At 38.9% G+C, this 210,000-nt stretch overlaps 13 protein-coding genes, 1 long non-coding RNA gene and 4 pseudogenes across 18 annotated transcripts in view; 12 read left to right on the top strand and 6 right to left on the bottom strand.

The window, feature by feature from the left end:
• Positions 1-13,346, bottom strand: part of LOC110051467 (fibroblast growth factor 2-like) — an 18,894-nt gene extending 5,548 nt beyond the window's left edge. Inside the window, exons 1-3 of one of the 2 annotated variants that reach the window (XM_089272518.1) lie at positions 13,209-13,346; positions 5,757-5,838; positions 2,803-3,067 (exon numbers count right to left, since the gene is read on the bottom strand). In XM_089272518.1, the coding sequence (XP_089128644.1) occupies positions 2,803-3,067; positions 5,757-5,768 (277 nt within the window). In that variant the 5' untranslated portion in view covers positions 5,769-5,838; positions 13,209-13,346. Of the gene's footprint in view, positions 1-2,802; positions 3,068-3,318; positions 4,008-5,756; positions 5,839-13,208 lie in introns of those variants that run through there. The other variant, XM_089272517.1, reaches the window with a different exon arrangement.
• Positions 13,347-17,201: 3,855 nt separating this feature from the next.
• LOC110051468 (neuronal acetylcholine receptor subunit beta-3-like) lies at positions 17,202-34,515 on the bottom strand (annotated as a pseudogene). Its single transcript, XR_016201937.1, has 7 exons — positions 34,377-34,515; positions 27,401-27,564; positions 25,963-26,007; positions 25,712-25,821; positions 24,910-25,151; positions 23,433-23,870; positions 17,202-19,307 (listed from the first exon to the last, which is right to left on the bottom strand). The product of XR_016201937.1 is annotated as a neuronal acetylcholine receptor subunit beta-3-like (transcript).
• Positions 34,516-43,464: 8,949 nt separating this feature from the next.
• On the top strand, positions 43,465-49,211 carry LOC149103700 (neuronal acetylcholine receptor subunit beta-3-like; annotated as a pseudogene).
• Positions 49,212-49,230: 19 nt separating this feature from the next.
• Positions 49,231-51,992, bottom strand: LOC149103699 (substance-P receptor-like). Its single transcript, XM_089273861.1, has one exon. It carries the CDS (start codon positions 51,370-51,372, stop codon positions 50,224-50,226), a length of 1,149 nt encoding a protein of 382 aa, XP_089129987.1. The 5' UTR covers positions 51,373-51,992; the 3' UTR covers positions 49,231-50,223.
• A 1,094-nt stretch (positions 51,993-53,086) lies between these two features.
• On the top strand, positions 53,087-59,615 carry LOC110051448 (uncharacterized). The gene is made up of 2 exons (XM_020757474.2): positions 53,087-53,426; positions 55,628-59,615. The coding sequence occupies exon 2, from the start codon at positions 55,822-55,824 to the stop codon at positions 56,953-56,955; it is 1,134 nt and encodes a 377-aa protein (XP_020613133.2). The 5' UTR covers positions 53,087-53,426; positions 55,628-55,821; the 3' UTR covers positions 56,956-59,615.
• A 1,691-nt stretch (positions 59,616-61,306) lies between these two features.
• LOC110051471 (uncharacterized) lies at positions 61,307-68,985 on the bottom strand. Its single transcript, XM_089274201.1, has 3 exons — positions 68,801-68,985; positions 64,317-64,837; positions 61,307-63,555 (listed from the first exon to the last, which is right to left on the bottom strand). Exons 1-3 carry the CDS (start codon positions 68,983-68,985, stop codon positions 61,310-61,312), a joined length of 2,952 nt encoding a protein of 983 aa, XP_089130327.1. The 3' UTR covers positions 61,307-61,309.
• Positions 68,986-69,000: 15 nt separating this feature from the next.
• On the top strand, positions 69,001-69,620 carry LOC149103698 (uncharacterized). Its single transcript, XM_089274200.1, has one exon. It carries the CDS (start codon positions 69,144-69,146, stop codon positions 69,618-69,620), a length of 477 nt encoding a protein of 158 aa, XP_089130326.1. The 5' UTR covers positions 69,001-69,143.
• A 434-nt stretch (positions 69,621-70,054) lies between these two features.
• On the top strand, positions 70,055-93,529 carry LOC110051472 (ubiquitin carboxyl-terminal hydrolase 19-like). Its single transcript, XM_089272702.1, has 23 exons — positions 70,055-70,406; positions 75,140-75,201; positions 75,934-76,034; positions 77,089-77,160; positions 77,867-77,982; positions 79,188-80,147; positions 81,311-81,444; positions 81,962-82,054; positions 82,311-82,487; positions 83,105-83,215; positions 84,248-84,331; positions 84,839-84,933; positions 85,205-85,265; positions 85,772-85,887; positions 86,466-86,609; positions 87,029-87,120; positions 87,450-87,554; positions 87,700-87,797; positions 88,851-88,893; positions 89,015-89,090; positions 89,330-89,482; positions 89,930-90,102; positions 91,271-93,529. Exons 1-23 carry the CDS (start codon positions 70,304-70,306, stop codon positions 91,471-91,473), a joined length of 3,372 nt encoding a protein of 1,123 aa, XP_089128828.1. The 5' UTR covers positions 70,055-70,303; the 3' UTR covers positions 91,474-93,529.
• A 1,611-nt stretch (positions 93,530-95,140) lies between these two features.
• Positions 95,141-105,202, top strand: LOC110051457 (dual serine/threonine and tyrosine protein kinase-like). The gene is made up of 5 exons (XM_020757487.2): positions 95,141-96,239; positions 100,687-101,589; positions 102,353-102,900; positions 103,196-103,442; positions 104,243-105,202. Exons 1-5 carry the CDS (start codon positions 95,601-95,603, stop codon positions 104,702-104,704), a joined length of 2,799 nt encoding a protein of 932 aa, XP_020613146.1. The 5' UTR covers positions 95,141-95,600; the 3' UTR covers positions 104,705-105,202.
• Positions 105,203-112,432: 7,230 nt separating this feature from the next.
• Positions 112,433-114,499, bottom strand: LOC110051484 (QRFP-like peptide receptor). Its single transcript, XM_020757512.2, has one exon. It carries the CDS (start codon positions 113,837-113,839, stop codon positions 112,712-112,714), a length of 1,128 nt encoding a protein of 375 aa, XP_020613171.1. The 5' UTR covers positions 113,840-114,499; the 3' UTR covers positions 112,433-112,711.
• Positions 114,500-117,985: 3,486 nt separating this feature from the next.
• On the top strand, positions 117,986-122,841 carry LOC149103697 (substance-K receptor-like). The gene has a single exon (XM_089273748.1). The coding sequence runs from the start codon at positions 119,319-119,321 to the stop codon at positions 120,465-120,467; it is 1,149 nt and encodes a 382-aa protein (XP_089129874.1). The 5' UTR covers positions 117,986-119,318; the 3' UTR covers positions 120,468-122,841.
• A 12,596-nt stretch (positions 122,842-135,437) lies between these two features.
• LOC149103696 (uncharacterized) lies at positions 135,438-136,826 on the bottom strand. Its single transcript, XR_016202176.1, has 2 exons — positions 136,450-136,826; positions 135,438-136,321 (listed from the first exon to the last, which is right to left on the bottom strand). It is a non-coding gene; the product is annotated as an uncharacterized LOC149103696 (long non-coding RNA).
• A 12,495-nt stretch (positions 136,827-149,321) lies between these two features.
• Positions 149,322-152,291, top strand: LOC110051446 (substance-K receptor-like). Its single transcript, XM_089273100.1, has one exon. It carries the CDS (start codon positions 149,726-149,728, stop codon positions 150,866-150,868), a length of 1,143 nt encoding a protein of 380 aa, XP_089129226.1. The 5' UTR covers positions 149,322-149,725; the 3' UTR covers positions 150,869-152,291.
• An 8,743-nt stretch (positions 152,292-161,034) lies between these two features.
• Positions 161,035-164,124, top strand: LOC110051437 (neuropeptide Y receptor type 6-like). Its single transcript, XM_020757467.2, has one exon. It carries the CDS (start codon positions 161,611-161,613, stop codon positions 162,721-162,723), a length of 1,113 nt encoding a protein of 370 aa, XP_020613126.1. The 5' UTR covers positions 161,035-161,610; the 3' UTR covers positions 162,724-164,124.
• Positions 164,125-166,916: 2,792 nt separating this feature from the next.
• Positions 166,917-169,283, top strand: LOC110051447 (neuropeptide FF receptor 2-like). The gene has a single exon (XM_020757472.2). It carries the CDS (start codon positions 167,317-167,319, stop codon positions 168,370-168,372), a length of 1,056 nt encoding a protein of 351 aa, XP_020613131.1. The 5' UTR covers positions 166,917-167,316; the 3' UTR covers positions 168,373-169,283.
• A 2,762-nt stretch (positions 169,284-172,045) lies between these two features.
• LOC110051459 (uncharacterized) lies at positions 172,046-176,652 on the top strand (annotated as a pseudogene). Its single transcript, XR_016201948.1, has 2 exons — positions 172,046-172,519; positions 173,138-176,652. The product of XR_016201948.1 is annotated as an uncharacterized LOC110051459 (transcript).
• Positions 176,653-183,966: 7,314 nt separating this feature from the next.
• On the top strand, positions 183,967-204,897 carry LOC110051473 (polycystin family receptor for egg jelly-like). Its single transcript, XM_089274199.1, has 14 exons — positions 183,967-184,032; positions 184,127-184,178; positions 186,874-187,212; positions 187,606-190,282; positions 190,894-191,503; positions 192,401-192,715; positions 193,685-193,831; positions 194,515-194,703; positions 195,140-195,394; positions 196,094-196,666; positions 197,176-197,406; positions 197,879-199,618; positions 200,696-200,867; positions 201,353-204,897. The coding sequence occupies exons 1-14, from the start codon at positions 183,967-183,969 to the stop codon at positions 203,815-203,817; spliced, it is 9,831 nt and encodes a 3,276-aa protein (XP_089130325.1). The 3' UTR covers positions 203,818-204,897.
• A 2,168-nt stretch (positions 204,898-207,065) lies between these two features.
• Positions 207,066-210,000, top strand: part of LOC110051441 (von Willebrand factor D and EGF domain-containing protein-like) — a 67,799-nt pseudogene continuing 64,864 nt past the window's right edge. The window contains exons 1-2 of the transcript XR_016202131.1: positions 207,066-207,761; positions 207,915-207,968. The product of XR_016202131.1 is annotated as a von Willebrand factor D and EGF domain-containing protein-like (transcript). The remainder of the gene's footprint in view (positions 207,762-207,914; positions 207,969-210,000) is intronic.

Genomic DNA, 210,000 nt, shown 5'->3' with positions numbered 1-210,000 from the left:
TTACTGTTTTTGCGCTTTTAGAAAAACATCGTGAATAATGATTTCAACCAATCACAGAACACATGGCGGATATATCGCACATGCAAGATATTGGTAGTTTTACGAAGAACAAAATAAAAGCAGCATAAGAACAACAGCGCCAACGAGGAGACAAGAATTTCACGCCGTAATCAATTCTGCAGCCGGTTTCTCGGACAACAATATTCTTCCTGCAGTGTCTAAACTGATTATGTGTTGTGTGTGGTAGCTTTGGCTTGAAATTGCGCGCAATATCAGATACTGTTTGCGCAATTTATAAAGCTCCTGAATGAAAGTAATATAGTTCATAACCCTTCTTTTATATCAGTGATCCTTGATCTACGTCAGACACACTTATCCTACTTCTTCAGTGGAAAACTTTCAACTTTTGGCGGATTGGGTCGAACTTATATCTCTGAATATCAGACGTGTTATCGATGCGTTTTCTCTTTTTCGTTCTTCGTTCTGTTAACCAACGTTTCTATTAGTTTCACGACCAGCTGAGAGTTTATCGCGAAATTTTAATTGTTAGTAATTTTCCACTTCTCCCTGTCAATGTTTGATGACGAACTCTTCTCAAACGCTCGCTAAAAATAGCCACTATCTAACTTTAGCCAACATGCTTTGCAGTGTAAATAATGTTCAAAGTGTCAAGACATATATCAATAATTTTGAAAGTTGTCTAAGTCAATGTCTCCATGTGAGTATCACGCAATGAAAGAATCTCAAGATTTACGACTGTGATATTTTGGAACGACAATTTGCAAGATCATGCAGATGACACTGAGACACACTTTACAATTAGCCAGGCGAGTTTCGTTGTTTTTAATTCTTCCGTTGTCGCGTGCTCTTTAAAGACTTGTAATCTAGTTAAGAAGAGATTTAAGGATTTCGAACAGGCTTGATAATATAATCACCGATCATCTTATTTACTTGTGTGGTGAGAGGACCAAAGTTTATCGGAGTAATCTCGAGCAGGAAGATGCTTGCCAAAGTGTCTTTGCAAAGAAGGGGTCTGGAATTTCCATACCGTCTAGACGTTTACTTATAAAAAAATGACCTTTAGAAGTGGAGAACAATTAACGACAAGAAAACGTGTTTTGCGTAAACGAGAGATGCCAAAGTCTGGTTACTTCTTAGGGTGAATATAATGTTTTTCCGAAGACATTGTAAAATTGCCGGATTTGCGGCGCGCCAAAGTAGCTGTATGTCGCCCTTAAGCCCACCGAAATGCTTTTAGAAATGCTCAATAACATTAATTTATGGTTTTATTATCATCTCGATCTTCAAAACACATCCGTGACCACTTCACCGGCCACTATTTCAAAGGGCGACGGGCTTTTCCGGAAAGAACCATTTGAAGAGCTGGCTTTGTAAACACTTTAGCCTTTGGGTATATTTTTCCAGGCTTATTTCCTCTGCAGCGCCTTATCGGCGCGTTTCTGTCGACGAAAACAGTTCTTGCGTTTTGCCATTTCCCTTGACCACGGGAGGTCCCATTTCTCGTTTGCAAGGGGGGCGCGCACACATCCCGCGGTCTCCGGAAATGAGTAAACAAATAAAGACTAATGAACTGCAGTGTTTGTTTGATGACGCGGTGGTTTCTGCAAAGCACTCCGCTACGAGCGCGTTGTCGATCCACCCAACGGTAGACTTTTCCCTTCGCAGCGCGATTTTGCCGGAATCCGTTTTGGTAAATGCAGATCTCGTGTCACTCGAAAATCAACTCGAGAGCGTGGGCCATCAATTTCACAGGCAATTAGTGCAAATTACCTACGGGACGTATAACAGTTTAATTAGCGCAGTTTTCTTTTGAATAGTGTTACTATAACTGCTGTCCAAATTGCTGCTCTTCAAATAAATGGAAGAATGGAGGTAATATCTCATTTTCACGGACCCACGGATTACACCCACAAAAAAGACATTTCAATTAAACACTTGAAAGTCATTCGTCGTGCTCTTTGTAAAGACCGCGAAATACTCCCAGCAACATTTACATGACAAGTTTCGCGGCGTTGTGATTCTGCTATGTTTAACTTTGGCTGATTGCTAGCATTAGCCCTGAAGTTATTATGTTTGTACGGTCCGCTTTATCAATCCACTATCGTCTTATCAAGGCGTCCGATAAATCCTTTCTACGCTACGAGATTGCAAATCTTGTGCTTTAGGCACAGTGACTCCAATCACTATCTGCAGTCATTCCTTAACTTTATTAAGATATGCTGTCCTTTCGCGAAGCTTCCACTATTGTCATGTTAAGTGCGCTTGTCTCTAAGGAAATTAGTAACTGTTTTTAGTATTTTGAGTCGCCGAATCTCCTTGACGGCCGGACAGTCTGTTAGCTTTCCGGTAGAAACAACCCTGTGAAAGATCGACTAATTAAGCTCTATGCTGAAGTTATGCGCACGTTATCTGGTTGAAATATTGTAAGGATTGTTTAAGAATTTGGCGACGCAGTACTCGTTGGCGCGTAACAAACTACGCGAGGACTTAGCTGTGGAACGAAACCAAACTTACCACTGAACAAACTTCAACTAGTTCGCGCTGTCTATAGTCTAGCGGTCCGGGGGTTTTGTTTACCGTTCACTATCTGTAGCAAAACAAGCTTCTCTAAAAGACGCGTCAAAATCACATTGCCTTAAAGTGTAAACCGTATGTGGTTGTGCGTGCTTCTAATTAGCATGGAAATCAACCAGATCAAAACATTGCGCACCGGCCGAATGAATGATCGTGCAAAAGTAGCTTGTTGAATTTGTGATTTGTGATTGATCAACGTGTACTCACTGTCTGGGTTGTGAAAGCTCGTGGTGCCTCTAAGTTTTCCCGCCGTGGAGATCTTGAGAAAGAATCCATTCTTGTTGTAGAGTCTAACGACTCTTGTGTTGGTTGGAACTTGGAGAATGTTCATTTTTTGCACGCTTGTAGACTTGGCCACTTGTTGGTTTGGTTTAACGGACGTTCGGTGAAAATCGGCTTTCTTAACAGCTTGCTTGGACGGTAGAGCCAGCGAAGAACAAATCAGTAGGCAAACGATGGTGACATACGTTACCTGGATAGGACAAAAAAAAGTAGACAAAAGATTATTATGACTTGCTAATAATTTAAGCAAACTGATGAAAATGTTCGGTCGCCTCCGACGCGCGAAAATGGTGATTATGCTTTGCACACAAGAAAAATTTCCTCAACTAAATAAAAAGGCTTTAAAGTAAAAGCTCTTTACTGTAAGAATCATGGTGAAAAATTAACACTGAGTTGAAATTCCTAAATGCGTTTTTGCCACTTTTAGCACCGAGCGCTTACCGTTCTTACAACTGTCTCCATCGTGAAAGCTCTTCTCATCTACTTGCATTAGAAAGTGTAACCGCAATTTACACCGATTAGCTGTCATTATGGTTTTATGACCATTTCCTCCTTCCTTTGGTCTTCTTAAACAGTTTGAAATCTATCCCTCTTTAAATTCTGCCTCTTTAACAATGTGAAAATCGGCTCTCTTTTACGCGTGCGACCTAACCCAGACTTAGCCGCGGCGATATTGTAAGGCGAGTAATTGCTTTTTGTGGGTGAAAAAAATGTATTTAAAATGCCGACGTATTTGCTGACAAGCCCCCCTATTACCGAGCCATCACCCTTCCTAATATTGAGCTATTTGTGAAGAAAGTTGTACAAACATGAATATCTGCAGACCCTTGTAGATAGGAAGTGTTGGGTGAGCGTGCAGACGATATGGACTGCGTTCGGAGGGAATTTTGCAGTAGCGTTCGGCCAAAGAATAAAACCAGCCGTTTGAAATAGTTGGAATTCTTTGCTTGTCTTAACTGCTCTTTTTCGGCAAATGAACAAAAGCTCGATAAGTCACTGAGAAAACATCATGAAAGCGTTTGGAGCGACTTCCGCGGCGTCGAGAGGCGTTCTGTGCAGATTTACACAGTCAAACAGTCGAAAATTGTTTCGAATTTCTGTTTGCGTTGAAGTGTTGATTCAAAGCTAATGGCCAAGGACTGCTCGTTTACAGAGTGCCATTGCTACTTCACAGAGTAAAACACCGACTGGCACTTGGGGAAACAAAAAGACTGAATTACCGTCTATTCATTGGAGGCTTGTGTGCGTGCGTTCCGATGACGAGACGAAAGTCTCCTTAAAGTTCTATTCCAGGGCTATTATCTGTTCATTTTCCTCTTGCACGCAACTTTCGTTCTCCACTCACCGGAGCGAATGTCTTAGAAACCCTTTCGAACACAGCTAATTTCTCACTTCCGGCCCCGTCGTGATCTTATTGTATCTCTATTTATTAATTACAACCGATCCGTGTAAAAAAATTATCCCTTAAAAACTGCAGACTCTTCCTACGAAGGGCAGTGCGGACCTAAACTTTGCAAAAAGCTTCTATGAGTTTGTCAAATTTTCTGCAAACCAGCCATTTCCTGACGCGTTAATGGACCTGTTCTCCGCGGCATTTAAAGTGTAGCCTTTGTTGTTTCAACTCTAAGAAGCTCTTGATCCAAAAACTATGCATAAATTGTTTTCTGTCTGCTCTGCAGTGAAGTAATTGCTCTCGCGAGACATTCTAAAAATACCTCGAATTTGCTTCTTGATCGCGTAAACAGTTGCGTCACCATGGCAGCACTAGCTTGCATAATTGAATTTTTACTTATAATCTGTTCGAATACAGTGGTGTGAAAAGTGTTTGAAAGGAATACAACCAGAGAGGAACAGATATAAGCTGCGTGTCTCGATTAAAATTACTCACTAAAGCTTTTTAATTTCTATCGTTCGACTTACTGTCAATAAAATCAAGTTGTTCACTTATTTTTGGCATCAAACTCCAGATCGCCCTCCGTGGAAGAACGTCAAGTGATCGATGAGTAGTTTTGCTCTTAATTTCATTGATAGCTTAGTTTTCGTGTCTTCCGCCTCCGATGAAAAATCTGAGGGCACGACCAAAACTATTTTGGGAGATTTTAAGAGAAACCACATCAATTAATTAAACACACAATCTACCCATGTGCGCTTCACGCACTCGAAAAGTAAATTGTTACATCATGCACCCAAAATGTAACGGATTCTTCGTCATATGATTGTGAAGACTGTAAGCCCAGTTGATTGCGTCCCATTCTAGATTTCACTCGTGGATTTGAAGCATTCTTACTTATTACGTGAGGTTTCGCTTGATTTCACCGCACCGTTTGTTTCGGTTCACTTGAATTTCAAGAGTTTTGAGTTATCGGTTAAAGTACTTTGCATGAAAACTTAGCAAAACTTAGAGAATTGTTTGCTCAAGGTAATGCGCTTTAGCGATGGCTTTAAAACTTAGTGTTTCCTTTAATGAATGGTAGAGATTTAGCTTCTTGTTATCTAAGTTTGCAATTTGAAAGAAAGACTGAACGAAAATTAACTACTTCTAAGAACCGTAGACTGGGCGCGTTTTTTTTGTGGGTCAATTAACCAGTTCAAATTTTTTCACGTCACTGACTTTTTCCTTGTTTCAATGTCTTAATAAGTTAGTGTAATGTTCTGAGCATAAAAATACCTTAGCTTCGTTTTAAGCCCAGAACCAATATACCCTTCATAGCAGTGCAATGAAGCTTAAATTGATGCGGTGTAACACTTTAAGTTTAAAGGTGAAGGTATGGGAATGCGAAAAATCAAACTTAGTTGTCGCACGGTTATCGAGACCGACCATTGTTTATGTACATAAGAATTCTTAAGTAAAAAGTGTTACTTAAAAGGTATTGACCTACCCGCTCAAGCATGATCCGCCTAGAAGCCCTCTAGAAGTTATCTGCTTCTGTCAGCTCTTTGGTTGCGTAAAGGACATCATTACTAAATCAAAATGACAAGGAAACTTCTTAGCTACTCTAGATTACTCTGTCAATATCTTTGGCGTTTTGCTGTTAAGAATCAATCCGCTCTTTTAAGACTCGTCGCTGGCTATCAACATTTTAAATGGTTGTGTCCTGAGCGAAACTATTGGTAAGCTTATATATGTATCGTTATGGCGTTGATTTTCGATTTACTCTGATACCGTGTTTGGTAGAAACAAAACACCGGAAAAAAAAATGAATGAATGAAAACAGGGATGGGATGTCTGACTCATTTATCAACTACAAATCTCGCTAATTAAGTGACACTGCGTATGCTTAGAGAAAAGATTTACAGAAACATTACGGGAAGATGTAACAAATGCGAACCGGAAATGGACCCCTTAGCACCTCGTACAAAAACATCGTTTTGTACAAGCGCCCAGACTCAAACGCTTGCCGCCAGAACCCGCGGCTCCTTTGAACGTTGTGTAACGCCAAAACCTTGAATTGTATTTCTTCCGTGGCTGTGTTTTGCTTACGCTTGTGTGTCCATTGTATTTGAGCTTAAAATGGCCCCTTCTCACGTCATTAATTGGCTTTGTGTTGCCCGCCACCAGCGAAGTGCGCAAAAACGCATCTCAAGGGCGCCCTTATTTCTTGTGCGACAAGACATTTAATGAACGTAACCATTTTGAAGTCAGCTCCAACTTTTCCTCCTTTTCTTTAATATTTTAACGTAGTTTAATTGGCATAAAATCGTGCATTACTTCAATACCTTTCCCTAAAGTAAACTATGACACTGAAAATTCAGATGGACTTCATCGCAGGTAACTTTGGTTATCTGTGTTCTTGTCCTCCTTTCAAACTGAGATATTTTCCCTACTTGTGTTAGAGCTTTCAGTCGCATGACTATCCTAAATTAATTATTGTCATTTATGACGCATTAGCTCTTCGTTATAGCTGTTTTTCAGACTGAGTGAACTGATTTCCTTAGAAAGCAATATTCAACTCATGTGACAAGAGGCATTGCTAATCTTGGTCAAGTGGCCCACGGTCAAGGCGTTAGACTCTCCCAATACGAAGCTGCCATGTTGTTTTTTGGCACTGCGGCAGAAAGGCTTTATAGTGAACTGCAATTGGTGTCACAGTTAAAACAACAAAAACCTTCACTGACAAAAAGCAAAATGCTTACAATGGGAAGCAACTTCGTACAGAATCATAAATTTCTTCTCTTATGCTAAGCATATTGCCAAGTGTGAGCATTGCCTGATTTCTCCACCCTATCATATATTCTCTCAGCTACAGCCATGCATAAAGTCCACTTCGTCTTTCTGCCGTCATTTTGTAAGACGTTCAGACATGGCGGAAAAAGCAACTCGGTGTCGAGTATTTAAATTCTGAACGTTTGAATTCTGAAATGGAAAACAATATGCGGGATTTGGCTGTTCTGTCAGCATAGATTCAACTCTCAAGCTTTCTACATTGTCTTGCGAAAAACTGAGCCACTTTCATAGAACAATCAGACATCGTTGAAGGAATGGTTAACTTTGCAAGTTGGAGTTATGATGAATTGTGGCGTCGCGGCCTTTTTACAATGAGCTCCGTCAACAACAAACACTGATCAATTACGACAAAATAGTGGAACCTTACCAGTCTTTACCATCGCTCGTTCAACTCACTTTAGGTGATAGTTCCTTCAATTTAGGCGTGTAAGCAATCAAGCTCGCTCTTTCAAGGAGTGTCTTTGCTAAGCTGATAGCCTATGGCCTTGTTTACAGAATGTCGGCTCCTTTGCTTCTCTTAAGCATGGCGTAGTTTTCCAACTTTTAACAACACAGAAGAATAAGCCAGAAAGCCAATTTCAGTAAAGCATTGTTGAACAAATGGGCTACCTAGTGCCAGCGGAAACTTTGTGTTACGTCAAAACCCCTTTGCCAACTTTCCGACAATGCCCTGTCTCCCTTATGTATATCCTAAATCTCCGTGGGAATGTAGCCATTTCTACCGGGCTCTGACCGCTTAATCCGACTCTCTCCACAGAGTTGTCCAAGCTCAAACTAAAGAACTCGTGCTGTTTTGCTAATCCGCTATCGCTGAACCTTAATTAATATAACCTCGACTGCCACGTTGTTTTGCAAATATATGAAAACTTCGATTTGCTGTGGCGAAAATAAGCAGCTGAAACCATATCAGCATGAACTCTTCGTCTGCTGATGAAAGTGCAACCCTTATAAATTCTCTTCCGATTAGTCTGCGATTCGATCAATCTATGTTTTCTAGAATTTTCTCATGTACGACTTTAAAGACTTTCCTTTGCGGCCTATATTGTACAATCCTCCTCTCTGTGTTGGCTAGGTATGATTCTAATGTACACGAATTGTTCCGTACATAAAAGTGGAACAAACTGACTCATGGCATATTACTCATCAAAACTATTTTTTTTTTCACAAATCCTTACGCGTTGAGAAGAGCTTTATATGAGTATAAATTAATTTATCGTAATGAGAAAGCAGTCCTGCATTCAAATGCTTCAGTTGAGCTTACCTTCGTTTTCAACGCAAACAGCATCCTTAGTAAACTTTAAACCATTTCAACTTTTATGGCTATATTTCAGTAATATATATAATTTTATTAACATATTGTTCTCAGTCTGCTTTTTTCTATAATTAATTATTTCAAATATATATTTATCTTTAAAAAAAAAAAAAACACCGTGTACAAATAAAGTTATTAATCAATACAACAGTCAATCAATGATGTGGGTCTCGTGTTTTCGTTGAAAAAAGTAGACAATACAGAGGAATTGTCCCGGCCTAGTTAAATATGTTTCCCTGCTTTTCAATATCCAGTTAAAGTGAACAACGAAGCGCACGAAGCGCTGACCAATCAAATTGCAGCCAGTGCTCAATAGCCAATCAGGTAAAAGTGATAGGGATTTCGTCAACGCAACTTTTCCTGCGCTTTTGAGTGGCTGGTCACATGGTTACTTGGGCTTTTGCTATTATAAAGGAACATAATTAAAAACTGAATGCTATTTCTCAGGAAACGATTTTGTGGCAATCCTGCAGAGAGCAATAACATTCTTATTTTTGTAGACACAAAGAAAACGAAAGAGACCACGCCCAATGGAATGAACACAATATGGCTCAAGTTTTTCTCCTAAAAACGTGATCGTGTTGTTTCACCAATTTCAGGGGGATCTTAAAATATGTGATTGTGAACATTAAACTCCTTTCACTGAGAAAACCTTGGAAAAGCAAGAAGCAGGTTTCCAAATATGTAGACTGCATATTCTCAAACAAAAAATACATTTCCCAATTGTAATTCTCAATCAATCTCCTGTTTTGTTTTAACCATCCATTAAATCACCGTTTAATTTTATCTCACACAAGTCTCCACTGCGGACCTGTTTTATACCTCGTTGTGAATCATCGTATTGACTTTATTTATGGCTCTTCATTCTTCAAAAATTGTCCGACCTTGCTCTTCAAAATGAAAAGCGTGTATCATTTTCGATCATGCATCTGCTGTTGTTCTACTTTTTTATTTCTCTGTTTTTATGATTCACTCTTTTTTTTTTTTTTTTACAAATAAGAATATTGCTTTCAGGCCCAGGCTGAATATTATAATTATTATTTTTCTGCCGATTTTAGTCTGAAACTAGATACTCTTGAGAGTATTCTTAGATTGTAATATATGGCATTTCCGTTTTATTGACTTTGATGGCGTTGAGGTAGTTTTAAGCCCGAGGCTGCAGGTAATGAAAACCTGATATGACAAACAACTTCTTGCAACGTTATCAACATTGAACATACGGCTAGTGCTGAGTGTGTTGTTTTTTGGCTAGCTTTGCCATTTAGGGAAAGGAAGAATTTTATACGGTTATTTATAGACGTACAATTGTTTTTATTGCAAATTTTCAACAAACAAAATAATAGTCTTTTCAAAATCTAAGCCTCGGGTTATTCTTAAATTATTCTCCAAAATCTCAGGCTTGATATTCTTATAAAATATATTCTTACAAAAACAAGGGAGTGTATTGATGAAGAGGCCGAAGTTAAGGTGATCGGCAACGTCACGAGTTCATGACATCTCACCTGAACAGCTTTACTCAGACCGACACGTTTGTTAAAGGAGCTCAGTCACGGCAACTTAGTTATTTTGGCCATTGCAAAATTACCTTTAAACTGAAGGAAACCCGGAATAATAGGAAGGAAACCTGAAAAAAAAGCAAAAAAAAAAAAAAAAAAACACCTAAGAGATAATGACAGATTATAAGGGAACAAGGATGGTTAAGAATGAAGGAGATTGTCACGGATTACAAACGACGAACTTGAAAAATGTAGGCTTAACTTTTCAAAATATGAAGCAGTGAGGTAGCTCCTTTAATTTTTTTCTCCGGATCCTTTTTTGTAAACTCTTCCACTCGTGGACTTAGTGTTTTCGTGAGCCCCACATACATTGTCAGCCGATCACGCGCTGGACCGCTGACTCACAGTGTTCACACGTTTTCGTGGATTTGCCACTAACTTCACATCAGCAGTTCTCGAATGATCGCGGGCAAAGTGACATGCTTGAAGTACGTACATTGTTTTTCTAGCCGTTTTGTCCGGCGATATTTTAACGTCGTGATTATCCGTGCCATATCATGAAATTAATAAATTCTATTATTAAACTCACGTCAATGAAATGTTGTCTTACAGCGGCTCGGAATAAAACTTTTGAATTTCTTCTACGAAAACCTATGCTACTATCTAATGAAAACAAACTGTAGTGTTCGAGAGACACCCGAGACAACCTGCTAAGTCGACATTTGAGCTTTGGCAACATGCTATTAAACTTTCCAGATGACTATATTGGATGGATAATCAGTGCAGTGAATTGTTTAGGTTTGCCATGGTTCAGACAAACCATCTAAAGCTATTAAAAATGTTATTTTGTTGAGAAGGGACGCCTGATCAAGTGACTAATCACCCTTTTCATTTTTTTGCTATGTTTCGTGTTCTTTTACTTCTTCCGTCTGCCATGCACTTCCAGTTTCTAAAATTCGAAACAAAAGTTTAGAACTTTTCTTTACGCCTTGGATTGCATCCTTGATTGAGTTACGAATTCAACCTATAGATTCACGCTGTAAAACTTCGGTATCTTATCACGACTCCTTAGTGTGTTTGTGTCTGTGCCTTTTTTTACCACTATGTTTTTGCTTTTGTTCTGAGAGAAGCGAGAACGATAGCGTAACGCGAAACCGGAGAATAAACCGGAGGCTTAGAGTTTGAAAAGAATCAATTTTGTCCTAAAGATTTGTAGATACAGTACAAAGACATGGTTTTAACTAAGCCGTATAAAATTCTTCCTTTCTATAAACTGCAAAACTAGCCAAAACACAACAAAAACTGCACTTGACGTATGTTCGATGCTGGTAACATTCCTGCAATGTGTGTCATATCAAGCTTTTTTACTTGCAGTATGGCTCCGAAATTGCTTCAACGCCATTAAAGTCATGATAGGACAGATAATCTGACGTTATGTCGGCGTAGTCCACTTCTACTCCTATAATCTAAGGATGTGCACAGGTATATTTTCATAAAATCGGCAGAAAAATCAGAATGTTCAGCCCGGGCCGAAAAAGAAGCAATATATAAAAAGAACGTACATGTAAGAAGAACGAACACCTTTATTCCTCTTATACCAACGCAAATATCGCCATTTTAAATGCTGAACAATGGCTTGTCCAAACATTTAGTGGAGGCAAATTGCCGACCTGTGCGCTCGGGGCACACGAGATGATGTGGATGGATTGGTGGGCGGGGATGGGGGTATGCCGGGGGCTCGGCCATTCATATGACTTCACGTGAGGGAATCTTAACAATTTTAAAAGTATTAAGTGTTTGCCTAAAGATCACTGCGACATAACACTTAAGAATGACTATACACTGGCGTGAAGAAATGCATTCTGTTGTTGTTTGCCTCCAGCGAAATTACCGTCACCGTTAAACAGTCGTGGCGATTTGGATGACATTTTCAATTTTCTTCGCTTTGTTCAGCGAAATTGTTTCGACAAGTGTCGATATTTCGACGCCAGAACGTGGGGTGGGAAATCACAGCGTATGTGGAGTTTTCGAGGCAACATTAAGATTCAGCCATCTGCGAGTTCGCGTCGTCTGGTCGTGTGGGCGGGCGCCGTCATCCTTGATTGTTTTTTTGTGCTGTGTTTTATGACGTCTAACTCTTTATTGATCTCTTAACGAACAAAAGGTCCAATTCTAAATTAAACGGTTTAATGGATGGTGTTATATCATGCGAGTCTATATTGCGTGTTTACAACCGCACGGTTCGTTGCTTGCTCAGAACTGACGCACACACAGGAATGAAAAGGAATGGCTTAGTCAGCAATCACTCGAAACGTCTCCTTGTGGGTTAAGGAAAAGTGCTCAACAAGGTAAAACAAATCGGGAGTTTTCCAAAATTCACCTACGTCCGCGCGAAGACGTCCCATTAAAAGTCTCTCACCTTTTTAACTCGTTCGGAAATTGCCGGCTGCCACTCGAATAGACATCGGACTTCTGTGGACGACTGTTTTGATCCTAACTGTTCTTTAATGGGTAGTTGTCTTTAATTATCTGGAAGCCGGCCGCCAAGCCAGGAGCATTGCCAGTGTTTTGACCTTACATACGTAATATCTTTTGTTTGTAATATTCGCTGGAAGCTTTGAACTTGGCCAATCTATGCATATTTCAAGTAGCAGGTGTCGGAAAAGATTGGTCTTCAAATCTACAGGCTCTACACACCACATGCAAGTTAGTTGCTCGGCGCTCAAGAATTATGACGTGCTTTAACGTTACATCATGTTCTGAAAGCGTGTTGCTTAATCATGCTACGGCCGTTCCACTTCGCTAACATTTGTTCTTAGAACACCTGACTTTGCAGTTAAAAGCTACTGTTACTTCTTGGATAGATTTTGTTTTCTTTTTATTGTACTTTTTTGTTGTTGTTGAAATATGGCTGATGAAATTATGACTTAAAACCAAGTTTTTACTGGAGAACGATTTTCCCGCCACTGTGCTCGTTCATCTCAGTTAAAAAGTAGTTCGCATGTGTTATAAGCGTGACTGTGACAACGAACTAAAACCGAATTTACGTTTTACTTGATTTACCTGTATAAGTCCTGCCTTATAGATGCTAAATCTTCTAAGGTTCACAACGTCACTAGTTTTACTGAATGAGGTCATTAAATGTACTTTGTTAGCTAGTAGATAAAGAGATGATTTTCGCAAGTCTGGACTTGTTAATGCCGGCGAAACGCTATGATAGAGTTGCGTATATTAAGTAACACCTTGAATGATTACTGATGTTCATGCTATGTTTTTAGCAATACATTCGAAGACTTACGTTTTATACACGTCTGTACTTTTCCAGTATTTTCCCGCTGTATCTATGTGCCAGCGAATTGATTAGTGATACCGAATAGAAGAGGTCGTACATGGTTGATGAGCAAGAGTTGTATGTTTGTCTTGTAGGTTTGCTTATATTTTAACATATTTATAGGAAATTATCAAGCAGCGGTTGTAAATAATGTCGGTGGGTTGACCTTGAATATCCGGATCATGCGAGTTTTGCCAACCTTTCCTCATTCCGCACGTACCGTGACAAGGTCACGGGACATTCACGAGACAGCTGGCTCCTAGAACATTTGTAAATAGAATCATCTATGGCCGTAATTTTATTACGCTTAGGTAAATATACCTTGCTCCGATCGATTCAAAGCCGGTCCCCTAATTGATTTGATGCAATCAGAGCTAAAAATAAGTTCAGACAACAAACCTTTTTGGAACGCGTGTGATTTCTTCAAACTGCAGTTTGCTTTATTCAAGGCATTCTTTTGTTCAGCTGCCTAGACTTCAAGAACTTTCGCTTAAAATCTTCGTCTGAATATTTTATGTGAAGTGTTTTGCAGAACTCGTGCGACCTTTCACGATGACTCTGTTGTTTTCGTTGTTATTTATAGGCAAAATGCATTTAGATGTAAAAATTTTAAAAACATGACGATAATCAATTAGAAGGGAGCCTAAACAATTACGATGGCGCAGCCGAGGAATTCAGGCAAGTTGAGAACAGCGTCGATTCAAACAATAATTCTCTCTCTCTCTCTCTCTCTCTCTCTCTCTCTCTCTCTCTCTCTCTCTCTCTCTCTCTCTCTCTCTCTCTCTCTCTCTCTCTCTCAAGAATGTAGTAATTCTCGAGATCCATTCAGTTTGTCTTTCGGCTTCATAACTATCGTTCAACTGAAAATCGAAATTCAACGTTCTCATTATTGGAAATAAAAACAAACCTGTACAACTAGGTGTCGTTTTTCACGACCTCCAAATAACGCATACCTTTATCGTCTGGTTTTTGCTTTTTTGCGGCGAAGGGCGACTGCACTGTAAAATGTACCTAGTTAATAACGCACGTGCAAAACAATTTGTCTACAACGTACCAGTCACCGTTACTGTTGTAATTATTTCGCTGAATTAAAGCTCCATACTCTTTGAGACAAGTAGTAGCATAAATTTGTACTCTAGTATTTTGGACTTTGGTTCCAAAGGTTAAATGAAGTATAAACACTTACTCTCACATTTGCTCTCTCCACTGTGTCCCCGGTTGGTCAATGGATAACACTATTTAGCTGGTATGTCATTCTTGAATTAATAGCGTGGTTTGTTTTGCTGACACTCCTGAAATAGTGAATTATCAAATGGAAAGTGTTTCAGTAGAACCATCGATTGTCCGAGGCTCCCGATTTTCCGAACTAATTTCCCTTCTCCCGGGTAGTTGAAGAAAATTGAGATGGCACCGCTGTAATAACTATTTGATAACCTGGGAGCTAGGGTGTAAATGGAAGTGAATTACGAACATCAGTTTGCTGAGAAATACCTGACAATTGTTTTCTACTGCTTAAGAAAAACATGTGTTTGCAACTGCTTGATGATGATTTTGGGTGAATTGTTTTTGTAGATTGTTATTTAATAAGGGAACTTGTTTTTTTCACGGGAAGTTGGTCGGTCATTGGGCTTCCAAAAACCTGGCAGCCCGAAATTATTCTTCAGAAGCTGATCGTGCACGCAATCACACGTGTCGCAAATTGTTTTTTAGCATAGTACACATAATGCAATGCAATACTAGCTAACACTATATGTCAAATTTGACGTATTATAAAAGTGAACTGTCATATCGTTTTCTATATAGGTGCCTTTGGTTTGTTTTGATTTAATTTTCGTTCAGTCAGGATGCATTTGGTTTTTAATCAGACGATTTTCGAGACGTTCAACATAAACTAGAGCTACTCGTGAAACAAAATCACAGCAATATCGGGCTTGATGTGACTGAAAATACTGCTTCCAGTGCTGCGATCGGTGATAGACATTCGTCAAGGTTTTTTTGGAATCCGATCTGCTGTTTTCTGTACTGAATTTTCGGTGGCTTCTGTCCACCTTCATCAGAGTTGACGAGTCAGTCACGAGATGACTGACATTTCAGGCTAAAATTTTACCGTTGTATATTTAACAAATTGACTTCTGTTTTTCATGCGTCTGTTTTGTTATTGATCTTGATTTTCGTCATAACTTTGTCAAAGTAACCGTGGATCCACGACGCGATAGCCGAGTGGATCCGCAGACTACTTTTACAATGTTATGACGAAATTCATTGTCAATAACAGAACAGACGCATGAAAAACTCACGTCAGTTTGTTTTTTTTACAACAACAAATTGTCAAGTTGTTGTTCACTCGTTGACGCATCGCATAAATTATAAATTCATATGTCTGTCCGCTTATTGGCAATAAAAATGAGCCAATGAGCGCGCCAAAATTTCTGAATTTATTGCAAAAATGAAATTACTTGCATTGAAATGAAATTTTCTTCAAAATAAACTGTTGCAAAGTGATTCGCATAGCTTGAGCCACTTGAACCGATGTGACGGTTAATTGCGCGATAAAATCCAAGTTCGTCATCATATTAGCTGTGAAAAAATGTCGATGTTGGCATGAAATTACAAAGTTTTGCTTTTTAGAGGTATGTGATGTGGACCTTGACGGATTAGTGATTCTCCTTTGTCGTATGCAGTTGAATGTTGACTATGGCTCATGAGTAGGACTCTGGCGAAGAGAAACAATCTGAAGTGAATAATATACCATTGAGAGAAGGCTTAAGAAAAATGGGATTTACGAATGCGTCGTCTTTGCAAGTGAATATTTGGAAGATCATACATTTGAACTGTGGAGAAAGATATGAAGACATGATTGATCATCGCAGTTATACACACAATCAATCATGATCTTGATCAATCATGTCTTCATACGTCGTCTTTGTTAGTTTATAAACATAAGGTATTTTTCCAGTGTTGTTATTTCATTCACGCTTTCGCAGTAGCACAATTTTACAATGCCAAGATGTGTAGTTGTAGAATAACAAGTTCCTTTTCAATGCGCGTATTGTGCGCGCGTGCCCTGGAAAGAGAAGAAGAGCTTAAGTTTCTCTAAGTGTAACAGTCGACAGGAGAGGATAAAGAGTTAGCCTCTTCCGGGCGTTCAGTTAGTTTGGGCGAAGCGCGAAAAACGGTGCGCGAAAAAATAAAACAGCGCGGCTTTTTTTATTTTTTCGCGCGCTATTTTTCGTGCTGCGCCCCAACTAACTGAACGCCTGGAGAAGTCTAATGAAGAGTAAGACAGCCAATCCCTATATAGATCTTATTCACAAGAATAAATAAATATGACTGAATTTATGAAAACCGTGTCAAGACCAAAACAGCCATATGCACTTTGATTGCACAACTCCAAAAGGCCTTAAAAATCACTCCAAGCGAAAAAAAAGTAATAATATAAAATAGAGAGAAGAGCAAGAAAAGGAAGATAACAGTGGAGGAGAAAAAAAGACTGACATTCCTGTTAATTTTTATATCGTCTATTTTGGAGAAACAGCCTCCATTTGGCGCGAAAATATGCTCGGATGTTTGTCCGCGGGCATTGTCTGTCTGAAGTGAACAGTTTTCCGAGAGTGTAGCGCGAGGAAAACTGTGAGCTTTGAGGAACAGATAATGTCCAAGGACAAATGTCTGAGCATATTTTCGCGCCAAATGGAAGCTATTGTGTTTATCATCCTTCAAATATTTTCGCAACACGCGAAGTTTTGAAAATTGGGGAATATCACTCGGATATTCCCCAGTTTTAGCAGGGGCATATTCAGTCACGTGACGCGTTTAGAACACTAACGCGCGAGCGAAAATATTTGATGGATTATAAGTGACAATGTATCTTTATTGGAGATTAACTCTCCTCTGATACTTCATCATCTCTTGTCTTCCATTGTCACGAAAGAATGAAACAAAAACAAAACGTTGACATGATTATTATTACGGACTTTGGAGCTTTATTTTCTTCATGATTATAATTGACGTATATTGCATGCACTATCAGTTACGCTATTGAGCTCTGAACGCAATTTAAAGTCGAATCATGTAAATAACAGGGAAAACTAAAAATGTGTTTGTTTAATACCAATAGTTTGAAGGGGTTGGAGATAAAAAACAAATAGTGCTATATAAAGTCAAACATTTAAAAAAGACGACACGCCTTTTAAATTTGTAAGACATGTTTCGAATACTCAGTATCCATCTTCAGTTAAAGGATGTCTACAAGTGAGTGACTTTATATAAAGTAGGTAACAAGAAGGTGTAAATTACAAAATGTAGAATAATAGTACAAATCAGTGAAAAAGTTACATAATACGTGAGGGATACAAAAAAGGTGCGAGTACAAATCTGTGAAATATACTGAATACAAATAGTAATTAAAGTGCCATATAAAGTAATATGAATTAATTACCCTTTTTATGACCCTCGTTTATGACGATATTTTTCACCATGGAGTAATTTTTATTATGCTTTACAATGAAGTTCTAGCTTTTTGGAACCGTTTGGCTTTCATTAACACGTTAGCGTGTGACTATGAGTTGAATGAAAGCTTTCAATCCGTGGCTTCATGTGACACTGTCTGTCTGTCTGCCTTTCCGTCTCTCTGTTTGCTTTGTTTGTTTGTTTGATCCTTTTGGTAACTGTCGGGGTTTTTTATCGATATTTTGTGCAGTTTGTGCTGTTTTATGAGAGCCTTATTGAGCCTTACGTTTTACTTTCACTAACAAACAAATGTAAATAGAGCGGTTTACAACTGTGTCGTCGAACCAAAACCAAAGCAATCCATATACTACTCACAGCGAATATTCACAAACTCGGCAACTCAGTTAGAATTGGCATCAAAAACACGTCTAACTAGCGCCAAGCCCAGGAAATCTCACGTACGTGATAAATTGGTAATTGGTTTCTGTTTGGTTCATTAGCTAGTGCGACTTTTCCCAGTAAAAACACGGAATCAAAAAGTGCTGTAGGCTAAACAAAAGCAATTACGGATTTCGTGGCATACCTGGAGACTAGCATGCAGTTAAGCGTTTTGACAAATTAAAAAAGAGATTGATTGATTGATTAACTGCCGGCAAGTTTAAAACGATTATTTGCTTGTTAAATACGGTTTTTGAATACGAAAGATTTGAAAAGGTTTCCGCGAGCTGCAAAGAAATTAACAAAACATGGGGAATTGTATTCCGTAGTGACGTCACAACATGGCTGCTGGCGTTCCCTATTATGGAAATAACCGCAAGAAAAGATGTCCGTCATGGCGGCTGTTAACTGCTGCAAAAGATGACCACAGTTTTTAGCTCACCTGTTTTCATCAATTGGTAGGAAAAAATTATCTTTTTGCTTTTCTTTTCGTCTATGGAAATCGTATGAATTTCCATAATTTTTAGTGGTTGTGTAAACCAGTATGAAATATGATCTTTAGCCTTCCATTCTCTTTTCTTGAAAGTAAAAAAAGGTAAAGCCTGTATACGGAGCAAGAGGTGGCCCATCAGTCTGGCGGTTATCTCTGGTTTCAGTAGCATGAAGCGACTAGGAGTATTTCTACTCCCCCCTGGAAAGGATGCTCTGCTTTTTTTTTTTTTTTTTTTTTTTTTTGAGTCCTGATTAAATCATGTTAAGATGTGGCCATCAATTGAAAACCGCTCTAAATACAAAACCAGAGGAAATTATTTTAATCATCGAATGAGTCAAGCGATCTTAGCCGTCCTGCTTGTCCGTAAACAACAATAGACGACACCACAAACAGCGTCAAAAATAACCAGAAGAAAATGCGATCGAGCGCACGAGCGATCTCCTTCCAGGCTTCTTGGTTTTCGTCTTCTTCATTAACAAGTTGGACGATGGAATAGGCAGTTGACGGCCGTTGCTCTTTTGGCAAATCAGCCGCTGGTGACTGCCTCCCCGCCTCTCCCAGCTCAACGTTATCGTTCTGGACCACCGTCGTGCCGGCGTTTTCTGCGCCAACTCTAAGAGTGGTTGGAGAGCCTAACCTGAAACTCTTGCGTGTCTTCTTTTTCCTGCAACCAATCCTGTTCAAAACTGAAATGTAAAAATAACAAATGGACCAGTTTAGTCAGTTTGGCCCAGTTTATTAATAATAATAATAATAATAATAATAATAATAATAATAATAATAATAATAAGTTACCGAACTATGCATATGTTTCGGCTTTTAGGGACGGACCATTAAATAAGTGATGGGGGGTGCTTGGGAAAAAACCAGAAAAACTTCATGCAAGGGAAAATGCCAAGAAAAAAAATTCGTGCAAAGAAGGTAACGAAAAAAAATCCTGCAGAAGAAGGTCCAATTGTGACTTTTATTTAATAGATAAAATTTGCCAGTGTCTATTAAAAATAATTCTTATTCAAAATATTCTTGGGGCCTTACCCCAGGCCCTGCTATATTATTATTAATAATAAATAAATAAAGACATTTAATAGTGTACTGGGCCGGGTTGTTCAAAGCCCGATTACGGTGGCCGAACACAGTTTTCGCGCGCGCTTTTGCTGATGCAATTCAGCGCGCGCACAAGGATTACAAGAAACAAACATGCCGTCAATAGAGCGATAATTTTATTTACTCAACACCCGCAGTATCTGTGCTATTTTTCTCTATAATTGAACGCAGTGTATTGATGGCTTTAGTCTTTTATCACAAATATATGTTAGAAAAGGTAAAGATGGAAAGAACTCAGCAATTCTCAGCTTTTTCTTTGTTACCGAAAGAACCCAGTTAAATGCAGCGCATGCGTAGTAAGTCAAAAAATTGCGATTGAATGAAAATTTGCACTCTCGGAAATACGCCCATTTCTCGAGAACCACTTATTAGAATTTCACGAAATTTGGCACGAAGATACTTTAGGAAATAAGTAACTGGAGTATTGAAAATAATTGAACTTTAACAAAGGAAACTCTAAATACTACAGTAAACCTTCAACAAGGGATAATTAAAGATCTCTCTGTTAAATTATTAGCAAAATGGCGTTAACTTAACAGCTTAACCATCAAAAAACCAAAGTTTGTGTTGTCAACTTGCTTGATGCTATTTTTGGCGACCGGGAGATGAAGGGTTTTAGAGAAAAAGGTGAATGAAACACAGGTATCAAAAACTGTGTCCAGCCACCTTAAGCTAACGCACGATTAGCAAGAATTTTGATTTCAGTTTTGTAACTTTTCGGTGAGGTTTTCTGTTTATAATGTTTGTCCTTCAGTTTTGAGCTTGACTAAGCTCAAACTACACAAAACAGTAAAAACATTTTTATACAAGAAAAATTAATACTTCAGTTAATTTTTAATCCCGGGTTAGCGTTAACCGGCTTTTGAACAACCCGGCCCTGAAGTGTTTCCCTCACACTGCATGAAATGACAAATATAAGGTGACATAAATTAATTCATACTACAATAGCCAGAAATGTCATTCAGAAATCAGCAATATTACCAGGCACGATATGAATAAACAAAAATCACTTTCGTCTTATTGAAAGGAGACAATTAGAACCTTGTTTTTGTTTCAAAGTACAGCTAGTGTACCTACAACATACACTGTATACTTTATTACAATAATAGTAATAATACACATGAAAAAATTACTCGATTCTGATTGGCTAAGAGCAGTGCAGTTCAAGTGTAACACCAGTGCAAAAAGTGTATCATCAGTGCAAAAAGTGTAACACCAGTGCAAATTACACATCGAAATTCTGGATTATGATTGACTGAAAGACAATAGGAACTTTTCTAAGAAAATAATATGACGTAAAATGATGACGAAAATTTTGTGTTGAAACTTTGAAAAACGTTTTCTCAAATGAGAAAAAATGGTTTCAAGAAAGATCTTCCGGCACTTCCTCCGCGCGAATTTTTTCATGTTTATATTATTAATAAGTAATTATACGGTTTTTCTCGTTCAATTTGGAGTTAATTTGCAGTTGTGAGTTTTTCAAAAAGCTGAAATTACACTCGCCGAAGCGGCTCGTGCAATTTCAGCTTTTTGAAAAACTCACTCGTGCAAATTAATTCCAAATTGAACTCGAAACCGTATGATTACCTATACAAATAATAAAATAAAATTGTAATAAATAAATATTAGAATTTGGTATCTTTATAAATATTCTATAAAATTATTTGTTCCCACAATAAAAATTAGAGGATGGATCTTATCCCCTTGAATAAGAATTCTATAGCTAGCTGTTATAGCCAATAGAAACCAGTCATTTTCGATCCCGCCACAAGGGTACACACTACGAGAAATTTGTGCCAAGCCGCAGAATGTTTACCATTCTCATATATGTACGACAGACGTACAGAGCAGTTTAGAAATACCGGCAACTGAGGAGATCGTCATGGAGGGTCGAAACCATGGTGTTGCCTGGTCTACGCCGAACAATGGCATATACAACACGCAAAACAGTCAACAGGACTCGTGCGTAAACCGGTACATTTGAATCATGTGGTGCCAGAACGACCAAAAGAGAAATAAACCTATACATCGAGCAAGAGAAACATAAGCTCGGTCAGACAGCTGCAAGAAACATAAGAATGTCTCTAGAGAAACGTATAGCTTTCTCGAAGTTGACGGTAAATTTCGTATTTTGTCCCTCAAAAGCAAATTCGTGGACACTTAAAAGCATATCTTGCAATAGAAATGAGCCTAAACAATGCATAAAAACATGGCAAGTTACAGAGGTATCAAACTCTACGAAGCGACACGCAGATAACAGCGGAAACCATGCAGACCTATGACCTATAGAAATTTCCCAAAGCACGATCTAACGGCTCAACTCTACTAAAAATTCCTCCTTATTACACAACATGAAGTGCCCTTCATAAACACGAGTGAAGCTACAAAAAAAAGGTCGAGTGACTAAACAGTGAACGGCAAATGTACAAATGCCACGAATTCTTGTAGGCTAGTCAACCCCATTTTACACAGAGGGGATGTTTTGGTGAATGGAGTATGGCATCATTATGATGGGCTATGGGAGAGGAATTCCAGAGAGGAATTACTAGAGGGCAGGGACTGAAAAAATGCACAGGGAAGCCGTCCACTCCAAGCGGCTTCCTCCGCTCTCACTGTGAGTACATTTTCGAAAAGAATTGGCATTAAAAAGTGGTCTGTATCCTTTGATCTGCTGTGAGTGTAGAATAATTTATAAAGCAAAACAACATAGATAATGAATCAAGATTTCACTGTTCAAAAAAAAGCAATATTTGTCTGAAAAAAAAAATTCGTGCAGCGGGTTTCACAAGAAAAAAAAATTTTCTGCACAAGCAGTGAGCGAAAAAAAAAAAAAAAATCGTGCAAGTTGAAAATTCCCCACCCCCCCCCCCCCCCATCCCCTTATCACTTTTCTAATGGTCCGTCCCTTTAAAGCAAATGTTATTAGTCGTCATATTGGTGAAAAAGAAGCGTATAGTTCTTTAGTTCCTTTTTTTCCCAGTTATCACATGGACGATGCTATCTTATCGTCACTTCGGAATAAGGCTCAATTCTCGAGAGTCAGTGAAGAGCTAACAGCCATATGTAACAAAGAGCTGTGTAAAAGATGACATTTTGTGTTATCCTATAGCACGGTTTATTATCATCATTAGAAAAGGTCGGCACGCGCGAGGGGACTAGTTTGGTCCCTGCTACTAGTCCTACGAATTCAAACAGGTTTGAATTTCTGGGACAAGTCCGTGCGACTTGTTCCTCAAAACGCTTCGTGTGAACTGTTCGTACGTGGGACAAGTTTCTGCGACCAGTCCCTTCGTGTAAACTCTTCAGGGGATTAGCTACAGGGACTAGTCCCCTCGTGTATGCCGACCTGTAATGTTTCCAGGCAACAGAGATTACAAGATCACATTTTGCAAAATCAACCACCAGCCTATAGCTAATAGCTTATCCCTGTAGCATAAAGCGACTAGGAGTATTTCTTCTCCCCCCTAGATGGGATGTTAGTCCATCGCAGGGCTACCCCCCAGCTTTCAATTCGCCGGTACCCATTTATACACGTGAGTGGAGATAGGCACTGTGAGAGTAAAGTGTCTTGCCCAGGAACACAACACAATGTCCCCGGCCAGGGCTGGAACCCGGACCGGTCGATCCGGAACCGAGCGCACCAACCATGAGGCCACAGGGCCTCGCACGAGTTTGACTACTCCTGGAGTGAATGTTACTAAACTAACCTGTAATGTAAGCCAGGTAGCGGGGTGGTTCTGAGGTAGCGTGGTGAGCCATCAATACGAGAACAGTTGCGGCCAGCGCCAGTCCAATCTCAAACATGATCACGATATAGTAAACCCCAATTAGGGGCAGTGTCTCCGACTGTTCCGGAAGCTGTTCAGTGACAACGAGCAGGTATACGCTGACAGCCAACAGAATGGTTGCACACAGGCCAATTCGCTCGCCGCTTTCCGCTGGAATGAAGAAACTCACCAGAACCAGCATGCCGATGATCATACAGGGAACGATCGAGAAGACAACAAAATGCGTGGGCCTCCGTCCGATGAAAAATGACAAGTCTACCTCGCGGAATGTTTGATCGCGACTGCGCTTGTACTCTCCTGCTTTGATCTCGATACTTCGCAGTGTCCAGTAACCATTAGATGTACTTAGTTTGAGATCTGAAGGAAAAAGTGGAAGTGAAAACGAATGGCGTTTTCTTTTACTAGATTTCGAAAGTGTTTGATGTTTATAAGCGTCTACGTAATTAAAAATCCTGTTCAAACTCGAAATCCTTGTCTTAATCGACAGCTCTACCTCGCAAATGGAGCATTCTCGGCTGTTCGCCACCCTCCAGCTTAGATCCGACATCTTGGATTTGTCTCTTGTTTTGTTATTAGTTGGTTAGTTAGTTAGTTAGTTAGTTAGTTAGTTAGTTAGTTAGTTAGTTAGTTAGTTAGTTTTTTTTTCCAGTAAAGTCAGAACTGAAAAAAACAAAGATTGATGTAAAATTAACTCGGAATTTCCAAAACGTACCAATTCTGCGATGCTACTCAGTGGAAAAATAAAGAGTATATAAAAAGAAATACAAGGACGAATTTTTCGTGATGGATTCACCATGGCAATATTTTACGACGTAGCGGGATAGTTACTATTTCAAAAATTTCTGCGAAGGATAAATCATCAAGAGTAATTTGTCTTTTAATAAATTGAGTAAAGCCTCTGGGGCTGGGGAATGGTGGCCATCATCCCCACCCCCCACCCCTTCGAGCGTCGGAGGGTTACATGTTGATATGAATTCAAAACGTTTGCTGATCCTTTGTAAAAGGGATCGAATGATGAAATACCCATTCTCGTAGTCATAAATAATTCACCAAGTTGAAACTGACAAAGGAAATCGTAATTGGCGTCCATTGAATATCTGATCTTAATTAGCACAGATTTTAAAATGTTTCTTCTTCGATCGTTTCTTCTTTATTTTTAGTTATGATTGAGAAGATAAAGAATACAATCGAGACCGTTTTTTGCCACATTCCATAGTTAGTCAAATATACTCCACTGATCGTTGTATCTTGAACTCTCTTCTCGGTGTTTGAAAATAAAATAGAGGGCGTTTTTTGTGTTTAATTGATAATTCCTAGTTTTCTGCGTTTATCCCGATGAAAATGAAACGTATCTGCAAGGATCTTAATTATTCTACCAATTTTTATGTATTCCTACCTTCCTCGGGATTTTCGCTCTCAATTTGTTTCGTGTCAATGTCCAAGATGGAGCTATCAGAGGTCAGCGATCGAAACACCATGTTACACCTCTGTTTGTCAAAAGGAAAGAACTGTACGTCGAGGGTGCAGGTACTCTTGAAAGTTGCAGGGGACAGCCACGTATTATTTCCGTCGCTCTTCAGTAGCACCCAACTTCGGAATTTTTCCAAGTGGCCTGCTTGAACAACCTCATCATCGGCACTAAAAGTAAATAGAAAAGGATAATTAAATTGCATGGACGGTCTGGGTATCAGCACTGCGCGATAAATACAGAGACGAAAATGTGGCGTGTTCTATTGAAGATCCACGAATCTTCCTAATTGGCTATCCATTGGTGTTCATTCGCTAAGAGATTTAGACACAGTGATGTACGCGTTGCTCTTGAAAGGGAAATTATCTTCGATTTGTGACTGTAAAATACACAATACTTTAGGTTTTGCAGTGGATCCTTCTGCTAAATTATTTACACGTCTTGCCCGCTTTTACATTCGCTGATGGAAAACGTAGATTTCTAGTCTAATTGCTAATTGAACATTTTAGTTTGGGACCGCTGTGTATTTTTTTACAAGTCGTGCTGTAGTTTCAAGGAACGTTAGTGGAATCATTGTAAGAATGAAATTTAGCCAATATAAATGAAGTTGTCTCGTGTTGAAGTTTTTCCACATTGAAGTCAGACTTGTCTATCGTTCGAGCATGATTTCGTAAAAAGGGTTCAGCTTCTTCTCATCAGCTGAAATGTCTGCTAAAGCACACTGACTTACTTGTTTTCCAGCACTATATCTGGAACCCATATTTCATTTGGATCCACAAGAATCTTTTGTATTCCGTCATAATCAGCAGGATTCCACCGGAGGTACGGGTTATTCTACTTCTTTAAAACAGTAGAAAAAAGAAGCATATAAGTCCGTTTTTTATTTTATGTTCAGCATCTATTTTGTCCTCCTAAAAGATGCCACGTTTTAAACTATGCAATTGCAAGTTTAGTTTCTCTTTGTTGGTTAGGTTATCTTACCTGCGTGATGATCGTTTCCGTGGTGATAACTTGATCTTTGTTGTTCTGAGAAATAAGCAAATTTTTTCCTATTAACTCTGCCGGCAGCAGTAACATTTCAAGTCAGCAATGGAAATTGGCTTTCGAATCAGATTAAAAATGATTCATAAAGATGTACAGGAATGCCGAGAGAATGGGACTAAAACCTCAGGCACTTGCGCATGCAGACTCTTGACTCGATTCGTCTTGGTATAATTGCACCACACCTTACGACTACTCCGTTAGATTTTCTGACATTATGGAAACGTTCTGTCCGTCAGTTTTCACGTTTTAAAAACCTCCTAAATATAACAACTATTTTAACACGAATCCAATTTCGTGGTTCGAAGCTGGACATATAAACGGATTCTACTTTATATGAGATTTTATCACCTACTGAGATGGAGACTAAAACGCTTGTGACATTTTGGGCCGATAATTTAAATGAATCATAAGTAAAACCTGGCTCAAAGAACTGCAGGTGAGTTATTTTCTATCGATGTTCAAAACTACCTCTAGAACCTAAAACTAAAGAAACCTCAGAGAATGACACTAAAGAGGTAGTAGAAACCAAAAGACTGGGTCTTAGGTGGATTGTAATACAAACAAAGAACTCGAACCATCCTGGAATTAGCTCCCTTAAGGTTAAATCGATCTTTAAATGAGGACTCGAAACACCATGAAAGCAACGTCTCGTAATCAGCACTCGCTGAATAACTACACGCGTTGAAACAGAGCGGTTTGACACTTCTGGGAAACTCCAAGATGTTTTAAGTTGCACATGATCTTCATTTTCGTTTTCAAATTGACCAAATCATCGTCAAGAAATGGGACTTTGAAATTGAGGACCATTGCACACTCTCACTTCATTTGGGCACTTTTAATTAAGACCTTGGCGAGTTTAAGTTTCGCATGCGTGATGTCTCACATTACGAACCTTTAGAACCATGCATTTCTTATCCTGGAGCTTTGTTCTAAAAACAGACGCAAACACTTACAGAATAACTTAACGTGAGCTGACAAAAGAGCAGAAGAGTGCACCACATCAAAATTAACCGAATATTGCTGTTTTCAACAGTATAGTTTAGTCTGGTAAAATACCATAACCATACGTTAAATTAATAGTAGATGGACCATCGTTTGCTTTGAGGGACGAAGTAACAGCAAGACACTGTGATCTCTTCGCGACAGCTATAGCTAAGTTGGAGTGCATTTCTTTGAGCTGATGCGGATCAGGATGGACTATTGAAGTTTACTTGCACCATGGCCCATCAAAAGAACGGAAGGTTCCGCTCTGGATAAGGATTCATCAGTTTCTTTAATGCACCATGATTAGAGTGACCTTAGATCATAAATCCTGATCCAAATCTTCGTAAAGGAGCATACATTTCTAAGATGTTGGGATATGATGTTGACTTACAACTTCAGTAAGGGCCTTGAGCTCCACATCAAAAAAGACATTCACGACATCTGATGGCTGTAACACCGGACGAACCATTTTGAAAGAGAATGGAAACAGATCATTCCTCAGGCGGAACTCAGCTGACTGTAGTATAAGTTGCTGCTGCTGTTGTCCTACTACGACTTCAAAACAAACAATACAATTGATTAGCGAAATAATAGCCCATTTCCGTGTTGACCTAAGGACCTCTATCAAAGCGAGGCTTGGTACACAACCATTCATATCAAAATGAGTTTAATTTGCATATGAAAGGATGGGCACCAAGACTCGCTTTGAGAAAGAGGCTTTAGCTCGGAAATGACCTATTCGATTCACTGAATCAGTATTTCATTCATTCATTGATTAATGTTCATTCATTTATTCACATGGTTTTGAGAAACCACACGCAAATTCCGCACTGGCTGCAAATAACGCTGGCTTATCTGGAAGAGTAGTAGAAAACCTAAATGGGCAATACAATTAACATGGAGCTCTACAAACGCTATATCATAGAAAGTGATACTATAACCTGCGAGCAGTCTCCCCTTTTAAGTCTCATGCACAAGCGAGCGGCGAAGAACGAGTCGGCGAGCAAGGTGATCGGGCAAGAAAAGAGTCTCGTGCGAAAGCGCGTGTGCTCTCCAACCGTGAGCCTGTTCGCAGGCTAGGGACACTTTGACGGCAAATTTGCTGCAATTTCGGTCTCAAAAGTGCTAAAATTATGACTAAGTACTTTCGTTCGTGCACCAAATGGTAAAGGAGAACGCCCGCACAAATTGTAACTTGTTTAAGCTATTTTTTTAAGACACGAGGACAAACTTTGAAAACTCCTGGCAGACTCTTTCAATTTGACATCACATCCTTGCGCATGCTTTACTCATTATATCATTATCATTTGTTATAACTTCAGTGCACCTATACAGTAATTGTTATCGAAGCGAGATCGGATACATTTGTTTTACACATGATAATAATAATAATAATAATAATGATAATAATAATAATAATAATAATAATGATAATAATAATAATAATAATAATAATAATATACTTTATCGCAACTCCCTACAAGGGTTATTCAGTTACATTACTACTTATAACTTACTTACAACCAACCTACTTGTAGAACTACTTCTAACCGAGATAAGAGATAATAATAATAATAATAATAATAATAATAGTAATAATAATTATAACTTTATTTAACTGTCAATTGTATTTAGCACTATTAAGGGCCCATTAACCGATCTTTTCGAGCCGTTGCTAGGGAAAATTTATTCTCATATAACCTCGTCATTTTTAGTCACTTCAGAGTTATTTCATGTGTTTTAACTTTTTCATGATCGGCAACACTAGTGATGACGTCATCAGGCCACGCCCATGGTCATGTGACTAATACTGAAAAAACGCAAAGGCTCCTAGGCAAATTACTTTATCGGAATTTTTTTCATTGATTTAATATTTTAATTTGAATCTTCATTACGCTATGCATAGATTTTGTTTCATTTCTAAATGGTCAGATTTTGAGAGAATTTCAAAATATTAGTAACTTCGTAATTTTCTGAGAAAACCATGATTTTGAAAAAGAAATGCATAGCTGTTTCCAACGTTGGTTTTAATCGAAATCCGTCAAAAAAGGCTGGATTTAAGAAAAAACCGTGTTTCCTTTAGCATTTAAAGAAACCGGAAGTGCGCCCGATATATATTGGAAGTTACCCTATCAGCGCGTGCGCAATTTACACTTCCAGCACACTTCGGTAAGATCACACAAAGCTACACAGAGTTAGTTTTTCTCCTTCTATTGCTCTTGTTTTTCTGTCTTTCTCTTATTTTGTCTTTGCTTGTACTTTTTTTACTTTGCATTTTGTGAAACACAAAGCCGATCTAAAATGTGGGCGAATTTGGAAGTTATTGAATTATTTTTATTTTCTGCGCTCAGGCTGACGTAAGTAACCGGAAGTGAAATTTCACCTCCCTAACAACGCGCGCGAGCGCGCGCATAGATCGGATAATGGGCCCTTACATGTGCTAATAACGTTAATTATGAAGAATCCCAACTGGTTGGAGGCTGACCAGATGGCTATTTACACAACGCGGTCGAGGAGTTGAACTACCAAGAACTACCGCTACCGAGAGCAAATCCAGCGCCCTAAACCACTCGGCTACGCCGTCTCACAATGAAAAAATGTCTTTTGTGTCTTGACTGCTTATGATAGTGCTCCTTTAACCTCCAGATATTCCTGTCAGAGAGAGGTCTCTTTATAGTAATTCCAAGGTCAGCTGAATTTAAAAAGCGTTGAGCTTTCTCATAAAGAAAACTAGACGCTCTAAGAGCGTTTACTCGGGCTTCGTACCACAGTATCAAATCGTACTTTACGAAAACGCGTATTGGACACAATAAAAGCAAATTAAAGAATCAGGATATTTTAGCAAAAGAGTTCCGCTTAAATATTTACTATTCAAGTTGCTTCGTTGAGTATCCTCCTCATTCTATCGCAAGTTGTGAGTTTGAACCATTTTGGTTCAAGAATGAGGCACAGCTGCCTACGCACTAATCGAGAAGTTGTTTGCATAGAATTTTCGAGGTCTTTTACAACTTATGGTGATTACTTTCTACATGCTAACAGAAATTGTACGAAGTTTGTTTGCTGGTCGTGGCGATCCGAGTAAATTGTGTAGCTGAACATCTTTGCCGTGTTGCGATCTTAAACTCTTTTCGAGAGTCATATCTCCTTTCGAGAGAGCCAAAACGAATCATGGTAAACGCCATCGCGAAAACAACGGTGCTGTGACTAGGTTCAAATTGCATTGCGCATAATTTGTATAAACTTTCAAGTTGCGTATTTTGTGGATAACTTCCAAGAATTTGCGACCCTTAACGCAGTTTATAAAGAAATATTCAAGCTACATATTTTTATTGAATCAAGGCAGGTGTATTTTTAAAAAAGGACTCTCATTTATAAGGGAAGATGCGGAATTCTGTTTTGCTATTTATTTTGGTTTCATGCTCGTCTAGTTCATGTCACGCAACATGATTTTCTTTTGCAGTCAGACACAGTTTTCTAAAAGAATTGGCGATTGCTAAGACTGCTAAATATATTTGAACTACTAGTGAAATAACTGGCTAAACTATCGTCAATGCAGATTTTCCTTATGACTTGGCAAGAACATTGGTCAATAATTCTGCACAATTCCCCGCACAATCGAAGGTTTAATTCTTCCGCACAATGTGCCTCCAAATTCACACGTTATTTTTTTTCCTGCACTCTACCAGAAAGTCAACTAACTTGGAGGTAAGATATTTAATTCAGTTACCGAAAGTCTTATCTTTACAACTTTGGGGATCGACATAGTTTGCGCGGTGCAAGAAACAAGTCGGCATGTTTTTAATGAGCTACGAGTCCAAAAACGTTTTCGTATTTAGCTCGTTTTATTGCAATATGATTTGTTTTACTGCAATGTTCTAAATAATAACAGCAGTAGCCACATACCGTCGTTGACTGCCTATTTTTTGCCAGTGTTTTCGTAGATTGAACTCATACCGCAATCGGCTCAGTTATTGTCTCACGAGAACGTTTCGAACGTGAACTTTGCTTACCTGGCTGGCTTTCAAGCAATATAATTCGTGGACCGGGCCCTTTCTGAAAACGATGGACATCTTTGTAGGTGAGATGAATGTATGAGGCGCGATTCTTGCCAAAACGTTCTTCGCAAAACACCGCATTCTGTCACGAAAAGCGAGCAATGTCGCGTTTCTCGTCCCCAGTTTCCATGGTCTACGCACGGAACGCCCCGGACCGCGACTCGCCTTTTGGCGACCAAAACGTCAGCATTCTAAGCTGAGACTCGGGCTCTCCTACGGAAGCCCGAGTACACCTTTTGCTGTTCATTTACAGAAAATAAACATTCATTTGTGTCCAAATTTCTTTCTTTATGGTCAATAAACTCTCATTAACACCAATATGACCTTCATTTGAGCGTAAGGAACGTTCGAGAATAACATTTACATATGCATTAACATTCAAAATCGTCAAAAGAAAACAATACCTTCATTTGACATTCATTGACTGTAAATGTATTTTCATTTTGGTCGAAAAAAAATTCGTTGTCGCGAAACGACAATCATTTACACTTTAGGACATTCAGTTTTCAACAAAAGACTTTCAATAACACAATTTGCATGAGAACTAACATTCAATTGCATTATTAGGCAACCATATCCATGAAGGTAACAATCTTTAATGCGGCGAGACAAACATTACAGCCATAATAACATTTATTTTTGAAAGATAGAATATCAAATTCGCTGAACGATTTATCCTTCAATTACCTCACTATTGAGGCATCGTGGCAAATACGTTTGCATGAAACGAAACCACTGTCCACATTTAGCTGCCGTAGTGGTACCAATATTTCGTTGTAGAGCTTGCTGCAACAGCTGCGTGCGATAATTTCACAGAGCAATTCCCTGGCGTCTTGCTTCGTCTCTTTTGACATCTTCAAAGGCCCTGACTATCCTTTCGCGGTGTTCAAATGGGATTCTATTTCTTCGTGGCATTTCTGGAGAAATCTAACTGTCACTATGACACACGTATACTGTAGTGCGCCCTCTGAGTTGTACACAAAAAGTTTCATAAGTGGCCGAATTTACATATATCTGGAAGGGGAGGATTGTGACAATATGTTTTAAAAAAAGTACATATGGTCCCTTGTTCTGTAATCAAAATTTCGAGGAAAATTGGGCGAGATATCTCTGTTCAAAAGAACTGCGCGAATGAGCGATTGTTTTCTCTTAATGTTTGGTGAAAACACGGTAATGTTTGTCTTACCGCACTAAAGATTGTTACCTTCATGGATATGGTTGCATAATAATGCAATTGATTGTGAGTTCTCATGCAAATTGTGTTATTGAAAGTCTTTTGTTGAAAACTGATTGTCCTAAAGTGTAAATGATTGTCGTTTCGAGACAACGAATTTTATTTCAACCAAAATGAAAATACATTTACAGTCAATGAATGTCAAATGAAGGTATTGTTTATCTTTTGATGATTTTGAATGTTAATACATATGTAAATGTTATTCTTGAACGTTTCTTACGCTCAAATGAAGGTCATATTTGTGTTAGTGAGAGTTTATTCACCATAATGAAAGAAATTTGGACACAAATGAATGTTTATTTTCTGTAAATGAACAGCAAAAGGTGCTAAAAACGTCGACTATTCAATTCTTCATTTATTCAATAACACTAACGATGTGCTAACTTATGCACACTTCTGCGGAAATGTAATATTATTTTTAGCTTTTTCCTTGTTTATGAGCAGCCTCGGGAAACGTTTGTGAAGCCTTGAAAGGCACGAGACATCTTATGAAAAACACTCCACGAAAACTTGTCTTTTCATCTCTCCATTTTCCAATTTTCCATTCGCGTTGCGACATTTCCATGTCATCATGGGAATCGTTGTCTCTATAGTTGTTAAATAATGTATGAATGTATCAATTTCCCAAGGAAAAAATTTTTAAGAAAGCCACCGATGTAAGAAGGTCAGTTCAAGGGTTCAGTAATTTACCTTTGCGTGTTGCTTCCAAAACACTGAGTTGTCTCAAGGAAAGAAATCTAACACATCAACTAAGTTTCCTGTTTGGTTGATCTGTTTATGCGGCCATCGCTTCTTGAACAATACAGTAAATCGTGTGACATTAGCTATTGGCTTTACCTGCTCCATTAAGTTTTGAAATTCAAATTGGAATTCGTGAATGGACACAGCTAGAACGCTATCGACTGCGACTGGCAGGGAGTGGAGTGGGTGTCCTAAGGAAAATACGTAAGCCTGGACCTTTTACCTAATCTAACAAGCTTACTCAGGCTAAAAAAAATAGAGTAATAAAATGTGATGATATGAATAAAAACGATTTAAACCCAAAGAAAAGTTGATGTCGGTACAGCTGTTTTAAAAGCGATGCATAAATAACATATTTTTCTGGCGTTTTTTGTTGTTGTTTTGTTTTGTTTTCTAAGGATGATTTTTGTTATCTTAGTAGAGAAACCACTTTTGAAGAGTTATATTTCAATTCTGGATTTTTTTAAAGTGCAAACAATGCAGTTGTTTATCGATTAATACCCAGCATCTTCAAACATTTCTTAGTTACCATGTCGTTAGTCAGTGAATCAAACCGAAATACAGACAGCAAAGGGATTGCCCAAGATCATGCCGAACAATATAAAACGTGATTGAATGGGGATGGGTTTTGGAATGGCAGTCAGCGAACAGCTCCGGCTTCCAACCCCGGTCAAACTTTTCTTGCACCTGTTTCAATGATTACCTTGGTCGTCCAGTGTTGCTAAACAAGTGATGCTAACGATATCCCGGCTGAAGTTTTTCACCATCTATGTATACAGCTTGAGCTATTAATCAATAACTGATTTCCTAGCGGTTCACGATCAACATGTTCTACGGTTCATAGAGCCTACAAAAATGATTGTTACGTGACAACTCAGAGCATATATTTCACTGTTGATGGCACGGAAAATATTTAAAATACAACTAGCAAACAACCTACAAAGGTTACATGGAGCAACTTGCAATGATAATGGAGGGCTGCATCATTCCAACCAAACTGTCAACCTTTGCTAGCCCTGTATCACAACATTTCACGGTTTCATACTGTGTAAGCATCCTTAATTGAAACCCAATGTTGTAGATCTCCAGTTAATTATAAAAAAAAACGGCTGAAAATTGTTACATTCATCTCTAACTTCAAGAGAAATCGAGCCCCAAACTTGTTCCGTAGTTGCTTGCACATAACATTCATTCGGGCGTTCTTCCAACAAACGTGATAAACTAACACAAATTTTCTGGTCACGAAAGCTCACAAAGGGAATAACGATTATTCATGCGTGCAGCTGCAATATTTTCTTTAAAAAAAAAAAAAAACGTTTAAAACAAAGTGAACTTACCACGTGAATTAAGAAATAAGAGCAAACAAAACTGAGCTAGCCACACCATTTCAGCCTTGCACGACGACGTTACACTATACAACAAGGAAAATAAACATTCACCGTGCGCTTTTATCATGTGTTGTTGTGGTCGCCTGACGTGTTTACGTAGTTGACCAGTCATTCTATTGATGATTATATGTTAGCATTAAATCAGTCGTAACAAGTGTCGAATTGTTTCAAAGGGAAATTGTTGGGCAATGACGAAGTCACGATATTTATAGAGCATAATGAGCGTTTAAAAATGTTGTTTTGACACGGTGAGTTTATTTCCCTAGTGATTGTTTTTCCGAGGGGGGGAGGGGTACTCCGATATATAAGCTTCATCAGTATATGCCGCTGTGAAGGGTATGGTTTTCAGGCAGGTTCACTGTGGGATAGGGAATAGAAATCAGCCAGTTTTGGTCTAGAGTAGGGTATAATTTACCGGAAAAGTGGCCAGCGTATAGATAATTTAGTCTAAAATGGGATTTTGCGGGAGCGAATGAGAGGCGGCTGTATTCGCAAGCTAGATATTGGCCTTTTAGTTAGCGTATGTTGGACTACAATAGTGATAAAGTTCCTTCATTGAAAATAGCTAGTCTGGGGTAGTGTAGGGGTTTGGGGGGGCCTAGGCTAGAATAGCGTTGCAAAATCCAGCTGATCATGGTCTGGTATAGGGTTAGGGTTTCAGTATTCCAGCGGCACACCCCTACCCAAAGATTTACAGAGTATCCCCCCGGATTGTTTTATACCAAACTGTCGACGAGGATACATTGATCAGTTGTTAAGTTTTTGTTATGGTGGATAAGCATAAGCGGTTTCTCTGGCATAAACAAGCATTCCAAGTGCGTAATAAGATAGACATGACTAAGCAGGATGAAATGAAACATATTTCAATCGATGAAAATTCAAGTGCCGCAAACAACCCACTGCTATAACCACAAGCAGCCAAACGGGAAGTAAATATTGCTCTTATTCGTCGATATCGCCCGGGGTCCAATCTGCTGCTTAGTTGTCGCGATCGGTAAAAGGGCATGTAAATTCAACTGAACAAACGACCCACTGTTATAACGACACTCAGCTAAACGGAAGTAAACATTTTGTACCCGATATTGCGCTTATTTTCTTATAATTATTGCTCAAAGTTTATTTTGCTGCTCTCCTGTCGTTAAAAGAAAAGTGTCTTTGCTTGGATGTCAGATAACAAGTGGTGTAGATAACAGATTAATCAGTCGCCTAGACGCAATTTTCTACAAGCTTTGGGTTGAGCTTTGGAAACAGATACATTTTTTTCATCACACTGTATGTTATACTGGTCATGTAATGTACTATGGCAACGAAGACGGCATATCAGTGACTTTAAACTGAGTGAGTTTTCTCAAAGTAAGGTCCGTTTTTGTATCCATTTTGTAATACCCCGAAGTAAATAAATTAGACTTCCCGTAGATGAAGTTTGGAAAGTATCTTTTACGGACCGTTTTTGGTGAAAAAACAAAATGTTTATACAAACAATTTTATACTCTACTTCCCAGAACAAACGGTTGTTGATCGGGCGAAAAACGTGGCCGTTATTATTATTAGACGTGGTCGTAATAAAAATTCAGCTAATGTGACGGGTGACCATATCTTGTTTACCATTTGCCCAAAACTGTTATATATTTTGTTTCTCTATCAGTTGATCCCGCATGTAGTTATAGTTTACTATGATTTGTGCGGAGTTCTTTGTACAGGATAATATTCTAACTTCGTGTGACAATCAAAACCCAGATATCTCTCAATGCAATTCAGTCTGTGAGAACTCCAATGTATTATTTTCCAGGTGTTTGTTTTATACCAAACTCTCGACGCGCATCCGCGCATCCATTAAGCAGTTGTTGCGTTGTTGCGTTGTTGCTATGGTGGATAAGCAAAACAGGTTTTTATGGTATAAAAAAAATCATTTCAAGCGTGTAATAAGATGAAAATGACTCAGCAGGATGAAATAGAACATTACATCTTAATTAATGAGCATTCAAGTGTCCTAAACAACCGACTGCTATAACGACAACCATCAAACGTAGCCTTTCCACAGACGTTTACTTTCTTTGCAACGAGGTATTTTTCTTCGTGCGAGCGAGCCCCGCCCCCTTGCGTCTTGGCTCACGCTGGGTTAATATTTCAGTGCTAAGCTTGCGATCTCGATGAACGCAGGACAAAATAAAGGGTCCGTGAACAGACTACCCAAACGGGAAGTACATATTTTGCGCCCGATATTGGACCTATTTGCATATGTTGCCCAGAGTTCATTCTTCTGCTTTCTTGTTGATAAAAGAAAACAAAGTGTCTTTGCGTGGATTACAGATAACCAGTCGCCCAGATAAGACCAAAAAAGGTTTCAATCCAACATCATGATTTTTGCCATTAATGCTACAAGCCTTAGGCCCGTTCCAAACGCCGCCCCATTCATGCGCCGAACCTAACTGATGAGTTAAGTACGGCAGAAGAGCGGTGTTTGAATCAGTTTGGTTCGGCAGGTTAGGTTTGGTGCGGCAAACAACATTGAATTCGGCAGGGTCTGTCGCACTATGCGACGTTGGAGCGGCAGCTGATTCATACGGCGTTCTCCTCATGTGTCGAACCTAATGCATAAATTACTGTAATGTTTTTTCATATAATGGGACTCGTGATTGGCTCAAAATTGAGTAGCGTGACCAGTCATGCATGAAGCTCGAAGTCGTCGCTAAAAATAAAGACAGCAAAATATGCCTTCGATTTATGAGAAACGGGACTGTATAAGCGAGTTTCTTTCGCGCAAATTCATTTTTTGCTTTTTCTTCGTGATAACAGCCCAGCTTATGAGATTTGATTTCCCTTTAACAAGTCGAATTAACCGGGAGAAAACCTGTCTAAATGCAAACACTGAACTTTGAGTTTGAATTTGCTTCCTTAAATATTGCTATAACAGCGAAATGTTAGTCACAGCTTTTCTATTTGGACAGAGTTCTTGAATTCAGAACGTGTATTTTCTCGTCGAAAATTGTTACCACCGGCTTCCCGAATTAAGTTCGACGCAAGAACGCCGTCTGAACCAGCCGTCGCTTCAGAGTCGCCCTAAAGTCGAACTTAATCAAGTTTGGTTCGGTACATGAGTGGAGCGGCGTTTGGACCGGGCCGTACTTGCCACAGCTGAACACCACAGCAAGATGGCGGATCGCAAAAATGTATAGTTCCCAGTTCTCCTCTGCTGGATTCTGGATTCATCGCCTAAAACCTAATTATTAGGGAAAAAAAAAAAAAAAAAACACACACACACACACAAAAGCATATCTTTCATATATATTAAGTCTTTTTTAATCAATAATGTACAGGCGGTGTGCTGATTCGGCTATAAATGGTTATAAATCAAGGTTTTGAAAATCGCTCATAGGAGTCCACAAGCCGGAGGTTAGGGGAATCCTAATTAAGAAATACAGGGAACAAAATCATATCATTTTTAGCAATTTACATACTGATATTATTTCAGTCATGACTTACTTTGCAAAAGGAGACCACTACAACTCATTGAAACCATGATACAAATAAATTTAGATGGGGATCGCCCATTTGGCGAGTTATCCCTCGTGAGTTACATCAGTGAGTTGTCATACGCTGCATGAGTTACAAAATCTTGAAAATTCAAGATTTTGCGGAAAGCGAGATCTTGAATTTTCAAAATTACCACTCTCAATAAGATTATTCCAATGTTTTGAAGAGAGGATTTACTCTAAGGGACTGAAACTTTCAAAAATTGTTCATTCATCCTCCGCGGAAATTTTGATATGTAATTGTGTGTCCATGATTTGTGACGCTGCTGTGGCAGCGGCAAATCTCATGTAAGTCTGGCCAAAAATCAACTTGTTTTGACGTGATTATTTATCTTTTCCAGTTTTCTTCATCAAATTTTAGAGATTCATGAATTTTTACATTTCATAAGCATTCTGGCTTGATTTTGTGCTAATTTCCGTTATTTCTTGACTCTTTTGGATTATAGTAAAATCCAAGATAGCGGATCTAGGATGGCGGGTCAATGACGTCATTTAACGTCATATGACGTCATAAGCAACACTCGGGGCTATCCAATCAATAATTTTTTTGCGCTTTATCTTAACAGGACGAAAACCCAGTGGAGGGGTTCCATCCACCCCGCTTTGTACCACGCTGGGGGTATGACTTTGCTTGTACGTCCGAGTGTTACAGTAAAAATAAGGTGAAATCGAAGAGAAAGGCGGCTTTTTTGTTATGCCCTTTCTAGAAAAAAATTCTAACTAAGTTGTTTGCAAGTTTCAGAGCAGATGATTACAACCAGAACGTGTTAAAAGAGTGTTCTTCCAAATGTACTGCCGTAAAAGAATTATTTGTTAATGGTAATGTTTACTAAATTAAAAGCGTTCCAACGCTATAATTATCTAAATTATCTCTAAGCAGTATCAACTGGTATATAACTTCAATACGAATCACTGGAAAAAAAAAGTAACTTAAATAAATAGGTAAGTAACTGCAGGAAAGCGGTAGCGCTAGCGTCGACTAGTTTTGGAAATTTGTGCAAATAACGGCTAAAAGACATTTCTTGTTGAAATAAAATATGAACAATTTTAGCTTCAATGCTTTGTCTTTTTATTGTTTGACAATACGTTTACAATTATTACAGCGCATCTCACTACGGCAGCCATAGTACTGACATGGAAACTGGTGCGACGATTGAAATAAAATATTTGTTGATGTCCACGTTTGTAAACATTGAACACCGTTGTTGTTAACCTGCACTCCACACTACATCGGAGGAATTTGAAAACGCAAAAATAACCGGTCGTATTTGAGGCACACTCGGTCAGGGAAATCACATGACCGTCGTGACGCCATCATTTTCGAAAAGTCTCAGTTTTAAAATGTTGTCCGTCCTCACGAAGACGAAAATCCGGCGTTTTCATATTCCTCTGGTTTAATAAAGAGCGTTTTCGAAAAGGTTGGTTTTCGTGACGGATCAGTGTGGACGGTAGGCCTAACTGTAGAAATAAAGCTGCGTTTTCAAATTTCTCCGGTGTAGTGTGGACGCTGCCTTTAGCGTTAGCTGATTTGGATGTTGCCCAGAGCGAATCCGAGCTTGGATTGGAGCCTGAATTATCTTAAAGTTCTTCTTACAACCTAGATTCACCTTTCAATTGAAAAGTTTATAGTTTTTCTGTTAATGGCTATAATTTTCCTGTGCAGTTGCATTTTAATAAAATTTAACGTGGACCCAAGGCAATTTCGGGCAATTTCGGGCAGAAACTACAAATTAAAATTGCCCAAAATTGTTTTACATACACGTTTGGATTATATTATTATGCAAATAAGAAAAAAATAACCATGAAAAGGGCCGTCATAATTAACTCTTTATGGTGGCAATTGAAACGACGAGCAGTTCTGTTGATTCAATGGACCGGGATGAATACTGAATAATCGACCTCATTAGCATTTGTTCGGACATCAAGTTCATTTAGTCTTCTCAGTATGCTTATCTACAGGGAATATGTCAAATTAAGCTCAATAGAAGTTATCTAGTTAAATGGCTGCTGCCTATGCTAAACATGTATTGTTTGTTATAAACTTTGAACGAAAGATTCACCCCCTCGCTCTTGCTGGCTCGCTGTTAATCAGGCAGTGTTGCAGTTTGTTGCTTGAAACAACTTCCAGAGATAACTAACATAATGTATTTGAGACTCGGGATTCTTTTTCTCCCTTCAGTTTGCCTTCATCAAACAAGTGGATTACGCTGTTTCGCTTGACTATACGTGGCCTTGTCAACGTTTGTGTTGCGCCTAGACTTCATTTTTCGCAATCGGCAGCCGGTCGTAACACTTTTGAAGAAGCCCTCGTTAAGTTATGAATCGATCAAACATACTTCGGCTAAAAACGGACCGAGGACCAATATTTCCCAGTACGGCTCTAGCAAGGTACGTTAGTAAGTAGTTTATTGAGTGGTTCTCAGGCCATGCTTGTTTCATGAATTTGCCAGCTTTTGACAACAAAATAATAAAATAGGTCCGCAAAGCGTACTTGTGTGGGCTTAGATTTACTTTTATTCCATTTAGTTAAACGTCAGTATTCAGGAGTTAAAATGCTACAAGTGAATAGGCCATCACTTTGAAATATAAAGGTATAAATTTAAACAAATAAGGTAATATTGATTATTAGGTATCAACATAGGTGGGGTGTTATTAATTTTATTGAAGGCTGTTTACAGATATCAAATTAACTTGTACATGTAATGTCGAGAGGGTTTGCTGCAATACCTAAGCCAGCTACATAATAAAGTCAGCAACTGAGAATTCAACAGTTGGTCCCAAATAGACACGTTGTCAATGGTGTCGATTCCACTGAAGTTCTGAATATGTTTTCTCACGACTGCAAAGAAATGTTGTCACGTGAAATAAGAATAATCAATTTGCTTACAGTATGTAGGTTCTTTTGTTGATTGCCAGCGTTAAGATGATGCAAAATGTGGTAAAATGTTACCGTAAATGCAGTAAAAAAATATTTAAAAAATCATATTGTTCATACAGTTTGCATGCTTCTTTTGACACTTGTAGATCCTTGTGATGTTAAAAGTATATGTTGATGATTGACTAGTAGTTTGCATAGTAATCTCTGGATAGAAGAGCGCATCCATGGTTGTTTCTGGATTTAATATTAATCTTTAAGTGGCTGTTAGCATACAGTTGTATAAAGAGTTGTGTAGAGCTTCCAAAGACTCACGTGAAAAGTATACAGTGCCGGTTTATCAGCTGGAACTTGATTAAAAAGTCAAATGCTACATGACAAACATCAAAAGTATGTCTAAAGGAGTGTCCCACATTGCTCAGTGTGCTTCACTCTGGTTTACTAGGTTCTTATGCTCTTATGACCTGGTACAGATGTGTCAGTCTCATTGTAGGCGTTATAATTGTTTTGCCAAACCCAATACTACTTTGATCGGTTGGATCTTTTGTTTAAAATACAAAAAGATAATAACATATTTTTATCATGCTATACACAGTGGGAGGTTAATTAATGAAATGTTATTTGAAGAACACAATGCAAATGTTATCAGATTTTTTAGGAGAATTTCTTGCACACACATTCATTCACTGTAATCATATTCCTGGTCGTGTTGAACTTGTCGCATATCAGCTTGACAACCACAAATCAAGACATGTGCAGTACACCTTTCATTTCGTGAAAGGACCAGTCCATGTTTGTGAGCAAGACAATTGCAAATATAATAGGTTTTTCAGCTCTTCAATGCTGACCAAAGTGTATCTCTCAAATGAAAGGGGTATCCCATTCAAATCCTCGAAGTTAAATTAAAAATACGTCATAGCTGTGCTCTGACGTCTCTAAAACTGGAACAATCAACAATTGTAGTAGCAATGATGTAATACATCAAGCATGAAAGACCGTGTTTAACCACATTTCCAAATACGGAGAGGAGTGTTTAAGGTGTTGGAAATGTGATGGAATGTGGTCTTTGGTGTTTGACACACTATATACACAAGTACACCTATCTTCTCAATTGGAACTAAAACCAAGGAGAAAAAGTCGACTTAAAATTACAACATCTATGCCAAATGAGATCAGACATCCAAACACCATCACATTTATGATTTACAGTGTTTAAATTTGATGATTTATTGATGAGTTTGAGAAAATTATTTGAAAATGGTTCTGCAAGTGAATTTTTAAGAGACATATTGGGCATTGTTTGCTGTCAAGAGTAAAAATAATGAACAACGTATTAAGTTGCATTACGCTGCATTGAATGTACATTCTCGCGAAAACCGAAACTATTCCTGGAATATTAGTTAACCTCATTGTAACAGTTAACGGCAATTACACATTTTTTTGGACAGAATTAATATCTTGTAGAACTGTATAGGTTCGATCCAATAAGCATATTCTGAGTACGGTGTCTTCTATTTGATTGTAAATTTTAACAATAATCAAGTCAACATTATTTGCAACACACTGCTTACCAACGTTCACCAAAGTGTGCTTCTGCCAGTTCCTTGACTTGTGGCCAGCAGACACAGTGGTTGTTGGATTATTGTTATTAAATACTGCAGGGCCTGGATTGTTCTCCACATCATTCACTTCCTCTCAAAATGACTGCACGGTACAAGTACGTGTACACGATTTAGGTGACAACAGTAGAGTCCAATAACTGACACTCGTTTGGGTAAAGAAGGTGAGTGCTTGCGAAAGCGAATACTTCTCCCGTGCAATCTACCCTGAACACGAGCCGAGCCTGGATAAGTTAATGGCTTGCGTGAACAAAACAAATCTTGTATCGCCGATGAAATTTTCTCACGAAGATCTAAGTGAAGTAACAAAGAGTACACAGTTCTCGAGGGCAGTGCGGGAAGAAAGATAATATATAACAAAAACGAAGCAAAGCAATTTAGAAATGGAAAATAACAACTTACCTTGAAAACTGCCACCAACTCGCGACGATAAGTTGTGGAAAAATATTACAGGTACTCAAAACAGCAATTGTCGCCGTATCGAACACTCACGTCATATAAGCCTGCTCAATTCCTCCTGGAAGACCTTGCGATACGCTACACGTAGACAAATAAATTCCGTCGACGGTAACATAGTGGAGGCTGAAGCCCCCATAATAGGGTTTATGACCATGGAAACGGTCGGTCCGTATGGTCAAGTCCCGACCAAGAAAGAAACCAATCAGAACTCTCAGATTTACCTCGGAGCTACCTTGCCACACAATGAAAACTATAACTACAAAATAAACCAGGAATACATAAAAGCAAGTTAGCAGCCATGCCTCGCACAGGAGTGACAGTATGGATACAACGTAATCAAAAAAGATATACAAATAGACACAATCAACGTCAATACGCTTTCTAGGTCTTGAACGGCGACCATAGTAGCAAAGACTCATATAGGGCGGACTATCCGCCTGATGTAACATGAAGTTCTCACAGCTAGTATTTAAAATCTGTTTCGCATGTGGTAAGAAGAGTCCATCTTTTGAACTCATAGAAAATAAAAACGTTAACTAGCCCTTTTTTTTTTTCCCCACATGGAATTTACCGCAGCGGTCTCATGACCAAGAATACAAGTTTCAAACGAACACCTACCTCGTCAAGAACAGTTTTCCTCAGGGACTCCAATTGATACGATGGTTCGGCCAGTTCTCGACTCATCCGAAGCCGTCAAAGTGAATTTTAAGGTGGAGCTGAAATCAGTTGTAGATGTCGTCAGTCCTACTCCCGGGGGAGTTCTGCTTACCGTGAATAATAATATTATTGATTAGTATATAACACACAAGTGAATAGTGCTTTTCGCGCGCTCTGATTGGTTAACTCGGAGGTGATTAGCAAGTACCATTCACCTCCACTTTGGTGAATAATTGTTAATTATTCCTGGGAAGAGACTTCCTTTGACGCGTTTTAAGAGGAATCGGGCTCATGTATGGACTTGCAGCACTGTTGCAAACTGACAGAGTGCTAGCAGTTATTTGATTAGAAATCTACTGGCAAAGGGTGTAGAGGCATAATACGGGCAACTCTAGTTATAGTGGACACACTCGGGGGCGTCGTTTAGTGTCCGTAATAGCCAGAGTCCGTAATAGCGGGGTGGGAGATAAAAAGTGCCCTTAACACTGCACACTGAACGTACGCTCAAGTGAGCACGCAAGGACTGTTGTGCAGACGAAAAAAGAAACAATGTGAAAATAAACATTCCAGAAGCCATTTGAACTGTATTTTTGACAAATGATGAAAAGCAGACTGTAATTTTACATAATTATGTTATATGAGAAGTACGTGGTGTCCGCTTTATCGAGAGTCAAAACAATAAAATCGTCATTTTAGTACCACGGAAGTGTCCGTAATTCCGTAATAGCGAGAGTCCGTAATAGCGGAAGTCATTTCCAGCCAAACCTCTATAGCTTTCGCCGGGATCTGGATTTTGTCCGTATTAGCGAGCGTCCGTAATAGCGGGAAGTCCTCAAGGCGAGAGTTGACTGTTTGTGTCAGGGATGTGAAGGGCGCATTAAATCCTGAAGGAATGGGCTTGATTTCGATAGAGCAAGGTTCCAAAAAAAAAGCAAAATTGTAAAGACTTTGCAATAATACCTTTTCCATTTGTTGACGTCTTACCGAAGTACAATAAAGTTTTCGAAGGGTGCTTTCCTCATTTTCGTCACCATATTGTTTTCTTACTTGCGAGCAAACACGTGGCAATAACCTTGATGTAACTCATTACATTTGTATGAATTTTGTGCACAGGATAGGTCAGGTTGTTTCGACAGATACATTCATCACACAGGTATGTGGCGGTTGCTGTGATTGAAGCTTAAGTTAAAAAAAAAAAGGGTAGTTTAATTTATGGAGAATATCGACATCGTTTTGTCATTAATTTCACCACTTAAATTTTATTGAATATTACCAATTTTTAAATAACGAGATTACGAACTCGAGATTTCTATCGCGCAAAGAAATCGAGCGCAAATAATCTAATAGTTTTAAAATAAATCTTATAGTCGAAAAAAACCTTTATCGAAATCTTTGCCGCCATTTCGTTAACAGCCGTACTACAGTTCTAGACTGCTCACTATCTACGACAGAATAGACAGTGTGTAGCGTAGCCAGTGGGCCTTTTCGTTGATATGGCGGCCATTTTGAATTCTATTGCTGCAGATAGCTATTATGGAATGCTCAGAGCGCAAAAACATACTAATTTGCCCCCTAAGCATCCCATAGTTGGTGTTTGAAACAATAGAATTCAAAATGACCGCCAGATCTCCGAAAAGGTCTATAAGAGAACGATATTCGTGATTCGTTAGTAGATTTATACAAATAATGACAACAATTACAATTTCCTCAAATGTGATTGGTGTATAAACTCCTGTATTTTGCTCTAATTAATCTGCAAACTGTAATCGGACAGTTGGTTGTAATTGGACAGTTACATCAGCCAATCGAATTACATTGCAAGTGACGTTAGTAATCGTATTGCGGTGTAAAGAGTGTTAATTAGTATTGTAAGCAACAGGAGTTATCGTACTGTGCTGTAAGTAGTGTAAGCATTAATATTGTTAGTAGCCGAAGCGATCGTATTGTATTGTAAGTAGTGTATGTACTGCATTGTAAGTAATATAAGTAGTGTAAGTCTTAGTATTGTAATTTAAGTGACTGAATTAATCATATTGAATAAGAAGTATTATAAATAATGTAGGTATTGAAGAAACAGCCTTCTCGATGAGCAAAATTCACTTTAATGCCAACAATGAAGAAACCATTCTACAATCGAACAGGAACGCAAAAATGACAAAACATTACAAGCAAACTTAGCTAGTGAAGCGAAGACACTTACAAGAACTCCGTAAGATGAGAAATAACGAGCAAGTCCTTTAGTTCGTTCGCAGTGTTCCAAACACAAACATGACCGACTCGTTTGGCCGAGCGCGTGAGTCCCCGGTCAGCGGGTTTCCTGTCCTGGTACCTGGTTGACTAGCGGGAAACTCTGCAAGTTTATGTATTAGTCTTGTAAGTAGTGTAAGTAGCTGTATAAGTATTGTAACCAGCGTGTGTAACAATGCATATGAGCTAATCATTTTAAGTCCTCCCCACTAAATCCACCAATCAAAACATTGATTACAATGACAGTAACCAATTCAAAAGACTGACTTTGTAAAATTGTGGTTTAGTCTTCAGTGACTGTTTTGAAAGAAACTTAACAGCCATTTTGCAAGCTATTCTCCATATTTTTAATTATGATTTTAAAAATGACGATTAAAAGCTCTTTTTCATTGGACTTTTACTTTTGTGGGAAATTGTAATGGTTATGAATTTAATTGGTAACAGGACATCGTGTCGTCCAATTCACTCTGTAATCATACTCGTGATTAACAAGTCGGACTCCTGCTTCGCGGTCGTCCGATTTTGTGAATCACTCGTATGATTAAAGACCGAATTGGACTCCACTCAGTCATATTACTATTATTAATAAGTATTCATAGTGTCATGAAATTAATTAGTATATTATAGTAATTGTCATTTTATTGTTGTCGTTGCTGGTATCTATTTGCTTACTGATATTTCTTCTTTCCTTAGATAGCGCTGGAATAATTCTTTCCTAATGTGGGAACCCAGTAAGTTTGGTGGTTTGGAGAAAATTCTCGTAAGTCCTCAAGAAATCTGGGCACCAGATATTGTACTACAAAACAAGAAAGTCAACGTGCCGGGACTGGTGTGGCCACAATAACTGTTCCTTCTTCGACTACTATAGTATATCTACAATGTTGCAAGGGAATTGAAAGCACTATCCCGTTTTATAAACACATAAGAAATTATGTATTGGGCTTATCATTATGTTATTATGTAATACTCCGATACCAAGCCGATATACGAAAACAGACAACACCATTCCACTGCACTGCAGTGCAAATTAAAAATTAGCTATAAAGTGGCCTGCTCTCAGCCAATCATGATGAAGTATACAAACCATTTTATTGTTCGTTCGTTAGTTCGTTCCTTCGTTCGTTCGCTCGTTTGTTCGATCTTTCGTTTGTTCCCTCGTTTGTTCCTTTTCCTGTTCGTTCGTTCGTTCGTTCGTTCATTGTTTCTCTTTCTTCCTTTCATCCTTATTTCTATTTGTTTATTGGTTGCCTGCTTACTTGATTGACTGACTGATTGATTGATTGATTTATTGCTTCCTTATTTCCTTGCTTGCTTGCTTGCTTGCTTGATTGATTGATTGATTGACTGATTGATCAGCGCAGATGATAATGTCGCTCAAGCAGGCTACACAGAGAAATTCAAGACATGGATAATTATTTACCACAACGGCTCAAGTGAATGGATATCACCCGTGTCCTTCAAAAGCACGTGCGTTTTGGATGTGACGTATTTCCCTTACGATGAACATCGTTGTGACATGATTTTTGGCTCCTTAACGTCGGACAAGACGCTTATGGATATTGAAACAGAAGAAACACGAGTAGGCAAAGGCGACGACAACGATGTGGACAAACAATTTGGTATGTACAAAATCAATGCTATGGCTCTATTTGTTAAAATATCAAAATAGTTGTTAAAATTTTGAAGTCCACTGATTTTGGTCTTGCATCTCCCTTCCTGATAATTTCAGCGAGAAGCAGGAAACGTAGGAGACTTCTAAACAATTAATCTCCAGAATTTTCTTAATTGTGTTTACGTTCCAGCTTCTGTTTGCCTTGCCTTAGACGAAAAATAAACATAACCATGTCATTTAGCCCCTCCTAGACATCTTTTCTTCTTTTCTTCCTTTTTGTTTTATCCTTTTTAAAAAAAAAAAAACCCAATTTTTTTATATTCGCCCCTTTCCCCTCCATGTGCATAGTTTCAAACATGTCTACCCTTTCCCTCCCTCTACAACGTTTAATTCAAACTTTCCATGTTAGGTAAACGGTAGCAGAGGGATAGTTTAAATGTTTTCTATGTGCTGAAGTGATAATCTCTCACTATACCTACAGAACAAACGGAGAAAAATGGGCGCTGGTCAATCCAAATGAATGATACAAGTGACAAGGAAGGAAAATCTTCCCAGAGGCAGTTATCATCCATTCATCGAGATTCACCTAAGCTTTATCATCCGCCGCAAGCCCCTTCATTTTCTTGTCTTCTCCATGGTGCCATGCATGCTAATCGGAGTCCTGATCCTCGTCAGCTTCTTCATCCCTGCAGAAAGTGGCGAACGAATCGGCTTCAGCTGTACAATCCTTCTCTCTGTAAGCGCATATCTCCTAATCGTGACAAAAGCTCTTCCACAACAGTCGGACGCGCTACCACTCATCGGTGTCTAGTACATAATAATCATAATAGAAATAGGGTTGGCGCTGACCGCTACCATTGTCGTACTCAAGGCGCATCACGCTACCATGGAGCGCCCAGCTTTTCTCAAATGTTTCCTGTTCATAAACAGTATCTACAGATGTTGCCGGAGGGCCACCAAACCGAGATGCACTTCAAAAATTGAACCCCCGATTAAAGTGGCTGTGATCGACTGCGACAGTGGCAAAGAAGAGAAACACAACAGCGCTGAGGAGAGATACCGAAAGACAAGCACTATTAACATGAGCCGGCTGTCAGTGAGCAGCGGTAGCCAACTGTTCACTCGCCCCAGCAGCATTGTCATGGACGTGGAAGAGGAAGACTGGAGCGAGACCTGGCGCCAGATTCGCAAGGCCTTAGATCGTCTTTTTTTCTGGACTTTTGTCATTTCGTTTTTCATTTCCACGGTAGTCGTGTTTATGTACGGTCTTTCGTTAGCTAAGCCTTTGACCGCCGGAGCAGACAAGTTGTACGATTCCCGCTAGCTGATACCGATGCGGTACACCATACATGATTGAATAAATGTTTTTTTATTATTATTTTTAGGCAAAAAAATGAGCGTAATAACGAGGTAATCGAATAGAAAGTATGATCGGGGAGCGAGGTTCCAGAGTTTGTACATACAATGTTGGCCTCAAGTTATCTTTGTTTGCAGTGGTTGAGACAGTCAAATTATAATAACCACGGCCAAAGACAATTTCCCCTGGGCCGTGGCTTTGCTTAACATGTTTCCCATGCAGGTAGCCCTTGGTTTTCTCTGATGGGAGAAGAGCTTGGATTTATTGAACGTGAGGTTGTCATACTCGCGCTACAAAGACTGTTTAATAACACAGTCGTTGCTGTAAAAACCCTATATTTTTGGGATGAGTGGTTCTCTCTTCCCAACTTTTTTTCAACAGAACATGCAAAGCAATAGCTTTATTGGAAAGAGTTTTTCTTGCGCCAATATTACTTTTAGTTACTCAGGCAGAGTTACATGAAACCTATTCTAAGTAAATGAGCTTTCATATCACCAAGGTTATAAGTTTTGTTCTCGGTTTTATTCAACATATTATTTTTACATGTTTGTAATAGGTAATAAATACGCTACAGCTGTTGTTTTGGAAATCACTTAGCTCATTTGCTGAAACATTCCGATGACATTTTGCCCTATAATTTATGATCCGCCCACCACGTTTGAAGGTTTTGTGCTAATAATTTTTTTTGTAATGCCTTAAGTTTCCATATGTTATTTTGTTTACAAAACGGTTTCAAATGTTGCAAAGTTACTATATTTAGGTGGTATTTCATTTTTACTTCTGTTTCTTTTTTACAAACAAATGATTAATAACAGCATTCAACCCAGTTCCCTCACATTTATTTCAAGGTAGAGATTGATCTTAGTCCCCGCCATCTTGGATCTGTCGCACACACTGCCTTCTGCGGTTTATTTGCTCTATACTCTATACAAGTGTGATTTTTCACAGATCGACATCGTTGCGTTTTTTGCATCCTGAGAATGATATCCCTATACATGTATAGATAATTTAAATATTCAATAATAGTTTGAGAATTGTATTTTTAATTAAGGACTCGCTGTATTGCAAGAACGTGCCAAAAGAACGATACAGTGGAATATTTCTTGTTTGATACCCATAACAAGAAAACGTTGCTCATGTTTCATGCCTCACGGGTTTCGAGTAGTCTTCCATCTGGCAATCGGCGATGTAAAATATATTCCAAAATCATAGTTTTCTCGGAAAAAAAACTTAAATCATCTGTATATCTTATACCGTAGTTTAAAAAGATGAGAGCTCGCATTAGAAGACCGACTGCTAAATCCGCTGGTGGCTGAAAAGTACTTTAGCCTCACTAATATAAAGCCAAAGTTTCTATTGATTTTGCCGCCTTCTTTCTGACAAAAGTTGAATCATATACACATCTTATACAGTAGTTTTTAGTAATGAAAACTTCCTTCAAAACGGGTAAGAAGACTGACTGCTAAACCCGCTGGAGGCTGAAGAGTTTTTCAGTCGCACTAATACGAAAGTTTCTGTTGATTTACCTACCTTCTTCCTGACACAAGGAAACGCCTTTAAAATTTTTAGGAAACCTTGGCGGTACTTATCATTCAAGATAAAATAAATACATGGATTTATTGACGCGTTGGAGTACAAAATAAAAAACGCAGAAAACCCAAAGTTCTCCATGCCGCAAGGCATTTTCCAATCCCAGACGAAATAAAACAGGACGGCGTAGACGTTGATGGGCATTACACAGACGATGAAAGCCACGAGTATTGCAATGATGATTCTTACCACTTTCTTGTCTTCTCTTAATCTCTCAGACATCATGTATCGTGAAGGGCCCTGGCCTCTCATATGTCTACTTCTGTTCAAATTCAGAATAACGGCAGAATATAGAAATGTAACTGCACATGTTGGGATAGCCATCAGACAGACGAATATTACAAGAAAATGCACTTCCTGAGATTTCTTCTGATCGAATTTGGGAGCCCAGCTTATTGCGCAGTACGTTTTGCTATCAACCGTCTCTATCCTTAAAATGTAGAAGTAAATTGCTTGCAGACCCATCGATATGAGCCATATTGTCGGTACGATGATTTTACAGAGTTTAGCCGGCTTCCTAAACTGTTTACGTAGAGGAAACACGATTCCTCTATACCTGTCGATAGCTATAGCTAAAAGACTCAGAATTGAGACGCCAATTGTGATGTCTTGAAAAAAGTGAGCACTTTTACAGAGAACTGAACCCAACAGCCCGTTAATTAACCATCTGCGAGGTCCAAGCAATATTTCTGTTATCTGCCTCGGTACAGCCAAGACTGTTATTAAAATATCTGAAACTGCCATATTGGCGATGAGATAATTGGTAATGGTTTTCATTCCCTTGCTCCTCGTAATGATAGCAATGAGCAAAGAGTTCCCAAGGACTGAAAACAGCAGCAGGACACAGTAACAGAATATTTTAACTTCTTTGCTTACACTGGTGTCGCTTTGGAACGGTTTGCAGCTGTATTCGTCTAGAATTGTCGTGCTGTTCAAACTCCAAAACGAGCCACTCGTTGTTGGTGACTGGTTGGTCAGCTGTGTTGTAGTATCCATGAGTCGTTGAATTAAAACCGAACAGTATTATGAAAACGCAGCAGGACGTAACGCACAACTCGGTGCAGTTCCAATAGAATAAGCTCTTTGCTGAAAACGGAAATATTACCTCACCGATGTTCAGTGTTTTGGCAGGGTCCCAAATATTCGACAAAATGGTGAGTGAAACTTCAGTGCTTCAAGCTGAACTATAGATGACGTCTAACCCTGACTCCTGTTTCCTCTACTGATTATGACTTGCGTCAAAACATTGGCAAATTGTCCAGCCTTATGTTCTTTTTTTTTTTTTTTGGTTTGTTTGCTTTTTTGTTATTTACGTTTGTTCAGTTGTTTCAATCATCGGAGCCAAGAACACAAACACACAAAATAGCTGACAAACCGCGGAACCTAGAGATAAATATTACTTTTAGAATTGCCGCGAATTTTTAATTTAAAATTTAAAAATTTAACTCAGAATTTTTAAATTTAATTCAGAATTTTTAAATTTAACTCAGAATTTTTAAATTTAATTCAAACTTAAAAATATCTTCAGGAAAAACCTCTTCAGGTAAACAATAATGGGACATCGTAGCGTGACACTAATAAGCAATATTCATCTTAAAAGACGAATTAAAATTGTGAGCGGAAGAGTTACGGCGGGCTAATAACGTGTTTCTTTTCGTTTGAAGAATGCATTGATTATTTTATCCCTAAGGTATAATTCAGTTTTGACTGAAATTTTTTGTCAAACTAAGGCATCTTTAATATTGATTGTTTACCATTTACCCAAAAATTCCGGAAATTTCGGTCAGAATGTGAATGGAAAGACAATTTTGGCTCGACCAACCGGAAAATTATTAAAATAATTGGAACATAATGAAAGGTACGGAGTCCAAACTTTCGAAGCGAAATATCCCTTCACCACCATCTTGGAGGTCGAACTCGTCCTAGTCTAATTCGGTAAATTTGGGGTGGGGGAGGTGGGGGGGGGGGGGGGGTGAGTTGAATAAATGGTAAATGGCCAGTCCGAACGGAACTTACCCTCAGGCATTTTTGCTTCCCATTTGCACAAACATTGACGAATTGGTTTCTCTGTGTAAATGGTAAACAGCCATTGTTTGCCTCACGACTAACAGAATAGTTTGGACGTTCAGTCCCGTCAACGACTTACCGATAATAAGCTGTAGTAAATTGTTCCGGTAACAACGACATATTTATACATCACCTAGCTATACTACTCTGACAAGTTGTTCTGATTAAGAATTTACTTTAGCTATTTTTCAGAACGTTGTCAACGCAATAGTCGACATATTTTCCTGGACGATTCAGTGAATATTCAAATTAATGACCGCAAGATTTACATATTTCAGTTCTTCAGTTGAAAAAAATAAAAAATAAAAAAAAATAGCAAAATAACTGTTAGTTGGTTTGGACAAATTTGTTTCGCTTAACAAACTAAAAGTATTGAATGTAAAGAACGTAAATTGAAGCTTTTAAAAATCGACGTGGAGTCATAAAAATCCCATTTTCCCTAGGTCTTCTTTTTCACAGTTCAAAAAATGTCTCCGTCACATATTTACTACATGTTCCTGAAAAAGCGCAGTCCTTAATTAATTTTTTGGAAGAACAAAGACATCTTTGGGTTGTGATGTATTTCTGACGGGATATCTTGAAAATGTCGATCAGGTCCAAGCAACTAATATCATCGTACAAATATCGTGGAGATGTTGTGGAAACACATGTTTTCTTTGAGATGACGTGTGATTCATCTCTTGCCACACTACAGGATATGGAATCTACTGAGAACGGAAAACAGAAAAACAAACGCCGTGTACGGCTCATATTAACTGCTCGATAAGCTGTGCGATTAAGAGAAAGAGGTGATATTTTTTCATGGAACAGATTTTTGTAACATCTAAGAAAGCTAGAAATCGGCTGATTAAATAAGCATAGCAGGTGCTCTACATTGGTCACTAAAACGACAACCGGGCGACAGAGTACATATCTTTCTCTCCCAAGAGTGATACGTTTTATACCAGAAACATTGATCACAACTTTGTCGCGGGGAAGCGCTGGTAAGTAACATTACAGCAGCGAACGTTTAAAAACCGGAGCGCAAGTTTACACATGGAAATACAGACAGGCGACCATGATGGTTTTTTTCAAGCGCTATCGAGTAACACAATGATCTGAAATTCGCCTGAAACAGTTTACAGGGGTATTCTCGTGATGCGTGATTACCTGATGATTTTATTGTTGTGAAACGTGAAATTAAGAAATTATTCTTAGTGATCCGTAACTTGAAGGTTTTGCGTGACCCGTGAAGAACTTGAATTATTAACCGAAATTCTTGATTTCACCACTCTATTCTTCGTGATTTTGAGGCGAGAGTCCTCCGGAAGATTTGTTAAGACTGAACTCATCAAACTTGACCTCTGTACAATTATCGTAAGGTCTTGTAAAACATCGGCAACTACCAAGCAACAGAGGCTGTTACTACACGAAGTGGACGAATGGTTAGAGTCGTCTGTATCGAGACGGTGATTTAGGTATGCGATTTGCAATATGGAATATGGACTCACGATTTTGCTTTTCTTCGAACACTTTTTTTAAGAGCAGGTTATAAAAAAGAGTACCTCAAATGCTTATTTTCGTGGTTCGGGAAAAAGAAATTTTGATATCCGTGGCCTGTGATTCGTTATTTTCCGTTCGTGAACCGTGCAAGAGAGCGCCTCTGTACGACCGTTTTTACATGCGTGCGATTACAGTCATAATAGCGATTGAATGTAGCTAACAAAAGTCAAACATTGGTCATAGTCGTACTTTTTTTGTGTTCTGAACATCGCTTTGATCTTACAAGACAATGTTTTTTTAGTCATTCAGAGTCATTCTCATAGAGCGGCGAGAATTTTCGTGCAGAACTGGAAGGCTTTGCGCTTTTGACATCACACAATCTTAAAAAACAGAAGTCTCCTCAACTCTGTGTAAATAGGGAAAAGCATTCCCCTATATTAGGTTCAGGGTTTTCTCTTTGTTTGATAGAATTATAATATCATTGATCTTGGTGGGAAAGCTAGCCTGTGTTTCAGGCGTAACGGGGAAGGGAGAGGCAAAACCACGACCCCTTCTATTCCCCCTCTAATTCTCCCCCCCCCCCTCTCCCCCTTTCCCCCATGTAACCCCGACAACGACAACTAGCTAAAGTTACTGCTTAAAGCTGGTTAAAGTGAAAGTTAATGTTTAATAAGTATATTTTCGGCTTCAAACTTCTCATGCTTTTGAGATGGCAGGACGGAATAACTCTATAAATACTAACCCAGCTGCTATCCCAAAAGTGGGAACTGTTTTCAAAGTGCCTAGATCTTTTTGAAAGACAAGTCATGGAACTTCTGTTTCGCCTGCGATTCACATTAAAAACAGTGGCCGCGGCAGATTATCATGCTCGGATTTTCAGTGGAACAATGCTTTTAGCTTCGTTTTGTGATCATTAATTATAAATCAACGTTGTTAAAGCCGTAACTGACCGTTTTCAAAGCCAATTTGTGAAATTCTAATTAAAGTTTCAACTGTTTGCAATTACTGAAAAAAAACTTTAAATATTTTGTGGTCTAAAATATACAAGATATCTACAATATGTGGAAATGACACTTTTATTAAAGAATTATGTCAAACAGCTCGCTTGATATCCAAACAAATCCTTGGAAAAAAATAACGGATAAAATTAAAAATGGCACGTTTTGTTCCATTCTGATATTACCAGAGTAGAAACAAAAGCATGAAAATAAATCCCGCATGAGTCCAGTCTGCAGATTCAAACACAGATTATGGGATGTGGCCTCCATGTAAATTAGTACGGGTAAGAAAGGGAACGTAATCAAGTAAATATTCTTAGCATTCTGACAATGGGATTTATTTTCGGGAAAGAATCGTAAGAAATGAAATAATATCAAGACATTGAGTGACTCGAAAGCAAGTACGCAATTATTTTAATTTTACTGATCGAGAAAGCTGAATATGAAATTCTGATGAATACAATCATCTAGTCAACTGCTTTTTAAATAGCTTTTTTAACCTTTGAGGGAGAGGCGTTTAATTTCAACTTGCTTTTGTGGACTACATCTAAAATTTATCTATTAGTGCCTAAAGCAAGTCAACAAACAAGAATTCAATATAAATATATTTACAAAAATGGCAAATATTTTGGCAGGTCTGTACACAACGTCAATACAACTACAAGCAGTATTTAATCTACAATTTTTTTAAAATTTCTTCCCAGGCGGATGCACAATCTCAGTGGTTAGATGTTCGCGGCTCGGGAAGTCTTCCTGTTTTGTCAGAGCAACGTTACATTCAGATTCATATTTAGCGGTTTTGCATTACCTTGAAGAGAACGGTCCTTATAGGAGTTTCGAGAATATAACAAGAAAAAGTGATTGGAAAAACAATCGTAAAACGTCGGCGGAGACAAGAATGGAAAACAACACCACCGCACCACCCCCTCCTAGACAACCTCCTTTACCCCCAGAGTTGGTATCTCTCGTCCAGACGGTAGATATGACTTATTTGATATCGGGGATTTATCTCTCGCTTATTGCTGTTATGACGATATTTGGCAATGGTCTGCTGCTTCTGGCGATAATCACAGACCCGTTCAAGTCGTTCCGGACACCCACCACGCTGTTTGTCGTTGGTCTAGCCGTGGCAGACTTCCTCACCGGCGCTGTTGTGGATCCATTGACTGCATTCTTCAATATTGCTACTTACTTGCAGCTCCACCGTGATCCGGGCATGACAAAGGTGTTTGACAATTGCGTGAAGGTTAACATTCACGTATCGTTTATCACGATGAACGCGTCCTTTTTGATTCTACTTGCGCTAACGTTTTGTCAGTATCTGGCGATTTCGTTTCCACACAAACACCGTGCTTTTGTTACTCGTCTGAGTGCCATGGTCACGCTGGTTGTGGTAACCATATATTCTGTTCTATTCTCGCTTCTCCCTGAATTCAGAGTCCCTCGAAGATTGAAACTAGAAATCGACACGCATTTGAACACGAATGCGGTGGCGATTATTCTGATTCTAAGCTATCTGCTTCTCTACCTGGCTTATCGAGTGCATCTCAAACGGGTCAGCGGATTGGACCAAAACGATGCTGCGCGAAATCGAAGAAGAGAACAGGAACGCGAATTTACTGCAGTCAATCTGATGTTAGTCACGTTTTTTCTCATCTTTACTCTACCCTCAATGATCTTTTGGAATCTTCGACTGTATAAGTTTTACGACATTCAATCACTATCCTATGAAAAAAGACTCCGACTTGACCTTGCGAGCACGCTTATTTTTGATGTTCTTGTCATGAAGTTCGCCCTGGACCCTTGCATTTACGCCTGGAGATTGTCCAAATACCGCCAGGCAATCAAGAAGATCCTTAAGTGCGGTCGGGATCCTCGCGTTGACGTGAGCAACTCGACGGATGCATCGTCACGAGTTATTTCAACATACGCTGAAGGCGGAGAAGGAATGGGTCGAGGACGTGCTCGGACCAGCTCTACCCTGGTTCCCCTTAATTCACCCCAGCAACAATCCTCGGCTCTTGAAGGCTAATTGTCGGAAATATACCTGCCCGATTCCCACGATCGGAGAACTTCGGTAGAAAAACAAGAAACCAATAGTGTAAGACAAAATATATTAAAGTGACAACAACAGCGGCAGCTATCTGATTAAATAGGAGCAAAAGGAACCGAAAAGCTAGTGTAATATACCTTATGATTAGCTTACATTACAACATGTACGTTTTTCTCCCGTTGGCAGCGGCAGCGGCTTCAACCGCGGAAAGACTGGTAAAGACTCTTTGTTGCAACATCTTCTCAAGGGGATGACGTTTTGATTAAATAATGTACGAAAATCGCTAGATAAGTTCTTAGCTAGTAGCTGATACAAAAACAAATTGCTAACATAATGTGGCCTTATAATGTGGCCTTAATCAATTGCCACTGACAAAAAAATACCGCAATACTGACGTGCGTACAAGGTACTTTGAACCCATTTATAATATCTGCCAACGAAATCAAGGAAGATCATTCCAAACGTAGCAAGGTAGTTTAATTAAATTTGCATCTAAAACGCTCATTTACTGATCAATTCAAGTAAATTTCGCCACCAATTCGCCAATTTACAAAATTTTAACAAAATGGTCATGTGGCATGTTACATCATCAGAAAGATTTAACCTAATAAATAAGGCGAGAGAGAACACCGAGTTTTATAACCAGGGACAATTCCGGCTTGGTTAAATGAATACAGAAAATATTTAACTCTTATTAACCGAGCTGGAGGTCTGTATGGGAGAATCTTGACCGAGGTCGTGAGTACAGACCGAACGCAGTGAGGTCTGTACACACGACCGAGGTCGATTCTCCCACACACGACCGACTTAGCTCGGTTAATAAGATGTTTATTATATGGCAAAGAAGAAAACTTTAATTCGTTTAAGGTGGCCGAACACAGCTTTTGCCCGCGCTTTTGCTGATGCAATTCAGCGCGCGCACAAGGATTGCAAAAAAACAAACATGCCGTCAATATAGCCTGCGTTGCAGTCGGACGTGTCATAGAATCCCCGATATAGTCCGTCTGCGAAACGGCTCCCAAAAGCTTGTTCTGATATCCCGCATGGATACACGGATCTGTGTATCCATTTCTGATTGCCTAGTTTCTTACACGCCTTTTGATTGGTCATATTCTTGCGAAATATATCACGCAATGCTAACAATAGAGTGACAGGCCTACACAACTCCTATCCAACGTGTATTAATAAATAGCCGCTTTGAAAGTTTTGCTCGAACTAGTGTATTTTTAAGGATCTGCCCCTTTTGTATGATACGATAGGGGGATCTTTGAATATTTTGCTAAGCAATAATCCTGTGTTTTTAGGAGGACATTTCCAGAGTAGAGTCGTTAGAGGTCATAGGTCTGTGTGGTTTCCGTTGTTGACACCTCTGTTTTTTGCCACGTGCTATTTTTTTCTTGGCTCATTTGTACTGCAGGATATGTTTTAAGCTCTGTAAATGTTAGATCTGGAGGGACAAAGTTTGAAATATTCCGCGAACATGTTGGTTACTTGCATTTTGTATTCATGTTATTATGCCGGGCCCGGCTGTTTGATTAACTGTTGCACGTAATGCTGCTGCTGCTTATCACGGTTGTCATATTTATCTTTGTCCGGCTTCGCCAGAGAATATAGTCTTCCATAAGCGATCACAATGGCGATATTACAACGAGAACACTGGAACCACGAGGCTTTCCGAACAGAGCATCGGCAGCGATCGGAAGGCACTAGAAAATCAAAGATTTACCGTAGCCCGTCGGCAAATTTACAAAAATATTTTGACCTCCCAGAAATTTGCGAAGCGAGTTTTCCTGTTCAGGTAGAAGATTATCGACTTCAAACTGCTCTCTCATGGATTTGAACGCTTTTTGCCAATCTTCCTCTGTTATTGCAGACATCTTATTTCCAACTCGAAGTAGATGTACAAATGCTCTTGGGAAACCCGCACACAATTATTTTCAGCATTACGTGATAGTTGCGTGATCGCTTTCGCAAGAATTATTCAATCAGAAAGTGCGTAAGAAACTAGCCAATCAAAAATGGATAAACAAACGGCGGGATATCAGAACAAGCTTTTGGGAGCCGTTGCGCAGACGGACTATACCGGCGGTTTAGACTGTCTGCGACGCAGGCTACGTCAATAGAGCGATCATTTTATTCACTCAACACCCGCAGTATCTGTGCCATTTTTCTCCATAATTTAACGCAGTGTATTGATGGCTTTAGTCTTTTATTACAAAGATATGTTAGAAAAGGTAACGATGCAAAGAACCCAGCAATTCTCAGCTTTTTCTTTGTTACCGAAAGAACCCAGTTAAACGCAGCGCATGCGTAGTAAGTCAAAAAATTGCGATTGAATGAAAAATTGCACTCTCGGAAATACGCCTATTTCTCGAGAAACACTCATTAGAATTTCACGAAATTAGGCACGAAAATACTTTAGGAAATAAGTAACTGGGGTATTAAAAATAATTGAATTTTAACAAAGGAAATTTTAGATATTCCAGTGAACCTTCAACAAGGGATAATTAAAGATCTCTCTGTTAAATTATTAGCAAAATGGTATTAACTTGTGAGAATCGTTACATGCTTGTTACAGGCAAATTATAAAGAAAATCTAATGACTAGATTTTCTACAAATAAACAAAACCGATTTTAAAGGCCTGTTTAGATTTATTCATGTTGCCATGGAAACGGCACATACGTCAGCTTAACCATCAGAAAAACAGTTTGTGTTGTTAATTTGCTTGCTGCCATTTTTGGCGACCGAGGGATCAAGGGTTTTAGAGAAAAAGGTGAATGACACACAGTTATCAAAAACTGTGTTCAGCCACCTTAATGTAACTGGTTTGCTGACATATAAACTGCTAGGGGCTGCGTAATACAGGAGTTAAAGGAGAGCTTACATTTTAATCTGCAACCTTTACAGCAGAATCTGCTAAATTATATACAGAGCACTAATACAACTGGCTGTTAGCTTCCAGTTCGGTTTTTTTCTTTGGTTGCCTCGGCTTGCATTGTCTTGTTTATCAGTAGCGTATAAAGTTGTTTGGAAATTCATTTGTTGGCTACTGCTTGACTATCAGCGCAGTGTGCTCAGTACAACCTGTGCTAGCTGTTGACTGTGACGTCGACACCTACTCTTGATTTGAGTTCGGTGTGCACTCGTACAGCTTTCACTCAGCCACGCTTGGAATACATCCTTTCGACTTTTCTCGGAGAAATAGGTAAAAAAAAAAAAGAATCAGCTTCAATCTTTTTAAGAACTAACATCAATTTCTGCTTCATCTAGCTTTTCAGCTTATGTAAGAACAGATGATTTGCTCTTACGCATGTGCGTACACCGTGCCGTTTCCAGAGACAGCGATCCTTCTGGTCAGCCCCAATATGGTCTGGAAGCCTGACATGCGCGTGGGACATTTTCAAAAGTTCTTCACACCACGCTGTATGTCAGTGGGCATAATCAACTGGTGACGAATTAAATTGGGAGATAATTTCACGAACGCATTCGTGTTTCTTCAACTAGATCCAGAGGATATCTAGAGAGAAACACAGAAAATGTTTCCTTTTCCTATTACTTAAGAAGAACTCAACATCTGAGTATGTAACAAGTATTTTATTGCTGTAGTGGGATCACTTACATGCCTCTTTTTCTATGTGCCTTAACAAATGATATACAATACAATAGAATTTCTTACTTTGTTCTTCTTAGAACAAATTTCTGCCTGAGCATATTGCTGGTATTTTAATGAAGTGCAATCTGAATACACGACTTCAGAATCTGTCGCGATGCCATCAGACGTACCTTGGTCTCCCAATGTGAGATTATCTTTACCTGTGGCGTTAATGAGATCTGTCTCTCTCTCGCCGGATGTGCAGCGGAGACAATGTCAATCTTAGTAGCAGGTAATGCAGGCCTGGCCAGTCTTTGTGTTGGCATTGATGGTTCTACGTACGCCAGAATATTGACGCACGACGAAAAACATTCGTCGTGCGTCAATATTCCAGCGCACATAAAAAGATAAAGTTAAAAAAGTAGGCAGCCCCAGGGAAATGACACAATCCAAGTTATCGGCCTCTTCGATAACTCTGCTCACTATCTCTGTTGACCGTCCTCTGGGTAGAAAAGGGAAGCCCTTCTACAGGGACAGGCCACAACACTCACATTTCAAGTCGACACGTCTTCTGCCCGGATTTTATAACATTATGAAATGCACTGTTGAAACCGTCGTTGCAGACCATCCATGCGAAAAATAATTCAGAAGGAAGATGTATCCATTCTTATGGTATTGCTCCTCCTGAGACATGACATAAAATTATCACTGAATGTTTTCTTATTTAAAGAGACTTACCCCTATTTTCCATGTTTTTCAAACTCAAATGTCACGTCATCCCCAATCAGCATAAATGGTGCCCAGTTTCGAACCTTCGCAAAGTCGTTACCTTTCATCCATGTCATGGCCTGGTGAAGAGATTCACTGACACTCTTCCCACGAACAAGATGCTCATAGAAACGACACATCAGCTGCTCAGTTGCACTGTCCTTAATTGCCCAAAGTGCCACCAGTACTGACCGTGCACCAGATCCCAAGAACGCTCGAGCGATTCCAATAACTCCCTCGGCTCTGATCTGGCCACATGCACTATGACAGCAGCTAAGTACCACTAATTTAGCTCGGAGTTGAACTTTTGCAATGTCAGGTATCGTCAATAGGTATTCATCCTCTTTTGGAATCTTATTACTAGAGCGTGTGGGAGATAGGGTAATTTCTCCTCTTTCGGCATTGCCATGCGCAGCTAAATAAACCAGACCTACTGAAGGTAATCTTTCAAGTACTGCCTGCTTTGTGGCTAGCTGTCCTATCAAAGGCTGAATGCCCAGCAGTCGCCCAATCATGGCTGCTTCATTTCCTGCACAATGTAACCTAGAAAAGTATTTTTTGCTTCCCTTATAACGTACTCTACAAACATCTGGATTCCCCAGTACGAGCGCACCAGTCTGACTGTGATAGTCCGCAGGACTGCCCTGAATGGGCTTGAGAGTCGTCAAAGAGGGAACGATGCGAATTCTGAAAGTCTCGGATAAATACTTTCCGTCTTTGTCAGTTAATGCCGCAAATGGAACTTGGTTTAAGGAGTGATCAGGAAAAATGATGATTTCGCGCTCCTGCAGTAAGTCAGCTACAGAATCGATGAATATTCTGTAACACAAAGAAAGGCTTGATTCAGGATTTTGGCTCTCTTCATCATCACCTTCTTCAAGTCGCAAAGCCGCGCGGCGCTCTTCTTTGCATGACTTCAGCTCTCGCACAATGGCATTTAAAGATCGATCTTCGCAATCCTCCTCAGGTAAAACACCAAAACTTCGAAAACTTTTAGCAAAGAATTCATCTAAACTGTCAAGTAGTTCTTTTTTACCAATGTGTTCGTCTACTCGTACTGCTCGAAAATGAATGACACCGCTTGTTTTGAGAACCCACAAAAACAAAAGTTGAGCAGAATAAGAAATGTAAAGGCAAGGACAGTTACTTTCTTTGGTCATAATATTCTCAATGCCAATCCATGACTTTGGGTTAGCTGAGATTTGCCATTCAACTGAGTACTGAGTCGTCATCAAGTCTGTTAAGGCTCTAGCTCGTGCCAGTTCTAGAACATAAAGAGCATTCTTGGGATTTCCAGTAAAACAGAACAATAAACAAAGATTCCTGTAAATAAAATCATGAGCGTCTGAAAACGATATTTTAAATTGATCATTTTCTCTTAGAAAATCACGCAAACTTTCGCTTTTGTCCAAACTCAAGAGCAGAAGGTCAAACGCCCCCTGGATCTTTCCTTGAGACACCGTTAGCATAGTAAGGTTCCCAAGAAATGTAATCTCTTTGTCGAGGTCTCCAATGTCTCGAGTGACGGAAAGCCCCTTCTCAAGATAAACTTCAGCCATATCGTATTCACCAAGAGAATAAAACACAGTTCCTAAGTTTCCGTAATCTGCTGCTTCTCCTGCTCTGTCACCAATTTCTATTCTGATCGCAAGTGCTTTCTCAAGATATTCTTTAGCTTTGTTATAGTCACCGAGAGATTGAAACACAGTTCCTAAGTTTCCGTAATCTGCTGCTTCTCCTGCTCTGTCACCAATTTCCATTGTGATCTCAAGTGCTTTCTCAAGATATTCTTTAGCTTTGTCACGTTCACCAGGAGATTTAAACATAATTCCCAGGTTTCCGTAATCTGCTGCTTCTCCTGCTCTGTCACCAGTTTCTATTCTGATCTCAAGTGCTTTCTTAGTATATTTTTTGGCTTTGTCATATTCACCAACAGACATCAACACAGTTCCTAAGTTTCCATAAGTTGCTGCTTCTTTTGCTCTGTCACCAATTTCTATTCCGATCGAAAGTGCTTTCTCAAGATATTCTTTAGCTTTGTCATATTCACCAAGAGATTGAAACACAGTTCCCAAGTTTCCGTAATCTGCTGCTTCTCCTGCTCTGTCACCAATTTCTATTCTGATCGCAAGTGCTCTTTCAAGATATTCTTTAGCTTTGTTATAGTCCCCGAGAGATCGAAACACAATTCCCAAGTTTCCGTAATCTGCTGCTTCTCCTGCTCTGTCACCAATTTCCATTCTGATCGCAAGTGCTTTCTCAATATGTTCTTTAGCTTTGTCATATTTACCAACAGATGTAAATATAATGTAAAGTTTATATGAAATATTTCATATATGAACTGCGGTTATAGATGAAAGTGAAGAATGATCATCGCAGTTAATTTTCCAATTTAAGCAACTGGAAAGAAGAAGCCTGAAAAAAAAAAAAATCAGGGCTTCAACGGGATTCGAACCCGTGACCTATGAAATATTTCATATAAACTTTACATCATTTCACTCCTCACGGGAAGACATGAACTCAATTAATTGACTTCGCTCCCAATGTGTGGCTTCCTAGCTCAGTTGGTAGAGCATCGCACCGGTATCGCGGAGGTCACAGGTTCGAATCCCGTTGAAGCCCTGATTTTTTTCAGGCTTCTTCTTTCCAGTTGCTTAAATTGGAAAATTAACTGCGATGATCATTCTTCACTTTCAGATGTAAATATAGTTCCTAAGTTTCCATAACAACATGCTTCCCCTTCTCTCTCCCCAATTTCTGTTTTGATGGCTAGGGCTCTCTTATGGTACTCTGTAGCTTTGTCATGTTCATCAAGATGTTGAAACACAACTCCTAAGTTTCCGCGACAGCTTGCTTCTCCGTTTCTATCGCCAGTTTCTAATGTCATGGCAAGTGCTTCTTTTAGATATTCTTTAGCTCTGTCATATTTACTAAGGGATTTACACACAGCTCCTAAGTTTCCGCAACAGCTTGCTTCACCTTTCCTGTCCCCAATTTCTATTGTAATAGCTAGTGCTCTCTCAAGATATTCTATTGCTTTGTCATATTCACCGAGATAGTAGGACATGGTTCCAAACCCCACATAAACATGTGCTTCCCCATTTTTGTCACCGTTTTCTCGCATGATGCCCATCCCTTTCTTGTAAAGTTCTCTTACTTCTGCGAATCTAAAGTGTTGTTCACAAATGTTGGCCAGAGTTAACGTAAGATTCCCTTCTTCCGCTATTTCAGCACTCTCACGGTAAATTTCAAGAAGTTTCAAGCTATAGTTTTTTGTATTTGTGTCATCAGGGACGAACCAATACACCGTGAACATCATTCTATATATAGCAACGTTAACTAAATTGAAAATTTGTTCTTCTTTTTTCAGCACTTCGCTGTTTAGGACAATCAAACATTCTTCGCAGACCTCAATAATGGCTTTGAGACCACGACCAGTGTTGAGAAGGAAGATAGCAACTGCCAAGCCAACAAAAATGGCTCGCAAAATGTCTTGTCTTCTATGTTATTCATGGCTTCTGCGTCTCCAAACCATGCAAATTGATAACCTGACGAATTAAGCCTTATGTTAATTTAGAATAAAATCACACTCTTTAGCCTTTTCCCGCCTAGGTATACAAATTAGTGCCTTCAAATTTAATCGGCCAGGGGTTAACCCTGCTATAGACAATAGCACCCAGTCTATGTGGAAGCAGAAATACAGTTCTAGTCGGTTAACGCTACGTAAACCAATATAAGCTCTTGCACTTAAAGCGCAACTCAGACTTAACCTCACCTTGTGTTATCATTATTAAGAAACCCCCCGTTATTAGAGTCGTAAATCCACTCGTTAGCGCGAGAACATAAAAGGTGTTCAAATGTTTCATGACGGTGGAGTTAGTTGTCCTGTTATAGCCTGCGTGCAGGCTCTAGGGTCTGGGTTTTGCACTCAAGCGTTGCTTTCTGTCTCCGCGAGCTAGCGAGTTTTAGTTCAAACCTGATGTTTTTTTTTTCAGGCTTTAATTTCGCAGCCGCTTAAGTTGTATATAACTGCGATGTCTCTGCATGTTTCTCCACAGTTCAAATATATGATCTTTCATATATTCATTGCAAAGGAGAACACTGTAGTTAATCGCCATGACATTAAATGAATTTTTTACCTACCAGTTTTTGGAGACAGATCAAAGTTAACCATTAACCGGACCTCGATTTCATGCTGTGTTTCCCGGTAGTCTTGGCAAGCTGCGACACGCGAGGCGCAGGAAAGCGATCACAATCGGATCAAAATGGCGAGAAAGACTCGAAAGGAAAGGTTCGTTAATACTTAAATCGGAAGGAAATCGAATCTCACTATATATTTTTTTGGTAGAATCTCTCCAGATTTTTTTCCCGTGGTATTCAGATTTCCCTTTATCAGGGGTTGATTGGTCTGCAATAGTTTCAATGATTGTTAACACATCTCGTGCGTAATTGTTTCGTCTCCTGGATGAAAATTGTTGAGTATCGCAGTTTCCCAGTGTTTAAGAAATGCAGCAATCAAGCGCGCGTAATTCTGTAAAAAAGGTTTCGGGGCAGCTGCAGTATCAGCTTTATACAAATTGATTTGTGCAAAACAGAGAAAAAAAATTCTAAGGTGTGTTTTTGCTAACTTCTTGTTGGAATTAGACTTTCAGTTTCCTGTAACAGAACGGCTGACGTGCTTTAAAGACAAATGAAGCGCCTTTTAGAAGAAAAACTAATAATTCTTGCCCTATTATATTTCTTCATTCCCATTCTCGTGACAAGAGAAACCATTTGCGATTAATCCTCGTGTTGTGATTTTATGAGAATCGAAACTATATCATTTATTCTCAATTGAGAGGGCGAACAATATATGATTAGCCATTTACAACGGTAGAGTTGCCTTTGAAAAGTGAAAGCTTCGAAACACTCAGGTGTTCTGCGAAATTCCTGGATAAAAAATGATCTAATCACGCATGCGCTTAGGGTAAGGGGATGGTTTTAAAATATAGCGAGATATAGATGATACCTTGGTTGAAACATACATTGGAAAATGTACTATTCGGCAAGCGAGATGCGGGACGCTTCCGGGTTAAAATGGCGGGATACGGAATGAAAAAACAGCAAATCGAGCTTCCTCTGTGAACTCCACTCTGCTTTGAGTTTGCGACTGCTACACTTTATTCTCAGCTGGTTAACATAATGTCCACAAAATAAAAGACGCGTCAGTAAAATTCGTATTGGAAAGCGTCGAAAGCGAAATCAACGAAACATTTGACGTCCTCGACGTATTTCGCGAAATTCCGAGATCAATTGCAGAATACGGAATGAAAAACAACATTTTTTTATTCCTCAGTAGACTCCACAGTTTATGGAAGAACGGACATTACATGTCGCTCAAAGACCACGCCTATAGAGGCCACGTAACATAGAACCGTCTTGATCGATATCATTAGTTGCTATCTTCAGCGCACTGTACGGCTCGCTCCCATAGCGGGGTAGTGCAATAGGCCCGGATGTAAATTATCTAGTTTGATGAGCTGTCGACACGCGATAGTTCTTGCGAACAGAATCGAACAAAGTCTTACTTAGGCGGCTTACGACGTGATCGAGTTCGAGGTTGATTAGTACGCAGTGTTGCGTGTGAAAAACGTCCCAAAACGGATTTAGTTTTCGTCTGTAATAAGGCCAGTATGTACGGAACATTTGGGTATTTTTGAATTAATATGGTAAATTCTGTCACTATACTATTTCTAATATCATAAGTTATGGTTTCGCAAGACATTTTAGAACGAAAAGAAGCGATATTAAAATCGAGTCATCAAAATGGAGTCATCGAAACGTTGTTCGATCTTAATATTGCTCCTTCTCGTTCTTAACTGTTTCATCACTTTTCTCAAGTCTAAAAATAAATCTACGTACCAGTGGTAGACATTCTCTTGTTATCCCTCGTGTTAATACCAGTAGATATGACCTGCACTCTCTACCTTACTATGGAAGTAAACTATGGAACTCCCTCCCCAATACCACCAGGTCACTGCCAACAGTTGCAGCTTTCAAATCGACAATTTGTAATTTAGAATTTGACACTGACTGCTGTCCCTTCTGTAGACAGTTGTAGATGGTTTAATGCCATTGCATTAATTACGTTAATGTACATATTGTAATTTTATATACTTATTTTATTATTCCATATCCATCCTATTTTATTTATTCATTTCTTCATTTTCTCGAAGATATTAGCAATTTTGCTATTTTAAATTCAGGTGAAATAAAGGTCATTGTATTGTATTGTACTGTATCGTATAAAGTAGTCACAGCTACTTTGACAATGTTATGACGAATTTCATGATCAATAACAGGACAGACGCATGAAAAACTGACGTCAATTTGTTAAATAGATTTTCTTTCGAACTTCAAGTTACCTGTCGGCTGCTTACATCAAGAGAACGTAAATTTTGAAATAAAAAAAGGGGATCGTTTAGGAGCAGGGGGACCTTCAATAAACCCCATAATTCCTTAAATTATCTGCTTTCAGAAACGTTTGTATTTGAACCATTCACTTTACGCTTTGTGAGAGCAGAAAAATGGGGGAAAAGTTAAGTGAGAAAAACATCAATAGATGTACTGCATCATTGTTAAGGAACAAATTGATGTGCGTTTCATGATAAAGGCACCCACATTTAGCTGACAGGCATTCAATATGTTCCAGGCACGCAGTGTTCTTAAGAGCACATATTATTTTTTGTGAGTGCTAGCTATGTTTTATTTTCAGTGATAGCTTTTTACTCTGCAATAGAAATTGGCCTATATATTTACTGTATAGAAAGAAGGTGATTGCTGCATTCGAACAAAATGGAAAAAAAAATCGTTGGGTCCCGGTACTCGTTTCCGAGAAAATAGATTCTTTATAATGGAGTAAGGGAAGGTACGTTTTTAATTGGGAGGGGGGTGGGGGGAGGGTCGGGGTATTTTAGGAATTTTTTGCCAAAAAAGTCGTGGCCCTCCCACTTCCCAGAATGGATTAATGCATGACCCTTCACAGATACCTACACAAAAACATCTGACCCTCCCCCCATCTCCTCCAAGACAAAAATAACCGGAAGTGAAAATAACTAACCGGAAGTGTTACTCACATAACCGTCTGCACACAAAGCAGTTAATTGCGTGGCGTGTGATTGCATGGTGAAAACTTGAAAATGGGCAAGGATGTGCGAGGAATAGAAAGAGGGAAATGCGCTTGTGGTGAATGCGAGGATTTCATGAGGTCAGATGAAGCAACTTGTGGCTATTTTGGCTGTTTGCCGACTCGCCATTCTAAAAAGGATGCCCACTACTCCTCTGGTTCCGTTGGTGGCATATCGGGAGCGGGAACAAGTGAACCTGCAAGTCCAGAGAGGTGGAAAAATGAAAACCTGGGGTGGCTCTCGAACCCAAAGGGCGAATATACTGAATTCTCGAACAGTATTCTGCCAAAATTCTACCTGTCCTTTTGGACCACTTGTCCTACAAGGAACGCTTTCACCGCTGTTTCGTGACTGAAAGAAAGCGCCAGTGGGAAGTTCGCCAGGCTTTGAAAGCAATAAATCACAAGTTGTCTTTTGTGACTTCTGATAATCCAGCGGCTCCCGGGAGATTCATAGAGGAAAATTTTAGCGCAAAACGCCATGACGCTACCGCGATTAAGAACAACGTTGATGATTGAGGAATGTTGAGGAAAGTGAACTAGTCAGTGGGAACAGTGAGGCTATTAGAAAGTTTTCAGATAAACACATTGTCCCCGAAAAGCTTGTGGCAGTGTATGTTGAGCACCTTGCCCAGATAAAAATGCGCAAGGAGAAGAAGAAAGAGGAGACTGAAAGGGAGCGAATGGAACGACTGAAACGGAAGTACAATGACATTGACTGGGTTGGACTGTACAACTCCGATAAGCTGTTGTCCTTGAGGGTGGACGAGCTATCCTTGTACTTTTCCCATCACAAGATCACCTTCAAAGGGAAGAAAGCTGAAAAGGTCGCAATGATCAAAGCGCACATTGGCAGCTTGCTGTACGATTCAATGGCGTGTCAACAACCTCGGCAGCCCCCGCTAAGAAATGTACAGCAACAAGTGACCTCATCACTTTCCGAGGTTGAAACTGACCCGCAAAGTGATGTAGTAGATCGAGTTGTCGGGTCAAGCCCGAGTAGTTTAAGTAACGAATCGTCACCGGAGACTGATTTTATACCAGAACCCCGCGCGGAAACATTATCGCCGTCAAAATATGGACGAAAGCGGGCACGGGTCGAGAGACAATTATGTTAGCTGGGACAAGATAGTTTTTTGATATAATATTTCGACACCTGCAAACAATTTAGATTAATCTCGACTGGTAGCTTTGCTTGTATATACAATTTTTAGATTTTTATACACTTTGTGTGTTTCTTAAAAAATAAGCGTCAACTAAGTGACATGGAGTAATCATTCCTTGCCAAAAAAACAAAACTGTGACCCTCCCCCGGTTGCGAATAAAATAGGTTTGACCCTCCTCAATTTGTAAAAAGTTTACTAATGACCTTTCCCTCCGAAGCCCGGGCCCGCCCACCCGCCCCTCCAATTAAAAACGTACCTTCCCTAAAGGGCGAAAAAGGCGGCCGTTTTTTTCGCCCTCACTTCCGCTTCCGCAGTCTGGGTGCTAAATGCATGGTGGGTAAATTGTACTTATTGAGCATGCGTGGTACTAACACGTGTTCATATGATGTCACGACGGGCTCACGAAAAGAAATTTTTTCTACGGAATCGGGGACTTTTGACAGTGTTTAACTCAGTTTTTACGGACGCATAACTAACTGATCAATGCAAACTACTCGAGAACTACCAGAGGAAACATCTGGTGAATTTACTTCTCAGTTTTAGGCGGTATAACGCGAATTACCACGACGAATTCGCAGTCAAACGTCAAGAACTCTTCGGTCCCAGCCAGACGTAAGCGAGCGGCTTGCGGGAAAATGGCCATAAAATGTATGCATTCAGACCATTCAACCGCCGAAGACCAGCACAAATACCAGAAGATTCAGACCGAGGAAGTGCAAGGATGTAAAGACAATGAAGGTAAGCGACAGATTTACGAAATGTAGCCAACTTTGTGGTAATGTTTATTTATGATTTGTCAAAAACCGGGCTTAAGATCGTGAGCGGAAGTCCATACATTATCACAGTGATCGTGCAAATATCATTGTTATTCGTCCGCTTCATTTGACGATTCATCTTTTGTTTGATTAACTTTGTTAACATAAATGTTAACCCTTGTACTGACTTGTAGGCAATATCGATCAAATTAGAGGTTGTGTACTAGCCGGCATGTTCAGTTCACGTGCTATTAACAGTAGTTTTTAAAAAGTTTTATCCCTACTTTAGGTTGTACATGTTCTTTGCTTAAGTTAGACATTAAACTGAGCATGATACATATGCAAGATGGATTTCTCTTCAGAGTCCTCACTATGAACTGTTCTTAGTTACTCAGTTGTGATCAAAATTATGACTTGTTGTATAAGTCTTAAATATTGATCCATAATCTAGTTATGGTACGCATGTTCCACCTTGTTTATAAAGTTTAATGCCTTGTTTAGACTTAAGCATTTTACCGATGTACTGGAGTTTAATCTCCTAGGTAAATATTTTGCGAATGTAAACGCCAACTGATACCATGGTAAAAGCTGTGTGAGACTATAGAAGATTAACCGAGGTAAAAGTTCGATTTACCCTATGATCAGGCATGGTTTAGGTCAGTAACCAAGGTCGAGATGACAGATATATCCGCTTGCAGTCACATAGTATTTCACATCCAGTGGTGTCCAGATGGCGTCAGTCTCATTCGATCACGACAAGAATTGTTTTCGCTCTATGACATCTACGTATGAGTCATGGCAAAAGCAAAGACATTAATCCTTCTTTGCCAAATCCAAATGAACCACTCGGAATATATATTCAAACTTACCTTTAGCTCTAGGTATTCTGAAGTTCTCTTACCACCATTCTTCAACAAAATTTCTGTGTAAAAGGGTTTTAAACCAGAATTGGTTTCTTGTCTACAACCACGCGAGTCTAGCATGTCTTGTCTTCTGAAGAGCAATTTGAAACAAAATTGATCACTTTCGCCTCCGTTGACTTCCTGAGGTGCTACAAAAGTAAGTGATGCTGAAATCTTGAGTCCTAAATTTGCTGCTCAAGAACAAGAAACTAAAACATGGGGACTACAAGAGCCACAGCTTCTCTTTTGGATGCAGCCATTTTCTGCATGGATTTTGTACAATTTCTGTACAGTTTTACTAAGTTTTAGTCAGTAAATGCTTAACTTGCTAAACGCTTAAGTGTAAACACTGGGTAAGGTTATTTTTCTCTCTGATTACTCTTGTATATTTATCATGCCTATTTGGTGCAAGAATTTTTGGTCATGAAGCCATGCTTAATTTACAAGTGAATACCTGAAAGATCACATATGTGACCTTCCATAGGAAAACACGTCTTATCGAACATTTCAATTTGGGCCAAATGGTGTTTCAAATGCCCTCAAACGGTGTTTGCAAGGCGTTTGCAAAGGGTTTGCAAAGCGTTTGCAAAGGGTTTGGAAAAAGTTTGAAACGCTTTTAAAAGGGTTTGTAAAGCGTTTGAAAGGGTTTGGAAGGAGTTTGTAAAGCGTTTGAAAGCGTTTTAAAGGAGTTTGTAAAGCGTTTGAAAGGAGTTTGTAAACCTTTTGAAAGGAGTTTGTAAAGCGTTTGAAAAGAGTTTGCAAAGGGTTTGCAAAGCGTGTGCATGGGCTTTGCGAAGGGTTTGCAAAGAGTTTGAAATCGTTTGCCTAAGGGTTTTTATGCTAATAAAAGCCATCTTAGTTATAATTTTCATAAAACCTCAGTACGTTAAACCCTTCGGAGCGTTTTTATTCGGCTTCGGTGGCTTTGACAATCGGTCGTTTGCTTCTAATAGTGATCCCCTACGAAACTTCTGAGCGAGACACGGTCGAGATTCTGGCCCTAAAAATGTCTCGCTAATGAGCGAGACAGAACCTGACGATAGTCAGGCTGACAGGAGCGATAAAAATTGAACGATAAGGTCATTCATACATGCAACAATTCGTATGTTAATCAAACTTTCGGTGTGTTGATCTACTTAATTGTGACAATCATCTAGCTAAAGTTACAAGCTCACCTCAATGATCAAGCCTTAACTACTTCCATTTCTTGTGGTAGTAAGATTACACTAGCTGCATATTAACACGAAATCCCTTCATTTTAAAATTATCTCTTCAAGAACATCGAAACCCTTTCGGCACAAACACACCGCCATTACACATTCCATTCCAAATCACAGACATGGAAGAAGATTTTCTTCCTCCAGCAAAGAATGAGTTGATGTTTTCCCGACACAAACACAGCACAAAAAGAAGACACGATGAGATTTTCCGCTTTCAAAGAATCGGTCGAGTTCTCCAACAGGCGCAGAACTTGATATGTTTATTCAGCGTGGACCAATCAATTGAACTCTCGTATTATCCCAAATGACTTCAAGGTCAGATTTCAAGTTGCGTTGTCACGAAGTGGCCAAACAGTTTTTACCCTTTTACTGTTCTTCACGTGTATCAACACCCAAATCAGTTTAGAATAGTGGAAACTACCTAGACGAAAATGCCAAGGAGTTCTTTGGGGTACATTATGGGAAATTTGAAGCATATTGTACGGTACGTAGGAGCAGACGCAGACTTGTGGTGCGGCATGACATACCTTGGAGTTTTTCGTGCATTCTAAATACATTTCTGCACTTTCCCATCATACTGAATAACTATATATAAATCTTTTTATCTTGCTACTTATGTTAAAAGAACAGTTAATTACTGACCGTAAGGTATTGAAAACTAATCATTGCTAAGCGCGTTTTATTCCTTGCGGACTAGTTCCGCTGGTGCTCAAGAGAAGCGTTTGCCAAGGGTTTGCGAAGCGTTTGCAAAGGGTTTGCGAAAAGTTAGCAAAGGGTTTGTGAAGCATTTGAAAAGGGTTTGAGAAGCATTTGCAAAGGGTTTGAGAAGCGTTTGACACGCTTTGCAAACCGTTTGACAGGCATTTGCAAAGGGTTTGAAAAGCGTTTGAAATGCTTTCCAAGCGTTTGTAAGGAGTTTGCGAAGGGTTTGCAAAGCGTTTGAAAAGAGTTTGTGAAGCGTTTGAAACGCTGTCAGACCCCGTTTGTGAGGCGTTTCAAACGCCCTAAAAACGCTGTTTTCAATAAGACGTGTTTTCCTATGGAAGGTCACATATTTGAACTGCAGAGAAAGATATGAAGACATGATTGATCAGCACAGCTATACATACAACTTAAGCAGTCATGAAATTAAAGCCTGAAAAAAAATTCAGGCTTGAAAGGGACTTGAACCCGTGACCTCTGCGATACCGGTGCAGTGCTGTACTCATCACATTGCGAGTTCGTAATTTACCCATACACGTACATGTACAGTAGATGGTGAAGAGTACAAGGGAATATATGAAAGATCATATATTTTAACTGTGGAGAAAGATATGTAGACGTGATTGATCATTGCAGTTATACACACAACATAAGCAGTTGTCAAATTACTGCGCAGTGGCTTCATGGTTAGTGCGCTCGTCTCCGGATCGAGCAGTTCGGTGTTCCAGCCCTGGCCGGGGAAAATGTGTTGTGTTCTTGGGCAAGACACTTTACTCTCACAGTGTCTCTCCCCACCCAGGTGTATAAATGGGTACTGGCAAATTAAATGCTGGGGGTAACCAGTTCAGGAATCAAACAAAATTGAACCAAAAAAATTTTTATTTGAGAGTTTGTGAGAGTTTGATTGCATTTGGCTTATACTCCATTTCCCAAAACCCAGTTAAACCCAATCAAACTTCATGGGAAGTTCTAAACTACAGTTATCACGGAAAATATACAAGATTTTTTTAAACTACCGGTATTTCTTTATGTGATGTAAGAACAACCGAGAATTAAGTGAAATCAACTGTAGAAACAGAAATACCTGACAAATTGAGGTAAAGCGAGACTTAACATTAATGGTGTTATTATGATCCAGGTTAGTAATAGTAATTGGACTGAGTGGAGTACAATTCAAGGAAGGAATCAGGCAAACAATTTCAAAATCAGATGACCTCGAGGCCGATTTGAAATTAGGAGCACAATTACTTCCTGAATTGTATGGCACTAAGGTCCAGTTACTAATTACTCATATCAAAAACAAAATTTTGAAATTAAAACAAAGAACTTCTTTTGAGCAAGAAAGCGAGTAGCACTGTCCATCTCTAGGAAATGTCAAGAAGAAAGCCATTGAAGCATGTAATTGATGTGCAAATGACGAAGGTATCCGATTACAGGTATTTAATTGTAACTTGTTCAAATTGGATACTTGTAATTGGACACCCACTTGATTGCGCGCCAATTATGTGACAAATGGGTGTGCATAGCACTAATTACGATTGAGAATTTTGTTATAGATGTGATCAAGTGAGTAAATGGTGATAACAACGTCTAATACTTTCTCCTAGACGAGAATACATTGCAATACTTTGTAAGACCCCTAGAAAAAGGAAACAATCACCAGAAAAAACACATGTTTCCCAACCCTTGTTTCCTAATATTATATAACTCCCATTTTTAATCGATCATATTCCACCTTGAACCATCCAACTTATAAATCAACTCAATCAAAGTTTGATTGCATTTGATCGCTCTACATGTATGTTTGAGTGCCAAACCCAACTGGACCCAACTGCCCAATAATAAACTTTTGTTTTCTGAAATAATAATTACTATTTGACTTTTTTTTTCAGTATCGGCTAAGCCATTAGATGCACATAACCTGCTCCATTTGAAGCATGACTGGTTTGACAAGGTTGGTTGTTTGTGTTTGTCATACCTTTTTAGAGTTACTTCACCCTTGTAATGAAGAATACGTTTACACTGTACATGACACAAATTAATTACATACATGTACAGTACAAGGACAGAGCTTTCAAACCATATACTTAGCAATAAGATTATGAGCAAGAGATTTCTTTTACATATAGAAACCAGGAGCGATTATAACAATTATAATCGCTCTTGATTTCTATGGGCAACTATTAATGTTTTAGGGTGGTTTTCAATTGAGTGTTGAAAGTAATCAAGCAATTACTTTGGTTTTGGTTTTGGTTTTACCACGGTGTGAGATCGGCTGAGCAGCTTAATTGGTAAGTTATTGGTTTGGTTTTGGTTTTACGACCCTCAATTGAAAACTGCTCTAGTATCAATAAATCTACTAGTCCTTGAAACCTTTATCTAAATCCACTTTATGCATACTAGATACTTTGAAATAAAAAAAGAAGCTCAGCTGACATTTTGTTAACAGCCATACACTGTTGGCTACTCACTATCTACACCAGAAGAGATAGTGAGTATCTTAGCCAATAAGAAAACGACACTTGTAATAGAATGCATTTTATTGAATGAATTTTATTTTTGCTTGGGGATGTATACTAATTGTCTTTATGACATCCACGCTCACTCTCAGCCAATGCAATTCTACGGTCCTTTTTACCTAGGAACTGCAGTTGCTGATCATAGTTTTCTATTTTGTTCCTTTTAGGGAGACACCATTGTTATTCATTTGTATGTCAAAAATGTCAACCGACAACTCCTCAGTGTAATCCTTTTTGAAGATGAACTTCAAGTTAAATTTGCTACAAGGTTTGATTCACTTTTTCTTGCTTTACAGATTGTAACTGGCCTGTACGCATTGATTTTGTTGTTGCATTTGTGAATGTCATTCACTATTTTTCGGTAATATAAGTATGTGGAAATACATCTACATGAACATGCAATGCAAGTTTAAATTACTGTGGTTGTTTCCCATGCCAGTGGAGGGACCCTGTCATTCAAAGGTTGGGGTGCATGTCATGCCTTTTAGGGTTTAAAAACACTATTTGGGTACCTCTTAAGTACGGTTTTCAACCTAAGGTCCACAGTAGGAGTTTTTGCAGTACTTTTAAGGTACCTATTGAGCCGATACCTCTGAGGGGTGAAAAAAATTTCAAGCCACACCCACAAAACAGGAGGGTACCTCTTATGTGTTCTTTTCAAAATTTTTGATGAGCACCGCTTTCCTTGTTATATGGAAGTCTCCCCAGGGGTTGTTTGCCAGTTTAAATAAAGTTAGTTAGCAAACACGGTAAACTAAGTCACACACAATAATTATTTAGCTAGTACATGTAGCTGACATGAAGTCACAGAACGACAACTGGAAAAAACTTCAATCATTATACTGGGTGTAGCATACAGTCAGTCAGTCAATCTGTCTGTCTGTCTGACTGTCTGTCTGTCTATCGGTCCATCTGCCCCACTGTTGATTAGTCATTATAATGTGATTGATGCTGGTTTCTTTTTTTAGTAACAACTAAACTTATACATATATTGTTTGCATAGATGGTAACAAATGTAGATTATGTACTATGCATGTACATTTGAAAACGAAGTACATATAGTTTTGCGTTGATAAGAAAAATCCTTCGTCTAGAAATGTAAACTGAGGCTAAAGATCTTGATCATATTGTTGAATTCAAATTTGACACCACACCCATGTACATGCAAATTTTAACCCAGTAATAACTTGTAATAAATTTGTTTTTATGTATCAGGTTTTGTAATCTACTATAATATTGTATTCTGGTAGTTTCAAAAATTACCTTTTATTGTTAAATTGTCAAATTTATCTAATCATGCTGTGCTGTTGAATTGTATTTAGTCACAAGGAGTTCTTAAAGATGTATCCTGGTACATCAGAAAATACTCTGTTTTCATGGAATCTAAAACTAAGGTTTGCAGAATTTTGAATGCATTTGTGGGATACTTAAATCATACATGTAGATCGAGTCAAGTACATTTACCGTTCACATGTTCCAAATCACCAATGCTGTGTCTGGTAAAGTAATTATATGGTCCTATAATCCATCAAATATTTTTGCTCTCACATGATTGATCTAAACACGTCACATGATTGAATATGCCCCAGCTAAAAGTGGAGAATATCCAAGTGATATTCCCCAATTTTTAAAATTGTTTGTGTTACAAAAACTATTTGAAGGATACAAAGAAGATATTCATCTTTGAACATTTTTCCTGTTCCTCAAAGCTCACAGTTTTCCTTGAGCTAACAAGTGTATGCTCTCTGAAAACTATTCGCTTCCTGGAACAGGTAATGTCTGCGGGCAAATATCTGAGCATATTTTTGCATCAAATGGAGGCTATTGTTTTTATGTACTCACAATGTACAGTGTACTGTACAATCAGGAGTGAATTGAAACAGCTTTAAATTTTTCTTTAAATTAGAAATGAGCTCCCATGTAAACTGTAACTTGGTTCTTGGAGATTGAAGAGGTGTCTTAATTTTCTGCAATCACTATACATACTGTACAGTTACCAGTTACAGGGTGTTGCTTTAAATCTTAGCTACACTATGTATTCATAAACATGTGCATCTTGTATTTTATTTTGATGATCTTGTACCTTTGGTTTGCCAACAGGGGGAATGTAGACTTGGCAGAATCTAGCAGCCGGACAGCAAAAGCCTTTTTGGAGATATCATTAAAAAAGAAATCAACTGCCAGATGGGGTGGTTTAGAAAAACCGAAGAGGCCAGGTATGCAATGACCATTACGTATACAGCCTTGAGCCTTGAGTAAACAGAAGAGACAGTGCAATTGCCCAATGGTCGACTCTAATTTCATCAACAGACCATAAGAAAAAGCAGCAGCTCAATTGTGTTCATTTCTTGGCTTCAAAAACCCAGTTTGTTCAGTCACAGCTCACAGCTCATTGGACAAGTCCATATGAAGTCAGCCTGTCACTAATTGATTTACAGCCAACCACTTGGCAGTTTTTTCCCATTTTGACTCTGCACGGTATAGTGTTTCAGTTTATACATAAAAAATGGCAACCATAACTTGTGAAACCTCAAGCAAAATTAAATCTGCAAGTTGCTAGAGCAAATTTGTGTTTAGTATTGGAACACTGCTCAACAACATTGCAAAGCTGTGCTCTAAAGAACATCTGGTTTGATTGCTATTTCCATGCATTGGTCTGTTCCTCCATAGAGCTTTTTTGGTGTTATCTGTTCAATTATTTTAGGGCATCTGACAGGATGTGGTGGTGCGGATCTGCATAATTTGCTAACATCCGTACATTGTATCCTCCGAATAATTAGAGTTTTTTTCCGCATAAAACAGGAAAAGTGCTATGTATTAGTGGTGAAGCAGCTGCTTACCATCTCCACAATTGAAAATTCTGAAGAGATTGATTATTTTGAAGTTGTTTCTCTCCTAAAACAATGATAAAAACACGCCATTTCATTTGTGACGAATCTTTAACTTCCATGTACTTCAGCCAAAGAGCCTGGAAACTAGTTTTTCAGCGTCAGTTATGGATGTTCTAAGAACGCAATGTTCAACTAATTCTTTACCCAAAATTCCACTGGAAAACCTGTGTTAAATGATGAAATACCTGACAACAAATACTAGAAACAGATCAAGCATATGTCAAAGTTGGCGGGCGTGATGTTTAATGAGTTTATTCTATTAAGAGCATAAATTGTGGGCAAGACTTTGAAGTGCCTGTTGTTTCACTGTTGCTTGGTACATTGGAAAGGCTTTATTACACACTGTATCGATTTTGTTAACTGTTGAAATTTCCGCATAATTGACGCATTTTCTGCATTTTCCCCCGAAAACTTCTGCATAATTTGTGTTTTTTTTCCACACCCTGTCAGATGGCATGTTATGTTCATTTTGCACTAAATACAGGATGAGGTTATTGATTAACACTGATACTTTTTCTGGGTAATATTAGGTTGTAATGGAGAAAATTTATCAAGTGAAAGACCTTACAAGCAGCTGTTTAATTCTACAACTCCACAATCAGAACAGATACTTTCCAATGGAGTTCACGAGACTTCTAATGACACAGATGACTCTAAGATTACTTTGTCAATGGAATCAAAAACTTCTAATTCCAAAGTTGAGGATGAAAGAATTGGTACCATACCTGAGGTAAAGCTTCCTCCAGATGTTGCTTCTACATCAACTGCCATGGAAAATTCAGGAGATGTCTGTGGATCTCCTGACATGGAAAAAGCGAACTTGCAGTTTACAACTGAATGTATACCACAAGATGTTGACAGTGGTGGTATCAATGAAACAAGTGATTTGGAATCTCCTCTAGAATCTAAACCAGAGACAACATTAAATGACACGAGAACTACATTTCATGAATCTCAAAATGGACATATAAATTTAGAAATTCCAATAGAGTCTGCAGGTGTGGAAAAGGATCCGGAGTATCAAGGAAAGCATGCTATGGCGACCTCCACTGCGGAGAGTCTAACCACGTCATTTAGCACTTTGTCTACTACTGTACAACCAAGTACATCTACTTCAACCTTGCCTTCGGTTTCTTCATTTGACTCATCTTCAGCATCGGGAAGCCAAACAGCAATTCCACTGCCTCCACCTATCCCACCACCACCTCCTCCACACTCAGCGGTACGGGGATGTGGCGATGGCCAAATGAAGACGGGAGTGATGGGTGGAAGTAAAAGCAATGTCACTCACGTTCCATTCAGTGACGCCATCAAAGCTGCTGCATCTAAAGGTGCAGACATGGTTGGAAGTAGTTTTGATGATGAGGAAGATTCTGGTGAATGTGTCCATGTTGGTCTCACAGGCTTGGAGAATCTTGGAAACACCTGCTATCTGAACTCCATTATCCAGTGTTTGGCAAACACAAGACAGCTTAGAGACTTTTTTCTTGGTAAGTTTTAGCACTGACTACTGCCTAAGTGTGCTAATTGTGAGTTTTTCGAGAAGCCAGTTCCTTTTTGTGTGGTTGCTTTTTGTGCTTGCTATAAATGATTGCTCTACTTTGTACAGTGTAGTTTATGGTAGAATGAAAATGGCTGCATTTAGTTTTTGTACTGCTTGGGCCATGACTGCAGTCAGGCTGGCAGATTCTGTCCTTTGCTTGTCCGATGGCTAAGTGAAGTTTCTTGGGAAAATGTGTGATGAAATTTAATTTTCAGAAGCACTGTATATGAAAGATGAAATTTTGGGGGGCAAACGAGAATGGCTTAGGGGCTAGTAAATAGATACAAATTTATGGCTTGCCAGAAGGGCAAGCCTGGAAACACTCTGTGCATCCTACATGTACAGTGTACACAACAACTTTCAGTACATGTAAGATAATTTGCAGTTAGGATAGCTAAGAACCCGAAAAAACTATTTAAGCTAATTTTCTCTCAACTCAATTACACCCGTTTTCACATGCATAGGCAACATCTTTCGTCATGCTATGTTACCTGGCCTATGTCAAAAATGTAAGCAAAACCAACTTCTTTACAGTTGAACTTGAGCTTTAGTCATGAAAAATGGATTTATTTGACATCAGAACAAAGATAGGAGTGTCATAAAGTCATTCTGTAAGAGATAAATTGACTGTTTTGAATGTTTACATACATGTGCATCTTTTGGGTACTAAACGCAGTAGCGGCCCAAATGCTACCGGTAGTCACTATTGAGAGCTGATTGACCACACTCAAATTGTTTGAATTATCCACAATCTTCTTCAGCCGTTTGAGGTCAATAATATCATTTACATGTATTTGTCATTGTCAGTTTCACAATGTTTACTTAGCGTGTCGAAAGATGGTTGAAAGATGCTGCCTGTGCACATAACATTGAAAGTGGGTGTAATTTATGAATGTTGCATCAATTGCGATCGTACACGTTAATTTTAATCGTGGGCATCAAAACAGCAAATAATAGATTCAATTATTGTACTATGATATGTAGATGGTGAATGTCTTAGAACATTAATTTTGTTACTTACATGTACCTGATAACTCTAACCTTGCCATGGGTTATTCTGAATATCACAATAACTCCTTTTGTGACTGTCACCAAAAAAATTGCTTTCAGGTGATCAGTATCAAGATGACATCAACACAGAAAACCCACTGGGCACTGGAGGAAAGCTTGCTGTTATTTTTGCAAACTTAATGAGAAACCTGTGGACTGGAAAGGAGAGATCATTATCTCCATATAAACTGAAGGTGAGAATGCATGAGTGCAATTACTTTGTGATTTGCCAAACAGGTAAGAAAACTTTTTAATTTGTACTTTTGAATTTGAAACATTTGCTGCAAAGTGACAAATGCGCAAAAACGTTGTAGAGAAAAGACAGACATTTTGAGCTGTAGTTACTACATTATAAATGCACTTCTTGATTACATAAGGAATGCTTTATTTTGAATGAAATCAATTAATGTTAACTTTTATCATTTGCGTTGCAATGTAATCCAACATGAATGCAAGTCAATTTCGGGTAGAAAATACAAAAATGCCCAAAGTTGCCTCACATGCATGTCAGGTTATATTTTAACAGAATTGAGAGACAAGAGTTAACCTGGAAAGGGCTATGGTCAAAGCATTCCTTAACTGTACGCGTAACGTGTCTGCATTAGAGTTATGGTATCAAACTGCTGACACATACAGTTGACATGCACTGCGCTACAGTTACTTCCTTCTTTTATGTTCATTTACTTGAGTTTTTTATTATTAAATGTTTAGGGAATTGTTGGTGAAAAGGTCTGTCAGTTTAAAGGTTTTATGCAACAAGATGCACAAGAGTTTATGGCATTCTTATTGGATGGTCTGCATGAGGTAGGAATGTCTTAATTCTTTTTTTCTTCCAGGAGAAGTTTACAGTACACACATGTTTGTACACTCTGTACACATGTTTTAAAAACATCAATTTCTCAGATATACAATGTAGATGTTGGATTATGTAAAATGATGAAAAGTCGTTTCTGTTCTTGTCTTAAAGGCTGACAAAGAGCCAAGTGGAAATGAAACACTCTTTTATATTTGGAAGACTCCAAAATCATTTTTAACTGTTTTGTTTTTACATAATATTTAGGACCTCAACAGAATCAAGGAAAAACCTTACGTCGAGGAGGTTGAAGGAGCAGGGAAACCTGACGCTGAAGTAGCTAACGAGGCATGGAGGAGATACAAGAGTAGGAATGACTCGGTGATAGTAGACTTGTTCCAGGGGCAGTTGAAATCCAAACTCACTTGCCCAGTGTGTAACAAGGTAAGCCAGAGTTGCTTAATCGACTAAAAATCAGGGTCTATGAACCCTAGCTAACAAGTTGTATTTAAAGACAGCCTCTTATATGAATACAGCACGATGTGAACTACATTGTAAGGACACAAGGACACTTGAGGAACGAAATAAGAAACTTTAATCAACTTCTACACCGCATAGGCGTACATGTAGATTTAAGGGATGATTGCCTTATTAAGCTCACGTGAAATGGTCAGGATACATCTTTTTTAAACTGCTGGTTCTCCTGATGCTGCCCCCCTCCCCCCCCCCCCCCCCCCCCCCAACACACATAGTTGTATATAACATGTTAAAGGTTTCAGGTTGCAACTACAAGGTGTTTTCTTGACAAAGCTCATGTTTTCAGTTTGATAGTACCTAACATTTTAGGGTGTTTTAAGCAGTGGCAATTCAAAGGACAGTATTTAGTAAATAAATGAATTAACATTTTACTCTAAAGTGAATAAGTGTGTCTTTTTGTATCAGAGCTTTGTTCAAACTACAATACGAAAGGACAAATTTCAGTACTCCTGTTTATATAGATTATGATTTCAGTACAGTTTCCTGATCTAATATGGCTATTGTTTTCTCTCGTTTTCCTTTAGATTTCTATTAAATATGATCCTTTCATGAACCTGTCTGTTCCACTGCCCAAAGAACAGAAACTCTTGCCTGTGTATATTTTCTTCCGTGACTACAACAGAGTGCCCCTCAAGGTACATGTGTGTTCATAATCTACTTGTTAGTGCAGTGTACTCTTACTGATGTATAACATTGCAGACAGGTCTGTAATTCTACAGCCTTTGTTACAGTAAGATGGGACAATTTGCTTTTGGTTGGAATACAGTTGTTTTGAGTAAGGTTGTCCTGTAAAAGCATACACAACAATGCTGAAAGGTTCTTATACTATGTGTTATCATACATTAAACTCACTATCTCTTTTCTGATTGGTCAAAAGCGTACAGTGAATTTTCGAAATCAGCGCCTGTAACGTCCTCTCTGCAGATTATACAAAAATCATGTCAAGGACACTCAAGGTCACGGGTAATCATGTCAAGTTCGCGCGCTTCGTGTTGCTTGCCGTCAGTGAAGACGCAAATACATGACTTCCATTTTTTTCGTTCAATGTATAATAAGACAATTATTAGATTCGGTTTTTGTGATATCCAGAATAATCAAGGTTGAGGTAGGGGTTATCAGCCGAAGCCGAAGTGACATGCAGGTGATTTGTACAATGTGGATGAATGTAGTGGCTTTATGTTCCCAGCGTTCGAGAAGAATTTTTCCCTTTCTTTTTCCGTTGGTTTTAGCAGTTTCAGTGGCGGATCTAGGGGAGGGGACGGGAGGGAGGCTGCCCCCCCCCCTTATGTTGGGTGAAAAAAGAAGAAATGACTGAAGGAAAAAAAGCACCCCTCCCCCCCCCCCCCCCCCCCTCTTAGCCCAAAGTCTGGATCCGCCACTGAGTTTGACACAAGTTTTGGTGCCCGTATGAATCTCTAGCTTCTCGTATCATTCTTATGTAAAATAGATCTTAAGAATTTAGTGAAACAAGTGTACAGTCATGTACATGTAATTCGTGTAAACATTTTGCTGTTAGAACGGTTTTCAATTGAGCGTTAGGCAGTTACTTTGGTTTTGGTTTTGGTTTTACCCCGGTTTGAGATTGGCTGTGTATTCTAATCGGTAAGTTATTGGTTTGGCTTTGGTTTTATGACACTCAATTGAATACTGCTCTATAATGATTATAGATTGGTGTGAAAGTAACTCAAGATGCAAACGTTGAGCAACTGATGGCTGCTGTGGAGAGAATTGCTGGAATTCAGTTCGAAAATGTAAGAGACTAGCCATTTTACTGCTGTTAACTAAGCTGTAGTTAGGTACCATGTTATAAATTTAACTTGTATATCAAAGGTAAAAGGGCTACTCCTGGGTGGCGACCAAAACATTAGCAAAGAAACCATGTGTACTGAAGGTGTAAAGGAATGATAATAATGACGACGACGGCGACGATGATGATGATGATGATGATGATAATGACGATGACGATGATGATGATGACGATAATGACGATGACGATGATGACGACGATGACGATGACGATGATGACGATGATGATGATGACGATGACGATGGCGATGATGACGATGACGATTACAAAAAAAGCATCGTTTTTGTTGTGTCAGAGATATCCTGAGTATTATACTGAACATTGCCATTTCAAAGTACTTAAATAATTGAGTACATTTTCTACATGTACATTGCCAAATTGCGTGAGATACAGTACATGCACCATTCCATGTTTTAACACAGTACATGTATTTTTGCATTGTTTCTCTCAGATGAGGGTGTATGAAGTGTTCCATGGCAAATTCCATCGAGCATTTGACCGAGGGTGCAGCCTGTCATCTGTGGCTCCAACAGACATCATGGTTGTGTAAGTATCGACTGAATACAGCAACATGTAGCAAGTGAAGTCAGATTTTCTTCACGTGTTAAGCTTCTTCCTGCACATGTACATGTTTTGTACCTATTTTACTTGATACTGTGCGTTTCCCTTGAGTAATAAAGTGGCGGTATTTTCCGCTCTTGTGGAGAAAGTCTCTTTTAGGTGATTCCACTGAATTGCATTTCATATGCTTCCAGCGCATGATTCCCACGTCTTTTTGAGTTTCGCTAATTCTGTTTCTGTGATTGTTTGTCCACAGTTATGAAGTGCTCAATCAAGAGGAGGCAGGTGAACAAGTCTATGAAGTACCAATCATACAGGTGCGATAACAGTAACGTTAATTGTTTGTAAAAGTGTCATAGCGATGGATATAAGAAAGCAAGTTTTTGAGAGGTAGTTGACTGCATGTATTTTGTACTATCACATAGTGGTTTAATGGGGTTTAATGGCATTTCAACGACGCAAACTTTTTTGTTCTCGAAGAGTACAGAAAGATTTTTATGGAGATATCTTACTTTAGCATTTGGCTGAAATCTTGCGGTTAAATCGTGCACTGATTATCGGATCTGAAGGTCTCAGTGATGTTGCTGCATACAGTGATAATGATTTGCAGACCGGCATGAAAACTTTCTTAACTTGATATAAGGTTTTTTTTTTTTTCGTGGTGAAAATTTGCGGTGAAAGTTTTCCTTGTAACCGAAATCCTACTCTTTTGGGATCGGACATGAGTGCAACATATTTTATCTAAGTATCAAGTATCCTACAGCATGCTGTCACGTGGATTGTTTAGCTAGTTTAATCAAGCGTTGGATTTTATTAACTGTAGAGAACAGTATGTCCACGTGTGCTTCCTGGTCACTGTGCTAGCTGTTACAAACGTCCTGCACCTGGTGAACTCCTCCGTAGATGCACACAGTGTTGGGGAATAGGATACTGTAACCAGTAAGTACAAAAACCGTACTGTGTCTTTGCGTTACTTTGTCTTTGCGTTACTGTGTCTTTGTGTTACTGTTGCTGTAACGAGTGTGTGTGTGTGTGTGTGTGCCAAATTTGGTGCTTTCTTCCAGTCGGTAACGATTTTTTTCCCTAAACCACCACACTAGACGTCTCGTTGCAAGTTTTATTTCTTTTCCGGAAAAGATCCTAGTAAATGGTTTGTCGCTCTGCGACATTATTTTTGTCCACCTCGTTTTGTCAAGCGACACGTACGCGTAGAGCGACTGTTCGGCTTGCAAACTACTGTCTGGCGTTTCTCATGTAGCGCCTTGTATACCGTGAGAAAAATGAGCGAGGCGCGCTCAATTTCCTCACGCTATGCGATCGCTTGGCTCTCCTCAAGGGAGAAGATCTCAAGGGAGGAAATCTCAGAGGCTGGTAGTCAGACAATTATTTTTCGTTTTCTCTCATTTATTTATTTATTTATTTATTTATTTGTTTATTTATTTGTTTGTTTGTTTGTTTGTTTATTTATTTATTTATTTGTTTGTTTATTTATTTATTTTTTCGTTTTCTATTTGCAGGGAATGCCAGAAGGGACACTGGGCGACTCACAAGAGAAGCTGTAAAAGAGTTCCCCAGCCCATCGGAATTCCTTTTGTGATCAGCGTTCCCGCCTCTAAGGCAACCTTCAAACAACTGCAAAAGATGGCTGAAGAGTATGCCAAGTAAGTTTAATCAACAGGCTTTCCTGAACTTTGGGGTCGATTATCTGTCGCTGTTTGGGAAGGAACAAGTTCAGACTCTAGAGTGTGACGGAATTGAGGCTGTTAGAATGCGTTACATACAATGTAGGGTAATGTACGTCATCCTTGTTGACAGGAAAGCGTGCTGGAGACGAAATGCTTGCAATGCTTGCGACGCTTAGGAGGGCTAATACTTTAAGGTCATTTCATCAGCATGCGTTATAGTGAACATTACTTTTCCTCTCGTTCTACCTGCTATTCATCCAGGTCCCGCTCGTCGCCCGCGCGCTTTTTCGATCGTCCCCACTGACCGAGAGCCTGGAACAGGCTAACAACACCTCGCCTTGCTGTACCTTAATAGAGAAGGGAGTTTCGAGTAATTTTTTCTTCTTTTTTTGCAGATATTCCGTAATTGTAAAGCCTGGGGACAGCCCAAAGGAAAATTCTGCAAGCAAAGGTGAAACATCCTCTGAGGCAGAAAGCATATCCTCTGGTGAGTCTCACCCATGGTGAAAGAAAACACAAGCCCAGCGTGAAAATACTGTATTGCAGTTCTATAGCCTAGCCGGTCTTTTTTGTGGCAAAACTGAAATTTTCTTGCCTTACATCTCAACCTCTTAGTTAGCGGTACATACAATTTCAAGTGAGTCCGCGTTATAATCTTAGATGTTACTGCATGTATGCAACAAAAAGTGTCCTGTCAGGCTCAAGCTTCAGATTATCAGTGTCAAGTGTATGTCGTCTGTTGGTCACGGGTATTTCTCGCGCATGTCTTGTGTGTGTAGTCGTTGATTAATCCAGTTGTCTTTATCTTATCCTCAGGCGTCACTTGTGTAGTGGGTCCCAGTTTCCCCAAATTTTACATCAAACCTGTCACAGCTTATGGCGATGCTATCATTGGACAAGACGGGAATCGTCTCTCAGAAGGTATTTTTCTTTTTAACTCGGTGAACTGTTCTTAAGAAGACATCTTTTGCGTTGCTTTACCATTAACATAGCAAGGAAGATCTAAACATTCCAACTGAAAACAAAAATCTTTTTCTTTTCTTTTTTTTTTTTTTTGTTGTGACAGACACCAAACCACTGGTGCTGGAAGGCAAGTTTTTGTCCATTGACTGGAGAAATCATCCTCGATCGCAAGAGTTTGTCGCCGTGGAGGAAAAAGATTTAGTATGTTTTGACAGCAGGCTCTATTTCCGATATTAAGATACTGATGGCATTAGAGAGGTTAAGCATGATGTTACGGCAAACGGCAAACTGCAAAAATTTCCTCCGATTTTGTTTTCTTTTCCTTTAATCCTAAAATCAATTCCACACAAGAATAGAAAAAAAAAAAAACTCCTATTGACAGGAAACACAGACAATCGCACTTAATTGTACACATGGCTAAAAACTCGACGGCAAAAAGTTTAATTTTTGCCGTTTTCCGTAACGTCATGCTTGACCTCTCTATTAGCTAAGCTCTGCTTTAGACTTTTTATCCTATGTATCCTTCTCTTGCCATTGCTCAAGGATGCAAAATGTTGTAACGCGCGCGGAGCGTGAGGTCTCGCGGCAAATTTCAGACAACATGCGCAAGGCGAGCGGAGTCCCAGTCACAAGTCTACTTTGTGAGAGATATGAAGAAAAAACAACAACAACACCCATGACAGCGTGTGGTCTTGTTAGTGCAGTGAGTGTTATCGTGAGAGATAAGTTGTCTTTATCGTCATGATCAAAAATGATAGAAGGAGGATGGAAACTGCACCTGACTGTTTTCACTTTCCAATCGCGTGACGTCGATGTCACGTCAGGCAATCGCTGTTCCAGTCACACTGTTGAATTTTCCTATATTCTCGAGTAAACGCGGGATGTTGGGATCGATAATAGGTAAAGGTTAAGTCAGCACACGAACCAAGTAGCCCATCAGGCCGGAGCTTATGCCGGTTATTGTAGCATGAAGCGACTTGGAGTATTTCTACTCCCCCCTAGATGGGATGCTAGTTCACGCACAGGGTTACCCCCAGCAGTAAATTTACCAGTACACGTTTATACACCTGGGTGGAGACAGGCACTGTGAGAGTAAAGTGTCTTGCCCAAGAACACGACACAATATTAATGTCCCCGGCCAGGGCTCGAACCCGGACCTCTCATTCCAGAGTCGAGCGCACTAAACGTAAGGTCACTGCTCCTTCCGGTTCGATAATGTCTATTATCCATTAACCTTGCTTATTTGTCTTGCAGGAGTGCGAAGAACATCCCTCTTACAAATCTGGAACGGTTACAGGTGAATATTGGCCTGGTTTCTTGATGACTATTGACGTTTTTATTGTTATTTTTTTCTTGTATACATAACAATATGCTCTGATGTACATGAGTGGCTCACCTGTCTTCTGTTCAATCTCTAGAGTCATACAGTTGTTCATTAAAAGAGTGCTTAGAGCTGTTCACTGAACCCGAGACATTGAGTGAGAATGATGCTTGGTAAGCTCTCTTGGTTCTTGATCAAAGTTTGCTGTTCAGCTAATAATTTCATGACGATGAGGTTTAACAGCACGTGGTATGCAACCATATTTTTGTTTTGTCCTATCAAAATCTGATGATGACTTAGTCCGACCCTACCATTTAGATAGACTGTAAGGAACAAGTCAAGCGAGCTTGCCTGTGGTATGGGAATTCTTTTCCCTGTGCTCGTGATTTATGGTTTTGCCTCTGACTTGTAGGTACTGTCCCGAGTGCAAGGCTCATCGCGAGGCTACCAAGCAGCTGTCAGTATGGCGTCTACCGGAAATCCTGATTATTCATCTCAAGAGATTCTCATTTAGGAACATCCTGTTTAAAGACAAGATTACCAAACTCGTTGATTTTCCGTTAAGGTTAGTGTCCTGTATTGTTAGGCGATAGAATTTTGCTCCTTTGGTGGTTTGTGTGACATTCAATTTGATTACTCGGTTTTGAGTAGCGCCATGAAGGGCGTAATTGTTGAAATTAAGATGGCCGCCATGTTTGTTTTTAGATTATAATGCAAATTGAGCACGTGATTTCTGAGCGGGGTTCGACAAATTTGAACTGGTTTCCTTTCTTTCTGATAATGTTTTCGTTGCCATCTTGTAAAAGAAGATATTCTAAGTTTTGGGCAATGTCGGTGCTTTTATAAAAAAAAAAACCACAACAAACCTGAAAAAACTAAACAAACATGCAAACGTCTTACGAGTTGTCTTGTTTGCCCCTGTAAAGTGGTGTTTTGTGAATAGGGCGTGTTGGACTTTTCACTCAATGGATGTAATGAATTGTATCATCTGACTTTTTCACCTTTTTTTTAGGGGCCTAGACATGTCTCGCTTCACTCCGGGTAAAGATGACAAAGAGGGATCCTTGTATGATTTGTTTGCTGTGGCTAATCACAGTGGCACTGTCAACTTCGGTCATTATACCGCATTTGGCAGACTAGCGGAGGCAGACCAAACTATTGACCAACTAAAACAAGATGGCCTTGGTATGTATAACGACTATAACTCATTGCGGTTGTTTGTCTTTGTTTTGTATTGATGTTCAGAAAATAGACCAAAGAAAATACGCGCGCTGATTGGTTTAAAATCGTGTTTCTATAACTCGACAGAAACACAGAACTAGCATGAGCTGTTGACGAAATGATGGCGCGAGCAAAGAAAATTTACACTTTGATGATTAAAGTAAACAAGTTGTTTTCTGTTTTTTTCGTCGCGGTGTTTTCCGAAAGAAATAGAAAACATGTTCACCATGTTTCTATCGAGTTTAAGTACAAATCTACTAGCGTTCTATCACGAATGCTGTTCTCTGGTTGGCTTCGCTACTCAATATTTATTCTGTGGTAGATAGGGAATGGCGTAGCAGTGTGCGCTTGTTAACAAAATGACGGCCGCTTCTTGGCATTTTCGAAGTGTCTGTGAAAAGGATTTAGATAACGTTTTGGACGACTAGTAGATTTATACTAAAACAATTACATTCGCTCTCGATTTCTATGCGATGGAAATCTCGAACTCATAATCTAATTGCTTAGTAGAAACACTCGTGGAACTGAGTTTGGGAGAACTCGAAAAAGTTGTGGAAACACTCGCCTGTCGGCTCGTGTTACCACAGCATTTCTCGGTCTCCCAAACTTCCACTCGTATTTCTGTTTAACAAATAGAGTCCATTTTGCCTTGCGTCTGTTCAGTAATAGATTACAGGTGACGTCAAAATGTGGTAAGAAGTAAAAAAGTGGCACACGAGGCGGTAGCCAAGTGTGTCACTGATGTTCTTACCACATTTTGACGTTTTCTGTGATCTGTTACTGAACAGACGCACGGCAACATGGAATCTATTTGTTTTATATAATAAGGGAACAAACTATACAAAAAAGCTTGGTTATGTCAAAATCTTTCAACATGACAACGAAACCCCGGCCCTTGCCCACTTTGACAAACACGAAAATAGCAATTTGACGTAATCTGTTGTCTATACAATCGAAGCAAACTCAAAGACTTGTCAAACTTGAATCGAAAGTCGCTTCTTTTAGAATAGAAAACTTACAGGGAAAGCAGAATCGAACTACGAAAGTTACAAATCTTAAATATCTTTTTCAACATCAAAAATAGGACCCGGATAGTAGAAAGCACTTGCTCGATTTCATCTTTAACCCACAGGATGGCGTTACTTTGACGACAGGCATGTCACGGAGACCTCGGAGGAGCGCATTGTGTCAAAATACGCCTATGTATTGTTCTACAAGAGGCGGCCGGGAGTAACTGGCTTGGTGAAACAACCAGCCGCTCAAGAACTAACTCAACAACCTGTAGAAACAAGAAAACCAAGCCTCGAGGATGTGGACGAGAATGAATTAGATTGAAATATAACGTAATTGTATATTGTGTAAATACTTTGCATTGAACTTAAATAGTGCTATAAATATTTTGCTGGTTACGTAGTATAGAGGCAGGAATAGGCCATTTTCCGAGTTACCATTTTGCCTGTTTTTCTATGCGACACCTCGTGCAAAATATCGTAATAAAAATGGGTTTGATATCCATGAAAATGAACATGCAGGTGAAACAGATTTTCATATGCATGAAATCGCAGTAAGGCTCGTTTTGGCGCAGAGGCAAAGGGAAACAGGGAAATGGCCCATGTCATGGGCAACCTCAAGACTCTTTACATTTCTACCAATCAGGAGGTTAGTTGGTAACTTAGATTCGATAACCAGCCGTATAGTTCTAGAAAATGAGTACGTGCTTCCCTCTCCAAACTACACCTTATTCTGAGGAAGAAAAAGAGACAGGACTCGAGAGAGCCTGGGATGACTACCCTCTGGTGATACGTTTCAGCAGTTGAGAAGTGAATAGGCTTTTTTCGAGTTGCCTTTTGCCTCTGTGTCAAAACGAGTCTTGGTGTGAAACTATTCATATGAAAATGTGTTTCCCCTACAGGTTCATTTTCATATGAAAGGTTTTGCACGCGGACTCGTTTTGAAACCGAGGTACAAGGTAACTCGGAAATGGCCTATTGTGCACGCGAAAACCTCGTGAGGTTGTTTCTAGATGAATGTCTGATTGGCTGAGAAAAAAGCTGTCGCGCTTTAAATTGTTTATACGAAAATATCCATCAACCTACTGATCTAACTTAGTGAAAGCACAGGAAAAGTAACCCGGCTGGTTTATTTGCATTCTGATTGGTCGAGAGAAAAGCTGCCTTATAAGGTGTGTGTTTTTTAAGCGAACAATAGAAGTAGGACGCCCAGTTTTTTTAAAGGAGATACTACTTTTTTTCGCTGTTTATGTTTCGGTTTTCACAGCTAGGAGTTGTATTGTAGGCAGCAGTTGCATTGCAGCTTTCGAGAATTTTTAATTTAAGGGAAGATTGTTTAATGCATTTGGCCTTGTTTGATGAATGCCTTAAGCTTCAACAGTTCAATTTATAGCTTAGTTATTAATTTTGTTTCAATATAAAGATGAGACCTCTTTTAAAAAATATTATAGGTAACCATACTTCTTTTTTTACCTGGTGAATAAGAAAAATTCCTTGGGTTGTTGGTAGTAATTTTTGGATTTCCCATCTTCTTGTAACTGTAAACAGTTGTTTAATATCTCTGACTTGAAGACTGAATCTTGACCTTTTTCTGATCAGCTTTTTGCTGACAATCCATTTCAGACGTGAAAAGACTAGGCCTCCTTTACATTAATGACTAATTTAAATCTGGAACATCACGTTCTTTCAAAATTTCAATTTTAATTTCTTTCAATGTCGATCAATTTCTCGTTTGTCTAGTTTGGAGTCTCTTTTTTCTGGGAGTTGCGATCTCCTTAGAACTACTAGAAGACACTAAATTAGAGATATTTAAACTAAGAACACCTAAACGAAACATGATAGAAAATCAGTAAAAGTACGTAACATTTATAGTTTAAGGTTAGAGTCTAGGGTATTGTGTTTGTTGTTTATTTATTTATTTTTTATTTTTTGGTTTCTGGTTTTCTTTTTCTTTTTTTCTTCTCTACTTTCTTGGCATCTCTACCTGCTAGTATTTCACGCCCATTATAGGTGAATCATTCTCTAATATCAATGTCCTTTTTTATTTGCGTTTATCCCTAAAAATTCACCCGACAACAAATAAAACGGGCAGTATAGTGACGCCGCGTTTCGATACGTTCCAGTGAAAAGTGGTAGAAACCTGCAACTACTTCAAAGTTACGACATCCACGAATGTTTACATGTCCCCGATATGTAACACATTAAAATGAGGGGCAAAAATTCTGGCAAGGTGCCACTGAAACCAGAATTCTTTTCTTATTTTCTCTTGGTCAAACCGAACTTCCTGTGTATATTTTAAACTAACTTTATTGGGAATTTATGTGACTAAAATGATTGGATATATGAAAACGGTGTTAATAAAAATAGAGCGTTCCTCTGAAGCACATGAGCTACAAACTGTGCCTTCATGGCTCCAAAAGGTCTAAAACACCACGCCAAAACAAAAACAAAAACAAAAAGCAGCAACAACAACAACAACAACAAAAACCGAAAAATATAGAGCAGAGTTCACGCAAGGAAAGATAATAGCTAGTGGAGGATACGAAGAGTTAGCCTGCAGGCGTAAACGGGCCGGGGAGTGGAGAGGGTGGAAGCAAAAAAACGCTTTGCTTCCCCCCCCCCCCCCCTCCCCGGTTTAACGCCTGTCACGCAGAGTGCGAAGACTCGTTCGTTTGAATTGTCTATTACCGTCTCCTTTGGAGGAAAACACGCCCATGCCAGGGTGAAATTTCATCAATACCCCTTTCACAAATTTAGTCATAGGTGTATTCCTGGCCCAGCTTAGCAGACATAACCCAACAAGAACTATGAAAAGCGCACCAAAAGTGATAAAGTTTACGTTCAAACGGTGCTATACGGCGAATGTGGGAATAATCGAGTAAGGATTAAGGGTTTCAAAACAAATCACCGATGGCGCACTCTTTTTCTACTGAAGTGAGAATTATCATATCTTGCTCTGAACAAGGTATGTTTGTTTGCTTGTTTGTTTGTTTGCTTGTTTTTTTGTTGTTGTTTTTTTGTTTTTGTTTTTTGTTTTTTCTGTTCTTGTGCTGGATCGATTGAGAAGGAAAGACTGAGGGTGCGTTCCTTTGGGGTGATCCGGATCCGGATCAGTGATCCAAGATCACTCGGATCATGGCGCATCACAGGAACCGACTAATCCAATCTGGTCACCGATTCATCGGTTCCTTTGATGCATCATGATCCTAGTGCTCTTGGATCACTGATCCTGATCCAGATCACCCCAAATAAACGCACCCTGAGAAAAGAAAATCAGAAGCGATTTTTGCCCTTTTCCGTTTGCCGCCAAATAGGTCGTCATACTCCATGGCCGAACAAAGCCGAAGAAAATGACCTATCTACGTACTCATGGATTATGGAAGGCTATTTAACTTGGCCCCGTCCTCAGGAAAACGGAGCTTTTATTTCTGCGGTTAGGTCACACTAAACCGATCCGAAAACGGAACTTTTCAAAAACGCTCTTTCAACCGGAAGAATTTGAAAACGGAGCTTTTCAAAAACGATGACATTACGACAATCCTGTATTTCCCTGCACGAGTCTTCCTCAAACACAAATCCAAAATAACCGGCGATTGTTGCGTTTTCAAATTTCTCCGGCGCAGTGTGGACGGACGATTTGATGCGTTTTCAGAGTGAAACCTCCGTTTTCAAAATCCCTTTCCATTTCCCTTCTCGATGAAAAGGAAGGCAGGCATGGAGGTACCCCGAATTCTGCTTCGGCATGTCACCCGGTATTCATGGTCTGCTATGCTTTAAACTAACTCTTTTTGTTTTTTGTTTTGTTTTGTTATTATTATTATTATTATTATTATTATTATTATTATTATTATTATTATTATTATTATTATTGTTCTCCTTCTTATTATTACAAATATGTACCTTTGATGGGCTTTATATTTCGGTTATGTTTCACGTGTCAAACTCGCGGCACGTAGTAAACGTGATATTGGAGGAGTTTTTTTTTTTTTACCCTCGAAAATTTCCCTTCCAGTGCACTGGTTTAATAAACGAAGTTTGAAGGGAAGTGTATTCAGACTAATTGCTCAATCTTATTTATTTTTTTTAAGGAAAACTTGGCCTCTTGTTTTTATTTCAATCTTTATGTGGAGATTAAGCGTGTTTCGCCTGGTGTGTTCGTGTACTTCATGTGTTCATTTCTCTTCATGTGTTGTTCATGTGTTTTTGGTCAACAATGTCACGCTTCACGCAATCGCCAGAACGCGCAGGCGGAAAATAAAGGAAACCATTGCCCATGTAAGGGTACAGAGCATTTCATTGGTCGAATTTTCTAGACTGGATGGCAAAGTAAAGTTGCTTAACAGAACGCTGATGAGCAAGAAGTCAAAGTGGAACTTGTGCTATTAGAGGCTTCGTTGGGACGTGAAAAGATGTAGTTTACCCTCTTTTCTTTACAGGCCTTCTTCTTCTACCATGGCTGCGAACCTTCCTTACGAGATAAGCAAGTTTCAAGAGCATTCGAGGTTGTTGAAGCAGATAAAGCGAGATACGAACCGATACTTTCAAGAAATTCAAGATTCCGGACAGTTCAGCCAAGACGTGTTGTCTGCGTACCTTCCCGAAAACGAGTATCAGTCCTTAGCGAGGGTTTGTGAGAAACCGCCAACGATCATTGTAATCGGACAAACGTGCTTCGCCAAAGTCTGCGTGATAAACGAGCTTCTGGGAGAACCTGTCCTTCCCGTAGTCGGAGAGCTTGATAGCCGCACATCATGGCGGATGATTCGAATAAAGTACGGGAATATTTCCAACGTAAGTCTCGTTTTGCCCGATAGTTTTGAACTAGCGGCCAACCTGGACGCGTATGAAGGCTCGTGGGAATGTGTTCCTAGAGCAGATCTTGAACTTACGGACCTACAAAGAGACGATCCAGCATTGGCGACTGCAGTGGCCGAGGTCTCATTAAGCCATCCATTGTTGAAAGCGGGGGCCGAGTTGGTTTGTTCGCCAAGCAATCATGAAGGCGACGTACAGAATATATTTCGTGCCTGTTGTGAGGATGTACTGCCAATTGTTCTTTACGCCATAGAGTTTGATATTTTGACTGAAAAGGTAGGTAGAGAAGTCGTAAATAGAATGCTATGTATTTCTCCTGATTTATTGTTCTTTTGAAATTTGCTCGAGCGCGTGCGAAAACTCGTTTTCTCTTGCATAATTTTGTGAGAGTTGGACCTCTAACAGAGAAAAGAACTTTGAAAAGACTTGACTCGACAACATTGTACATTGAGACAAAACTGACACTCGATCGGCTTTTTAATTGTACAAAATATTTAAAGTAGCTGTGTCCATGTTCCTATTGTTGCCTTTTGTCGTATACAGTAACCCTAATTGCTTTGAAAATATGTTCAGCATTAGATGTCGAGAAAAGAAAACAATTCCAACAGCTTTTATGGATTGCCACATGAATAGAGGTTTACATGATTGTATGTGTGCAACAAGTAGAGGAAGTGAATAATCCATTACAGTTCACATACACCCCCTGGCCTCCCTCCCTTCCCCCCCTCCGTAGAGGAGGTAAGGCAAACTTCGCCCTTCCTGAAAATGAAAACAGAATGCTTCTTTTAGAGGTAAACATTTTTTTTTCTCTTACCCTCTTAGAAAATACACAACTTTCTCTTTCACCTCCTCAGAAATATTTACTCATGACAAGTACATGTAAGGTCAGCACAGACCTTAAATCTAAGCTGTTTAGCAAAATGTGCACTGTAAGCATGCTTATGGAAACATGTTAAGCTCAATCACAACAAGCTATATGCTGGCAGCCATCGCAGATCAAGTGTGCTCAACTCTCTTAAATTGATAAAAAATTGTGCAGTTGGACTCTATGACACCAATATTTTGAAATACATTTAGTTTCGGTCATTTAAACTCACCTTGTATTGTGACTTGAATCTGCTCATGAGTGCCTTAGGACTGTTTTTCACAAGAGTGTGTGAGAAGATATATTGTGTGGAGTGGTTTGTCTGCAAATGTTCTCAACTCATCAGGCTACAATAATTACACATTTATTACAAGTTACTGTACATGTGCTGTAAATTTATACTTTCAAGGTTTCATCACATGCTGTTCACAGTGTTCTGCCCATGCAATGAACTGAGCTTTTGACAGGGTGTGTGGGTGCACGACCACACATTTCAGTCGAACCAGCACAATAACACACAAATTCTTAAAAATCCACAAAATCCCACACAATCCTGCAAAAAGATGAGTTATCGCTTATTAGTTTTTGATAACTAAACAGTCCTCGCACTAGATCAGAAGAATTACATTGTATTAATTTCAATGTGTTAGAGCTATTTCTGGTTTCAGTAGATAACCAATGTTTCTGTTACTTTATAGCTGACATGTTGGTGCCAGTCTAGATGGCACCAACATGGTGTCTCTATATAAAGCTCTAAATAAGTATAAATTTGGGTGAAACACTTTTCCGAATAATGTGCAAATGAAAAACCATACTGGTCCCTGGACCTAAATCTTGGCAAGAGGGGGTTATGTATCAATCATCTAGCAATCCCAGATTATTGACTATAATTATTGAATGGTTACAATTTTTATTTTTGATAGACTACGAGTAATCCCTCTTTCGCTTAGTCCGTTGTGCATGACGCGAAAGAAAAGCGCGAGAAAAAAATGGCCACGAAATCCTGGGGGCGAGGAGTGCGCGAAAGGAGGGACTACCACCTAAGCCCTAGAGTTTGAATTATGCGTTGCTCTCACGATGCAAAAATATGCTTGGCTTATGTTTGGAGTGTTGACAACGTGTTGTCAACATTCGAGATACGTGTGACGTCTTGCAGGAATGTTTTGGAACCGGAGCAAATCGAAGCGGTACCAGAGCAAATCAAAGCGTTGGAATCGCGCTTCGCGAACCATGATATCCTTGCGAATCTGCCAACAGGCTTTGGAAAGATTTAAATTTATCCAGTGTTTCGTTTGGCAAAGCTTCCCGCCTCCAACGCGACTGCGAGCCACTTTGTGATTTTGCCGCTCAACGGCATCGTCCAAGTCAACAAATAAATATTCACTGAGCTTGGTCTTTCTGCCATCCATTTGAAAGATTGAACCGAACTTTCACTTGAAACTGGACATTCACCTGAAACTTTCTGCTGCTATCGGCGAACATTTCACTGCCGGTAAATTCTCGGTTGAAACTCTGCATTTGAAATTTTTGCAATAACTTTTAGATTTACACGTACAGACCCAGCGAAAATTGTTACAAGATACCCTATTCGCCGTCTTCTTTTTGAAACTTCTTGGACAGTGTCGCTGAACGAACACTGAACGAAGATATACTTCTCACGGCATATGTTTGCCTCGCTACTTGAAGAGTAGAGTAGAGAAATTTTATTCAGGATATCTCCCGGGGTTATTGACAACAGGCGATAACAAGAGGATGTCAAGATGAGAAATCCTACACCAAAAAATCACTCGGCCGTGAAAGGGCAAACTCTTGGGCTTAGGCGGTAGTCCCTCCTTTCGCATCACGCACGACGGACTAAGCGAAAGAGGGACTACTCATAGTCTAATTTTTGATGGCATGACAGTGAAAACCAGCAATGTACACACAGCCTTATATTGATGGAGTAGTCAAACTCTCCTCAACTACATCAGGCAATGGATGGGTCAGCTTCAGCTAAAGAAGCCACAAGAAAGTAAATGTAATGGAAGGAAGATCACTGATATTATATTGGCAGGGAAAATGGAAAAAAAATTGGAAAGTAACGAGAACCTGCAATACAGCCAAGCGATTTTATCACTTGCTTTGGTGATCGGATAGGAAGTGGTACATGTACTTTCTTAGTGTGACTGTTTTCAACGGTGTCACATCTCCTTGAGTATTCTCTTACTGTTGCGTTATAAAGGAGAAACTTGTAATGACCTATGGATTAAAAACTCAGTTCACTGGCGCCAATGGTACCATGTCATGGGCTCAAGTCAAATCTCATTCTAATTCTACCAAACAGTCGTAAAAACAGCAGAGTGACAGCAATTTTTAAAAAGAAACAACATTTTTCATTTTACAAAATGTGTTTCGACATTCCTCTGTCATATTCAGTTGCAATTATGTTTAAATGACGGTTGTACATTATTTTGAATTTTTACTGTATACATGATTACATTATAAAAGTATGCCATAAAATTTAGGTTAACAATTTGAATATTGGAATACACTGGGAACAAAGGCTGTGTGCACACCAACAGTAGTTGAAACAAAAACATAAAATTAAATAAAATAAAAAATGAAAAAGAAAATTCAAATGTACAGCCGTCGAACATTTGCAACTGAAGATGGCATAGGAATGTCGAAGCATGTTTTGTAAAATGAAAAATTTTGTTTCCTTTTTAAAAATTCTAATTCTGTTTTTTATTAGTGGATTGTGATGATTGTTTTACCAGTGACTGATCACAGATTGGCTTTGTTATGGGTTTCCAATGCAGTATAGGGGGATAAGTTTGAGTGTTCTTGTTTTGCTTGTTTTCTTTCGTAAAGATACAATGTAATGGAATCGGTTTAAAATATGTTCTTTGAATACTAGATATGTTAGTCAGTGTTGACGATTTCAAGTTTTACATTGTACTAACAATGTATTTTAGTGCCAGTCTTTAGCATTATTTTGCTCTGGCTGCTGTACATACACACATACATGACTGTATTTGTATCTCTCGGTTACTACACAAGCTTTGATTGGTCAATTTAGCAGGTTGTAAATTCAACTGTATGGCCCTCTACAATTTAAAGCCATTTTTGTTGCCAAAAATGTTTGTGATTTATCACTAACTGTTGTTAAGTAAATTATGGCAGCCAAAAGTTTAAGACTTCACCTTTACTTTGGTATAAAACCACACTGACATCGCACAACAATTTTGAATCGAGTTGTTTTGGTTTTCATGTACATTCATCAGTCATGTCAAGCCCTTCCACATGAATAGAAATTGTTTCTCAAACCCATCAGACACGCTCAAAATTAGAGACATAATAAATATTCTACTAACCCCCTATTTGTGGTGTGTTCTGTAAGATAAAGATCTTAAAGATTTGTCTTTTTTTTGTTTTTTGTTTTGTTTTTTTTTTGTTTTTGGTGTGTCCCCTTGCATTTAGTGCTTGGGCCATAAATCAAAGGGGGAAAATCTTGGTCCATAACTTACAGTGCAGACCTTAAACTCTATTAGTAAGAGATATGTGCCTTTTAAAAGTTCCGTTACATGTATTAGGCAGCACATGGCTGATGTGGACCTTTACAAATTACAAAATAGCAAAATGTTCTTGCAATAATATTTAGTTGAGAAAATACTTCAATATTTCAATGTCTCTCCTTGAATGGGCATGTACAGTACTTTAATATGGGTTATGTTATGCCCTGTATCATGTTATGCTGAGTAACATGTGAAATTCCTTTTAAAATCTGATGATCGGGGCAATTGTCTATAGATGCAGTTGTACACATGTGTTCAGCCAGTGAGGTGAATTAAGTGTACATATGTTTCCTGTTACTTTTAGGACAAGCAAGAACTTCTACAAGTGAAGGCCTTAGCACCGGACATGGCTGTGTTCTTTGTGAAATGTAGCAGAAATCCTCCTGTGGAGCTTACAGATTCCATGACTGAATCAGGACGTAATGACGCCATCCAGGCCATGGACCAGGGAATCGTTAATGGGGAGCCAAAGGTGAAAGTTCAAACAAAGACAAATGTTTCTAAAACAAGACTGTTCGAGCAACTCTGTGAGTTAAAATACCTGTCCTTGGAGGAAGACAGTTGTGAAACACTAGATGACAACAGCCAACGAACAAACAATTCCATCTTGATGGCCACACGACCAAAGTCAAATCTGATAGAGGACTTTGCCCTTTTTCCTTGTTTTCTGCTCTTTGTGCGACAAGTGCTTCAGTACAATGTGGTTTCAGCTGCAACCGTGCTGAATGAAGCTCATGTGAGAGTGCTGGGCATGTTCATTACAACAGCATTTGACATGGCACGGGACATGGTAATTACCCCACGGAGACTTGACTATGCCAGAGAAAAAGAAGAGGATCTGTATAAAGCCCTGATGGAAAGTGCAAGTCGTAAGCAGGAGGAAATCAAAGACCTTATACACTCAACAATATCCACCCTGTCACCAGAAATTTTAAAAGAAGTGGAAGATCTGAATTTTGAAGGAATAAAAGTGTCATCCGATGGTGAGCTGGCAAACCCCAAGGATCTGCAATACTGCACTACAGTAATTCAGGAACTTGTTCTTGCAAGAATTAACAATTCTGTCGCACAAGGTTTGATCAGTTCAGTGAAGTATCTCCAAGACAATTTTATTGGAACTCTGAAGCGGTGCATTGAAAGTTTAGAAAAGATGGACAGAGAAGGAGTGTATGAAAATGGGGAGTCAGCGACGTCGTCACTGAGACATGTGAGTACACAATACATGTACTGTTAAGTGGGCATTCAGCTATAGTTTATATGCACATGTACTTTACAGTGTACATATAGTTTGGGTACCCAGAGAACTAGTTCAGTCTGCAAAAAAATGAATGACAAGTCAATTTTACTGACTGTTTGTTGATGTTCAATTCAAAATTAATTGTATTCCTTTATTATAAATTCGCCATAAGATCTGATCTCTACTTTATTTAGTGCCACACACCAGGGCTGTTACTCGTGATCTTCACACCCGTGACAAACTTGTTAAGTTGGCCAGTAACATCAAGGGCCCAGCATGCATGTACTCAGCTGTAACAGGAGTTATGGGTTCTAACCCTAATTGTCGGCCGTGAGTTGTTGGTCGGGAGAATTTATTTTTTAATCTACAAATTATTATTACCTGGTACATTTTAGTGACTATTTCTTTAACATTGGCAGGAGCTAAAATATATACCCATTTTCAAGGGTTAAGATGGCTTATTCTTTTCTTATCTCTGGAAGTGATATCAACAGATTTGTTTTGGATGCCACAGTACATTCCTGTGAAGGCTTCATTTACATGTACAATAATTATTATACATGTACCGGCAGCTTTCTTGTCAGGTCACCCAGAGAGGCACTTGGGAAGTGAAGTGAATAATCCCAGGAAGGTAGCATTGAGCCACTGCACTTATCAGTGGAGACTTGCCACAAAATATATTACAACACAGTCAAAGTAGGTTCCTTTTAACATCTTTCTTAATTGCCAACAGGTGCTGGACTCAGCGTACCAAATTGAGGTTACGGTGAGAGCAAGTTCATCCCTGGCTCGACTTTTGTGGGAGAAGATGAAGCAAGCCCTTCAAACTCTTCCTGGTCAAGCCCCACCCAAGGTAGACGGTGCCTGGAAAAGGAAAGTAGCCCAAGATATGCTGACTAGTCTCAGTGAAACACGGCTGGCAAGGCACATCTGCTCACAGTTCAGAACCAGACTCCAAAAATCCCACGAGGCATTTGCCACATCATTACGAATCCTTGAAGCACATCACTGTGGGAGACTTGAAAGGACCGAAGAGAAACGTATGAGAGTGCGCAAATGCCATGCTCCCAAGATTGCGCGACTTGCTCTGGAGAGCACCTCACTGAGAGATGTGGTGGTGTATGGAATGCCGCAGATGGGTCGGGAAGTCGGGAGGGGACAGTACGGAGTTGTGTATTCATGTGAACGTTATGCAGGGCATCAGCCGTGTGCTATCAAGTCTGTGGTCCCCCCTGATGATAAACACTGGAATGATTTGGCTTTGGAATTTTTCTACACAAGGTACTGTTTATTTACATTGTATCTCGACATGTGCTATAATCCTTTGTTGTATGTATTCCTTGGAACAGTTACTTTGATTGACTAATAAGGCCCTTATCATTAAAGTGTTGGTAAGAGGCTGGTAAGGAAGGGAATACACAGAGACTCAGATCTTTGAACCCCCGCCATGTGAAGGCCAATTGAAATTTAAAGCTCTTACAATATGATCCGCTGGAAACCCAACTGTTTCATCACATTTGCCTGCTCTTTCTGTTTAAATCAAATCCTAAGTTTTATTTCTTTTTTCTTTCCTCAGATCCATACCAAAGCACAACCGCATCGTGTCCATCATAGGCTCAGTGATTGACTATAGTTACGGCGGAGGGAGTTCCCCAGCAGTCCTGTTGGTCATGGACAGACTGCAGCGCGACCTGTACCAAGGAATCAAGACTGGACTCAACAACAGAGGCAGGCTGTTAGTCGCTCTTGATGTGGTGGAGGGTATCCGGTTTCTGCACAGCCAGGGTCTGGTGCACCGCGACATCAAGCTGAAGAACGTGCTGGTGGGTAGGCTGAAATAAATGTAACTTAAACGAGCTACGACACGGTTTGCGCATCTTGAAAAGTTCAGCATAAACTTTTCAAGTTCGTCGTTTGTAATCCGTGTTAATCTTCTCCATCCTTAACCATTCTTGCTTCTTTATGGTTCATTATTGTCTCTGTGGTATTTTTCTACCTTAGTAAACTACTATTTTCAGGTTTCCTTCAATGTAAAGGTAATTTTTTACGTGGCCAAAATAACTCAAAATGCCATGACTGAGCTCCTTTAATGGCCGAATCACGCGACGATGAGAGTCAAAAGTGTTCGTAAAGGATTTTCTTTCTAAAGATTTTTTCACCTCTCGTTGATTTTCATCACTGAATGGTCAGACGGGTTACTGTGTAAGACTTACAGTTTTACAGGAGTTTAAACTCCGCTCATCTCCTCTCGACTTTTTCTGACGTTTGATCTTACATGTAGCTATCAGTGATCGTCCCTCGCTGTAAATCCAGTTGGCGCGGGTCCACGAATAGAATAATAAGCCTTGATCATCATACAGATTTCGCAATATATTGCGTTTGGGAAGACTTAATGTCTTCTTGGGATGTTGAATCGGTGGTGGAAATATATCTCAATGCTAAAACAAACTACCTGGAGTTCTCTTATGATGAGAATTCTCGTCGGTTGAAGAATTGCACAACATACGCTGTCCAAGTGTCTCGACAAAACCAATTTGAGAAGGATAATTTAGAAAGTGCAGTTCTCAAAAAGCAGAGCCTAGGTACGGTACACAGTACTAAGGTTTCCTTTTTTCGATTTTAGCTGGATGCCAAGAACCGAGGTAAAATAACCGACTTGGGATTCTGCAAGCCAGAGGCCATGATGTCAGGTTCCATCGTGGGCACACCCATCCACATGGCCCCAGAACTGTTTTCCGGTCGCTATGACAACAGCGTGGATGTGTACGCTTTCGGAATCCTCTTCTGGTACATCTGCGCGGGAACGGTTCGGCTTCCCTTGGCATTCGAACAATGTGCAAGTAAAGACCATCTTTGGTCGGCCGTTCGGCGCGGCGTCCGACCCGAGCGCTTGGCGAACTTTGACGACGAATGTTGGACGCTGATGGAGGCTTGTTGGTGTGGGGACCCGAGCGGCCGACCGCTTCTCGGCGCCATTCAACCGAGGCTGATTGAGATCATTAAACGAGTGGAGAACCGGCGCGGAGCTCCGGTCAAGCAGCGACGGGAAACTAGACCATTCAAAGAACTAGAAATGTTGCTTTAGCGAATAAGACTATCGAGGAGATTGAGACTAAATTGAGAGTGAGACAGACTAAATCAGACAAGGTACCTTTCATCCATTGTAGAGCGGCCCTGCCTGTTACGGACCAGCGAAGAAACTCGTGTAGTCGCGCTTAGTTAAGGGAACTCGTAAATTATCAAAGGCAAATTGACCATAAAGCTTGTCCATTATGTAGTCATTACGCCTGGACCTTTCGAATATGTAAATATTTCAAATACCCGGCGTTTTATTAGAAAGAAACAATAGCATAAAAATAATATTTTCAAGGGGTGAATGACAACCGCGTGTATTGCATTTTCTTATTTGTATCTTCGTTTAAAACAAGAAAACAAAACCGAACACAAAAAAATCATAAATAAATTGAAAATATACATTTGATGATGGCTTATAAATTCATAACCATTTCTTCCAAGATGTAAGTAGGGAAACAATAAAAAATGCATTGTATATAGTTTGTGGTTATTAAATTATTTTTCGCTACTCGTTGGTTGTGTCACTTTGCTTAGTACATGGGAAGTGGAGTCCCGGTGGGGGGAAGTGAGAGTGGGTACTCCCAGAAGAATTGTGTGGGGCGTGCGGCCCGCTTTCCAAAACCCTTGCCCTATTTTGTGCTCTAATCTCCCCAAGTACAATTTCAAGAATAAAATTAGCCAAAATGAAATATGTGCTGAGCTCATGTTCATGAAGGCAATACAAAACAGAGCATGGAGTAAAATGGCTACGTGAAAATTATTACACATAGCCGGTTTATTAAACTCGGAAAAAACCAAGTGAAAATATCAATACAAGTTATCATTAAATATGTATTGCCTGCGAAGGTGAGGGCAATGAAACCGCTACAACACTAATATCATCACTGTACTAGAAAGAGGCAGGAGTTGAGGAGGAGGCGGGTCGGTAGCAGGTTTGTGTGTCAACGAAATCACAAACACGGCATCCATTATACGAAGATTCGTGAATGCGACATTTGCCCACTTCATTGCAGACTCAAAACTCAAAAACATCCTCGGTACCAAGCTCCTAACCTCTCCTTGTGCAATGGGTAAAATCATTTTATCTGTGAGCAAATAATGTGTTTTAAGACCAAAATCTGCGATTTCCCCAACATTGTTTATGACCTGACCAAAAATTCGATGCCCTATTTCGGATCAAAACGACCATACCCTTTAAGCTGGACATAAGGGAGTACCTCCCCGCCCCCGCCCCCCACCCCGCTCCCTCACCGGTTGCGAAATGACAAAAGCCGAACAATCAAACTGCCTCGCGAAGCGCGACAACTGGGCACTTAGCTCAGTAACCAGGCTCCCAACTCATAGGTACAATACGAACACAATTTTCTATGGACTGACATGTTTCTTGTTCCTCAGATACTCGTACAGTGTTTTAGAACAGTCTCTAGAAAGCATGAAAAAACCTTTTGGAAAGTATTGCCCGTGCTAAACATTGGGAACACTTTCAGAAATATCTGAAAGTTTCTGCTTATTAACCAATCAATGTATATGAAAGTGCACTAATTTTGTCACAGTAACCAGAAAATAAGCGAATCATTCGAAAGCTTCAAAAGTATGTAAAAACGTTCCAGTCTCTCTTTTTTGAAGAGCTAAAAATACCATAGGTTCTCGCCTTCTAAATATAGCTTACAGCCTTCTGTCGTAGATGTACATGTTTTCTCAAACGTTTTTTATCAGACTGAATTATTTGGTGGCTAAATATTGACCTTTGTGCCGTTTTATGTGGTGTTTTGGTCAAATGCTTTTCTCCTAAAATTTCAGTTTCTTTGTGTGAAACTTTTTCATTTCAAGCGACGCGAAGAACTAATTGTAAAGGAGCTGTGATGCACCATCTATAATGCGGGGTAAATGGCTTTTCATTATTTGATTATGCCTTGACAGCGAGAAATAGGACGTTTCAACGCTGAGTGCTGTAAGGTTTGCATTGTTTCGTTCCCTCTGATGTTGAGAATCGTGTTAGTGACTTTTAGTATACCCCTATTGGAGGGATGTAATTTTATGCCAGCTAAAGATGTTTTGTTAATGTTTTTAAGAGGGTCTTATACTCTCAGATATAAATTTTTCTCCAGAAAACCATTTTTTTGGAACATGAAGATTCAACATCCCTGTCCATTTTTAAATCGTATTTTGAAACGATTTTCCTCTAATTACTCCTGAATTTACGTTTAAATTAAGAAATCTGAACACTTCTAGCTATATTTCAACTTAGCAACACCCATAGCAACTATTGTTTACAGTCTAAAAGTACTCACAAAATGGATTCAATTCTGTACATTTTAATGATACTTTACACAAACGCTTTAAAGATGTGTAGTTATGAGAATTTTGCATCATGGTCCTGAACATTGTTTCTTCTACCATCTTATACGCTTCTTATACTTGGTTAACATTTCTATGACTGGTGTGTATTCGGGTGTTCAATGAAACATTCATGTAAAACCTTTAAATATACCCCTCCCTCTGCCCCTAACCCCCCCCCCCCCCCCCCGCCTAGGTCACAGGGCTAATTTGGCCTTATTTCTCAAAATGACCAAATAGACGGATCATCAATATCTCGCACACGATATCTCCACTGGGTTTTGACCGAATGTTGTCAAATTTTGAACATTGATGAAGGACCCAATTATCTAGGTCTTAAACCTCCAAAATTTGCAATTTATGAAATTTTTCCCGTTGTTTAGTTAACATAGCTAATATTAGTTAATATTAATATACTTTTTCAACATTTCACGAGAAAAACCCCCTCAAAACACTGTTTTCTGAGGTTTGTCTCCTGGGCAACTTGCTTATGGACAGGATCAACTTAATTCCATACTTCTCGAACCATTCATTATTACTTTCTCGTGTTTATAATGAACACCACTTTTTAACAGTAAGGAGCTAGTTATTCATTAACTATCGTGGCATGCGACCTGGAAAAGCTCATTTTTGAAGTCAGAGTGCAAAGTCCTTTAACGTGATACCAAAACTGTTCCACAGAGTTGTTTTGCAAAAAAAAAAATTTTTTTTAGGTATAAGACCACCTTAAGACTCTGACCACCGGTAGGCCACAGGGTAGGCCACAGGGTTGGCCATCAGGCCTACACCATAGCCTAGGCCATGACCTACCCCACGTTTTGTCCACACACCCGTATTAACGGGGTAGCCGGTGATCAGACAAACCGTATTAAGGCGGTAGGGTCAAATTTCACGACTGGCCTACGTCTTGACAGATGTATCACAATTTCACTTCTAACAACTTCTAACAACGTTTCTTTAATAAACATCGGAATGTAGATATAATTAAAAAACAATGTTTCATGATTTAAATCTTTTAACAACAACAACAACAACAACAACAAAAATGAACAAAAAAACGTACAATAATAACATTGGAACGAACATCATTGGTTTTAGTGGCTGTATAAAAGGGATAAAAGCTTAAAGGATTATACAGGTTGGGATTTCGGAATGTGGCCGTTGGCCGTATTGACGAGGCGGCTGCATTTACAGGGTTTTCCTATAAGAAAATGCATGGGTGTTTTCGCCGGGACAAAAAACGCTAGCCGTAATGACGAGGTGACCGTATTAACGAGTTTACCATAAGGCGGGGTTCTACCGCATTTTTTTTTTTGCTCGAAAAGCGTATGTACAGTAAGAAAAGGCTCTGCTTGCCGGTTGAATGTTCTCTGTTCTTGATCTTTAAAGGATCCCTGCCCTTGTGCACTGGCGGTCATTTCAATGTCGTTCCTGTTGTGCGACAGAAATGGCATACTATTCAAGGAAATTACTTGTTCGCGGTTACTTAAAATCTAATCCTCGTCTCTTTAAGAACTTCAATTCATATAATGTCTTCCTTCACGCATGACTTCTATAAAACAAGCGATAACCTCGCGCGCCAAAAAAGGACAAAAATATAAATAAACAAAAACTGGTAGCTACGATTTTTTCTTTTTGTTTTTCATTATATTTAACTCACATTTTTCATAAGTAAGTTTTGAATAATAAAAAACGACTAGCCTCTGATCCAACCATTGTTTTGGAAATTTGAATTTCCTTTAGACTTTAGGTAGAGTTGAACCTCGGACAAATAATTCACGATACCATAAGAATTAAAGTAGTGGCGTAATGGGTAAGGGGATTCATATCAGAGCGGGAGGCTGTAGTCTCGAGCCCTGGTAGGGAATGTCAAATAGCAATTCCAAAAGAAAAGTATGGGGAGTCTGTGCAGGTTAGGGATTAAACAATCACCCGGAGTGTGAAATAACTAACTAACCAACCAAATAACTAAGTAACTAAGTAACTAAGTAACTAACTAAGTAACTAACTAACTAACTAACTAACTAACTAACTAACTAACTAACTAACTAACTAACTAACTAACTAACTAACTAACTAACTGACTGACTAAATATATAAATAAATATATAAATAAATAAATAAATAAATATAAATAACGGCACTACCGGGAGACATCCGATATCTAGAACCGTCACACATCAGGATGCGTTAGTTCTTCGTGACGTTTTTAATCAATAAAAATAAATTTGAATTCAAATTAAGTGAATACTGGAAAAGTTTAATCGTGTACACTTGCCATTACTTTTGTCATTTTGCTCTTGATACTCACATATCCATCGCTACAGCTTGGACCTGCAGAAAGAATAATAATAATAATAATAATAATAATAATAATAATAATAATAATAATCATTAAAAGAAAAACCGTCAAGAATATACCAACGAGTACCTGTTGCTTTCTCCCTGTTAGATAAAATGAGCTTTCATGTGGATAGCATCACCTATCAAGAACATTTGCAGCAGCAGATTTCAACCGCTCACATGAAAATCGACTCAGAGTAACATGCTGTGGTTACAATGAAAACAATAAAGGATCCATCAAAATCTGCGTCTTGAAAAGTGCTGGAAACCGTTTTGAGAGTGATCAGCCACCTTGCCAGTCAACACGCCAATGATTAGAAATTTTCTTTACTTTTTAGAACCTTTATTTAAGAAATAGAAAACATGCACCGTGTTTCTATCAAGTTATAGTGTCTGTGAAGAGGATTTAGATAACGTTTTGAACGACTAGTAGATTTACACTACACAATTAGACTATTCGCTCTCGATTTCTATGCGTGATAGTTGACTCGGGCTGCGCCCTCTTAACTATCACGAGATAGAAACACGGAGGCAGCGTGACCGAGTGGTTAGGGCGCCGGACTTGAAATCCGGAGGTCGCGGGTTCAAGTCCCGCTCTGACCACTTAGCCGGAGTTGTTTCGCGGTAGACCCTAGTTCAACTCCTCGGCCATGCTTGTAAATAGCCAAGTGGTCTGCCTCCCGCCGGTTGGGATTTTTAAGCCTATTACGTTTAGTTGATATATTTGTTTCCTTCATTTAAAGTGGCATGCCTGTGAACTATCTAGGTGTAGCTAAGCGCATTGACCACTATAAACAACAACATTTGCCACGATTTTTAAACAATTAACGCGTGTATTTTCTTAGGGCTGTTTTCTACAAGGAAAGTATGGACACAGGGAAGAAGAATTCCTAAGCAGATGCTGTTGATGTGCACCATCCTTTTCCAGCCTAACAAGGTTTTTAAAATTACTTTAGATATATGTTTGGGCTTTTTAACCAGTTATCCAATGATCAAAGGAGCAAGAGTACAGCGTGCATCCAGAAGGGTAAGAAAAACGACTGATCAATCAGTTGAGCGCGGGAACCGGACGCGATAGAGCGACGGAAAGCGAGGCTAAACAAACATGTGTAAAAGTAGTGTTATTTTACCAAAGTAATCAAAATAGACAAATGGAATGGGTACTTGAGCAATTTTTACTTTAGAGTCGAAAGTAATTTGCATTTGCTTTTGTTCGACATTACTGCATTAAGTGATTGACTTTAAAACAACAAAAAAAAGAAATTCATGCCACTTTGTCATCCAGATGGAATAATTGAACCAGAACCCATTAAAATTGTGACTCGCGCACTTCAAATATTCCTGTGATGCATTAGCTTCACGTATTTAATTTTCTTCAGGTTTTTTTGTTCGTTCAGTGGATTGTTTGTATCCTTTGTGACTGGTTGGTTTTTTTTTTTTTTTTTCAGGTTTTGGTTGCATGACATTATATTAAAATATATATTGTGCCGGTGACTAACTGGTTTGCTGAATTTGTATGTAGTTCTCACAACAGTACATGTATGTAACCAACCACTGAAGACGCAACCCTCCTCCGCTATGTTGGACTCTCCTTTGTTCCCAGTTTCTTTGGTAAATCACAGCGAAAAAGAGAGTTTTACGCGAGAAAGTGCGCGGCATCACCATTCAGACCGCGCTTTGTACATTATCTACTTCATTATCACTGACTGCTTTGCATAGTTAATGGCCATCTGTTATGTCATCCAGTGGGCAACGCCTGCCACCTAGCAAACGTCACGATTTCTTTGTTAAGTTTTGCAATTTTGGTATGAGCCCCAAATTTTCATGAGCTTGCAACAGATTCTTATGAAATTCCGCGCATTTACTATATTCCGCGTTATCAATTGATCTGTGGAGGTGCTTTTATTTTGTGTATATGAAGAATACGGAAAATTGTTTATATTGCGCGTACCATCGTCAAAAAGGCCCTTCTTCAAAAGGTGAAAAGAGAAAAGTCTGACCTATTGAGCCGTACTCCGTTAAGATTTTTTCTTTTTGAATCGAGGTAGTAAATAGATCGTTATCGATAGAATAAACGTGGACATGTCAACATTAACATCAACATCGGGAAGCCACAACTGATATTGGAAAGTTGTAGATCGATATCACTGATACGAAGATGTCGAGAAGTGGAACTGAAATCGGAAGGAACGAGTGACATCGGAAAGCACGACTAACTTCGGAAAGTAGAACTCACATAAGATAGCAGAGCTAACATCAGAAAGCAAAACTTACTTCGTACACTTCGGTAAGCGCAGCTTATATCAGAAAGCACAACAAACATATGGGAAAGTACAACTATCAACAGAAAATACCACTGATCTTCAAAGCGCATGCATAGAATCTTTATCACTTGATAACTGTTATGTTTTTACATGTATAACAACATTGTGGCAATGCTGTAACGGCATTTGGCGCGTCCTTTTCAGTTTAATCAGGCTGGAATTGTGGACCAGCGATAAATTTTAAACGGCGCTTATTTTGGGATCGTAGGTTTAAATGATTAGGATTAAATAATTGCCGGTGCATGGGAAAACCTCAAACGCCAGGAGTGATTTCAAAAAAGCATTATGGATTTCAGTTTATGATAAACGATATTTCGATTAATGTTAGCATGATTAATACGAAATGCGTATTGTTAAAAGCAGAAGGATTATTTCTATCCTGGCTAAAACCATTTCGCGATCTTGTGGCTTTTCCTTCCTTTGCTAGTGTTGCCGCAATGTTTAGTGAAAGTAGTTGCCTCGCGAACTGGTTCGTGTTCAGTGATAATTATTTATAAAAACGTTTTCAGCTTGATTTATCAAAGGAGACTAGTTGTCTGCCAAAATAGACAAGTTCAAGAGGTGTCTGCCACTTCGACATCGTAGTTGGTCGGGTTTACGTTCATTTAGCCAACGATTTAATTCTCAAAAAACTGAACTATCTCTTAATGGCTTTTCCATTTCATTAAATTATGAATTAAGGTTTGGCTGTGTTTTACCACTAGGCGACAAGGTCAATTCGTCCGCGATTAAGCTGATTTAAAGTCAGTTTTATTCGATAAACAATTAGACAAGTTTTGCTAAACATTTTGAGAGGAAAAATAGGTTTATCTTGATATCATGAAAAAGTTACTGTTTTGCTTTATAGTATAAAATATGAAATAAAAGCAAGGACCGGTGAAGACAATCCTTAACGAAATATTCTGTTTATACAGAATATTTCCCACAGCCCGTTGGAGCTGGAAAAAACAATCTTCCATCAAATCTTATTGAAAGGTACTTTTATTTATATAAAAAAGAAGGTATTTGAACAGTCAACTTGGAATAGTTTGCCGCTCTTTCACTAGAGTTACAAGCTCTATCGAGCTGTTCTCCACTGAGTCCTTGTTCTTGACAATATGCAACAATCTTAAAATACTCAGCAAACCCTTGCGGTATTTATCATTCAAAATAAAATATATACATGGATTCACCGAAGCGTTTGAATACAAAATAAAATGAACTGCAAAACCAGCGTTGTCAATGCCACAGGGGAATTTTCCGGGATCCCACACAAAAAATATCAAAATAGCGTAAACATTGATTGGGATTAAGCAAACGATAAAAGCTATAAGAATTGCAATGATGATCCTCACAACTTTCGTATCCTCTCTTGACCTTCGTGATGTGACGAAGTTCGATGGCCCCTTACATCTTGCAATCCTGCTCCTCTTGAGATTCAGGATAATCGACGAATACAATATTATAACTACACATGTTGGAACAACGATTAGACAAAACAACAATATCAGATAGTAAGTTTCTTGAGATTTTCTATCGTCAAACTTGGGAGCCCAGGTTAGCGCGCAATAGGTTTTTGTATCGTCGGTGACTGTTCTAAAAATGTAGAAGTACACTGCGTGAAGACCCATCGAAGTGATCCATATTAGGGGAATGACGATTTTACAGAGTTTTCCGGGATTGAAAAGTTGTTTGCGTAACGGGTGCACAATTCCTCTGTGCCTATCAATGGCTATGACTACAAGACTTAGAATGGACACCGCAGTTGAGATGTCTTGAAAGAAGGACAAGCTTTTACAGAGAAGTGAGCCCAGTAAGTCGTGAAATAGCCATCTCCTAGGTCCAAGCAATACTTCTGTTATCCGCCGCGGTATGGCCAAGACTGTTACTAGTATATCTGAAACCGCCATATTGACAATGAGATAATTGGTAATGGTTTGCATTCGCTTGTTTCTTTTAACAATAACAACGAGCAAAATGTTGCCAAGGACTGAAAACAGCAGCAGGACACAGTAACAGAATATCTTCACTCCTCTAGTTAGGTCTGTTTCGCTTGGGTACGATTTACAACTGTAATCCTTGATCCGCGGTGTAGCGTTTGTACTGCTAAAACTCCATAGTGAACTATTTTGCATTGTGTATGAATCAGCAGTGATTTTCATGTACTTGTTTAACCCAAATAGATTGCCAACAATCAGCACGGCAGTGAGTTCTCCTTTTCCCAGCCACGCTCACCTTTTGCCATTTAGCTCATGATCAATTAAAACGAGATCACAACTCGGCTGACTTTGATGGATCGATCTCCAGCGAACAGCTTCAAGGAACCTGCTTCTAAGCGCGTTCGTTCTGGTTGACACTGAAATGCAACGCCGCTTGCGGTGTCGTTGCCGCACGATAAAACATCTGACTATTGTTGATATGTTTCATATGTGCTTGTTTATTCTCGGCTTACTTAAGACCAATAATTTCACTCAAGGGCGGAGAACTCAAAGCCACGGTGACAGTTGTTTTGCATTTGCAATATAACTTGTGGTTTACCTAAGGAAACTACTAATTTGCGAAACGTTTACATTAAATGTCAGTTCGTATTTTCAGTGATTGATGTATCTGAATTGTTGGCTTTTTTTTTCTACCATGAATAATTCACGTGTAGTTTTGCAATTTTAGCAAAGATACCATCGCTTTATTCTAATTAGTTTTTTTTTTCGTTTATGCTGCCGGGGATTTTTAAAAAGCTTTTAATTTTAAATTAAAATTCATTCATGCATTCTAACTTTCGTACTTCAGAATACCGGACCAGAGAGATTGTTCCTGTACTGTGTTCCGTGTTGAAAAAACCAAAAGCAAAATGGCACATGTTGTTTGATCGAAATCCCTGAAAGTAAGGAAGCCATGTTCTTGTTTTTCAGTGTAAAATAATATTTTATTTCTAGTCAAGTAATAATATACCAAGAAAATAACAAAATGTATTCGGCAAATTCCATAATTATAGCGGAAGCAATATTGTTTCATGCTAATGGCTAAACATGTCCCTTCTGTGTTTCTTATCTTTCTGTCACTACTCCTAATATCCACCTGTGAAATTTACTTATCATCCTCATGAGCCCACGTTGAATACAAAGCGGTAAATAACACGCGAGCCGCGTCACGGTAGCACCCCGTTTGTGATTTGATGTGAACCTTTTATTTTGATCTAAAAGAAGTGATGATATGAAAAGGTGGCAAAATTTGCGTTGTGGTGTTCGCTGTATGAGTCGCGAGGAATTTCATTTACATTTGAGAAGAGAGAAGAATTATGTCCCAGATAACAAACAAACAAACAAACAAACAAACAAACAATCATCATCATCATCGTCGACGTCGACGTCGAAGCCGTCGTCGTCGTCATTATCATTATCATCATAGTATATTAGTATTTAATTGCAGTATTGTACCATATTGTCTTCGAAAAGCCCCCATGGGGAAAGATAATAAAGGATGTATGTATGTATGTATGCATCTTCATCATAAACTTTATTTACCCTCAAATTTACAGGATAGCATTGCTGTTAATTTCTTCGACCTTTTCTTCTTCGACCTTCCTCGTTAGGAATGAGAAATAATGAAAAAAAATTGGAACAAAGAAGTTAAATCTATGCAATATCACAGGACATAATTAATTTGCGGAAGGTGTTAAAATTTGTAACAGTAGGATATTGATTTGGAAGTGCATTCCAGGATTTGCAATTGGCCGCCTAGTAACTAAAAGAATTAAGGCCATAAGTTGTTGTACTTATTTTAGGTAGGGTAAGATATCAGTTCCTCTTAAGGAATAAGTGCTCGATCGCAGACTAAACAAATCTTTAAGTATTCAGGAGATTTACGGTATGTACAAAAGTGAAGGCATTTAAAAACAGAGAGAATCATATTTTGCATGTACCGGTTTGCCAAGATTGATAAACTAAATCTGATTTTGTATTGATTAAAAGGAACATTGCCTAGCTATAAAACAGACGAAGAGAAATCGAGCTGTCTGAACTATGAAAAGCAACTGGGTAAACTTGAATCACAGCCGTGCGACGATGGTGAATTCGTCGAGTTTAAGCAGTCTGCAAGGACTGCTCTTGAAACGAAATTTAAGATGATTTCCGCAGAACATTCGAGGAATAATGGCAAAAATGAAGTTACCAAAAAAGCCTAACAGCATGGTAATATTTTGAATACAGTTAAGAGGAACTCATCAAGACTTTAGCTCTCAAGGTGACCCCGCGAGGGAAAAATGAACTTGAAGTTATCCATATTTCAATTAAAACAGACGTTTCGCGTTGGTTAAAAACCCAATAACACACGCTCTAAGCGTTCTTACGAGGTTTGACATTAACTTTCTCGAGAATGCTTGAGAATTTAATCGCGGGGTCACTTACATAAATGAACTGACGTAAGTTGTTCAAATAGTATTCCAAAAGTTACCATGCTATGAGTAGATTTTTAGTAAATAATATTTGCACTTATTGCTCGGACTTTGAGCGGAAACCGTCTTAAACTAATCATACGGATCTTCCATAGGTTCTGACGGTAACCACTGTCAAATTCCTCTTTGAAGTCGATGAAGTTAGTTGATAAACAAGGAGAGATTACAATCGATGCACTGCTCAATATGCAAATGATGTACTGAAGAGCAAAATTCTGATTTATGTAGCCTCGATCTTTCAGAAATGCCGCCTGTCCCTGCCGATCGATTTTGAGGAGGAATCTGCAGAAGACCTTGCTAAGAATGGACAAAAGTGAAATGCTTCGCCAGTTGTTAAATTTGCTGAGGTCACCCTTCTTCGGAAGTTTGAATATCAGGCTCCTGCCCCAGTCCATAGGAATGACTTCGTATTCCCAGATCTAAACAAGGAGATTGGTCAGCACCATAGAGGGTGAGGTCCGTAATTTCGCCAGGAGCGAATCGATTGCCGATAATTCGAATGACATGATCACGAGAGCCGGTAAGTGCAATTATCTTGAAAGCGTGCTTATTCTATAAGAAACACTGTAAGACGATAGCACAACATGTTTCTGTGATGGACTAATTCGTACCGTTCGGAAAGAAAATAGACTACGAATAGTCCCTCTTTCGCTTAGTCCGTCGTGCGTGACGCGAAAGAAAACCACGAGAAAAAAAATGACCGCGCGAAATCCTGGGGGCTTCTCGCCTCCAGGATTTCGCGCAGCCATTTTTGTCTCGCGGTTTTCTTCCATGTCACGCACGACGGACTAAGCGAAAGAGGGACTACTCGTAGTCTACTAGAAAGAAAAGGACTTCATGTTTATTTAACAATATTTGGGTCAAATTTGGGTGGTGTTTTAACACAACTCAAAAGTTGTTTCGAATAAAATTACGCAATCTATATAATCTTATTCCATCGTGTAGCATTTCTCAAAATCTCCCAAGTCTTTGTGACGTGTGTTAAGTCAATTAAAGTAGATTTTCTTTCGTGATCAAAATTTGGACGTGCGCTTATTGGAAATCGAATTATTGACCCCAAAAATGTCTCATCAAAAAAGACGGGAAAGAGCTGTCAATTTGTGGCACAGCGCAGCTTGTCAAAGGAAAAATGAATTTGTCCTGTTAATCTTCGTTCTTCCGACGTATGGTTTTATTTTCTCTATCAAAATACAGTTTGCCTTTGAAATATGTTGATTAAATCACACGTGATAGATCTTTTGTAGGAAACCTGCTCAGCTTAATCATCAGCATTTGTCAATGATAGCACTGTAATCCTATTTTGATTTTATAATCTTTTTTGGATTATCATCTTTTGTTTCCTTTTCTGTTCTTTTTCAACTACTATTGTATTTATTTTTTTAAAAATTCAAAGATTTAAGCACTGTTGTTACACCCAAAAAACCAAGATGCAAACAAACAGTTAAGTGAATGATAAATACAAAAAAGAAAATGAAAAGTAATTTAACCGTATAGTTAATGACACGACCAAATTTACATTTAGCGTTTTTTTCTGGAAGGAAAAAAAAAATCTGTTTGACAGACCAGTTCGCCTGGCATCATTGCTTAGCAAGTCTTATTTTTCCTGGAGATTAGTACGAGTGGGTGAAATGACTGTCAGATTGTCAACAGCGTGGAGATGCTCCAGGTAAGGGAAAAATATATTTGTTAATTCTGTCAGAGCTAATCTAATATATTTAGAATAATGACAAATTGCAGAATATTGGAAAACCCGTCTAAACAACCTTGACTTTTTACCAATTCAAAATGTCAGGCAATATCATTTCCATGATGTGGCGAAGTATGAAAAACTTTAACCAAAGGAAAGTATAACTATTAAGGAGTTTAAGCCAAAATGAGGAATATATCTGCCTGTCATTAGATGAGTTGTTACCATGGTAACGGCCTTAATCCAAAAATTGACAACCGAAACATAAGCCTTATTTTAACAGTACCCATACTGGTAAATCTCTACAGGGAAAACTTTAAGAGAAATTAACTAAGTTTCCGTTTCTAACTCGCGCTCTATATAGGGAGGGTGTTCGCAATTACTCTAGGGAGCCACCTTAAGACCTGAATAAATTTAATCCTCGATATACATGATTACTTCTTCTCTTTCTTCTCGACAGCTTGTTAAGCGAGAATGAAAAGGTTAATTTTATTCTCCTTGCCGAAAAGTCCTTCAGCAAGTTTCGGAAAAGGGACGCACACGCAGTGTCGAGAAACCCGAAAAGTACAAATATTGCAGCTGCGATGTAAATTGATAGCAACCATTTCTTGGCGATTGTAATTTGAGATGGTTACTTTAAAGCTTTAATCTACGTTTTTCGCATCTACGTAGTTCATTGTACAATTTTCTAGTCGCTGTTTTAATTCCTCGACAATTGTCTCGTCATTTTTATCTTAACCCAAACAAGCACGCTAACCTAGCCAGCGAGGCACTGAGGATATAACAATAGTTAAGTCGGTAATGGAGTAAACAGGAGGCGGTATTGCACATGCGTTGCAATTCATGATATATCGGCAGTCCTTCTTATGTCAAATCTACATAATATTAAGTCAAAACTGAATTATATCTTAGGGATAAAATAATCAATGCATTCTTCAAATAAAAAGAAACACGTTATTAGCCCGCCGTAACTCTTCCGCTCAAAATTTTAATTCGTCTTTTAGGATGAATATTGCTTATTAAAGGCCACGCCACGATTTTCCATTATTTTTTACCTGAAGAGGTTTTTCCTGAAGAGATTTTTAAATTTGAATTAAATTTTAGAATTCTGAATTAAATTTTTAAATTTAAAATTAAAAATTCTCGGCTACTCTCCAAGTAATATTTATCTCTAGGTTCCACGGTTTGTCAGCTATTTTGTGTGTTTGTGTTCTTGGCTCCGATGATTGACACAACTAAACAAACTAAAATAACAAAAAAGCAAACAAAGCACAAAACAAAAGGCTGGACAATTTGCCAATGTTATGACGCAAGTCATAATCAGTGGAGGAAAGAGGAGTCAGGGTTAGACGTCATATATAGTTCAGCTTGAAGCACTGAAGTTTCACTCACCATATTCTCGAATATTTGGGGCCCTACCAAAGCACTGAACATTGGTGAGGTATTTGTGTGTTACTTCCTGCTTGCATTTTCATAATACTGTTCGGTTCTAATTCAACAACTCATGGATATCACAACACAGCTGACCAACCAGTCACCAACAACGAGTGGCTCGTTTTGGAGTTTGAACAGCATGACAATTCTAGACGAATACAGCTGCGAACCGTTCCAAAGCGAGACCAGTGTAAGCAAAGAAGTTAAAATATTCTTTTACTGTGTCCTGCTGCTGTTTTCAGTCCTTGGGAACTCTTTGCTCATTGCTATCATTACGAGGAGCAGGGGAATGAAAACCATTACCAATTATCTCATCGCCAATATGGCAGTTTCAGATATTCTAATAACAGTGTTGGCTGTACCGAGGCAGATAACAGAAATATTGCTTGGACCTCGCAGATGGTTAATTGACGGGCTGTTGGGTTCAGTTCTCTGTAAAAGTGCTCACTTTTTTCAAGACATCACAATTGGCGTCTCAATTCTGAGTCTTTTAGCTATAGCTATCGACAGGTATAGAGGAATCGTGTTTCCTCTACGTAAACAGTTTAGGAAGCCGGCTAAACTCTGTAAAATCATCGTACCGACAATATGGCTCATATCGATGGGTCTACAAGCAATTTACTTCTACATTTTTAGGATAGTGACGGTTGATAGCAAAACATACTGCGCAATAAGCTGGGCTCCCAAATTCGATCAAAAGAAATCCCAGGAGGCGCAGTTTATTGTAATATTCGTCTGTCTGATGGCTATCCCAACATGTGCAGTTACATTTCTATATTCTGCCGTTATTCTGAATTTGAACAGAAGTAGACATACGAGAGGCCAGGGCCATTCACGATACATGATGTCTGAGAGATTAAGAGAAGACAAGAAAGTGGTAAGAATCATCATTGCAATACTCGTGGCTTTCATCGTCTGTGTAATGCCCATCAACGTCTACGCCATTCTGTTTTATTTCGTCTGGGATTGGAAAATGCCTTGCGGTATGGAGAACTTTGGGTTTTCTGCGTTTTTTATTTTGTACTCCAACGCGTCGATAAATCCATGTATTTATTTTATTTTGAATGATAAGTACCGCCAAGGTTTCCTAAAAATTTTAAAGGCGTTTCCTTGTGTCAGGAAGAAGGCGGCTAAATCAACAAAAACTTTCGTATTAGCGCGACTCAAAAGTTCGTCAACCTTCAGCGGGTTTAACAGTCAGTCTTCTTACGCGTTTTGAAGGAAGCTTTCATTGCTAAAAACTACTGTATAAGATGTGTATATGATTTAACTTGGTCAGGAAGAAGAATAATTTTATTTTGCACTCCAACGCCTCGATTAATACATGTGTTTATTTTATCTTGAATGATAAGTACCGCCAAGGTTCCAAAACATTTTAAAGGTGTTTCCTTTTGTCAGGAAGAAGGCGGCTAAATCAACAGAAACTTTCGCATCAGTGCGACTAAAAATCTCTTCAGCCTCCGCGGGTTAAGCAGTCAGTCTTATTACGCGTTTTGAAGAAGCTTTCATTGCTAAATACTACTGTATAAGATGTGTATATGATTTAACTTTTGTCAGAAAGAAGGCGGCAAAATCAATAGAAACTTTGTTTTTAGTGAGGCTAAAGTACTCTTCAGCCACCAGCGGGTTTAGCAGTCAGTCTTCTGATGCGATTCGAAGAAATCTCTCATCAGTTAAAACTATTGTATAAGATATACAGATGATTTAAGTTTTTGTCCTTGAAAACTTTGATTTTGGAACATATTTTACATCGCCGATCGCCAGAGGGAAGACTACTCGAAACCCGTGAGGCATGAAACATGAGCAAAGTTTTTTTGTTATGAGTATCTGACAAGAAATATTCTACTGTATCGTTCTTTTAGCACGTTCATGCAATATGGCACGCTCTTAATTAAAAATACAATTCTTAAACTGTTACTGAATATTCAAGTTATCTATACATGTATATGGATATTATTCTCAGGATACAAAAAACACAGCGATGTCGATCTGTGAAAAATCACACTTGTATGCTATGAAAGAATGATGAAGAAAATGTTCACTAGTGATCAAAAATGTCACCGGAAACCGGGAATCTTTGTACCACTCCATGAAAAATGTATGTGAAGTAAGATATTAATTGCAATATCATATATGCGTCAATTACATACATGTATGCACTCTGTTTACGGATAACGTCTCTTGGTATAACAATAAAGGTAAGATGATTTGAGGTCCATTTTTTGCCTCTGGATAATAGCAGTCTTAGATCAAATGCGTTAACAGCTGCATGAGTGTTTTAAGTTGCAGCTGAGCCACTGAAGATGTATGTTCAATTCGTTTCTTTTGTGGTCTACAGACTTACATGTATATAAATTTCGGTGGTAGCATAAGGCGATTGGATATACCATGTTTTCTACAAACGTCATTCATCACTCAAGCTTTCATTTCTCTTAGTAAAACTGTTTACACAACTCAAAAAAAAAAAAAAAAACGGATTTTCTGCAGCTCAGCCCTGGCTTCTTTGTTTTACAGTATTGTTATGCAAATCTGGAATTATATCTGAAAGATATGCGGTTAATAAAAAGCCTACTTAAACTGGTAATTTAAATTCTCCTTCTGATATCCTTCGGTGTTTTTCGATATCCCCGGCTTTATCGCCAGTTGGAACAATATTGAAGCAAATTTAAATGGTCAGTACATGTTTCTACAAATTCGGTAGAAAGAAGATAGGAAACAGTGTTTAGGTTTTACCAGTCTAAGTTGGTTTGGTATCAGTATCAACTGGAAACCAGGCTGAGGTCTTCGCGTAACTTTGGAGGAAATTGTATAGATCAGTATTATAAAATACTTGCCAAAAGCAGGAAAGTTTTAATCATGAAATATAAAGTCAGTTTTTAATAACCTACACGGTCCCTGCCAAGAGTCAACAGTTCCGCAATGCTTACTGAATGCATGTTACGGTTTTTCTTTGATGTCTTTCATTTTGCTGTCAGTTTTAGTTAGAATTCAGGTCCCTACTGAACCGGATATAATATAAATGAGCTTTTCCTTTTTCAGATAACGGTAATTCTAGTATACCGTGTAGGAGATTAAGTGGGCACTCGGAGAGATAACGGAAATAAATAAAATTGAAAATGATTTTAAATGCAATAGGTGAGATGCCCCCCGACGCTTCGAAACTGAAAAAGGGATCACAAAGTGGCCCATGTATCATATTACTTCAATGTAGATTCACCTTTTACGGCTGAGGATGAAATCACCAACATTTGTCAACTACAAGGTCGTTCAGTTTAGCTATACCACACTTGACCCATGACAATCTGCTGAAAGATATTGGCTCTGAATTCTGCGTTTGTCAGATGGCATTAAAAATCTTCTTGTTAACGGTTTCTTGTGGTTATTTATATAAGTATTGATTTCAGTATTTGCCAGCATTGGCGCATGTTCCACTGGGCAGGTGCTTCCAAAAAAAAAAAAAGTGATCATTTATTTTACAACGCACATGCACACTCTGCCGTTAAGTATAGAGATTTTCTTCCACGGGTCAACGTTTTCACGATGATAACACTTATAAATGAGCAGCTCATAAGAAAAAAAAAATAAAAGATAAATACTTATATTAATTTAAAACAGCCCTGTGCATCGATTCTTGTATTGGGTTTTCATTTAAAAGGTTTTGGCGTATTTTAAATCGATGTTGCTCTGTCAACAATTACTCCTCTTTAAATAAATGCTAAAAGCCAAGAAAATCAAGTCAAGGTATATTATTCTACAACTAAGCAAAGGCTTCGTTCTTTACATGAGTAACTCACCACTGACAAAATCACATATCATATTCTCAATCGCCTTACTCTAATTTTAAAAGACAAATATCGCTAATTTATTCCAAATGCAATTTAGTTATTTATCATAATATCAAAAAGCTCTTTTCAGAACTTAACTGCCAAACATGAGTGTGATTTAAATATATTCCCGATAGCGAAAATAGCAAAACACCTTTGCGGTTTTAAAGTCTACGCACGTATACAAATACATAACGTCCTGCCATTACTATAAGGAGTGGCACGTTTTCTAGTTATAGACCCATATGCCCTCATAAAATTTACATGAACATCAGTTCAGCAGCTATACACGGTAATGGTCCAGAGAAAATATTACAACACTTTTGTTTAACATTACTTATTGACCAAATTTTTTCATCATGAATATTTTTTCAAGCATTTGATGGCAAAAGCAAAACTGAGACACTCAAATAAAGGCCAGTACTTTAACTGACCAAGCTGTTGCTGAAAATAAGAATTATGAAGACCTCATGTGTGTATAAATTAAAGCCTCAGTGAAACACCGAGAAAATGGCTGACAGTTTCGCTGTTAATAATTTTGAAAATCCTAAAATTTGTTTCTTTTAGCTGAAGATCTGGAACGGCATAAATCAAAGCGGCTTATAAAAATCATAGAAAATTAGATGTAATTCCATAGAACATGCAGCTCAATTTGTTGTTGTGTTAATTGGCGAAGGCTGGTTTTGACATGCGAATGAGAACATTAGCACAAGCAATATACGCAAAGACAGTAAAGTGCTAAAGGTAGCGCCTTTTTCACCTACTTTTAGGACATGCCCCCAACAACTAAGATGGAAATAGCTCTAATGCATTTAAAATGGCTCATTTTATACTGCGCAGCGCAATTTCTCTTCCCAAAATACATGTAGAAGACAAATTTTAATTTTCCTTTTTGAGATTAAAACGCACAAAAGCCGAAAGTCAAAAAGCAAAGTGTGCTAAATGGAAAAGACCGGGAGATTTTATGAGAACAGTTTGATTGGCTTTATGATAATTGCACCCTTCCGTCAATACCTTTGATGTGAATTCACCAAACATTGTTTATCAGGCAATAATTATTCTCCACAATATTTGAATGACAAAATGTTGTGGACATAGAGATCACCGCACGATGCTGGCTTGTATATGTTATTTGGCACTGAAGCTTTATTGCTGTGAAGCGATCTAAACCTGCCCATGTCAGTGCCATGCAATAGACCATTTTCGATATATGAAAATTCTAACTTGGCTCCGAGGCTTGGGGGAATAAACCAAAAGGAATCACATCGAGGTTAAGTGATGAATAATTAATTTATTTTGTTTTATTCTCCCAAGCCTCGATGCAATGTTAGAATTTTAATATATCAAAATGGTCTATTCACTTCCCTCCGCCCCCCAACCAATGAATTATCTACAGTTTTCACTTTGAAAGCTGAAATTAATCGAAAGCTCTATTTTCATGAAAGGGTTTTTCAAATAATAACCTATTTTAGTGTCATCAAACTTTTTCATCTGCTTGAATATCCGCTTCACTGTCATTGCCTTAATGAGGCTTACGGAAGCAGTTGTTCTCCGGTGATATCCACCACCCTCAGGAGAGGGAAGGCGTTAAGAGTTCCTTATTCATATTCAATGTTCATATTTTGGAATATCGACCGTATCTCGTTGCCCATACAACTCCTTATAAAGCGTTCAAATTCTCAGCTGCTCCTCGCGCAACCTAACACCGCGTCAGCTTTTCTCGAGACGTGACCTTGGAAGGCCTGTGGTTATATGTCTCTCCGTCTTCGTAGGAGGGTAGCCTTTTTGCCAAGTCTAGCATTTAGATAAGCCACCGCTATTATAACAAACTACCAGATATACTGCTGCAAGGGAAGAACAAGAGTACTACCAACTGTGTGACAGGCGTTCAGATGGTAGGGAAAGAGGGGATTCTAAAAATGCGAGGCACGATCGACCGCTTGATAAAGTATGCAAAACCCAGGAAGTTGTGAAATGTCTGGCTGTCAAAATGATCCAATCAGAATCGCGCCTCTTCGCAGCGGCCTCCCGTCGGGTTTTCCAATTTCTTGTTTTTCTCGCCAACTTGTTGCGAGGAAATGGCAGAATATAAACACCCGATTCAAAGGATAGAAAGGCCAAAAAGAGGTCGCCCAAAAACTGAAAATAATTGTAATGTGATATATAGATTTTGCGAGGTAAATCGTGAGCTTTCGTATCAACTATGTTGTAACGAAATTTTGTGCGAATTTGTTCAAGTTTTCCAGATTCTTTCTTCAGCGATTGGAGAATTATGCCCCAATCTGTCCAGCTTTGACAGGCTGGAAAATTCATGGCCTCGATTTCGGTAATGTTGCGTTTGCAATGCTGGTTAGTGGCATTATGACCCCATGAAGACATGCAATAGTCCTAGCCTCGGCTCTTGTCGCAACCAAGACGGGCATCTTTCTATTATCTGCAAAACGGCATGCAGATCTTTCCCTTCAAAGCTCTGATTGCTTTCCTCTGCTATACTGTCAACTCCTACTTGAAACCGCTTCCTTCCAATGGATGGAGTTTTAAAACGATCACCTAGGTCCCGATTTACCCGCCTTGTTGAATGTAATCGAGAAGACGCTAAAGTACTTGAATGAAATGCCACTGACCAATCAGAGCAATCGATAAAGTACTTAAATGATTCTGACTAATCATGATTTTTTCGTTCAAACAATTTCGTGCTTGCAGGCGTTCCCTTCTCTCTCCGCACTTCTAGTCTCCCCTTCCCCTTCCCCTTTGAACGCCCATCTTTTAGGCTAGCTAACCTGAGGAATAAATAAAATTTAAATAGAGAAACATAATTCTGAGTCCTAAATAGATGTGCGACAAAGCCACCCATTGTACCTATTTACAGGCAATGTCTACGTGGAAAGCAAAGATTAAATGCCTATTTCGTATATTTAACAATTATTCCATGAGCACGCGTTGGATATGAGGTGGTAAATAGCCAACGAGGCCCGTAGGGCGGAGTTGACTATAACCAATCTCATATCCAACAAACGCGAATGGAATAATTGTTTTATTAAATTCGGTGCGTTTGTATACTTGGAAATTATAGCTTAAATTTATTGGATTTTAATTTCACAAAGCGACCCAGACGACGATCGAGTAGCATCTGGTTTAGGCTTGTATTATCACTGCGTACGTGACGTCATCATTTATTCCACGCTCTCGGGAAGAAGCCATGGCGTGCTTTCACACCTGTCTGGATTCCGTGGCTTCTGCTTTTAAGAGTACCGAGTTAGTTATATTCACTGCGTTTCAAAGGAGAATTTTGCCGTTACAGTGAAAGGTTTTACTTGTGTTTCGTTGGTCTGTCGAGAATTAAATACAAGCTATGTGGAAAGCATGGATGAACGAAGAAAAGCTCTCGTTCCTGTGGTTGTTGTGAATTCGCCTACGGACGAATTATTCGTTGGGGTAAGAAGCCCTGTGCTGATACGAATAAGTTACAACAGATACATTCTCCGAAGAGAAGTTCAGGGGTTTTCTGATTTTTCTTTTGAAATCTCTTGTCCGCTTCTTAGCAGACATTCACACACGCAACACTGGTATGTTACGAAATTTCAGTCCACTTCGATCGCTTGAAAGGTCATAAAAATGTGGGTACTTCTCGGTACTTCTTTGCCAAAAATCATTATTATGTCTATATTTTGTGGCGTGATGCCCAAAAATCGAAGACATCAATATACTGTGCAAAGAAAAGCGAATATTCATGACCTTGTTACGGGTCAACGAACACTTTGTGATGCGAATAGTCATACAACACAATCAAAGACAAGAATACTATAATAAGGCCGCGCTCCTAAACACTTAAAATCATCATAATCGCGTCAAAGATTTAAATAATGCACTTTTCTAACCTTTTACTGCAATAAAAATGAGAAATAGACCCCGGAGAAAACCATGTTATTTCACGCTGGAATCCATGATAACTTCGATGTAGCGTCACGTACGTAGAAAATTGCATCATGGGATACTATGCGATCGTCGTCTGAAAGCGACCGGAAGTCAATGTGGCAAAAACAACAACAAGTGGGAAATCCCATGACATGCGCGCCGTTTGTAAAATTAGTTGAATGAGAAATTTGAAAGCGAAGCAAGCGATTTCGCTGAGTGAAATTACAATCAAGCAGAATTCAAGGAACGTCTATCAAATGAAGGAAATATATCCTTGGCCAGAAAGGTTGAAAAGCGTTCAAGTTCGAGTCACGGAGAAGAGCCGACGAATTTTGCACTTGCACATTGCCGTTGTAATAATGCTGCGGAAAACTTTGATCGCCCCGTGACAAAGACGTTGAGCCAAAATTATTCTCGACAAGACCTCTTTCAGGATTCCCTTGCTTTAAAAGCCTTGGCATTTCGAGCTGTATGTGTGTTGCTCATTGTTGACCAGATTCAGAGTCAGGGACAGAAACTATCTTAACGCCAGATTCATTTTCAGAATCTCCGAGGCCACACTGATGGTTTTTCGTGGCTGGTAAAGAACTGGGCTTACTTCGGTTCAGCTCAAAACACTCAACTCCTTGAGGTGTTTTTTCGCAAGGACAGAATTGTTGGCGCTAGCTGTCGTTGATTCTCCCGTCCCCGTCGGCCAAACAAGAGAGAGAGATACAACTCAGGTCGTCCTCTGTAGCTGTGCGGGATTTTTGCTCTCGGCCGATCCAAGCTCGCTTTAGTCGAACAGTCTCCTCATCTGCTCATCGGAAATTGGTTTCTTATGGACTACGCCGGCAATGATGCCTGTTTTCCTGACGCCAGAGAAAATGGAAAACGGTTTGCTGTGGGGCTGCGTGCGAAGGAAATGGTCAATGGCGGCTCTAATAGATTTCGCAATACGTGCCATCTTTCTTCCTCGCAGACGTGTAAAAACACTTCAAACAAACATTCAATTCTTCCTTTGACATTTCTTATATCGGTTTCGAAATTTGGTGCCACCAGGACTAGCAAGCCATTTTGTTAAGGTAAACATTGTTTTTGTTACATAATCCTCATCAATGCGTAAAATCTCGACGGTCATATTTTAATTTTGCAACTTTTAAAGGAAACTTAACGTATACGTACCGTTAAATAAGCTAATCTCGAACTTTGTGGCTTTTTTGCTTTTACTGGGACGGCATTGTCCATAATTTTCTGTATTTCTTCAGCAGATAGCTCACCGAATCTGCCTTTTTTCATCCAATTTTTTGTCGACGAAACTTGGCTTCCCGCTAAAAAGTTTATGCCGAGCGACATTTACTGCATTCATTTCCATATAAGGTCAAACGCAGGTATGATGGCTGAGATCCAGTGAACCAATCAGAAAGCTAGAATTGCATTATCCGAGGTTGAGGATTTAATAGATATGTATATACATGTATATACATATAAAGTCTCAGCATCAAGGGACTCCTTCATTACGCTAAAAGACCACGAACCAGATTTCGTCAGCAACCCGACCTGGAGACTCATTAATCCAAGCAAATCTGAAATTGGCATCATCAGCGAAAACATCCTCGACCGCATAAACAAAGAAGTCATTCAAGCAACCAAGGTGAACCTGTGGAAAAGTACTAACAACACTATAGAATGGTTCAAGGAAATCCCAGAAAAGGAAAAGCACGCATTTGTCACCTTTGACGTGTGCATCCATATCTATCTATCCATCCATATCTGAAGACCTTCTACTGAATGCATTAGATTATGCCTCCAAATTCACCACAATCACTCACCAAGACCGCCACACCATCATCATCCACGCAAAAAATCACTCCTCTACCACCAGAACTCTCCATGGACCAAGAGGAACACAAACGACGTGTTTGATGTTACAATGGGCTCATACGACGGAGCGGAAACGTGCGAATTGATAGGAACTTACATGCTCTCCTTGATCCCATCCAAATTCAAAGATGAAGTTGGACTATACCGCGACGAAGATATGGCAGTTTGCAAAGCCACCCCGAAAGAAATCGAAAAAACCAACATAGAAGTCAGCAATGTATCTAAATCAAATGGCCTAAAGATGACAATCGATGCCAACAAAAAAATTGTTCACTTTCTTGACGTAACCTTCGACCGTGTTCTCTGATAAAGCACACTAAAATAAGCCAATCACAATCCTTGTTAGGATTGTTCAAATACTTTGATTGGCTAACGAGACAACAGCTGTCAATTACAAACTAAACTTCACTGAGCGAACCTTTCGATTTCGAGTGGCTTTCGAGAGAAGAACGATCCCTTCAAAGTTCGCTTTTTAAACTTGGAAAATATCATATTTTCCAAGTTGTAGTGATGATACGATTCCACTCCATCACTCCCTCACTCCCTCACTTCTTTACTGGGTCACTTCCTGTTAGACATTTGGAATCCCGTGGGAACTCCCATGTGAGAAGGTCAGGGATGCTCTTCGGAAAATTTGAATTTAACTCGTAAAGAAGACTAATGTGGGCGTTGCTCAAGCGTCATTAGACACCAAAAGATACCACTTAACACGGAATTAATAGGTTCGATCACTAGCACTAGCCACTGTTCAAGAAAGGATCCCGCACGCACTTGTAGACCCGACTCGCGTACTGGAGAGATCAGGGGAAAACAAATAAGAGCGTTTCTTTTATTATTATTTCTTCGAGTACACCCTAAAGGATACTTTGACAGCTAAGAATGGTGAGGTTTCGTCATCAATAGACCAGAATCCCTGATTTGTACCCGAGACGACGCGCATCCCCGACCTTTTCATATAGGAGTACCCCCTCCGGTTTCGAAAATCACACAGTCCAAGGCCAATTTTACAGTCGATTGCACCGTGTCAAGTTAGTTATTCTCTGAATTTCTAACGCAAGTACTCAATATCTTACCGCAGAAATGATCTACGTTGACTAGATTTTCGCACGAACGTTTTTATATATAGAAGCTAATTATATAAATAGCTCATTTCCACAAGGTGTCCGCTTATACAGGTTTAACCGTACTCGATTGCCGAAAACTGAAGAGATATTGAAAATCAGAAAGTTGATGAGCTGTATAAATTTTCGAGTTATGGCTCAAGCCATGGTTAACAGTTTTGGACGATCAACAGACAAGAGAATTGAGAAGCATTCGAACGACGCGTTTCGCTGTTATTTATTTAAGAAATAGAAAACATATACCGTGTTTCTATCGAGTTTTATACAATAACCCAAGTTATTCTCGCATTTTGATTGGTTCTCGCCTATGATCTATTAGAGGATAGACGCACGATTGACGTCATCCTTACAGGTAATATATGCTACCGCGTAGTTCAGTCAGACAACACCCTAGTGTTCCGAAGCGTGCGACTGGAGCACGAGACTCATTCGAAGTATGAAACGTGTTCATGTTTGAATACTGAGGCATACACGAGGTTTTAAGCTATTCTAAACGACGCACTTCAAGTGTTCTGGGGTGTTCGACTGGGACACGAGACTCATGCAAAGTATGAAACGTGTTCATGTTTGAATACTGAGGCATACGTGAGGTTTTAAGGTATTCTAAACGACACACTTCAAGTGTTCTGTGGTGTTCGACTGGGACACGAGACTCATGCGAAGTATGAAACGTGTTCATGTTTGAATACTGAGGCATACGTGAGGTTTTAAGGTATTCTAAATGGCACACTTCAAGTGTTCTGTGGTGTTCGACTGGGACACGAGACTCATGCGAAGTATGAAACGTGTTCATGTTTGAATACTGAGGCATACGTGAGGTTTTAAGGTATTCTAAACGACACACTTCAAGTGTTCTGTGGTGTTCGACTGGGACACGAGACTCATGCGAAGTATGAAACGTGTTCATGTTTCAATACTGAGGCATACGTGAGGTTTTAAGGTATTCTAAACGACATACTTCAAGTGTTCTGTGGTGTTCGACTGGGACACGAGACTCATGTAGAGTATGAAACGTATTCGTGATCGAATACTGACGCCAACGTGACGTACTGAGGACCCATACCAAAAGCTTGTATATCCCCCAAACTGTGTTCAAACTGCCGAGTGTAACACACTTTTTAATTCCTTTGGATTCCCAACAAAACCCACCCAAAAGAAAGAAAATTACCAGGACAATATGCATGTTATTGCAACAAAAAGTAAACAACTGCCGTTATGACATCTTCATTTCATTTCAAATAATACTTTATTTAGAAATAATAAAACTTATATTGTTACTTGTTCATGTGTGAGAATTAAGGATGAATTAATGAATTGCTGCTTTGCATATTCAACATCAGTATTATTTTGTTCCCACAATTGGAACCCTCTTAACACTACCATATACCTTTAGAGGTGTCTCACACAAATGGAATGTAGTGCATCCGATTTAATCTGTAGACACTGTATGTAAACCCCATATCAAATTAAAACTTATAAAGCTGGCTATCAAACTATACCAAGGACTTTCAAATAAAATGGACCACCAAATTTTTCTAGACATTTTAGTGCTGGCGTCCAAATCATTATTATTATTATTATCACATTTTGAAAGCTACATGTACAAGTCAAAGCGAACTTTGTTTCTTGGTAATTTAATTTGTTTCTCAGGTTCTGGACACAAAATGCTAAAAAAATTGCCTGCGTGCTGCTATATTCAATCGCAGTAAAAGTTACAGAAGATTTCCAGAACAGGATTAAAGAATGGTGGAGTGATTGTTCAAAAATCACTCAGAGAAAAAATATTTCAAAATAAAAATTAGCAGACATGGATGATGAACTAGCTACTGTACAAAATTTGAGGCAGACTCACTTTGACTTAGCTTTCAAAAAGTGATTTGAATGCATGCATAGAGAAACTCTGAAAAATTTGACAATTCATTTTATTTCAAAATTCTTGGTATACATGTACGTGTAGATTGATAGTCAGCTTTATTGGCTTTAAGGTTACAGTATACCTTCAGATCGGCAATTTTCTTCAAATTTGGATTTTGGGTTCAAAGTAATGGTCGAAGAGTAATCTCTAATTTCTGAAAACAAAATTGAAAAAAACTTAATATTGAGGAGAAGTGGAGGTTTTACGTTATGGCCGGAAGTGAAAGTTCCCTCTTGATTGACAGCCGTATAACGTGTATGCAATCAACCGAGACTACTTTCGCGGGAATATTACCTATATGGATATCAAGAATTGTTTGCTACTCAGTTAATCAGCGTTGTTAATCCAAACATTTTTCGTATAAGGTGTCATTCTATTAAGTTATAAGTAAACATGGACCACGGAAAACTCCGTTTACCAGTTCGAAAAAGCGAAGAACGAATGAAAATACATCAATGAGTGATGAAGCGAAAGTTGGCCTCGCGGATGAAGCCACGGTCGTATCAAGCGGAAAAAAAGATCGAGTCAAGAGAAGAGAAAGGTTCTGTAAAAAATTGGGAACTCGACAACGATAACAGCGATGTTTACAGTGATTCTTTTGTTGAGTCCGATACCGATGAATCGTCCAACTCATTGAGATCCATTAGGATATTATCCATGCACATTTGCTCCGCCGCGCTTTCTTTTGTTTGTTTTCGTCGCCCAGCTACTCTAGTGTTCGTATCCTTTTTCGTCTTCCCCATTTTGCCAAACTAGCTTCAAGAAAAACCCAGCTGCAGAAAAGTTATCTCTCCGCCTTGAGCGCATTGCGAAACACAAGGTTTTTTTGGAGATTCACGCGTAAATTTCACCGCCAGTTAATGGTAGTAAATTTTCCAAGCGCGCATTGGCTCAGTGATCTGAGAACCCAGTTAAAGGCGTTTGTGGGCGGAGTTTGTTTGCGCAGCAAGAGATTTTTCTTAGCGCTGTTTTCTCGAATAAATTTTTTCGTTTGAAACAGACACTTTAAAGAGTTACAACTCAAAGGGAATTTGTTTGTTTGCCCTCAAATTTGGACAGTAGCTAGATAAACATATAAAAAACAAAACCATGCCTGCGAATTGTTTATTTCGAAATATTTTTTCTCCGAGAGCGATTTTTGTACGATCACTTCACATTTTTTAAATCCCATTTCGAAAATGTGCTGTAACTTTTTATTGCAATTGAATATGGAAAAACGCAGACACGCTTTTTTAGCGCTTTTTGTCCTGTAACCGAGGAAAAAATAAATTGGCGAAAAACAAAATTCGCTTTGAGCTTGTAGCTTCCAAAAGGTGATTAGGACGCTTGCATTTAGTGGCCGTGACAAAATCGGCAATTCATTTTATTTCAAAATTGTTGGTATGGTTTGTTAGCCAGCTCTATAAGCTTTAATTTGATATAGGGGTTTAGCTATCTACAGCTTAAACCGGACGCGCTACATCGCTTGGACGCGAGACACCCCTGAAGGTATACGGTAACCTCAATTAGACATGCTAAATGGCGTGGGTGCAAGACAATCTGAAAGATATAGGGTAACCCGAAGACAAAGAGCTGAAAATTCAAACCAAGACCTGAGATCAACACTAAGTGTTGACGGGATCGATGACCAAAAGGTTTTATCACATTTGGAAAGCTACACTGTAAGCAACTGGTTTCTAATGCATGCAAAAACATACTTAAGGTGACTTTGAGAGAAGAGGGAGTTGTGTTGCACATTAATCAAGTTTACAGTGTAAACAAAGTATGAAAGGATGTGAGGGAAAGAGTTTGTGGGCTTAAAAATATTAAAAACGATTCAAGCAACAATGTTCAAGGTTACAGTTAATGTTTCATTTTGCACTGACAGAGGCAGGCAAGCTCTACAAGCCTTTCATTTTTTGCTAGATATGGTGCAAACCTTTACGCATTAATTAATCCAATCAAAATTTGAGAATCAAATTCAATATTGTTCTGAATTTTCAGCTCTTAACATGAAATGAGCGGCTAATAGCCACTCTGAACAAACAGAATGAACTGATAAGACAACTTCATGTAGACATGCAAACAAATTCCTCCTTACAGTTGGCTAATAACCTAAATGAGTAATAAAACGCAATTTTCAATATTTACCTCTGGAAGGAATATGGTTAGTACAGTGGAACCTCGATTTAATGACCCTCTATGTAACGAGGTCCTCAGTATAACAAATGATTTTCATGGCCTCAGTAATAGTAGATTATACGGAAAAGAACCTTGATACAACGAAACCCTGTTGTAGTGAACATACTTTGCCAATTCCTTGGCACTTCATTATATCAAGGTTCCACTGTAGTTTGACATTACCATAGCAAATTGTCTTGAAATTTGTAGTAGCCATCAGTGAAACAGGGTTTACATGTACCTTTATATAATGTATATATAAAATAACAGATGACGAACTGATCAAATGTAGATTTGACTTGACATTTTATTACTACTTAGTTTTGTACTGCACAACTTGTGTGCAGTACTCATCAAATAAAATTGCCAAATGGGAATTTACATCATTACACTGATTTGAAATACACAAGCGACCATTGGAAATGTGATAACTACAATAAGCGAATGCTTTTACTAAAAAAAGGAAAGTTGGAAATTCCGAATAAACTCTGTTATTATTAAAGTAAAAGAGAAGATTTAAAATTTAAAATTTAACATTTTTCAAGAGGAATTTGTTTGCATGTCTACATGAAGTTATGTAATCAGTTCATTCTGTTTGTTCAGAGAGGCTAACTCAGGTTTACAAATAATAAAGTACTTCTCCTAGAGGCGTAGGTTACATTGATTTGAAGCGGGGTTATATGGGGCAGCTTCCAAGTGACTGACAATAAATCAAAGTTCAAAGTCACTTGAAAGATTTTAAAGCAAGCTGCCCCATATAACCCCACTTCAAATTGATGTAACCTATGCCTCTGGGAGAAGTACCTTAGTAAGCCTGAGTTAGCCTCTCTGAATAAATGGAATGAACTAATAACGTCATGCAGACACGCAAACAAATTCTTCCTGAAAAATGCTAAATTTTAACTTTTAAAGCTTCTGTTGTTACACAATAGTAACAGCGTTTATCTATAATTTCCAACTTTCCTTTTTTTTTCTTTGTAAAAGCATTCACTTATTGTAGCTATCATATTTCCAACAGTTGTATGTGTATTTTAAACCAGTGTAATGATGTAAATTCGCATTTGGCAATTTTATCTGATGAGTGCTGCACACAAGTTGTGTACTACAAAACTAAATAGTAATAAAATGTCAAGTCAAATCTACAGTTGCTCAGTTCGTCATCTGTTATAATCACGCTCTAGTTTAGTACTGAGCACTCTGAAAACAGATCTGCAAATCACCTTGTTTATATATAAAATATATAGAAACTGACTAATGAAATGCCAAAATTTGCTTGCCAATATAGTTTTCCAAAATCTCTTACAAAAAGAAATCTTAAAAAGTCTCCATGGCCCCCTAAATAGTCATAAATACATACATGTATCTTGTAAGCCAGGGTTCTTCCTCACAGGTTTTCCTTTTTTTTTCTTCAAGTAAAGATGCCAGGGATTATACATACATGTAAGGCATTACCAATTTTACTTCATCCTATGATTAAAATACAATATGCACAAAAGGTTAGTTAAGTTTATGTGTAAATCCACACTGGGAAACCTCAAATCAAGCTTGCAGTACCAAGGAAAATATCATAATAAATCAATCAGTAAATTTTACACAGTATTTTGATTTATAATGGTAATTGAACTGAGTGGAGTGCAATTTGGTCTGAAATTATACGCGTGATTTCAAAATCGAACGAGCGCTGCGCGCTCGTTCGATTTGAAATCACAAGTATGATTTCAGACCATAATTGCACGACACGAAGTTCAATTGCCATTTTATTAGATCCATTTTGAAATCACACAATTTTATTGCCTAAATTTTTAGCTTTTTGGTGTATTGTTCCAGTAGCCGGTTTGTTAAAAAAAAAAAAAAAAAAAAAAGGCGGAACCGGAAACGCCTTTACGTCTCATTTAGTATGCAAAACGATGTCATGTGACGAAAACTCATCCGAGCATGACAAAGAAACAAGCGGTTTTGAAGTGAGAACGAAAATAGTCTACTTCGGGTATAAAAGTTCAATTCTCGTCGCCTGAATCAATGATGGAAGGTCTTTCTTTCTTGTGTGGTTGAGGCTGAGACTTTTCATTGTCTTTGGAGAAGGAATTTGAAGGTGCATCCTGCGTAATTCTGCGATTTATTTCTTTTGAGTTGTGAAACTCGAGTGCACGATGCCCAGTGGATGGTACGTTTCTTTTTTCTTTCATACCCTTAATGGCATGATTTTAAGGGAGTCCAGCTCGTTATCATCTCCGTTTCTTTTTGTGACCTCGGCGAAGGACTCAATACTCAGGACCTTTTATTTATTTATTTATTAAGCTTCGGCCTACTATTACACATAAAGAAAAAGAAAAAGAAAAAGAAGAGGAAGCAAAAAAAACGAAAACAAAAAAAAAAAAAAAACAGACAGCAAAACAAAACAACCTTGTCAAGTTCTTGCGGCGCCATTTGTTTCAAGATATTTCCAAGATGGCGGGACTAGCACCAGCTTCGTAAGACGTTCATTCATTCACTGTTTTGTGGCGCAGGGCGTATTTTGACTATGTTTATTCTCAGCAACAGAGTTGAGCTCTTTTGTTGCTTCGTTTGAAACTACCGGAAACCTGGAAACATCTACCTTCTTGAGATGGCCCTGAATTTGTTGTTGTGTGGTTTTCGTTTGTTTATGTTTTACATTAACTTCCAATGTATAGCTTCTGCTTGATAAAGAAACATTTACAACCAGAGGCAATTCCATACATCTCAAGCAAACTTTACAACTGAACTTTACCTTGGATACTTAAGCTTCACTTACTCGTACGTACAAGACAACCCGAGAAGACAACAATGGCTTACGTTTTACCTGTTGTTGTTGACTCGTACCTCCGTATGTATTGATGTTTTCACCAGCGGTGTGCCACCAAAAACTACTTGAAATCGTGCACAGAGAAGAAGTGAAGGTAAACTGAATTTTGTCCGCCAAAGTAGAGTTTTTAAACAGTGAAAAAGGACCAAGAGATCGATGCAAGCTTCAACATTTCACACCTTTTAAAAAGGACGCCAAAAAATAGCGCGAGAACCGAGAGAACCTGGTATGTAATGTGGAAAACCGCTGATCCGTGCTTGTTGAAGGTCGGGCACTCAGAATGCTGATGTATGTCGTTTCTCTCATTTCGTTACAAGTCGTTTCGAAACACATTTAAAGTCAATTTCGTTTCAAAAGTAACCTCGAGTAAAAAATCTGATTAAAGTGTTTTCGTCTTCGTAATACGTTTTGTGATTTCTTGTTCAAACGTAATGCAATGTTGATATGATGGCAGGGAGTCGACTGAGGAAGCTATTGGGCCGTTATTTAGGAGTTTCCTTGCCCTGCGGGCTCCGTAGTTAAACTCATCCCACAGGGAAAAGATATTTGTCTGAAGGTCTCGGCACTTTCTCCGCTGAATACACCACAACTTCTCCGAAACGAGCTTGATTCCTCTTACTAACCAAACTGTGCGCAGCTTTACGTGCCTCTAGTCAGTTTAACTTTGCGGAACTTTACGTATCTCGTAGTGTCCAATTTGCGGTTTCGTGCTGTGCAGCACTGTGCAGCACCACGTCAGACGAGACGGGTCACACAAAGAGAAATCGCTTTGTAGTGATTATCCCGAAAACGTCGGTCAAAACCGAATGAGGGGAATTCGAAGCTACAACAAAGTGTGTAAATTTCTTGACTCAAGCAAAACACATGCGCTGCACCGACAACATGAACCAAAAAAGTACAATTGTTCTGGTCAAGGAACGAATACACGGTCGTGCTCCTGCCGTATGCCCATATTCGATAAGAATTTTCCAGGTCTACGTCACGGTTGTACACGCCATAAATACTCTAGAATTCTATAGCTTTGGCGTCAAGATCACGTATTCGAGGATAAACGTATACACGCGCAGATCGCACATACTTTGAATTCATAGTCTAAATTTCCAGGAGAATACTGTGCACCCGAACTACTACCCTCTTTTGTAAAATCCCTTTTACAAAGGGTTCGCCATCATACTCTAGGAGTACGACAGATGTGTGGTATACTTTAACGAAAATCCACGAACGATTATGAACGGAGCGTATTCCACCTTATTCGACACGAATATTCCAGGTGTACATCACGTGTTGTGGGCGGCTTGGATACTCTAGGGTTCTATTGCGTCACAGTCACATATTCGAGTCTAGAATACTCTAGAATGTTTTGGCTTTCACGCAGTGGGTTTTCCCTCTGTGTTTTAAAATGGCGGAAAGTTTTGAGAATTTAATAATGTTTTACATGATTGGGCAAAAGATAAGGTACAAAAAAGTCTTGTCGAGGCATTGAACAGGTACGAGAAGCATAGTCTAGCAGGAAGAAGAAAGATAAAGCCATTTCTTTTTTGAGAAAGGCTCAGAAAAAGTACTCGAGCAGTCTCAGTCGGCAGTCGAGCGAGACTAAACCAAACACAAGATTGGTCTTGGTGAGCCGAGAACCATTGCTTTATCTCGAATTTAACAAACCCAATAAACAAAATGTTTATGAGATTAATTTATTGAAAAAGTTCAACTTTTCTCAGTCTCGAAATAATTGTTGACACACTGATTGATGTGAGGAATGACACATCAAAACCGCTTCTTAATATCAGTTAAGATAAAGACATAACCTTGCTTTCAGATGCGAATGTTCCAGTCCGTTTCAGGGCACAGCAGCGAGCAAAGTATAGCTCACTACAGCTCTCAGCCATCTGTATTGCAGCTGAAAGGTGTCTCTGACACTATTTCAAACTGATTTGACAATCACCAACCACAGAGGACAGAAATTTTCTACCAATATTGTTTCATGCTAATGGCTAAACGTGTCCCTTCTGTGCTTCTTATCTTTCTGCCACTACTCCTAGTATCCAGGAGTGAAATTTACTTATCATCCTCATGAGCCCGCGTTGAATACAAAGCGGTAAATAACACGCGAGCCGCGTAGCACCCCGTTTGTGATAATCAGATCGTATCCAGCAAGGACGAATGCAACAATTGCTTTACTGGAATCTCCACGAATTATAAGTCGACTGATGATGTGAACCTTTCATTTTGATCTAAAAGAAGTGATGATATGAAAAGGTGGCAAAATTTGTGGTGTGGTGTTCGCTGTATGGATCTCGAGGAATGTCATTTACATTTGAGAAGATAGAAGAATTATGTCTAGCTAACAAACAAACAAAGCCGTCGTCGTCGTCATTATCATTATCATCATCTTCATCATAAACTTTATTTACCCTGAAATTTATAGGGTAGCATTGCTGTTAATTTCCTCGACCTTTTCTTCTTCGACCTTCCACATTAGGAATTTGAAATAATGAAAGAAAAATTGGAACAAAGCAGTTAAATTTATGCAATATCACAGGACATAATTAATTTGCGGAAGGTTAAAATTGGAACAGGAGGATATTGATTTGGAAGTGCATTCCAGGATTTGCAATTGGCCGCCTAGTAACTAAAAGAATTAAGGCCATAATTAAGTTGTTGTACATATTTTAGGTAGGGTAAGATATCAGTTCCTCTTAAGGAATAAGTGCTTGATCGCAGACTAAACTAATCTTTAAGTATTCAGGAGATTGACGGTATTTACAAAAGTGAAGGCATTTAAAAGCAGAGAGAATCATATCTTGCATGCGCCGGTTGCCAAGATTGATTATCTAAATCTTATTAAAAGGAATATTGCCTATCTATAAAACAGACGAAGGGAAATAGATAGGTTCTGTAACTAGTGCCATCTAGTTTAGGGAACTCGTCTTTGGCGTATGCCACTGAAGATCGATTTATAGCTAAAAGATCCAGCTGTCTGGACGATGAAAAGCAACTGGGTAAACTTGAACCACAGCCGTGCGACAATGGTGAATTCGTCGAGTTTAAGCAGTCTGCAAGGACTGCTCTTGAAAGGAAATTTAAGATGATTTCCGCAGAACATTCGGTAATAATGGCAAAAATGAAGTTACCAAAAAAACCTAACGGCATGGTAATATTTTGAATACAGTTAAGAGGAACTTATCGAGACTTTAGCTCTCAAGGTGACCCCGCGAGAGAACAATGAACTTGAAGTTATTCATATTTCAATTAAAAAAGACGTTTCGCGTTGCTTAAAAACACAGTAACACACGCTCTAGGCGTTCTTATGAGGTTTGACGTTAACTTTCTCGAGAATGCTTGAGAATTTAATCGCGGGGTCACTTAGATAAATGAGCTGAAGTGCATGAGTTGTTTCAAATAGTATTCCAAAAGTTACCGTGCTATAAGTATATTTTTAGTAAATAATATTTGCACTTATTGCTTGGACTTTGAGCGGAAACCGTCTTAAACTAATCGTACGGATCTTCCATAGGTTCTGACGGTAACCACTGTCAAATTCCTCTTTGAAGTCGATGAAGTTAGTTGATAAACAAGGAGAGATTACAATCGATGCACTGCTCAATATGCAAATGATGTACTGAAGAGCAAAATTCTGATTTATGTAGCCTCGATCTTTCAGAAATGCTGCTGTCCCTGCCGATCGATTTTGAGGAGGAATCTGCAGAAGACCTTGCTAGGAATGGACAAAAGTGAAATGCTTCGCCAGTTGTTAAATTTGCTGAGGTCACCCTTCTTCGGAAGTTTGAATATCAGGCTCCTGCCCCAGTCCATAGGAATGACTTCGTATTCCCAGATCTAAACAAGGAGATCGGTCAGCACCATAGATGGTGAAGTCCGGATAGCCACGTTAAGTAATTTCGCCAGTAGCGAATCGATTGCCGATAATTCGAATGACATGATCACAAGAGCCGGCAGGTGCAATTATCTAGAAAGTGTGCTTATTACCCAGGCAGTGAGGCCTGGGTTCAAATTTCGGCTCCGTTTTTTTTTTTTCCTCGTTCAGTCACAAATCGCCGTCTGGTCTCTAAAACGCATGCGTCAGCTGTACATGCGTAGACATTTTCGTCCTCAGAGCCTCCGTTTCTTTGGGTCACGTGGTCGGAGAAACGGAGGGCTCTGGTAGCAGCCATTACCGGATGTCCGTAAATCACGGACATCCGGTAACGGATGCGTAAATTTGGGCAGCATATCTGCTCATGCTCAGAAACTAATCCTGAGGGAGGGGAGAGAGGAATAGAGTGTATTCTTCAGATGTAAACAGATCGAAACGTTGACATGAGTTTTCACTTCGCTGAAGTTAGGTGATTTAGAGTTAAAAAGAAAGTAGAAAGCGGCCTTAAATGCCGTCGTCGCTTCAAACACGATTGCCAGCTTGTGTAATGTTTTACCAACGGGTTTCGCGGTGCATTTTGTGGTGGACCGTCTATAGAAAAATTCAGGGATCGATAGCTGTGTTCTTGTTGTTTCTTCTCTTCATATTCGATGAAAAGGAGAAGTTTATAGAGCGGCGTGTAGTTGTTAAAGCTTTCAAGCAAAGTAATCACATGGATAGTAAAGGTAACCAGGATACGACATGTATTACGTCTATTGATGACACGGTAAAATTTGTTTATGGACACACGGAAGCGTTTGTGGAAATCAGCCGTGGAAATTGCATCACTGACCAGAGGATTTAAATATAAGCCGTGTTGATAGATGAAGGGAAAATTTGTTAATGGTAAGAACTATTTACTTCCTGGTTATTTACATAGGTTTGTAAGCTGTAGCAGAATAAAAATCTGTTGAACTCAGGAAAGTTTTGTTGTATTGGAGTTTTACTCATGTTTCCTTGCAAGGAATGTAATAACGGTGCTCAATTTCATATGATCTTTCGTGTCCTCATTTTTTCAAGTAACCCTATTCTGTTCTATTTTTTTTTTTTACAAAAAAGGGTCTTACACGATCAACAGATCATTAAACTGTCAAATTAAATCAATCAATCAACTTTTATTGTGCATTATTTGCAGAATTAATTTACATCAGTATTATAATTAAATAAATATGAGAGGAGAAATCTATTTTGCATATGGCTATGGAACGAATAAAAAATATGTGTGTGGTAACCAAGGTATAGGGTAGTAATTGGCTTTTGAAGTGGTTACTACCATGTTAAGAAAAACGCAGAGAAAAAAAAAGTCTTATGCCAGTTGTTATCGAGTGGTTATATATGTGTACTGGGGGCTTCCATAATGGCTCTGCAGCAATTTTAATTGGCTTATTTGGAACATCTAATGATGATTTTTGTACATTCAGGCTTGACAAAAGCCTGCAGACACTACAAAACTAGATATAGGGCTATTCCCACCATTTTGTCCTCCACCCCCCACTACTTTTATTGATATAATTGTTTTTGTTCATTTTATACCTTTCAACCAGCTTATATGAAGCTTAATCTTTTGGGTGCTTTCAACAACAACAACAACAATTTATTTCAGTATCCCCATATGAGTACATGATGTTACCAAAAATATAATACAGCTAAACTGATGTAACTATAACATTAGTATTTGGCATTGGTATACATGGAGAGGTTCCTGATGTAAGGAGAGTGATTCATATTGGTGTGCCTCAATGTACATTATGGAAGATTTTTTTTTGTTAGGAAACTGCATGAACAAAATGAATGGGAAATAATGCAATGTCATTGCTCTTCTACAATTCGTGTTACTTCATGGTAATAAGGCTCTTCAGCCTGCTATACAACCATGTACAACAACAAATCTTGAATGCATACTGTCTACGTCTTGTGGTTGATCAGAATATCAACCACATAGCTTTACTATTAACGATGATTCTATATCCATCTCCTTTTTTTTCAGTATCATTTATTGAACTGCAAGAGCAACATTCCTATTTGAATTATCCATATATGGTCATCCTTCAAGGAATTTATGTAGCACTATTATGGTCTGAAAATTAACAAAGAATAGTAAATAATGGCAGGAAATAAATAACTTTTCAAAGGCTAACAAAAAGATTATGATATTTTTCTTATGGGGATATTAATGTAACTCTGTACACCTACAATGTTTGATTCGTTTTTGGTAGAGATAATTCCCACATTACATTTGGAAACTCACTAGTCTGATGATTCATTATCAGTTATACATGTATAAATAATTGTCTCTTATATTTGTTCACAGTTATTTGCATAGATGATAAATTAAATTGTTATTTACTGATTAATATTCTTGTGACGGAATAAAGTTTTGCTGGTTGCAGTTGCTTCCTAACTAAAGTGGGGAGAGAGGAAAGGGCCTCAATTTTCAGCTATGGTTATCTATCGAACTGCCGATAATGAACTTGGAGTTTGGCCGTCGGAGTTTTTCGTTTTTAGGGGCTTCAATTTTTAACAGTTTACCGGCGGACATAAGAACTCTGAACTCTAGGCTTTTATTTAGGCAAAAGGCCAACGAACATTTTTATTTGTAATTTTTAATCGTGAGTTTTTATATGTTTTCCAATGTACGTAGTTTTGCCACAAGTAAATTATTAAAAAAAAAAACAAAAAAATTGGGTGGAGGCTCTAAGGCAAACTAAACTCTTGCCTGACCACAAAATGCTTGTTCCTGTCTTTTGGGGGTGACTATAGGGGAGGTCTCAATAATGAAGAGAGGGGAGCTAAAAAACAGATATTTATTTATACATACCTACAACAGCAGAAGCTTCTTAACAGATAGCAACAGATACATACACAACAATATGTGGAAGAAACAAACCAAATTTCATGTTCAGACCATTTGCTACATCATCCAGGTATGAAGCAGAGTATTATAACACGGACCTTTGACTCATTTTGCCAATTTAATATCAATACATTTTGGACTGCTAGAATCTGATCTGCTTGATCTTTCAGAGAGAGAAAAACACACTCACCTTCGGATTTCCAGTGCCACATTTGCTTAGCAAGAGTAATATTTCTTCGTCTTTTCACCTGGCTCTAAGTTTCCTCTTGAGCTTTTCATAACGGAAGACAAACGTTTCTTGAAACCCACTGCCGATTCGAACTGAATTTTATGATTTCTTGGGGTATGGTCGCGACAAAGTAATTGTTGTATCAGCTGGTTGATTCTCAGAGTTTTAAACGTTTCTTCCCACCTTCTCGGCTGCCACAACAAAGGACGATGATTACGATCGAGAATGACATCGTTGCAGGCGACGTACTTCTTTGGTTACGTGGAAACTTTAACGATTCCTTCGGATCGATCGGGAAAGGTCACCATTTGTTCTGCGTTTTTGCCTGTGTCAACTGAGCGAAGGTGCCGCCATTCGGGCCGGAAGTAAAATGGAATGCGTAGAGCTTTGTAATTTTCATTTCTGCTGCGTATTCATTTTGCATTCATTCTGCGTTCATTTTTTGTCAGCCAATAACAAAAAAACGAATTTTTTGGTGCATCCAGAGCTACTCGTCAACGACATTTTAAGACGAGTAGCACTGGGGACGAGAATGATGCGTAGAGCACATGGAATTTACAGAAGTTGTCGTCTTGAAAAGTTAGCACGAACTCCATGATTTCTAGGGCGATGAAATCATATACGAACGAACACACCGTTCGAGGTAGACCAACACTAAAGGACATTAAGCGTTTTCGGAACGGGTCGGTCTGCAAGCCTTACGAGAGATCAATTTACGAGCGAACATTTTGAGTGAATTTATCAAGAATCGTGTTATACCAAAGGAGCCATCAACCGGGGCTATCAACTCTTCAACTTGATAAAAAGCATCTTCAGAAGCGTCATCGTATGATCGTGAACCAAGTAGAATCCCAACACGAACTCAAGAACGTCTGAGTAACAAGAGCAGAAAGGTTAGAAAATTTGTTTACGAATGTATCTGTTCGAGTACACCTAAGTATAACGCTCTAAGAAACTTCTTTAAGTATAATAAAGATAAAATCTCGAACTAAACGATATTTTCTCGTTATTTTTCTTGTAACAGAGTTATGTGTCTTTACAAGAGTGAAACCCATGTAGCGAATTATTGTACATTTAAGCTGAAAGAAACTAATGTATACGCATGTTGACCCCAGCAAAACAATTCTTGGCTTGCACTGTCATGCAATCCTGACGTAATAGAAAATTTATTCGACAACCATTTAGTGGATTAAATCAAGAAATTGTGATATTATAGGAGATTAATAAAGGTGACACTTCGCTAATTTTTAAGTCTGTGCGTTTTCCCAAGCTCAGATATTCGTCGAAATATTTTGCACAAATTTACAGAGACCAGTACCTCCGCGGTACGCCAACATTGCGGCCGGAAAATAGTGTAAATATCTGGAGCTTACTTTGGCTATCTAGGCGACTGATTATCTGTACTGAACAAACAAGCATTTACATAAGTACTTTTCCTAGTACTTTAACTGCTGATTGGGCTAAAAATCACGACATAAGTATATGTTTTTGGACAAACGCGTTCGTAGGTCTATGTCACGCACCGCCATAACTCGGAAATTCAAAATGTCTCGCTTGCTTGAGAAACGCAAATAACAACGACAAAGGCTGAGGAAAATAGACTGAAACGTTTATAGGCTGATATAAAGACCTTGACTCTTTTCACGCCCTAAAGACCTGCAAACGAGTAATAAGCTAGTAATCGATTCCAAGAGATGCAATCAAAAGCAGAAGAGCTTAAGCACATTGATTGGATTGAATTTCGTACAACTTCAAATGCGGAACATTTAGCTCAATTGCAATATAGCTACTGCTTCCCAGTATAACGACTGCCTGGGTACACGCAGCAAAGCATCTAGTTCCATAAGAAACACTGTAAGACGATAGCACAACATGTTTCGGTGATGGACTAATTCATACCATTTGGAAAGAAAATAGACTACGAGTAGTCCCTCTTTCGCTTAGTCCGTCGTGCGTGAGGCGAAAGAAAACCGCGAGAAAAAAAATGACCGCGCGAAATCCTGGGGGCTTCTCGCCTCCAGGATTTCGCGCGGCCATTTTTGTCTCGCGGTTTTCTTTCGCGTCACGCACGACGGACTAAGTGAAAGAGGGACTACTCGTAGTCTAGAAAGAAAAGGACTTCATGTTTATTTAACAATATTTGGGTCAAATTTGGGTGGTGTTTTAACACAATTCAAAAGTTGTTTCGAATAAAATTATGCAATCTATATAATCTTATTCCATCGTGTAGCATTTCTCAAAATCTCCTAAGTCTTTGTGACGTGTGTTAAGTCAAATATTAAAGCAGGTTTTCTTTCGTGATCAAAATTTGGACAAGGGCTTATTGGAAATCGAATTATTGACCCAAAAAATGTCTCATCAAAAAAGACGGGAAAGAGCTGTTAATTTGTGGTACAGTGCAGCTTGTTATAGGAAAAATGAATTTGTCCTGTTAATCTTCGTTCTTCCGACGTATGGTTTTATTTTCTCTATTAAAACACAGTTTGCCTTTGAAATATGCTGATTAAATCACACGCGGTAGATCTCTTGTAGGAATCTTGCTCAGTTTAATCATTAGCATTTGTCAATAGTAGCACTGTAATCCTATTTTGATTTTATAATCTGTTATGGATTATCATCTTTTGTTTCCTTTTCTGGTTTTTTTCAATTACTATTGTATTTATTTTTTTAAAAATTCAAAGATTTAAGCACTGTTGTTACACTCAAAAAACCAAGATGCAAACAAACAGTAAGTGAATGATAAAAAGAAAAAAGAAAATGAAAAGTAATTTAACCGTATAGTTAATGACACTACCAAATTTACATTTAGCGTTTTTTTCTGGAACGAATAAAAAAAAATCTGTGTGACAGACCAGTTCGCCTGGCATCATTGCTTAGCAAGTCTTATTTTTCCTGGAGATTAGTACGAGTGGGTGAAATGACTGTCAGATTGTCAAGAGAGTGGAGATGCTCCAGGTAAGGGAAAAATATTTTTGTTAAAATCTGTCAGAGCTAATCTAATATGTTTAGAATAATGACAAATTGCGGAATATTGGAAAAACCGTCTAAGCAATCTTGACTTTTTACCAATTCAAAATGTCAGGGAATATCATTTCCATGATGTGGCGAAGTATGAAAAACTTTCACCGAAGGAAAGTATAAATATTAAGGAGTTTAAGCCAAAATGAGGAATATATCTGCCTGTCATTAGATGAGTTGTTACCATGGTAACGGCCTTAATCCAAAAATTAACAACCGAAACATAAGCCTTATTTTAACAGTACCCATATTGATAAATCTCTGCAGGGAAAACTTTAAGAGAAATTAACAAAGTTTCCGTTTCTAACTCGCACTCTATATAGGGAGGGTGTTCGTAATTACTCTAGGGAGCCACCTTAAGACCTGAATATATTTAATCCGCGATATACATAATTACTTTTTCTGTTTCTTCTCGACAGCTTGTTAAACGAGGTTGAAAATGTTAATTTTATTCTCCTTGCGGAAAAGTCCTTTAGCAAGTTTCGGAAAAGGAACCCATGCAGTGTTGGGAAACCCGAAAAGTACAAATATTGCAGCTGCGATGTAAATTGATAGCAACCATTTCTTGGCGATTGTAACTTGAGATGGTTTCTTTAAAGCTCTAATCTACGTTTTTCGCATCTACGTAGTTCATTGTACAATTTTCTAGTCGCTGTTTTAATACCTGGACAATTGTGTCGTCATTTTTATCGTAACCCAAAAAAGCACGCTAACCTAGCCAGCGAGGCACAGAGGATATAACAATAGTTAAGTTGCTAATGGAGTAAACAGCAGGCTGTATTGCACGTGCGTTGCAATTCATGATATATCAGCAGTCCTTCTTATGTCAAATCTACACAATATTAAGTCAAAACTGAATTATATCTTAGGGATAAAATAATCAAGGCATTCTCCAAATGAAAAGAAACACGTTATTAGCCCGCCGTAACTCTTCCGTTCACAATTTTAATTCGCCTTTTAGGATGAATATTGCTTATTAATGTCACGCTACGATTTCCCATTTACCTAAAGAGGTTTTTCCTGAAGAGATTTTTAAATTTGAATTAAATTTAAGAACTCTGAATTAAATTTCTAAATTCAAAATTCAAAATTCTCGGCAATTCTTTAATATTTATCTCCAGGTTCCACGGTTTGTCAGCTATTTTGTGTGTTTGTGTTCTTGGCTCCGATGATTGAAACTGTACAAACTTCAATAACAAAAACGAAAACAAACTAGAAACAAAAGAACAAAGGCTGGACAATTTGCCAATTTTACGACGTAAGTCATAATCAGTAGAGGAAAGAGGTGTCAGGGTTAGACGTCATATATAGTTCAGCTTGAAGCACTGAAGTTTCACTCACCATTTTGTGGAATATTTGGGACCCTACCAAAGCACTGAATATTGGTGAGGTATTATTTCCGTTCTCAGCAAAGAGCTTATTCAATTGGACCTGCACTGAATCGGGCGTTACTTCCTGCTGCATTTTCATAGTACTGTTCGGTTTTAATTCAACGACTCATGGATACCACAACACAGCTGACCAACCAGTCACCAACGACGAGTGACTCGTTTTGGGATTTGAACAGCATGACAATTCTAGACGAATACAGCTGCAAACCGTTCCAAAGCGACACCAGTGTAAACAATGATCATAATGATCATTATTTATTTAAGACCTGAATAAATTTAACCCCTTGACATATATAATTACTTTTTCTCTTTCTTCTCGACAGCTTGTTAAACGAGAATGAAAAGGTTAATTTTATCCTCCTTGCGGAAAAGTCCTTCAGCAAGTTTCGGAAAAGGGACCCACACGCAGTGTCGAGAAACCCGAAAAGTACAAATATTGCAGCTGCGATGTAAATTGATAGCAACCATTTCTTGGCGATTGTAACTTGGTTCTCCAACGAAAAATCTCTTGAGACGGTTACCTTAAAGCTCTAATCTACGTTTTTCGCACCTACGTAGCTCATTGTATAATTTTCTAGTCGCTGTTTTAATACCTCGACAATTGTCTCGTCATTTTTATCTTAACCTCAAAAAACACGGTAGCCTAGCCAGCGAGGCACAGAGGATACAAAAAATAGTACAGTTAAGTCGCTAATGGAGTAAACAACAGGCGGTATTGCACGTGCGTTGCAATTCATGATATATCAGCAGTCCTTCTTATGTCAAATCTACACAATATTAAAATAGTAAGTCAAACTGAATGATATCTTAGCAATAGAGTAATCGATGCGTTTTTCAAATGAAAAGAAACACGTTATTAGCCCGCTGTACAGGCTTCCGCTCACAATTTAATTCGTCTTTTAGGATAAATATTGCTTATTAATGTCACGCTACAATTTCCCATTATTGTTTACCTGTAGAGGTTTTTCCTGAAGAGATTTTTAAATTTGAATTAAATTTAAGAATTCTGAATTAAATTTCTAAATTCAAAATTAAAAATTCTCGGCAATTCTCCGAGTAATATTTATCTCTAGGTTCCACGGTTTGTCAGCTATTTTGTGTGTTTGTGTTCTTGGCTCCGATGATTGAAACAACTGAACAAACTTAAATAACAAAAAAGTAATCAAGCCAAAAAACGAAAAAAAGGCTGGACAATTTGCCAATGTTATGACGCAAGTCATAATCAGTAGAGGAAAGAGGAGTCAGGGTTAGACGTCATATATAGTTCAGCTTGAAGCACTGAAGTTTCACTCACCATTTTGTCGAATACTTGGGGCCCTACCAAAGCACTGAATATTGGTGAGATAATATTGCCGTTTTCAGCAAAGAGCTTATTCTGTTGGAGCTGCACTGAATTGTGTGTCACTTCCTGCCTGCATTTTCATAATACTGTTCGGTTCTAATTCAACGACTCATGGATACCACAACACAGCTGACCAACCAGTCACCTACAACGAGTGGTTCGTCTTTGAACAGCACGACCATTTTAGACGAATACAGCTGCAAACCGTTCCAAAGCGACACCAGTGTAAGCAAAGAAGTTAAAATATTCTTTTACTGCGTCCTCCTGCTGGTTTCAGTCCTTGGGAACTCTTTGCTCATTGCTATCATTACGAGGAGCAAGGGAATGAAAACCATTACCAATTATCTCATCGCCAATATGGCAGTTTCAGATATTCTAATAACAGTCTTGGCTGTACCGAGGCAGATAACAGAAATATTGCTTGGACCTCGCAGATGGTTAATTAACGGGCTGTTGGGTTCAGTTCTCTGTAAAAGTGCTCACTTTTTTCAAGACATCACAATTGGCGTCTCAATTCTGAGTCTTTTAGCTATAGCTATCGACAGGTATAGAGGAATTGTGTTCCCTCTGCGTAAACAGTTTAGGAAGCCGGCTAAACTCTGTAAAATCATCGTACCGACAATATGGCTCACATCGATGGGTCTGCAAGCAATTTACTTCTACATTTTTAGGATAGTGACGGTTGATAGCAAAACGTACTGCGCAATAAGCTGGGCTCCCAGATTCGATCAAAAGAAATCTCAGGAAGCGCATTTTCTTGTAATATTCGTCTGTCTGATCGCTATCCCAACATGTGCAGTTACATTTCTATATTCTGCCGTTATTCTGAATTTGAACAGAAGTAGACATACGAGAGGCCAGGGCCCTTCACGATACATGATGTCTGAGAGATTAAGAGAAGACAAGAAAGTGGTAAGAATCATCATTGCAATACTCGTGGCTTTCATCGTCTGTGTAATGCCCTTCAACGTCTACGCCATTCTGTTTTATTTCGTCTGGGATTGGAAGATGCCTTGCGGCATGGAGAACTTTGCGTTTTCTGCGTTTTTTATTTTGTACTCCAACGCGTCGATAAATCCATGTATTTATTTCATCTTGAATGATAAGTACCGCCAAGGTTTCCTAAAAATTTTAAAGGCGTTTCCTTGTGTCAGGAAGAAGGCGGCTAAATCAACAGAAAATTTCGCATTAGTGCGGCTGAAAAACTCTTCAGCCTCCAGTGGGTTTAGCAGTCAGTCTTCTTGGGCGCTTTGAAGGAAGCTTTCATTGCTAAAAACTACTGGATAAGATATACAGATGATTTAAGTTTTTGTCCTAGAAAACTATGATTTTGGAACATATTTTACATCGCCGATCGCCAGAAGGAAGACTACTCGAAACCCGTGAGGAGAGAAACATGAGCAATGTTTTCTTGTTATGAGTATCAAACAAGAAATATTCTACTGTATCGTTCTTTTGGCACGTTCATGCAACATAGCACGTTCTGAATTAAAAATACAATTCTTGAACTATTATTGAATATTTAAGTTATCTATACATGTGTATGGATATCATTCTTAGGATACAAAAAACACAACGATGTCGATCTGCAAAAAATCACACTTGTATGCTATGAAAGAAAAATGAAGAAAATGTTCACTAGTGACGTTGATCAGAAATGTCACCGGAAACCGGCAATATTTGTACTTAAAAATATTGAAGGACCGTAGCCAGGGTTGAGCATAATAAAAATTTAAAAACGATCTCTGGCTAAAAATATTTTACAGATATACGAGCTTTCGACTGTTAGATCTACAGTCTTCAACGGATAAAGATGAACGACGAAATATGAATATAAATGAGTAAAAATAAAGAGAATGGACTATGTAAATTAATCAAGAATGCGTGTAAAAAGAATGTTGTATTGCCCAGGGAATGGGCAGGAATTGTTGACAGCATTTGGAGTCACCATAGTATGCCACGATTCTAATGTTTTTCTTATTCGGAAACTGCCTTTGTCAATTAAGGAGGCGTTGTTAAAGTCAATAGAATGTTCATGGGACCACGCATGGTTCGCAATTTTGGAGCCTTTAGCCGCTGTTTTGACATTTCTTATGTGTTCCTTTCTTAGGGTGTTAAACGCACATTCATGATTAATTTACATAGTCCATTCTCTTTATTTTTACTCATTTATATTCATATTTCGTCATTCATCATTACCCGTTGAAGACTGTAGATCTAACAGTCGAAAGCTCGTATGTCTGTAAACATTTTTAGCCAGAGATCGTTTTTAAATTGTTATTAATATTTGTACTACTCCATGAGAAACATATGTGAAGTAAGATATTAATCGCAATATCATACATGCGTCAATTACATACATGTATGCACTCTGTTTACGGATAACGTCTCTTGGTATAACAATAAAGCTAAGATGATTTGAGGTCCATTTTTTGCTTTTGAATAATAGCAGTCTGAGATCAAATGCGCTAACAGCTGCATGAGTGTTTTAAGTTGCAGCTGAGCCACTGAAGATGTATGTTCAATTCGTTTCTTTAGCGGTCTACAGACTTGCACGTATATAAATTTCGGTGGTAGCATAAGGGAATTGGATATACGATGTTTTGTACAAACGTCATTCATTACTCAAACTTTCATTTCTTTAAGTAAAACTGTTTACACAACTTAAAAAAAAAAATTATCACGAATTTTCTGCAGCTCACCCCTAGCATCTTTGTTTTACAGTATTGTTATGCAAATCTAGAATTATATCTGAAAGATATGCAGTTAATAAAAGCCAACTTAAACTGGTAATTTAAATTCTCCTTCTGATATCCTTCGGTGTTTTTCGATATCCCCGACTTTATCGCCAGTTGGAACAATATTGAAGTAAAGTTAAAAGTTCAGTACATGTTTCTACAAATTCGGTAGAATGAAGATAGGAAACAGTGTTTAGGTTTTACCAGTCTAAGTTGTTTTGGTAACAGTATCAACTGGAAACCAGGTTTAGGTCTTCGCGTAACTTTGGAGGAAATTGTATAGATCAGTATTATAAAATACTTGCCAAAAGCAGGAAGGTTTTAATCATGAAAAATCAGTTTTTAATAACCTACACGGTCCCTCCCAAGAGTCAACAGTTCCGTAATGCTTACTGAACGCATATTACGGTTTTTCTTTGATGTCTTTCATTTTGCTGCCAGTTTTAGTTAGAATTCAGGTCCCTACTGAACCGGATATAATATAAATGAGCTTTTCCTTTTTCAGATAACGGTAATTCTAGTATACCGTGTGGGAGATAAAGTGGGCACCCGGAGTGAAAAAGGAAATAAATAAAATTGAAAATGTTTTTAACTGCAATAGGTGAGATACCCCCCGACGCTTCGAAACTGAAAAAGGGATCACAAAGTGGCCTATCTATCATATTACTTCAATGTAGATTCACCTTTTACGGCTGAGGGTGAAATCACCAACATTTGTCAACTACAAGGTAGTTCAGTTTAGCTATACCACACTTGACCCATGACAATCTGCTGAAAGATGTTGGCTCTGAATTCTGCGTTTGTCAGATGGCAGCAAAAATCTTCATGTTAACGGTTTCTTGTGGTTATTTATGTAAGTATTGATTTCGATGTTTGCCAGTATTGGTGCAAGTTCCATCGAGGAGGTGTTTCAAAAAAAAAAAAAAATGATCAGTTATTTTACAACGCACATGCACACTCTGCGGTTAAGTATAGAGATTTTCTTTCATGGGTCAACGTTTTCACGATGATAACACTATAAATGAGCAGCTCATAAGAAATAATAAAAAAAAAAAATTAGAAGATAAGTACTTATATTAATTCAAAACAGCCCTGCGCATCGATCCTTGTATTGGGTTTTCATTCAAAAGGTTTTGGCGCATTTTAAATCGATGTTGCTCTGTTAATAATTACTCTTCTTTAAATAAATGCTAAACGTCAAGGAAGTCAAGTCAAGGTATATTATTCTACAACTAAGCAAAGGCTTCGTTCTTTGCATGAGTGACTTACCACTGACAAAATCACATATCATATTCTAAACCGCCTTACTCTAATGTTTAAAAGACAATTATCGCTAAAGCGATATAAAGTAATTTATTCCAAATGTATTTTGGTTATTTATCATAATATCAAAAAGCTCTTTTCAGAACTTAACTGCCAAACATGAGTGTGATTTAAATATATTCCCGACAGCGAAAATAGCAAAACTTCCCTGCGATTTGTAAGTCTACGCACGTATACAAATACATAACTTCCTGCCATAACTATAACGAGTGGCACGTTTTCTAGTTATAGACCCATATGCCCTCATAAAATTTACATCAACATCAGTTCAGCAGGTATACACGGTAATGGTCCGGCGAAAATATCACAACACTTTTGTCTAGCATTACTTATTGACCAAATTTTTTTATTATAAATATTTTTTCAAGCGTTTGGTGGCAAAAGCAAAACTGAGAAACTTAAATAAAGGCCAGTACTTTAACTGATCAGGCTGCTGCTGAGAATAAGAATTATGAAGACCTTACCTGATGTGTGTATAAATTGAAGCCTCAGTGAAACACCGAAACAATGGCTGACGGTTTTGTTGTTAATAATTTTCAAAATCCTAAAATTTGTTTCTTTTAGCTGAAGATCTGGAAGGGCATAAATCAAAGCGGCTAATAAAAATCATAGAAAATTAGATGTAATTCCATAGAACATGCAGCTCAATTTGTTATTGTACTTTTTTGTTGTTGTGTCTATTGGCGAAGGTTGGTTTTCACATGCGAATGAGAATATTAGCACAAGCAATATACGCAAAGACAGTAAAGTGCTAAAGGTAGCGCCTTTCTCGCCTTCTTTTAGGACATGCCCCCAACGACTAAGATGGAAATAGCTCTAACGCAACGCATTTAAAATAGCTCATTTTATACTGAGCAGCGCAATTCCTCTTCCCAAAATACATGTAGAAGAAAAAAAAAATTTTTTTCCTTTTTGAGATTAAAACGCACAAAAGCCGAAAGTCAAAAAAGCACAGTGTACTAAATTGAAAAGACCGGGAGATTTTATGAGAACAGTTTGATTGGCTTCACGATAATTGCACCCTTCCGTCAATAACTTTGATGTGAATTCACCAAACATTGTTTATCAGGCAATAATTATTCTCCATAATATTTGAATGACAAAATGTTGTGGACATAGAGATCACTGCACGACGCTGGCTTGTCTATCTTATTGGGCACTGAAGCTTTATTGCTGTGAAGCGATCTAAACCTGCCTATGTCAATACCATGCAATAGACCATTTTCCATAAATTAAAATTCTAACTTGGCTCCGAGGCTTGGGGGAGTAAACCAAAAGGAATCGCATCGGGGTTAAGTGATGGATAATTAATTTCTTTTGTTTTATTCCCCCAATCCTCGATGCCATGTTAGAATTTGAATATATCAAAAATGGCCTATTCACTTCCCTCCGCCATTATCTACAGTATTCACACTGAAAGTTGAAATTAATCGAAAGCTCTATTTTCATGAAAGGGTCTTTCAAATAATAACCTATTTTAGTCTCATCAAACTTTTTCATCTGCTTGAATATCTGCTTCACTGTCATTGCCTCAATGAGGCTTACGGAAGCAGTTGCACATGTTCTCCGGTGACATCGACCACCACATGCATCAGGAGAAGAAAGGCGCTTATTAAGAGTTCCTTATTCATATTCAATGTTCATATTTCGGAATATTTAGTGTTCTAATTAAATCGACCGTATCTCGTTCCCCATACAATCCCTTATAAAGCGTTCAAATTGTCAGTTGCTCCTCGCACAACCTAACACCGCGTCAGCCTAACACCGCGTCAGCCTAACACCGTCTTTCCCCCAGGACTCACGCAACGCGCGCGTGACGCTTTTGTGAATAAATACGTACGTGACCGAAAAATTAATTTATTTTTCGCTTTTCTCGAGAAGTGACCTTGGAACGCCTGTGGTTACATGTCCCTCCGTCTGCGTAGGAGGGTGGCCTTTTTGCAAAGTCTAGCATTTACATAAGCCACCGCTATTATAACAAACTACCACATATACTGATGCAAGAGAAGAACAAGAGTACTACCGACTGCGTGACATGCATTCAAAGGGTAGGGAAAGAGGGGATTCTAGAAATGCGAAGCACGATCGACCGCTTGATAAAGTATGCAAAACCCAGGAAGCTGTGAAATGTCTGGCTGTCAAAATGATCCAATCAGAATCGCGCCGCTTCTCAGCGGATCCCCGTTGGGTTTTCCAATTTCTTGTTTTTCTCGCCAACTTGTTGCGAGGAAATGGCAGAATATAAACACCCGATTCAAAGGATAGAAAGGCCAAAAAGAGGTCGCCCAAAAAAGAAAATAATTGTAATGTGATATATAGATTTTGCGAGGTAAATCGTGAGCTTTCGTATCAACTATGATGTAACGAAATTTTGCGTGAATTTGTTTAAGTTTTCCAAATTCTTTCTTCAGCGATTGGAGAGTTATGCCCCAATCTGTCCAGCTTTGACAGGCTGGAAAACTCATGCCCTTGATTTCGTTAATGTGGCGTTTGCAATGCTGGTTAGTGGCATTTTGACCCCATGAAGACATGCAATAGTCCTACCCTCGGCTCTTCTCGGAACCAACACGGGCATCTTTCTATGGTCTGCAAAACGGCACGCAGATCTTTCCCTTCAAAGCTCTGATTGCTTTCCTCTGCTCTACTGTCAACTCGTACTTGAAAACGCTTCCTTCCAATGGATGGAGTTTTAAAACGATTTACCTGCCTTGTTGAATGTAATCGAGAAGACGCTAAAGTACTTGAATGAAATGTCACTGACCAATCAGAGCAATCGATAAAGTACTTAAATGATTCTGACTAATCATGACTTTTTCGTTCAAACAATTTCGTGCTTGCAGGCGTTCCCTTCTCTCTCCGCACTTCTAGTCTCTCCTTCCCCTTCCCCTTTGATCGCCCATCTTTTAGGCTAGCTAACCTGAGGAATAAATAAAATTTAAATAGAGAAACATAAATTTGAGTCCTAAGTAGATGTGCGACAAAGCCACCCATTGTACCTATTTACCAGCGATGTCTGCATGGAAAGTAAAGATTAAATGCCTATTTCGTATATACAGGTATATATTTTTTTGCTAAGATAGTATTGTATGTTAATATTAAGCCATGTTATTATAAATATGACATTATAAAGATATTATAAATAAGTAGGATATTACAAGCAAGTAAGATATTATTTAACTGATAAAGAAGCCTTGACTGTGCTCTGTTCTGTTGTAAAGCACGCAGAAAGTGGTATAGAGCACGAAATAAGTGTAGGACGATACACGAGACGTGGTCGAGTGTTCACCCCTACTTCTTGGGTGCTCTACCGCTTTCTAGTTGCTTTCCAACAGAACAGTGCACTGTCGAGGTTTCTCTCTTTGTTTTATGATAAACAATCCATTGATTTCCCCACGCATTGGGCTGAATTTTCAAACTTAACTTTACTTTCCAGAAGAGTAAAAATGGCGTCAGCATGCATCTGTTCTCTAAGTTTTCATTCCACGACAAGCGACGCTGGAGTCAAGTTTGACAGTGGCGTGATTTTCCTGGTCCAATCACAATTCTTTGCTACGCATAGCAACCAACGAGATTGCTTCATTTTGCATAGACAATAGATTACTTCACATGGCTTTTTTCGTGTTCGTCAAAGTTGGGAAATGCCAGCTTTCGAGTAATATTGACAAATTTTGAAATATTAATAAAAAAGGCTTGATCTGTAGTAGTTTGTTTCGTTATTATATAAAACAAATAGATTCCATGTTGCGGTGCGTCTGTTCAGTAACAGATCACAGAAGACGTCAAAATGTGGTAAGAACATCAGTGACACACTCGCCGCTATCGCCTCGTGTGCCACTTTTTTGTTTTTACCACATTTTGACGTCATCTGTGATCTACTACTGAACAGACGCACGGCAACATGGAATCAATTTGTTAAATAGAAACACGAGTGGAAGTTTGGGAGAACGAGAAATGCTGTGGGAACACGAACCGCAGGCGAGTGTTTCCACAGCTTTTTCGAGTTCTCAACGGTGTTACATCTCCTCGTGTATTCTCTCATCGTTGCGTTTTGCCAGTGGGTTTAACTTTAACTTAACCTACGGATTAAAACCTCAAGTCAGTGGCATCAAAATTGTCACTGTTCACAGACGATCCATTTTCCAAGTTGAGTGGCTCACAGCCACTTTGATTAGTTTAATTTTTAAAATAAGGATCTAAAAGGTTTCTAGTCCAGAGGAATCCGGCCGCATTGTGGCTCATGAAAATGTGCACTTTTCCAATGGAAATTACGAAACAAGAAGCTCAAAGCTTGCGCCGGGATTAAAATGCGAAATACTGAGTTGTATTTGAATGGAGCGACAGTTATTTACGGCTTGCAGCCGTTTACAATGAGACTGCCCGAACTACGTTTCAAGGGTATTTGCCAAGAACAGTCTAATAAAGAACATATTTAAAGAGGACAAAAAGTTTGATAGCAGAACATGATTCTTTTTTTTTTTTTGGAAAATAGTTCCGTACTGGGTGTATTTTGGCCAAGGCGAGGACTTCAAGCTAACCACGGAACTGTCCGAAAAAGTGCAATATTCCCACAACCAGGCAATCAAAAACGGCTTAAATGAAGCAATATTGCTTATGTGAATAAAAGAAGCTTTACTTTCAAGATAAAATTTTGTCTTTCAAGTAACCAAGACTTAATTCTGTATGAAGGTGATTCGAATTTTTAACGCGCAACCAGCAAAAATACCCCATTTTAAGAGCCTGCTGACACGTAAACAAGCACGGTGACCCCATTTTTTATTGCATTTTTTAAATGTTCATATCATGAATGTTAATTATGCCAAGTTTCAAACAAAAAGTTTCATAGTAGAACACATTTCAAGGGAATTACCTTAAATCAGTTTTTTGGCTGCCATGACGCTAAATGGGCCTTAGTTTTGTTGAGAAAGCTATTTTTTTTTTTTTACCAAAAAGATAGATTTCACTAAGATTAGGTACAAAAATGTACATTATTATATGGCTAGCTCCGTGAGCGGGCAAGATGAATCAAATCCTGAGCTGTGATTGGCTACCCGAGCGGGCAGGATGGAGCTATCTTGCCCGCTTGGGACTACCCGCCGTGCCCCCAAGAAAAATTTCCCCGAAAGCCTTATAATAAATCCTTTATTGACCAAGCTTGTTCGGTCAAGATGGCTGGATATTGGCCTCGTTCTTTTTTTGCTAGTTTATGGACCTCGACTCCGTCTCGGTCCATAAATTCACAAAGAAAGAACTTGACCAATATCCAGCCATATATCTTGACCGAACAAGCTTGGTCAATAACCCATATATATTTCAATTTGACGCACGCGGTAAGCCAAACTTTTTTTTTCGCCATTGGCCGTTTAAAATTGTTTTCTGTCCCTTTCCTTTCCTTTTTTTCGGCCCTTTTACTCTCGTCACTTTTAGCGTTTCATATTCTTTCTGGCTGCCGTAAAAAGTTGGGTGTTAATTATGGGCAAAGCCTGGAAATGGGACCTTGATCAATTACAGGTATAATGGGCCACTGTACGACCATTTTTGCACCAAAACTGATAACGTTGTTTTTCAATTTGCTACGTCAGAATGCCGTCGATATCCAAAACAACCTGTGTGTGGATAGATCTATTTTAGCTCTACTGTCTGCTTATCAAGAATATCTTCTTACATTTAAATTGATGACGTCACAAGCGGTACAAAGAGCACGACCACTCAGGACGTATATATGCGCCGTTGGCAGTCACAAGGTTAAAATACTTGGCATGGTTCTACATACTTTGGCAGGAGTCTATTACTTTATAAAAACTGTGGATTTTAATAAAGATTGCTTTTGCAGTTTTATTTTGAATCAGATATTGCCAGGGAATCCACATAAACATTTTTTTAAAAGAACGTACGCGATTAGTGACTTTGAAACGCCATTGCCGGTTTTCATCTCACGTTGTCATATTTAAAATTAATAAAAAAAAAATATTGCTTACACTTCTGAGGTTTTGCTCCATTAGATATGACTTGAGTTTTACAAAGTTTTTTCTTGAGGGCTCCTCATTTTGTTTTTGGACCTCAAAAGACAGTCGCTTAGGTTATTTCTTAAGTTTTTAATTACTGAACAGTACTTGCATTAGATGAAATATGAATTTCATTGGGTTGAAACCCCGGAGTAATAACGATTCGTTTCAGTAGCAAATCCGATAACAGATTTTTCTTTCATTTGTACGGAAGATAAAGGATGATATCGATAAAGAGGATGTTGGAAAAAAATAGAAAATATTGATGGCTTGCCACCAATCCCGAGAGATTCAAAGAGAAGAGATACAAAGGTCTGGCGGTGATATTAGATGACAAACAAAAGGAGCTACAATTGTAGTTAGAAATCTTTTGTAAATGTCATCCAATATTGCGGCGATGACGTCACGCGAGTCTAGAGCAACTTACATCCTTCTTCGACTTGGCAAAGATTCATGATAATGCCACTGAGGGGCCAGCCATTAAGTGCTTATTGATTCGCACTTACGTATGTTGTATTGAGTTTAAAAGCGTGATTCCATCAACTATTTATAGGAATATATTATTTAATTGGCCAGCATGCTGTGTTATATTATTTTTGTATCACGCTAAGATGTAAACGATAACTTCTACTAGGCAATTGTCTCCCGCTAATAGGTTACTGTAGGGAAAAGCAATTCCCGGGGGTTTCAGAAAACAGAGCAGTTTGGTCAGGAGTTTGGTAACAAGGACGCTTTCGAGCGTGATGCGACTAAAATTTAGCAAATAATATGGACATTGTGTTTTCTAAGTTTTTTTTGTAATCCGATCTGTTTTTATGTTTGTTTGTTATTTTTTTAATATTCGGAAGCTTCTGTTTACCCTGAGGCCAATCAGAGCCCGCGAACGCCACTGAAAACGTTGTGGTATACATATGTTTCCGGTCGGTATTTTAATGTTATATCTGCTATTTGTGCACAACTTAATCTTGCAACCATCATTTTTGAGATGACAATTCACCGCAGTAGCTTCAACGTGCCGTAAACGTCATTATTCCATTGTGTGCCGACTTTTCGAGCAACTTATTTAAGCTGATATTATATTATTTTTTTTTTAACGACGTATTTAAATAAAACATGATAACGTGAATACCAGTGCGTCGTGCAGTGAATTAATTTTGTGATAACAAAGCTTTCTTGGTGGTAACACTAGAGTCCTGCAGAGCTGACCCAAGCACCTGGGGAAAAGAAATGTTACAAAGGGGAGGCAACACACTCATGGAAAAAATTCGGAATAAAAGGAAAACAGGAAAAAAAAAAATAATAATAACGCATACCTGTTTGTCATGTTTGCATCATTTGACCCCAGGCTGTTGTTCAAGCAAGAAGATGATGAAGCGATATACATATTAATCTAGCTAGAAAAAAGAGTCTGTCACATCAATTATACTCATTTCTGAAGAAACAAGCGACAATTCATTTAAACCCATGATCCGTGCACTTCTTCAGTTCCAGGGAGCTGGATCGCAATTATTTCATGATTAACCTCCTCCGTCAGCTGGAAAAATAAGGTAATCGGAAGTCCGCGGCAGGGAATTGTAAACAGACTAGTTGTTATGAAAATTTGCAATTTGTGATAATGCATGAATAAATTTAAAGCTGAGAAGTGATTTCACGAGGAGACACGTAGAAAAGCACTTATTAAAAGTTGTTTCATCCAGAATTTGGCCACCCCAGATACCGGTTCCATATTTTTCGTCGAGTTTCAAAATATACTCGTCCATACTAAGGCCAAAGGAAATCGGATGAGAGTAGGTGGCACTGTGTAAACTTAGGATGTTGCTTTTAAATATTTAAGACACGATAGCTATCATTTGAAAGCTACGGTAAGCTGTATTTCCAGTTCGCAGAAGACAAGATAAACAGTCACCCAGTTTGTTACTTAATTCAAAGGCTAATGGATATCACTACAAAGTCATCAACGACTCAATCGTTTTGGACTATGGGTAGTACAAATGTTACTCGGGGACTCAGGGAATACAGGTGTAAACCATACCAAAGCGATACAGACACAACTAAAGGAGTGAAAATATTCTGCTACTGCATGGTACTACTGTTTTCCATCTTTGGAAACTCTTTACTCATTGCTGTTATTAGGAGAAACAAGCGAATGCAAACCATTACCAATTATCTCATAGCTAACATGGCGGTTTCAGATATACTAATAACAGTGCTGGCCGTGCCGCGGCAGATCACAGAGATATTGCTTGGACCTCGGAGATGGTTAATTGCTGGGCTGTTGGGTTCAGTTCTCTGCAAAAGCTTGTCCTTCTTTCAAGACATCTCAACTGGAGTATCTATTCTTAGCCTGGTGGTCATGGCCATCGATAGATACAGAGGAATTGTGTTCCCTTTGCGTAGAGAACTCATGATGCAGCCGGCTAAACTGTGTAAAATTATCATATCGCTAATATGGATAATTTCGATGGGTCTCCACCTGGTGTACTTTTATATTTTTCGTTTAGAAATTAACGATTCAGAAACGTACTGCGCGCTAAGCTGGGCGCCCAAATTCGACAACACAAAGTCACAAGAAATTTACTTTCTAATACTATTGGTTTGCTTGATCGCTATTCCGACATGTGTAGTTATAATATTGTATTCTGCCATTATCCTAAATCTCAAGAGGAGCAGAATTGCAAGCAAGGGTCCTTCGAGTCGTCTCACATCACGAAGGTTAAGAGAAGACACCAAAGTTGTCAGAATCATTATGGCAATACTTATTGCTCTCGTTGTGTGTGTAATCCCTGTCAATGTTTGCGGTATTTTGTTTTACTACGTTTGGGATTGGAAAATGCCTTGCGGCATCGAAAACGTTGTTTTCGCGGCCCACTTTATTCTGTATTCAAACGCGTCAGTGAACCCATGCATCTATTTCATTCTACATGACAGATATCGTCGAAGTCTAATGGATATTTTGAGGGTCTTGCATGTCGGCAAAATCAGGGCGATAATGGAGGAAAACAGGACCAAACGTGAAACAATGAAGCTAAAAGATTCTCAAGTCTGAAACAATTAGTCTTTCTATCTAGTTATGACTTGGCGGTATCCCAGAGTTATCAAAAAGACAGAAAGAAAAGAACAAAACAAAAGGAAAAAACTTCGGCTTTAATGAATTGGGGATCGTAGATCATTATACTTCACAATTCATAAGCATTGTAGACTCTCTAATGTTTGTATTTCAGTTTTCAATGACAAGCTCTTCACCGGTGTGATTGTTATTATAATCATTTTTTTTCAGTATTGACCGGAAAAGATTGTTAGTATCAGTTACAAAATCGAACGGACGTGCAACATCAGTGACCTCAGTTACAAAATAAACAATATCAAACAATTTGTGTTGCTGGTTGACTCAAGGAGAGTTTCGGATGCTCAAACGGATGTATTTCATAAGTAAGAGTTTACAACCGCCCGGAGGTCGTGATTGAATCAAGACCTCAGGCGATTTTAAAGCCCATGATTAACATTTGTTTTCGTCTTTCCGCGCAGACTCAAAGTTCTTTCTACAAAAACTGATTAGCCCAACCAAAAAATGAGCACTCTGCGCATGCTCAAAATTTGGATCCGACCTAAGACGCCTTTTTTCTGCGCTAAATAACAGGACGGCGGCCTCTGAGGTCGATTGGCTAACTTGCCTCTCATTCTATATTATCTCCGTTTCTCGGGACAGATAAATGTACGAAGATCTAATCAGCACTGACACTTTTTGTACAGCATGGAACTTCCAATAATATCCGAAAAATAAAGTAAAATAACAATAAACCCATCGCGCGACGAAAAAACTACAAAGACTTTATTGAACATTCAAAACACAGCTGATACAGAGAGCACATCTGTGTTAATAACATGTTTGCAAAGACTTCTCTATCTAAAACGCCATAAAACTACCCGAATTACAAAGTTTGTTGTCCGATAATGTTTACGTGAGTGCGACATTGCCTTTTCCACTAAAAAAGTCGTAACTGAATGAAACTATTATCAGATTGTTTTTTCGAGGAACAGAGAGGACAAGCTTTTATTTCTAATAATAGGCAGTAAAGAGTCTTCGGATCACGAGTAACGCAAAGCACAACGAATAAAACTAATTAACTCGCATGCGGGCCACAAACAAAAAATCCTTTTACTACACATGACGACCCTACGTTATCTACGTTCTACCATCCTTTTACGCATTTTTTTTCCTTTTCACGGTACTTTTTCGATATTAACATAATTGATATGTCGTTTCAATTGTTTGTACGTGTCAGTGACCAACACGAAAGCCTTTGCTACTTTGGTCACTGAGCACATTTCATTTTGGCTATTCACTGTTATATTTCTTTTCTCTTTTTAATTAATGTAATTTCTGTAAATACTGTCAAAGTTATAATTTTTGTAAATAGTGCAAAACAATAAAAATCTGAATCTGAAATCTGAATCTGATCTCCCCTTCCCCCAACATCAGTTTCATTTCACTAGCACTTTGAAGGGCTTCACATGAACTTCAAAATTTGTTTTCGACATCTGATGTTGTTAAGAATGATATTTTTCGAGGAGATATCTAAAACAGTTGCACAGAACTTTGCGAAACGATGTAAATAATCTCGGTACAAAGTTTTGGTCGACTTGTTTTAGTAGAATTTTTACTAAAATTTACTTCAGATAACGGTTTTCAGTTACTTCTCGACGTATTATTAGACTCTGCGCCTTAAAAAGATCGCTCGGATTGAATTGTCATTTAAAATTGAAGTTTTGTACACGCGCGCATCATTTCCCCCCCCCCCCCCCCCTATAATTTCAACTTTAAAGTCAAGAAACCGTAAATGTCCTTCGTTTAGTCTTCTTAGGAATTCAATTATCCATTTGCAGCAAACTTTTCCTCCAATCCTTTAGGAAAACGTTAAAAAACACCGCCATTTCGTAGACGATCTCCAGCCACTGCACACTAATGGCTGATATTGTGCAATCGCTTAGCCAATTAGATTACAGTATTTGCATTAGTATACTAGTAGAATTCTGACTAAATGTCGTTATAGTTCACCACTAAATTTTCTCCGATTCTTATTGGTTTAAATTGATCACGCAACGCGATAGTGTTTATCCGTGGAGAGACACTATCAGCCCATAGTGCCCGTCCGAGGAATATACCCGATGGATAGTACGCACCGTGAAAATATTTCTGTAAACAGGCGGCCGGGCTTATAGAAAATAAACAATTGAATTTGTATTAAGAGGGTTTTTGTTTGTGTTCTTTTTCAAATTTTGCATTTGACTTTCACGGCTTTCATCTAAAAAAGTCGAAAACTACTCAATATGATTTTTGAGCTGGCGCACAGAAGAAAATTTAGTGGTGAACAATAAATACAATAGAGTGCTTATGTGTCGCAGCTATCGGTCTGATAGTTGCTCCTTGGAGATTTGACGTTCTTAAAACTAGCATATTAGCCCTCGAAGCTTCGTTTCTCGGGCAAATATATTTTTTAAGAACATCAAATTTCCGCGGGGCAACTATCAGCCGATATTTCCTCGACAGAAACACTCTATTGTTTAAATAGGAAGACAGAGCTGAAAATTAGAAATATAAACTAAAAAATTATTCATGCAGAATAAAATAAAAATCGACAAGACAGATTCTGCGTTATTTTTCAAATAGGAAAAAAATCACCATGACGAAATGAATAAATGTTAATCAGAGCCAATTTTAATTTCAAAAATTTATAGTCAGGGCCATTCGTTTATTTGGGTTATTTGTGACGTTTGTATGTCGCATATATATCACAAAGAGGAAATATATTTACCACAAAAAATACATTAGATCGTGGTAAATTTCACTTAAAAGTTAAAAGTCGGGCTCTTTCACCCACTCAAAGCTGTAGTAAGCCATTTTTAAGTCTATTTTTTTTTTCATCGCTCTTGGTACTTCATCACAGTGTCTCGATGGAAAGCAAATAAACCAAGCAAGCAAGTTGAAAGAACCTGCATTAACCAGAAATGGTCATTTTTTTCTTTTTATCATTCGTCATCAGGGCTTAACTGTGTTTTAACAATGTAAATAAAACAAGTTTTAATAAGCCTTAATTTTTATGTCATTTTATTTTATTTTTCACAGATTCATCGTTTCTCGTCATATATTTTTTCGCATTTCCCAGTGTTAAGAGACAAACGTCTTTAATGATCATATTTTGGTTTGTTTTCTTGTAATCCCTTTTGTTAAAAAAAAAAAAAAAAAAAAAAGAAATTAATAAACACACTTATATGAAATACACGTTCAAAAGATTTAGTCACACTGATATAATTGTCTGACGGCTTTCTGCACTCCTTAATTTTGTCTGATGGACGGCCGCCTGTCAAGTTGTCAAACCTTATATTATTTTTTTGACTGGAGTTACTGGCTTCTATCCCATTTTGTTAAACTCACATCGCCTAAATAGAACGAAACACGCAATTTTTTTCGTGGGAAAACGAGTTAGATACTTAATTGGGCAAGAGAGGCGAGTCGAGACTGCACTGTTCGATTGCAATCTACGTGCAGCAAGCGTTGTAAATGAAGGAATTATGAGAAAAAAGAAAACACTGACTGACATCAGCATATGCTGTAACATCGATTATATCATCAGAAAACTTCATATAATGAGAGTTAACCTTCACGAAACAGAGTTTCTTTTCTTCACTTTGTACTTGTGTAGATGTTCTGAGCTTAACCTATTATGTCTAGTGCGGGAAAGATTTGTGGCCGTTTTTGATTGTATTGTAGATGCCAGATTTGGCCATAAACCAATGCAGTCGAGACATGAGGGGAAAAAATCGCAATTAAAAAGGAAAATGATTGGTAAAAACTAACTAAACCATGAGCACATGTATAATCTAGACGTATGGCCGATAAATGGCATATTTTTGTCATTCGTTCTGAAAACAAATATCAATTTCAGGGGGAGCAATTTATGTCGAGAGCGGCGTCTGAAACCTCATGAACTTCGACACAATTCATTTGGAGTTTACAGTTTTTATAGGGCCCATATAGGTTGGATGTTAGTCTTGGCCAGCATTGAATACTACACTAATAAGAGAGCTTGAAAGTGAGCTGCAGGATTCAATAAAATACTGGCAACGTGACTTTTCTTAGAGCAAACATAATTAAGTCTCGTTGGTTGGCATGAATACGCGTACAAAATTAGCGTCCGTAAATACAAGAAGGAACATGTATAGACAGGTGTCTCGTGCTGAGAGAAAACGAAGCTGCCCATGGTTTCAACTTTCCGCGAAGATGTCAGCTTTTCAAACGTTATCTCTTTTATGTTTTATTAATTAATACTGTTTATGCTAGCTAGTATGAAGGACAGTCGAAATCCATATACACTGTAGATAACGTGCGTGTATAACGGCAATAGCTACACAACGTGACACGGCATTCACAAGTTAATTCTACGCCGGACCGGACACCTGTAAATAGGAAGTTTCCACTGAAGTAACACAAGCTCCATAAAGGAAGTGCTGTGACAAGGTTATACACGATAAGATAGACTACAGCCGCGCGCTTTGTGGGTTTGTTGTATTTTATTTTATTTTATTTTATTTTTTTTGCTACCAGCGAGAAACAAAAAGCCGGGGTCAGACGGTTTGTACCATGGATCATTCAAATGCTACCGTGCTCAATGAATTCATCTGTAAACCATACAGTGGTGATACGGTGATAATCGAAGGAGTCAAGATATCATTTTACATTTTCCTAATGTTGTTTTCCATTTTGGGAAACTCTTCGCTGATTGTCATTGTCACTAAGAACCAGCGAATGCAAACTATCACCAACTACCTAATCGTCAACATGGCGGTCGCAGATATTCTGATAACACTCCTGGCTGTACCGCGACAGATAACAGAGATACTTGTCGCTCCGCGGCGATGGCTTGTTGGCGGATTCTTAGGGCTGGCTCTATGCAAAGTCCTCTCCTTTTTGCAGGACGTTTCAACGGCTGTGTCAATTCTTAGTCTCCTGGCCATTGCCGTTGACAGGCACAGGGGTATAGTATTCCCTTTACGAAAACAGATTGCGAAGACTAAACTCTTTAAATGCATCATCCCATCTATATGGATCGTATCCATTGTCCTGCACAGTTTTTATTTTTACACGTTTAGAATTAAACTAGAGGATGACAAGAAAATGTACTGCTCACCAAGCTGGGCTCCCAAGTTCGATGAACGAAGGTCAGCCGAAACTCAATACGTGGTCTTACTTGCAGTCTTCATTGTTGTTCCAATGTGTGTCGTCACCGTTCTTTATGCTCTTATTATCGTGAATCTCAAGCGAGGAATGGCACGATGCAAAGCTTTGCCAAGGTCCATCACAGCGCGAAGGTTGAAAGAAGATGCCAAGGTTGTGAAAAACGTGATAGCTATACTTATCGTGTTTATAGCCTGCATAGCGCCCATAAATGTGTATGCCATTTTGTTCTTTTTTACTTGGAAAAGGAAAATACCTTGCAACGCTGAAACCTTCGGTTTTACAGCTCATTTTATATTTTACTCCAACGCTTCTCTGAATCCGTGCATTTATTTTATTTTCAATGATAAGTTTCGCCGAGGGCTATCACATATCTTAGGGGCACTTGCCCCTTGGAAGGGCAAGAAGAAAAATACAACGCAATCTGTAAAACTCGTTAGGTTTAAGACTTTCTCTATCTGATGAACTTCCATTATGCATTTTAAGCAAAAAACGTGAGAAAAAGAGCAAATGCAGTGTTTATAATGTCATGTAAGTTATTCTACCAAGGCACCTCTTCGTCGCGGAAGTTATGTTTTGAAAATGATTGAGCTATTGAGCTGTAAATGCCCTATTTTGCGTTTTTAAAATCCACTTGATAACAGCCAATCATGTGGAATCACTGGAAGACTACTTAAAGCACTGAAATTCATTTGCATACGTCTGATGTTTCAGAAGGCAATCGACATTCGATGGTTATTAAAAGTTCTAATAAACCTAGCTAAACATCCAAGCCGCCTCTTATAATACTGTCAAACGAAATGAAATAATGGCACGTCTTATTTTTTTTGCAGAAATTAGAAGAATATTTTCATCGTTTCGTTGAAACTATGTTTACACACTGATATAAAATTAATGAATATTAATTGAACGATACCGTTGTAGTTTCCCTTTGCCAAAATGTGGCCAACAAATTCGGGCTGGGAAGAGTTCTCGCCTGGTGTTCTCGAAATATGATTTGGGCCCTCCTTTAAAGGATTGCATCTAGCTACACTTTATTTTAATGAAGGGAATCTGTAGAGGCATTCATTCCTAGCCTCCAAATAAAAAGGCTTGCTGGGAAATTCAAACATTCTCCAAATCGTTTATGCTGTGACAATTCGTGTACGGTCGCCCTGATTTTCTACTCTTATTTTAGAAAATGACTCTTGGACTGGAACTGAAAGTCGGAAAACATCATTATGATTTTTTTAAATTAATCAGCGCTAGAAAACATCAGCTTGATTGTTTTTTTTTTTTTTAAATTAATCAGCGCCTCTGGTAGTGGTTCTCACGAAGGATCATATATTAATTATAAGATGGATATTAAAATTCTCTTCAATCAGTGTTTAAGAGATGCCGTTAGGATGTTTTCTTTGATTATCATGATATATAAGAAGCAATTCCCTTCAGCCAATTTGTAACCTTGATTCTCATCCATGGTTTAATTAAGATTTGTTGATTAATCAGCTGGCCACGCAATTAACCTCTGTGAGACTGGCTACACCCTTAAGTAATTATGACTATAAACTACATTTTATCGCTTTTCTGTTTTTCTCGGAATTCCCTTGTAGTACGGACCACTCTGTTATTTTTACCTTAACAATATGAAGGCAAATGCTTATGTTACTTCTTTTGGCTGTGCTCAAAAGAAGTAGTGGAGGCGCCGAGGTTAAGGACGTTCGCGCTAATTGTTTCTGCGCATCCTTACTGCGCACGCAAATTCACACGCCATGCATGAGCGCGTGCGCTAAGTAATAGAACGAACAATGATAGGGCAGATGGCCATTGCTATAGCTTTGCCTGGATTTAACGATCTTGGACGTTCGGTGACCCCTATTTTTCTTTTGATGGGTCATTTTCTACGTTTAGCGAAAAAATGAAAATCTATCGACTAGATGTTTGAATTTTTTGCAAAATGCACCTTCCAATTCCTTCTTTTTAGCTCTTCGTTTGTCTGTGGGGCGGTTTCAAATGCCTCTTACAGGGTTAAGTTTTGTGAAAACGTCGGTAACATTTGGAATTATTTACGCAACAGACCCACTTCTACAAAATATGACTAAGATCGTTTGCCTCCATTGACTCACCTTCGATGTTTTTAACTATAAACCCTTGTAGACTATGCTGAATCACGTGGGCAAATTTTTCCAAATCAGGGTAGTTTTCCACACACTCTCTGAAACGAAGTCGGTGACCGGTACCATTTTTTGCATTTCAAGTAACACAAGTAACTGATTATCTGACTGCAGAAAAAAATTAAAAAAAGAAGAGCGCTGGACTTGCAAACTCGACTCCTCCTGTCTATCACTTAATTAATGGATTTGAGTTTGGTGATTCCAAATTCAGCTCATTATTGCTTTGTAAATAGCGAACTGGTCAGCCACCAACCAGTTGGGACAACTTTTAGCGTTTTAAATGGACATAAAACGAAAATAAAAAGTCAATATACATCGCTTTGGTTTAGTCATACTTTCTAGCAATGTCCACCCAAGTTACCCCATATCATGAAAACAATACAGACATCATGATAAAAGAAAAGCGAAGACGATGGAGAGAAAGAGAGTTCTTCATAATGAACACCATAAGAAAAACCAAATAAAACCAAATAAATAAAATGAAAATAATAATTCTTTGAAATTGATTTTGTGATAAAAATTAACGCTATAAGCAAACGACGTTTCGACCGTTCCAAGGTCGTTTTCAAGTTTGGTAGAAAAACAAAATTACATTCATAAATATATGGTTAAAACGCTAAAATATGTGTATGGAACAATGGGCGATAAAAAGTTAAATACAGTGATGTCGCCTATTATTGCCGGCACTTGCACAAGCGTATAGAAGAACACAAAGGGTCAGCAATTGGACGTTCACCTCAAAGTACAAGACGGAAAGAGTCCAGAGGACGTGACAAAAAAAAAATTTGAAATTCTCAAGAAGTTCCAAAGCAAGCTTGACTGTCTGAGTTTTGAAAGGCTTTTTATTAGAATTTTAACGCCGAAACTCAACAAACAATGTGACCGCGCGCTCCGCGCGAAAGTATTTGCTAAGTAATTTTATTCTTCTACCGAACTTGAAAACGACCTTCGAACGGTCGAAACGTCGTTTGCTTATAGCGTTAATTTTTAAAAAAACAACAGTAATAATAATAAAAATACTCTGTGGAGCCACGGATTATTCTGTTGCATGGCAGTTGTAATTAGTAAACAGCGTCAAGAACAAGAGCAGACTGATCATTTGCAGATGATTGATTCAGTAGTGTTGCAACTCCTGTGAGTCAAGTGCATGGCAAAAAAAAATTAATAAAATAAATACTAATATAATAATAATGATAATAATAATAATAATAATAAAAAATAATAATAATAATAATAATAATAATAATAATAATAATAATAAATTAAGTTCTCGGTCCACAACCATGCGCTCACGCTCTTTTGTTGTAATTGTAGCGTTTGTATTAGTAAGCTCCTGATTTCAAGACCTTTTCTGTTGCGTGCGTGTTCCAAGCCAAAAAAAGAGGAATTTTTACGCTTCCATGCGAACATAAAATTAACGAAAAGTAAAAAGGTGGATCTTGAACGTGTACATGTACCACACAATTCTCGAGTGTGTTTTGATCAAGAGTTTTGCATGTCAAGATATGGTAATTTCGACCTCATAAGTTAAAATAAATGGCGTTTCTTCATAAGTTAACTTATGCCCCCACGCATAGAAGCTGGGTTCACGTGAGATATTAGATCCATGATCTCAGAGCAAGGCAATTTAGTGAGCAATTAACTTGATTGACAATTTCCAAGCGATGTGAAATTTGAAACAGATAATGAATCCCTCTGTTTGGCGCGTAGTCGTTTATTAAATTCGAACATTAACATTATTGAAATAGAACGAAGCGTTTTTGTATATATTGAAAATATACATTCAGAATGTCCGTATTTCTTTGCTATCAATTACACTTTTTGTTTCAGGACTTTGCGTTTATTTTCAAACTAAAAATACAAAACCTATGAGGTTACTAACAACCAAAGAACTTCGTCGGGTTTGGTATTACATTTATTTAATTTATCTCGCTTATTTGATCAGGAGCTCGCAGGGTGTTATGGTGATTTTCTTTTTCATTTGCAAACAGAAAGCAATAATTGCGCAAGCTTTAATAATTGCTGTGTATTTAGTCGAGCATTCCTTACATTCAAGAATAACGTCAACTGTCCGAAGTAAGATGCTCTCAATTTCGCTCTCCGGCCTACATCTTGTGAAAACGTTTGCTGTTATTATTTTCTTGTCAAATTGATGTTTTGGGCAGGAAGTCGATCCGGTGCCACCCAATAACATCGCCATCAACGGTGCGTACATAACGCTTAACCAGTATGCCTCGGGAGGCCCAAAGATTGGACGCCATACTTGTTGGAGTTTGCTACAATGCGCTCATCTTTGCGCAACGAGTCCAAAATGCTCCTCCTTTAATTACCAAGTTTTAGCAGCTCGAAACGCATTGTGTGAACTAAGTAATGAGAGCATCACTTCAAGCGAGGAACGCGACAAGCTTAAGAAGATGCATGGTTTTGTCTTTGTACAAATAATGAGAAAAGATCTGGTAAGCTTTCGATCTGTTCCCTAATTTTTGCATTTTCTTTCGCTTTTTATTTCTACCAATTTGCATTTTTTAATTTAAAGGAAAATCAAGCAAGGCAACCGGTTACAGAAGTCGCAGTGGTAAAATAAAGTTAACTTCGCAATTTATATTTCTTAACTTCTCAGGAAAAAACATGCTGGCGATAATTTTACTGAATAAATATAAAATAAATTTACAAAACAAAAAGCGCCAGCGCTTGAAAGAAAAAAAATGCATGGACTTGTCTGAAATGTTTATACAAGATTTAATATCACGAACAGCTGTCAAATCACACACATTATCGTTCGAACAATTGCAATTTTAATTATCGCGCTTGATAAAGAATAAACAAAAATCAACGACAAATATGATGAAAAGAGAATGCCAGTTGTGTGTTAAATTAAAGTGATAACCATTAACAAACAGGACCTACTTTCTTCATGAAATGACCAATGAGATGTCGACTGTTCGCTAGAGGTTAATGCATGCTTTACCAGTGTCACCGTGTGCTTGCGACATCATGAGAAAAAGGAAATAGACATCCTATATTGAAAAGTCATTTCCATTTTCAAGTATCTGCATGTTACTTTCACTTCACAGAAGCCAAGAAGTTGCCTTGATCACTTGTGGACAGGTGCACGATTCTCAGGATATTACAGAATTTTTGACAACGAAGGACATTCATTTTCAGTGTATTGTGATCTGACGTCCGACTCCACAGCAGCATGGACCCTTTTTATGTCCGAGAGAACACCAGGATTAGGGGTATTTAAATCGTCGGCACTATATGTCGACAGGCCTACGAATGAAGATAATCCAAACTGGAATCTGTTTAGGCTATCCCTCTCCAAGATAAAGCAATTGCGCTCTCGTTCATCACATTGAAGAGTAACCTGCAGCTTCCAAACAGATGGGGTCGTGTATAAAGATTACGTCCGTGCAAAGATTGCCGATTTCGATCCTATTGATTTTATGGGGTTGAATAGATGCAAGAGGGTAGAATACATGAATGTTCGAGGGCATAGCTGTATTGATTGTGACGTGGCATGGTGGCAGGACAATAGCCAGATGCTTCATCATGATAGTTCATCTGTAGGATGCGGATGGGACGCAAGTTCCGGGGCAGTGGCTTCAGAGGACAACTTTGGTTTTTATGCTTCTACCAACCCAAACTTTCGATGTACCAAGCTGCCGTATTCTACAACAAACTACTGGTTTGGTTCTTACTTGAAATGAATTGTCGTGAAACAGGTGATAGCATCAATGGACACGAGAGGCGCCGGTAAGAAAGTTTAACTGCTCAGTCAACGAGGCCATAATTAGCAAGGACTGGTAGTTGTTGGGAAAACAAAAATGTCACTTTCTTCAAATTTTTAATCGGTCATTTTTTTAGATACAAATCGCGTTATTCTTTCAGCTCGATCTGTTGGATGGGCAAAACAGATTGAAAACTTGAGTTATATATTTGAGATCCATGTATTTCATTTGGAAGGAGAGGCATGCAGAAAAACTCTGTACGCAGGAGATTATCTGAAATAAATTCAGTTTTACTTTTTTTCGCAAATAAACTCTGTTTCTAACTTGCCCGACAAAAGACCTAATATATGTACCTAAAATTTGCCAAACTTTGCAAATTTACCTGAATTTTATCTGTGAACAATTTGGTATGACAATTCATTGTACTCGAAAATTACGTTTACATTTCCCACTGATGTTGTCGCATCTTGTGGACGTTTTGGTATTATTTTATTGATTTTTGAGTCATTTCTGTAGTTTTCTGAATTTTAGGAAGCTCAACAAATCACTAGTCGAAGATGACAAATCCAAGACGCGACATAACGTCATGATTTGATGTCGCCTCCTTTTCAAATGAAACATTCAAATGAACATTTAGCCTTACAGTTCGAGTAGACCAAGTTGCTATATAGATATAACGAATGCTCAAAGGAATTTACTTTTCCCCGAGATTCGCTCATATATGATAAATAAATAGAGCATATACTTAATTCATGTTTCACAATAAAACAGATCTTATTCGCGCTATTACACTAAGATGCATCGGCCTAGTATGAACACAGTTTCACGGTATTGATGATTTAAGTTGGACTTGAAACTCCTAATATTCGAATTGTCAGGTAACATTAACTCATTTGTAAGCTATATCTGGTTTAGTAATTAAACAAGAGAAGCAATCTCGTTCCCCATTTCACTAACAGGTGATGGGAACATAGCTGTAAGCAGAGGTCTCCCTAAGTCACATATATAGTTTTACTGTCTTCTTAATTACTGCATTCATAAAGCATTACCTACCCAGTGAGTGCCAGTTGTATTCGTACCATCGATTAATTGTACCTATTTCCACAATATTGCTAATCCCTCTAAGATGAGGTACATACCTGGTCACAAACAAAACCATCAGTACAAAGGTGGTTCACAGGCTAATTAAATTTTATTAAAACCTACAATTTAAGAGTTTTCATTGGCTTAGCCTTCATGGCATACGAGCCATTATACCATCATTTACAAATAGGGTAGGCGTATACGTAATTTTTGGGGCGTTTATATTTTTCTGTTATTCTAGTTGACTATATTTTGGGGGCTTTTTCTAATAAAACAATTATTCCAATGGCACCTGTTGGATATTTAACAATTATTCCATGAAACCGCGTTGGATATGAAGTGATAAATAACCAACGAGCGCGTAGCGCGAGTTGGTTATGATCACTTCATATCCAACAAGGTCGAATGGAATAATTGTTTTAGTATATTCTTAATCGGGTTTTTGCCGCCGATTTTTATTTCAACAATTTTACAGAGCGGAAAATTTTTAAACTTGGCGCACTGTTTTCCATATAAGGTAAAACTCCGACTAATGGCTCATAGTCGGAGTTTTTGAGCCAATCAGAGAGCTAGAAATGCAATAGTCGGAGCTGAGAATATACTAAGACATGGTTATACCCAACTCGGCGCTAAGCACCTCGTTGGCAATCTACTATCGCAAATCCAACGAACGCTCGAGGAATAATTGTTAAATAGACCATAAGAAAGCTTAAAAAAAATTAAAAAAAATAAAAAAAAAACTTCATGCCTTCAATATTTCAGTTAAAACCATCTCCTCAGCCAATCACGAAATGGAATTTGAAAGTGTCCTGTTAGAGGGTATGCACTTCTCTTGCACAATATTGATAGTCAGTGATAAATGTTGAAAAACTCGACGTGACGCAACCACCACCAAGAGGGCCCCTCGATTCCAAGGGAGAACCCTGCTTGGAGTAACAGTCTGATTAAGCTAACGATGCCGGGATAAAACATTATCAGTCATTTCCAAGCTTTCAATTTTCCCTGTATATCCAGCAGGATTTTGTTAAAAGCCATTCACGTCCATCCTCCTTAACACTACCCCGCTACAAAAATATCCAGGGAGATTTTCTGAAGAATTAAATCTGCCGACTTGTACGGTGGCCCACGGAGCAACACCAAAGGCGACGTTATCTATTAATTTGATACCTCTCTCGTGAAACCACTTCGGGTGATCATGTTTTCGCAAAAAAGCCTATACCAGGTAAGCCAAAATGTGGGCGGTTGTTAAATTTTCATTATCTACCGTGTTGTATATATTTCAATGTCGGTTCTATATCAGAAGAATATCAGTATTTTGGTCATTATCCTAGTGCGCGCTTATTCGTCTTAGTACACCTTCTTAAAATGGAACACAATTTTTCTCTACCCTAGTGCCGTTATCGTGGCCACGACTGATACTAATTGAGCTAAAACTTTATATACTTTCTAGGGTATGTTACTATATTGGCTGAAGATGAATTCACATATATAAATTCACCATGTTCATTAAATATACCAAATTAGATAAAATAGTTAGTCAAAACGATACAACTTTCAAAACAATTCCGTTCTGAAATCATTTAATGATCAATTAAAACCAGCCCTCAAGCACAACTAATTATATCCTTAAAACGTGATTGATATCGCAATGATCTTGAAATGACTTTTTTTTTTCAGAAATGAGGATTTTAATGAGGAAAGTGTTATGCTGGAATGCTAATCACTAATGTTGCTTTATTTTGTTTTAGTCCTAATAAAATATCGGTTTTTTTGTTTTGCTTTGCTTTGTTTGAATTATCGTTTTCAAATCATCACACTGCTTATTGAAATGCTTGACATTACCTGAAAAGTCTCAAAATGAGAAATTGAGCTTCCAGTTAATTTGAATTTTTCATAGCTTTGTCTTCCACTTTGATGCAGCAGGCATTAGTAGATCAAACCAGGATTTTCTCGCTAGGAGGGCAGCGGGAGACTTCGTTAAATATTAATGTTAATCAAACTCTTTCTATTTCTTATTGGAGGGCAAGTAGTACAGGTTTATTCAAACGAAAACGGATCATCACGTTCTAATGTAGTGATCGTCTCGTTCAAAATGGCTTTCTCATGACACCCAAGATGAAAGGCATTGTAATTGTGGTATGATTCTATCGCTTTTCATTTGTAAGATGATCGTTCAAAGAGTGTTTAAAGCAACTATTTCCTCTCCTAACTGAACACTCTTTTGGCAGATTTTTGCTACCAGTCTTCTTGGAATTATTCCTGTGAGGGTGACAGCCGATACCACTGGTAAATAACTTTAAATGCAACAATCTTTCACTGAAATGTTCCGTTTACCATTTCCCACGTTACAATTAACTTCCTCAGTAATTTCTAAGGGTGGTCTACAATTAATGCCGCGAAAATTAAGAACTTATTAATAAGCATCAGCGCACTAGATCTCTTATTGCTAACTTAAGCTATCAACCTATCTATTTCAATTTAGTTTAAATAATTGTTGAACTTTCAGAACGAGTTAGAACAGCCTCTTGTAACGTAAGAAGGATGTAATTTAATGAAAGTTTGAATTCTGTCAACAACACCACACGTTATTGCTTTGAATTAAAATTGATCTGATGCAAAAAACTGTTACCTACTGACAGAAAAACGCTTTTGATTATTTTACAAGTTAAAAACGAAATTAAGTATAGCCGTTCAAATTGGTTGATTCTGCTATCGTCCTACTCTATGTATGTACTGTATTCATGTGAATCTTACTAAGAGAATTCAATCTTCCTTTAACAACGAACTAGCTTCAGCAAAACCCAGGTGTTTTACTTTCAGTAATTGAAAAATATGTTACACAGTCTTTTCCTTAAGATGTATTTGTATGTCTTTCTTATTTCTGGAGCCTTTTTTTTGTGGAAATGAACATGTTGAAACTGAAAATTGGAAGAAAAAGATGCCAAAAATAAAGCGTATTCAAAATCATGCATTATGATGGTAGAAGCTTGCTCTGTTAATAGATTACTGCGTCATGTTGCGAAGTAGAAAAAGGAAACATAATAATAAAAAATGTAAGGTTAAAGTTAAGGGCAAGCGGAAATATATCTTTCAGTCACCTAACTAGTTGCTGAATGTATACCATAGTCGCTCAAGTATATCATATTTCGTGAAACTTATATTTGTGCGTGTATTTTTCCTTATTTTTTCAGATGAAAAAGAAAGAATAATAAGATTAATATTTTAGAATTAACGTCACAAATCACTTTCTTTGAACTGTTACGCACATTGTGAGTTTATAACAAAAATGTGCTGTTTTTCTACTTAGTGTAACCACATCGTTCACAGATAGGCATAATATTCGGTAAAAATATTTGGTTTACATGTGGCCACTGACGACACATGGAATAGTCGTGCAGTTTCAGCATTTAAATCGTATACGTCACAAAGTTCAAAGAGTTTCGCCGTTGAATTCGGCATGAGAAGTTCTATCAGATAAACCTCAAAACAAGGGAAAAAAAAATGAATGCGATATCGCATTTCATCAAATCCTCTACTGATAGTTATGAAAACAAGAAATGAAGTACTTGTTCTTACCTTGTACTGGTACTCAGTTAACAGAGTTTATAAATCTAGAATCGTACATTGATTATGTTAGATTAGGGTTAGATATTACGTAAGAATCATCAGTTAAATGTCGTTTATCAAATACACTACTACATTACTACGGAATGAGATCATGGACCAATGTTATCTTCGTTGGCTATAATATTATAACAACTAAAGAAGGAGAAAAAAAAAAGGAAACTCTTTCTCGGTTCTAGGCTCAAGTCAAGGGAATTGACAACTTTCTCATTTCATGTACCTTGCTAAAAGAATTGTCATTTTTCTTACTCATGATTCTCGAAACGGGATGTTTCATGATATTGCTGAGTCCGAGCACTACTTGTATGCAAGACGCATGCAACATATCGACGTGGTAAATGATTGTTGCATACTCATAAAAACTTTCCCAAAAAACAGAATTATCAGCCGTATGTCCTCACGGCACATCCAATAATGAAAAGTGAATAGATAGTAATGATCAATACAGAAAAAGACAGAAGAAATCCGACTTACTAGAGGCTTAATGTACAGAAATAACGAGATACGCTTATCTTTGTGTCACTGTGAAAAAGTTAAGCTTGAGATCATTTACGAACGAAACAAATGGAGACGAAGCCAAGATGTCTGGCTCGTAGTATCAGTAAATGCACTAGTGATTTTTTAAACGTACAGGAGTCATTCGATTTTTAAAATTGTCATGACCAAGAGGGTTTGATTCTTTGTTGTCAAGTCAAGGGACTTTACAATCGAAGCAACAAAATGTCCCCTGGTAAAGCTTAACAGAGTGACGAAGTTGGACCACGATAGCTCAAAATTTTGTTCAAGTTAGTTTTTATATCAGCGTGGTCACCTTGTGAGCTACCCCTGCCCCTCCCACCCAGGCTAGGTAGGGTTAGCATCCAACCGGTGTGCGTAAGTTCATGCGCTTGTTTCGTATCATTCAAGTTGTTATTTTCTAAATAGCTTCTGCCACTGAGTACGTAGACCTTACCCTTTTTTTAAATTTACTTGCTCTAGAATGCGTCCGTCCAGTTCCTTTTGCCGTCGACCCAAATCTTTTGACAGCGTCGAGTTCTCTCAGCGGCTTTTCAGCAAAGGACGGTTTAATAATTGAAGATGACCTTTACGCCGCTTGGTGCGCTGCTGAGGAAAACGAAGACCAATGGCTAGAGGTTGACCTGCAAGAAGACAAAGACGTCATGGCTGTTGCTTTACAAGGCCGATATCACCACTCTTGGGTTACAACGTTTTTTATTCAGTACAGTAGTGATGGAAACACCTGGTACTGTTATGGGTCAGCGACTGGCCATAAGGTATAATAAACAAACACACCAAACACTGACAAAACTCAAAATTGACACCTACTAAGAAACCTGCGCTGGCGTCCAATATGGACTTGGTTGTTAGTTTTTATTTTATTTTTATTTATTATTGTTCTTTTTTGGCAATCATCGATCACGATTGTAGCAGTTTTTGCATATTGTGAACAGGATTTTCCTATTCACTCAGTTTTGAGTTGAACAAAACTTGCTGTCTCCCGTGAAGCGTAATGACACATTGTGGAGTCTTGCTGATGATAATATTGCTATTTTTCATAGCTGTACAATGGAAACGAGAACAGTAAAACAGTAAAAATACACGTTCTTCATTTGGATTCAATTTTGGCACGATACATTCGGATAAACCCACGAAACTGGAATGATAGCATTTGTCTACGCACAAAGATCTATGGCTGCCCACGTGACCCAGATGAAGGTAACCGAACGAGTTCATCGTTGTAAGTAACACCAATTATTCAGACTAATTAATTTATACCAACAGAGTTAGACACTTCTCAAACTCGAAGTTCGTCAATGTTCCTCCAAGTTCCTCGTCAAAAATACTCCGCTACGCGTCGTATTTTCAACTGTCTTCTCGGTGTTTGGAAATGTGGTCAAGCACTGTCTTTCGTGTTTGATATATTACATCAATGCCTGGTCCTCTCCGGGCGCCTTTGCATTAATTTAAACCCAAACCACAACGAGGACAGAAACGTGAATAAACAAAAGGCTTAGTTTTGGAACTTTTCTCTACAAAAAATTATCCCGTCCCTTATGCATTTGTTAAATTAACCTGTTCATGGAGAGCTGTAAAATAGTGCATCCTTTTGGGGTATACCTAACACATGCGAAGATTGTTACTGTTTTGGACTTTTTCAGTCTCTCTTTTCAAACCACCGATTGTCTAAGCTATCACTTGCTTATGAAATAGTATGTAAACTTATTCTTGCATTTTGATTGGTTCTTGCCTAAGTTCTATTAGAGGGAGGATACATAGTTGACGTCGTGTGACTGCTCAGTAACAGACAAAGAAGACTTCAAAATGGGGCAAGAACAGCTAGTGAAAGACTCGCCTAACGGCTAATGTACCACGTTTTTGTTCTTACCACATTTTGACTTCATCTTTGGTCTAGCACAAAAGAGACGCACGGTAACATGGAACTGAATCTATTATTCTGTTAAGCGGTTGTTGATGCGATTTTTGCAACACGCAGATCAAGAGCTTTCAAATGGTATATCAAACGTGGGTAAACGGAGTCTATTTATTAAATTAGGGAAAAGCCCCGGCAATTTAGAGCTGAAAAGGTTTGATTGGCTTTATTTCGCAGATTACGACTCTCGGCCCCCTATGTACCAGGCCTGTGGATTGGAAGCACCCACGTCGCCGCCATCGACTACGCCACCGCCCCCTACTACATCAGTGGAAGAGATAATAGGAGGTAAACTATAAACACAATTGGCAGGATGCTAAACAATTTAACTGGGTAACCTGCCGAGGTGCTAGCAGTTGGAACGTTATCGAGATATTTTTCATATCACACCAGTTTTTGAGAGTCTTGTTTAGAGATGGTGCACTTTTATTTTGCCAGATAACTGGGTGTTTCTTTCCTTCCGAGACCTAATCTACTAGAACTCCGTTTCCGTGTTTTATCATAACAACCATCCATATCAAAAAGCCATGGGCGTTTTCATTTTCATCATCCACTCTCAATTATAACTATTACTTGAAGGGTCTGGGACTGGAGACCTTTCTGCCATCCTGGACCACCTTCTTTATTAATGGTTGGTAATTTAGTACTTAATAGTATAATTTATTAAGAATGGCTGACTGTTAGGATCGAGAAACGCCGGTCAACATCCCATTTGACAAATCGCTCATATTTTGCCCAAAGATACCCTTAGGTGACCTAATTCTAAAAATCATATTAAAAGGTTCCAGCGAATTTTTAGGTTTCAGAAATTCGCGAAAATTTGAAAGCGCGGTCAAAGTGCGGTTTTTCGTGTAACAAAATGACCGAAATAAGGTGCGATGACGAAGCGCTGCTTAAGCCTTAAAATAAACTCAATTGACTTCAAACTTCACACAAATGTGGAACAACCACTCTAATTTATTCCTCGCTTTAAACTAATCTCAGATATGTTAATATAGTGGTTTTCCGAACCATTTTAAAAACAGCTATGAAGCGTGTGAAAAATAACGGCAAATTATAGGTCATGTTTAACAGCATAAAAATGCATCTGGTACCTCACTTTCCGATTATTTTATTAAAGATATACCATGCCAAGTTTCATGCTCGAACTCGCAGTATTTCCCTTTGAGAAAAACGAAAATCTATGTCAATGTGTTGGGCGCAAATAACACAATAATTATGCACGAACCAGAGACAAATCAATTTCAATGGCGAAAGTAAAAGGCTATCATTAATTAGAATCCCGTCAATTCACTGCTATCAGTAGAAACATAATGTCCACTACATAAAAACTGTTTTTAGACGTTTTCGAACCATTGCGCGTTAACTTTGTTTAATTTCCTGTCCGCCGTCATGTTTGTCATCGCGTGTATTTCCTTAATGTAAACAACACGTGAATGGTTGTCATAACAAACGCAAGAGATTTCCTGGAACCTTAATGTTTCCGATTCGCCACAACACTTTAAGTTCGTTAAGACACAATAATGGGTCAACTTGGAATGCTGTTTAGCATCAAGGACGTTAAAGGACTGTAAATTAATCGAGTTGAAATATCTTGAAGCAAATCAAAATCGCGCCCTTATTCTAATTTGGTAAACAGCCGATCTCCGCTCAAGTTCAAGAAGTTGAGAGGTTAATCCGCTACAATGTATTACCGCTACAACAACAAAATCAAACCGAGATCATCAAAAGTGTAAGTCTAAAAGTGTAAGTTTAAAAGTGTAGTGGCAAGTTCCAAATAAATTTCGCCTATATAAATCGGAAACAAGAAGTGAAACGGTCTGACCCGAAACAAATAAACAAAATATTAATACGACTAATTTAACCCGATAATGTTGCAGAAAACATACCTAAAAGCCGTCGATTCCCCTCAATACCACTCCGCATTGCCTTAAAGAGCCCAAGCTTTCCGCTGTAAGAATCAGAGGCCTCATGAATCTGTATTTATTATATCGGCAACCATGCTGCGTGGTTGATATTCGAGACTCAGTAAAAGTTGTCACACAACCGTACGAGCAGCCCAGTCACGCTTTCACTTCTCTTGCGCAAATTTCCAACATTTCGCAATTTACATAAACCGAATACAAGTTTAAAGTAGTGACAGTAGATTGAAATGTGCTTTTTAAAGCTGTCCTATCGAGGAACAATTATTTCTTGTTTTTGAATGGCTCTTAGTTGTAGCTACAGTCGGGGAGGGGGGGGGGGGGGGGGGGGGAGAGGGTATTCCCGGAAATTTCGGATATCTGTATGCCGTGGAAGATTAAGTGTTCTCCAGCTTTTAACGCCAACACTGAAACACTAGATGATTCTCGAAGTGTCACAGGGATCACTAAGCTAAATAATTTTGAGTGTAGCTCCGCTGAGTCAATTACCTGTTGGCGCGCCTATTGCATTGACCGTGGACAGGTGGAAAAACAGTTAAACCGGAAAAAGCCTGTTGCACATTGTAATTTAGCGTTGTCCAACACGCAGTCGGTCTGGTTGTAATGTTAATCATATGTGAGAGAATCTCAAGTTTTCTTTCGACACATGCTGGGGTGACATACTACTAGATGGGCGTGGCCGAGAGCCACGAGTCAAGTCAGTCAACTCGCCATGCTTAACCGAGAAGAGTGATAGTGAGCCACTAGTGGAAGGACTGCAGATTGTCCCTACGCTTTACCCTAATAGGCCTCTGTGTTATTCTAATGAACTGATGCTGAGCTCGCTCCAGGGGGCGGTGAGATGAGAGACCCTGGGAACGAGGTTGAGACGATTCGGCCGTTAGTTTTTCCTCTAAAGTGTCTTCCTCCTCCACTCCCTCCCCTTCTGTACAAAAATTTAACGATCCTCCCCCTCCCCCCTCCCTGCAAGAGGTGTTTGCTAAATACCGAAGAAGCCAAACACCGACAGTTCCTAAGAATACTTCCGCCAAGTGCAGTTGTTAGTAAAATACTTCATAAGCGCCGAGTATGGAGCTTTTCCGCGCACGAGTGGGAGAGGTGTATCTAATCCCATGTCTTCGCACCCGTACGGTAGCATAGACAGTTTCAGGTTCTTTAGGTCACCCTCCATCGCCAAGGTACAGGAGTCTTGCTGGTCGTGTACCAAAGGATGCTGGAGCTGGAGTATTTCTACAACTTCCTTTGCTAGACTAAAATTTCTCTCCTCTTCAGATGCCTGAACATGCATCTCATCAGGATCACTTTGGCGCATTGCGGCACTTAGGTGAGAGAAAAACTAGCACCTGAAAAAGACGAATATTATAAGGATCCCGGGCACTGCGCATTTCCGCGCCACCATTTCGCCGTCAAGCTTTCGGCCTGTCGTTTGACCAATGCGGAATTTTGCCATAAGATACGATTGCTGCTTGTCACTGACTGCCCTGAGACGCCCAAACCTTTTTTAAAGCAGTAAGGGCTTCCTGGTGACCTATTGTGGCTTTGAGTTAAGCGCCAACGCCTGCTCCAAGCAGGGTTTGTAGTACATTTTGGCTAAGTCCAGAAGGGAATAGCTCTTCAGGGACTGAGTACATTTCTCCAGCGACAAGTGCCTCTCTAAAGTAGACAGCCTATAAAAGACACGAATGCAGCGGTCTTGAAGACATTAATACACCCCTACCGTGCATGGTTACTATCCATGGAAACCTCAACAGACGCTTCCTCGGTCGCACCCGTTGATAATGCAGTGATGTTAAGGTCGCAGTCACTCTTCTCGGTTAAGCACGGCGAGTTGACTGACTTGACTCGTGGCTCTCGGCCACGCCCATCTAGTAGTATGTCACCCCAGCATGTGTCGAAAGAAAACTTGAGATTCTCTCACATACGATTAACATTACAACCAGACCGACTGCGTGTTGGACAACGCTAAATTACAATGTGCAACAGGCTTTTTCCGGTTTAACTGTTTTTCCACCTGTCCACGGTCAATGCAATAGGCGCGCCAACAGGTAATTGACTCAGCGGAGCTACACTCAAAATTATTTAGCTTAGTGATCCCTGTGACACTTCGAGAATCATCTAGTGTTTCAGTGTTGGCGTTAAAAGCTGGAGAACACTTAATCTTCCACGGCATACAGATATCCGAAATTTCCGGGAATACCCTCCCCCCCCCCCCCCCCCTCCCCGACTGTAGCTACAACTAAGAGCCATTCAAAAACAAGAAATAATTGTTCCTCGATAGGACAGCTTTAAAAAGCACATTTCAATCTACTGTCACTACTTTAAACTTGTATTCGGTTTATGTAAATTGCGAAATGTTGGAAATTTGCGCAAGAGAAGTGAAAGCGTGACTGGGCTGCTCGTACGGTTGTGTGACAACTTTTACTGAGTCTCGAATATCAACCACGCAGCATGGTTGCCGATATAATAAATACAGATTCATGAGGCCTCTGATTCTTACAGCGGAAAGCTTGGGCTCTTTAAGGCAATGCGGAGTGGTATTGAGGGGAATCGACGGCTTTTAGGTATGTTTTCTGCAACATTATCGGGTTAAATTAGTCGTATTAATATTTTGTTTATTTGTTTCGGGTCAGACCGTTTCACTTCTTGTTTCCAATTTATATAGGCGAAATTTATTTGGAACTTGCCACTACACTTTTAAACTTACACTTTTAGACTTACACTTTTGATGATCTCGGTTTGATTTTGTTGTTGTAGCGGTAATACATTGTAGCGGATTAACCTCTCAACTTCTTGAACTTGAGCGGAGATCGGCTGTTTACCAAATTAGAATAAGGGCGCGATTTTGATTTGCTTCAAGATATTTCAACTCGATTAATTTACAGTCCTTTAACGTCCTTGATGCTAAACAGCATTCCAAGTTGACTCATTATTGTGTCTTAACGAACTTAAAGTGTTGTGGCGAATCGGAAACATTAAGGTTCCAGGAAATCTCTTGCGTTTGTTATGACACATTCACGTGTTGTTTACATTAAGGAAATACACGCGATGACAAACTAGACATGACGGCGGACAGGAAATTAAACAAAGTTAACGCGCAATGGTTCGAAAACGTCTAAAAACAGTTTTATGCAGTGGACATTATGTTTCTACTGATAGCAGTGAATTGACGGGATTCTAATTAATGATAGCCTTTTACTTTCGCCGTTGAAATTGATTTGTCTCTGGTTCGTGCATAATTATTGTGTTATTTGCGCCCAACACATTGACATAGATTTTCGTTTTTCTCAAAGGGAAATACTGCGAGTTTGAGCATGAAACTTGGCATGGTATATCTTTAATAATTGTATTTTAAGGCTGTTAAGTAAAATAATCGGAAAGTGAGGTACCAGATGCATTTTTATGCTGTTAAACATGACCTATAATTTGCCGTTATTTTTCACACGCTTCATAGCTGTTTTTAAATGGTTCGGAAAACGATTATATTAACATATCTGAGATTAGTTTAAAGCGAGGAATAAATTAGAGTGGTTGTTCCACATTTGTGTGAAGTTTGAAGTCAATTGAGTTTATTTTAAGGCTTAAGCAGCGCTTCGTCATCGCACCTTATTTCGGTCATTTTATTACACGAAAAACCGCACTTTGACCGCGCTTTCAAATTTTCGCGAATTTCTGAAACCTAAAAATTCGCTGGAACCTTTAAATATGATTTTTAGAATTAGGTCACCTAAGGGTATCTTTGGGCAAAATATGAGCGATTTGTCAAATGGGACGTTGACCGGCGTTTCTCGATCCTAACAGTCAGGCATTCTTAAGACCTTTTCTAACTTTATATCTTTCTCCGCAGTTCAAATATATGGTCTTTCATATTTTTACTTGTATACATTTCCTAACTGCAATGAAAGCGCCGGTAAAAAGCGTTGCAAGTTTCTTTGAAATTCCTAACTGCAATGAAAGCTTCCAAAAATTAACGCCGGCAAAAAGCGATGCAAATTAAGATTATTTGTTATTTTCTTTTGCAGATATTCCAATCTCGCAATTCAGTCTACGCCTTCCGAATCATGCCGTCAAGACTGGAGAATTCGTTCTCATCAGCATTGACCCACACGAAGGAACTAATATTGTGTATCAATGGAAACTTGACGACGAGGAGTTCATTAAAACTACCAAGACTTTGTTTCAGGTTTATAGTGATCCCGGTGTTTATAATGTGCAAGTAACAGCCTCCAACAGAAATAACACTGTTCGAAGTAGTGGTATTATTGTAGCGCAGGACGAAATTAAAGGCCTTGAGTGCGTCAGAAACACCGGTGCTGTAGTCCCAATGGAGGAGATAGTGATTGAATGGATAATTTCTCAAGGTAGTTCACTTTTTTTTGCATGTACATGTAGTACTCGCACAAGTTACGATTCTGTATGGGTCTGGGTGTTTCAGCGCAGTGAAATCAAATTTGCTCTGAATGGGATACTGAAACTTCAAGCAGTTGTTTAGAAATTTCGTGTGATAAAGATCGGTACATTTGTTTTAACTGTATTTGTTAAGAAAATTCTAATTGTAAACATGTTGAAGAACTTTCACACTGAATTGATTTATGGGCCTATAACTTTGAATGAACGTCATTTCGCGAATTCTGTGATTATCCTGACCATTTTGTCGTTCCAGTGCACCGAATCTCACGACGAGAATGTTAAGTTATAAGCACTTTTATCACTTGGCTCGTATGCAGACTTTCTTTTTGTTACCTAACTTGCAGGAACAAACGTCTCATTTACAATATCTACAGGCGATGGAAGCCCTGAGCAGATTAACGAGACATTTACCGACGGCTTTGCTCAAAATTCATTACGTCATCACTACGAGAGTGTGGGCATCTACTATGTCTCCATAAATGCTATAAACGATGTCGAAGCTGAAAATAAGATTACAACATGCACTGTATATGTACAAGATCCGATTGCCAATTTGACGTTTAGAATCCCGCCACCCCGAATTAAAAATGGTTCTCAAGATATGTACATTGCAGTGAATGAAAGCATCACAGTCGACGCAAGTATTGCCAATGGCACACACGTGTCCTGCGACTATGATTTCGGTGAAAAAGTTTTACACGGCGGCATCGACGAGTTTACTCAAATGTATGCGTACGGGACACCGGGAGACTATACTGTCAATGTCAGTTGTACTAACCGTGTCAGTAATATGTACAAGACGCATTTTGCAAGGATTGTGGTGCAGGAGGACGAGCTGATCAAAAATCTTCAGGTAAAGGTCGATGTCGCAAGCAAGGGGACACAATCTGTTTTTACACTCTTAATGAACATGGGAACAGCTTTCGTCTGCGATTGGACTCTTGGAGATGGCACCACCTTACAGACAGATGTGTCAGAGGTCGACTTGCCTGTGCTTCACGAATACGACGAGGAAGGGGCATATAACATCAGTGTTCTTTGCGAAAATCGGCATGGTTCCGAAGTCGCCCAAAGCGTTGCCTGGGTACAGATACCCATTGTCAATTTAACTTGTGATTCAGTGCAATGGTACATCACTGCGTCGGAGAACGCTTTCTTCAATATTTCTATTAAATCGGGTTCGCATGTCACAGTCGTGGCGGAGTTTGAAAATAGTCAAATTCAAACCGTTCGTTTGCGAGAGAGTGTTCTTCACTGGATATCCTTTATCCTGGAACATTTGTATATGTCAAATGGTTCGTTTGTGGTTGGGGTAAACGCATCTAATCTTCTGGGTGAGCTCAGTACAACCTGTTCTCCGACCGTGGTTGTACAGAATCCTCTGCTTAATATAACCCTGACTGCTAACGCGACGGTAGTTAAAGTATCCGAATTTGTGGCTTTTGGTCTGGAAACCTCAGTTTTGAGCCATTCCTTACCCACTGATGCATCTTGTTCGTGGGATTTTGGCGATAACTCATCAGCACATGGTAGCTGGCCATTGATATTAACGTATGGAAAAGCTGTCATGTTACATCACTATTTATCTCCAGGGAAATTCTCAACCTATATTAACTGCTCAAATGAGGTCAGCAGAATTGCGCTCAACACAACTGTCACAGTTCTAGAATTAATCAAGCCATCTATGAAAGTGTGCCTCGATTGCAACTATTCAGCCATTATTACAGGGATTCCATACGGGAAATACTTCACTCTAGGCGATAATGTAACATTTATGACAACTTCTCAAGATTTTGACCTGGCTTACTACTGGGGAATGACAGAATTAGGAGATCTTGCGGTCACCAAGGAACCTTTTACTAATGTGATTTTAGAAAAAGCAGGAGTATTTTCTGCAATTGTTCTTGTGGATAAAGTCGTCCAAAATATGTCGGCATCAGTTGAATTTATTGTCCAAGAGACAATAGGCGGTGTAACGTTCTCATCAAGTGGTTTCACTTGGCTAAGAAGTGCTACTCGATTTCATATCGCTGCACCAAAATTCGATGACGGTACGTGTTTTAAAGCGACGTTGAATGACTCCTCAAAACCAAGATTTAATTGTTCAACAATTAATACAAGTAATTATACATTTTCATTTAATCACACATATCTTTCCGAGGGTACTTATTCAGCTTGCCTTAATGTATTCAACAATGTATCAGAGGCCAAAGTTTGCGTGGTCGTTGAAGTCACTAAGCCTGATTGCAGAATTGACAGTGTTTCACTATGGGAATCAGTGAATGGAGATTTGAAACAAATAGAAGATAGCTCACAGACTTTAAAGTACAAACGATCTGAACCTCAGTTTCAGTTTAAAGGGAATTATATCAACAAGTGCCCCCTTGCAACTTCTAAGGATGTAAAGTTAAAGTGGATTGTGAAGAGATTAAGTCTTGCAGGGGATGAATCTAACGTCAATGGAGAGGTAGGAATTGTGAGAGAAGAAACTGGATCTTTACAAATTACAACTGAGGCTCGCTCTTTGTTATACGGAGAATACATTTTTGCCTTCATTGTGGAATTGGCAAGCAAGGAGTTAAAAAGTCTCTATGGAGAAGTGATTAGGAACGCCACTATTAATGTTGAAATAATCCGCTCCCCCCTTACCGGAGGCATAGAAATAGAAAAACAGAACGTAAGTAAGGAAGAAACCCTCACGATAGACGCGTCGTTTCATGACCCTGATCTAGAAGAAGGTGAAGATCAAAAAGACATGGAATTCAAATGGTACTGCAGGACCCTGTATTTTACTCACTGCTACGATGATCAGCTGAGCTTTGACGACTTCATAAAAATTCTTGACTCCTCGATTTTCAGCACGAGTCTTGATAAATATGTTGGAAACGAAACCTACATATTTAAGGTGAAAGTTACAAAAGAAGGCCGCGATCCTCTGACAGATGAGGTGGAAGTATTTGTTTTGCCACCACCACCACCGCCGCCGCCACCGCCGCCACCACCACCGGAAATGAAAATAAGGTAGGCACGTTAGTGAATAGCTGCAGATACACAATTATTGAAATAAAAACTACATTTTCATCTACTTGCAATTTATGCTGTGAAGAGAAGACTTCGCCTAAACTGAGCAAAGTAATAAAATACAGTAAGCTCGTTATGATGTGTAATCGCGTTACGTTATGCTGTTGAACAGAGTTAGCGAAATGTAACCGTCAGTAGGACCCTGTGTTAAACGGAGGATTTCGAGCCGTGATTACGGAGGTCGCTTTGCGATTAATATTTTCATCCTTGGGAATAAAGTCCTTAGTAACAGTGCTTTACACTGATATTTGTGGCATAAAATAGAGTACCATTTCTTCCAGAGGACGCGCTTAGCAGACTTCTCTCCCGTTTCGTGCCAACATATTTTTTCAGATAGTTCCAATACCAGGTTACCATTTCTGTTCTGTGCACTTGTGTAGACTCTCCGGATGCAGTGAGAGACAAAGCGTACCAAAAAACACATCATGGAACACTGGCCAGAATTAAACATGGACCAGTCGTTTGTTGCAGGAGAGCGTTAATGTAATATAATCTATTGTTGTTCTCATCAATACGTATTTACGTATCTAACCCCTTTCCTTCGTTAACAGTTGCCCCGAGCGGGATTGCTCTGTTAAGCTGTCGCCGTCAATAGACCTCAGACTAGAAGCTGTTTGCGTGAACGAATGTGGTATATCTACGATTTTCTATGATTGGAGCATGTTCATGAAAGACGGAGATCATTGGTCTCCCGTAGACATTCCGAGTCAGCTAAATATAGAAACGTCAAATGATTACTTCACTGTAAAGGCCTACATTTTTCAAGATATTTTGAGACCTGGAGGTGAGGGCCTCGTTCAGTTGGAAGTCTGGAGGGAAGGCGGAGAGTCTGGCTATATCAACGAGACTATAAGAGTAAATGAACCTCCAATGGCTGGAAATTGTACATGTCATCCAAAGACGGGGGAAGGCTACAAAACCGACTTTCAGGTCACCTGCATTGGCTGGGTAGATCCTGACACGCCTCTTAGGTACGGATTCAGTTATAGTTATGGCGGTGATGCAACTCCAGTTCCAAAGTCAAGCGAAAACCCAAGTTCATCAAGCGAGTTTAAGATTCTCAAGCTACCCGACGAGGGCATGTCCTCCATACAAATACCTATCACAATATCAGTTGAAGACTCGCTTGGTTGGAAGATAGAAATGGTCATCTATGCAGAGGTAAGAGAGATAAATTTGCAGAGGTAAAAAACTAGTTTTGTACCATAAATGTCTAATGATTTACACTCATGAATGTCTTGAGTAATGACTTATTTTGATGTAAAATCAGCTTCACGACACCCTTTTTTTTTGTCTGCGGGACATAACAACAACAATCAGATTTGGATCTAGGTTTGAATGTTCATACCTGGAAAGCGTCAGTTTATGGAAGCTGGTAGAAATAAGGAAATGTGATTATGAAGGGCAAAAACGAAGTTTGGCTCTCCCTAAGATGCTTTAAAATATCTTAGAAAGTTGCTAAAATGTTGCGCAAAAAGTCTTAAAGTTGCTCAGAAACTGCTCCGAATTCTTAAAGCTGCTACAATGTTGTTGTTTATATTAACTATAATAAGCTGCCCTGTTTCACAACCAAAACGATTTTTCTAAATATCCTAACAAAACTAACTAACTTCTAACTTACCGAAACGAGTTAAATTTTCTCGTTTTCCTCAAATATCACATAATGCTGTGGTTGCTATCTCCATTTGCCAAAAGGATCTTCAGAGTCTCCCGAGTGACTCGACTCACTCCAATGTGATGAGACATCATTGTCCACGATTTCGAATTTAAAGCTATCCGCCAACCGCAGGCCATGTCAGTTTAAGAAAAGCGACCCATAATGCGGGGTTGTGCATCTAATTAAAAACTTTCGTTAAAAAAAAAAAAAAGAAAGCTGCCCGACATTACCTAACGATTTTTTTTGCTTAAGAGAAATCTCCACATACATGGGTTTTCCGTGTAGTTTTCCATTCAGATATTCCATTCAAGCTCCTCTACTAACGCCACCCTCTTCACTGGCCATGTTGTTATTAACCATTTTATATAGTTATATTTTTGCACTTTTCTTTTTCTACCTAGCTGAAACAAGGCGAGAGAGAGAAAGTGAATGTAGATGATTTGATCAGCGATTTAGATGCTAAAGATACCCCTGTCAGCAACCCTGATGAAGCTAGAAAGCTGACGCAGAATTTAGCTTACACCCTAGCACTGCTTTCACTCTCCAGCGAAGAAAAGACTCTTCAGACAACAGCGATAACAGACATCCAGCCTACCAATGAGATAGCCACCCAACAGTCACCAGGTGAAGCAACGGAAGCTGGCGTGACATCTCAAGACGTGACACCCACACCCACCAGGGTAGCGATCTCAGCGGAGCAAATTAAACACGCTAAAGTAAGTTTTTTTTCTAATTTATTCCATTATGCAGACTGCGAGCTGTCTCTATCGTTTTCCCTAAGATTGTCGGGGAAGAACGCAAAAACTGAGCGAATTGCTCTCAAAAGATACTTAACACCAAACGAAAAAAATTCGTCACACTCTTACGGAATTTCATCTGATTTAGCCCACTTTGTCGATGATCACATTGTTTCGTCCAATTTCCCGTCAGATTTCTTTCCGTTAGTCAAACGGTTAAGCACTGAACAGAGTCCCAGTCAATGTTGTGGTTTGTCAGTTGATGATGCACAGCAATGTGATTGTTGGCATCCCCATGGGTGAGACTGGCAGAAACCTTAACACGAGACTGACTGAACACAAACGAGCCACGAGAAATGGTGATGCCAAAAATCACGTTGCTGTACATCATCAACTGACAAACCACAACATTGACTGGGACTCTGCTCAGTGCTTAACCTACAGTACAAACTATTTTCAACGACTGACTCCGGAAAGCTGGTACACTAACCTAGAATAAACGCCTCTTAACAGATGTCAACAACTACCGGCGCCTTGCAAACGACTTATCCATGACGGAAACGAAACCGACAAACGAACCTCTAACAGACCGACTTAATCTGACTAACAATACACGGACCAAAAACCGACCAGTTTGACTAACAATAGACGGATCGAAACCCGCCAATGACTGATGATAAACTTTACACGAGTCTTTGAGCCAACATCATCATGGCTAAACTGACCAATCACGTTCAGTGGACCAGACTGACAAACACTATTCACTTGACTCTGAAGATGACTCCCGCTCAGGTTGTCGAGACGTCAGTCACCAACAACAGTTCGTTAACAGAACTAGCCTCACCCATACGACCTACTGATACTCCTGGGTTCAAACCATTTACTATGAAAATACTAAAGTGGCTATTATGCCTTAGTCTTTATCTGATGTGGGTTTTTCCTTTTCAGATAATTGAAAAGAGCATATCCAAACTATCCCAGGTCGCAAAAATTGTAGCAAATAGTGATGAGACAACTGTTGATGACTTTCTGGTCATCAGTGACACTCTTGACACGGCCACCGCAAATAAGGATGTTCTCACTTTAAATGCACGGGTAAAACTTATCTTTTAATGTGTTTAGTGTCAGAGTCTTTATTTACTTTTTCCTATTAGCTCCTATTGAATTATTGCACTTCTCGAAACAGACACCAGCCTACTTCCAACTATGTTAGTATGTGACTGATGAAGTGTGCTAATGATCGAAGTACTTGAAACTAATTAAACTAAAAAATATACGCATATAAATGAGGCGGTTATCACTACAGAGACACACAGTAGGTAGACCTGAGTTGCCTTTCTTACAAGCCGTAGCCGAGGAGTTGAACACGGGATTACCCAGAATTAAACAACACCAGCTACTGATAATTAAGAAAGAGACTGAAACCCAAGATCTCTGAATTCAAGTCCACCGCCCTAACTACCCTACTACGCTGTTTCTCGGTAGAGGAATGCAAGGGCCGTAAGGCATGGATTGGATACCACCCTGGATTGTTCTTTTTCCTTTTTCAAAAATTTTGCATGGAGACTTATACTGTGAAGCTGAGACCATTACCTATTTCCCTTTGCTATTTGTCATGGCCGCAGTAACTCCATTACAACATGTAGGTTTACATCCAAATATAGACGTTAATGGCACACTTTTGTCTAGTTTTATTGAGCATTGCTTTTACGCCGGAGGGACAATTACCTCCTACGATTTCATCTCCCACTGATATATATTTATATTTTTGGTTCAAGGACGAAAGTGCTGCATTACTAAACAACATTGTGGAAACCACTGTGAAGAAAACGGATTTACCCGTATCGTTCTTGGAAAAGATGGCGGAGACAATTTTTAAGAGCGTTGCGAACATACAAGACAGCGTCGCTAATGGTCTTTCAATCGACCGCAATGGTTCAGTGCATAGCTGTACTGACAAGATCAAGGTAAATATGTTAAGTCAACATATAAAAATTCAATTGTTAGATTGAAATATGTACTGCGGGAGGAATAGGGATGGGTTAACACTGTCTGGATGTTATTGATTTTCTAAATCTCTCTATCTGTCGGTCCGTCTGTTGGCCTGTCTCTCTGCCTACCTGCCTGCCTGCCTGCCCGTTTGCTTGTCTGCCTGCCTTTCCTTCTATTTTTCTGTCTGCCTGTCTGTCGTTCTGCCGTTTAGTCGTTCTGTCGTACGCGTCACGTCTGTCTCTCTGTCTGTTTGTCTGTCAGTCTGTCTGTTGTGTATTTGTAGGGGTCATTTCTATGTCTATGAAGCTATATGTTGAAGTAAAATCCTAAAAGCTTTGGCTGATGGACATTCTTGCATATATATTTCTTTCTTCTACTCCTAACCATATTTGTATTTAACTTTCTATACAGGAGAGAAGCAGAAATGTTTCTAGCACGATCCTACAGGCATTAAACAAAATATGTTTAGCCGTTCTGAGAGCTAAGACACCGGGCGACGTGGATACAGTGATTAACACTACAAATATAGCAGCGAGACTTAGGAAAACCTTAGCCCAGTCTATGAACGACTCCACCATCGAGCATGACCTTGGAATGTTCAAACTTCCCAAAGATGAAATCTTTCCTGCTAGCAACCTAACGGTTGATGATGCAGTAAATCTTCAGGTAGCCCTAACTCTCCATAAGCTAATTGAAGAGCTAACAGTTAGACATTATCAAATTTAAAACGGCTCTAAAAGTGATCGATTTCTCACGAACAGATTAAGAAGGTGATCATTATCACAATTATTAAGCATTGAACCCACCATCTTTTTTCTGATTGGCCGAAAGCGTACAGTGGATTTTCGAAATCAGCGTTTTTGACGTCATCTAACTGCAAATTATACAATAACTATGTCAAGGTAGTCATGTCATGTATGACCGCGGTGCATGATCTCTAAGGATAATCATGTCAAGTTCTCGCGCTTTGTGCTGCTTGCCGTCAGTGAAGAAGCAAAAACATAACTTCCATTTTTTTCTTTCAACGTATAATAAAACAATTATTAGACTGGGTTTTTGTGTTATCCAAAATAATCAAGGTCTCGGTAAGAGTTATCAGCCTCAGCCTCCGGCTTCGGCTAATAAACCCTACTTGATTATTCTGGATATAACAAAAACTTCATCCAATAATTGTTTATTATTCCTTGACTGATAATTAATTGCATACAAGCTTGAATCAGGTATTGGCAGGTTCTCCTTCTTCTGGACCTTATGATCAGGGAGGGATTCACTCACTTACATCAACGTCGACGTTTTGGCTGTATGAAGTCCCTTGTATAATTAAGGATATAAAGCTTGATTAAATTTGTCGTCATTTAATCGTAGATGCTGGCCTTCAAGGAGAATCCATACAGAAACTGCGGTGATGATAATATAACCTCGTCAGTGGTCGCCTTAGAAGTAAAGAGATCGAGCGGAAGCAAGTTTTCAATCAGCGGTCTAACAAATGAGATAGACATCAGAATTCATCATAAAGAGCGTCCATTTGATGCAGACAAAGAGGCCTTTGTTCTACACTTGCACGAGACATCAACTCAGTATCATACTTTTAAGATAAGTTTTGCCGACGTAGCAGTAGCTATTGAGTTTGTCTCCCGGAATGAAACTGCTTTTCAATGGACCATAATGGTAGGATATGGAAAGAGACCATCCGTGGCAGATAACTTGGCATTTTGGCGGCTGGATGGAAAAGAGAGGAAAGTCCTTCTGTTGGAATCTCGTTTACTGAACGAAGGAACTTACTACATTGAAGTGAAAGCTACGTCTAACATCCCGAGTTCTTCGGCAGGATCCGTGACATCAACAAATGCTAGTGCTCCGTATAGTCTGAAAGTATCTAAGATGAAATGTCTTTACTGGCTCGAGGAACTAGAAGGATGGAGTCTGGATGGGTGTCGGGTAAGAATGTTCCGTTATATTACTTGCAAAAAATTCACTTAATTATTTTAGAACCGTTGTTGATTGACCTGGATTGGGTACAGAAGTGATTTAGTTTAATCCTTCCTCCGAAAATGTTTATGTTGCAAATGGTGTCTCCGAATCTTTTTTAAACGTCGCCTGATATTCAGATTTTCCCATATTTACTAATTTAGACAAACTTATTCGTCCTGGTAAATGTTTTACGTTTCCGTGCGTAATAATTTTGTGAGAATCGATTAAGCCGTGGTGATATCGAAATTCCAGGGCGTTACATCCATAACTACATAAGCAACGTGAAACCAGCTGGTCCTGTAGAGTAATTCCTTACCTACTGTATGTTCGCATGTACATGGTGTAAGGCCGTTGGGGTTAAAAAAGAGTAAAACAAACAAGGATATGGTGTTCATCCAGTTGCTCCCCCCGTCGCTTTTCCCCTCGACGCATTAAATAACTGTTAACTTTGCTGATCCACTAACGTTACTTAACAGGTTGGCACAGAAACAACCACTATGGAGGTTCAGTGTCTTTGTAATCACCTCACATCCTTTGCAGCACAAATGCTTGTCGAGCCAAATGTAATTGATTTCCGTAAGGCTTTGAGAGGATTCGTGGAACTGTCTGAGAATCCCTTGGTCTTCACTTTAGTGCTATCTATTTTGGGAGTCTACATTCTGCTTCTTATCTGGGCTAGAAGACGCGATATCTACAATGCAAAGAAGGTACACATTGTCTCATTCCCCTTTCCTCCTCTTAACTCCCTCTGCCATCTCCTCCTCCTGCCCTTCATCATCCTTGAATTTCCTTTCCCCCTCTATTATGTCCTTCACTTTTTTTTCTACTTTTCCTTCTGCATCTCTTCAGTGTCGCTTCCTCCTGTTCTTCTTCTTCTACTACTCAGTTTGAGGTTTACTATAACTTGGTCTTTTTCTTTTTCTTGATCGCTATGTCCACTTAACAGACTTAGGCTGTTCCAGGCTCTCAGTCAGTGGGGACTATCCCGCTCGTCGCCCGCCCTGTTTTGCGATAGTCCCCACTGACTGAGAGCCTGGAACAGGCTAGACTGACTGATCAACAAACTGATGCCACTGAAAAAATATAAACGGACAGGCGATTTGATCTGGGGAACGGGGCTGGCGGTAAAGAATAGAAAAAATGCATTTGTACCATTTATAATGAGCTTTCTCTTCTTAGGCGGAAACTATTCTCCTGGAAGGAAATGACCCATCAGATCGCTACCAGTACGAAATTTTGGTGTTAACGGGGAGGAGAAAAGGAGCCGGAACCACCGCTGATGTCTGCTGTGATCTAATCGGACTGGAGGGTGAGAGTGGTCCACGCCCGTTGAGAGATCCAAGCCAAGTGCGTTTTCAAAGGTCTGGCATGGACTCATTTCTTCTCACTACATCTCGACATTTAGGCGACCTCACCCTCCTAAGGATCTGGCATAACAACTCAGGATCTAACCCATCATGGTTTTTAAAAGAAGTCATAATACGGGACCTGAAAACCGGCTGCGTGTTTGTTTTCATGTGTAACCGTTGGCTTGCAGTCGAGTTCGACGATGGTGAGGTGCTGCGGACTTTGCCTTCCGCTAGGCAGGATTATCTCAGATCATTCAACCATTTGTTTAACGATGTCACGCAGAAGAATATAACAGATAGTCATCTGTGGGTTTCTGTGTTTACCAAACCAAACAAGAGTAACTTCACTACTGCCCAGCGACTTTCTTGCTGTTTGGCTCTTCTTTACTGCACCATGTTGGCCAATGCTATGTTCTATCAGCTTGATGGAGAGTCAGATCCCTTGATCACCTTGAATTTAGGGCCCATAAGCCTCTCTCCTCGAGAGTGGTACATCGGTATTATAAGCAGCGTAATAATTTTTCCTCTAAATATTGCCATTGTTGTACTTTTTCGAAACGTAGCACCCAAAATTTCAAAGGAAAAGATAGTAAAAGTAAAGCAAACACACAGTTTAAAAACGAAAAAGAGGGCACGGGTTTACCAAGGGGATTTTGAAGACATAATTCAGTGGTATCGTACCCAAGATCAAGAAGAAGAATTGCACAGTGGAGGCCTTGAATCTATCTCTGTGGGGCTGCCCCCTGTTGAAACAGTTGACATGAAGGAAAAGACTACACAGTGGTTAAATAGGAGTACGAGCAGCTGCAACAGTCAGAGTTCCCTCACAGAATTAAACCAAAACGATTGGCAGGGAAGTGAGATCGATTTTTCAGCCTCAGAGGATTGTAATGTCGAGGTAAAATTCAACGAGAAAGGTGGCCATATGCCTGAGCCACGTAAAAGAAGGAAACGTAATCTTCCTCACTGGTGTGTATATATTGCGTGGCTTGGAGTTTTTGCCGTCTCCTTTGTTTCAGCTTTCTTTGTTACTTTATACGGTTTTCAGTTTGGCAGAGAGAAATCATCCCAGTGGCTTGCCTCCCTGTTGATATCTCTCATTCAAGACATCTTTATTAGCCAACCGATCAAGGTGTTGTTCGTGGCTTTGTTTATTGCTCTTGTGATAAAGAAACCTCAGGAACAAATACAATCAATCAATTCGGAAAGTAACGACATGAATGATGACGATGATGATGAAGGTAGTGATGGTGTCGAGGAAGAAAACGGTTTTGGCAATTTCGAACAGGGGTTCCCTGAATATAAGAAGTTTATGCACCGGAGATTTGAACAATATCCCTTTATAAATCTAGAACCACCAGATGCCACTGAACTTAGTAAAGCCAGAAAACAGAGAAAACAAGAAATACGAATGTCTCAAATTATTAAAGAGATAATTACATACGTACTTTTCCTGCTCGCCTTGTTCCTGGTAAGTTTTGGTCAACGAGATCCTCAAGCCTATTTTATTGCCAAACTAATAGAAGATACGTATCTTGGAGGAGTGTACACCGGCCAGAAACTATATGAGGTAAGATAAGTGATCTTTGTTTTAGTCTGCGTGTAGAGGGTAATATCACACTGTCGATCGATCACAACGTTGTTTTACCACATTTCCAAACACCAAGAAGCTCGTCAAAAATACTGCACTGAGCGCCGTCCGGCTCCCTTTCTCTTCACCGTGTTTGGAAATATCGCGGACTGTACTGCATCCAGCATGACATGCAAACGATTACCGCCTAGACCTGCAAGCAGGCAGGCGCGGCGCGGCGCGGCGACCTCATGGCTTACCTCCGGACCGAGCGGTCCAGTTTCGAGCCTTCGCTTGGGACAGTGTGTTGTGTTCTTAGGCAAGACACCTTTCTCTCACAGTGCCTCTCTCCGCCCATGTGTATAAATGAGTACCGGCTGGGGGGTGGGTAACGCTGCGATGAACTAGCATCCCATCCAGGGGTGGGGGGGGGGGGGAAGTTGAAATGCTCCAAGTCGCTTCACTTCATGCTACTGAGACCGGGATAAGTACTAGCCCGATGACCCATTTGCCTCGTGTACAGACTCTCTCCCATACCAGCAAGATGAAATAGAGGAAAACGGAATAAGGGCTCACTTAAGTTAGATAATCCTTTGTTCTGCTTAAGGATTTATACCATGGCATATAAAATGCAGCCAATCGGAATACAGAAAAGCCGTTATATACCCGACGGTATTTACACCCAACCTTCTCATTTTGCAATGCATTGATGGTACGTATTAGACACTAAAGTCTCGCGCGCATACCGAGAAAATACAAATGACTTGAGGGATATTCAACGGTACACCAGCAGAACGCGTTGCATAGTTTTAAGTTAACTTGCATATAAAAAAGTGTGTTACTAGAACTTTGACAAACTGCATATTGTTACTTAACCTCGCTTCTCTACCAATTTCACTTGAAAACGAGTCAATTCAAGTTCTCCACAAGCTTCCACATTCCACACAGGACGAAGGGAATAAGCTAAGTAAGCAAGTATGTACAGACATATTTCACTCACGGAAAGAAAAGCGGTTCATATAAATATTCGAAGACGTTCAGAGAAGATGATAAAAACATTTTACAATTCATTTCCAGACGGACGGAGTTGATAACTACTGGAATTGGATAGAAGGCACTATCTTACCAAGTTTATCCTCTTCAAGTCGTGACTGGGCTAAAGGTTGCCACCCTTTGGAGCAATACACAATAGACTGCAATTCACGCCTTGTTGGTGGGGCAAGAATACGTCAACTCAGAGTTTCTCCAGGTACATTTTAAACTTAGATGTGCCTATGTTAGGAAGCATACTGTTTTCCTATTCCCAAACCTCAACCAATATGAAGACCGGCTATGGAGGTTCATAACAAAGTACCGGAAAGTGTGTCGTAAATGTGTATTAGCTTCTATGCTCTTCTACCTTTCTTGCTAATTTGTGTACCCTTCCTTTCATAATTAGCGACCTACTATGAATTTACAAGTCTGCAATAAAACGTTATGGCCAAAACACCTTCCTTAATAGAAGATCATAGTAATAGATGTCCAACAGGAGCAATTAAATGTAGACATGATGATAGATGCGAAGGCAGTCATAACACTACTGGAAAAGCCTGAATATTTTTTCCAGTAGTGTTATGGCTGCATTCACATCTATCATCATGTCTTAATAAAAGACTTTACTATTAACATTCACCATTTACGAGGATAAAGTATTCAACTTAAGATAATGTTGTGCTTAACTATTTGAACCTTTAGGGAGTTGCAAAGTACCTGGACCATTAAGAGAAGGGATCTCTGTGTGTAATGACTTCTATTCATTATTTAACGAGGACAAAAACAATTACGGTACAGGGTGGGCAGTGGTAAATACAACTTCAAATACGTCATCAAATACCACATCAAATACCACATCAAACGCCACAACCTCGCCGTGGGCTTATCAGACTATGAGTGAACTTGGAGGCATACCATTTTTAGGAATCATGGGCACATACGGTGGTGGTGGTTATTCCTTCGATTTGTCATTTTCCAACTTGACAGAGGCATTCTTGACTTCCTTAAAGGAAAACTCTTGGATTGATTCAAGAACTCGTGCCATATTCGTAGAAATCGCAATTTACAGTGCCCAAGTCAACCTGTTTGGCGTTGCGACTTTCTTAACTGAGTGGATTCCAACCAATGGTGTTATTTATTTCAGTAACGTTAAAGTTGCCCGCTTATATTCCATCGGAAACGATTTTCACATTGTGACGCTTGTGTGCGAAATTTTCCTTGCTTGTTTTGTAGTTGTGTTTATGTACGCTGAAATCAAGAAAATGTACAAGCTGCGAAAGAACTATTTCAGAGATCCGTGGAACTGGCTTGAAATGGCGCAGATCGTACTGATATTAACTTGCACTGGTGCTTTGTTTCAGAGAACAAGTTTCGCCCAAAGTTCGATAGAACAAATGAAGTCTAATCCCGAAAAGTTTGTTAGTTTCATACGGACAATTACATGGGACGAAGTTTTTGGATACTCGTTAGCCTTTCTAGTTTTCTTTGCTAATTTGAAGCTGCTAAAACTGATTCGATTCAACCACAGGATCTACCAATTCACCAAGACTCTTTCAACGGCTGCATCACCATTGATGTCTTTCATGATTGTCTTCTCCATTTTCTACGTTGCTTACAGTATCCTGTTTTACGCAATGTTTGGGGCTATATTGCCCGAATACCGCTCCTTTCTTTTCACCGTTGAAACATTGTTCAACACCGTTATGGGAGCATTTGATTTTGAGATCATCAGAGAGAACAGTCCAATCCTAGGACCAATCATCTTTTTCTCGTTTATGATGATAATGGTTATGATACTACTAAACGTGTTTTTAACAATACTGATGGACTCCTATGCCGAGGTCCAAGAAGATGAACATCTAGCATCAGAGGACTCTGAAGTAGTAGAGATGATTATAAAACGTTTTAAATACTTTTTATTGAGGACTGACAAGGTCGATATCTTAGCAGAAACCGATGTTGCGTCGGGAGACAGCCTTAATTCCAGCTCTAATTCCAATTCAGCCAATGATCATGAACGCAGGAGCAGTATAAATCAGCCTGTAAGTGAAACTACCACATTTAAGTCCATAAGCGACAGCTGGTTGGAGCAGACGCAGGAAACACTCAATGAACAAAATTGCCCACTAAAAGTTGCCCAAGCTTCATTCTCATCGATTGAGAATGCTGGTGATTCCAGTGAAACACAACATGGTAAACATGAGGAGGAGCAATTGTCTGCTTGGTCTTCATCTATGTTACTAGCCAACGAACACGTCGAAACAGAGAGCAGCAAAACAGCCTCCTCGTGTCGCGATGAGCCATTTCTGTCACTGCCAAGTGATCGCTTTGAAATTGAAACCTGTAAAGAGGCAATCTCGCCCTGTCATGACGAGTCACGAGAAAGTTTAGCCCCTCCAGAAGAGGATTGCAGTGTTGTATGTTCAGATTCCTCTCATGATAGAGAGACATTTTCTAGGAGGTCATCCATAGTATCGCAGAAAGAAGAAAATGGACCTTGTGAAAGGGTCAGTGACGACCATCCACCTTCTAAGAATAGTTCACCGCCTGATAGCCCTCGTTCTCAAACTCTCCCCAAATGCAGGAGAAATTCGAGCTCTGGTTATTGTTCCTCCTCCATTGCCACCGAGAATACCATTGGCGGAACGGAGGTACCCGAAGACTCCAACGTGTCCCGTTATTATGATTTGCTGGGCAAAGCGCTAGACAGCCTTACTGCTGAAGAACAAGACATGTTTCAAGCGAACGAGGAAAACAGCGAATCAACGGAGCAGGAAGTTTCTTATTACTACAGGTTGTTGGACAGAGCGACAAAGGAACTTGATCAAGACAACGAAGAGGGAGCGAATGCTTCGGAAAACTTTGACTTTGCTGATTATCAAATTTGCAATAACAATCTCGGAAACAGGCCTGGGGCAGATTCTGAATTGGAGAAAAGCCTCATTGTTGACCCCAAGCTGAGCGATCTTACAGGACTATTTGCTGACGTAGCCTTGAGTGACATTCAGGAGGATCAAGTATTTGAACAACTGCTTATTTCATATATTACTGTACTTAACGAAGTTTCGTTTGAGCCTGATCGAGATACCATGGAAAGTCAACTTATGAAACGTTTTGATAAGAAAGCAAAGTGGAAGTATACTCGTCACATGTACACGGAAACGTAGTAACACACAAATGCATCTGTATCACGCGTATAAGATAGTCGTTGATAGAGTCTCACATCTATAGATAACATGGTGCCAAAGGTAAAGAATAGGCCATTTGGGAGTTGCTTGTTACCTCTGCCTCAAAACGAGTCTTCGTAAAAAACCATTCAAATGAAAATGTGCTCTGTCAACAGTTCATTTTCATGGAAATCAAACTCATTCTCATATGAAAGGTTTTGCAAGAGGACTCGTTTAAAAACAGAGGCACAAGGTATAACTCGTAAATAGCCTATTTCCTAGTTTCAGAAAGCCAGTTGATATTTTTGGAAATCCCCCTCTCCCCCAAAATGAACTGATTTACGAGATGTTTTGTTTTTTTCTTTGTCTGCCTCTTATTCAATATTGCACAGTGCCTGGACCCACTGTTGGTGTAGTTCAAGAGCTCGAGCTAGAGATGAGTAAGAGCTATTTGCATAATTTATAGTACTACATGAGGCTGGAAAAGACGACATAAGGAGAATAAAAAAAGTAATACGTCATATAATTGATTTGGGAGTTTAAGCAAATCAATACGGCGAAGGTTAGGCAAGGCTTAATAAGAATTACAATACGTGCGTTAGAAGTCTTGTCACATATATGCATTCTTTCTTTCTTTCTTTCTTTCTTTCTTTTTTTTTTTTCTGGCTCATGGCGAACAATTTCATACATTATGACCGCCGCGTAGATCAAAAACAAATAAATAAATGGAATTTTCCCTACCTTGATTTATCCGTTCTTCTCAAGTCAGGACAATGAATCATTTCCAGATTCCTCAGATCTTATCATAAAGACAGTTATTGTTGCTTTGAAAGTTTCCACGGTTCCTGAAGAACTGTTTTATTTACAGTAAATTCCGCCAAGTTCGCCATTCGCTTAATTCCCATCAAAGCCGACGTGTGAGTTACAAATTCTCAACTTGTTTCCTCTCAGAAGCGCTGGTGAGTGTCACAAATATCTTTGCAAAGTTCACATTCGAAAGCTTAATTCATCACATATATAGTGCTTTACAAGTTGTTTTCATGGTTCCCAACAAGGTTGATTAAACGCGTCTTTTCGTGACCTGGTCCCGTGACATCTTGAAATATTGTCGAACTGAAGGGTTTACAAACCTTTCAGATCACCCAAGTGAACATCGGCCGCCATCTTGAAAGTGCTCAGTTTATGGTCAGCTTACACACCAGGTTTGAATTTCACTTGGAGTTCCGCTGTACTGCTTGACTGGGAGTTTCGGGCTTGTGTGACTTCGCGTGACAAAGTGGTGTGACAATAAGGCTCTTGATTGCGCAATGATGCAATGACAAGAACACTTAGCTTTTCCTACTTTTGAACTTGATCGAACAGGTAGTGTGCATGACGTCTGTTCGAGGTTGCCGTGCCAATCGATGGCAATCAAGGAACGGTTTTTGTGTGGTTGTCGATTGATCATCGATTGACCGATACCAATCGATCCCAATTAACTAATTTTATCGATTGATATCGATTGTTCGATTGGTTTTCCGATCATCGATTTCCATGAATTGGATACCCTGGGTACTCTGAGACCACTAGCGGCACATGAAATGGCTCCCTCGTTACCCAACTTTGTTGTATATGAACCTGAAAACAGACTACAACGTTTCGAACTGCTTATCTGCATTTATCCGGCAGGGTATGATGAAATAATTTTTAGTTCTTGATCCAACAGAGTAAAAACTTGAGGCCAAATCGAGTTTTCGTTAACAGCGAAATGTCATAGTGTTGTTATAATGCTGACTGCATGCATATCATCAGTAGCGTACGCCTAGTTGCTGGTAGATGTTTAAATCATACTGTAAGCAGTTTATAAGGGTTTTAATTAAATCAATTTAATTTGTATTAGAACCCGGCAATCATTTTTCCTTTTTTTTTTTTTTTTTTTTAATGGATGTAAGCAAATTTATAAATAATTGCACAGTCCTACTGAGGACCATTCAAGAGCGAAAGTTTAGCCACTCAAGCATGTCTTTCATATCACACAGCGCTGTTTTTGACTTGCGTTTATGGCATTTTGACTCTATTTCTGAAATGGACCATCGACCCGATAAAATTGTTTCGCTCCTATTTTTATCTAATTGTAAGATAACAGTGCCTAGAAACCTAAAACGGCCGATGCTGCTTGCAACGAATTTATCGGGTGTCGAATTCGGCAGCACAAACAAAACTTTTGCATATATCAGTCACAATGCATGGGCTTTCTACAAAACCGCGTCAATATTCCTGTTAATTAATTGCAATAGCCTTTACGCTGAATAGTCCTTATTGCGTGGCCAGCAATAATTAGAACGTCTGCATATATAGAACGTCTGCATATATAGGAATAGGGAAATAACTTAAAATAAGTCACGTCCAGGTTCATATCGATGGATGAATATTTTCGACCTAAAAGCGACCAAAGTGTCACAAACCATCTCTGAGCCCAGCGTAACTTGAGACCTATAAAGTTCAGGCCTAGCTTTTTAATCCGCATAAGATCGGTTCCTCCGATTCCCCTTATTAAATTGGACCAAAGCTATTGGACTGCTGGTCATTTTGTGATTTGAAAGCCAGTCATTTAGCAACAGCCAAAGAAAACAGGTTCAGAAACGGCTCGCTTGTTAAATATTGGCAATTAAATCCGCAGGAGATTCCGTGGCAACGGGGTAGGTTGCACCTTTGAGGCGGGGGAGACGAAACCGCTTACAATTTTCATCGGCGATTCGCTGCAATAGCGCACAAGATCGCCTCACATATCGTTCGAAAGGAAATCGAAGCGAACACTTGAAGTTAACTTGAAATCAGAGTCCAAAAGCTCTGCGGTTGACACATTCTAATTTATTTATAACACTTAGCAGACGGTGGATTAGCATTAAAACAAAAACACTGGCATGCGTTAGAGGAAATATTATTAAATGAGTGATTCCACTTGAAAAATATTTTTTGGTGGGGAAAACAGAAAGCGGCGTTTATAGCTACCAAGGAAGGGTTTTTCTTGACATCACCAAAGAAACAAAAGTATTTTACCATACATACTGTAGAGTTCTCATGTAAAAGTTCGGGAACTACCGCTTGAGATATCTTTATGTGTCTTAAAGTTGCACTATGAATAGGCCACGTTCGATATATCAATATTTTCTAACACGGCTCCGAGGCTTTCAGGACAAACTTCTATATTTGGTTTTGATTTTTTTTTTTGTATCCAAGTCCCTTTTGGGAATTGAGAGACAAAATAATTTACAATTTTGTCCCGAAAGCCTCGGAGTCATGTTAGAGTATTGATAACGATATCGAACGTGGCCTATTGTGAAGGTACGTGTCTCGCGTTTCAGCATTGACGGAAAAACACTCTGACTTATTATAACTTTAATACCACAAATGAATACAGTCATCCCTATTTTTACTAAAGGTTTCAGAGCTTTCTAAAGAAGAACGCAACTGAACTCATCTCAGTATACTGCAGGAGTTGTGCAAAATGTTGCGTACAGGAATTGTTTCGCTTGGATACTTCCTTATTCTTGTACTTCCAAGTTTTTTTGTTTGCCCGACACGAGGTTGTGGTGACTGTTGCAGCACCACTACTTACAAATCGATCAACGAGCCCCGCCGTAGTACGAAAGCTGTTTGGAAAGCTGGAGAAAAGCCTTTTTGTGATCGAGCTCTGCGATGGGGATGGTATCGCTTTACAAGCTATACTGGCGGAAAAATCCCAGAATGGAAGGTGCCGGAGGATCACTGTGGTACACAAGCTCCAGTTTGGCTGAACGGAAAACATCCAGAAATCAAAGGAGAAAATGTGGTTCGCGAAGCATGCATCCACGTCTTTGGTGACGGTTGCTGGGAGCGGTTTGATATCAACATAACGAACTGTGGCGATTATTTCGTTTACTACCTTAGGCCAGCTTACTACTGTGCCGTCGCTTATTGTGCAGGTGAGAAATGTGATAAATTTTCGTAGGTAAACTGTTTTCCTTGGGCTGTTTTTTTGTCTTGTTTTGTTTTGTTTTGTTTTGTTTTTTTTTTTTATTGTATTTTATTTTTAGTTTGTTTGTTCGTTTTATCTGACCCAAATTCTGTCTATATAGGTGACAAGGAACCGTGCCCCTATGGAAAGGAAGGAGTATACCCTGATTGTTTCGGTATGTTCTGGTTTAATTTTACATGATTCGGATGATTATTTAGATAAACTTATCCTACAGGAATTATTAGACACAGACACGACACTGACGTAGAAGACTTACGGCGTACTGTTATTATATGTTTTTCAAGATCTCCCAGCTGATGTACAATATTACCCACTGACATCAAGTGGAGAGCTCACAATGCATACTTACTATAAATGAAGCGCGGAGTAGGATTTTGGATTTCTTGCACAATTTACGTTGCACTACGCACAGACCTTGAAATATTAGAAAATACTCCAAACTTTTACAAAGAATATATCCGCTTATTAGAGTTTTTCGTTTGTTCCCAAACTATATTCCATGTTTTGAAAGCCAATCAATATTATCTCCTGTAATGCTGACACTTGAAAGCGGAAAACCTCACCGACTGCTACGTTTAGCACGCACTTGAACGTTTGGAATCAATTCCTATTTAACATAATGTTTTCTTCACGAGAATTAAGTCGTATGCTAATGCAGCACTTAAAACGTTTGGGTCTGTACTGACCTTTACCCCGGGCCTTTACTCTGTAATACTCGGGCCTTTCACGTCTAGTCACGCAAATCAGATCCCTCTATAAAGGCACCTTGTTGTCCTCACAAGTTATCTTTTTTTCTTGGCGTGTGAGTCAGATCACCATTCTTTACCAACTTCGTCAGGGAAGGATCTTCCCTTGGCGAAGGTGGAATCGATTAGGGGACATGACACAGAGCAAACTCTGGTTCCATGCTGAAAATGTCGCATCACGTTAGCACGGCTCCGCTTTCTCAGTCGCATACGGCTCTCAGTTAAATCCCGAAAAAGAGGATGCCCTTCTCGAAGAAGGTGGACAGAGTGAATTTGACTTCTCTGAGCCTATTTTCCCGGAAGAAACAGCGGTGAAGCGATGAATTGGGCGAGCATCCTTACGACTAGTCTCCAACGCAGACTACCTAAGAGATTGCGTTACGAGCCCAACAAGCTTCTGGGTAGGAGGCTGCTGTCAGCTGCTGCCAAGAGGCCCGCCAAAGTTCACTTCACCTTAATTCAGAAGTACCTTCGTCCAGAAAATTGCAATTTTCTCCAAGCTCCTTGTGTAAATTCTGAGTTATATGACCTGCGTGGCAAGACGAAAAGCCGTGAATGTTCCTTCCATTCGTTCCAAAAGAATTTCAATACTCGTTCACTTCCGGCAAGTTGCGTTGTTGTGGTCGATCGCTCCCAAAGTTGCGTTACTTCCGATTTCTACCAAATTCGGAAAACGGGAAGCTGATAGAATATAATTACCAAGTAAGACGACTTTTCTTTACCTGTTTCTGCTCTGTAACTCTCTGTTTTTGTGATGCGGATGCTCGTAAATAATAAAAAAAAATGTTTCTTTGTGCATCAATTTAAACAGCAGTTTTACACAAGTCTGAGTTAAGACTGTTCATTAGATATTCTTCACATTCTTTTGAAAATAAAGCCCATGTAACTTCGTCTTTGTGACGCCATCTGTCACGTGATAGGAAAATTCTTTTTGACTGGAATTTTGAAAAGGGTCGTTATTATTATTTTTTGCCTAAGATTATGCTGGTGAAAACTCTAATTGAAAATTTTGATTCTTTCCTGTTCCAAAACATTTCAACAGAAGAGGACGTTAATACGAGGTTAGAATGTACGCTCTTGCTAATGGCAGTGACAGTTTGGCTCCATATTTATCCTTTCATGGTGAAAATAGATGTTATTAGTAGTGAGCAGTGGAAAACCAATAAAAGGCACGCAATACATGCAGAAATGATGACATTTAACCACCATTTTTAAAATTGTGGCTAGAACGCTGGGAAATATATACTTACAAACGTATGCTTAACGTAACTGGAAGTAACTGCATGAAGTAACTAGAAATAACTGAAGGTAAATTACATTTATCGTATTTTTTGTTTCTCTGTTCTTGTTGTTAGTATTTAAAAAATAGAAAACACGTACCGTGTTTTTATCGAGTTTTAGTACAAATCTACTGGCGTTCTATCATGAATGCTGTTCTCT

The sequence above is a fragment of the Orbicella faveolata genome, unplaced genomic scaffold (assembly GCF_042242905.1).
Source record: "Orbicella faveolata isolate gen_17 unplaced genomic scaffold, um_ofav_v1 contig_35, whole genome shotgun sequence".
In the NCBI taxonomy this organism is placed as follows: domain Eukaryota; kingdom Metazoa; phylum Cnidaria; class Anthozoa; order Scleractinia; family Merulinidae; genus Orbicella; species Orbicella faveolata.
Note: the sequence above shows the minus strand (reverse complement) of the source record. Positions and strands in the feature narration are given on the sequence as shown.

Coding starts and splice junctions, on each gene's coding strand:
- LOC149103699 (XM_089273861.1), bottom strand. CDS start 51,372: ATGGATACTACAACACAGCTGACCAACCAGTCACCAACAACGAGTGGC.
- LOC110051448 (XM_020757474.2), top strand. CDS start 55,822: ATGGAAAACAACACCACCGCACCACCCCCTCCTAGACAACCTCCTTTA.
- LOC110051471 (XM_089274201.1), bottom strand. CDS start 68,985: ATGGCGTTTTGCGCTAAAATTTTCCTCTATGAATCTCCCGGGAGCCGC. Junction 64,838..68,800: donor CAAGTGGTCCAAAAGGACAG/GTAGAATTTTGG, acceptor TGAATAACATAG/AAGACAAGACATTTTGCGAG. Junction 63,556..64,316: donor AGAAATTGGGGACAGGAAAG/GTGAAGCAAGCT, acceptor GTGACAGAGCAG/GAGAAGCAGCAGATTACGGA.
- LOC149103698 (XM_089274200.1), top strand. CDS start 69,144: ATGCGCAAGGAGAAGAAGAAAGAGGAGACTGAAAGGGAGCGAATGGAA.
- LOC110051472 (XM_089272702.1), top strand. CDS start 70,304: ATGGCCATAAAATGTATGCATTCAGACCATTCAACCGCCGAAGACCAG. Junction 76,035..77,088: donor CAAGTTAAATTTGCTACAAG/GTTTGATTCACT, acceptor AATTGTATTTAG/TCACAAGGAGTTCTTAAAGA. Junction 85,266..85,771: donor ATGAAGTACCAATCATACAG/GTGCGATAACAG, acceptor TATTAACTGTAG/AGAACAGTATGTCCACGTGT.
- LOC110051457 (XM_020757487.2), top strand. CDS start 95,601: ATGGCTGCGAACCTTCCTTACGAGATAAGCAAGTTTCAAGAGCATTCG. Junction 96,240..100,686: donor TTGATATTTTGACTGAAAAG/GTAGGTAGAGAA, acceptor TGTTACTTTTAG/GACAAGCAAGAACTTCTACA. Junction 102,901..103,195: donor TTGGAATTTTTCTACACAAG/GTACTGTTTATT, acceptor TTCTTTCCTCAG/ATCCATACCAAAGCACAACC.
- LOC110051484 (XM_020757512.2), bottom strand. CDS start 113,839: ATGAAAATCACTGCTGATTCATACACAATGCAAAATAGTTCACTATGG.
- LOC149103697 (XM_089273748.1), top strand. CDS start 119,319: ATGGATATCACAACACAGCTGACCAACCAGTCACCAACAACGAGTGGC.
- LOC110051446 (XM_089273100.1), top strand. CDS start 149,726: ATGGATACCACAACACAGCTGACCAACCAGTCACCTACAACGAGTGGT.
- LOC110051437 (XM_020757467.2), top strand. CDS start 161,611: ATGGATATCACTACAAAGTCATCAACGACTCAATCGTTTTGGACTATG.
- LOC110051447 (XM_020757472.2), top strand. CDS start 167,317: ATGGATCATTCAAATGCTACCGTGCTCAATGAATTCATCTGTAAACCA.
- LOC110051473 (XM_089274199.1), top strand. CDS start 183,967: ATGTCTTCGCACCCGTACGGTAGCATAGACAGTTTCAGGTTCTTTAGG. Junction 184,179..186,873: donor TGGCGCATTGCGGCACTTAG/GTGAGAGAAAAA, acceptor TTTCTTTTGCAG/ATATTCCAATCTCGCAATTC. Junction 200,868..201,352: donor TCAACTCAGAGTTTCTCCAG/GTACATTTTAAA, acceptor TTGAACCTTTAG/GGAGTTGCAAAGTACCTGGA.